The 288,358-nt window shown below is 39.6% G+C and overlaps 2 protein-coding genes across 2 annotated transcripts in view; one reads left to right on the top strand and one right to left on the bottom strand.

Moving 5' to 3' along the window:
- Positions 1 to 48,615, top strand: part of GNAT2 (G protein subunit alpha transducin 2) — a 98,439-nt gene extending 49,824 nt beyond the window's left edge. Inside the window, exons 7-8 of the mRNA XM_053706768.1 lie at positions 13,655 to 13,808; positions 48,167 to 48,615. Coding sequence (XP_053562743.1) covers positions 13,655 to 13,808; positions 48,167 to 48,357 — 345 coding nt within the window. The 3' untranslated portion in view covers positions 48,358 to 48,615. The remainder of the gene's footprint in view (positions 1 to 13,654; positions 13,809 to 48,166) is intronic.
- Positions 48,616 to 116,019: 67,404 nt separating this feature from the next.
- GNAI3 (G protein subunit alpha i3) lies at positions 116,020 to 270,815 on the bottom strand. The gene is made up of 9 exons (XM_053706767.1): positions 270,546 to 270,815; positions 167,618 to 167,660; positions 147,815 to 147,956; positions 146,859 to 147,016; positions 146,633 to 146,761; positions 146,361 to 146,490; positions 139,248 to 139,401; positions 138,285 to 138,485; positions 116,020 to 117,055 (listed from the first exon to the last, which is right to left on the bottom strand). Exons 1-8 carry the CDS (start codon positions 270,661 to 270,663, stop codon positions 138,295 to 138,297), a joined length of 1,065 nt encoding a protein of 354 aa, XP_053562742.1. The 5' UTR covers positions 270,664 to 270,815; the 3' UTR covers positions 116,020 to 117,055; positions 138,285 to 138,294.
- Between the last annotated feature and the right edge of the window lie 17,543 nt (positions 270,816 to 288,358).

Genomic DNA, 288,358 nt, shown 5'->3' with positions numbered 1-288,358 from the left:
CTGACATTGAGGTTTCTCATTGTTCTATGTGTTTAGAAGCTATTGTGCAACCCCCTCTAACATTGTGTAACTTTTGAAAGGGCTTTACAATGTAAAAAGCATATTTTAAATAAAGTAAGTGTGCTTAAGGATGATTCTCAGTCTGAAGAGAATCAGGATATGCCATCCAATTCTCCCCAAGTGTCACAACCTTTAACGCCCACACAAGCGACGCCTAGTACTTCTAGTGCGTCTAATTCCTTTACTTTGCAGGAGATGGCTGCAGTTATGTCAACTACCCTTACAGAGGTATTGTCTAAATGACCAGTGTTACAGGGTAAACGCAGTAGGTCAAGTATTAATGTAAATACTGAATCCTCTGATGCTTTATTAGCTATTTCCGATGTTCCCTCAGAGTGCTCTGAGTTGGGGATCAGGGAATTACTGTCTGAGGGTGAAATTTCTGATTTAGGGAATGTTTTGCCTCAGACAGATTCGGATGCTATTTCATTTTAATTTAAGCTTGAACACCTCCGCCTGTTACTTAGGGAGGTTTTAGCGATTCTGGATGATTGTGACCCTATTGTGATTCCTCCAGAGAAATTGTGTAAAATGGATAAATATTTGGAATTTCCTACTTACACTGATGTTTTTCCGGTTCCTAAAAGAATTTTGGAAATTGTTAGAAAGGAATAGGATAGACCAGGTATACCGTTTTCTCCCCCTCCTAATTTTAAGAAAATGTTTCCCATATCAGATACCATTCGGGACTCATGGCAAACGGTCCCTAAGGTAGAGGGAGCTATATCTACCCTAGCTAAGCGTACTACTATACCCATTGAGGATAGTTGTGCTTTCAAAGACCCTATGGATAAGAAATTAGAGGGTCTTCTAAAGAGATTATTTGTTAATCAGGGGTTTCTTTTACAACCTACGGCTTGCATTGTTCCAGTAACTACTGCAGCAGCTTTTTGGTTTGAGGCTCTAGAAGAGTCTCTTAAAGGGACACTCAAGTAAAATTTAATTTACATGATTCAGATACAGCATGTAATTATAAACAACTTTCCAATTTACTTCCACTAAATAAAATGTGCACAGTCTTTTATTTTTATACTTTTTGAGTCACCAGATCCTACTGAGCATGTGCAAGAATTCACAGACTATACGTATATGCATTTGTTATTGGCTGATTGCTATCACATGGTACAAGGGGAGTGGAAATATACATAACTTTGAAATTTGTTATAAAAAAATCTACTACTCATTTGAAGCTCAGACTAAGTGCTATTGCATTGTCTTGTTATCTTGCATTTGTTGATTATGCAAATCTAATCTGTTGACTGGTCCTTTAAGGTTGAGATTCCATTAGATGACATCTTAGATAGAATTAAGGCTCTCAAGCTAGCTAATTCTTTTATTTCTGATGCCACTTTTCAAATTGCTAAATTAGTGGCAAAAAATGCAGGATTTGCTATTTTAGCACGTAGGTCATTGTGGTTCAAATCTTGGTCTGCTGATGTGTCATCAAAACATAAGCTTTTAGCTATTCCCTTTTAAGGTAAGACCCTTTTCGGGCCAGAATTGAAGGAAATCATTTCTGATATTACAGGAGGTAAAGGCCATGCCCTACCTCAGGATAAATCGGTTAAAATGAACAGTATAATTTTCATTCCTTTTGGAACTTTAAAGGAGGACCCCCCGCTTCTTCTTCTTCTTCCTCAAAGCAGGAAGGGAATTTTACCCAATCTAAGTCAGTCTGGAGACTTAATCAGAGCCCGCTGCTGCTCCTAAGATAGCATGAAGGGGCGGCCCCCGATCCGGGACTGGATCTAGTAGGGGGCAGATTCTCTTTCTTTGCTCAGGCTTGGGCAAGAGATGTTCAGGATCCCTGGGCACTAGAAATAGTGACCCACGGTTATCAATTGAAATTCAAGGACTTTCTCCCAAGAGGGAGATTTCATCTTTCAAAGTTATCTGTAAACCAGATAAAAAGAGAGGCGTTCTTACGCTGTGTAAAAGACCTTTCTACTATGGGAGTAATTTGTCCAGTTCCAAAATTGGAACAGAGACAGGGGTTTTACTCAGACCTATTTGTGGTTCCCAAAAAAGAGGGAACTTTCAGACCCATTTTAGATCTCAAGTGTCTAAACAAGTTTCTCAGAGTCCCATCGTTCAAGATGGAGACTATACGAACAATCTTACCAATGAACCAGGAGGGTCAATATATGACTACCCAGAATCTGAAAAGGTTCAAGGGTCTCTTTTGGCAGTTCTTAGACCGCGAGGAATAGCGGTGGTGCCTTTTCTGGATGATAATCTGATTCAGGCGTCAACATATCATCTGACAAACTCTCACACGGACACAGTGTTGTCTTTTCTGAGAATCCACGGCTGGAAGGTGAACATAGAGAAGAGTTCACTTGTCCCACAGACAAGGGTTCTTTTCTTGGGAACTCTGATAGACTCGGTAGCCATGAAGATTTTTCTGATGGAGGTCAGAAAATCAAAGATTCTAAATACTTGCTGAGCACTTAAGTCCATTCCTCGGCCATCAGTGGCTCCGTGTATGGAGGTAATTGGATTTATGGTAGCGGCAATGGACATCGTTCCGTTTGCTCGCTTTCATCTCAGAACACTGCAACTGTGCATGCTCGGACAGTGGGGATTATGCGGATTTATCTCCTCAGATAAATCTGGATCAAGAGAACAGAAACTCTCTTCTTTGATGGTTGTCGCCGGATCATCTGTTCCAAGGGACTTGTTTCCGCAGACCCTCGTGGGTGATAGTGACAACAGATGCCAGCCTTCTGGGCTGGGGTGCAGTTTGGAACTCCCTGAAGGCTCAGGGTGTTTGGACTTAAGTGGAGTCTCTACTTCCAATCAATATTCTGGAACTGAGAGCAATATTCAATACGCTTCAGGTGTGGCCTCAGTTGGCTTCGGCCAAATTCATCAGATTCCAGTCTGACAAACATCACGACTGTGGCATTTATCAATCATCAGGGGGAACAAGGATTTCCTTAGCGATGATAGAGGTATCCAAGATAATCAGTTGGGTGGAGGCCCACTCTTGTCATCTGTCAGCAATCTACATTCCAGGAGTAGAGAACTGGGAAGCAGATTTTCTAAGTCTGCAGATTTTTCATCCGGGGGAGTGGGAACTTCACCCGGAGGTATTTGCCTCATTTATTCTCAGATGGGGCAGACCGGAATTGGATTTCATGGCATCTCGGCAGAATGCCAAGCTTCCAAGATACGGATCCCGGTCAAGGGATCCTCAGGCCGAACTGATAGATGCCTTGGCAGTGCCTTGGTTGTTCAGCCTAGCTTATGTGTTTCCGCCGTTTCCTCTCCTCCCACGCGTGATTGCTCGAATCTAACAGGAGAGAGCTTCAGTGATCCTGATAGCGCCTGAGTGGCCACGCAGGATTTGGTATGCGGATCTAGGGGACATGTCCTCTCTGCCACCATGGAAACTTCCATTGAGACAGAACCTTCTCATTCAAGGTCCTTTTCAACATCCAAATCTAATTTCTCTGCAGCTGACTGCGTGGAGATTGAACGCTTGTTTTTATCGAAGCGAGGATTCTCTGATTCGGTCATCAATACTTTGATATAGGCTAGAAAACCTGTCACTAGAGAAATCTATCATAAGATACGTTGTAAATATCTTTATTGGTGTGAATCCAAGAGTTACTCATGGAGTAAAGTTGGGATTCCTAGGATTCTGTCTTTTCTCCAAGAAGGATTGGAGAAAGGGTTATCAGCAAGTTCCTTAAGGGGACAAATTTCAGCTTTGTCAATTCTGTTTCACAAACGTTTGGCAAATGTACCAGATGTTCAGTCTTTTTGTCAGGCTTTATCTAGAATTAAGCCTGTATTTAGACCCATTACTCCTCCCTGGAGTTTGAATTTAGTTCTTTGAGTTCTTCAAGGGGTTCCTTTTGAACCCATGCATTCCATGGATATCAAATTGTTATCCTGGAAAGTTCTGTTTTTAGGTTGTTTCAAATAAGGATATTAATCAGGAAATTGTTGTTCCTTCCTTATGTCCTAACCCTTCTTCTAAGAAGGAGCGTATGTTGCATAATTTGGATGTGGTCCGTGCCTTAAAATTTTACTTACAAGCAACTAAGGTTTTCCGTCAATCTTCTTCTTTATTCATTGCTATTCTGGAAAGTGTAGGGGTCAGAAAGCTATGGCTACCTTTCTTTCTTTTTGGCTGAGAAGTATCATCCGCCTAGCATATGAGACTGCTGGACAACAGCCTCCTGAAAGAATTATGGCTCATTCTACTAGGGCTGTGGCTTCCACATGGGCTTTTTAAAGCGATGCATCTGTTGAACAGATTTGTAAGGCTGCGACTTGGTCGTCCCTTCACACTTTTTCCAAATTTTACAAATTTGGCTTCTTCTGAGGCTATTTTTGGGAGAAAGGTTCTTCACGCAGTGGTGCCTTCCGTTTAGGTTCCTGTCTTGTCCCTCCCTTTCATCCGTATCCTATTGCTTTGGTATTGGTTTCCCACAAGGATGAAATCCATGGACTCGTCATATCTTTGTAAAAGAAAACTAAATTTATGCTTACCTGATAAATTACTTTCTTTTACGATATGACGAGTCCACGGCCCACCCTGTTCTTTTTAAGACAGTTTTTCTTTATATTTTTTTGTAAACTTCAGTCACCTCTGCACCTTTTAGCCTTTCCTTTTTCTCTTCCTATACCTTCAGCCGAATGACTGAGGGTGAAGGGGAAGGGGAGGGGCTATATATACAGCTCTGCTGTGGTGCTCTTTGCCACTTCCTGTTAGCAGGAGGTTAATATCCCACAAGTAAGGATGAAATCCGTGGACTCGTCATATCGTAAAAGAAAGTAATTTATCAGGTAAGCATAAATTTAGTTTTTGGCATAATTTAGATGGGCTTGTATGTACCATCCTACCCCATAGCCCAGACATGTGCAGAGTACAAGATATGATGGTCACATGCAAAGAGTGACCAGAATATGCCAGAAGTTCCTGTAGCTTCTTCAGTGTTGCTGTTAGCCTCTTGGTAGCCTCCCAGATAAGTTTTTTTCCTTATCCAGCTATCAATTTCGGAGGGTTGTCCTGATATTTGCAATATCTCTGTGGTGCCACATTTTCTCTACTTATTGATCATGGTTTTGACACAGTGCCTTCTTTTATATTCCTCTCCTGATTGGTACTTTACAATAATTAGTTCTCACAGTTTCTTTTGCAACTCTTTGCAGACCATGGCTCGCCCAGTAGGATGCAATTCCAAACATTTAAGCAAATTCTACAGCAACTTTTATATGGGTTTAATCAGAATCATTTTAATTGATCACAGGTGTATCCGTCTACCGACAGGAATAATTTAGAATGTGATTAGGTAACAGTGAACACAGCTAGGGTTCCCATTATGACACTTATACAATCAGCGTGCAGACTTATGCAACTAGCGTGTTGTATTTTGTTTTTGTTTATTCTCCTAGTATTATTTGTTAAAGCAGCAGCAATGCACTACTGGGAGTTTGCTGAACACATAAGGTGAGCCACCAATCAGCAGCTAGTTCCAAGTAGTGCAGTACTGCTCCTGAGCCTACCTAGGTAATTGTTTCTATAAAGGATAACAAGAGAACAAAGCAAATTATAGAATAGACATACATTGAAAAGTTTTTTAAAATGAAATACTGTCAGGGCCGGACTGGCCTACCAGGATACCGGGAGATGTACCCAGTGGGCGGTTATACAGTTGTATAAGCAGCCGCTTGTGTGGCTCGGTCAGCATTTCAATCTCCATGGACTTGATTTGGGGGGAAGCTTCACTGCTGCCACACAAGGCTGTTATTATTTTGCTTATTTTGTAGCTCAGCTAGAATGTAGCGATGGCCTCCCCATGCACAGGGCAGAACTGTATCTGAATCTTAAGTACTCTTCATTTTTAATGTACTACTTTTTGTCTGTTTTTTAATGCATAATTTGATAGGGCTGAACAGCCACAGAGTGCAACCACAGAGCCCTATTTACTACATGTGATCCCTTTTCCAGAGTATGGAGAATAGTCAGTATCCTTCTGTTAAAGGGATATTAGACACTAAATAAATGCTAGATAGAATGATGCATTCAAAGAAAAGATTAGTCTGAGAATACAATGTAGACTTTTTTTTCTAAAGTTTCATTTGCTGTTTACATATTGACAAAATAAGTGTTGTGTTTTAGTGTCTATAAATCAATGGGAGCTGCGATGTTGTAACTTAGGTTAACTTCTTTGTGGTGGCCAATTTGGGACAGTTATAAATAGGTCACTAGAGTGTGAAACCAATGGCTGTGAATGGCTGTATGGAATATACAGTGTTCTGCACTTCCATTTCTACCAGGAACTGAAAAGCTCAACAATTTAGAATGTAATTACAGGAAAAGGGGACAAAATAAATAATGAAGTATATTGCAGAGTTTACCTAGCCTTACAGTGTCACGTTTACCAGGCTGCAGGGGTTAAACTCCTACCCCCCCCCCACCCCACCTCTTGTTTCTAAGCGATTTTGGGCTCCTCAGAGCAACCACGATCTCCCAGAGCTTTGGTTTCCCTTGTTTTTATCTGTCAACCTGATCTTGAAAGAGCTGGTCTCTGACCGACCTATCCCTCTCCGGCTGGCCAGGCTCCTGGAACTACCGACCAGCCGCCGCATCCAGCACCCTCCGGGCACCTTTACATCCGGCCGCCTCAGAGGCCCCTTGTCTCTAGCCTTCCCAGTGTACGCTTGGTTACCTATAACTTTCGAGCCGTACCATGGATCAAGGCACTTTTTGGAATGTAACAGCTCAAAACACAGGGCTTTCCAATGACACCCTGGAAGTGCCGCCACTCCCCCAGGATCACCCGAAGGCACCATCTCTATACCGCTGGAAACTGGGGGTCCTTGGGCGTTATGGAGGCGCCAACCTGTCTGGAGGGGCTGGAATGGCGGGAGATGTGAGGGACTGATAAAGCACTTATCAAGATCAGTTTTTGTATAAATGTTGTGTGTTTTTACCAATAAAGGGTACTTTGTGTTTTCACCTTAATGCTATTTTGTCTAGTTATTTGGGTGGGCTCTGCTAGAATCACTTTCTCTGCTACATAGCGGCAGGTTCCAGGCATTAAAGATCCATTGGCCAAACTACCCAGTCAGGGTAGCCAGAATCCGTCATAGTGGTTGCAGCGGCGGGATGCTTCCGATTACCTGGAAAATCCAAACCACCACCTGAAGTCCTTGCAGGATGTAAAAATATCAAAGGCTTCAGAAAGGACAAACTGCAGAGCTTACTGCAAGCCAGAGGAGGAGTAGCTGGTTTCAAGACAAAGACTGCACTTGTAACCGAGCTGATGGAAGGTGATCAGGCTAACAAGCCGACGGGTGAGTCAGATGATGGCCAAGGCAGTAGCCGGCCCAGTACTGTCTCCACCCCAGAGACTACCATGTTGGATCTCAAGAGACAGATCCAGTGGTGACTGGACCTCTATGGATCTAACCCCCCCAAGGAGAGTGTTACTCGGGTCATTGCCGACACCACTAAGGTACATTTGATGGAGCTACAGAAGTCTATGGGGGGAGTTGTACCAGATCCACTAGCTTCTCTGACCCCGACCCAAGAAGCTACCCCATGCCACCTTCCGGGCTTTCCAGGATGATGGGGCGGAGGAGATCGACCGCTACCTTCAGCTTTTTTAGACACAGTGTCGGTTGCAGGGGGTCGCCGATGTCGACCGAGTCACTATCCTGCCGCCGAAACTGGCCGATCGGCCTTTAGAGGCTTTCCACACCATCCCCTCTGAAGACCAAGTCAATTACGACCAGGTGAGGGAACGCATCCTTGCCTGCTATGGACTCACGAAGGAGGCACACTGGCTGAAATTTCGGGAGCTTCAGAGACAAGAGCTATCGGATCACCAGTTGCCAAATAACCACCCTGTCAGAGGCGGTACAGCTCATCTTTCTGGAGCAGTTTTACAACAGTGCTCTGGCAGAGATACGGGACTGGGTGAAGGACAAAAGACCCACCACAGCGGACCAAGCAGCCACCCTGGCCGACCAGTATGTAAATGCCCGGCGCAAAGGCCGCCCCAGGACCACAGCCTGTAACTCACTCTGCTTCCACTGCTACATGTCCCCCAACAGCTCCTTGGCAGTCCCAGGCCCAGTCAAGCCATCTCCCTGGCCGGGGCCAGAAATCCTTGGGGGTGCTATGGGTGTGGGCACCCCGGCCACTTCAAAAGGAACTGTCCAGCGCAACAAAGGAACCCTCCAGCACCACAGCCAAGAAACCCCTCTCCGGTCTAGTGGGGTAGCATCCCAACAAGGTCCTACCCAAGCCGCCGCCACCCACTGCATAAACGCAGTGGGTCCTGCCAACTATGCGAAATGGCCAGATGAAGAGTTTGGCATCCTGCATGAGGTTGGCCTTGTAACCAAAGATAATCGCCAGCACCATTGAAAGGACGTCTGGGTCAATGGGCAGACAGCCTAGGGATTGAGGGACACTGGAGAACCTTTGCTCTCCGGGTAGCCGGAGGTGCCATTCTGGAGGTCCCCACAGCCTGGGTACACTTGAACTGGAAAGCAGGTTCCTGTGATGTGGAGGTGGGTGTTATGCAGCAGCTCCTTGCCGAGATCCTATTGGGAAATGACCTCGGTCACCTTGTCTCAGCCTTCATGGGGAATACCTCCCCAGACACCTGCCCAGTGACCACCCGCCAGCAGGCCAGATGCCAAGCCATCACACCAATTCCGGGGACCCAGGTGAGACTACTACCTTATCCCGACCTTCTGCCTCGACTACCCCCTAGCCCCCGATCCTCCTGGGCGTCTCCCTCGGACTTCACCCAGGAGACCCTGAACAGAGATCGGGCTGGATACTGACACCCAGAGCCCTGGGGAAGAGCGTTTCCAATGGAAAAGGGGGCTCCTGTACCAGATCTCCGAGAGGAGAAAGGGATCGGTGCCCAAACATCAGCTGGTTGTACCGAAGAAGTTTCGGTGCAACCTATTAAAAATAGGACACGACATTCCCCTAGCTGGTCACTTAGGAAAGGCCAGGATGCACCATCACTTGACCCAAACCTTTCTCTGGCCAGGAATTACAGTAGATATTAGAGAATACTGTAAATCTTACGAGGTATGCCAGAAAGTAGGGGAAACCATACTAAAGCCCCCCCCCTACATTCTCTGCCTATTATTGATGAACCCTTTAGCAGGGTTGCATTGGACATAGTGGGGCCATTAGCCAGGCCCAGCCCCTCAGGGAAAAGGTACATCCTTACAGTAGTAGACTATGCCACTCGATACCCAGAGGCAATCCCCTTGGCTAATATCCAGGCGAAGACCGTAGCTGATGCAATGCTCCGGATATTCACCAGGGTAGGCTTCCCCAGGGAAGTGATTTTCGATCAGGGAACACAGTTCACTCCGGAAACCACTCAGCAGTTATGGAGATTGTGCAGGATCAAACCCCTGCACAGTGCCCCCTACCATCCCCAGATGAATGGGCTATGTGAGCGGTTCAACGTGACCCTAAAGCAGCTGCTTAGGACATTCTCGGCCACTCACAAGAACTGGGAAAGATTCCTGCCACACCTTTGCATACAGAGAGGTGCCCCAGGAATCCACAGGCTTCTCTCCCTTTGAATTAGTGTATGGCCGGAAGATAAGGGGACCCTTGACTTAGTAAGAGCGCACTGGGAAGGGACTACAGGGGGGGAAGAACACTCTGTTGTGGAGTACATTCTCCAACTCAGGGACCGACTGAAGGACTTCACCGACCAGGTGCGAGAGAACCTTCAGGTCTCCCAACGTAAACAAAAGAGGTGGTACGACCGGAATGCTCGTACCCGCACCCTGTCAGTAGGACAGAAGGTCCTCACCCTGAAGCCTGTCAAAACAGACAAGCTACATACCTCCTGGCAAGGACCCTACTGGATAGTGGAACAACTGAACGACACCACCTACCTGGTAGCCAAATTACTGGGTCCACCAGACCTTTCATGTGAACATGTTGAAGGCATATGTAGAAAGGGCAAAGGATATGGCTGCCATCTGTGCTCTGGTGGTGGAGGACTCAGAGTCTTCCAATGCTGGAGCTGCCTGGACCCATTGATGCTCCCCAAGGAGTGGCCGACATACCCCCAGACGAGAGGTTAGGGACTAAGCAGAGAAAGCAAGTTCGGCAACTCCTGGAAAAGAGAAGAGATATGATCTCTACTGTCCATGGGTACACCACAATGGCCGTACACTGAGTGGAGACCCTGGGACATGCTCCCCCGCAACAGGCAGCCTACAGGGTCTCAGAGGCAGTCAGGGACAGCATGCCCCGTGAGCTCTGGGGAATGTTGGACCTAGGTGTTGTTGAAATGTCCAACAGCCTCTGGGCCTCCCCGGTGGTGCTAGTACCCAAAAAGGATGGAACTACCCAGTTCTGCATTGACTACCGTAAGCTCAATGACAGAACCACCACTAACACCTACCCTATGCCCCGGGTCGATGACCTATTAGACAGAATTGCCCGCGGCCACTTCCTGACCACCCTCGACCTCTGCAAGATCCCTCTAGATCCTGAGTCCGTCCCCAAGTCTGCCTTCATCACCCCCTTCGGCCTCTACCAGTTCAAGGTCATACCGTTTGGGATGAAGAGTGCTCCAGCCACCTTCCAAAGCATGGTGGATTGCCTGCTGGATGGCCTCCAGGACTATGCCTCTGCATACCTGGATGACATCGCCATCTATAGAGACACCGGGGAGGACCATCTGGCCCACTAGGCATCGTTTTAGATCGCCTCAGAGCCGCCAGACTGACCCTGAAACCTGACAAGTATACCATTGAGCGCTCAGAGGTCCAGTATCTGGGCCACCGAGTGGGCTTCGGAAAGCAGCAACCAGAACTGACTAAGGTTCAGGCAGTGGCCAACTGGCCTACTCCCCAGACCAAAACCCAAGTCCTAGCTTTTTTAGGGACCGCCGGTTACTACCAGAAATTTGTCCCCAATTACAGTGCCCTAGTCAAACCCATGACCGACCTGAACCGTAAGTGACTACCCACGACAGGTCCTGTGGTCCCCTGAGTGTGAAACTGCCTTCTAGAGCCTTAAGTCTGCCTTAATCTCTGCTCCAGTACTGGCTGCTCCTAACCCCACCAAACGTTTTTCTATCCACACAGATGCCTCCATGTTCGGGTTGGGAGCAGTATTAAGCCAGACAGATGAAGAGGGGCAGGACCACCCCCGTAGCCTACATCAGTAGAAAACTGATGCCCAGAGGGGTAGGCTACACGGCGGTGGAGAAAGAGTGTATGGCCCTGGTATGGGCCCTGAAGAAGCTACAACCCTACCTCTATGGGAGACCCTCCACCATCCTCACAGACCACAACCCCCTTGTATGGCTTAATAGAGTTTCCGGAGACAATGGAAGATTGCTGAGGTGGAGTTTAGCCCTGCAGCCATATAACTTTGACATTCAGTACTGGCCTGGAAAAAACAATGGGAACGCTGATGGACTTTCCCGGCAGACTGAAGGGGCATAAACTCCTTGAACAGCCCCAGGCTAACCTGTGTGTGGATCTAGCTGGGTCTGCTGAACTGGAAGGGGGGGGTTGTCACGGATACCGGGCTGCAGGGGTTAAACTCCTACCCCCCCCCCCTCTTGTTTCTCAGCGTTTTGGGCTCCTCAGAGCAACCACGATCTCCAAGAGCTTTGGTTTCCCTTGTTTTCATCTGTCAACCTGATCTTGAAAGCGCTGGTCTCTGACTGAACTATCCCTCTGCGGCCAGCCGGGCTCCTGGAACTACTGACCAGCCACCGCATCCAGCACCCTCCGGCTAACTTTACCTCCTAAGCTTCAGTGAGAACCAGGGTTTCCGAGCCCTATTCAGCTGACCAGCCTTCTGCTGGCGGGCCCCTTGGAACCGCCGGCTGACCGCATAAGCTCGGATCCCCGTCTCCTTTAACCCAGGTCATTCCAGCGGTCTGTTGCCACAGAGCTCCGTTCTTTTGGGAAATAGTTCCCCATGGGAAGGGCAAGAGACAGAGCTTTAATCCCTCCCACCTTCCCATGACTCCTTAGTCAATTTTTTTGCCTCCAGCAATGAGTGATGGAGAAACTTGAAGTGTTGATCTACATGTTGATTGAAAGGGGTTCTAAGACTTATGTGAGACCCATTATCCTCCTGAGAGAGCCGGGAATAGGACAGGGGTGTAATGGACATAATTCTCCCATGTGAGTTTGCCATTTGCCTGTCACAGGTGTTGCTGGGACTTTTTCTACAGCCTCCTCCTGTTAGTGCATCTAAGTACTCCTTCCTTATATCCTGTGTTAGTGTGTACTACACAGGATGGGCTCTTCTATTGGAAGCAGATCTCCTCTAGCTTGGTAAACACGGTAGAGTGAGTGCTGACACGTAAGTAGGTATTTGCACTCACAAAGCCGACATGCTATTAGCATGAACATGTACACATGATTCACATAGCTTGGGTCATAGTTACATACACCAGATAACACTACATACACTTTTAGGCATTTGTTGGCACTTTTACAGTAGAATTGAGGTACTTTCTCTTTAAATTTTTGCATTGCAAGTTTTAGCCCATACCTGAGCTCTTGTCATTCTCAGCAGGCTCTCAGATGATTAAGAACATTTCTGAAGCTGAGGAGCTCTTTTTCAGAAGTATCTAAACTTCCTTCTGTGCAGACCTCAGAAGGTTAACCTTTTCTCGCCAAAATTCTGCTCTGTTTCTCAATTCCCTCACAGACAGTAGCCATCTTTGATGACACCACTCCTCAGGGCCTTAGAGTGGTAAGCATCCTTAAATGGTAAGCATCCTTAATATCAATAGCTTTGCATATATTTATATTTATTTAAACCTTATTGACTCAAATTTTGTAACAGTGGAATGGAGATTACAAGCATCTGTCTCAGAATATCTCTTTAGACAGGACAGTCTCCAACTTAGTGATAAACTCACCAATCATCAATTCAGGAAGCCTCATTTCTCCATCCAAGTTGCCCACAAGCGACTCTAACAGATGCAATCTGATTTATGTATTTCATCCTTTCCTTACTATCCAGGATAAAAGCCAGGATAACAAATGAAATGGCCTCAGTGATTCCAATTGCTCTGGCATAGCCTCACAGGACTTGGTACACAGATATGGAACAAATGTAGTCCAGCTAGTCTTGGCATCGTACCCTCCCAGAAAGAACATTCTCTCTCAAGGCCCCTTCTTCCATTAAAACCTGAAATCTCTCAATTTAATGGCATGACAATTGAATGCCTGATTTTGTCTCAGAGAGGTTTTTCAGATCAAGTGTTCAGACCAGAAAGCCTGTGTTACAAGTCATATTTGTCACAAAATATGGAAAGCTTTCCTTTCCTGATGTGTCTATGAGTTACTATTGGAACTCATTTAGAATTCCTCTATTCTTACATTTTATATTTATGTTAAAATCTTTTTTATTAACATTTTAGGTTCCCATTAATGTAGTTTGCGCATAAAGTAACTTAGTTACATAAATAGATCTTCAGTAAACCATTTTATATTTACATAAATTATATATTTAATATTTAAATGTACATAGGATTAGAAATAAAATCTATTCTAAGGATAAGAAGATGTCAGCCTACTAATCTATCCACATTTTCTGTTTCAGAACCGTATGCATGAATCGCTACACCTTTTTAACAGCATCTGCAATCACAAATTCTTTGCAGCAACATCAATTGTTCTGTTCCTGAACAAGAAAGATCTCTTTGAGCAGAAAATCAAAAAGGTTCATCTAAGTATCTGCTTCCCAGATTATGACGGTGAGTAAAATGATTGCATGCAGGAGGTGACGGCAACACTTCCACTTTAAAGGACTGTATTTATACAGTAGAACTGCATAATTCAAAACTTCACACTAAAAAGACAATGCAATAGCATTTACTCTGAATTTTAACTTATGCATTGATTTTTTTTCTAGAAAATTCTGATTGCTTACATTCTCTGCCCACGGTATCATGTGACAACCATCACCCAATTACAGACTTGTATACATATACCGGGTATATTATACCCTAAATTCTTGCACATGCTCAGTAGGAGCTGATGTCTCAGAAAGTGTGCATATAAAAAGAAATTGTGCATCTAAAAAGACTATGCACGATCTAATATTGGCAGTACATTGGGAAGTTGCTTAACCCTTTAACGATCAGCGCCATACCCTGTACGGTACTTGTAGTTTAGCCCTTAATGGGACAGTAAAGTCAAAATTAAACTTTCATGATTCAGAAAGAGCATGCAATTTTAAACAACTTTCCAATTTACTTCTGTTATCAATTATGCTTAGTTATCCTGGTATTCTTTTTTTAAAGAGTAATCATAGATGAGCTCAGGAGCGTGCACGTGTCCATAGCCATCAGGCAAAAATGCTTAAATCAATGTTATATACAGTTGCAAACTCTACTGTCATAGAGTGTCTTTAGCATAATATGGCAGCTGTGTTTGCAACTATGTATAACATTAGAGGGTCCCCCCAAAAGGAGGAAAAAAGGAGGCTGATGCTGAATCCACAAGGCAGGTTCAAGGTGGTTTATTAATTTAAGCAAAAGTGCTAAAGCATAGGTGATGACAAGGGCTTAACACCTGACGCGTTTCACGCATGCGCACATGCGCTTCATCAGAGGTGATATGCTCTAGGTGTGGACACGCCTTTATACAGCAAAATAACCAATCAGGGCTCAAATAGGTAGAACTAGGAGCACACCTGTGGGATGTGAGTATGCTGTACAAAGGTGCGTCGACCTAAATTACAAGTGACATTAAACAATGTGTACACAATAGTTACAATTTTACAGAGCTACACAAAAATAACCTAACAATAAACTACATATCATGGTACATGATTGTCACAATACACAACCAAAATGGTAATTGTAAAATAACCATAAAAGAGAATAAAAGATAAGAAATAAATAATGAATTATAAATGATAATAAATAATAAAAAATTATAATTAGAGAGATGGAGCTCTATAATCAGAGGTCAACGCTGTAATGGTTTTTCAAAAGAAAAAATTAGAGAGTGTGTAAAAAACTTTAGCATGATTTTCCAAAGGTCTCTAGCTATCGATTTAAATAAAGCTAGAGGGAAAGAGTATATGTAATACATGTATGCCAATGCTCACATCTCAATATCAAAGGGGGGTAAATTGACATCATAGAAATAATTTTATATTAAGTGTTAGGAACAAACTTATTTAGGCATGTTTATACCATTGTCAGCACCATATACCTATTGGTAGCTTCATATTGTAAAGACAAAATATTCCCCCATGGGAAATCGGATAGTAAATGAGCATGATTTTTACATATTGGGAACAAACCATAAAAAAAGCGTTGCCTCCAAAAAACAAAATGTACTTTTTTAAAAGAAGAAAAAGATATTTGTACATTGTAATAAAAATAGGAGCAAAAGAACAAGGAGGAGACACCTTACCACATATACTAACATGTGTTAGTATTATATCAATTTTATCAGAAAAGAGTAAGGCTAAGGTGAAGGGGCCAAGATAGGTAGAGACAAGAGAGGGGGGTAAGGGTAAGAGGGGGGTAAGGGTAAAAGGGGGGGGGGTAAAATGGGTACTGGATATAGGGAGTCGGGACCATTATTCAACAAATAGGTCAACATCCATCCTTTTGTTTATGCCTTCAGGTGCCCTAGTATGCAGTTTTACAATCCAGAAAATTTCTTTTTTCCTTAAACTCTTTTCCCTATCGCCCCTCCTAGGATGTTTTTTAATTACATCAATGCCAATGAATGAAAAGTATTTAGGCCCCATACCATGTAACCTAAAATGTTTAGCAACCGGCGTTCTAGGTTCTTTTTCATCCAAAGAACGCAGGTGCTCACGAATTCTGTCTTTCAATGGGCGGGTAGTGATGCCTACATATTGACACAAACAAAAACCACAATTGATTAAGTAGATGACATATTGGGAATTACAATCTTTTCTATCTCTAATGTGAAACTCTTGGTTTGTGACTTTTGAGGAAAAGGTATTTGTCACTGTAATGCAAGTGCACCCCTTGCAAGGTACATGGCCACATTTGAAACATCCTGGTTTTGGACTCAGCCAGTTTGAGCCTACTGCATCTTTGTTTATAAAAAGCTTTCTTGTTATATCACTTAAGGTAGGGGCTTTTCTTGCTATGCATTTAACTCCTGATGTTAAGATATTGTTTAGGGCCTCGTCCCCCTTTAATATTATTACGTTTTTCTTTACTATACTACTGATTTGGTCATATTGTCTACTAAATTGTGTAATAAATAGTAGATTCTGATTGGGTGTTATGGTATTGTCAGGTGTTAGGGTTTTATTCGCATTCATATGACCCTGGAGTAAGTCATGTCTATTTATATCTGCCACTTGTTTTTCAATTTTATATAATACATTTTTTTGGTAGCCTCTATCAATAAGTCTATTGGTTAATTCCCTGGCCTGGGAATAGTACTGTGTTAACTCTGCAATTCCTCCTAAGGCGAAGGTACTGAGCTTTTGGAATGCCTCTCTTTAAATGATTCAAGTGGCAAGAGTCAGTTCTCAGTATCGTATTCCTCGCCAAAGGTTTACGATAGGTGCACGTGATGATTCTGTCATCTATTGCCTTTAGGTTAAGGTCTAGAAAATCAATAGTAGTGGTGTCTGTCTGGGCATGTAAATGTCAAATTGTACTCGTTGTTGTTCATGAGTTCATGAAGTCCACAAATTTATCAACAGTGTTACCTTCACTAGTTTCCCAGATGACAATAATGTCATCTATGAAGCGACCGTACAATATGACATTATTTTTAAAGGGAAAAGAGTCAGAAAAAATCATATTATACTCCAGCCATCCCATATAAATGTTGGCATAGGCAGGGGCAACGTGCCACGTTTTTGCAAGTAATGGTTACCCTGGAAGATAAAGAAGTTATGCTGCAAAAGGAACTCGGTAGTTTGCACAATGAATGATATGAATTCGTCACTGTAATTAGAGTGTCTATGCAGCATAAAGTCAATGGCTCCCAGGCCCATACTATGGGGAATGTTGGAGTAAAGGGCTGTCACATCAATGGTAGCCCATGCATACGATTCCTTCCAGACAATATCTTTAATTTGAGTAATCAAATGGGTGCTATCCCTAATATAGCCTGGTAGGGCCAACATAATAGGTTGAAGGATGTGGTCGAGCCAACCACCCAATCTTTCACAAAGGGATCCATTGCTGGCCACAATGGGCCTTCCAGGTGTATTTTCCAGTCCCTTATGTATCTTGGGTACAATGCGAAAGTATGGGGTGGTTGGCTCTTCCACATATAAGTACTCTGTTAGTTCTTTGTCCATAAAATTATGTTCCCTAGCATGGTCCAATAAATGGCTGAGTTTAAGTTTGAAAGTGGTGGTGGGATTGAATGTTAGTTTATTGTATAACATGTGATCATTAAGTTGGTTTTCAATCTCGCCAACATAATCTTTTTTTTATTCAAAACCACCACCGCCCCTCCCTTATCAGCCTGGACTATGACCAGATATTCATTGCTTTGAAGTCTAGTCAAAGCTTGTCTCTGTCGTGGTGTAAGGTTATCTCTGGGTATATTAAATGAAACATTGTCAATTGTTCTAAATAGGTCAGTGAGTTCCTTCTCCACTACTCTCTGATATAGATCTAACAGATGATGTCTAGAATGAACTGGATAAAAATAGGAAGTGCTTTTACATGAAAAAGAAGTGCAAGTGTTACTTGTAATTTAGGTTGACGGACCTTTGTACAGCATACTCACATCCCACAGGTGTGCTCCTAGTTCTACCTATTTGAGCCCTGATTGGTTATTTTGCTGTATAAAGGCCTGTCCACACCTAGAGCATATCACCTCTGATGAAGCGCATGTGCGCATGCGCGAAACGCATCAGGTGTTAAGCCCTTGTCATCACCTATGCTTTAGCACTTTTGCTTAAATTAATAAACCACCTTGAACATGCCTTGTGGATTCAGCATCAGCCTCCTTTTTTCCTCCTTTTGGGGGGACCCTCTATTGCTATATTCAGCGGATGAGATACCGCTTCAGGCTGTTTGCTATCCGTAGCCCGCATCCTGAACCAAGGAGCCTTCTACCTCTAGGACCCAGTGGACGCCTGGTACATTCCGGTCGACCTCCTGTGCGACGCTGCACACTTTCCTTACGTTTGACTCTGGCAGACCTCCTTTGCGACGCTGCACTTGGCTCTGACGTCTGAACCCTTGCCCACTGAGGATACGTGAGACGGAGAAGTGGACATTACCCCCTGGAGCACCTAGTGGGCGTTTGCCCACCTGGGATCCCCGGAGGAAGTTGTCCAATTTCCATTTCCACCACGAACTGGTTTGGTCCGTCCACCCAGGAGGTATACCTTATACTTTATTCTTTTTTCACCGTGCACACCTGGTTGTGCTCAGGCTCTGAGAGATTTCAGCGGGGACTTTGAATACAGCCCACTCTTGTGGTACAAATATAGTCTGTATTGGAACCTTCCTATAAGTTCTCTCATGCTGTCTGACTATGTTCAGTTCAGCATAAGTGCAGGACTCAGTAACACTACCTTACGAATATAAACAGACTGAATCACCATTTGCTACTCAGGGCTAAGGCTCGCATTTTTGGTATTTACATCACAGTGCAGCAAATAAGAGTGGACATCAGCAACAGCTGAAATTTGCAACTTGCTACTTGTATTTGAAACTTTCCATTGATTGCAAATTTATTGTTCAAGGTCCCATATTTTTACAACGTTTTTTACATCTGTTACCCAGTTCTGTTGTTTTTTTTATATGTATAACATTACTATAAACATTGTTACATACACTGCTGCCAGATGGTTTAAGACACCTGTTTGCTCTTGAGCTCACCTATGATTACTCTTTAACAATGGATACCAAGAGAACCAAGCAAAATTGGTAATACAAGTATATTGGAAAGTTGTTTAAAATGCCATGCTCTATCCAATCCATATAAGTTTAATTTTGACTTTACTGTCCCTTTAACCCCTTAATGACCACAGCACTTTTCCATTTTCTGTCCGTTTGGGACCAAGGCTTTTTTTTACATTTTTGCGGTGTTTGTGTTTAGCTGTAATTTTCCTCTTACTCATTTACTATACCCACACATATTATATACCGTTTTTCTCGCCATTAAATGGACTTTCTAAAGATACCATTATTTTCATCATATCTTATAATTTACTATAAAACAAATTATAAAATACGAGGAAAAAAATGGAAAAAAACACACTTTTTCTAACTTTGACCCCCAAAATCTACAACCATCTACACATCTACAACCACCAAAAAACACCCATGCTAAATAGTTTCTAAATTTTGTCCTGAGTTTAGAAATACCCAATGTTTACATCTTCTTTGCTTTTTTTGCAAGTTATAGGGCCATAAATACAAGTAGCACTTTGCTATTTCCAAACCACTTTTTTTTTTTTAAATTAGCGCTAGTTACATTGGAACCCTGATATCTTTCAGGAATCCCTGAATATCCATTGACATGTATATATTTTTTTTTAGAAGACATCCCAAAGTATTGATCTAGGCCCATTTAGGTATATTTCATGCCACCATTTCACCGCCAAATGTGATCAAATAAAAAAAATCGTTCACTTTTTCACATTTTTTTTTACAAACTTTAGGTTTCTCACTGAAATTATTTACAAACAGCTTGTGCAATTATGGCATAAATGGTTGTAAATTTTTCTCTGTGATCCCCTTTGTTCAGAAATAGCAGACATATATAGCTTTGGAGTTGCTTTTTAGTAATTAGAAGGCCGCTAAATGCCATTGCGCACCACACATGTATTATGCCCAGCAGTGAAGGGGTTAATTAGGGAGCATGTAGGGAGCTTTTTGGGGTAATTTTAGCTTTAGTGTAGTGTAGTAGACAACCCAAAGTATTGATCTAGGCCTATTTTGGTATATTTCATACCACCATTTCACCGCCAAATGCGATAAAATTTAAAAAAAACTTTAAATTTTTACAAATTTTAGGTTTCTCACTGAAATCATTTACAAACAGCTTGTGTAATTATGGCACAAATGGTTGTAAATGCTTCTCTGGGAACCCCTTTGTTCAGAAATAGCAGACATATATGGCTTTGTCGTTGCTTTTTGGTATTTAGAAGGCCGCTAAATGCCGCTGCGCATCACACGTGTATTATGGCTGGCAGTGAAGGGGTTAATTAGGTAGCTTGTAGGGTTAATTTTAGCTTTAGTGTAGAGATCAGGCTCCCACCTGACACATCACCCCCCCCTGATCCCTCCCAAACAGCTCTCTTACCTCTCCCACCCCACAATTGTCCCCGCCATCTTAAGTACTGGCAGAAAGTCTGCCAGTACTAAAATAAAAGGCATCCTTTTTTTCTTTCTTTTTTTTTCCTGTGCATATTTACATATGCTGCTGTGTAGGATCCCACCCCCTTAGCCCCCAACCTCCCTGCCCCCCCCCCCCCCAACAGCTCTCTAACCTCCCCCTCTACCTTCTTGGCAGCCATCTTGGGTTTACAATATTTTTTCTCTTTTTTAATTAATTTTTTAAATTTTTTCTGTAGTGTAGCTTCCCCACGACCAACCCCCACCCCACCCCCTCCCAGATCCCTTAGATTACTTTTTTGGGGCATTTATTCCCCCCCTTCCTCCCACTTATACAGGATAATTTCTGTAGTGTAAGCGGTTCCCACCCGCTCCCTCCCCATGCACGCGCGTCTGTGCGTGCCCCTGACTGTCCCACCCCCGATCCCGCCCCTCTCTGTGTCTCAGAAACCATCGATGGCCACCCACCCGCCTCCCACTGCAGCTCCCACCCACCAACGAATGCGGCCATCGATGTCCGGTGTAAAGAGGGCCACAGAGTGGCTCTCTCTGCACTGGAGGGGTACAAATTGTTATTGCAGGATGCCTCGATATTGAGGCATCCTGCAATAACCGGAAAGCAGCTGGAAGTGATCAGGATCTCTTCCAGCTGCTTTCCAAACCGAGGACGTATGCCATACGTCCTCAGGCTTAACTGTATTTTTTCTGAGGACATATGGCATACATCCTCGGTTATTAAGGGGTTAAGGACCACTGCTGTACCCTATATGGCGCTGCTGATGTCCTGGGCCTCTTTCTGCCCTGATCTTGCTAAGAGTGGTGAGATCATGCTATTTCTGCATGCCCCACGAGTGAGACAGTGCAGAGAAACCAATGCAGAGAGAGACAGTCTGTGGGAGAATCAGGGAGGTGGGAGGGGAAGGAGGGGAATTTTACAAACAAAATTAAAAAAAAAAAAAAAGTGCCAAAACTTCACATTGGCAGACTGTCTGCCAGTACCTAAGATGGTAGTGACCAGTGGGGGGGTGAGAGAGGGAAGAGAGCTGTTTAGAAAAGCTTAGGGATCAGGAGGTGGGAGGGTAATATCTACCCTACAGGTAAATGTAACCTTACAAGCTACTTGATTAACCCGTTAACTGCCGAAAATGTCAGAAATGTGGTGCGCAGCTGCAATTAGCAACCTTCTAATTACCAAAAAGCAATGGCAAAGCCATGCATGTCTGCTGTTTTTGAACAAAGGGGATCTCAGAATAGCTTAAACAAACATTTGTGTTAGGACTGCATATGAGTTATGTTAATAATTTTAGTGAGAACCCCAAAGTTTGTGAAAAAGTTTTTTTTTTTTTTTTTTTTTTTTTATATGATCGCATTTGGCAGCAACACGGTGGCATGAAATATACTAAAATTAACCAAGATCAATACCTTGGGTTGTCTACAAATTTTTGTTATTTTCTTAATAGTTAAATAAAAAAAAAACAAGGCACTACTTGTGTTTAAATGGAGTGATGGCAAAAATGATAAACCTTTTCTGGTCTTTTAGGCATGTTTTGGTCCTTAAAGGAACATTAAAGCCAAATGTTTTCTTTCATGATTCAGATGGAGAATACATTTTAAACAATTTTCTAATTTACTTCTATTATCTAATTTGCTTCATTCTCTTGATATTCTTTCCTGAAAAGCATATCTAGATAGGCTCAGTAGCTTCTGATTGGTGCCTGCACATAGATGCCTGATGTGATTGGCTCAACTATGTGTATTGCTATTTATTTAACAAAAGATATCTAAAGAATGAAGCACATTAGATAATAGAAGTAAATTGGAATGTTGTTTAAAATTGTTTTTTCTATCTGAATCATGAAATACGTTTTTTGGGTTTAATGTCCCTTTAAGGGGTTAAAAAGCATACTTTATCTGAATCATGAAAGTGTAATTTTGACTTTAGTGTCCCTTTAAACATTGCTAGCTATATAGCACTCTGTATAGCTCATTGTTGGAAATATATTGTGATGCGTTGCCCTTCCTTTGGTCTATAGCAAGCTGTTAGCACAAACTACATCACTTACATAATCATACTAAATGCAGTTATGTGGATTATTGAGGATGGGATGGTACTGTAATACACTAATTATCTTTGGAGTTATGTAAGAGATAAAGGGCTCTGCAAATATTCTTAGGGTTAGGCTGCTTGTGTAATCGTCTTTAGTTTTTCTAGGATTAGTAGCAGTGCTCTGTTGATTTCATTCAGGTCAGATGCAATACAATGAACCATCATTTGTAGTTAAAGGAACAGTAAAGTCACCATTAAACTTAATTGGATTGGAGAGAGTATGACATTTTAAACACATTTCCAATTTACTTCTATTATCAATTTTGCTTAGTTCTCTTGGTATCTTTTGTTAAAGAGTAATCCTAGATGAGCTCAGGAGCATGCACGTGTCTATAGCCATCTGACAGTTATGTAGCAACCAGTTAGCAAGTGCTACCCAGGGTGCTGAACACAAAAAAAAAATATGCGCCGTCTCCTAAGATTACATTCCTGCTTTTTTCAAATAAAGATACAAAGTGAATGAAGAAACATGTATAATAGGAGTAAATTAGAAAGTTGCTTAAAATTGCATGCTCTATCTGAATCATCATATCCCTTTAATTTACTTCTGTCAATAATTTCCACAGATATGGGGGCCAATAGCATGGAGTCAACCAGGCTATTCAGAATATGTCCTTGAACTGTCCTTGATTTGCAAATACTAAAGTGTACTAAAAACAATATTTTATAACATTTATTTTGTATGCAGAGCTTTTAACAATGAAGCACTGCATCATAAAATATGCTATAAACAAATTACTCGACTATCCCTTTAAGCAGCTGTATGACTATAACTATTCTTAAAGGGACATAAAACCCCAACATTTTCTTTCATTATTCAGATAGAACATATGGGTTTTGTTTTTTTAACAACTTTCAAATGGTTTTGTTTTCTTGTTATCCTTTGTTGAAAAGTATGAAGGTAAGCAGGAGTGTGCACGTGTCTGCAGTGTTATATGGCAGCAGTTTTGCAACAATGTTATACATTAATAATATATGGTAGCACTTTTTGGAATATGTAATAAGGCTCTGATAGAATAGGGAGAAGACATATTCTCTTCGATTACATATTTAGAAATATAGTCAGAGTCAGCTAGCCAGTCCAACGCGACTTTCGCCAAGCTAGTCCAATTATATATTTTAATATCTGGAAGCGCCATTCCCCCATCCTCCTTAGCTCTAGAAAGCCTGCGAGTAGGAGATATGTGGTTTCCCCTTGCCCCAGAAAAATCTGGCGCAATGAGAATAAAACATTCTTTTCTTTCATGTAATTGGCAAGAGTCCATGAGCTAATGACATATGGGATATACAATCCTACCAGGAGGGGTAAAGTTTCCCAAACCTCAAAATGCCTATAAATACACCCCTCACCCCACCCACAATTCAGATTTACAAACTTTGCCTCCTATGGAGGTGGTGAAGTAAGTTTGTGCTTGATTTTTATGATTTCTTCTGTGATAAGCGCTTCTAAGCTTTCTGAAGCCCAATTCCTCTCAGAGTACAGTGTTTGTCAGAGGGATGTGAAGAGAGTATTGCCAATTGATTTTATGGTTTCCCTCGCAGGAAATCTTTTCAAGGGTTCTCTGATATCGGTCGTGGGATTCATCTCTGTGTCCTACCTCCCTTTTCAGATCGATGATATACTCTTATATACCATTACCTCTGCTGATAGCTTTCAGTACTGCTTTGGCTATCTGCTATATGTGGATGGGTGTCTTTCTGTAAGTATGTATCATTATTTAAGACACTCTCAGCTATGGTTTGGCGCTTTATGTATAAAGTTTTAAATATATGTATTTTACCTATATTTGCCATGAGCCAAGTCTATGTGTATTTCCCTTTGCAGTCTGGCAGTTTTGTTATGGGAATCATGTTTTAGGAAGTTTGTCTAACCTGGGGTATAGTCTTTTTTTCAATTTGACTTGTTTTTTCTTTGAAAAACTTGCGGGCAAATTAGGCTCGCGAGGGCGCAAAATGCTGTTATTTATTTACCTGCCATTTCTATAGCTGATAATTTGTTTGGTTCCCAGTTGGATTCTATTATTTCCACTATTACTGGGGGAAGGACATTTTTTTTGCTTCAAGTTAAAAAGTCTAAGGGCAAATCTAAAGCTTCTTATCGGTTTCGTTCCTTTCGTCAGAATAGATTACAGAAAACCACTGCTTCCCCTAAAGACTCTGGCTCCAATTGGAAGTCATCCTTGAGTTGGAATAAATCCAAGCCTTATAAGAAACCAAAGCCAGCCCCCAAGACTGCATGAAGGTGCAGCCCTTGATCCAGTTCTGCTGGTGGGGGGGCTAATTGAAATTATTTCAAGACGTTTGGGAAGGTTCTATTCAGAATCATTGGATTCAAAATATTGTCTCTCAGGGGTACCAAATAGGTTTCAGAATAAGACCTCCTGTGAGAAGATTTTTTCTCTTTCACGTTCCAACAAATCCTGTGAAAGCTCAGGCTTTTCTGAAGTGTGTTTCAGACCTAGAGCTTTCAGGAGTAATTGCACCAGTTCCAATTCTGGAACAGGGTCTGGGTTTTTATTCAAATCTATTCATTGTCCCGAAGAAGGAAAATTCTTTCAGACCAGTTCTGGATGTGACGTTTTTGAATCAATTTGTAAGGGTCCCAACTTTCAAGATGGTGACTATAATGACTATTCTGCCTTTTTTTCAGCAAGGTCATTACATGTCCTCAACAGACTTACAGGATGCGCATAATCACATTCAGATTCATCCAGACCACTATTGGTTTCTGAGATTATCTTTTCTAGACAAGCATTACTAATTTGTTGCTCTTCCATTTGGCCTAGCAACAGATCCAAGAATCTTTTCAAAGGTTCTCGTGCCCTTCTATCTGTAATCAAAGAGCAGGGTATTGCAGTGTTTCCTTATTTGGATGATATCTTGGTACTGGCTCGATCTTTTCATTTAGCAGAATCTCACACAAATCAACTTGTTGTTGTTTCTTCAAAGATATGGTTGGAGGATCAATTTACCAAAGAGTTCCTGGATTCCTCAGACAAGGGTCAACTTTTTAGGTTTCCAGATAGATTCAGTGTCCATGACTCTGTCTTTAACAGACAAGAGACGTATGAAATTGGTTTATGCCTGTCGAAACCTTCAGTCTCAATCATTCCCTTCAGTGGCTATGTGCATGGAAGTTTTAAGTCTCATGACTGCAGCATCGGACGCGATCCCCTTTGCTTATTTTCACATGAGACCTCTGCAGCTTTGCATGCTGAATCAATGGTGCAGGGATTATACTCGGATATCACAGTGGATATACTTAAATCCCAACATTCAACTCTCTCTGTTCTGGTGGTTGGACCATCATCGGATTCTTCAAGGGGCCTCTTTTGTTCGTCCTTCCTGGACTGTGATTTCAACAGATGCAAGTCTCACAGGTTGGGGAGCTGTCTGGGGGTCCCTGACAGCACAAGGAGTTTGGAATCCTCAAGACCTTCAGGCGAGGTTACCAATAAATATTTTAGAACTCTGTGCTATTTTCAGGGCTCTTCAGGCTTGGCCTCTATTAAAGAAAGAATCATTCATTCGTTTTCAGACAGACAATATCACAACTGTGGCATATGTCAATCATCAAGGGGGGGATTGCAGTCCTATAGCATTGAAAGAAGTATCTTGGATACTTTCTTGGGCGGAATCAACTCCTTTCTAATTTCTGCGATACATATCCCAGGTGTAGACAATTGGGAAGTGGATTATCTCAGTAGTCAGTCTTTACATTCAGGGGAGTGGTCTCTCCATCCAGATGTATTTTGTCGGATTGTACAGATGTGGGGTCTCCCCAAAAATAGATCTGATGGCTTCCCATCTAAACAAGAAGCTTCCCAGGTATCTTTCCAGGTCATGGGATCCTCAGGCGGAGATGGTAGATGCGTTAGCAGTTCCTTGGTTTTACCAACCTGCTTACATTTTTCCGCCTCTAGTTCTTCTTCCAAGGGTGATCTCCAAGATCATATTGAAACAATTGCATGTGTTTCTGATAGCACCAGCATGGCCTCACAGGTTTTGGTATGCGGATCTTGTCCGGATGTCCAGTTTCCAACCTTGGCCACTTCCTTTAAGGCCAGACCTTCTGTCTCAAGGGCCGTTTTTCCATCAGGATCTCAAATTGCTAAATTTGAAGGTATGTAAATTGAACGCTTAGTACTTAGTCATAGAGGTTTCTCTGACTCAGTGATGAATACTATGCTACAGGCTTGTAAAGTCTGTTTCAAGGAAGATTTATTGGTGTTTCTCTTGGTGTTTTTCTCATAAATTCTCTTGGCATTCTTTTAAGATTCCTAGAATTTTACAGTTTCTTCAGGATGGTTTGGATAAAGGTTTGTCTGCAAGTACCTTGAAGGGTCAAATTTCTGCTCTTTCTGTTTTATTTCATGGAAAAATTGCTAAACTTCCTGATATTCACTGTTTTGTTCAGGCTTTGGTTCGTATCAAGCCTGTCATTAAATCAATCTCTCCTCCTTGGAGTCTTAATTTGGTTTTGAAGGCTTTGCAGGCTCCTCCTTTTGAGCCTATATATTCTTTGGATATTAAACTACTTTCTTGGAAAGTGTTGTTTCTTGTTGCTATCTCTTCAGCTAGATGAGTTTCTGAATTGTCTGCTCTCTCTTGTGAGTCTCCTTTTCTGATTTTCTATCAGGATAAGGCTGTTTTGCGGACTTCGTTTAAATTTCTTCCTAAGGTTGTGAATTCTAACAACATTAGTAGGTAAATTGTTGTTCCTTCCTTGTGCCCTAATCCCAAGAATACTCTTGAAAGATATTTACATTCTTTGGATGTTGTAAGAGCTTTGAAATATGTCGAAGCTACTAAAGATTTCAGGAAGACTTCTAGTCTATTTATTGTTTTTTGTCCTAGGAAAGGTCAGAAAGCCTCTGCCATTTGGCATCTTGGTTAAAGCTTTTGATTCACAAGGCTTATTTGGAGGCGAGACAGTCTCTGCCTCAGAGAATTACAGCTCATTCTACTAGATCAGTGGCCACTTCTTGGGCTTTTAAGAATGAAGCTTCGGTTGATCAGATTTGCAAAGCAGCAACTTGATCTTCTTTGCATTTACAAAATTTTACCATTTTGATGTATTTGCTTTTTCTGAAGCAGCCTTTGGTAGAAAAGTTCTTCAGGCAGCGGTCTCAGTTTGAATCTTCTGCTTATGATCTAAGTTTTTTGTGAAATTTATGAGAGAGACTTATTTTTTGTGGATTTATTTTTTTAGCAGAAAATTACCTGATAAATTAATTTCTTTCATATTGGCAAGAGTCCATGAGGCCCACCCTTTTTATAGTGGTTATGATTTTTGTATTAAAAGCACAATTTTATTTCCAGTTCCTCTTTTTGTATGCTTTTTTTACTCCTTATTTTTTCACCCCACTACTTGGCTATTCGTTAAACTGAATTGTGTGTGTGGTGAGGGGTGTATTTATAGGCATTTTGAGGTTTGGGAAACTTTGCCCCTCCTGGTAGGATTGTATATCCCATACGTCACTAGCTCATGAACTCTTGCCAATATGAAAGAAAGGAATTTATCAGGTAATTTATGTTATAGATAAAAAGTGGTAGATTCTGTATGAAAAAAAAAATCTTAGGGAATATAATTATCTTGATCAGACTTATTTTTGCTGAAAGAGATAGGGGGAGTCTCGACCAATACCATAGTAAACTGTAAATTTTAGCCCATATCTGTGGATAATTCAAATCGTACAATTGATTAGGATTTTTGGAGAGCATTATGCCGAGATTTTTTTATAAGACTATCTTTATGCTTGATGATCCATAGAATTTCTGATTTATTAGCATTGACCTTATACCCTGAGAAAGAACTTTAAGTCCTTAAAATATCTAACAACTTTGGTATTGATTCTTTTGTATTCCTTATATACAATAAAATATCATCGGCATAAAGAGATAATACAAACTTTTTATCCCCTATCGAGACACCCGCTAGCCTATCTCTGCATACTACTGCCAGGGACTCTAGAGAGATATTAAATAGAAGTGGAGATAATGGACATCCTTGCTTTGTTCCCTTCTGAAGTAAGATAAGTGGTGAAGTACTGCCATTGACAACAATGGAAGAAGCAGGTTTTTTTAAATACTAATTTTTTTTAAAAATTTTTTTATTGAGATTTACTTTAAGGCATACAATGCTGTAATGTCAATACAGAGTATACAGAGAAGTTATTTCAAGACATTAAGTCAATAAACAAACTTTAACAAGAAAAACAAAGTTGCAAGACATTTGTAGAATCAAAACATGTGGATTATGCCTATCAAACTATACACCCTCTCAATGAGCTATGAGGCCTCTCTTGGACCTCTCAATGTTATAGAAAGTATATTAAGCTAAAGAAGGAAGTTAGAAATTGTAAGATACCTCTCTTGGTTCTCAATCAGTGAATCTTATTTTTCTTATTTTAAGGGAAGGAATTATCAATTATCACTATGATTAAGCGTCTATTTAAAAGTTTGTGGTATAGAACATTTGTGGGATCTATTTTCCCTAGCTTACTAATTAAGCTATGGGGGGAAGGCAGAGCCAACAGTAATACATAATGCTTTTTGCTTGCTATTGACAACACTGTGTCTTAGTCATAAATATAGCATATATTATTCCTATGTTTACAAGATAAACAATATTGGGGGAGTAGCGGATTTAATGACAAGAAATTGGAGGTTGTAATTTAATGTGGTTAATGAGTTAGATTAGGGTACCAAGCGACTGATGTCGGTTGATTAACTTATAGACCCTTTCTCATGACTATAGTGCCAGAATCATATCATCCACCTTATAGATCTAAAGATACAAAAGTAAAGCTTAACCTTAACTATTGTGTATATAGAAAAGAATACAATGGGAGGCATATGAACTTAAATTTACATAATAACCCCTGTATGTAAGCTATGGTGGCAGTAGTTCAAGACGAAAAATCGTATCAATAATTATACTATACCCCTAGTCCAGAAATGACTTTAAGAAACATCTATACATGTCAACTTCTCAAATATATATAAGAAATCTGAAGACCTAATACATAGTTACATAAGTATTAGGTAGAAAACGATTCTGCCACATGAGCATGGGCCCTATGCCATGTGGCAGAAGGCCTGAAGTTCCAGTACTTGGTTAATAATATGTGGTTGTATGTGGTATAGAGGCGCAGGTATTTTCTTATGCGATGATCCAGAGTTGCCTGAGAATGAAAGGGCTTTATTTCTATGTGTGTAGATCAACAACATAATTGATGCAGTATACTTACTCTGAAAAAGTTCAGAGTCCGGCTCCCTCTTATGAGTTAGTCTGTATGATATGTTGAGAATAGAGATTTTCCAAATCCAATGCGGCTGTGGATACAGAATAACGTACTCAAAATACGGTGTAATACTGATGTAAAATGTGCAGTATACTTACTCCGATAAAATCGGAATCCGGCTCCTTGTGCAGCGCTCCCACTGATGTGGTAAAAAGAATCCAAATGACAGCAAACAAAATTCGTATAAAATACAAATTTATTTAAAACATGTCACTATAGACAAATATATAAAAGCTCATAATAAAAAGCTCCTTTTTGGTTAATAATAGCATATGGCCATCATATCATAATATCTATTATCAGGTCAGGTGTATTCCTAACATCATAATCTTCACTTTCTTCCCCCTAAATAAAAACTGGTTGTGATAACAGATAATATTCCATACGGCACTATATATATATATATATATATATATATATATATATATATATATATATATATATATATATATATATATATATATATATAAATGAAATAAAGTGAGATAGATCAAATTGGGGGGTAGTGTAACATTAAAAGACAGTTTTAGTAAATCAAATCCCAAGGAGAGTGCATCACACAAATTAGCACTTGTATGAAATCCCCCATCAGTTAAAACACAAGCAGATGACAAGGTCTGTTATCTATTAGACAGTAAACAAAATGTATAGCCTTGAGACAGAGTTACAGGAATATGGAGACTCGGTGAAATCTCGTATACCTGGACAGACAGTCTTCATAAGAGGTTTAAAAGTCTTAGAAGAAAAAGGAGCAGGTCAAGGTACAATGTGGATAAAGTACTAGTAAAGGGTTTAAAAGTGTTAAACTTGTTTCAAGGTAGCCTCACAGATAAGCAACTGTCCACATCTACTCAGGTAGTAAACAAGATCAACCCACTCCCGTTTTTCTGTGTCCCTTAAAGTCCCAAAGCTCCAGACCAGCTATCACTAGGTACCAGAGAACATCAAAACAGCATACATAAAGGTCATTCGACCACCTCGGTGCAGCCACATGGAGCAGTTAATACCAGAGTCCTTCAACCAATTCCTTGTTTGAATCTCATAACTCTGTATTTCGGTAATAATCATTGCTTCTGTCTCATTGAGCTGTGATAGTTCTAAAAACATCTCCTGTTGATCTCTGTGGTTTTGCTTGTTGTGGGTCTCCTCTAGACTGGGAGGGGTGATAGACTTGACAGCCATGTTCTCAATCACCATCTCCTCTGTGATCGGATGCTTCACAGAGGAGTCTAGTGTTGTCACTCTCCATTTCAGCAACTTTTCTGTAGATTTTCCGTCGGCTGATGAGACGCCTCCCATTAGGTTTACACTGCGGCACTGTTTATCATTAGCGGGAGCTAGATCTTGGAGCTCGGGCACTGTTAATTCTGTAGGGCACATATGAGTACCAGCATCTTTGTCCTCTTTCTCTAATAAATCTCCCGGATCTTCTCTTGTAATCCCAGCAGTGCTGCTGGAGAGAACGTAAACAGTATTGATCAGTTGATGTGATCCAGAATCACCTTCTGGCTGAAGTGAGGTCTGGGTTGGCATTGGGGCACACCACATCGGTGCTGTTTTCTCCCCACCAACGTCTGCAGCTTTGTCAGGGGGTGTTGGTTCAATAGGACTAATTAAGTCCAGCGGTAGTTTGGCACCATCTTGGGGAGCAGGCTGTATAGTTAGTCTCTCAAAACTCTGTGCAATGAATGTCCAAAGCCCAGACAGATGACTTTTCAGCAGGTCACATAGCTCTTCCCCTAATGCCTCTGTTATCAACATTATCAGGCGTGAATTTCTTCCAAACAATCCTTCTGTAGAAATGGTGCCCTCAATGCCAGTTACAGCTGCCTCATGGTCGATTAAGACTACCTTCCTGGTATAAAGGAAGCTCCCTGGTTATCAGATCCTAAAGTATTGTCAGGGTGCCAGGAATCAGACTGAGACGAGAAGTGCAAAAATAATCACACCTTTATTAATAGCAAAAAATAATAAAAAGTCCACAAGTCAAATAACAAGCCAGGAATCAAAACCAGAGCTGGTAGTCAGACAAGCCAAGTCAGGAGCCAAAGCGAATAGTCAGACGAGCCAGAATCAGGAACAAGGAAAACAGCAGAGTCAGGAACAAGCCAGGGATCAGAAACTAGGAAGGACGTCAGGCAGCCAGGTAAAACACAGGAACTCTCACAAACAGGTCTGAGACAATGCAAAGGCAAAGCATACTGAACAGAGGCCCTTTAAATAATAAGTGATGACATCACAATTCTGAGACTGCATCCTGTCTCACATGGATGATGCACACCAGTCTGGCCATAAAAGGAAGTGCAGGAATTGAGCAGCATCCCCCACAATGCGCCATAGTCAGGAAGAGAGGTGAGTAAAATGGCTGCCAGCAGCACATGGCAAACACAACAGGGAAAAAACTGAACTAAAAACTGAACTGAACTAAGATAAAAGCTTAGATGCCTTCTTTTTCAAATAAAGATAGCAAGAGAATGAAGAAAAATTGATAATAGGAGTAAATTAGAAAGTTGCTTAAAATTGCATTCTCTATCTGAATCACAAAATAAAAAATTTGGGTTCAGTGTCCCTTTAACTGCTAAAATTGACCGGAGTACGAAACCAGGAACTGAAGGTTGAACAACTGAAGGTTGAACAACTGAAGGTTCAACAGCTGATCTTGTATTGGACATGCTGTAAGCCCAGTGGCGTCAGACCCCAACAGCACATGTGAGAAACAAGAGCAGAAGTGCTCCGCTACTCAGACACGCTAAGCCTGTCTAACAGTAAACACCACAGGAGCGTTCAATGAAGACATCCGGACCACACTGAAAGGAACATTGACCATCACGACGGATTATTTATCCCAGTTACTGGAGTCACTACTTTTGAGAGACGATCAATTCTGCAATTCAATAACTCCTCCCTCTCAACGGAGAGTGAGTGGCGTTCAGTTATCTTCTCATTAAGCAAATCAGCGTTATAACAAGGTAACAAGGACACGAGTTCTATAAGGCTACTATACTCCTTAAATAACTAATAGAATCCTTATTGTTTGTGAGATACACTTCTGAATATTTGAGACATACATGTCTTCCTCCAAAATACGATAACACATATTCTCTACCTAGACGCAACTCAATTTTAATCATTTAGATCAATTAGATGTTTTTTGCATATATGCAGACACATGATCTGTGGTCTATCATTTTTTAGTGCACTGACATATATATTTTTATATTTTTATATACTTTTTTAAACATATATATGTTTTTTGGTATATATGTTTTTCGATATACGTTTTTTGATTAATTTTTATTTTTTTATTTTTGAATCTATTTTTGTATTTAACTCTGTACCATTCTGGATGTCCAGTTAGATTAGATAGCAGTTTAATTAACGCATTAACATTTGTGCTTTGTGTTTTACTACACGTATCTATGTCATATCTTCATATGTAATTTATTGATATTTTATTATCATTTATTAAAGAATTTATATTACTGTAATCTGCTTTATCGAGTTAATCCTTAGTATATATTCTAAAACTAGAGATTTTAATTCTATATCACCACACTCAATCTTTTATTAGATTAGGGCGACAATCCTACCCCTAGCTTAGAGCGCCAATACTTTTATATTCCCTTAAGGAACAGAGTATGGAAATAGATAATTCTGTTTCTAGATTTTTGCCTCTCCAAGGACACCCCGAATTTGAGCCTGGGTTATAGTCTAGGATCTTCAAAAAATAGTCTCAAAAAGGCCTTAACTTGCTTAGTCAATTTAAAGACAAAAATACAAATTCTATTATACTTTTTGAACACTTGGTCCAAAAAATTGGATTAGACAATAAAGACTTCTTTGCTTACTTACTTACAAGTGAGGCATTTTATAACCACAAAGAAGTTTTTAGATAAAGAAAATTGGATACTTGTAGATATGGATACAGTAATTAAAAGATATCAGGCAGGTTCGCAATCTACTACCCTTCTCTATAAAGTTTGTATTTCTAAGCAGGGTAAAAAAGATTTAAAGAATCTCTATAATAAATGGGTAGTTGACATTAAAAACCTTCATTTTGATCATTTTAAAAATTGCTTTGCTAGAATCAACCAATTCACCTCATTAATAACTTGGAAGGAAGTACATTTAAAATTATTAAACAGATCTTATATTATGCCTTCTATGACAGTGATTTTCAACCACTGTGCCGCGGAAAACTAATGTGCCGTGAGAGATCGTCAGGTGTGCCACCGTGAATTGGTCCTTTCTTGCTTAAAGGGTCATGAAACCCACATTTTTTAGCTCATGATTTAGAAAGAGCATGTAATTTTAAACAACTTTCTAATTTACTTCTATTATCCAATTTGCTTCATCGTCTTGATATCCTTTGCTCAAAAGCATATCTAGATAGGCTCTGTTTGGTGGCTGCACACAGATGCCTCATGTGATTGGCTCACCCATTTGCATTGCTATTTATTCAACAAAGGGTATCTAAAGAATAAAGCAAATTACATAATAGATGTAGATTGGAATATTGTTTAAAATAGTATTCTCTACCTGAATCATGAAAGAAATTTTTTGGGTTTAGTGTTCCTTTAAGTGCACTTCTGAAGAGGAACAGAAGCCGGTAGTTGCTGCTACCCTACGCACTCATCCGGACATGCAGGGACTCTCTCAACTCCCACACAGTTCTCCGGAGGGTCGGGACTCAGCTGCATTACAAAAGTTCCTATCAAGGAGATCTGAACAAGAGAAGACCCGTCAAGCCAGTGCGCATTTGGGTGGTGGTGCATGTATTTGAAGGCATCTGCTACGATAGCCACGAGGTCTACTGAGAGAACTAATAAAAAACATAATTTATGTAAGAACTTACCTGATAAATTCATTTCTTTCATATTAGCAAGAGTCCATGAGCTAGTGACGTATGGGATATACATTCCTACCAGGAGGGGCAAAGTTTCCCAAACCTTAAAATGCCTATAAATACACCCCTCACCACACCCACAAATCAGTTTAACGAATAGCCAAGAAGTGGGGTGATAAGAAAAAAGTGCGAAAGCATATAAAATAAGGAATTGGAATAATTGTGCTTTATACAAAAAAATCATAACCACCACAAAAAGGGTGGGCCTCATGGACTCTTGCTAATATGAAAGAAATGAATTTATCAGGTAAGTTCTTACATAAATTATGTTTTCTTTCATGTAATTAGCAAGAGTCCATGAGCTAGTGACGTATGGGATAATGACTACCCAAGATGTGGATCTTTCCACGCAAGAGTCACTAGAGAGGGAGGGATAAAATAAAGACAGCCAATTCCTGCTGAAAATAATCCACACCCAAAATAAAGTTTAATGAAAAACATAAACAGAAGATTCAAACTGAAACCGCTGCCTGAAGTACTTTTCTACCAAAAACTGCTTCAGAAGAAGAAAACACATCAAAATGGTAGAATTTAGTAAAAGTATGCAAAGAGGACCAAGTTGCTGCTTTGCAAATCTGATCAACCGAAGCATCATTCTTAAACGCCCAGGAAGTAGAAACTGACCTAGTAGAATGAGCTGTAATCCTTGAGGCGGAGTTTTACCCGACTCGACATAGGCATGATGAATTAAAGATTTCAACCAAGATGCCAAAGAAACGGCAGAAGCTTTCTGGCCTTTTCTAGAACCGGAAAAGATAACAAATAGACTAGAAGTCTTTCGGAAAGACTTAGTAGCTTCAACATAATATTTCAAAGCTCTAACAACATCCAAAGAATGCAACGATTTCTCCTTAGAATTCTTAGGATTAGGACATAATGAGGGAACCACAATTTCTCTACTAATGTTGTTGGAATGCACAACCTTAGGTAAAAATTCAAAAGAAGTTTGCAACACCGCCTTATCCTGATAAAAAATCAGAAAAGGAGACTCACAAGAAAGAGCAGATAATTCAGAAACTCTTCTGGCAGAAGAGATCGCCAAAAGGAACAAAACTTTCCAAGAAAGTAATTTAATGTCCAATGAATGCATGGGTTCAAAAGGAGGAGCTTGAAGAGCCCCCAGAACCAAATACAAACTCCAAGGAGGAGAAACTGACTTAATGACAGGTTTTATATGAACCAAAGCTTGTACAAAACAATGAATATCAGGAAGATTAGCAATCTTTCTGTGAAAAAGAACAGAAAGAGCAGAGATTTGTCCTTTCAAACCTTTATCTAAACCATCCTGAAGAAACTGTAAAATTCTCGGAATTCTAAATGAATGACAAGAAAAATGATGAGAAAGACACCAAGAAATATAAGTCTTCCAGACTCTATAATATATCTCTCTAGATACAGATTTACGAGCCTGTAACATAGTATTAATCACAGAGTCAGAGAAACCTCTTTGACCAAGAATCAAGCGTTCAATCTCCATACCTTTAAATTTAAGGGTTTGAGATCCTGATGGAAAAAAGGACCTTGCGACAGAAGGTCTGGTCTTAGCGGAAGAGTCCACGTATGGCAAGAGGCCATCCGGACAAGATCCGTATACCAAAACCTGTGAGGCCATGCCGGAGCTACCAGCAGAACAAATGAGCATTCCTTCAGAATCTTGGAGATTACTCTTGGAAGAAGAACTAGAGGCGGAAAGATATAGGCAGGATGATACTTCCAAGGAAGTGATAATGCATCCACTGCTTCCGCCTGAGGATCCCGGGATCTGGACAGATACCTGGGAAGTTTCTTGTTTAGATGAGACGCCATCAGATCTATTTCTGGAAGCTCCCACATTTGAACAATCTGAAGAAATACCTCTGGGTGAAGAGACCATTCGCCCGGATGCAACGTTTGACGACTGAGATAATCCGCTTCCCAATTGTCTATACCTGGGATATGAACCGCAGAGATTAGACAGGAGCTGGATTCCGCCCAAACCAGAATTCGAGATACTTCTTTCATAGCCAGAGGACTGTGAGTCCCTCCTTGATGATTGATGTATGCCACAGTTGTGACATTGTCTGTCTGAAAACAAATGAACGATTCTCTCTTCAGAAGAGGCCAAGACTGAAGAGCTCTGAAAATTGCACGGAGTTCCAAAATATTGATCGGTAATCTCACCTCCTGAGATTCCCAAACTCCTTGTGCCGTCAGAGATCCCCACACAGCTCCCCAACCTGTAAGACTTGCATCTGTTGAAATTACAGTCCAGGTCGGAAGAACAAAAGAAGCCCCCTGAATTAAACGATGGTGATCTGTCCACCACGTTAGAGAGTGTCGTAAATCGGTTTTAAAGATATTAATTGAGATATCTTTGTGTAATCCCTGCACCATAGATTCAGCATACAGAGCTGAAGAGGTCGCATGTGAAAACGAGCAAAGGGGATCGCGTCCGATGCAGCAGTCATAAGACCTAGAATTTCCATGCATAAGGCTACCGAAGGGAATGATTGTGACTGAAGGTTTCGACAAGCTTAAATCAATTTTAGACGTCTCTTGTCTGTCAAAGACAGAGTCATGGACACTGAATCTATCTGGAAACCCAGAAAGGTTACCCTTGTCTGAGGAGTCAATGAACTTTTTAGTGAATTGATCCTCCAACCATGATCTTGAAGAAACAACACAAGTCGATTCGTATGAGATTCTGCTAAATGTAAAGACTGAGCAAGTACCAAGATATCGTCCAAATAAGGAAATACCACAATACCCTGTTCTCTGAATACAGACAGAAGGGCACCGAGAACCTTTGTAAAAATTCTTGGAGCTGTAGCTAGGCCAAACGGCAGAGCCACAAACTGGTAATGCTTGTCCATAAAAGAGAATCTCAGGAACTGATAATGATCTGGATGAATCGGAATATGCAGATATGCATCCTGTAAATCTATTGTGGACATATAATGCCCTTGTTGAACAAAAGGCAAGATAGTCCTTACAGTTACCATTTTGAACGTTGGTATCCTTACATAACGATTCAATATTTTTAGATCCAGAACTGGTCTGAAGGAATTCTCCTTCTTTGGTACAATGAAGAGATTCGAATAAAACCCCAGCCCCTGTTCCAGAACTGGAACTGGCATAATTACTCCAGCCAACTCTAGATCTGAAACACATTTCAGAAATGCTTGAGCTTTCACTGGATTTACTGGGACACGGGAAAGAAAAAATCTCTTTGCAGGAGGTCTTATCTTGAAACCAATTCTGTACCCTTCTGAAACAATGTTCTGAATCCAAAGATTGTGAACAGAATTGATCCATATTTCTTTGAAAAAACGTAACCTGCCCCCTACCAGCTGAGCTGGAATGAGGGCCGCACCTTCATGTGGACTTAGAAGCTGGCTTTGCTTTTCTAGAAGGCTTGGATTTATTCCAGACTGGAGATGGTTTCCAAACTGAAACTGCTCCTGAGGATGAAGGATCAGGCTTTTGTTCTTTGTTGAAACGAAAGGAACGAAAACGATAATTAGCCCTGTTTTTACCCTTAGATTTTTTATCCTGTGGTAAAAAAGTTCCTTTCCCACCAGTAACAGTTGAGATAATAGAATCCAACTGAGAACCAAATAATTTGTTACCCTGGAAAGAAATGGAAAGTAGAGTTGATTTAGAAGACATATCAGCATTCCAAGTTTTAAGCCATAAAGCTCTTCTAGCTAAAATAGCTAGAGACATAAACCTGACATCAACTCTGAAAATATCAAAAATGGCATCACAGATAAAATTATTAGCATGTTGAAGAAGAATAATAATATCATGAGAATCATGATCTGTTACTTGTTGCGCTAAAGTTTCCAACCAAAAAGTTGAAGCTGCAGCAACATCAGCCAATGATATAGCAGGTCTAAGAAGATTACCTGAACAGATAAGCTTTTCTTAGAAAGTATTCAATTTTCCTATCTAAAGGATCCTTAAAGGAAGTACCATCTGACGTAGGAATAGTAGTACGTTTAGCAAGGGTAGAAATAGCCCCATCAACTTTTAGGGATTTTGTCCCAAAATTCTAGTCTGTCAGACGGCACAGGATATAATTGCTTAAAACGTTTAGGAGTAAATGAATTACCCAAATTATTCCATTCTCTGGAAATTACTTCAGAAATAGCACCAGGAACAGGAAAAACTTCTGGAATAATAACCACAGGAGATTTAAAGACCTTATCTAAACGTTTAGATTTAGTATCAAGAGGACCAGAATCCTCTATTTCTAATGCAATTAATACTTCTTTAAATAAAGAACGAATAAATTCCATCTTGAACAAATACAAAGATTTATCAGCATCAACCTCTGAGACAGTATCCTCTGAACCAGAAGAACCATTATCAGTATCAGAATGATGATGTTCATTTAAAAATTCATCTGAAAAAAGAGAAGTTTTAAAAGACTTTTATGTATACTAGAAGGAGAAATAACAGACATAGCCTTCTTAATGGATTTAGAAACAAAATCTCTTATGTTATCAGGAACACTCTGAGTATTAGATGTTGACGGAACAGCAACAGGTAATGTAACAGTACTAAAGGAAATTTTATCTGCATTAACAAGTTTGTCATAATATTTAATACAAACAACAGCTGAAGGAACAGATACCAAAAGTGATACACTTAGCTTTGGTAGCTCCAGCACCAGGCAGCGATTTTCCAGAAGTATCTTCTGACTCAGTTGCAACGTGGAACATCTTGCGATATGTAATAGAAAAAACAACATATAAAGCAAAATTGATCAAATTCCTTAAATAACAGTTTCAGGAATGGGAAAAAAAATGCTAGTGAACAAGCTTCTAGCAACCAGAAGCAATAAATAATGAGACTTAAATAATGTGGAGACAAAAGTGATGCCCATATTTTTTTAGCGCCAAATAAGACGCCCACATTATTTGGCGCCTAAATGCTTTTGGCGCCAAAAATGACGCCACATCCGGAACGCCGACACTTTTGACGCAAAAGAACGTAAAAAATTACGCAACTTCCGGCGACACGTATGTCGCCGGAAACAGAAAAAAAAATTTGCGCCAAAAAAGTCCGCGCCAAGAATGACGCAATAAAATGAAGCATTTTCAGCCCCCGCGAGCCTAACAGTCCACAGGGAAAAAGTCAAATTTTTTAAGGTAAGAAAAAATGATTGATTCAAATGCATTATCCCAAATATGAAATTGACTGTCTGAAAATAAGGAATGTTGAACATCCTGAGTCAAGGCAAATAAATGTTTGAATACATATATTTAGAACTTTATAAAAAAGTGCCCAACCATAGCTTAGAGTGTCACAGAAAATAAGATTTACTTACCCCAGGACACTCATCTACATGTTTGTAGAAAGCCAAACCAGTACTGAAACGAAAATCAGCAGAGGTAATGGTAAATATAAGAGTATATCGTCGATCTGAAAAGGGAGGTAAGAGATGAATCTCTACGACCGATAACAGAGAACTTATGAAATAGACCCCGTAGAAGGAGATCATTGCATTCAAATAGGCGATACTCTCCTCACATCCCTCTGACATTCACTGCACGCTGAGAGGAAAACCGGGCTCCAACCTGCTGCGGAGCGCATATCAACGTAGAATCTAGCACAAACTTACTTCACCACCTCCATAGGAGGCAAAGTTTGTAAAACTGATTTGTGGGTGTGGTGAGGGGTGTATTTATAGGCATTTTAAGGTTTGGGAAACTGTGCCCCTCCTGGTAGGAATGTATATCCCATACGTCACTAGCTCATGGACTCTTGCTAATTACATGAAAGAAAGATATACGACACTCCGGAGGGTCGGGGCTCCGCTCCGGAGGTCAAGCTAACAGCTGCAGTCCTTTTTTCTTCTCCCCCCCTGTTGCGGAGGCCTGTTAGTGCCGGGGGTCAACAGCTCACATATCACTGCAGCCTACTCTGAGGCCTAGGAGCCTACATTCACTTGTTCCCAAGCTTCCGAACAGGGTAACTGGCCAGGAGGTACATGTTACTTACCGGAGCCCAGATTGATAGTCTCCTTGAAGAATAGAGGAGAGTGGGCCGAAGTGGCGGGAAACGGCCGCCATTTTCTTTCTGTGCCTGCGGAGGTCTTTTGATCAATTGTGGCCTACACACTCCGACAAGTCGCAGTTTTACAGATGCACTTACCTCCCCTTCCTGGATTCTCAAGCTCAGGGAGAATTACCCTGTATATTAATTATATTGATCCAGCACAGAGAAGAAGACATCTGCTTTAACTGGGTGAGACCTTTCTGTTTACCATCTTATGCATTTTATGCCATTTACCCTCCTGGCTTAACTTTTGTAATTTTTCAGTTTACTCTCATCATTGCCTGATTGCCAAGCCCTGATGCTCTTTTGTGGGCCCCATATTTATGCTCATCCTACACTGATTGTGAAACTCTTATACTGGTGCCCCCAAGGCTTAGAGACTTTAACAGTAGGATCACCTGGGCCCCAGTAGTTTCTGCTTTTGGGCTCAATACTTGTGCACTGCTTACTGCCCTACCAAGCGGAACTTTTACTTGCATGGAACTACTGCATATCACCTAAGAATTTATTTTCATCACTGGTACCCCCCTAACAGCCTCAATACGTGGTACTTTGATTGTTATTATTGTGCCTCTAGCTTTGGCAATACAGTTGTAGTGACTGTCATGCTAATAAAGCTATATATATATATATATGCTGTATTAGGCTACAATGTGTGATTTTGTAAAATTTTGGGATGGTGGTGTGCCGCAGGATTAATGTAAAAAAATGTGCTGTGGCAAAAAAAATGTTGAAAATCACTGTTCTATGAGATCTAAATGGAAAGCTAATAATCTGTTCTGCTGTACTAGATGTGACTCACAGGAAGCAGATGGAGCAATATGTTGCTGCGAACTCTGCTGAGAACAAAGTTAATTTTTTTTTTTTGAACAAGTGGACAAGATGATCATGTCTTTTCCAATGGAATTTAAACTCCAAATCCTTTATCCTTTGAGACACTTTACTGACTTTATCTTAGAGATTATTGCAAATTCCTGGTATCCACTAGAGTGGAAAACGCTAAACGCTAATGATGAAGGGAGAGGGGGGCGGGGATTACGCTTTTTTTTTTGTTGTGTTTTGAGAAAAATGGGCAAAAACAATCCAACAAATGGGTACAAGTAAAACAATGATTTTGCATATTTTGAGTATTCAATCCTTAAATATGTAATAAGATATTTTGTGTCTATCCTAGGTGATAAGCTGTATTGCCGGTAAAAAAACATAATTTATGCTTACCTGATAAATTCCTTTCTTCTGTTGTGTGATCAGTCCACGGGTCGTCATTACTTCTGGGATATTATCTGCTCCCCTACAGGAAGTGCAAGAGGATTCACCCAGCAGAGTTGCTATATAGCTCCTCCCCTCTACGTCACCTCCAGTCATTCGACCAAAGACCAACGAGAAAGGAGAAACCAAGGGTGTAGTGGTGACTGAATTATAATTTAAAAAATATGTACCTGCCTTAAAAAACAGGGCGGGCCGTGGACTGATCACACAACAGAAGAAAGGAATTTATCAGGTAAGCATAAATTATGTTTTCTTCTGTTATGTGTGATCAGTCCACGGGTCGTCATTACTTCTGGGATACCAATACCAAAGCAAAAGTACACGGATGACGGGAGGGATAGGCAGGCTCATTATACAGAAGGAACCACTGCCTGAAGAACCTTTCTCCCAAAAATAGCCTCCGAAGAAGCAAAAGTGTCAAATTTGTAAAATTTGGAAAAAGTATGAAGCGAAGACCAAGTTGCAGCCTTGCAAATCTGTTCAACAGAGGCCTCATTCTTAAAGGCCCAAGTGGAAGCCACAGCTCTAGTGGAATGAGCTGTAATTCTTTCAGGAGGCTGCTGTCCAGCAGTCTCATAGGCTAAACGTATTATGCTACGAAGCCAAAAGGAGAGAGAGGTAGCAGAAGCTTTCTGACCTCTCCTCTGTCCAGAATAAACGACAAACAGGGAAGAAGTTTGGCGAAAATCTTTAGTTGCCTGCAAGTAGAACTTGAGGGCACGAACTACATCCAGATTGTGTAGAAGACGTTCCTTCTTTGAAGAAGGATTTGGACACAAGGATGGAACAACAATCTCTTGATTGATATTCCTGTTAGTGACTACCTTAGGTAAGAACCCAGGTTTAGTACGCAGAACTACCTTGTCTGAGAGAAAGATCAGATAAGGGGAATCACAATGTAGGGCTGATAACTCAGAGACTCTTCGAGCCGAGGAAATAGCCATTAAAAATAGAACTTTCCAAGATAACAATTTGATATCAATGGAATGAAGGGGTTCAAACGGAACACCCTGTAAAATGTTAAGAACTAAGTTTAAACTCCATGGCGGAGCAACAGTTATAAACACAGGCTTGATCCTAGCTAAAGCCTGACAAAAGGCCTGGATGTCTGAATTTTCTGACAGACGCCTGTGTAACAAGATGGACAGAGCTGAGATCTGTCCCTTTAATGAGCTAGCCGATAAACCCTTTTCTAAACCTTCTTGTAGAAAAGACAATATCCTAGGAATCCTAACCTTACTCCAGGAGTAATCTTTGGATTCACACCAGTATAGGTATTTACGCCATATTTTATGGTAAATCTTTCTGGTAACAGGCTTCCTAGCCTGTATCAGGGTATCAATAACCGACTCAGAAAAACCACGTTTTGATAAAATCAAGCGTTCAATTTCCAAGCAGTCAGCTTCAGAGAAGTTAGACTTTGATGTTTGAATGGACCCTGAATCAGAAGGTCCTGTCTTAGAGGTAGAGACCAAGGCGGACAGGATGACATGTCCACTAGATCTGCATACCAAGTCCTGCGCGGCCATGCAGGCGCTATTAGAATCACTGATGCTCTCTCCTGTTTGATTTTGGCAATCAATCGAGGAAGCAGTGGGAAGGGTGGAAACACATAAGCCATCCTGAAGTTCCAAGGTGCTGTCAAAGCATCTATCAGAACCGCTCCCGGATCCCTGGATCTGGATCCGTAGCGAGGAAGTTTGGCGTTCTGGCGAGACGCCATGAGATCTATCTCTGGTTTGCCCCAACGTCGAAGTATTTGGGCAAAGACCTCCGGATGAAGTTCCCACTCCCCTGGATGAAGAGTCTGGCGACTCAAGAAATCCGCCTCCCAGTTCTCCACTCCCGGGATGTGGATTGCTGACAGGTGGCAAGAGTGAGACTCTGCCCAGCGAATTATCTTTGATACTTCTATCATTGCTAGGGAGCTTCTTGTCCCTCCTTGATGGTTGATGTAAGCTACAGTCGTGATGTTGTCCGACTGAAACCTGATGAACCCCCGAGTCTTTAACTGGGGCCAAGCTAGAAGGGCATTGAGAACTGCTCTCAATTCCAGAATGTTTATTGGCAGGAGACTTTCCTCCTGACTCCATTGTCCCTGAGCCTTCAGAGAATTCCAGACAGCGCCCCAACCTAGAAGGCTGGCGTCTGTTGTTACAATTGTCCCTGCTGAACGGCATCCCCCTGGACAGATGTGGCCGAGAAAGCCACCATAGAAGAGAGTTTCTGGTCTCTTGATCCAGATTCAGAGTGGGGGACAAATCTGAGTAATCCCCATTCCACTGACTCAGCATGCACAATTGCAGCGGTCTGAGATGTAGGCGTGCAAAGGGAACTATGTCCATTGCTGCTACCATTAAGCCGATCACCTCCATGCATTGAGCTACTGACGGGAGTTGAATGGAATGAAGGACACGGCATGCATTTAGAAGCTTTGTTAATCTGTCTTCTGTCAGATAAATCTTCATTGCTACAGAATCTATAAGAGTCCCCAAGAATGGAACTCTTGTGAGAGGAAAGAGAGAACTCTTCTTTTCGTTCACTTTCCATCCATGCGACCTTAGAAATGCCAGAACTAACTCTGTATGAGACTTGGCAGTTTGAAAGCTTGAAGCTTGTATCAGAATGTCGTCTAGGTACGGAGCTACCGAAATTCCACGCGGTCTTAGTACCGCCAGAAGGGCACCCAGAACCTTTGTAAAGATTCTTGGAGCCGTAGCCAATCCAAATGGAAGGGCTACAAACTGGTAATGCCTGTTTAAGAAGGCAAACCTTAGATACCGGTAATGATCTTTGTGAATCGGTATGTGAAGGTAAGCATCCTTTAAATCCACTGTGGTCATGTACTGACCCTCTTGGATCATGGGTAAGATTGTCCGAATAGTTTCCATTTTGAACGATGGAACTCTTAGGAATTTGTTTAGGATCTTTAAATCCAAGATTGGCCTGAAAGTTCCCTCTTTTTTGGGAACCACAAACAGGTTTGAGTAAAACCCTTGTCCTTGTTCCGACCGCGGAACCGGATGGATCACTCCCATTAATAACAGATCTTGTACACAGCGTAGAAACGCGTCCTTCTTTATTTGGTTTGTTGACAACCTTGACAGATGAAATCTCCCTCTTGGGGGAGAGAATTTGAAGTCTAGAAGGTATCCCTGAGATATGATCTCTAGCGCCCAGGGATCCTGGACATCTCTTGCCCAAGCCTGGGCGAAGAGAGAAAGTCTGCCCCCCACTAGATCCGGTCCCGGATCGGGGGCCCTCGGTTCATGCTGTCTTTGGGGCAGCAGCAGGTTTACTGGCCTGCTTGCCCTTGTTCCAGGACTGGTTAGGCTTCCAGCCTTGTCTGTAACGAGCAACAGCTCCTCCCTGTTTTGGTGCAGTGGAAGTTGGCGCTGCTCCTGCTTTGAAATTCCGAAAGGGACGAAAATTAGACTGTCTAGCCTTAGCTTTGGCTTTGTCTTGAGGTAGAGCGTGGCCCTTACCTCCTGTAATGTCAGCAATAATTTCTTTCAAACCGGGCCCAAATAAAGTTTGCCCCTTGAAGGGTATATTAAGTAATTTGGACTTAGAAGTTACATCAGCCGACCAGGATTTTAGCCACAGCGCCCTACGTGCCTGAATGGCGAATCCTGAATTCTTAGCCGTAAGTTTGGTTAAATGTACTACGGCCTCCGAAATAAATGAATTAGCTAGTTTAAGGACTCTAAGCCTGTCCGTAATGTCGTCCAGCGTAGCTGAACTAAGGTTCTCTTCCAGAGACTCAATCCAAAATGCTGCCGCAGCCGTGATCGGCGCGATGCATGCAAGGGGTTGTAATATAAAACCTTGTTGAACAAACATTTTCTTAAGGTAACCCTCTAATTTTTTATCCATAGGATCTGAAAAAGCACAGCTATCCTCCACCGGGATAGTGGTACGCTTAGCTAAAGTAGAAACTGCTCCCTCCACCTTAGGGACCGTTTGCCATAAGTCCCGTGTGGTGGCGTCTATTGGAAACATCTTTCTAAATATTGGAGGGGGTGAGAACGGCACACCGGGTCTATCCCACTCCTTAGTAACAATTTCAGTTAATCTCTTAGGTATAGGAAAAACGTCAGTACTCGCCGGTACCGCAAAGTATTTATCCAACCTACACATTTTCTCTGGTATTGCAGCAGTGTTACAATCGTTGAGAGCTGCTAAGACCTCCCCTAGTAAAACACGGAGGTTTTCCAATTTAAATTTAAAATTTGAAATATCTGAATCCAATCTGTTTGGATCAGAACCGTCACCTACAGAATGAAGCTCTCCGTCCTCATGCTCTGCAAGCTGTGACGCAGTATCAGACATGGCCCTAGAATTATCAGCGCACTCTGTTCTCACCCCAGAGTGATCACGCTTGCCTCTTAGTTCTGGTAATTTAGCCAAAACTTCAGTCATAACAGTAGCCATATCTTGTAATGTTATCTGTAATGGCTGCCCAGATGTACTAGGCGCCATAATATCACGCACCTCCCGGGCGGGAGATGCAGGTACTGACACGTGAGGCGAGTTAGTCGGCATAACTCTCCCCTCGCTGTTTGGTGAAATTTGTTCAATTTGTACAGATTGGCTTTTATTTAAAGTAGCATCAATACAGTTAGTACATAAATTTCTATTGGGCTCCACCTTGGCATTGGAACAAATGACACAGGTATCTTCCTCTGAATCAGACATGTTTAACACACTAGCAATAAACATGCAACTCGGTTGCAATTTTATTTAATAAAAACGTACTGTGCCTCAAGAAGCACTAAACGATTAAATGACAGTTGAAATAATGAACTGAAAAACAGTTATAGCATCACTCTTAACAAACAACACACTTTTTAGCAAAGGTTTGTTCCCATTAGTAAAATAACACTAATTAAATTTTAAACATAAAAATTACAGAGCAACGTTTTAAATCACAGTCACTATATAAGTCTCACAGCTCTGCTGAGAGAATCTACCTCCCTTCAAAGAAGTTTGAAGACCCCTGAGTTCTGTTAGAGATGAACCGGATCATGCAGAAAAACTGACTGGGAATTTTTGATGCGTAGCAAAGAGCGCCAAAAACGGCCCCTCCCTCTCACACACAGCAGTGAGAGAGAAACGAAACTGTCATAATTAACACAAGCAAACTGCCAAGTGGAAAAATAATGCCCAAATATTTATTCACTCAGTACCTCATTAATGCAAACGATTCTACATTCCAGCAAAAACGTTTAACATGAAAAATACCTATTAAAAGGTTTAATGTACTTTTACAGAGTAATTCCGGTGTAATACCATCTCCAGAATACTAAAGTGTAAAGCATACATACATGTTCATTATAACGGTATGGCAGGATTTTTTCATCAATTCCATTCAGAAAATAAAAACTGCTACATACCTCAATGCAGATTCAACTGCCCGCTGTCCCCTGATCTGAAGTTTTTACCTCCCTCAGACGGCCGAGAAACAGCAATATGATCTTAACTACTCCGGTTAAAATCATAAGAAAAACTCTGGTAGATTCTTCTTCAAACTCTGCCAGAGAGGTAATAACACGCTCCGGTGCTATTATAAAATAACAAACTTTTGATTGAAGTTCTAAAAACTAAGTATAATCACCATAGTCCTCTCACACCTCCTATCTAGTCTTTGGGTGCAAGAGAATGACTGGAGGTGACGTAGAGGGGAGGAGCTATATAGCAACTCTGCTGGGTGAATCCTCTTGCACTTCCTGTAGGGGAGCAGATAATATCCCAGAAGTAATGACGACCCGTGGACTGATCACACATAACAGAAGAAATAATGTTGTATTGTACTCAGTCGATGAATATTCACTTTGGTGATTTGTGTTAACGTACGTTTTGTTGGTCAATAAACATATATAAAAATAAAAAAAGTAATATCTGTCAGCACTAGTTCCTGTCATGTAGTGCTCCAGACATAAGCACACTATCTATCTAGATATCTCTTCAAACAAAGAATAACACAAGAACGAAGCAAATTTTTTTTAATAGAAGTAAATTGGAAACTTTTTTAAAATTGTATTTTTTATCTGAATCATGAAAGAAAAACGTTGGGTTTCATGTTTCTTTAAATCCTGAACCTTGGATTTAGAGACACCTGTTCTATATGATTCTTAATTTTGTTGTGTTTTGTTTTCTATAGGTCCCAATACATATGACGATGCAGGAAATTACATCAAAAACCAGTTTTTGGATTTGAACATGCGTAAAGATGTCAAGGAGATCTACGGTCACATGACCTGTGCCACTGACACCAAGAACGTGAAGTTTGTGTTTGATGCAGTGACTGATATTGTTATCAAAGAATCACTAAAAGACTGTGGGCTTTTCTGAAATCCACCAAATCATGTACTGGGGAAAAAAAGTGACAGCTTGACCTACATACGACCTTCTGACCCTCTACTTTTCCTCAGGACAAGTGACATGTGACCTCCAATCCAATATGGACACAATTGTTTTACAGCATTACTATTTGTACCTCACAACAGGATATGGGGTTCCCTTTCTACTGCATAAACTGGTGCTTACTAGAGCTCTGAATTGAGCTATTATGTGTTATTTCACGATCATGTGAAAATAGGCATCAGCTATCATAATGCCAACAATATTTATGCACTCCTCATTGCTATAGCCTTTCATCAGTATCCCTAAAAATGGAGACTCAATTTACATGTAAAAACAGAACTTTATTTTATTTACTGATAATTTGTGGAACCAATGGAATATGAATAGGACATACTGTAAGCAGCTAGTGCTAATAGAGCAGGCTACAGTACCTACATAGGTGGGAGCTTACAAATTGTAATATGCATTGTACCAACTGTCCTGAACTTCATTGTGGTCTCAGCAATCTACAATATAGATTAATTTTTCTTACATTCTATAGAGATAGTTACATTAAGCTAGGCAGATAAGTTAATAGTTCCACACACCTATTTGTGGCTCCTCCTTTTTACTCCAGCTTTAAAGGGAAAGTCTAGTCCAAATAAAACTCATGATTTAGATAGGGCATGTAATTTTAAACAACTTTCCAATTCACTTTAACCATCAGATTTGCTTTGTTCTCTTGGTATTCTTTGTTGAAAGCTAAATCTAGGTAGGCTCATATGCTAATTTCTAAGCCCTTGAAGGCCGCCTCTTATTTCAATGCATTTGACAGTTTTTCCACATCTAGAGGGTGTTAGTTCATGTGTGTCATATAGATAACATTGTGCTTGTAGAGTTACTTACAAAAGGGCACAGACTGGCTAAAAAGCAAGTCTGTCAAAATAACTGAAATAAAGGGGCAGTCTGCAGCGGTTTAGATACAAGGTAATCACAGGGGTAGAAAGTGTATTATTATAACCATGTTGGTTATGCAAAACTGGGGAATGAGTAAAAAAGGGATTATCTATCTTTTTAAACAATAACAATTCTGGAGCAGAAGGCACAAATTTGCAGCTCTTTTTCTCAAATTTATTTTTTCTATTTCTATAGATTCCGGACACATTTTTTCTGATTGGTTGTTGCTACTAATAATGGTTTGCTAGTCTAACTATGATTGTTATGCAGGTTAAACTCCATTCACTGATTTTGGATCTTCACATATACCTAGGGTTGCCACCTCAGCCATGTTTTCCTGGACACTTATGAGTTACACATGCTGCAGGGTGTGCTGGGAGGAACATGAATAGTGCTGTTCGGATCATTATTCATGTGCTTGTTCCCCTCTGCACACCCTGCAACATGTGTAAGTGATAAGTGTCCAGGAAACCATGGCCGAGGTGGCAACCCCACATATACCTGATACCACTCCTTAAAATCACAATAACGCACTATTCCTTGAATTATCGCTACTAATAGCCTTTGCTTCTTTTAAAATTATAGGGATACTAAACCCAATTTTTTTCTTTTTATGATTCAGATAAAGCATACAATTTTAAGCAACTTTCTAATTTACGCCTACTATTAATTTGTATTTGTTCTCTTGCTATCTTTATTAAAAAAGCAGGAATTTAAAGCTTAGGAGTCAGCCCATTTTCGGTTCAGCACCATGGATAGTGCTTGCTTATTGGTGGCTACATTTAGCAAACCAATAAGCAAGCATAACCCAGGTTCTCAACCAAAAATGGGCCGGCTCTTAAGCTTTAAATTCATGTTTTTTAAATAAAGATAGTAAAAGAACAAAGAAACATTGATAATAGGGGTAAATTAGAAAGTTGCTTAAAATTGCATGTTCTATCCGAATCATTAAAGAAAAAAATTGGGTTTAGTGTCCCTTTAAGTGTCCAAATTATTGTATGATTTCAGGGAGGCTTGGTTGACAACAGACCCTAACAAATCAGCTCTGCCATAAAGAACCAATGAGATATATAATTTTAGTAAAAAAAAATAAAAAAAGGATTAACTCTGTAAACATTTATTTGAACAATCTATTTGGGTTTTCTTAACTTTAATGTTCTCTGTAGGAAGCACATGCTGACATAAGTTGAATGAAAATTAAAAAAAAATCTCCTTGTTCACTCCAGTATGAATGAGTCAGGGCAATTTAGATATGCACTGCACACATTTTGCCCAGTTAATCCAATCTTTCCCCTCCTTCATGAACTGCAAATAGCTCAAAAACTAATTAGGAGTCAGGTAGTTATTTCTCTCCACAGCTGCCCTCATTGGGTCCCAGACTATAATATAGTTCGCCAGTTATGCATCAAGCACTATGTGAGAGAAATTGCCAGCGGTGCACAGCTGAGAGAGGAGTAAATTATGAAATTGTAATATAAAATTATTAATTATGTGTAGTAACAAAAAACTGTGCAATATACCCCCTTTCCTGTCATTTGCGTAATATATCACTGTTTAAGGGGCTTTAAAGAGCCAGTAAACAACTTGAAAATGTTATATAAGATGTTATATTTATATGCAGTAAATATATATTTTATATAAATTGTTATATTTAAAATGTTATGTTACTTATGAGTAATGAAACAACTTTCTTTGCAATATACTTTCATTTTTTATGTTGCCCACTCATGTAATTTAAATCTGAAAATTGTGTTTTGTAATTCTCAGAGCTTGCTGACTACTCAAAGCTAACCCTGCTACATATCTTTCCCTAATTTGGTTTTAAATGATAACAACTGCAAAACAATACATTTTATATACACAGTATGCCCATAGATAGCCTTGTTGTCTGCGGCATCAGCCCCGAATTGGCTGTTCCAAATAATGCAAATAGTGAATGGCGTTTGGCTATTGAAAAACAACTATTGAAGCAAACAAGATATTAATTTGATTTAAAAATATTTAGACTTGCCTGATATGCTGTTCTAAAGTAACGCAACAGAAAAGTCTTGTAATTACAAGGTGCTTACTGTCCCTTTAAACCCTGATAAATAAAATTACTTTAACATTACTATATTTCACACAGCTGTTGTTTATCTATAAATAATTGTACTAAACAGAAGAGATTCGATTAGAGAAACCTACGTTTTAGCATGGCAGCGGCCAGTACTTTATAGAAACTAAAACTTTAAACTTATGTTTTTGATATTGAAAAAATACATTTGTATACTATTTTCAGACTAATCTTCATTTTAATTCATCATTATATTTAGCATATAAGGAATAGTCTAGTCAAAATTAAACATTCATGACTCAGATATAGAACATGCAATTTTAAGCAACTTTTTCTTCTTTCTCTTCGTATTTTTAATGAAAAAAGCAAGAATGTAAGCTTAGGAGCCTGCCCATTTTGGTTCAGAACATGGGTAGCACTTTCTGATTGGTGCCACCAATCAGCAAGCGCTACCCAGGTGCTGAACCAAAAATGGGATGGCTCCTAAGCTTACATTCAAATAAAGATACCAAGAAAAATTTAATGGGAGTCCATTCAAAAATTGCTGCTCTATTTGAATCTTGAACGTTTAATTTTGAATAGACTATTCCTTTATTTACTGTTTAATGTTCCTTTAACATCCATGGCATTTTATGTTCTAAGCAGCTACTACTGTGAAACAGCTGTCAGATCATCCTCTGTTTCTCTCCAGATAGGGTGCCGCCATTTCTAATTAAGCAGCGTACGGCATAATAACTGGATTAGAAGTAGGTGACCATATTGCCACTTTAAAGGGGGGGACACACATGAAAAATACATGTGTCAGGGTTCTTATAATTGAACTTCTTCAAAACATTAATTTAAACAGCCCTGACATATGTATTTTTCATATGTGTCCCTTTTGAAAGCTGCAACATGGTCACCCTAATTAGAAGTCACATTAAACGTGAAACCAGGCTCCCTTGCTGCTCCTTTAGCTGTGAACATTTTTTCTGAGCTGACGTTTCTCAACATGTATAAAAATCTCTTGTCAGATGTGTCCTTTTTCTACAGATCTGCAAAACCTCACTCCCCATCAGGCTCAATAGCCAGCGGTCATGTTTACAATCATCTCTTAAAGGCACAGTCTACTTGAATTTTTTTTTATGGTTTGAAAAGATAGATAATCCCTGGAGTTTAACCTGCATAAAAGTCATGGTTAGACTATCAAACCATTATTAGTAGCAATAAACATTGTCTGGAATCTATAGAAATAGAAAAAATAAATTAGAGAAAAAGAGCTGCAAATTTGTGCCTTCTGCTCCAGAATTATTGTTGCTTAAAAAAGATAGATAATCCCTTTTTTTACCCATTCCCCAGTTTTGCATAACCAGCACTGTTATATTAATACACTTTCTATTTCTGTGATTACCTTGTACCTAAACTTCTGCAGACTGCCCCTTTTTCAGTTCTTTTGACAGATTTGCATTTTAGCAATTCAGTGCTGACTCATAAATAACTCCACAGAAGTGAGCACAATGTTATATATAGGGCACACATGAACTAGTGCTGTCTAACTGTGAAAAACTGTCAGAATGCACCGAGATAAGAGGCGGCTTTCATCGGTTTTGAAATCATTTTGAGCCTACCTAGATTCAACTTTCAACAAAGAATATCAAGAGAACAAAGCTAGTTTGATGATACAAGTAAACTGGAAAGTTGTTTAAAATTGCATGCACTATCTGAATTATGAAAGTTTAATTTTGACTTGACTGTCTCTTTAATTTGGTCTTAAACGGCAATTTGCAATTACAAGACATTTCTTTAGTGTTACTATAGAAAAACATTTCAGCCAAGTCTTAACTTTTTAAAAACAAGTTAACATCCTTGTTACTGCAATTATTATTATTGGTTATTTGTAGAGCGCCAACAGATTATCAGTAGTCAAACTCAACCCCTCATTTGCCGACTGACTAAGCTAGCCTCTGCCCTAATGTTACTATAAAATGCATTGTTTTGCAGTTATTTGATAAAGCTAATTAGAGACAGATGTGTAGCAGAGTTAGCCTACATGAAAGGGGAAAAATAAATAATGAAACTATATCACAAAGTTATTTAATAATGTATAACTAAGCATTTTATATAAAAAAAATCTCAAGGTGTTTACCGTCACTTTAATTCATCTTTTAAAAGATTAATATATGCTGTGTTTGTTATAAATTGTGATATAATAATGGGTTTACTTTGCTATGTGTCTGATTAACAAAGGGAATTATTACACATTATATTCTAGTATAGATGTGAAAGGTCACTTAAATAAAATAAAAATAAAGCTGGGCTGTAGAGAATAAAGTGGTTTGTACTCACTTTTTACTTTAAATAAACACGTTATGAAAGCACATTAGTGTTCACTTCAAACATATTATACCAAAGTCACACCTGCCAATATTTTGTAGTGTGCATTCATTTGCATATCTAGTGATGTCATTGAAAGAAAAAAAAAACATATACAAATTGATTCCTCTATGTTTAGACTTTTTTACAATAAGATAATCTATTGATATATGAAATCTAAATATTGTATTAGTAAATAAACTAATAGTTTTTGTGTGTTAGCATTATGCTAGATTTCTAAAGTATTGAGTAAAACTTAATAATAAAAAAAAGTTGCAAAGCCTCAGTGTTAAATTGTATGAATACTGCATCTAGGAGCCATTAGATATTAATTTACCTCTGACCTGGAAGTCTCTTTCTCTCACTTCTAAAACATGGCTTCTTATACCACAGTTAGCTGTGTCGTCCAGGCACTGGTTCATTTACAATTATTCATTTTTAATAAGGTATATAGACTATGTATTTAGTTAGAAAAGTCTGTAGGGGCAGAGTCTTCTGCCCTACTTAAAGGACCCTACTTAAAGGGAAAGGAAACACCAGAACTTGGACAAAAACATAATTTATGTAAGAACTTACCTGATAAATTCATTTCTTTCATATTGGCAAGAGTCCATGAGCTAGTGACATATGGGATATACAATCCTACCAGGAGGGGCAAAGTTTCCCAAACCTCAAAATGCCTATAAATACACCCCTCACCACACCCACAATTCAGTTTAACGAATAGCCAAGCAGTGGGGTGATAAAGAAAGGAGTAGAAAGCATCAACAAAGGAAATTTGGAAATAATTGTGATTTATACAAAAAAATCATAACCACCATAAAAAGGGTGGGCCTCATGGACTCTTGCCAATATGAAAGAAATTAATTTATCAGGTAAGTTCTTACATAAATTATGCTTTCTTTCATGTAATTGGCAAGAGTCCATGAGCTAGTGACATATGGGATATCAATACCCAAGATGTGGAGTCTTCCACTCAAGAGTCACTAGAGAGGGAGGGAATAAAAAAACAGCCATATTCCGCTGAAAAAATTTAATCAACAACCCAAAACAAAAATACGTTTATTTCATCTTTGAAAGAAAAAAAATTAAATTAAAAGCAGAAGAATCAAACTGAAGCAGCTGCCTGAAGAACTTTTCTACCAAAAACTGCTTCCGAAGAAGCAAATACATCAAAACGGTAGAATTTAGTAAATGTATGCAAAGAGGACCAAGTTGCCGCTTTGCAAATCTGATCAACTGAAGCTTCATTCTTAAAAGCCCACGAAGTGGAAACTGATCTAGTAGAATGAGCTGTAATTCTCTGAGGCGGGGCCTGACCCGACTCCAAATAAGCTTGATGAATCAAAAGTTTCAACCAAGAAGCCAAGGAACTAGCAGAAGCCTTCTGACCTTTCCTAGGACCAGAAAATAAAACAAATAGACTGGAAGTCTTCCTGAAATCTTTAGTAGCATTCACATAATATTTCAAAGCTCTTACCACATCCAAAGAATGTAAGGATCTCTCCAAAGAATTCTTAGGATTAGGACATAAGGACGGGACAACAATTTCTCTGCTAATGTTGTTAGAATTCACAACCTTAGGTAAAAATTGAAAAGAAGTCCGCAAAACTGCCTTATCCTGATGAAAAATCAGAAAAGGAGACTCACAAGAAAGAGCAGATATAGCTCAGAAACTCTTCTAGCAGAAGAGATAGCCAAAAGGAACAACACTTTCCAAGAAAGTAGTTTAATGTCCAAAGAATGCATAGGCTCAAATGGAGGAGCCTGTAGCACCTTCAGAACCAAATTAAGACTCCAAGGAGGAGAAATTGATTTAATGACAGGCTTAATATGAACCAAAGCCTGTACAAAACAGTGAATATCAGGAAGTATAGCAATCTTTCTGTGAAATAAAACAGAAAGAGCGAAGATTTGTCCTTTCAAGGAACTTGCAGACAAACCCTTATCTAAACCATCCTGAAGGAACTGTAAAATTCTAGGAATTCTAAAAGAATGCCAGGAGAATTTATGAGAAGAACACCATGAAATGTAAGTCTTCCAAACTCTATAATAAATCTTTCTAGAGACAGATTTACGAGCTTGTAACATAGTATTAATCACTGAGTCAGAGAAACCTCTATGACTTAGAACTAAGCGTTCAATTTCCACACCTTGAAATTTAATGATTTGAGATCCTGATGGAAAAACTGACCTTGAGATAGTAGGTCCGGCCGTAACGGAAGTGGCCAAGGCGGGCAACTGGACATCCGCACCAGATCCGCATACCAAAACCTGTTGGCCATGCTGGAGCCACCAGCAACACAAAAGACTGTTCCATGATGATTTTGGAGATCACTCTTGGAAGGAGAACTAGAGGCGGGAAGATGTAAGCAGGATGATAACACCAATGAAGTGTCAGTGCATCCATTGCTTCTGCCTGAACATCCCTGGACCTGGACAGGTATCTGGGAAGTTTCTTGTTTAGATGAGAGGCCATGAGATCTATCTCTGGAAGACCCCACATCTGAACAATCTGAGAAAATACATCTGGATGGAGAGACCACTCCCCTGGATGTAAAGTCTGGCGGCTGAGATAATCCGCCTCCCAATTGTCTACACCTGGGATATGCACCGCAGAGATTAGACAGGAGCTGGATTCCGCCCAAGTAAGTATCCAAGATACTTCTTTCATAGCTTGGGGACTGTGAGTCCCACCCTGATGATTGACATAAGCCACAGTTGTGATATTGTCTGTCTGAAAACAAATGAACGGTTCTCTCTTTAGCAGAGGCCAAAACTGAAGTGCCCTGCGAATTGCACGGAGTTCTAAAATATTTATTGGTAATCTCGCCTCTTGAGATTTCCAAACCCCTTGTGCTGTCAGAGAACCGCTCCCCAACCTGAAAGACTCGCATCTGTTGAGATCACAGTACAGGTTGGCTGAACAAAAGAAGCCCCTTGAACCAAACGATGGTAATCTATCCACCATGTCAGAGAGTGTCGTACAATGGGATTCAAGGATATTAATTGTGATATCTTTGTATAATCCCTGCACCATTGATTCAGCATGCAAAGCTGTAGAGGTCTCATGTGAAAACGAGCAAAGGGGATCGCGTCCGATGCTGCAGTCATGAGACCTAAAACTTCCATGCACAAACATGCTGCGACCAATTTTAAATGTCTCTTGTCTGTTAGAGACAGAGTCATGGACACTGAATCTATCTGGAAACCTAAAAAGGTGACCCTTGTCTGAGGAATCAAGAAACATTTTGGTAAATTGATCCTCCAACCATGTTTCCAAAGAAACAACACTAGTTGATTCATGTGAGATTCTGCAGTATGTAAAGACTAAGCTAGTACCAAGATATCGTCCAAATAAGGAAACACTGCAATACCCTGTTCTCTGATTACAGATAGTAGGGCACCCAGAACCTTTGAAAAGATTCTTGGAGCTGTTGCTAGGCCAAATGGAAGAGCAACAAATTGGTAATGCTTGTCTAGAAAAGAGAATCTCAGAAACTGATAGTGTTCTGGATGAATCGGAATATGAAGGTATGCATCCTGCAAGTCTATTGTGGACATATAATGTCCTTGCTGAACAAAAGGCAGAATAGTCCTTATAGTCACCATCTTCAAAGTTGGTACTCTTACATAACGATTCAAAATTTTCAGATCCAGAACTGGTCTGAATAAATTTTCTCTTTCTTTGGTACAATGAATAGGTTTGAATAAAACCCCAAACCTTGTTCCTGAAGAGGAACTGGCATGATTACCCTTGAGGACTCCAGGTCTGAAACACACTTCAGAAAAGACTGAGCTTTTACTGGATTTACAGGGATGCGTGAGAGAAAAAATCTTCTCACATGAGGTCTTACTTTGAATCCTATTCGATACCCCTGAGAGACAATGCTCTGAATCCAATGATTTTGGACAGAATTTATCCAAAAATCCTTGAAAAACCTTAATCTGCCCCCTACCAGCTGAGCTGGAATGAGGGCCGCACCTTCATGCGGACTTAGAGGCTGACTTTGGTTTACTAAATGGCTTGGATTTATTCCAATTTGAGGAAGGCTTCCAATTGGAAGTAGATTCCTTGGGGGGAGGATTACGTTTTTGTTCCTTATTCTGACGAAAGGAACGAAAACGGTTAGAAGCCTTAGATTTACCCTTAGGTTTTTTATCCTGAGGCAAAAAAACTCCTTTTCCCCCAGTGATAGTTGAAATAATAGAATCCAACTGAGAACCAAAAAAATTATTACCTTGGAAAGAAAGAGATAGTAATCTAGATTTAGATGTCATATCAGCATTCCAAGACTTAAGCCATTAAGCTCTTCTAGCTAGTACAGCTAAAGACACGGATCTAACATCAATTTTGATAATATAAAAAATGGCATCACAAATAAAATGATTAGCATGTTGCAGTAAGCGAATAACGTTAGATATGTCAGAATCCAATTCATGTTGCGCTTATTTTTCCAACCAGAAAGTTGATGCAGCCGCAACATCAGCCAAAGAAATAGCAGGTCTGAGAAGATTACCTGAATATAAATAGGCCTTCCTTAGATAAGATTCAAGCTTCCTATCTAAAGGATCCTTAAAGGAAGTACTATCTTCCATAGGAATAGTGCTACGTTTAGCAAGAGTAGAAATAGCCCCATCAACTTTGGGGATTTTTTTCCCAAAACTCTATAGATTTTGCTGGTAAAGGATACAATTTTTTAAACCTTGAAGAAGGAATAAAAGAAGTACCTGGCTTATTCCATTCCCTAGAAATCATATCAGAAATAGCCTCAGGAATGGGAAAAACCCCTGGAGAAACCACAGGAGGTTTAAAAACAGCATTTAAATGTTTATTAGACTGAACGTCAATAGGACTGGTTACCTCAATATCCAAAGTAATTAACACTTCTTTTAATAAAGAACGCATATACTCTATTTTAAATAAATAAGTAGATTTGTCAGTGTCAATGTCTGAGGCGGGATCTTCTGAATCAGATAGATCCTCATCAGAAGAGGATAAATTATTATGTTGTTGGTCATTTGAAATTTCATCAGCTAAATGAGAAGTTTTAAAAGACCTTTTGTTTATTAGAAGGTGGAAATGCAGACAAAGCCTTCATAATAGAATCGGAAACAAATTCTTTAAAATTTACAGGTATATCATGCACATTAGAAGTTGAAGGAACTGCAACTGGCAATGTACTATTACTGATGGAAACACTATCTGCATGTAAAAGTTTATCATGACAACTATTACAAATGACATTCGGTGGAATAATTTCTACAATTTTACAACAAATGCACTTAGCTTTGGTAGAACCGATGTTAGGCAGCAATGTTCCAGCAGAAACTTCTGAGGCAGGATCAGATTGGGACATCTTGCACAATGTAAGAGAAAAAACAACATATAAAGCAAAATTATCTATTTCCTTATATGACAGTTTCAGGAATGGGAAAAAATGCAATAGCATAGGCCTCTGAAAGCAAAAAGCAAGAGGCAAACATACAAGGGGTATTGAAATAATGAAAAAAATTTGGCGCCAAGTATGACGCACAACGTAACGTAAACTTTTTTGGCGCCAAAAATAACCGGAAATGACACACTCGCGTCACTAATGACGCCGCCGTGTGAAAGGTCTCTGCGTCACATATGACGCCGGAAATGACGAAGTTGCGTCATAAACGTCTTTTTTTCGCGCCAAAACATTTTTCGCGCCAAGAATGACGCAATAAAGTTTAGCATTTGACGCACCCGCGGGCCTAATACCCGCAATAGCAAGAAGTAGTCAATTGAAAAAAAGACTAAACCCCAGGTAAGAAATAAATTTCTTAAAATGTTTAAATTCCCCAAATATGAAACTGACAGTCTGCTGAAGGAAATACATGAACCTGACTCATGGCAAATATAAGTACAATACATATATTTAGAACTTTATATAAATGCATACAGTGCCAAACCATAGCTGAGGTGTCTTAAGTAATAAAAAACATACTTACCCAAAGACACCCATCCACATATAGCAGATAGCCAAACCAGTACTAAAACAGTTATTAGTAGAGGTAATGGTAAATTGAGAGTATATCGTCGATCTGAAAAGGGAGGTAGGAGATGAATCTCTACGACCGATAAAGAGAACCTATGAAATAGACCCCCGTTAGAGAAATCATTGTATTCAAATAAGTGATACTCCCTTCACGTCCCTCTGACATTCACTGTACTCTGAGAGGAATCGGGCTTCAACAATGCTGAGAAGCGCATATCAACGTAGAAATCTTAGCACAAACTTACTTCACCACCTCCATAGGAGGCAAAGTTTGTAAAACTGAATTGTGGGTGTGGTGAGGGGTGTATTTATAGGCATTTTGAGGTTTGGGAAACTTTGCCCCTCCTGGTAGGATTGTATATCCCATATGTCACTAGCTCATGGACTCTTGCCAATTACATGAAAGAAACATACAATTTTTAACAACGTTTAAATTAACTTTTACTATCAAATTAGCTTCATTCCCTTGTTATCCTTTGTTTAAGGAACAGCATTACACTACTGGCAGCTAGCTTAATACATCTAGTTAGCCAATCACAAGAGACAAATGTATGCAGGCTCCAATCAGCAGCTAGCTTCCACTTGTTTAGAATATATGCGTATCCATTTTCAACAATGGATACCAAGAGAACAAAGCACTTTTGAAAATAGAAGTGATTTTAAATGCGCTATCTGATTCTTGCAAGTTCAATGTGGACTTTCCTATCCCTTTAAAAATTCCCCAGCTACCATTGTGTCAATACTTTTGTGATGAAACCTTGTCTTTGGGTTTTTGGGGTTGCAAATTAATTTCGTTGTTTTTCCTTAGAGTACAGGGAACAAAGCCCATTCAAGAGGAAGAACCACAAATTGAGACTGCTGTAGCAGCGCTACAGAATTTTACGGTGTTATACAAATAAATGATAATAATAAAAATAGCAGGAGTGAGAGGCGCCTACACTTTTTATCTTACATTTTGTTGATTTTAATATGACAGAACCATATTAGGTAATCAGTAAAAAAAAGGAGAGAGGTTACTGAATGTGGCACACACAGCAAACTAGCAAATTTCTGCTACCTGTGAGAGGCTATGAAATAAAACATTTAGCAGTAGCAATGCAAATTGGTTACATAGTACCAGAAGTAAAAACAAAAAAACAAAATTAGTAGCATTGTGGAACCACTCCAGGGTTAGTCACATAATTTATTAGTAAGCTGTGCAAAAAAAGAAAAACGTTTCTTAATTAGCTTTATTTCTTGTGGAGTGTGTTTTGAATGAGAAACATAATACATGTGAGTTAAGGAGGCTTCTAGCGCCTTTGAGAAAGTGGAGGCGAAACGCATGTCAGGCTTTTGCTTGCTGGACACTGGATAATTTTGAAAAGCATACATGTAATTATACTCCTCTGAGTGTAATCAGTCTCCGGAGTAAGTTTATGCCCTGACTTTTTTGTATAATAATGGTGGCCATTCTCTTTGAGATGGGTATATATTAAGCCCACTGTTTTGTCCACATTTATGGAGCACACAAAATCATAGTATAACTTAACTAGAAATCTTTTTGACTTGCAAAGTAGACCAGACAAACACTAACCATGAGAAAAAATAACTGTCCTAAATAAAGGGAGGGCCGTGGACTCACCATATCCGGAAATAAATTTATCAGGTAAGCATAAATTATGTTTTCTTTCCTAAGATATGGTGAGTCCACGGAATCATTAATTACTAGTGGGAATCAATATCCAAGCTAGAGGACACAGATGATAAGGGAAAGACAAGACAGGTAGACCTAAACAGAAGGCACCACTGCTTGAAGAACCCTTCTCCCAAAAGAAGCCTCAGTTGAGGCAAAAGTATCAAATTTATAAAACTTTGAAAAAGTATGCAGAGAGGACCAAATTGCAGCCTTGCAAAACTGTTCCACAGAAGCTTCATTTTTAAATGCCCAGGAAGAAGAAACAGCCCTCATAGAATGAGCAGTGATTCGCTCAGGAGGTTGCTGTCCAGCAGTCTCATAGGCCAAAAGAATAATACTCCTTAGCCATAGAGAAATAGCCATAGCTTTCTGACCCTTGCGGTTCCCAGAAAAACAAAGCAGAAGACTGACGAAAGTCCTTAGTCGTCTGAAGATAGAACTTCAATGCACGCACAACATCTAGGTTGTGCAATAAACGCTCCTTTGAAGAAGAATTAGGACACAAAGAAGGGACCACAATCTCCTGATAAATATTCTTGTTTGAAACAACCTTAGGTAGGAAACCTAATTTAGTACGTAAAACCACCTTATCAGAATGAAAAATAAGATAAGGAGAATCAAACTGCAGAGCCGAGAGTTCCGAAACTCTCTGAGCAGAAGAAATAGCAACAAGAAACAAAACCTTCCAAGATAACATCTTGATATCTAAGGAATGCATAGGTTCAAACAGAGCCCGCTGTAAAACTCTAAGAACAAGGTTAAGATTCCAGGGAAGAGTAACGGGCTTAAACACAGGCCTAATCCTAACCAAAACCTGACAAAAGATTGCACGTCTGGTGCATCCGCCAAACGCTTATGCAACAAAAAAGATAATGCAGAAATCTGACCTTTCAGAGTACTAGCTGACAAACCCTTCTCCAGACCCTCCTGGAGAAAAGACAAAATCCTAGGAATCCTGACTCTACTCCAAGAGTAGCCTCTGGATTGGAGAGTAGCTTCCAAGAGTAGCCTCTAGAAACATATTTAATGCCATATCTTATAGTAAATCTTTCTTGTCACAGGCTTACGAGCCTGACTGATGGTCTCAATGACCGACTTTGAAAACCCACACGCCGGCGCTATGAGAATCACCAACACCCTCTCCTGCTTGATCCGAGCAATGACTCTTGGCAGGAGAGCGAAAGAAGGAAATATGTATGCTATACTGAAATTCCAAGGAACCGCCAGAGCATCTATCAAGAAAGCCTGTGGATCCCTTGACCTCGAGCCGTACCTTAGAAGCTTAGCATTATGCCGAGAAGCCATGAGATCCAGTTCTGTCTGCTCCCAATTGAGGATTAAACTGGAAAATACTTCCGGATGGAGTTCCCACTCCCCCGGATGAAAGGTCTGTCGGCTCAGAAAATTTGCCTCCCAATTGTCCACTCCTGGGATGTGAATCGCAGAAAGACAAGTTGTGAGACTCTTCCCACTGGATTAACCGGGCCCCCTCTAACATGGCCAAGGAACTCCGAGTCCCCCCCTGGTGGTTGATATACGCCACAAAAGTTAAGTTGTTCAACTGGAACATGATAAACCGGGCTAAGGCTAGCTGAGGCCAAGCCCATAGAGAACTGAAAATCGTTCTCAGTTTTAGAACGTTTATAGAGAGAACTGAATTCTCCCGAGTCCAAAGACCCTGAGTCTTCAATGACCCACAAATTGCTCCCCAACCTAGAAGGCTGGTATCCGTGGTCACGATCACCCAGGATGGTCTGCGAAAGCAAGTTCCCTGGCAGAGGTGATCCTGAGACAACCACCACAGAATAGAGTCCCTTGTCGCCTGATCCAGAACTATCTGCGGAAACAGATCTGCATAGTCCCCGTTCCATTGCCTTAACATGCATAACTGCAGAGGTCTGAGTGGAACCGAGCAAACTGAATGATGTTCATGGAAGCTACCATCAGACCAATTACCTCCATACATAGAGCCACTGACGGCCGAGGAGAGGACTGAAGGACAAGAGTCGATCTTTGTTATTCTGACCTCTGTCAGAAATATCTTAATTAGTAGGGAGTCTATTATGGTCCCTAAAAACACTACACTTGTGGCTGGAATCAAAGAACTCTTTCCCAGATTTACCTTCCAAACGTAGGAGCAAAGAAAAAAGAAAACAAGATCTCCGTATGAGAGTTTGCTTGTTGAAAGACGGTGCCTGAACCAGAATGTCGTCCAGATAAGACGCAACAGCTATGCCCTGAGACCGGATCACTGCCGAAAGAGTCCCCAGGACCTTTGAGAAAATTCTGGGAGCTGTAGCTCGAAAGGAGGAGCCACAAACTGGAAATGATTGTCTTAGAAAGCAAACCTTAGAAATTGTGATGATCCTGGTGAATGGGAACATGAAGGTACGCATCCTTTAAGTCTATGGTTGTCATAAACTGACCTTATTGAATCAAAGGAAGAATGGAATGTATAGTCTCCATCTTGAAGGATGGTACACTGAGGAACTTGTTTAAACACTTTAGGTCTAAAATAGGTCTGAAAGTCCCCTCTTTCTTGGAAACCACAAACAGATTTGAATAAAATCCCAGACCCTGTTCCTGCAGAGGAACTGGAACTATAACTCCCAGGGCAAAAAGATCCTTGATACAATTTAAGAACGCCTCTCTCTTTATCTGGTCTACAGATAATCTTGAGAGTAGAAAATTACCTCTGGGAGGAAAAGTCTTGAATTCTATCTTGTACCCCTGAGATACAATTTCCACAGCCCACAGGTCTGACATCTCGTATCCAAGCCTGAGCAAATTGAGAAAGCCTGCCCCCTACTAGATCCGTTACTGGATCGGGGGCCGACACTTTATGCTGACTTGGAGTCAGCCGCAGGCTTCTTAGACTTTTTCCATTTGTTCCAAGACTGACCAGACTTCCAGGAAGACTTGGATAGTTTCCTGCTTGGAAGAGGAAACAGAGGGTTTACCTCTAAAGTTACAAAAGGAACGAAAAATACTCTGACGCCCTTTCTGCTTATTCTTCTTATCCTGAGGAAGAAAAGATCCCTTTCCTCCTGTGATATCTGAAAAAAATTCAACCAAACAAGATCTTACCCTTGTAGGGAATAGCTAATAACTTAGATTTAGAAGACCAGGATTTTAACCAAATGGCTCTGCAAGCTAGAACCGCAAAACCAGACATTTTTCCTCCCAGTTTAATGACCTGTAAGGAAGCATATGACATAAAGGAATTGGCTAACCTTAAGAGCCTTAATCCTGTCCTGGATCTCCTCAAGAGGAGTATCTGTCTGAATAGAATCAGACAAAGCATCAAACCAGTAAGCTGCAGCACTGGTAACAGTAGCAATACACACCGCTGGCTGCCATTGAAGACCTTGGAGAACATACATTTTCTTTAATAATAGGAGATGGAGAAAAAGGAATACCAGGTCTCTCCCACTCCCAATAATCTCAGAAGCATGGTCTGGAACCGGAAAAACCTCCACCGCAGAGGGAACATCAAAATACTTGTTCAAGCCTACTAGACTTCTTAGGGTTAACAACGATAGTAGTATCGGAGTCATCCAAGGTAGCCAAAAACATAATTTATGTAAGAACTTACCTGATAAATTCATTTCTTTCATATTAGCAAGAGTCCATGAGCTAGTGACGTATGGGATATACATTCCTACCAGGAGGGGCAAAGTTTCCCAAACCTCAAAATGCCTATAAATACACCCCTCACCACACCCACAAATCAGTTTAACGAATAGCCAAGAAGTGGGGTGATAAAAAAGTGCGAAAGCATATAAAATAAGGAATTGGAATAATTGTGCTTTATACAAAATCATAACCACCACAAAAAAAGGGCGGGCCTCATGGACTCTTGCTAATATGAAAGAAATGAATTTATCAGGTAAGTTCTTACATAAATTATGTTTTCTTTCATGTAATTAGCAAGAGTCCATGAGCTAGTGACGTATGGGATAATGATTACCCAAGATGTGGATCTTTCCACACAAGAGTCACTAGAGAGGGAGGGATAAAATAAAGACAGCCAATTCCTGCTGAAAATAATCCACACCCAAAATAAAGTTTAATGCAAAACATAAGCAGAAGATTCAAACTGAAACCGCTGCCTGAAGTACTTTTCTACCAAAAACTGCTTCAGAAGAAGAAAATACATCAAAATGGTAGAATTTAGTAAAAGTATGCAAAGAGGACCAAGTTGCTGCTTTGCAAATCTGATCAACCGAAGCTTCATTCCTAAACGCCCAGGAAGTAGAAACTGACCTAGTAGAATGAGCTGTAATCCTCTGAGGCGGAGTTTTACCCGACTCAACATAGGCAAGATGAATTAAAGATTTCAACCAAGACGCCAAAGAAATGGCAGAAGCTTTCTGGCCTTTTCTAGAACCGGAAAAGATAAACAGACTAGAAGTCTTTCGGAAAGATTTAGTAGCTTCAACATAATATTTCAAAGCTCTAACAACATCCAAAGAATGCAACGATTTCTCCTTAGAATTCTTAGGATTAGGACATAATGAAGGAACCACAATTTCTCTACTAATGTTGTTGGAATTCACAACTTTAGGTAAAAATTCAAAAGAAGTTCGCAACACCGCCTTATCCTGATGAAAAATCAGAAAAGGAGACTCACAAGAAAGAGCAGATAATTCAGAAACTCTTCTGGCAGAAGAGATGGCCAAAAGGAACAAAACTTTCCAAGAAAGTAATTTAATGTCCAATGAAAGCATAGGTTCAAATGGAGGAGCTTGAAGAGCCCCCAGAACCAAATTCAAACTCCAAGGAGGAGAAATTGACTTAATGACAGGCTTTATACGAACCAAAGCTTGTACAAAACAATGAATATCAGGAAGAATAGCAATCTTTCTGTGAAAAAGAACAGAAAGAGCAGAGATTTGTCCTTTCAAGGAACTTGCGGACAAACCCTTATCTAAACCATCCTGAAGAAACTGTAATATTCTCGGTATTCTAAAAGAATGCCAAGAAAAATGATGAGAAAGACACCAAGAAATATAAGTCTTCCAGACTCTATAATATATCTCTCTAGATACAGATTTACGAGCCTGTAACATAGTATTAATCACAGAGTCAGAGAAACCTCTTTGACCAAGAATCAAGCGTTCAATCTCCATACCTTGAAATTTAAGGATTTCAGAACCTGATGGAAAAAAGGACCTTGAGACAGAAGGTCTGGTCTTAACGGAAGAGTCCACGGTTGGCAAGAGGCCATCCGGACAAGATCCGCATACCAAAACCTGTGAGGCCATGCCGGAGCTACCAGCAGAACAAACGAGCATTCCTTCAGAATCTTGGAGATTACTCTTGGAAGAAGAACTAGAGGCGGAAAGATATAGGCAGGATGATACTTCCAAGGAAGTGATAATGCATCCACTGCCTCCGCCTGAGGATCCCGGGATCTGGACAGATACCTGGGAAGTTTCTTGTTTAGATGAGACGCCATCAGATCTATTTCTGGAAGTTCCCACATTTGAACAATCTGAAGAAATACCTCTGGGTGAAGAGACCATTCGCCCGGATGCAACGTTTGGCGACTGAGATAATCCGCTTCCCAATTGTCTATACCTGGGATATGAACCGCAGAGATTAGACAGGAGCTGGATTCCGCCCAAACCAAAATTCGAGATACTTCTTTCATAGCCAGAGGACTGTGAGTCCCTCCTTGATGATTGATGTATGCCACAGTTGTGACATTGTCCGTCTGAAAACAAATGAACGATTCTCTCTTCAGAAGAGGCCAAAACTGAAGAGCTCTGAAAATTGCACGGAGTTCCAAAATATCGATCGGTAATCTCACCTCCTGAGATTCCCAAACTCCTTGTGCCGTCAGAGATCCCCACACAGCTCCCCAACCTGTGAGACTTGCATCTGTTGAAATTACAGTCCAGGTCGGAAGCACAAAAGAAGCCCCCTGAATTAAACGATGGTGATCTGTCCACCACGTTAGAGAGTGTCGAACAATCGGTTTTAAAGATATTAATTGAGATATCTTTGTGTAATCCTTGCACCATTGATTCAGCATACAGAGCTGAAGATGTCGCATGTGAAAACGAGCAAAGGGGATCGCGTCCGATGCAGCAGTCATAAGACCTAGAATTTCCATGCATAAGGCTACCGAAGGGAATGATTGAGACTGAAGGTTTCGACAAGCTGCAATCAATTTTAGACGTCTCTTGTCTGTTAAAGACAGAGTCATGGACACTGAATCTATCTGGAAACCCAGAAAGGTTACCCTTGTCTGAGGAATCAAAGAACTTTTTGGTAAATTGATCCTCCAACCATGATCTTGAAGAAACAACACAAGTCGATTCGTATGAGATTCTGCTAAATGTAAAGACTGAGCAAGTACCAAGATATCGTCCAAATAAGGAAATACCACAATACCCTGTTCTCTGATTACAGACAGAAGGGCACCGAGAACCTTTGAAAAAATTCTTGGAGCTGTAGCTAGGCCAAACGGTAGAGCCACAAACTGGTAATGCTTGTCCAGAAAAGAGAATCTCAGGAACTGATAATGATCTGGATGAATCGGAATATGCAGATATGCATCCTGTAAATCTATTGTGGACATATAATTCCCTTGCTGAACAAAAGGCAAGATAGTCCTTACAGTTACCATCTTGAACGTTGGTATCCTTACATAACGATTCAATATTTTTAGATCCAGAACTGGTCTGAAGGAATTCTCCTTCTTTGGTACAATGAAGAGATTTGAATAAAACCCCATCCCCTGTTCCGGAACTGGAACTGGCATAATTACTCCAGCCAACTCTAGATCTGAAACACAATTCAGAAATGCTTGAGCTTTCACTGGATTTACTGGGACACGGGAAAGAAAAAATCTCTTTGCAGGAGGTCTCATCTTGAAACCAATTCTGTACCCTTCTGAAACAATGTTCTGAATCCAAAGATTGTGAACAGAATTGATCCAAATTTCTTTGAAAAAACGTAACCTGCCCCCTACCAGCTGAGCTGGAATGAGGGCCGCACCTTCATGTGGACTTAGAAGCAGGCTTTGCCTTTCTAGCAGGCTTGGATTTATTCCAGACTGGAGATGGTTTCCAAACTGAAACTGCTCCTGAGGATGAAGGATCAGGCTTTTGTTCTTTGTTGAAACGAAAGGAACGAAAACGATTATTAGCCCTGTTTTTACCTTTAGATTTTTTATCCTGTGGTAAAAAAGTTCCTTTCCCACCAGTAACAGTTGAGATAATAGAATCCAACTGAGAACCAAATAATTTGTTACCCTGGAAAGAAATAGAAAGTAGAGTTGATTTAGAAGCCATATCAGCATTCCAAGTCTTAAGCCATAAAGCTCTTCTAGCTAAAATAGCTAGAGACATAAACCTGACATCAACTCTGATAATATAAAAAATGGCATCACAGATAAAATTATTAGCATGCTGAAGAAGAATAATAATATCATGAGAATCATGATTTGTTACTTGTTGCGCTAAAGTTTCCAACCAAAAAGTTGAAGCTGCAGCAACATCAGCCAATGATATAGCAGGTCTAAGAAGATTACCTGAACACAGATAAGCTTTTCTTAGAAAGGATTCAATTTTCCTATCTAAAGGATCTTTAAACGAAGTACCATCTGACGTAGGAATGGTAGTACGTTTAGCAAGGGTAGAAATAGCCCCATCAATTTTAGGGATTTTGTCCCAAAATTCTAACCTGTCAGACGGTACAGGATATAATTGCTTAAAACGTTTAGAAGGAGTAAATGAATTACCCAATTTATCCCATTCTTTGGAAATTACTGCAGAAATAGCATTAGGAACAGGAAAAACTTCTGGAATAACCACAGGAGATTTAAATACCTTATCTAAACGTGTAGAATTAGTATCAAGAGGACCAGAATCCTCTATTTCTAAAGCAATTAATACTTCTTTAAGTAAAGAACGAATAAATTCCATTTTAAATAAATATGAAGATTTATCAGCATCAATCTCTGAGACAGAATCCTCTGAACCAGAAGAGTCATCAGAATCAGAATGATAATGTTCATTTAAAAATTCATCTGTAGGGAGAGAAGTTTTAAAAGATTTTTTACGTTTACTAGAAGGAGAAATAACAGACATAGCCTTTTTGATGGATTCAGAAACAAAATCTCTTATGTTATCAGGAACATTCTGCACCTTAGATGTTGAAGGAACTGCAACAGACAATGGTACTTTACTAAAGGAAATATTATCTGCATTAACAAGTTTGTCATGACAATTAATACAAACAACAGCCGGAGGAATAGCTACCAAAAGTTTACAGCAGATACACTTAGCTTTGGTAGATCCAGCACTAGACAGCGATTTTCCTGTAGTATCTTCTGACTCAGATGCAACGTGAGACATCTTGCAATATGTAAGAGAAAAAACAACATATAAAGCAAAATTGATCAAATTCCTTAAATGACAGTTTCAGGAATGGGAAAAAATGCCAAAGAACAAGCTTCTAGCAACCAGAAGCAATGAAAAATGAGACTTAAATAATGTGGAGACAAAAGCGACGCCCATATTTTTTAGCGCCAAATAAGACGCCCACATTATTTGGCGCCTAAATGCTTTTGGCGCCAAAAATGACGCCACATCCGGAACGCCGACATTTTTGGCGCAAAATAACGTCAAAAAATGACGCGACTTCCGGCGACACGTATGACGCCGGAAACGGAAAAGAATTTTTGCGCCAAAAAAGTCCACGCCAAGAATGACGCAATAAAATGAAGCATTTTCAGCCCCCGCGAGCCTAACAGCCCACAGGGAAAAAAGAGTCAAATTTTTGAAGGTAAGAAAAAATGAATAATTCAAATGCATAATCCCAAATATGAAACTGACTGTCTGAAAAATAAGGAAAGTTGAACATTCTGAGTCAAGGCAAATAAATGTTTGAATACATATATTTAGAACTTTATAAACAAAGTGCCCAACCATAGCTTAGAGTGTCACAGAAAATAAGATTTACTTACCCCAGGACACTCATCTACATGTTTGTAGAAAGCCAAACCAGTACTGAAACGAGAATCAGCAGAGGTAATGGTATATATAAGAGTATATCGTCGATCTGAAAAGGGAGGTAAGAGATGAATCTCTACGACCGATAACAGAGAACCTATGAAATAGACCCTGTAGAAGGAGATCACTGCATTCAAATAGGCAATACTCTCCTCACATCCCTCTGACATTCACTGCACGCTGAGAGGAAAACCGGGCTCCAACTTGCTGCGGAGCGCATATCAACGTAGAATCTAGCACAAACTTACTTCACAACCTCCATCGGAGGCAAAGTTTGTAAAACTGAATTGTGGGTGTGGTGAGGGGTGTATTTATAGGCATTTTGAGGTTTGGGAAACTTTGCCCCTCCTGGTAGGAATGTATATCCCATACGTCACTAGCTCATGGACTCTTGCTAATTACATGAAATAAACCTCTTTAAGTAACAAGCAGAGGTGTTCCATCTTAAATCTGAAGGACAACTTCAGCATCAGTAGAAGGAATTATACTGCCTGAATCCAAAATTTCACCCTCAGATGCACAAAAATCAGACTTCTGAGAGGAAAGACTTTGATTAACCATTTTAGGATCAGAAACCTTACTGTTTCTTTAAAATTCCTTTTGTGTTTTTCCTGCAGCATGGGAAAAGCAGTCAGCACCTCAGATACCGCAGAAGATACCTGGGCAGCAATATTTTGCAAAGTAATGCCAGACGGAGCATAAGAGGAAACGCAGGGCACTGAATGTGTAGATGAATAGGATTGGGGCGCTTGAGGAGAAAGCTGGGCATCAAAACATAAGCTACAGGTAACATCTTGCACAGCCTCCTGAACCATAATACAAAACAAAGAAGCAAATTAAAAAAAAACTAACTTTTTTTTAATCTTTTAACAAAGGACATAATACAAAACCAAAAAAAAACAAAAAACGTTCTTAAATAAATGTTCCCTATAAATTTACCAAATCAAGAAAACATACCCCAGGTAACACTACACCTCAGCAGATTTACTGAGGTGCCCTACCTGTCCTGCAACCCGCAGCAAGCTGAGGAAAAAAACAATCCTTTTTACAATCCGGATTTCCAGAGTAGCAAAAACAGCAAGAAGCCTTCTAAACAGCAGTGCCATCTACAATATGCACACATCGCTCTTACAGGAAGTGAAAAAAAGTGCAAAAAACCCACTCTGAAATCAAAGAATCAGAACCTCCCTAAAAGAGGCGCTCCTACAGCAAACAAAAAATCTATTTTTTTTAAAAAACAACTTTCTTGAAAATAGGCTTAAAAATAAATAATAAAACCCCCCTAAAAAAGTACATAATCCATTACTAAAAACGGATCCTTAGTGAGCCATCAATAAAATAAATAACTCCTCACACTAACAGTGTCTGCAAAAACTGCCATAAAACTGCACCCTGACAGGAATAATAAAAAACGTCCCACTGCAGCGTTTCAGCTGAATAAGTGCCAAATTTTTCCCTGCTTCATAGAAAAATAAAATTGGCACTTACCTTAATTTTCATCTGTCTGGCAGCAGGACAGCTCACCTGGTTTGAGAGGATGCCATCCCTCACATGGACCTGTGGAAATACAGAAAGACTGAGTAAACTTACTCAGGCTATCAAAATAGGGCAGCAAAATGTTTTAGGAAAACACAGTGAGGATTATACCCCACAAGTTCCCAATTGCTTAAAAGCCACCACTGCCCTACGGAAGAGACTGACATGGTCTAAGGCTAGACCCTTTAGAAAGATCAGAGAAGACCTACTCTGCTTTAAAATAAAAAAAATCTTGATTGTAGATCAGACACCAAAACTTCACCTCCTCCTTGCACTGCAGGCAAAGAGAATGACTGGGGGTTATGGGTAAGGGAAGTGACATATATAGCAGCTTTGCTGTAGTGCTCTTTGCCTCCTCCTGCTGGCCAGGAGTAATATTCCCACTAGTAATTGATGATTCCGTGGACTCACCATAACGACAACCACCTTAGGAAGAAAATCCCATTTCAACACGAACGACCGCCATATATGCATGAGTAATAAGGTAAGGAAAGACACAAAGCAGAGTTGAAAGCTGAGACCGCTCAAAACAGATTCAGATAGAGCATGCAATTTTAAGCAACTTTCTAATTTACTCCTATTATAAAATGTTCTTCAATCATCCTCTTTGTATTTTTATTTGAAAAGCAAGAATGTAAGTTTAGATGCCGGCCCATTTTTGATGAACATCCTGGGTTGTTCTTGCTGATTGGTGGATAAATTCATCCACCAATAAACAAGTGCTGTCTAGGGTTCTAAACTTTCTTTTTCAAAAAAAGATATCAAGAGAATGAAGAAAAATTTATAATAGGAGTAAATTAGAAAGTTGCTTAAAATTGCATGCACTATCTGAATCATGAAATAAATAATTTGGGTTCAGTTTGCTATTCAAGCAGTCCTTCATCTCCCTCATGTGAAAATGTGCTTTAAATGTAGATCACGCAGCAACAGCTGGATACAAACTCGCAACCCATGACATGAGAGTCAGCTCAGCAACCCACTAGGTTATACCAGCAGGCTACAAATCCTTCCCTGGAGGAAGATGCATTCCACCAAGATCTTGTCCAATTGGATTAGATAAACCTGATCTAAATTTATAAGATAGCTCTCAACTCAAGGATATTTACATGGAGGGAAGGCTCCTCTTGAGTCCAGAGCCTCGGAGCTCTTAAAGGGACATTATGCACTCATTTTTTCTTTGCATAAATGTTTTGTAGATGATCTATTTATATAGCCCATAACGTTTTTTTTTTTAAAATAAAACATAATTTATGTAAGAACTTACCTGATAAATTAATTTCTTTCATATTAGCAAGAGTCCATGAGCTAGTGACGTATGGGATATACATTCCTACCAGGAGGGGCAAAGTTTCCCAAACCTCAAAATTCCTATAAATACACCCCTCACCACACCCACAAATCAGTTTAACGAATAGCCAAGAAGTGGGGTGATAAGAAAAAAGTGCGAAAGCATAAAAAACAAGGAATTGGAATAATTGTGCTTTATACAAAAAAATCATAACCACCACAAAAAAGGGTGGGCCTCATGGACTCTTGCTAATATGAAAGAAATGAATTTATCAGGTAAGTTCTTACATAAATTATGTTTTCTTTCATGTAATTAGCAAGAGTCCATGAGCTAGTGACGTATGGGATAATGACTACCCAAGATGTGGATCTTCCACGCAAGAGTCACTAGAGAGGGAGGGATAAAATAAAGACAGCCAATTCCGCTGAAAAATAATCCACACCCAAAATAAAGTTTAAATCTTATAATGAAGAAAACAGAAATTATAAGCAGAAGAATCAAACTGAAACATCTGCCTGAAGTATTTTTCTACCAAAAACTGCTTCAGAAGAAGAATACACATCAAAATGGTAGAATTTAGTAAAAGTATGCAAAGAAGACCAAGTTGCTGCTTTGCAAATCTGATCAATCGAAGCTTCATTCCTAAACGCCCAGGAAGTAGAAACTGACCTAGTAGAATGAGCTGTAATCCTTTGAGGCGGAGATTTACACGACTCGACATAAGCATGATGAATTAAAGATTTCAACCAAGATGCCAAAGAAATGGCAGAGGCCTTCTGACCTTTCCTAGAACCGGAAAAGATAACAAATAGACTAGAAGTCTTTCGGAAATTCTTAGTATCTTCAACATAATATTTCAAAGCTCTAACTACATCCAAAGAATGCAATGATCTCTCCTTAGAATTCTTAGGATTAGGACATAATGAAGGAACCACAATTTCTCTACTAATGTTGTTAGAATTCACAACCTTAGGTAAAAATTTAAAAGAAGTTTGCAACACCCCCTTATCCTGATGGAAAATCAGAAAACATAATTTATGTAAGAACTTACCTGATAAATTCATTTCTTTCATATTAGCAAGAGTCCATGAGCTAGTGACGTATGGGATATACATTCCTACCAGGAGGGGCAAAGTTTCCCAAACCTCAAAATGCCTATAAATACACCCCTCACCACACCCACAAATCAGTTTAATGAATAGCCAAGAAGTGGGGTGATAAGAAAAAAGTGCGAAAGCATATAAAATAAGGAATTGGAATAATTGTGCTTTATACAAAAAAATCATAACCACCACAAAAAGGGTGGGCCTCATGGACTCTTGCTAATATGAAAGAAATGAATTTATCAGGTAAGTTCTTACATAAATTATGTTTTCTTTCATGTAATTAGCAAGAGTCCATGAGCTAGTGACGTATGGGATAATGACTACCCAAGATGTGGATCTTTCCACGCAAGAGTCACTAGAGAGGGAGGGATAAAATAAAGACAGCCAATTCCTGCTGAAAATAATCCACACCCAAAATAAAGTTTAATGAAAACATAAGCAGAAGATTCAAACTGAAACCGCTGCCTGAAGTACTTTTCTACCAAAAACTGCTTCAGAAGAAGAAAACACATCAAAATGGTAGAATTTAGTAAAAGTATGCAAAGAGGACCAAGTTGCTGCTTTGCAAATCTGATCAACCGAAGCTTCATTCCTAAACGCCCAGGAAGTAGAAACTGACCTAGTAGAATGAGCTGTAATCCTTTGAGGCGGAGTTTTACCCGACTCGACATAGGCATGATGAATTAAAGATTTCAACCAAGATGCCAAAGAAATGGCAGAAGCTTTCTGGCCTTTTCTAGAACCGGAAAAGATAACAAATAGACTAGAAGTCTTTCGGAAAGATTTAGTAGCTTCAACATAATATTTCAAAGCTCTAACAACATCCAAAGAATGCAACGATTTCTCCTTAGAATTCTTAGGATTAGGACATAATGAAGGAACCACAATTTCTCTACTAATGTTGTTGGAATTCACAACCTTAGGTAAAAATTGAAAAGAAGTTCGCAACACTGCCTTATCCTGATGAAAAATCAGAAAAGGAGACTCACAAGAAAGAGCAGATAATTCAGAGACTCTTCTGGCAGAAGAGATCGCCAAAAGGAACAAAACTTTCCAAGAAAGTAATTTAATGTCCAATGAATGCATGGGTTCAAAAGGAGGAGCTTGAAGAGCCCCCAGAACCAAATTCAAACTCCAAGGAGGAGAAATTGACTTAATGACAGGTTTTATACGAGCCAAAGCTTGTACAAAACAATGAATATCAGGAAGATTAGCAATCTTTCTGTGAAAAAGAACAGAAAGAGCAGAGATTTGTCCTTTCAAGGAACTTGCGGACAAACCCTTATCTAAACCATCCTGAAGAAACTGTAAAATTCTCGGTATTCTAAAAGAATGCCAAGAAAAATGATGAGAAAGACACCAAGAAATATAAGTCTTCCAGACTCTATAATATATCTCTCTACATACAGATTTACGAGCCTGTAACATAGTATTAATCACAGAGTCAGAGAAACCTCTTTGACCAAGAATCAAGCGTTCAATCTCCATATCTTGAAATTTAAGGATTTGAGATCCTGATGGAAAAAAGGACCTTGCGACAGAAGGTCTGGTCTTAACGGAAGAGTCCACGGTTGGCAAGAGGCCATCCGGACAAGATCCGCATACCAAAACCTGTGAGGCCATGCCGGAGCTACCAGCAGAACAAACGAGCATTCCTTCAGAATCTTGGAGATTACTCTTGGAAGAAGAACTAGAGGCGGAAAGATATAGGCAGGATGATACTTCCAAGGAAGTGATAATGCATCCACTGCCTCCGCCTGAGGATCCCGGGATCTGGACAGATACCTGGGAAGTTTCTTGTTTAGATGAGACGCCATCAGATCTATTTCTGGAAGTTCCCATATTTGAACAATCTGAAGAAATACCTCTGGGTGAAGAGACCATTCGCCCGGATGCAACGTTTGGCGATTGAGATAATCCGCTTCCCAATTGTCTATACCTGGGATATGAACCGCAGAGATTAGACAGGAGCTGGATTCCGCCCAAACCAGAATTCGAGATACTTCTTTCATAGCCAGAGGACTGTGAGTCCCTCCTTGATGATTGATGTATGCCACAGTTGTGACATTGTCTGTCTGAAAACAAATTAACGATTCTCTCTTCAGAAGAGGCCAAGACTGAAGAGCTCTGAAAATTGCACGGAGTTCCAAAATATTGATCGGTAATCTCACCTCCTGAGATTCCCAAACTCCTTGTGCCGTCAGAGATCCCCACACAGCTCCCCAACCTGTAAGACTTGCATCTGTTGAAATTACAGTCCAGGTCGGAAGAACAAAAGAAGCCCCCTGAATTAAACGATGGTGATCTGTCCACCACGTCAGAGAATGTCATACAATCAGTTTTAAAGATATTAATTGAGATATCTTTGTGTAATCCCTGCACCATTGATTCAGCATACAGAGCTGAAGAGGTCGCATGTGAAAACGAGTAAAGGGGATCGCGTCCGATGCAGCAGTCATAAGACCTAGAATTTCCATGCATAAGGCTACCGAAGGGAATGATTGTGACTGAAGGTTTCGATAAGCTGAAATCAATTTTAGACATCTCTTGTCTGTCAAAGACAGAGTCATGGACACTGAATCTATCTGGAAACCCAGAAAGGTTACCCTTGTCTGAGGAATCAATGAACTTTTTAGTGAATTGATCCTCCAACCATGATCTTGAAGAAACAACACAAGTCGATTCGTATGAGATTCTGCTAAATGTAAAGACTGAGCAAGTACCAAGATATCGTCCAAATAAGGAAATACCACAATACCCTGTTCTCTGATTACAGACAGAAGGGCACCGAGAACCTTTGTAAAAATTCTTGGAGCTGTAGCTAGGCCAAATGGCAGAGCCACAAACTGGTAATGCTTGTCCAGGAAAAAGAATCTCAGGAACTGATAGTGATCTGGATGAATCGGAATATGCAGATATGCATCCTGTAAATCTATTGTGGACATATAATGCCCTTGCTGAACAAAAGGCAAGATAGTCCTTACAGTTACCATTTTGAATGTTGGTATCCTTACATAACGATTCAATATTTTTAGATCCAGAACTGGTCTGAAGGAATTCTCCTTCTTTGGTACAATGAAGAGATTCGAATAAAACCCCAGCCCCTGTTCCAGAACTGGAACTGGCATAATTACTCCAGCCAACTCTAGATCTGAAACACATTTCAGAAATGCTTGAGCTTTCACTGGATTTACTGGGACACGGGAAAGAAAAAATCTCTTTGCAGGAGGTCTTATCTTGAAACCAATTCTGTACCCTTCTGAAACGATGTTCTGAATCCAAAGATTGTGAACAGAATCTCAAATTTCTTTGAAAAAACGTAACCTGCCCCCTACCAGCTGAGCTGGAATGAGGGCCGCACCTTCATGTGGACTTAGAAGCTGGCTTTGCTTTTCTAGAAGGCTTGGAATTATTCCAGACTGGAGATGGTTTCCAAACTGAAACTGCTCCTGAGGAAGAAGGATCAGGCTTTTGTTCTTTGTTGAAACGAAAGGAACGAAAACGATTATTAGCCCTGTTTTTACCCTTAGATTTTTTATCCTGTGGTAAAAAAAGTTCCTTTCCCACCAGTAACAGTTGAGATAATAGAATCCAACTGAGAACCAAATAATTTGTTACCCTGGAAAGAAAGGGAAAGTAGAGTTGATTTAGAAGACATATCAGCATTCCAAGTTTTAAGCCATAAAGCTCTTCTAGCTAAAATAGCTAGAGACATAAACCTAACATCAACTCTGATAATATCAAAAATGGCATCACAGATAAAATTATTAGCATGTTGAAGAAGAATAATAATATTATGAGAATCATGATCTGTTACTTGTTGCGCTAAAGTTTCCAACCAAAAAGTTGAAGCTGCAGCAACATCAGCCAATGATATAGCAGGTCTAAGAAGATTACCTGAACACAGATAAGCTTTTCTTAGAAAGGATTCAATTTTCCTATCTAAAGGATCCTTAAACGAAGTACCATCTGCCGTAGGAATAGTAGTACGTTTAGCAAGGGTAGAAATAGCCCCATCAACTTTAGGGATTTTGTCCAAAAATTCCAATCTGTCAGATGGCACAGGATATAATTGCTTAAAACGTTTAGAAGGAGTAAATGAATTACCCAAATTATTCCACTCTCTAGAAATTACTTCAGAAATAGCACCAGGAACAGGAAAAACTTCTGGAATAACCACAGGAGATTTAAAGACCTTATCTAAACGTTTAGATTTAGTATCAAGAGGACCAGAATCCTCAATTTCTAAAGCAATTAGTACTTCTTTAAGTAAAGAACGAATAAATTCCATTTTAAATAAATATGAAGATTTATCAGCATCAACCTCTGAGACAGAATCCTCTGAACCAGAAGAGTCATTAGAATCAGAATGATGATGTTCATTTAAAAATTCATCTGTATAAAGAGAAGTTTTAAAAGATTTTCTATGTTTACTAGAAGGAGGAATAACAGACATAGCCTTCTTGATGGATTCAGAAACAAAATCTCTTATGTTATCAGGAACACTCTGAACATTAGATGTTGATGGAACTGCAACAGGTAATGGTACTTTACTAAAGGAAATATTATCTGCATTAACAAGTTTGTCATGACAATTAATACAAACAACAGCTGGAGGAACAGCTACCAAAAGTTTACAGCAGATACACTTAGCTTTGGTAGTTCCAGCACCAGACAGCGATTTTCCTGAAGTATCTTCTGACTCAGATGCAACGTGAGACATCTTGCAATATGTAAGAGAAAAAACAACATATAAAGCAAAATTGATCAAATTCCTTAAATGACAGTTTCAGGAATGGGAAAAAATGCCAAGGAACAAGCTTCTAGCAACCAGAAGCAATGAAAAATGAGACTTAAATAATGTGGAGACAAAAGCGACGCCCAAATTTTTTTAGCGCCAAATAAGACGCCCACATTATTTGGCGCCAAAAATGACGCCACATCCGGAACGCCGACATTTTTGGCGCAAAAGAACGTCAAAAAATGACGCAACTTCCGGCGACGCGTATGACGCCGGAAACAGAAAAGATTTTTTGCGCCAAAAAATTCCGCGCCAAGAATGACGCAATAAAATGAAGCATTTTCAGCCCCCGCGAGCCTAACAGCCCACAGGGAAAAAAAGTCAAATTTTTAAGGTAAGAAAAATGATTGATTCAAATGCATTATCCCAAATATGAAACTGACTGTCTGAAAATAAGGAATGTTGAACATCCTGAGTCAAGGCAAATAAATGTTTGAATACATATATTTAGAACTTTAAAAAAGTGCCCAACCATAGCTTAGAGTGTCACAGAAAATAAGACTTACTTACCCCAGGACACTCATCTACATGTTTGTAGAAAGCCAAACCAGTACTGAAACGAAAATCAGCAGAGGTAATGGTATATATATAAGAGTATATCGTCGATCTGAAAAGGGAGGTAAGAGATGAATCTCTACGACCGATAACAGAGAACCTATGAAATAGACCCCGTAGGAGATGATCATTGAATTCAAACAGGCAATACTCTCCTCACATCCCTCTGACATTCACTGCACGCCGAGAGGAAAACCGGGCTCCAACCTGCTGCGGAGCGCATATCAACGTAGAATCTAGCACAAACTTACTTCACCACCTCCATAGGAGGCAAAGTTTGTAAAACTGATTTGTGGGTGTGGTGAGGGGTGTATTTATAGGCATTTTGAGGTTTGGGAAACTTTGCCCCTCCTGGTAGGAATGTATATCCCATACGTCACTAGCTCATGGACTCTTGCTAATTACATGAAAGAAAAGGAGATTCACAAGAAAGAGCAGATAATTCAGAAACTCTTCTAGCAGAAGAGATGGCCAAAAGAAAACAAAACTTTCCAAGAAAGTAATTTAATGTCCAGTGAATGCATAGGTTTAAACGGAAGAGCTTGAAGAGCCCCCAGAACCAAATTCAAACTCCAAGGAGGAGAAATTGACTTAATAACAGGTTTTATACGAACCAAAGCTTGTACAAAACAATGAATATCAGGAAGAATAGCAATCCTTCTGTGAAAAAGAACAGAAAGAGCAGATATTTGTCCTTTCAAGGAACTTGCAGACAAACCTTTACACAAACCTTTACCCAAACCATCCTGAAGAAACTGAAAAATTCTCGGAATTCTAAAAGAATGCCAGGAAAAATGATGAGAAAGAAACCAAGAAATGTAAGTCTTCCAGACTCGATAATATATCTTCCTAGATACAGATCTACGAGCCTGTAACATAGTATTAATCACAGAGTCAGAGAAACCTCTTTGACTAAAAATCAAGCGTTCAATCTCCATACCTTTAAATTTAAGGATTTGAGATCCTGATGGTAAAAAAGGACCTTGTGACAGAAGGTCTGGTCTTAACGGAAGAGTCCACGGTTGGCAAGAAGCCATGCGGACAAGATCCGTATACCAAAACCTGTGAGACCATGCTGGAGCCACCAGCAGAAAAAACGAGCATTCCTTCAGAATCTTGGAGATTACTCTTGGAAGAAGAACTAGAGGCGGAAAGATATAGGCAGGATGATACTTCCAAGGAAGTGACAATGCATCCACTGCTTCCGCCTGAGGATCCCTGGATCTGGACAGATACCTGGGAAGTTTCTTATTTAGATGAGAAGCCATCAGATCTATTTCTGGAAGTCCCCACATTTGAACAATCTGAAGAAATACCTCTGGGTGAAGAGACCACTTGCCCGAATGTAACGTTTGGCGACTGAGATAATCCGCTTTCCAATTGTCAATACCTGGGATATGAACTGCAGAGATTAGACAGGAGCTGGATTCCGCCCAAACCAGTATTCGAGATACTTCTTTCATAGCCAGAGGACTGTGAGTCCCTCCTTGATGATTAATATATGCCACAGTTGTGACATTGTCTGTCTGAAAACAAATGAACGATTCTCTCTTTAGAAGAGGCCATGACTGAAGAGCTTCTGAAAATTGCACGGAGTTCCAAAATATTGATTGGTAATCTCACCTCCTGAGATTTCCCAAACCCCTTGTGCTGTCAGAAACCCCCATACAGCTCCCCAACCTGTCAGACTTGCATCTGTTGAGATCACAGTCCAGGTTGGAAGAAAAAAAGAAGCCCCCTGAACTAAACGATGGTGGTCTGTACCACGTCAGAGGGTGTCGAACAATCAGTTTTAAAGATAGTAAATGAGATATCTTTGTATAATCCTGGCACCACTGGTTCAGCATACAGAGCTGAAGAGGTCGCATGTGAAAATGAGCAAAGGGGAACACGTCCAATGCAGCAGTCAAAAGAACCTAGAATTTCCATGCATAAGGCTACCGAAGGGAATGATTGAGACTGAAGGTTTCGATAAGCTGAAACCAATTTCAGACGTCTCCTGTCCAACAGAGACAGAGTCATGGACACTGAATCTATCCGGAAATCTAAAAAAAGGTTACTCTTGTCTGAGGAATCAACAAACTGATTGGTTAATTGATCCTCCAACCATGTTCTTGAAGAAACAACACTCATAAAAAGCTGGAAAGGATCTTTCCATTGAAAATGAGCAAAGGGAATTGAATCCAATGCTGTTAAAACTTCTATGCATATATAGCAACTGAAGGAAATAATAGAGACTAAAGGTACCGACAGACGGAACCCAATACAAATTGTCCCTTGTCTGATAGAGACAAAGATAGTGACATAAACCATCTGGAAACCTAAAAAAAGGTGACCCTTGCGTGAGGAATCAAGAGCTTTTGAAAAAAGATCCTCTAACTATGTCCTGAAGAGCAAGTGAAACATATGAGAATCCGCATCCTCAGGAAATAATCTGAAAACAGAAAAATGAAGAATACGCATTTATTGTATCTAAAGAAAACAAATAATGCTATCAATGATCACAAAAAGGAAAAATAGTTTGAATAAAACTCCAAAACCCAGTTCCTATAAAAGGAACTGGAATAAAAACCCCAGAAGATTCCAGGTCTGAGCAGCGCTTGAACCCCATGGGTACCCAGCCATGCCTCAACAGTATCCAAAATATATAGGACAGAAACACACTGAAAGAAAGTGTTAGCCTTACTGGAATAAAATCAAAGAAATTTGGACAAAATAGAACCAAATAAATTTCAAAGAAGTCTTAAACTGCCCCTTACCAGCCAAGCTGGAATACGGCACGTGCATCGCAACATTAGGGAGCTAATTTCGAACCCCAATTAAAAACATGTTACTTGGGAAAGAACTCAGGATTCGTTCCTTAATAAGAACAACCAAACTAGTATAAGCTTAAAGTTTTAGTCTTAGAACTCAATCTTGAAGCCCATAGTAACAGTTAAGAATTGAATCCAATTATAATTGATTATCTTAGAACAAAAGAAATATGGATTTTCTTTTTTTTTTTTTTTTTAAATCACAGAATTCTTCTAGCTAAAATAGCTAAAGACATAGATTAACCCTCATTTGCAAATATATTCAATAAAATGAAGACACAAATGAAATCATTAGCATGATAGTCCAGTTTAAAGGACCAGTCAAAACAGAGGACTTGCAAAATGCAAAACAACAAGACAAATGCAACGGCACCTAGTCTAGTAAATGTTGACCCTTAACAATGCTAAAATAAATCATGATCTGATACTTGATCTTAAAGTAAACAGAAAAAATGAAGCAATTGCAATATCACAGGACCAAGAAAAGTACCTGAAACTAAATAATTTTCCAAAAATAAGATACAACTATATAAAGGAAAATAAATACTATTTTGCTATAAAAACAATAGCATAATTAGTAGGAGTAGAGATAGCTCCAATAAATTGGAGAACCCTCCAAATTGAATTTAACTGCTGACAAAGAATATAGTTTAAAAATAAAAGAAAATTCTCAGCCTATTCCATTCCCTAGTATGGGGAATTGGAAAGAAAACCTCTGAAATCACAGAAGAAATAAAAAGGCAGAAATAGTGTCAGCTAGTCTTAAAGAACTAGTTACCTTAATATCCAAAATAATCAACACCTCTTCAACAAAGAACAAATGTACTTTAATAATACAAAAATTATATAAAAAAGTAGATTTGTTAGTGTCAATATCTGATGAAGAGAATTTCTGAAAGAGAAAAAAACATCATCAGAGAAGGATAAATCAGTATGTTGTTGGTCATTTGAAGCTTCAATAATTAAAAAAGAAGTGAAAAAGACCTAAAAATCGTATTAGAAGGCACGAAGTCAGACATAGCCTTAATCAGAAAAAATATTTCTTATAAATCTTCTAAACATTTCTTGCACTTAAGAATGGAAATGTATAAAGCATAAATACTAATGGAATCTGCATGTAAAAGTATATCATAATAACTTATTACAAAACATAGCTAAAGATAAACATTTATAACATTTAAAATAAATGAACTTAGCTTTGGTAGAACTGAAACTCAGTTAAGCATTTTTCCAGAGGTGGCTTCTGACTCAGGGACAAACGGAGACATCTTGCAATATGTAATAGAAAAAACAACATATAAAACAAAATTGATCAAATTCCTTAAATGACAGTTTCAGGAATAGGAAAAAATGCCAGTGAACAAGCTTCTAGCAACCAGAAGCAATAAATGAGACTTAAATAATGTGGAGACAATAGTGACGCCCATATTTTTTAGCGCCAAAAAAGACGCCCACATTATTTGGCGCCTAAATGCTTTTGGCGCCAAAGATGGCGCCACATCCGGAACGCCGACACTTTTGGCGCAAAAAAAACGTCAAAAAAATGACGCAACTTCCGGCGACACGTATGACGCCGGAAACAGAAAAAAATTTTGCGCCAAAAAAGTCCGCGCCAAGAATGACGCAATAAAATGAAGCATTTTCAGCCCCCGCGAGCCTAATAGCCCACAGGGAAAAAGTCAAATTTTAAGGTAAGAAAAAAATTGATTAAAGGGACACTGAACCTAAATTTTTTCTTTTGTAATTCAGAAAGAGCATGCAATTTTAAGCAACTTTCTAATTTACTCCTATTTTCAATTTTTCTTCGTTCTCTTGCTATCATTATTTGAAAAAGAAGGCATCTAAGCTTTTTTTTGGTTTCAGTACTCTGGACAGCACTTTTTTATTGGTGGATGAATTTCTCCACCAATCAGCAAGGACAACCCAGGTTGTTCACCAAAAATGGGCCGGCATCTAAACTTACATTCTTGCATTTCAAATAAAGATACCAAGAGAATTAAGAAAATTTGATAATAGGAGTAAATTAGAAAGTTGCTTAAAATTTCATGCTCAATCTGAATCACGGAAGAAAATTTTTGGTTACAGTGTCCCTTTAATTCATATGCATTATCCCAAATATGAAACTGACTGTCTGAAATAAGGAATGTTGAACATCCTGAGTCAAGGCAAATAAATGTTTGAACACATATATTTAGAACTTTATATAAAAGTGCCCAACCATAGCTTAGAGTGTCACAGAAAATAAGACTTACTTACCCCAGGACACTCATCTACAAGTAGTAGAAAGCCAAACCAGTACTGAAACGAGAATCAGTAGAGGTAATGGTATATATAAGAGTATATCGTCGATCTGAAAAGGGAGGTAAGAGATGAATCTCTACCACCGATAACAGAGAACCTATGAAATAGACCCCGTAGAAGGAGATCATTGAATTCAAATAGGCAATACTCTCCTCACATCCCTCTGACATTCACTGCACGCTGAGAGGAAAACCGGGCTCCAACCTGCTGCGGAGCGCATATCAACGTAGAATCTAGCACAAACTTACTTCACCACCTCCATAGGAGGCAAAGTTTGTAAAACTGATTTGTGGGTGTGGTGAGGGGTGTATTTATAGGCATTTTGAGGTTTGGGAAACTTTGCCCCTCCTGGTAGGAATGTATATCCCATATGTCACTAGCTCATGGACTCTTGCTAATTAAATGTATAGTTTTGCTTATTTTTAAATAACATTGCTCTGATTTTCAGACTCCTAACCAAGCCCCAAAGTTTTATGTGAATACTGTCACCTTCTCCAGCTTGCTCCTGTTTGTGTAAAGGGTCTTTTCATATGTAAAAGGAGGGGGAGGGGGGAGTGCCTTATTTGCCACTTGCAGTGGGCTTTCCAGCTACCTTTTCAACAGAGCCAAACGGACAGCTTCTAAGTAAGTTTTTAAACAGTTTTATACTGGATTTTTATATCCGTATCTGTGCATCTTATTCTTTATAGTAGTGTCTATTACATGCAGTTATATGAAAATGAGTGTATACTGTCCCTTTAAGGAACCCAAAGCTACTTCTCAGGCCGAAGGCTGGCATCCTTAGTCACAAGCTCCCAAGGGTCCGAGAGGTCTCTGCTTCGTTGACAGAGCAACCTAACTGAAAATGACTCAAAGAAAACTATTAAAGGAAAAAACATAAATAATGACTTGACAGATAATGTCCTTTCCTTCGATACAGGGAGAGTCCACAGCTGCATTCATTACTTGTGGGAATACAGAACCTGGCCACCAAGAGGAGGCAAAGACACCCCAGCCAAAGGCTTAAAATACCTCCCCCACTTCCCTCATCCCCCAGTCATTCTGCTGAGGGAACAAGGAACAGTAGGAGAAATATCAGGTGAAAAATATGCTAGAAGAAAACAAAAATAAATTTAGGGCTGCCCATCAGAGAACACGTACGGGAGCTGTGGACTCTCCCTGTATCGAAGGAAAGGAAATTATGTGGCAAGTAATAATTTATGTTTTCCTTCCACAGCTGCATTCATTACTTGTGGGAAATACCTAAGCTACAGAGGACACTGAATGCTAATGGGAGGGCAAAAAGGAAGGCAGCCCAAGTCTGAGGGCACCACAGCCTGCAACCAACCCATTCTCCTGATGCTGCTGCAACAGAAGTAAAAAATAAAAAGAATTTTCTGAGGACCACATAGCCATGATACAATCACAACCATAAAGATCCCATGCCCGAAAACCAAGAAGACATCACTGATCTTGAACTAAGCCATAACCTCTGAGGAGGCTAGAAACCCCATGACTCCCAGGTTAAGTGAAAAATAAAAACCCACTCCTTCATTAACAATAAAGAAGGCAACCAAGCCTCCAAGTCCCAAGACAATCAAGGCAAGATTCCCTGAGGGAAAAATCCTTTTCCATGTAAAAAAGAGAATAACATTTAAAATAACAATCCTAGGGAGAAAAACCCTAACAAACTTGTAAAGAACCTTAATAAAAGGAAACTCCTCTAAGGAGTACCTCTTGTAAGATAGTCGGGCACACCACTAAAAAAAGAACAAAACGCCTGATAATGTAATGATCCTCTGGAACAGAAGAACATTCAGGGAATTGAAAATTACTTGCAAGCCCACAATCAAGCAGCAAGGACTGCCACCGGATTCAACCCACACCTACCGCACACTGGCAACAAAGGTACTCCTCAGTAGAAGAGAGCTATCTGTCCCAAAAAGGAGTGCTCTAGCCAGCGCTCACTAGGAGGGCCCTTCCCCTGCTCATCCTGGGGAAAATAAAGACAGATTCCCAAAGTCCAACAGAGAGCCAGAACACACCAGCTCCTCCTTACAAGGGTGATCCTCAGCATCTATGATAGATGACAAGGGACCAATTACACGCCACAAAAAGAACATAGCCCTCCCAGAGCACTCTCCCTCTGCTAGGCCCAAACAATTTCTCGCATCCGCTCTATGACGCCCAGAAACAATACCCACGAAGGCGAGACCCTTAAACTGCGATACTAACTCACGGACATAAAAAGAACAGTCAGTCTCACATGTCGCTAGCTTTGCTAGGATCAGACCAATTCCAACAACGAGTAATATGGTCCAACAGCAAAGACTGAAGGTCCCAGAATAACCTTCCACCTAGGGATGCTAGCAGACTCCAGACGCACTGTCTGGCAGAAAAAACACAGAAGTTGACCTGGGTTCCAAGCCACAACCTTCCGATTCAGAATCGGTGGATCTAATCACTACGCTGCATCTCCCTGAGAGTGTAGGAGGAAACCATAGCTAGGTAAGGACTCCTGATCGGCTTCTCCAATCAGGTGTCACTCTCGGGAATAAAAGATAGCTGGGAACATCCGTTCCTGAAAAGCCTGCATATTAGAGGACTGTTGACAAAGAGCCGTAGTACGAGCTCCTCCCACTACGCAGTAGGAACTCTCCCCTTACAATCTAAGGGAGCTACCTACCGAAAAGTCCCTACTGGTACGAACCCAGGAGACCAGAGCCTCAAGGTCGAATGTTTGGCTGAGGAACTATAGGATAAACATGAAGGAAAACTCCTGATCTACGGACTCCCATATGACATTCGGTCCCCACCAGCAGCGAAGCGACCAAGAAAAAACCATCCCTGAATAGCTACTTCAGACAGAAGACCAGAAAACGGAACATCGGGGATCGAATCCCCCACCAATAGTCCCTATAAGTCCGCCAAAACAGATATAGAAAGGGAACCGAAGACTCAGCCTCGGTAGACCATATCACCCCCCCCCCCCCCCCCGGGCCAACAAGACCAGAAGGGGGACTAGAGGGCATATCGCAAGATCTCAGGAAAAAACTTCCTGACCGAAGACATAAACACCCTGGTGATCTAACTAGAAACTCAAGTCTAGAACCAACTCTAAAGGATCAAAAAGACAAGAGAAAATCCCTAAAAGTCTAGTAACAGTAAGAAACCAGAAGCTAAGACCCGGGAGCTACTGCAAAATATGGAGCAGGGTGCTGCCACCTAAACCCCCAGATCCCGAAAGGGAAAACCGAGGATCATAAAACTAAATTTATGCTTACCTGATAAATTACTTTCTTTTACGATATGACGAGTCCACGGCTTTCATCCTTACTTGTGGGATATTAACCTCCTGCTAAAAGGAAGTGGCAAAGAGCACCACAGCAGAGCTGTATATATAGCCCCTCCCTCCACCTCCAGTCATTCGGCCGAAGGTTATAGTAAGAGAAAAGGAAAGGCTAAAAAGGTGCAGAGGTGACTGAAGTTTTCAAAAAAATTAAATAAACCTGTCTTAAAATAACAGGGTGGGCCGTGGACTCGTCATATCGTAAAAGAAAGTAATTTATCAGGTAAGCATAAATTTAGTTTTCTTTTACAAAGATATGACAAGTCCACAGATTTCATCCTTACTTGTGGGAAACCAATAGCAAAGCAATAGGACACGGATGAAAGGGAGGGACAAGACAGGAACCTAAACGGAAGGCAAAAGTATCAAATTTGGAAAAAGTGTGAAGGGACGACCAAGTCGCAGCCTTACAAATCTGTTCAACAGATGCATTGTTTTTAAAAGCCCATGTGAAAGCCACAGCCCTAGTAGAATGAGCCATAATTCTTTCAGGAGGCTGCTGTCCAGCAGTCTCATATGCCAGGCGGATGATACTTCTCAGCCAAAAAGAAAGAGGCAGCCGTAGCTTTCTGACCCCTACGCTTTCCAGAATAAAACAATGAATAATGAAGATGATTGACGGAAATCCTTAGTTGCCTGTAAGTAAAACTTTAAGGCACGGACCACGTCCAAATTATGCAACATACGCTCCTTCTTAGAAGAAGGATTAGGACACAAGGAAGGAACAACGATTATTATTCTTATTTGAAACAACCTTAGGAAGAAATCCAGGTTTGGTACGTAAAACCACCTTATCAGAATGAAAAATGAGATAAGGCGAATCCCACTAACGTTGAAAGCTCAGAAACTCTTGGAGCAGAAGAAATAGCAACCAAAAACAGAACTTTCCAAGATAACCGATTAATATCTATGGAATGCATAGGTTCAAACGGAACCCCTTGCAGAACTCGAAGAACTAAATTCAAACTCCAGGGAGGAGTAATAGGTCTAAATACAGGCTTAATTCTAGATAGAGCCTGACAAAAAGACTGAACATCTGGTATATTTGCCAAAAGTCTGTAAAAACAGAATTGACAAAGCTGAAATTTGTCCCTTTAAGGAACTCGCAGAAAACCCTTTCTCTAAACCCTCTTGGAGAAAAGACAGAATCCTAGGAATCGTAACTTTACTCCATGAGTAACCCTTGGATTCACACCAATAAAGATATTTACGTCATATCTTATGATAAATCTTTCTAGTGACAGGCTTTCTAGCCTGTATCAAAGTACTAATAACTGAATCAGAGAATCTTCACTTCGATAAAATCAAGCGTTCAATCTCCACACAGTCAGCTGCAGAGAAATTAGATTTGGATGTTGAAAAGGACCTTGAATGAGAAGGTCTTGTCTCAATGGAAGTTTCCACGGTGGCAGAGAGGACATGTCCACTAGATTTGCATACCAAGTCCTGCGTGGCCACGCAGGCGCTATCAGGATCACTGAAGCTCTCTCCTGTTTGATTCAAGCAATCACGCCTGAGAGGAAAGGAAACGGCGGAAACACATAAGCTAGGCTGAACGACCAAGGTACTGCCAAGGCATCTATCAGTTCGGCCTGAGGATCCCTTGACCGGGATCCATATCTTGGAAGTTTGGCATTCTGTCGAGATGCCATCAAATCCAATTCCAGTCTGCCCCATGTGAGAATCAATGAGGCAAATACCTTCGGGTGAAGTTCCCACTCCACCGGAGGAAAAGTCTGCCGACTTAGAAAATCTGCCTCCCAGTTCTCTACTCCTGGGATGTAAATTGCCGACAGGTGACAAGAGTGGGCTTCTGCCCAACTGATTATCTTGGATACCTCTATCATCGCTAAGGAACTCCTTGTTCCTCCCTGATGATTGACATATGCCACAGTTGTGATGTTGTCCGACTGGAATCTGATGAATTTGGCCGAAGCCAACTGAGGCCACACCTGAAGCACATTGAATATCACTCTCAGTTCCAGGATATTGATCGGAAGAAGAGACTCCAGTTGAGTCCAAACACCCTGAGCCTTCAGGGAGTTCCAGACTGCACCCCAGCCCAGAAGGCTGGCATCTGTTGTCATCATCACCCATGAAGGTCTGCGGAAACAAGTCCCTTGGGACAGATGATCCGGCAACAACCACCAAAGAAGAGAGTTTCTGGTCTCTTGATCCAGATTTATCTGAGGAGATAAATCCGCATAATCCCCATTCCACTGTCAGAGCATGCACAGTTGCAGTGGTCTGAGATGAAAGCGAGCAAACGGAACGATGTCCATTGCCGCTACCATTAATCCAATTACTTCCATACACTGAGCCACTGATGGCTGAGGAATGGACTGAAGTGCTCGGCAAGTATTCAGAATCTTTGTTTTTCTGACCTCCGTCAGAAATATTTTCATGGTTACCGAGTCTATCAGAGTTCCCAAGAAAGGAACCCTCGTCTGTGGAACAAGCGAACTCTTCTCTATGCTCACCTTCCAACCGTGAGTTCTCAGAAAAGACAACACTGTGTCCGTGTGAGACTTTGTCAGATGATATGTTGACGCCTGAATCAGAATATCGTCCAGATAAGGCGCCACCGCTATTCCTCGTGGTCTGAGAACCGCCAAGAGACCCTAGAACCTTTGTGAAGATTCTGGGTGCCGTGGCCAACCTGAAAGGAAGAGCCACGAACTGATAACGTTTGTCCAAGAAGGCAAACCTTAGAAACCGATGATGATCCTTGTGGATTGGAATATGAAGGTAAGCATCTTTCAAATCCACGGTAGTCATATATTGAACCTCCTGGATCATTGGTAAAATTGTTCGTATAGTCTCCATCTTGAATGATGGAACTCTTAGAAATTTGTTTAGACACTTGAGATCTAAAATGGGTCTGAACGTTCCCTCTTTTTTGGGAACCACAAATAGGTTTGAGTAAAACCCCAGTCCCTGTTCCAATTCTGGAACTGGACAAATTACCCTATAGTAGAAAGGTCTTTTACACAGCGTAAGAACGCCTCTCTTTTTATCTGGTTTGCAGATAATCTTGAAAGATGAAATCTCCCTCTTGGGAGAAAATCCTTGAATTCCAATTGATAACCGTGGGTCACTATTTCTAGTGCCCAGGAATCCTGAACATCTCTTGCCCAAGCCTGAGCAAACAAAGTCTGCCCCCTACTAGATCCGGTCCCGGATTGAGGGCCACCCCTTCATGCTGTCTTAGGACCAGCAGTGGACCTTTTGGATTGTTTACCCTTATTCCAGTTCTGATTGGGTCTCCAGACTGACTTAGATTGGGTAAAATTCCCTTCCTGCTTTGAGAAAGAAGAAGAAGCGTGGGGTCCTCCTTTAAAGTTCCGAAAGGAACGAAAATTATTCTGTTTACCCCTCATTTTAACCGACTTATCCTGAGGTAGGGCATGGCCCTTACCTCCTGTAATATCAGAAATGATTTCCTTCAATTCTGGCCCAAAAAGGGTCTTACCTTTAAAGGGAATGGCTAAAAGCTTATGTTTTGATGACACATCAGCAGACCAAGATTTAAGCCATAATGCTCTACGTGCTAAAATAGCAAACCCTGCATTTTTTGCCGCTAATTTAGCAATTTGAAAAGCGGCATCGGTAATAAAAGAATTAGCTAGCTAAAGAGCTTTAATTCTATCTAAGATGTCATCTAACGGAGTCTCAACCTTAAGAGACTCTTCTAGAGCCTCAAACCAAAAAGCTGCGGCAGTAGTTACTGGAAAAATGCAAGCCGTAGGTTGTAAAAGAAACCCCTGATTAACAAATATTTTTTTTAGTAAACCCTCTAACTTCTTATACATAGGGTCCTTAAAAGCACAACTATCCTCAATTGGTATAGTAGTACGCTTAGCTAGGGAAGATTTATCTCCCTCTACCTTAGGGACCATTTACCATGAGTCCCGAATGGTATCAGATATGGGAAACATTCTCTTAAAATTCTATGGGAAACATTCTCTTAAAATTCTATCCCATTCCTTTCTACTAAACATCAGTGTAAGTAGGAACTTCCAAATATTTATCCATTTTTCACAACTTCTCTGGAGGAATCACAATAGGATCACAATCATCCAGAGTCGCTAAAACCTCCCTAAGTAACAGGCGGAGGTGTTCAAGCTTAAATTTAAATGACATAGCATCCAAATCTGTCTGAGGCAAAACATTTCCTGAATCAGAAATTTCACCCTCAGACAGTAATTCCCTGATCCCCAACTCAGAGCACTGTGAGGGAACATCAGAAATAGCTAATAAAGCATCAGTGGATTCAGTATTTACATTAATACTTGACCTACTGTGTTTACCCTGCAAAACTTGTAATTTAGACAATACCTCTGTAAGGGTAGTTGACATAACTGCAGCCATCTCCTGCAGAGTAAAAGAATTAGACGCACTAGAAGTACTAGGCGTCACTTGTGTAGGCGTTAAAGGTTGTGACACTTGGGGAGAATTAGATGGCATATCCTGGGGCACACTTTCTTTATTTAAAATATGCTTTTTACATAGTAAAGCCCTTTCAGTACAAAAGCTACACAATGAAAGAGGGGGTTGCACAATGGCTTATAAACACATAGAACAATGAAAAACCTCAATGTCAGACATGTTGAACAGACTAGTAGTACCACAAGTTGTTTAAACACTTATTTATTGCAAAAAACAAACATTTTAATAAACGTGTACTGTGCCTTTAAGAAGAAAAAGTGAACAAGTTTCCCAAAATGCTCAAAAAACATTAAATTAACCCCAAATTTGACTAAATGTTGTTGGTTAATCCAAAAATTACTGCACCCAGAAGCAAGGACAGAAATGAGGCTTTAGAAGTACTAATATTAACTATTAATCAAAAGATAGATAAAAATACCCTCTGCGGCGCCTACCTGCCCCCAGGGTACTTCAAAACAAGTTTCAAACTCTTCAGACCAGCTACACAGTCCAGGAGCCTTCCAAGTTACTGCTTGCTGCTGCTTAGCTTGAAGGAAGTGTGCATCTGAGTGTGCGAAACTAAGCTCCGCCCCTTAAGGTCAAAGTCAGAGTAGGCCCAAACAAAACCATATGGAAGTGTGGTTTTGCACCAGAGTAAAAGTATACACAGAATACAACCCTCAAACATAAAACAAACAAGTTTTAAATGCCAAAAATAAAAAACGTAACATCGTTTTTTACATGGTCTCCCATGTCACATAATGCCCAAATATCAACTAAAGAAAAATATAATAAAGGGACTCTAGTAATATCCCTCTTATAATAGGATTTACTGCTTACCCCATTCCCATATAGGGAAATAATGCCAGCCAGTTCTGATACACCAAGTCTCCTCAGAAAAAAAGGCTGCACATAGCTTAATGCTGCTTGTAGCATGAAACCGGTCTCCACACTGAAGATGTCTCATGGTTACCTTCAGAAGTCTTTGTGGGAATGCTAAGATCATCAACCTCAGGGCAGAAATCTTCTTCCATATCCCCCTGAGGAAAATAGTACGCACCGGTACCAATCTCCAAGCAGTCAGTTGCAGAGAAAGTAGATTTGGATGCTTGAACGGACCTTGAATTAGAAGGTCCCGTCGCAGTGGCAGAGACCATGGTGGTAGAGATGACATGTCCACCAGGTCTGCATACCAAGTCCTGCGTGGCCATGCAGGTGCTATCAAAATCACCGAAGCTCTCTCCTGTTTGATTCTGGCAATCAGACGCGGAAGGAGAGGGAAAGGTGGAAACACATAAGCCAGGTTGAACGACCAGGGTACTGCTAGAGCATCTATCAGTACTGCCTGAGGATCCTTGGACCTGGATCCGTAACAAGGAAGTTTGGAGTTCTGACGAGACGCCATCAGATCTGGTGTGCCCCGTAGCTGATCTGAAATTATAACAGTGTACCCACTAAGCTTTAGAAGGATTGCACCACAAGTAAAAAAGCAATAGACCCCCAAATGAAAAAAACGGATTGATAATTGTCTAAAACCAGTTAAAAACCCCTAAAGCACCTTGCCACATTTCTGCTGTGGCCCTACCTGACCTTAGGAAACGATAATATGGGGTTTAAAGCTTCAATTAGTCCCTCAGAAGACTATCAGGACCTCAGGAGAAGTTGCTTGCTGCTTGTAAATTGGCCCCGCCCACCTCACTCGATGTTGCTGGGGCCTACACAAAACTAACAAACCCTGCCTGAAAGCCATGTGGGTTATAAACAACCCCAAAGAACCCTCAAGCAAATGTCCCATAAAACTGAAAACGTTACTCCCAGACACAAAAACGTTTGTCCCAAATTCACATAACTGAGTGCCCACAAAAATTAACCCTTTATGCAAGCTAGTAAAAACCTCTGATAACACTAGGATTACTGCTTACCCTTCCCCTAATGGGGACACTGTCAGCCTTTCTGAGTTAACACAGTCTCTGCAGAAAATATGACTGAACATACCTCATTGCTGTATAGCAAGAAACCGTTCCTCACCCTGAAGTTTTCCTGTACTCCTCAGCTTCTGTGGGAACAGCAGTGGACCTTAGTTACAAATGCTAAGATCATCATCCTCCAGGCAGAAATCTTCATCTATGTCCTGCCTGAGAGTAAATAGTACAACACCGGTACCATTTAAAAATAACAAACTCTTGATTGAAGATAAAATAAAACTAACAGTTTAACACCTCTTCTCTTTACCCTTCCTGCTTAGAGCCAGCAAAGAGAATGACTGGGGGGTGGAGTTAAGGGGGGAGCTATATAGACAGCTCTGCTGTGGTGCTCTCTTTGCTACTTCCTGTCAGGAAGGACAATATCCCACAAGTTAAGATGAATCAGTGGACTCGGTACATCTTGCAAAAGAAAAACATAATTTATGTAAGAACTTACCTGATAAATTCATTTCTTTCATATTAGCAAGAGTCCATGAGCTAGTGACGTATGGGATATACATTCCTACCAGGAGGGGCAAAGTTTCCCAAACCTCAAAATGCCTATAAATACACCCCTCACCACACCCACAAATCAGTTTAACGCATAGCCAAGAAGTGGGGTGATAAGAAAAAAAGTGCGAAAGCATAAAAAATAAGGAATTGGAATAATTGTGCTTTATACAAAAAAATCAAAACCACCACAAAAAAAAGGGTGGGCCTCATGGACTCTTGCTAATATGAAAGAAATGAATTTATCAGGTAAGTTCTAACATAAATTATGTTTTCTTTCATGTAATTAGCAAGAGTCCATGAGCTAGTGACGTATGGGATAATGACTACCCAAGATGTGGATCTTCCACGCAAGAGTCACTAGAGAGGGAGGGATAAAATAAAGACAGCCAATTCCGCTGAAAATAATCCACACCCAAAATAAAGTTTAAATCTTATAATAAAAAAAACTGAAATTATAAGCAGAAGAATCAAACTGAAATAGCTGCCTGAAGTACTTTTCTACCAAAAACTGCTTCAGAAGAAGAAAACACATCAAAATGATAGAATTTAGTAAAAGTATGCAAAGAAGACCAAGTTGCTGCTTTGCAAATCTGATCAACCGAAGCTTCATTCCTAAACGCCCAGGAAGTAGAAACTGACCTAGTAGAATGAGCTGTAATCCTTTGAGGCAGAGTTTTACCCGACTCGACATAAGCATGATGAATTAAAGATTTCAACCAAGATGCCAAAGAAATGGCAGAGGCCTTCTGACCTTTCCTAGAACCGGAAAAGATAACAGACTAGAAGTCTTTCGGAAATTCTTAGTAGCTTCAACATAATATTTCAAAGCTCTAACTACATCCAAAGAATGCAATGATCTCTCCTTAGAATTCTTAGGATTAGGACATAATGAAGGAACCACAATTTCTCTACTAATGTTGTTAGAATTCACAACCTTAGGTAAAAATTGAAAAGAAGTTCGCAACACCGCCTTATCCTGATGAAAAATCAGAAAAGGAGACTCATAAGAAAGAGCAGATAATTCAGAAACTCTTCTAGCAGAAGAGATGGCCAAAAGAAACAAAACTTTCCAAGAAAGTAATTTAATGTCTAATGAATGCATAGGTTCAAACGGAAGAGCTTGAAGAGCCCCCAGAACCAAATTCAAACTCCAAGGAGGAGAAATTGACTTAATGACAGGTTTTATACGAACCAAAGCTTGTACAAAACAATGAATATCAGGAAGATTAGCAATCTTTCTATGAAAAAGAACAGAAAGAGCAGAGATTTGTCCTTTCAAGGAACTTGCAGACAAACCTTTATCCAAACCATCCTGAAGAAACTGTAAAATTCTCGGAATTCTAAAAGAATGCCAGGAAAAGTGATGAGAAAGACACCAAGAAATGTAAGTCTTCCAGACTCTATAATATATCTTCCTAGATACAGATTTACGAGCCTGTAACATAGTATTAATCACAGAGTCAGAGAAACCTCTTTGACTAAGAATCAAGCGTTCAATCTCCATACCTTTAAATTTAAGGATTTGAGATCCTGATGGAAAAAAGGACCTTGCGACAGAAGGTCTGGTCTTAATGGAAGAGTCCACGGTTGGCAAGAGGCCATCCGGACAAGATCCGCATACCAAAACCTGTGAGGCCATGCTGGAGCCACCAGCAGAACAAACTAGCATTCCTTCAGAATCTTGGAGATTACTCTTGGAAGAAGAACTAGAGGCGGAAAGATATAGGCAGGATGATACTTCCAAGGAAGTGACAATGCATCCACTGCTCCCGCTTGAGGATCCCTGGATCTGGACAGATACCTGGGAAGTTTCTTGTTTAGATAAGAAGCCATCAGATCTATTTCTGGAAGTCCCCACATTTGAACAATCTGAAGAAATACCTCTGGGTGAAGAGACCATTCGCCCGGATGTAACGTTTGGCGACTGAGATAATCCGCTTCCCAATTGTCTATACCTGGGATATGAAACGCAGAAACTAGACAGGAGCTGGATTCCGCCCATACCAGTATTCGAGATACTTCTTTCATAGCCAGAGGACTGTGAGTCCCTCCTTGATGATTGATGTATGCCACAGTTGTGACATTGTCTGTCTGAAAACAAATGAACGATTCTCTCTTTAGAAGAGGCCATGACTGAAGAGCTCTGAAAATTGCACGGAGTTCCAAAATATTGATTGGTAATCTCACCTCCTGAGATTCCCAAACTCCTTGTGCTGTCAGAGACCCCCAAACAGCTCCCCAACCTGTCAGACTTGCATCTGTTGAAATTACAGTCCAGGTCGGAAGAACAAAAGAAGCCCCCTGAACTAAACGATGGTGATCTGTCCATCACGTCAGAGAGTGTCGTACAATCGGTTTTAAAGATATTAATTGAGATATCTTTGTGTAATCCCTGCACCACTGGTTCAGCATACAGAGCTGAAGAGGTCGCATGTGAAAACGAGCAAAGGGGATCGCATCCGATGCAGCAGTCATAAGACCTAGAATTTCCATGCATAAGGCTACCAAAGGAAATGATTGTGATTGAAGGTTTCGACAAGCTGAGATCAATTTTAGACGTCTCTTGTCTGTCAGAGACAGAGTCATGGACACTGAATCTATCTGGAAACCTAAAAAGGTAACCCTTGTTTGAGGAATCAATGAACTTTTCGGTAAATTGATCCTCCAACCATGATCTTGAAGAAACAACACAAGTCGATTCGTATGAGATTCTGCTAAACGTGAAGACTGAGCAAGTACCAAGATATCGTCCAAATAAGGAAATACCACAATACCCTGTTCTCTGATTACAGACAGAAGGGCACCGAGAACCTTTGTAAAAATCCTTGGAGCTGTTGCTAGGCCAAACGGCAGAGCCACAAACTGGTAATGCTTGTCTAGGAAAGAGAATCTCAGAAACTGATAGTGATCTGGATGAATCGGAATATGCAGATATGCATCCTGTAAATCTATTGTGGACATATAATGCCCTTGCTGAACAAAAGGCAGAATAGTCCTTATAGTTACCATTTTGAATGTTGGTATCCTTACATAACGATTCAATATTTTTAGATCCAGAACTGGTCTGAAGGAATTCTCCTTCTTTGGTACAATTAAGAGATTTGAATAAAACCCCAGCCCCTGTTCCAGAACTGGAACTGGCATAATTACTCCAGCCAACTCTAGATCTGAAACACATTTCAGAAATGCTTGAGCCTTCGCTGGATTTACTGGGACACGGGAAAGAAAAAATCTCTTTGCAGGAGGCCTTATCTTGAAGCCAATTCTGTACCCTTCTGAAACAATGTTTTGAATCCAAAGATTGTGAATTGAATTGATCCAAATTTGTTTGAAAAATCGTAATCTGCCCCCTACCAGCTGGGCTGGAATGAGGGCCGCACCTTCATGTGGACTTGGGAGCTGGCTTTGGTTTTCTAAAAGGCTTGGATTTATTCCAGACTGGAGATGGTTTCCAAACTGATACCGCTCCTGAGGGCGAAGGATCAGGCTTTTGTTCCTTATTGTGACGAAAGGAACGAAAACGATTATTAGACCTAAATTTACCTTTAGATTTTTTATCCTGTGGTAAAAAAGTTCCTTTCCCTCCAGTAACAGTTGAGATAATAGAATCCAACTGAGAACCAAATAATTTATTACCCTGGAAAGAAAGGGAAATCAAAGTTGACTTAGAAGACATATCAGCATTCCAAGTTTTAAGCCATAAAGCTCTTCTAGCTAAAATAGCTAGAGACATATACCTGACATCAACTCTAATGATATCAAAGATGGCATCACAAATAAAGTTATTAGCATGTTGAAGAAGATTAACAATGCTATGAGAGTTATGATCTGTTACTTGTTGCGCTAAAGCTTCTAACCAAAAAGTTGAAGCTGCAGCAACATCCGCTAAAGATATAGCAGGTCTAAGAAGATTACCTGAACATAAGTAAGCTTTTCTTAGAAAGGATTCAATCTTCCTATCTAAAGGATCCTTAAAGGAAGTACTATCTGCCGTAGGAATAGTAGTACGTTTAGCAAGAGTAGAGACAGCCCCATCAACCTTAGGGATTTTGTCCCAAAATTCTAATCTGTCAGATGGCACAGGATATAATTGCTTAAAACGTTTATAAGGAGTAAATGAATTACCCAAATTATTCCATTCCCTGGAGATTACTTCAGAAATAGCATCAGGGACAGGAAAAACTTCTGGAATAACTACAGGAGATTTAAAAACCTTATTTAAACGTTTAGATTTAGTATCAAGAGGACCAGAATCCTCTATTTCTAATGCAATTAAGACCTCTAAGTAAAGAACGAATAAATTCCATTTTGAATAAATATGAAGATTTATCAGCATCAACCTCTGAGACAGAATCCTCTGAACCAGAGGAACCACTATCAGAATCAGAATGATGATGTTCATTTAAAAATTCATCTGAAAAATGAGAAGTTTTAAAAGACCTTTTACGTTTACTAGAAGGGGGAATAACAGACATAGCCTTCTTAATAGATTTAGAAACAAAATCTCTTATGTTAACAGGAACACTCTGAGTATTAGATGTTGATGGAACCACAACAGGTAATGTAACATTACTAAAGGAAATATCTGCATTAACAAGTTTGTCATGACATTCATTACAAACAACAGCTGGAGGAACAGATACCACAAGTTTACAACAGATACACTTAACTTTGGTAGATCCAGCACCAGGCAGCGTTTTTCCAGAAGTATCTTCTGACTCAGTGTCAATCTGGGACATCTTGCAATATGTAATAGAAAAAACAACATATAAAGCAAAATTGATCAAATTCCTTAAATGACAGTTTCAGGAATGGGAAAAAAATGCCAGTGAACAAGCTTCTAGCAACCAGAAGCAATAAATAATGAGACTTAAATAATGTGGAGACAAAAGTGACGCCCATATTTTTTAGCGCCAAAAAAGACGCCCACATTATTTGGCGCCAAAAATGACGCCACATCCGGAACGCCGACTCTTTTGGCGCAAAAAAACGTCAAAAATGACGCAACTTCCGGCGACACTAATGACGCCAGAAACAGAAAAAACTTTTTGCGCCAAAAAAGTCAGCGCCAAGAATGACGCAATAAAATGAAGCATTTTTTTTTCATAATCTCTATCTGGGTATGGTCAGACATACTGCCAGACACTGTACGTAACAAATATATATATATATATAGACAGGACAAAACAACCAAAGGTCCCATATCAGCTAATGTGATACTAAATAACTTTTTCAAAGTACTAGAGACAACAGAATCAGATCACTCTACTCCACAAGAACTAGAAACAGAGCCCCAAGAGACAGACACAAACCCTCCAACACAACAAGACTGCGATCCGCTTACAAAAGCAGATATTGAAAACTTGCCAACTAAAGCAGACTTTACCTCCTTATCAACGGTTGGAAAAATAATCAAAGTTGGTTTGTCAGAGGTTAAAAAAAAAAAAAAAGACATATCCGATCTGAGCGACAGAGTCACATATCTAGAAGAATATATGGACCAAATTAACGATACTGAACTACAGAACCGAACTGCACAAACACACAACTTAAAAGGACAGTCTAGGCCAAAATAAACTTTCATGATTCAGATAGAGCATGTAATTTTAAACAATTTTCCAATTTACTTTTATCACCAATTTTGCTTTGTTCTCTTGGTATTCTTAGTTGAAAACTTAACCTAGGAGGTTCATATGCTAATTTCTCAGACCTTGAAGCCCACCTCTTTCAGATTGCATTTTAACAGTTTTTCACCGCTAGAGGGTGTTAGTTCACGTATTTCATATAGATAACACTGTGCTCGTGCACGAGAAGTTATCTGTGAGCAGGCACTGATTGGCTAGACTGCAAGTCTGTCAAAAGAACTGAAAAAAAGGGGCAGTTTGCAGAGGCTTAGATACAAGATAATCACAGAGGTTAAAAGTATATTAATATAACTGTGTTGGTTATGCAAAACTGGGGAATGGGTAATAAAGGGATTATCTTTTAAAACAATAAAAATTCTGGTGTAGACTGTCTTTTTAATGATACAACAAATGAAACTCCATATAGAAGATTTGGACAACAGAGGACATAGAAGCAACATCAGAATAAGAGGTGTATCAGAAAGAATCACACCAAATCAAATTCCTCAATACCTCCAAAGTTTGTTCCAACACTTACTACAAGCAACAGATATTCCAAATATACTGCTAGAAAGAGCGCACAGGGGCCTGAGGCCTAAATCTCCAAATATATGCTGATCTCAGCCCAATAACACTAGACAGAGAAGCTAGATATTTAACCTCACATCTCCAAGACTTCAAAATCCCCTACAGGTGTGGCTTTCCATTCAGCATCAAAGTTACTATGGGCTCTCAAGTCGCCATTTACATTACTCACAAATATTTGGAATCCTTCTGCAAACAACTGAACATCCCTCCACCGAGACCTCCAACAACACGAGAACATCATGCATTGCAAGACCCAAAACCCCAGAGGACAAACTGGACAAAAGTAAGCAGGAAAAGAGCCACATTAACACTCAACTCCCCTCCTGATGCCGTGGAACCACCATGACTTTCTTCAAATCACCGCATTATCATCTTCGATGTAATGCAAGTTACATCTGGCGTTTACTCCACCTATTGAACAGATGTAGTGAGTATACAACCTTTTATAAAAGCTATAATACTCATACTTTTTAGACTACTTATTGCACAAAGCCAAGCGCTTAAACTCATTACCTTATCCAATACGAAATAGGAACTGCCACCACTTTAAAGTTTACCCTTAGTTGTAAACTGCAAAGTACTTCCCCCTCCCTTACTACTTTTATATAGTATAGTAACTTATGCAATTGTATTGATTTCTTGTTCTACTGTTATTTGTTATGGTTTGGCTTGTTATATATTTTTTTAAATGTAGGTTTTATTCCATATACCATGTGTATACATCACGATGAAAGATTTGTCTATCCCTGTACTAAAACACTTACCATGCACAGGCAAGTCAAAACAAGTATCTATACTCCAAAACCAAATACAGATATCCAACCCCAAGAGATATAGAAAACCCACGATAAGCAGTAGTCATAGCTCCCTTCACTCATATCGATAATAAATCGACCCACATAAATTTAAAATTACAACGCAGAACACCAAAGGCCTCAACTCCTCAACAAAAAGGCAAAGAAACAGAATTTATGCTTACCTGATAAATTACTTTCTCCAACGGTGTGTCCGGTCCACGGCGTCATCCATTACTTGTGGGAATATTCTCTTCCCCAACAGGAAATGGCAAAGAGCACAGCAAAAGCTGTCCATATAGCCCCTCCTTGGCTCCGCCCCCCCAGTCATTCGACCGACGGTTAGGAGAAAAAAAGGAGAAACTATAGGGTGCCGTGGTGACTGTAGTGTATAGAGAAAGAAATTTTTCAAACCTGATTAAAAAACCAGGGCGGGCCGTGGACCAGACACACCGTTGGAGAAAGTAATTTATCAGGTAAGCATAAATTCTGTTTTCTCCAACATTGGTGTGTCCGGTCCACGGCGTCATCCATTACTTGTGGGAACCAATACCAAAGCTTTAGGACACGGATGAAGGGAGGGAGCAAATCAGGTTACCTAAACGGAAGGCACCACGGCTTGCAAAACCTTTCTCCCAAAAACAGCCTCCGAAGAAGCAAAAGTATCAAATTTGTAAAATTTGGCAAAAGTGTGCAGAGAAGACCAAGTCGCTGCCTTACATATCTGATCAACAGAAGCCTCGTTCCTGAAGGCCCATGAGGAAGCCACAGCTCTAGTGGAGTGAGCTGTGATTCGTTCAGGAGGCTGTCGTCCGGCAGTCTCATAAGCCAATCGGATAATGCTTTTCAGCCAGAAAGACAGAGAAGTAGCCGTAGCTTTTTGTCCTCTCCTCTTACCAGAGTAAACGACAAACAAAGATGAGGTTTGTCTAAAATCCTTAGTTGCTTCTAAATAGAACTTTAAAGCACGAACTACATCTAAATTGTGTAACAAACGTTCCTTCTTTGAAACTGGATTCGGACACAGAGAAGGAACAACTATTTCCTGGTTAATATTCCTGTTGGAAACAACCTTCGGAAGAAAACCAGGCTTAGTACGCAAAACGACCTTATCTGAATGGAACACCAGATAGGGTGGGTTACACTGCAGAGCAGATAATTGCAGAAGAAATAGCAACCAAAAACAGAACTTTCCAAGATAGCAACTTGATATCTATGGAATGTAAGGGTTCAAACGGAACCCCTTGAAGAACTGAAAGAACTAAATTTAGACTCCAAGGAGGAGTCAAGGGTCTGTAAACAGGCTTGATTCTGACCAAGGCCTGTACAAAAGTTTGCACATCTGGCACAGCTGCCAGTCGTTTGTGTAACAAGACAAAGCAGAAATCTGTCCTTTTAGAGAACTCGCTGACAATCCCTTATCCAAACCTTCTTGAAGAAAGGAGAGGATCTTAGGAATTTTAATCTTACTCCAGGAGAATCCCTTGGATTCACACCAACAGATATATCTTTTCCATATTTTATGGTAAATCTTTCTAGTCACAGGTTTTCTGGCTTGGACCAGAGTATCTATCACAGAATCTGAAAACCCACGCTTGGATAAGATCAAATGTTCAATTTCCAAGCAATCAACTGCAGAGAAACTAGATTTGGATGTTCGAATGGACCTTGTATTAGAAGATCCTGTCTCAAAGGTAGCTTCCATGGTGGAGCCGATGACATATTCACCAGGTTTGCATACCAAGTCCTGCGCGGCCACGCAGGAGCTATCAGAATCACAGAGGCCTTCTCCTGTTTGATCCTGGCTACAAGCCTGGGGAGGAGAGGGAATGGTGGAAACGCATAAGCTAGGTTGAACGACCAAGGCGCCACTAATGCATCCACTAGAGTCGCCTTGGGATCCCTGGATCTGGACCCGTAGCAAGGAACCTTGAAGTTCTGACGGGACGCCATCAGATCCATGTCTGGAATGCCCCATAATTGAGTCAACTGGGCAAACACCTCCGGGTGGAGTTCCCACTCCCCCGGATGGAAAGTCTGACGACTCAGGTAATCCGCCTCCCAGTTGTCTACTCCTGGGATGTGGATTGCAGATAGGTGGCAGGAGTGATCCTCCGCCCATTTGATGATTTTGGATACCTCTCTCATCGCCAAGGAACTCTTTGTTCCCCCCTGATGATTGATGTAAGCTACAGTCGTCATGTTGTCCGACTGGAATCTTATGAATCCGGCCTTCGCTAGTTGAGGCCAAGCCTGGAGAGCATTGAATATCGCTCTCAGTTCCAGGATGTTTATCGGAAGAAGAGACTCTTCCCGAGACCATAGACCCTGAGCTTTCAGGGAGTCCCAGACCGCGCCCCAGCCTAATAGACTGGCGTCGGTCGTGACAATGACCCACTTTGGTCTGCGGAAACTCATTCCCTGAGACAGGTGATCCATTGACAACCACCAACGGAGTCAGTCTCTGGTCTACTTGAATCTTTGGAGACAAGTCTGTATAATCCCCATTCCACTGCTTGAGCATGCACAGTTGTAATGGTCTTAGATGAATTCGAGCAAAAGGAACTATGTCCATTGCTGCCACCATCAACCCTACTACTTCCATGCACTGAGCTATGGAAGGCTGCAGAATAGAGAGAAGAACTTGACAAGCGTTTAGAAGCTTTGACTTTCTGACTTCTTTTTCTAAAGAATCTATTATTGTTTCCAAAAAGGGAACTCTTGTCGACAGAGACAGGGAACTCTTTTCTACGTTCACCTTCTACCCGTGAGATCTGAGAAAGGCTAGAACAATGTCTGCATGAGCCTTTGCCTTGGAAAGAGACGACGCTTGAATTAGAATGTCGTCCAGGTAAGGTGCCACTGCAATGCCCCTTGGTCTTAGAACCGCTAGAAGGGACCCGAGCACCTTTGTAAAAATTCTGGGAGCAGTGGCTAGTCCGAATGGGAGAGCCACGAACTGATGTTTGTCCAGAAAGGCGAACCTTAGGAACTGATGATGATCTTTGTGGATAGGAATATGTAGATACGCATCCTTTAAATCCACGGTAGTCATATATTGACCCTCCTGGATTGCAGGTAAAATTGTTCGAATGGTTTCCATTTTGAACAATGGAACTCTGAGAAATTTGTTTAGAATTTTTAAATCCAGAATTGGTCTGAAAGTTCCCTCTTTTTTGGGAACTACAAACAGATTTGAGTAAAACCCCTGACCTTGTTCCACAGTTGGAACTGGGTGTATCACTCCCATCTTTAACAGGTCTTCTACACAATGTAAGAATGCCTGTCTCTTTATTTGGTTTGAAGATAAGTGAGAAATGTGGAACCTTCCCCTTGGGGGTAGTTCCTTGAATTCTAGAAGATAACCCTGAGAGACTATTTCTAGTGCCCAGGGATCCTGAACATCTCTTGCCCAAGCCTGAGCAAAGAGAGAGAGTCTGCCCCCTACTAGATCCGGTCCCGGATCGGGGGCTACCCCTTCATGCTGTTTTGGTAGCAGTAGCAGGCTTCTTGGCCTGTTTACCCTTGTTCCAGCCTTGCATTGGTTTCCAAGCTGGTTTAGTCTGGGAAGCGTTACCCTCTTGTCTAGAGGCTGCAGAGTTAGAAGCCGGTCCGTTCCTGAAATTGCGAAAGGAACGAAAATTGGACTTATTCTTAGCCTTGAAAGGCCTATCTTGTGGGAGGGCATGGCCCTTTCCCCCAGTGATATCTGAAATAATTTCCTTCAATTCTGGCCCAAAAAGGGTCTTACCTTTGAAAGGGATATTAAGCAATTTTGTCTTGGAAGATACATCCGCCGACCAAGACTTTAGCCAGAGCGCTCTACGCGCCACAATTGCAAACCCTGAATTTTTCGCCGCTAATTTCGCTAACTGCAAAGCGGCGTCTAAAATAAAGGAATTAGCTAACTTAAGTGCGTGAATTCTGTCCATGACCTCCTCATATGGAGTCTCCCTACTGAGCGACTTTTCCAGTTCCTCGAACCAGAACCACGCCGCTGTAGTGACAGGAATAATGCACGAAATAGGTTGAAGGAGGTATCCTTGCTGTACAAAAATCTTTTTAAGCAAGCCCTCCAATTTTTTATCCATAGGATCTTTGAAAGCACAATTGTCCTCAATGGGAATGGTCGTGCGTTTGGCTAGTGTAGAAACCGCCCCCTCGACCTTAGGGACTGTTTGCCATGTGTCCTTCCTGGGGTCGACCATGGGGAACAATTTCTTACTAAACACCACATACTCTTCACCATCTCCGTGGAGATGCTACTTGTTCAGAGCGGCAAAGAGAATGACTGGGGGGGCGGAGCCAAGGAGGGGCTATATGGACAGCTTTTGCTGTGCTCTTTGCCATTTCCTGTTGGGGAAGAGAATATTCCCACAAGTAATGGATGATGCCGTGGACCGGACACACCAATGTTGGAGAAAGTGAAATCGCCTTTCTGCAAGAAACACATTTCCTTAAAAAATCTGAAGCTAAGTTTACCTCTAAACATTAGCCAACAGGTTACTTCTACTCCCATACAGATAAGAAAAGATGTGGGTATTTTTTTTCCAACACTCTCTTACCTTCACTATCGAATCTAAACACACAAATGAAGAGGGAAGATATGTAATATTAGTTGGAAAGCTATTCAATAAACCTATTACACTAGCTAACGTCTCTGCTCCAAACAAAGGACAGGCATGATGTTTTTTTTTTTTAAACGGACTAAAGAAATACTAGGGGTAGCAAAGGGAATTATACTATTAGCGGGAGATTTCAATGTAGCGCCTAATACCACACTAGACTGCTCCCAATCTAGAAGCTCACAAACCCAGAATTATATTAAAACAATCATCCAGAGTCTACGCTCAGTCAATCTTTTAGACACCTGGAGAATCCACCACCCATCCCAAAAAAACTTCACTTTTTTTCTCAAACACGTGTAAAACCCACTTAAGACTTGATTATCTGTGCATAGACCTACAAAGCCTAACACTAGCTCAAGACTCAGATATCGACCCAACCCCTTGGTCAGATCACTCAGTCTCGTTAACCTTAGCATGGCCGGAATGCCCCACCACAGACTTTACCTGGAGATTAGATAATACCCTTCTACTCCAACTGCCCATATTAGAAAAGATCACCCGCACACTTAGATTATTTCCATCATAATAACATCACCCAATCTTCCCCACAAATTATTTGGGAGGCCCACAAGGCGGTTATAAGAGGTGAATTCCTCAAACAAAAAGCTACTTTCTAAAACCTAAGCCGAGTACCGTAGACTAATATTACGCAATACGGAAAATACTCGCATGACTAACCCCAAATGTAATACTGACGCCAATATACAAAAAGCTAGACAAAACCTAAACAACTAATTAAATAAAGAGGCTCATAGGAAAGCCTATTATCTCAAGAAACTTTACTTCACAGAAGGCAACAAAGCCGGAACCCTGCTAGCTAGAGACCTTAAAAAAAAATGAACTATGCGAATTACATACACAAAATGCTCACCCCAAATAACGAGGAGACTCGTGACTGTAGAGAAATAATACAAAACTTTAACCCTTACTATAGTAGACTATACAATATTCCACCCACTAACAACTCCTCAAATATCCCTAAAATAGACCAATACCAAGAAGCTACACACTTACCAAAAATACCAGACACACTAACCAAAGCTTTAGAAAATCCCATAAGCCCACAAGAAACCCTAGAAGCAATCAAAAATATCCCAACACAAAAAAGCCCTGGCCCAGATGGACTAACCAATTTTTACTATAAACAATTCAGGCAAATTCTAACCCCCCACATGCTCAACATGTTTAATGCACTAGACCAGAGCTTTCCAAACTTTTCATGTTGGTGACACACTTTTTAAACCTACATAATTTCACGACACAGTAATTCAGTTGTACTAGCAAACAGGAGGTTAAACCAACTTGTTTTAAGAGATACGGACACATACATAAATTATATAATAACGAAATGTATTTACAAGTAAAAGTATGTACATATGTGCAAGAATTAAAAAAAAGTTTAATTTCGCATGATATTTTGAATAAGCTTCTTCAGTTATATCACCCCTGTGAGTATTGAGCTTGGGGCTCCCTAGCATTAGGTATAAGCTCAGCCTAACATGTTATTAGCTTATAAGCTACCTACTATGTTTTTTTTCTTTTTTTTCAATCACCTCTCACCTTCCACAATATTAATAATATAACTATGCGGCTCCTTTAGCCTATGCCGCACCTACCATACTTTACTACATTAGTCAAGCTATTGGTCCCATATGTCACCCATTCTTTTTTAACATTTCCCCAGGGTCCCATTTGTTCTTGTGCTATTATTTACAGCAATATTGCTTATATATCCTACTACATATATATACTCACCTCCCCCCCCCCCCCCAATCTCGAATGTGTCCCCTTGTTAAGGAGAACTAAATTCGCGGCTTTTCTTGCCTATGCCGCAACCCTTAGTATAATTTTCAACATTACCTACAAATTGCACATACTAAAATAATTTTCCTTACCTACCCTGAGTTCATATTTCAGTTTGGTCCAACAGCGGCCTATTGAGTTACAGAAAAAAGTTTATTTGTTGTGCATGATATAAAACATTATAAGATTGAGGTTTATCATTCGAGATCCATTAGTGGTCTCTTAAGTTTGAAATCACCTTCTTTTACCCAAATATTTCTGTTCATGTTAGAAGGTTCAAGAGAGACCTACTGTATCATTAAGAGGGTCTATAGGTGACAGGCACCCTATTTACATAATGTCCATATGGTACATATATTTTGTATTGTCAGTACTCCTTGTAAAACTGTTATTCTTTTCTTATGTGACATAAGAATCTGTTTATGCAATGTTGTATACCTCTAAATGAACCTCGAATAATAAAAAAAAAAAAATAAAGTTTAATATCACCAATAGCTACTTACTATTTTAATGGGACGTATGAGGTTGATGGGATGAACACAGTTTCTGATTATTTGGTGGAATATTAGATCATCAAGCATTTTTAAAGGGCCATTATACACTCATTTTTCATTTTTTGCATAAATGTTTTGTAGATGATCTATTTATAAAGCCCATAAAGTTTTTTTTTGTTTTTTTTTAAATGTATAATTTTGCTTATTTTTAAATAACATTGCTCTGATTTTCAGACTCCTAACCAAGCCCCAAAGTTTTATTTGAATACCGTCAGCTACCTTCTCCAGCTTGCTCCTGTTTGTGTAAAGGGTCTTTTCATATGAAAAAGAAGGGGGTGGGGGGGGGGGGGAGTGTCTTATTTCCCACTTGCAGTGGGCTTTACAACTGCCTTTTCAACAGAGCTAAACTGAAAGCTTCTAAGTACGTTTTTAAATCATTTTATACTGGATTTTTATATCCGTATCTGTGCATCTTATTCTTTATAGTAGTGTCTATTACATGCAGTTATATGAAAATGAGTGTATACTGTCCCTTTAAGCTTCCACTTCCTATCCATATATCAAGAGCAGGAGCAGCAATGCACTACTGGGAGCTAGCTGCAAAAACCCCCCACTGACTTCTGACTTAAGCTCAGCGTTTAAGCTGCCACCCTCAGAGCTCTGCGAGTTGCACTGACTACTGACCGTGCTGCAAACACATTGCTGTCCCACTCACACAAACAAGGAAAATCAACGACTGACCCAAGCAATTTTAGCCCGATATCATTATTGAACGGGGACATAAAAATGTATGCAAAAATAATTGCAAGTCTTCTTAACTCAATACTGCCCATGATCGCTCATACTGATCAAGCATGATTCGTGCCGCTCAGAGAGACCAAAGACAACACTATTAGAGTACTGCGTTTAGTGGAACATGCAAAAACCAAACACTTTCCAATTGTCCCTGTCTCTACTGATGAGGAAAAAGCCTTTGACAGTTCAAACTGGACTTTCCTAAATAGAACACTACACCATTTCGGTTTAGGAGTATCAATGATTAAAAAGATATTCCACATATACGCCGAACCCACAAATAAAGTTAAAACAAATGGGGTACTTTCTCCAAGCTTTCCCATCTCAAACCGTACCAAGCAAGGCTGCCCATAGTCCCCTATACTATTATTTCTAACAATGGAATCCTTAGCTTCTCACATAAGACATAACCCAAATTTAACAGGAGTACATATAGGCCCAAATGACTACAAAATATCAAGGTTTATTGACGATCTTCTACTCACCCTTTCGTCTCCCACAACATATACCACAACTTCTAACTGAATATGACACTTTCAGCGACATCCAACTTTTTGATTAACAAATAAAAATCTGAAATTCTCAATATCTCCCTCACTCGACAAGAATTCCAACACCTACAAACTATATGCCCATACAAACCCCAAACCTCTCAATTGAAATACATAGGAGTACAATTAACTCCCAGCATTCCACAACTATTTGACAAAAACTACAAAACTTTACTCACTTACACTCAACACACTCTACGCACCTGGCAGGATAAACCACTCTCATGGTGGGGGAGAATCCAAGCGATTAAGATGACGGCATTTCCAAAAATACTCTACATTTTTCCAACCATCCCGATCACACTACCTAAATTCTACATACAACAGCTCCAAAGACTTAATACCTTTATATGGGGAAGAACACGTCCCCATATAAACGCAACTACCATGTACCTATCCTTGAGAAGAGGGGTACTAGGAGTACCTAAACTAGAAACCTATTATCGAGCAATAGTAATACAATATATATTAGACTGGCATAGCAAAAAAGAAGCCAAAGTCTGGGTCTCTCTGGACTCAAAAATCCTTAGAGTCCCTAACCCAGGGACCATTTGCTGGATACCTAAAAAACCTAAGACCACTTATATGCCATAAATCACCTTTTTATAACCATATTTTCAATAACTGGGACTATTTGACCCAAAGCACACCCAAACTTTCCACACCACAATCCCCTTTAACCCCAAATATGGAGTTTATGGGAGGATACGAACCGATAGGGAAAACAACAGTAACATGGGAGATACCAACACCATACCCATCATAAAAGTACTAGACCAGGGGAAATTAAAACCAAGGACTGACATGCAGTATGTTTTAAATGGAGCATTCACCTCTTGGCTTAAACACTGCCAACTGCAACATTTCCTGCAAAATAACAACTCCAAACATGTTACTAGAACCCCCACCTCCTTTGAACACCTATGCCTAAAAGCCATCCCACCCAGAGGTTCGCTTTCCCTATCAAAAACAATACTTGAAGCAGCCAGCCAACCTCAAAAACCACTATACACCTCGCAATGGCATAATGAACTAGGTTCTCAACTAGAAGACAGAGTGGGAAAAGATTTACAATAATACACAAAAAACTTCCACATCGTCACAACTACTAGAATTAAATTTCAAAGTACTCCTATGTTGGTACTTAACACCATCCAGACTCCACAAAATCTACCCCACCTCATCCCCGCTTTGCTGGAGAGGATGTAAAACCAATGGCATCATGATCCATATGTGGTGGCAATGCCCTAAAATTACCTCTTTCTGGAAGGCAATAGAAAAAAAACACTAAGATTACTACTAAGGCCAGTCTTTAGCCGAACACCCGAACCTGATCGAGACCTACAACATTAAACTGGTAACAATAGAAATTGCTAAATAGGAAATTGAACCTGCATACATGATCATTGTTTATAATGTTATAATTGTTTGAACATTTAAACAACATCAAGAGTCCTCTCTGCATAATCTTGAGCCAAAGATTCATCATCCCTGGAACCCTAAACCCAGAGACAACCCATGGACCCACCACCGTTCTCTGGAAATAACAAAATGCCAATAAACTCACTTTAAAACACTCATAAATACAAATTCCTATGCAATGTTTTAATTCTTCACTTGTACAATATGAATAAGAACTGGCATTTATTGTCAACTGTATGCTTGAAAACCAATAAAAAACACTTAAAAAAAAAAAAATCTCACATCAGGAAGCTCCTGAATAAAACAAGAATAGGAAAAAACTACACTAAAAATATCTGGATCCTCTATCATACATAATAAAGGAACATGAAGATATAATGAGTGCTTCACATAGATAGCGCGCTCAAAGGGCATATATAAACCCCAGCAGACCTGGGAAGTCCTAGCTGTTGCATACTAAATGTTAACTCCTTTAGGAGATCCTCTCCTTGAGAATTTACCATATTTGCCGTAATAAGTAGCACAATTATTACCAGGCATAAAACTAAGCCATCTCCTGATACAGGAGAACACGCATATCTCTCCCAACACAAAAAGACAGAAATAGTACCGCACTCAGATGGCAAAAACTTCCAGTTGATAGTGAATCCGGACGTGACACAGCTGACATATACACAAACAAACACCCCCTTAACAGGTGGAGCCGATAAAGCTCTGCACTGAGAGTGCGATACGCTGTCCAATGTGGTTAGCGTACACAAAGTTACAGCCTCATACGCAAACGTAACTGGAGATTTCCCGCAGCTTATAGCCCAATAAAAATTGACTTTTGATCCCTTATGTACAGGCTTGACTCATATTCTGTCGACAGGTACACATACACAATGATATTTCCCCGCCAGAGGGGAAAGTGTGAATCGATAGTTAACGGTCCGCAAATGTTTTCAAATTCTTCCAAGGGATGGAAAACTGTCAAAGACCTGAGAGTGTCTTTCACTGACACTGTCCAGCCATAAGCCAAGTCTGAGGCGGGAAATAGTGTTAACCCCACCACTGCTCGGAAGAACTTGCCTGCTCGATACATTGACTAAAGCAGGATTTAGTACTAGATATCATCCCAGTACGAGGAATCAACCGACCACCTAGCGTAGGTGTCCCTTTCAATAGGTCCTATTTACCAGGATTGTCTAGAAAGAGATCAATAGCATATAAAATACCCTCATTACAAAGCCTCATCTAACTCCTAACTGAAAGGGAGTAGTGAATTGCCAGCATGTCCCTTGCGGTTGAGGTTTTATACACCCTGTGCCTCAGTTGTAAAAAGCACATTTTGACAACCGTGAAAAAAAGACTCTGCAGGGATATAAAGTCTGAGGAATGAAAAACAACACCCCATAAAGCCTGGGTCAGCACATTTACATTAAACCCTTAAGGCAACAGGCGCAGCACATCCCTGATACTGATAAACCAGTTAACTGCTCAGCCGCAGTATATCTCAACTAGAAGATATATAAATAATATACAAACCCCTCATGAGGGAAGCAGGTCCCACTAGGTCTGTAAGTACCTCAGTCCTTCCTCCATGTACTTGTTATAAAAATAAATAAGAAAGGACTTACCCTCCAGGGTCTTCAGGTCTGTTAGCCTTATCCAACCGCTGGCAGGGAGCTGAAGATATAAGAAAAACAGAGTAACCAAACCTGGTTTTCTAAATAGTTTGTTGGAGTTTAAGTAAGGACTACCTCACCACTCCCCAACTGTGAAAAGCCACCATTACTCTTACTAAAGAGATTGACATGGACACAGCATTGCTCCAATCCTTGCTTGCAGGGAAAAGTACCCATTAAAGGATTTAGTTGATTTTCTTCAGTCACCATCTTCACACACACACCCCTATGATGTACGGAGCAAACAATGACTGGGAGTTATGAGAAGTGGGAGTGATAGTTAACAACTCTGTTGGGGTTTTTTTGCTTCCCCCTGGTGGCCAGGAGTTGAATTCCCACGAGTAATTAAATGGATTCATGAAAGAAAAATGCTTCTAGTAAAAAGCTATTACGGTTTCAACAACATACAGACGTATGAAGTGCATGCCAAATTCACCAGGAAACACATTGCTTAGAGTTAAAGTGAATGTAAGGTTAAGCAATCTGGAACACCGCTACACATAGATATTGTCTCCCTAAACATAGTTACGTGTTTTTTTTTATTTTTTAAAAAAACAATCAAATTTTATTTTATAAATTATAATTTCTTTACTGTAGCTTCATAAACTCTTCCCAAGAGATACTTCCTGGTTTTCCTATGTCTGACGTATAGAGCGAACCCCCGCTCTATAAGTAGCTCTGAAGCATGCTCCCGATAGCACATCTGACCTATCCGAGTTAACCGCGCATATAAACATATGTATATATGGCACAACCTGTGCACATTGTATACAGTGTCAGCGTACTATCTGTATCCCCCTCCCGCGCTCTTGTCCTAAATGCTCACAACATTAAAAAAATGCACTAACGGTATAGATGATATTGTCCTCTTGCATTGTCTCCATGTTGAATATGCTGCTGTTCTAAAAGGACTCCTCCTGTGGTGACAGCTGCAGTGCCTGCCTCTCTCCCTACATCTTGCCCCTCAATGTCGTTACCCGGAGTTATATATAGTTATTCAGTGCGTGCTATAGAGCATGCGCGTCATGTGAACGTGCATCGCTTCTGAATAGTGAGTAAATGATCTAACGCATGCGCATAAGAAGCTAAAAAGGGGTTGAACCCCTCGGGGGAGCAAAGCAGATTGGCAATAGTTGCTGTCAATCATTGTAATGGAGAGAGACAAAAAGGGCGGGCGGAGGAAGCGCGGCACAAAAAAAAAAAAAGATAAGGGTATTTTTTAACATTTATTTATACAATTTGGAAAATTGATGAATTAAAGTACCCCTAATTTTATTTGGATGCCAATTTTGTTAACCACTATAGGCAACTTTAAATTCACTTTAACATTGGCTTGTATAATGCAAAATCATTATGCAAAATCAAGTTGTAGCTAGCATTGTGCACCATACACCTTCATTCAGTCATAGCTTTTATTAGGCAAGGTTAATACAATTATTTGTGAAAATGCTTCTTATTCCAAATTCATTCACTAATTTCAATTGTGACCATTATGTCCCTTTAACTATGTGTTTAATCCCTTTGTACAGTTTAAAGGGACATAAACCGCAAGAAATTTCAAGTATGAGTAAAATAAAGACCACCATTAAAAAATGTTAACATTTTTCTTGCAAATTTTTTAAAAATATTTTAAGATGTTTTGGAACTAGCAGGACGTGCATAACTGGTCTCTGCAGTAAAGCTCACTAAACAATAAGATATACCCTTAATCAGGCTCTATAGGTGGAAAGTGATAGCATAAGAACAAAACTATTTCATTTTTAATACACATATATACATTTTACAATGCCCTCTTTTAGATGCAACAAATAAATACTTTTTAATTTTAAAGGCATGTGAAACACAATTTTTTTAATTTCATGATTCAGATAGAGCATATAATTTTAACAACTAATTTCTTAATTCTCATAGTATCCTTTGTTGAAAAGCTTACCCGGGTATGCTCAGAATCTGCAATGCAATAATGGGAGGTAGCTGCTGATTAGTGGCGGCAGATAAATAGCTTTTGTCATTGGCTCACCATGTGCTCCAGTGGATTTCTGCTCCTTCAACAAAGGATAACACGAGAACAAGGCAAAGTTGTTTAACTCCTTAACAACAGCCGATGTACCCGGTAAGGGGTTAAATAGTGCGGGTCTTGCCTCCAGTGGCGAGAACTTACTATAGAAGAATGCCTCTTCGAGTGAGGATAAAAAAAACAAAACTCTTAATGATATGCAACATACAGGGTATGTCTGTGTCGCTAGGGGATTAATATTGCATGCTCTGTCTGAATCATGAAAAAAAAATGGATTTCATATCCCATTAAACACTTTTATACAAGCAATAATGTTAGTGCTATAGAGCATTTTTTTTTCTTACCACTTTATGTTCCTTTAAAATGACACTATCTGAATCAGCTAAGTTTAATTTTCACTTTCCTATCCCTTTATGCAATGAAAACATGTTCGCACTCACTCACTTGTGTAGGCTGCTTTTTAAGAGTAATGCCCAAGTGGGAGATGTATTTAACAATGAAATCAGAAGTTTATGATAGTCGTGGCAGGCAAAGGGAACTTACAAGGAAGAAACAGGACACATACCGCATGTCTCACCATTTTAATACTGTGAACAATCAAGTTGTCCATTTGTAATGAACAGAAGTTAAGTGTGTAGAGCAACAAACTGGAGTTATTGTGGATGGAAAAAAAACTAAACAAAGATATGTTAGTCAGTAAAACACAGCAATGAACTGGAGTGTGAACAACAAGAACCAGTTATTCAGTGTGCAGCCCATACACAAAAAGGAATGTATAAAAAACAGGGAAAAGGCCTATGGATTTGTGGTATGGCACCAGATATAGGAATGCATGCAGGCTGCAGGTATAGAGAGCCCGTCACAGTGACAGCACAGTAAGGGAGTGACAGTTTCATTATTGACATTGGCAGCACAGGCAGGTAAATCAGTTTAACCAAAAAGAATCAGGAGGTAAGACAGCACAACAAAGTGCAAAATCGAATTAAAAAACAAAACAAAACAAAAATAAAAATATGAGATGACCTGCAGAGAATTACAAGAAAAAAAATAGAGCTGCCAGTACGGAGTGAAGTAGCTTTAGTATAAAACACAATGGCACAGAGTGGGTTAATGATGGCGAGTGCATCAAAAGTTACAGTGTCCAGCATCCATGGGTTAATGACTGAGACTTTGGAGATCAGTAATGTTCTGCATAAAGGAGAGATCCAGACATGAACAGAAAATGTCACAAAGTGGAAACTGTTCAGCAGAGGCAAGCATTAAAAAAATCTTGTTTCCTTCAAAAGAAAAGAAACATTGCTAGCACCCCATGGTCCCCTTCGGTTGCAATGGCAAGAGGCAGGAAGTGTTGGCCTCACACAGCAGGATCGGTAACAGTCCAGGTTTTCTGGGTGAGAAGAATACTAGAATTAATCAGATAGTGGTAACTTGTATTATAAAAAAAAAGTGGTGGGGGGCTCAGTTCCAGGGCCAGTGACAGTCAATTTAGGGAGTTGCATGTGCTGGATGGGGAGGGGCTTAAAAAAAAAAGGTTTGTGCTTGGATTAATCTCCCCTCATGCAACACGACCAAAGACGAGAGTGCCTCTCTCACCCACAGCATCTGCAAGACAAAAAAATATCATGTTATTAACCTAATACTTAAAAAAACAGAATTGCTTATAAACCCTGCCCAAGATCCTTATCCAGATATTTCACCCCTTTTTTTTTGCAACTTTACCATTGGATCCAACATAAGGGTTCGACAAACCTTTTTAATATTTAGGAGCCAGACAGTGGTATTTGTATGTAGATATATGTAGAATAACCCAAAAAGTTAGAAGCCAGGGGTAAAATTCTAGTAGGCAGTGGCTCCCTGGCTACTGGGTTTGTCGACCCCTGACACAATAACTGAAAATTCTCCCTCCCAAATTATCTTCCACACTTTTGTTGTCCTCAGTCCTGTTCTCTAGAAAATCCCATTTATCTTTCTTCCTGAAGTCTGAGCATATGTACATAACACCTCAGACTCCATCAAGAGCATTCATATGTTATAATCTTCAACCCTAGGCAGTAAACAGCACACACACGCACCCCTTAAATCAAATGTGCAAACCAAACAGCTGGTCGTTAAGGGTTTTTCAGGTCATAGTTTTGTGGGACCGCACTGTTATGACCTCTTTTCTGGCGACAGTCATCCTAAAATCTCAGAGCCGAGCTATCAAAATAGCAATCCCCATTGAAGACATTAAAGTGATTGTAAAGTGTAGCAATGTAATGCACAGTATATAATTATATTTTTAAAAACAGGGGTACTTTCATTCATTAAAATTTTTAAAGATGCTTCATTTGTAAAATAATTACCATTTAGTGATGGTAAACATTGCGCTGTTCCTCCGCCCGCATCTCATACTTTATTTTGCTGATCGATAACTAATCCGGCTTCATCCAATTGTTGCGTGCCCCCTTTGGCATCCAGTTCGATTGAATGCAGCCGGATTCGTTATAAATCAGCAAAATAAAATATGAGATGCAAGTGGAGGAACGGGGCGATGTTTACCATCACTAAAAAGGTAATTTTTTTTTTACAAAAGAAGCGTCTTTAAAAATGTTAATGAATGTTTTTAAGAATCATTTTATATACTGGGCATTACATTGCCAAACTTTTCAATCACTTTAAACACAAGCAATTATGCCATGCATGTAAAAGGGCACTATTGGAACATGTTATTTATTTGCCCAAAAAAAGTTTATATATACAGTGTATATATATATATATATATATATATATATATATATATATATATATATATATATATATATATATATATATATATATATATATGTGTGTGTGTGTGTGTGTGTGCGTGCTTGTGTGTGTGCGTGCTTGTGTGTGTGTTATGAAACTAGCAAGAAGTGAATGTTTAATATTCATGTGTTTATGTACCAAGATTTAATAGCAAGGCCGTGGTGAAACCTATCTGCAGGAGGGCAATAAGCACCTGTTTGACCACGCAACCTAATACAACAAAATTAAATTAATTCATAAGGAGTGGAAAAGCATATATAAAAACATTAATTTACTCCTCTATCTATTCCGAAAATTCTGGGATTTCCAATTCCTGTAACAACTGGAAGCACAGACTCCAGACAGTCATTGGCTGACCATTCTAGGAACCCATTTATAAAACTGTCCCTAATTGGCCTCAGCAGAGAAGAAAAACAGAATTTATGCTTACCTGATAAATTACTTTCTCCAACGGTGTGTCCGGTCCACGGCGTCATCCTTACTTGTGGGATATTCTCTTCCCCAACAGGAAATGGCAAAGAGTCCAGCAAAGCTGGTCACATGATCCCTCCTAGGCTCCGCCTACCCCAGTCATTCGACCGACGTACAGGAGGAAATATGCATAGGAGAAACCATATGATACCGTGGTGACTGTAGTTAGAGAAAATAATTCATCAGACCTGATTAAAAAACCAGGGCGGGCCGTGGACCGGACACACCGTTGGAGAAAGTAATTTATCAGGTAAGCATAAATTCTGTTTTCTCCAACATAGGTGTGTCCGGTCCACGGCGTCATCCTTACTTGTGGGAACCAATACCAAAGCTTTAGGACACGGATGAAGGGAGGGAGCAAATCAGGTCACCTAAATGGAAGGCACCACGGCTTGCAAAACCTTTCTCCCAAAAATAGCCTCCGAAGAAGCAAAAGTATCAAATTTGTAAAATTTGGCAAAAGTGTGCAGTGAAGACCAAGTCGCTGCCTTACATATCTGGTCAACAGAAGCCTTGTTCTTGAAGGCCCATGTGGAAGCCACAGCCCTAGTGGAGTGAGCTGTGATTCTTTCAGGAGGCTGCCGTCCGGCAGTCTCATAAGCCAATCGGATAATGCTTTTAAGCCAAAAAGAAAGAGAGGTAGAAGTTGCTTTTTGACCTCTCCTTTTACCAGAATAAACAACAAAGAAGATGTTTGTCTGAAATCTTTAGTAGCCTCTAAATAGAATTTTAGAGCACGGACTACGTCCAAATTGTGAAACAAACGTTCCTTCTTTGAAGCTGGATTCGGACACAAAGAAGGTACAACTATCTCCTGGTTAATATTTTTGTTGGAAACAACTTTCGGAAGAAAACCAGGCTTAGTACGCAAAACCACCTTATCTGCATGGAACACCAGATAGGGCGGAGAACACTGCAGAGCAGATAACTCTGAAACTCTTCTAGCAGAAGAAATTGCAACCAAAAACAAAACCTTCCAAGATAATAACTTAATATCTACGGAATGCAAGGGTTCAAACGGAACCCCTTGAAGAACTAAAAGAACTAGATTTAGACTCCAGGGAGGAGTCAAAGGTCTGTAAACAGGCTTGATTCTAACCAGAGCCTGAACAAACGCTTGAACGTCTGGCACAGCTGCCAGCCTTTTGTGAAGTAAAACAGATAAAGCAGAGATCTGTCCCTTCAGAGAACTTGCAGATAATCCTTTCTCCAAACCTTCTTGTAGAAAGGATAGAATCTTAGGAATTTTTATCTTGTTCCATGGGAATCCTTTAGATTCAAACCAACAGATATATTTTTTCCATATTTTATGGTAAATTTTTCTAGTTACAGGCTTTCTGGCCTGAATCATAGTATCTATTACAGAATCTGAAAACCCACGCTTTGATAAAATCAAGCGTTCAATCTCCAAGCCGCCAGTTGGTGGGAAACCAGATTCGGATGTTCGAATGGACCTTGAACAAGAAGGTCCTGTCTCAAAGGTAGCTTCCATGGTGGAGCCGATGACATATTCACCAGGTCTGCATACCAAGTCCTGCGTGGCCACGCAGGAGCTATCAAGATCACCTAAGCCCTCTCCTGATTGATCCTGGCTACCAGCCTGGGAATGAGAGGAAACAGTGGGAATACATAAGCTAGGTTGAAGGTCCAAGGTGCTACTAGTGCATCTACTAGAGTCGCCTTGGGATCCCTGGATCTGGACCCGTAGCAAGGAACCTTGAAGTTCTGACGAGAGGCCATCAGATCCATGTCTGGAATGCCCCATAATTGAGTTATTTGGGCAAAGATTTCCGGATGGAGTTCCCACTCCCCCAGATGGAATGTCTGACGACTCAGAAAATCCGCTTCCCAATTTTCCACTCCTGGGATGTGGATTGCAGATAAGTGGCAGGAGTGATCCTCCGCCCATTGAATTATCTTGGTCACTTCCTCCATCGCCAGGGAACTTCTTGTTCCCCCCTGATGGTTGATATATGCAACAGTCGTCATGTTGTCTGATTGAAACCTTATGAATTTGGCCTTTGCTAGTTGAGGCCAAACCTTGAGAGCATTGAATATCGCTCTCAGTTCCAGAATGTTTATCGGGAGAAGAGATTCTTCCCGAGACCATAGACCCTGAGCTTTCAGGGGTTCCCAGACCGCGCCCCAGCCCACCAGACTGGCGTCGGTCGTGACAATGACCCACTCTGGTCTGCGGAAGCTCATTCCCTGTGACAGGTTGTCCAGGATCAGCCACCAACGGAGTGAATCTCTGGTCTTTTGATCTACTTGAATCGTCGGAGACAAGTCTGTATAATCCCCATTCCACTGTCTGAGCATGCACAGTTGTAATGGTCTTAGATGAATTCGTGCAAAAGGAACTATGTCCATTGCTGCAACCATCAATCCTATTACTTCCATGCACTGCGCTATGGAAGGACGAAGAACAGAATGAATTACTTGACAAGAGCTTAGAATTTTTGATTTTCTGACCTCTGTCAGAAAAATCCTCATTTCTAAGGAATCTTATTGTTCCCAAGAAGGGAACTCTTGTTGACGGGGACAGAGAACTTTTTTCCTTGTTCACTTTCCATCCGTGAGATCTGAGAAAGGCTAGGACGATGTCCGTATGAGCCTTTGCTTTTGACAGAGACGACGCTTGAATCAGGATGTCGTCCAAGTAAGGTACTACTGCAATGCCCCTTGGCCTTAGAACCGCTAGAAGGGACCCTAGTACCTTTGTGAAAATTCTCGGAGCAGTGGCTAATCCGAATGGAAGTGCCACAAACTGGTAATGCTTGTCCAGAAAAGCGAACCTTAGGAACTGATGATGTTCCTTGTGGATAGGAATATGTAGGTACGCATCCTTTAAATCCACCGTGGTCATAAATTGACCTTCCTGGATGGTGGGAAGGATCGTTCGAATGGTTTCCATTTTGAACGATGGAACCCTGAGAAATTTGTTTAGGATCTTGAGATCTAAAATTGGTCTGAATGTTCCCTCTTTTTTGGGAACTATGAACAGGTTGGAGTAAAACCCCATCCCTTGTTCTCCTATTGGAACTGGATGAATTACTCCCATCTTTAACAGGTCTTCTACACAATGTAAGAATGCCTGTCTTTTTATTTGGTTTGAAGATAATTGAGACCTGTGGAACCTTCCCCTTGGGGGTAGTTCCTTGAATTATAGGAGATAACCTTGAGAAACTTTTTCTAGTGCCCAAGGATCCTGAACATCTCTTGCCCAAGCCTGAGCAAAGAGAGAAAGTCTGCCCCCCACCAGATCCGGTCCCGGATCGGGGGCCATCCCTTCATGCTGTTTTGGTAGCAGTGGCAGGTTTCTTGGCCTGCTTACCCCTGTTCCAGCCTTGCATCGGTCTCCAGGCTGGTTTGGGTTGTGAAGTATTACCCTCTTGCTTAGAGGATGTAGAATTAGAGGCTGGTCCGTTTCTGCGAAAGGGACGAAAATTAGGCTTATTTTTAGCCTTAAAAGACCTATCCTGAGGGAGGGCGTGGCCCTTTCCCCCGGTGATGTCTGAAATAATCTCTTTCAAATCAGGCCCAAACAGTGTTTTACCCTTGAAAGGGATGTTAAGCAATTTTGTCTTGGAAGACACATCCGCTGACCAAGACTTTAGCCAAAGCGCTCTGCGCGCCACGATAGCAAACCCTGAATTTTTCGCCGCTAATCTAGCTAATTGCAAAGCGGCATCTAGAATAAAAGAGTTAGCCAATTTAAGTGCTTGAACTCTGTCCATAACCTCCTCATACGAAGATTCTTTATTGAGCGACTTTTCTAGTTCTTCGAACCAGAAGCACGCTGCCGTAGTGACAGGAACAATGCATGAAATTGGTTGTAGAAGGTAACCTTGCTGAACAAACATCTTTTTAAGCAAACCCTCTAATTTTTTATCCATAGGATCTTTGAAAGCACAACTATCTTCTATAGGGATAGTAGTGCGTTTGTTTAGAGTAGAAACCGCCCCCTCGACCTTGGGGACTGTCTGCCATAAGTCCTTTCTGGGGTCGACTATATCTAGGAACTTGTCCATCTTACATAATTTCTCTGGAATGACCAAATTGTCACAATCATCCAGAGTAGATAATACCTCCTTAAGCAGTGCGCGGAGATGTTCTAATTTAAATTTAAATGTTACAACATCAGGTTCAGCTTGTTGAGAAATTTTTCCTGAATCTGAAATTTCTCCCTCAGACAAAACCTCCCTCCTGGCCCCTTCAGATTGGTGTGAGGGTATGTCAGAACAGTTATCATCAGCGTCCTCTTGCTCTTCAGTGTTTAAAACAGAGCAATCGCGCTTTCTCTGATAAGTAGGCATTTTGGATAAAATGTTTGCAATAGAATTATCCATTACAGCCGTTAATTGTTGCATGGTAATAAGTATTGGCGCACTAGATGTACTAGGGGCCTCTTGTGTGGGCAAAACTGGTGTAGACACAGAAGGGGATGATGCAGTATCATGCTTACTCCCCTCATTTGAGGAATCATCTTGGGCAATATCATTATCTGTGGCATCATTGTCCCTACTTTGTTTGGACACTATGGCACAATCATCACATAAATTTAAATGGGGAGAAACCTTGGTTTTCATACATATAGAACATCGCTTATCTGATGGTTCAGACATGTTAAACAGGCTTAAACTTGTCAACAAAGCACAAAAAACGTTTTAAAATAAAACCGTTACTGTCACTTTAAATTTTAAACTGAACACACTTTATTACTGAATATGTGAAAAAGTATGAAGGAATTGTTCAAAATTCACCAAAATTTCACCACAGTGTCTTAAAGCCTTAAAAGTATTGCACACCAAATTTGAAAGCTTTAACCCTTAAAGTAACGGAACCGGAGCCGTTTTTACATTTAACCCCTATACAGTCCCAGGAATCTGCTTTGCTGAGACCCAACCAAGCCCAGAGGGGAATACGATACCAAATGATGCCTTCTATAAGCTTTTTCAGTGGTTCTTAGCTCCTCACACATGCATCTGCATGCCTTGCTCTCCAAAAACAACTGCGCATTAGTGGCGCGAAAATGAGGCTCTGCCTATGACTAGAAAAGGCCCCCATCTGAAAAAGGTGTCCAATACAGTGCCTGCCGTTTTTTTTAAAACAATCCCCAAGATTATAATAACTATTTAGAGTTATAATCTGCAAAATATGCTTATCAAAGTAATCGTTTTAGCCCAGAAAAATGTCTACCAGTTTTTTAAGCCCTTATGAAGCCCTTTATTCTTTTACTTAATCTAAGAAAATGGCTTACCGGTCCCCATAGGGGAAATGACAGCCTTCCAGCATTACATAGTCTTGTTAGAAATGTGGCCAGTCATACCTCAAGCAGAAAAGTCTGCCAACTGTTTCCCCCAACTGAAGTTACTTCATCTCAACAGTCCTGTGTGGAAACAGCCATCGATTTTGCTAAAATCATCTTGCTAAAAATCATCTTGCTAAAATCATCTTCCTCTTACAAACAGAAATCTTCATCTCTTTTCTGTTTCAGAGTAAATAGTACATACCAGCACTATTTTAAAATAACAAACACTTGATTGAAGGATAAAAACTACATTTAAACACCAAAAAACTCTTAACCATCTCCGTGGAGATGTTGCCTGTGCAACGGCAAAGAGAATGACTGGGGTAGGCGGAGCCTAGGAGGGATCATGTGACCAGCTTTGCTGGGCTCTTTGCCATTTCCTGTTGGGGAAGAGAATATCCCACAAGTAAGGATGACGCCGTGGACCGGACACACCTATGTTGGAGAAACCTAGGTTACAACATTTTTTGTGATGCAGATGTGTTAACATTTATATTTACATTTGTATTTATAATTATATGTGCATGGAATATAGGTCGCTTCCATGTCTCTTGTCTGTAGTGTGCCGACACATGGCGTACGTCTGCAAAAAGTAACAATGGATGATATTCTTTCAATTTAGCAGTAGCTTTTTAACATTGAACTGTCCTTGTTCCTAGTATGCCTTTCTAGTGATATTTTACATTCAATTCTATTCATAATTATCAACAAAGTAATTTCCTGTTAGCATCATAACCTTTTTGAATTTGTTTAGGTTATTTTGTGTTAAAGTTTGATGGAATGTGTTATTTGTCAATTCTATTTTAGTTTATTGTTTCTTTAAAAATTTGTCCTGATGCTGCATGTGCTTGGATTTATCTACATGACTACCGGCAAGCTGGTTGGTGATTGGAGGTGACCAGCATATAGAGCAGTGTTGGGACGTAACCAACTATCCTATGACTAAGTGCCGCACAGCACGAAAGGCTAAGGACACGCCCCCTCCCTCCATGTGCATTTTGTGTACCGTTTTTAAGAAGCCGTAATAAAGACTGAGGTTTTTTTAACTGAATCCGGGAGTGCTGCCATTCTTCCTCATTTGCTGGCTTGGTCAGCCTTTACTTTTGATTGGCTGGCACCACGTTGCCTAGTGTGACGCATAGCGATGAGTCTCTAGCTGCCTGTTCAAGTATCTATGCAACCGCTTTGGGATTGTTCGTATGCACAGGAGTGCCTGGAGCTGCGCTTACCCCCTTTCACCCTACAACATGGAAGCACACCTTGCTTTGCTTTATGGACACAAACTTTACACTTATTTTTTTCAATAAACAACTAATATAATTTAAAAACATACATCTGCATATTATTCTTGGACTAATCTTTGCTTTTAATACATCACTATAGCAAACATTTCATTCAAAGTTTGATGTCCCTTTAAGAGTGCCCAAAATTTGGGAACCATTTGTATATATTAAAGTGAAGGTAAATGTAATGTGCATGAACGTATATTCCGAATCTATGCAAAAATTTACCTCTACCTACATTCATGAATTTCAACCAAGGATACACACCAACATTATTTTATTTCAATAATCATAGTCCATAACCAACCACCAGGCTGCCCATCACAAAACTTTTTTTTAATGAGGTCATGTTTCACCTCTTATCCAATAGTGCAGCTCTAAAGCGTTTTTGTTGTATTTTTATGCAGTGCCATGTGGCTAGCACAGCTATTGGATAAGAGGTGAAACATCACCTCATTAAAAAAGAAAAAGTTTTGTGATGGGCGGCCAGATGGGGGTTATGGACTATAATGATTATTGAAATAAAATAATGTTGGAGTGCATCCTAGATTTCAATTTTTGCATAGATTTGGAATACATGCTAATACACATTACAATTTATCATCACTTTAAAGGGCCATTATACACTCAAAAAAATATAGGCTATTTAAATTAAACACCAAAAGAAGATAAAGTTTATAATTGACATGTGTAAATCTAACTATACTAGAGTTTATATTTTATAAGAATTACTCAATATAAGCACAGTGATGCTTTTGTTTTGTTTTTTAAATAAACGTTTTTTCTTACAAAATCTTCATTTATAAATGTGCCCCGTTACCTGCTCCCTGACTGCCTCCCTGTGAGAATTTCAGAAATCTCTATTTGATTGACAGGTGCATCATCCAATCAGGACTGCACCATACGCCCTATGTAAATCTGTTATTAGCACGCTCCCGTGCTCAGAGTTTTAAATGGCATCAGCAGAACTTCAACTGCGCAAGTGCAGTTGCAGACACGATCTTGCCACTGCTTATAGTAAACAGTGAATTTCCCTGTCACTGTGCTAAGAGGTGAAATAAAAATGACCTGAGCTTTCTTCCACGTTTTCACATAACTGCTACAAGAATCTTGGCCATTCAGGCTAAAAAATTGTTTCAAAAATTACTAAAATTAAATACATCATAGGCGAGGAATCTTAGCATCACTGACTATACTCTTCCTCAATTTTATTTATTTACTTTTTGTATTAACTAATTTATTATTTTTAAGGGACAGAAAGGAGTGCAGTGTCCCTAACTTTTGTGGTTATTAAAACATAATTTATGTAAGAACTTACCTGATAAATTCATTTCTTTCATATTAACAAGAGTCCATGAGCTAGTGACGTATGGGATATACATTCCTACCAGGAGGGGCAAAGTTTCCCAAACCTTAAAATGCCTATAAATACACCCCTCACCACACCCACAAATCAGTTTAACGAATAGCCAAGAAGTGGGGTGATAAGAAAAAAAGTGCGAAGCATATAAAATAAGGAATTGGAATAATTGTGCTTTATACAAAAAAATCATAACCACCACAAAAAAGGGTGGGCCTCATGGACTCTTGTTAATATGAAAGAAATGAATTTATCAGGTAAGTTCTTACATAAATTATGTTTTCTTTCATGTAATTAGCAAGAGTCCATGAGCTAGTGACGTATGGGATAATGACTACCCAAGATGTGGATCTTTCCACACAAGAGTCACTAGAGAGGGAGGGATAAAATAAAGACAGCCAATTCCTGCTGAAAATAATCCACACCCAAAATAAAGTTTAACAAAAAACATAAGCAGAAGATTCAAACTGAAACCGCTGCCTGAAGAACTTTTCTACCAAAAACTGCTTCAGAAGAAGAAAATACATCAAAATGGTAGAATTTAGTAAAAGTATGCAAAGAGGACCAAGTTGCTGCTTTGCAGATCTGGTCAACCGAAGCTTCATTCCTAAACGCCCAGGAAGTAGATACTGACCTAGTAGAATGAGCTGTAATTCTTTGAGGCGGAATTTTACCCGACTCAACATAGGCAAGATGAATTAAAGATTTCAACCAAGATGCCAAAGAAATGGCAGAAGCTTTCTGGCCTTTCCTAGAACCGGAAAAGATAACAAATAGACTAGAAGTCTTACGGAAAGATTTCGTAGCTTCAACATAATATTTCAAAGCTCTAACAACATCCAAAGAATGCAATGATTTCTCCTTAGAATTCTTAGGATTAGGACATAATGAAGGAACCACAATTTCTCTACTAATGTTGTTGGAATTCACAACTTTAGGTAAAAATTCAAAAGAAGTTCGCAACACCGCCTTATCCTGATGAAAAATCAGAAAAGGAGACTCACACGAAAGAGCAGATAATTCAGAAACTCTTCTAGCAGAAGAGATGGCCAAAAGGAACAAAACTTTCCAAGAAAGTAATTTAATGTCCAATGAATGCATAGGTTCAAACGGAGGAGCTTGAAGAGCTCCCAGAACCAAATTCAAACTCCAAGGAGGAGAAATTGACTTAATGACAGGTTTTATACGAACCAAAGCTTGTACAAAACAATGAATATCAGGAAGAATAGCAATCTTTCTGTGAAAAAGAACAGAAAGAGCGGAGATTTGTCCTTTCAAAGAACTTGCGGACAAACCCTTATCTAAACCATCCTGAAGAAACTGTAAAATTCTCGGTATTCTAAAAGAATGCCAAGAAAAATGATGAGAAAGACACCAAGAAATATAAGTCTTCCAGACTCTATAATATATCTCTCGAGATACAGATTTACGAGCCTGTAACATAGTATTAATCACGGAGTCAGAGAAACCTCTATGACCAAGAATCAAGCGTTCAATCTCCATACCTTTAAATTTAAGGATTTCAGATCCGGATGGAAAAAAGGACCTTGTGACAGAAGGTCTGGTCTTAACGGAAGAGTCCATGGCTGGCAAGATGCCATCCGGACAAGATCCGCATACCAAAACCTGTGAGGCCATGCCGGAGCTATTAGCAGAACAAACGAGCATTCCCTCAGAATCTTGGAGATTACTCTTGGAAGAAGAACTAGAGGCGGAAAGATATAGGCAGGATGATACTTCCAAGGAAGTGATAATGCATCCACTGCCTCCGCCTGAGGATCCCGGGATCTGGACAGATACCTGGGAAGTTTCTTGTTTAGATGAGAGGCCATCAGATCTATCTCTGGAAGCCCCCACAATTGAACAATCTGAAGAAATACCTCTGGGTGAAGAGACCATTCGCCCGGATGCAACGTTTGGCGACTGAGATAATCCGCTTCCCAATTGTCTACACCTGGGATATGAACCGCAGAGATTAGACAGGAGCTGGATTCCGCCCAAACCAAAATTCGAGATACTTCTTTCATAGCCAGAGGACTGTGAGTCCCTCCTTGATGATTGATGTATGCCACAGTTGTGACATTGTCTGTCTGAAAACAAATGAACGATTCTCTCTTCAGAAGAGGCCAAAACTGAAGAGCTCTGAAAACTGCACGGAGTTCCAAGATATTGATCGGTAATCTCACCTCCTGAGATTCCCAAACTCCTTGTGCCGTCAGAGATCCCCACACAGCTCCCCAACCTGTGAGACTTGCATCTGTTGAAATTACAGTCCAGGTCGGAAGAACAAAAGAAGCCCCCTGAATTAAACGATGGTGATCTGTCCACCACGTTAGAGAGTGCCGAACAATCGGTTTTAAAGATATTAATTGATATATCTTCGTGTAATCCCTGCACCATTGGTTCAGCATACAGAGCTGAAGAGGTCGCATGTGAAAACGAGCAAAGGGGATCGCGTCCGATGCAGCAGTCATAAGACCTAGAATTTCCATGCATAAGGCTACCGAAGGGAATGATTGAGACTGAAGGTTTCGACAGGCTGTAATCAATTTTAGACGTCTCTTGTCTGTTAAAGACAAAGTCATGGACACTGAATCTATCTGGAAACCCAGAAAGGTTACCCTTGTTTGAGGAATCAAAGAACTTTTTGGTAAATTGATCCTCCAACCATGATCTTGAAGAAACAACACAAGTCGATTCGTATGAGACTCTGCTAAATGTAAAGACGGAGCAAGTACCAAGATATCGTCCAAATAAGGAAATACCACAATACCCTGTTCTCTGATTACAGACAGAAGGGCACCGAGAATCTTTGTGAAAATTCTTGGAGCTGTAGCAAGGCCAAACGGTAGAGCCACAAATTGGTAATGCTTGTCTAGAAAAGAGAATCTCAGGAACTGATAATGATCTGGATGAATTGGAATATGCAGATATGCATCCTGTAAATCTATTGTGGACATATAATTCCCTTGCTGAACAAAAGGCAATATAGTCCTTACAGTTACCATCTTGAACGTTGGTATCCTTACATAACGATTCAATAATTTTAGATCCAGAACTGGTCTGAAGGAATTCTCCTTCTTTGGTACAATGAAGAGATTTGAATAAAACCCCATCCCCTGTTCCGGAACTGGAACTGGCATAATTACTCCAGCCAACTCTAGATCTGAAACACAATTCAGAAATGCTTGAGCTTTCACTGGATTTACTGGGACATGGGAAAGAAAAAATCTCTTTGCAGGAGGTCTCATCTTGAAACCAATTCTGTACCCTTCTGAAACAATGTTCTGAATCCAAAGATTGTGAACAGAATTGATCCAAATTTCTTTGAAAAAACGTAACCTGCCCCCTACCAGCTGAACTGGAATGAGGGCCGTACCTTCATGTGAACTTAGAAGCAGGCTTTGCCTTTCTAGCAGGCTTGGATTTATTCCAGACTGGAGATGGTTTCCAAACTGAAACTGCTCCTGAGGACGAAGGATCAGGCTTTTGTTCTTTGTTGAAACGAAAGGAACGAAAACGATTGTTAGCCCTGTTTTTACCTTTAGACTTTTTATCCTGTGGTAAAAAAGTTCCTTTCCCACCAGTAACAGTTGAAATAATAGAATCCAACTGAGAACCAAATAATTTGTTTCCCTGGAAAGAAATGGAAAGTAGAGTTGATTTAGAAGCCATATCAGCATTCCAAGTCTTAAGCCATAAAGCTCTTCTGGCTAAGATAGCCAGAGACATAAATCTAACATCAACTCTAATAATATCAAAAATGGCATCACAGATGAAATTATTAGCATGCTGGAGAAGAATAATAATATCATGAGAATCACGATTTGTTACTTGTTGCGCTAGAGTTTCCAACCAAAAAGTTGAAGCTGCAGCAACATCAGCCAATGATATAGCAGGTCTAAGAAGATTACCTGAACATAGATAAGCTTTTCTTAGAAAAGATTCAATTTTTCTATCTAAAGGATCTTTAAACGAGGTACCATCTGACGTAGGAATGGTAGTACGTTTAGCAAGGGTAGAAATAGCCCCATCAACTTTAGGGATTTTGTCCCAAAATTCTAACCTGTCAGGCGGAACAGGATATAATTGCTTAAAACGTTTAGAAGGAGTAAATGAATTACCCAATTTATCCCATTCCTTAGCAATTACTGCAGAAATAGCATTAGGAACAGGAAAGACTTCTGGAATAACCGCAGGAGCTTTAAAAACCTTATCCAAACGTATAGAATTAGTATCAAGAGGACTAGAATCCTCTATTTCTAAAGCAATTAGTACTTCTTTAAGTAAAGAGCGAATAAATTCCATCTTAAATAAATATGAAGATTTATCAGCATCAATCTCTGAGACAGAATCCTCTGAACCAGAAGAGTCCAAAGAATCAGAATGATGGTGTTCATTTAAAAATTCATCTGTAGAGAGAGAAGATTTAAAAGACTTTTTACGTTTACTAGAAGGAGAAATAACAGACAAAGCCTTCTTTATGGATTCAGAAACAAAATCTCTTATGTTATCAGGAACATTCTGCACCTTAGATGTTGAGGGAACTGCAACAGGCAATGGTACATCACTAAAGGAAATATTATCTGCTTTAACAAGTTTGTCATGACAATTATTACAAACAACAGCTGGAGGAATAGCTACCAAAAGTTTACAGCAGATACACTTAGCTTTGGTAGATCCAGCAGGCAGTGGTTTTCCTGTAGTATCTTCTGGCTCAGATGCAACGTGAGACATCTTGCAATATGTAAGAGAAAAAACAACATATAAAGCAAAATAGATCAAATTCCTTATAAGACAGTTTCAGGAATGGGAAAAAAATGCCAAACATCAAGCTTCTAGCAACCAGAAGCAAATGAAAAATGAGACTGAAATAATGTGGAGACAAAAGCGACGCCCATATTTTTTGGCGCCAAATAAGACGCCCACATTATTTGGCGCCTAAATGCTTTTGGCGCCAAAAATGACGCCACATCCGGAACGCCGACATTTTTGGCGCAAAATAACGTCAAAAATGACGCAACTTCCGGCGACACGTATGACGCCGGAAACGGAAAAGAATTTTTGCGCCAAAAAAGTCCGCGCCAAGAATGACACAATAAAATGAAGCATTTTCAGCCCCCGCGAGCCTAACAGCCCACAGGGAAAAAAGTCAAATTTTTGAGGTAAGAAAAAATATGATAATTTAAAGCATAATCCCAAATATGAAACTGACTGTCTGGAAATAAGGAAAGTTGAACATTCTGAGTCAAGGCAAATAAATGTTTGAATACATATATTTAGAACTTTATAAATAAAGTGCCCAACCATAGCTTAGAGTGTCACAGAAAATAAGACTTACTTACCCCAGGACACTCATCTACATGTTTGTAGAAAGCCAAACCAGTACTGAAACGAGAATCAGTAGAGGAAATGGTAAATATAAGAGTATATCGTCGATCTGAAAAGGGAGGTAAGAGATGAATCTCTACGACCGATAACAGAGAACCTTATGAAATAGACCCCGTAGAAGGAGATCACTGCATTCAATAGGCAATACTCTCCTCACATCCCTCTGACATTCACTGCACGCTGAGAGGAAAACCGGGCTCCAACTTGCTGCGGAGCGCATATCAACGTAGAATCTAGCACAAACTTACTTCACCACCTCCCTTGGAGGCAAAGTTTGTAAAACTGATTTGTGGGTGTGGTGAGGGGTGTATTTATAGGCATTTTAAGGTTTGGGAAACTTTGCCCCTCCTGGTAGGAATGTATATCCCATACGTCACTAGCTCATGGACTCTTGTTAATTACATGAAAGAAACACAGTTCTGATCAAGCAATAGTTTAGCACATAAATGCATTTAATTATTGCTCCTTTTTGTTCATTTATGCACTTACCCGGGGAAGGAGAGGAAACGGTGGAAACACATAAGCTAGGTTGAACGACCAAGGCACTGCCAAGGCATCTGTCAGTTCGGCCTGAGGATCCCTTGACCTGGATCCGTATCTCAGAAGTTTGGCGTTCTGACGAGATGCCATCAGATCCAATTCTGGTGTGCCCCAACTGAGAATCAGAGAAGCAAAGATCTCCGGATGGAGTTCCCACTCCCCCGGATGAAAAGACTGTCTGCTTAGAAAATCCGCTTCCCAGTTGTCAACTCCTGGAATGTGGATTGCTGACAGGTAACAAGAGTGAGTCTCTGCCCACTGAATAATCCTTGATACTTCTGTCATCCCCCTTGATGATTTATGTAAGCCACAGTCGTAATGTTGTCCGACTGAAAACGAATGAATATGGTCAGAGCCAACTGAGGCCACGCCTGAAGAGCATTGAATATTGCTCTCAACTCTAGAATACTGATTGGAAGTAGAGACTCCTGTAGAGTCCACACACCCTGAGCCTTCATGGAATTCCAGACTGCGCCCCAGCCTAGCAGACTGGCGTCCGTTGTCACTATCACCCAAGAGGGTCTGCAGAAGCATGTCCCCTGGGACAGATGATACGACAACCACCAAAGAAGAGAGTCTCTTGTCTCCTGATCCAGGTCTATCAGAGTAGACTAGTTTGCATAATCTCCATTCCACTGACTGAGCATGCTCAATTGTAGTGGTCTGAGATGAAACCGAGCAAACGGAACTATGTCCATTGCTGCCACCATCAATCCAATTACCTCCATGCACTGAGCCACTGATGGCCGAGGAGTGGACTGAAGGGATCGGCATGTATTCAGAATCTTTAACTTTCAGAATTCTGTCAGAAAAATCTTCATGGATATTGAATCTATCAGAGTTCCCAAGAAAGAAACCCTTGTCTGTGGAATTAGTGAACTCTTTTCTAGATTCACCTTCCACCCGTGAGTCCTCAGAAAGGACAGGACCATGTCTGTGTGAGACTTTGTCAGATGATAAGACGACGCCTGAATCAGAATGTCGTCCAGATAAGGCGCCACTGCAATACCCCGCGGCTCTGAGAACCGCCAGAAGGGACCCTAGAACCTTTGTGAAGATCCTGGGTGCTGTGGCCAACCCGAAGTGAAGAGCCACAAACTGAAAATGTTTGTCTAGGAAGGCAAACCTTAGAAACTGGTGATGATCCTTGTGGATAGGAATATGAAGATATGCATCCTTCAAATCCACGGTAGTCATATATTGACCTTCCTAGATCAATGGCAGAATTGTTTGAATAGTCTCCATCTTGAAGGATGGAACTCTGAGAAACTTGTTTAGGCTCTTTAGATCTAAAATGGGACGAAACGTGCCCTCTTTTTTGGGGATCACAAAAAGATTTGAGTAAAACCCCTGTCCTTGTTCCAGTCTTGGAACAGGACAAATTACTCCCATAGTGTAGAGGACTTTTACACAGCGTAAGAATGCCTCTCTCTTTATCTGGTCTACAGATAATCGTGAAAGAAGAAACCTCCCCCTTGGGAGAGAACTTTTGAATTCCAGCCGATATCCTTGAGACACGATTTCCAGTGTCCAAGGATTCTGCACATCTCTCACCCAAGCCTGGGTAAAAAGAGAAAGTCTGCCCCCTACTAGATCCGATCCTGGATCGGGGGCCGCCTCTTCATGCTGTTTTGGTAGTAGCAGCGGGCTTCTTAGGTTGCTTAACCTTGTTCCAAGCCTGTTTGGGTCTCCAGACGGACTTGGCCTGAGTAAAATTCCCTTCCTGCTTGGTGGAAGAAAAGGAAGGAGAGGGAACTCCTCTAAAATTCTGAAAGGAACGAAAATAGTTTACCCCTCTGTTTAGCAGTCCTATCCTGAGGTAAGAGATGACCCTTACCCCCCCCCCCCGTAATGTCATAAATAATCTCTTTCAATTCAGGCCCAAATAGAGTCTTACTCTTGAAAGGAATGGCCAAAAGCTTTGACTTTGATGACACATCAGCAGACCAAGATTTTAACCATAACGCTCTACGCGCTAAAATGGCAAATCCAGCATTTTAGCCGCCAATTTCGCAATCTGAGAGGCAGTATCCGTAATAAAGGAATTAGCTAGTCTGAGAGCTTTAATTCTATCTAGGATATCTTCTAAGGGAGTTTCAGTCTTCAAAGACTCCTCTAATGCATCAAACCAAAAAGCTGCCGCAGTAGTAACTGGAACAATGCAGGCCGTAGGTTGTAAAAGGATCTTTAAAAGCACAACTGTCTTCGATAGGAATTGTTGTACGCTTAGCTAGGGTAGATATAGCTCCCTCTACCTTAGGGACTGTCTGCCAAGAGTCCCGAACAGTATCAAGTATGGGATACATCTTTTTAAAATTAGGAGAAGGCGAAAACGGGATACCCGTCCTTTCCCACTCTCGTGTAACAATTTCCGAAAATCTCTTAGGAACCGGAAAATCATCAGAGTAAGTAGGAACCTCAAGATATTTATCCACCTTACACAACTTCTCTGGCGGAATCACAATAGAATCACAATCATCCAGAGTTGCTAAAACCTCCCGAAGTAACAGTCGGAGGTGTAAAAGTTTAAATCTAAAGGACATTGTGTCTGTATTCTTCTGAGGTAAAACACTTGCCGAATCGGAAAGTTCCCCCTCAGACAAAAGCTCCCTGACCCCCTACTTCAGAACCCTGAGAGGGTACATCAAAAATAGCTACTAAGGCATCAGAGGTCATTGCATTCTCATGGCTCTCTGACCTGCTATGTTTGCCCCTTAACACAGGTAGTTTAGATAAAACCTCTGTAAGTGTATTTGACATCACTGCGGCCATATCATGCAGAGTACATGAGTTAGACGCGGTAGAGGAACCCGGCGTTGCTGAGTGGGCGTTAAAGGCAGTGACTCTTGGGAAGCATTTGGCGGTATACTCTGATTCTCTTCAGCTTGAGAATCATCCTTAAACACATCTTCTTTACAAAAGATTTGTGCTTTACATAGTACAGCCCTCTCAGTGCATGAGGGACACAAAACTAGAGGAGGTTCAACAACAGCATTTAAACACATAGAACAAGGAGTTTCATCCTCCGAGTCAGGCATGTTAAAAAACAGACTAGCAAGGTAAACAACAGTTGAATACAAAAAATAATTGGCACAACTGAAAAATAGGGCAAAAATAAATAAGAAAAATTTACTGCGCCTTTAAATTTTAAAGCGCAACTATTTTTTCTAAAATCTGCAAAAACATGTTAGGGACAGATTATGAAACTTAAAAGCGTCCCCACTATCTAATAGGTATTGTACCCACTTGCAAAGCTGAAATGACAAAAACTTTAATTTAGCAAACCAAAATCAAGCCTCTGACCACGCCACAGCTCTGCTGTGGCGCCTACCTGCCCCCCAGTAAACACTGATATCCTCAGGGTAAAGTAAAATAGATGAAGGCCCGAACCGGAGCACTGATGTCTGCAACTGTTAGGTCTGAGAACTACTGCGCGTCTAAGCACGCGAAAAACAAGCCCCGCCCACCGTGGGCGTCGAGTAACGTCAACTAAGGCCCGCATGGGTCGCAACAAGAAAAAAAATATAACAAACATGTCGTATGTTCTAAAAATGCCCTGTTACACCTGAAAACACTGAAAATAAGTCAACCGCAATTCCCAGCGTCCGGTACCACTAAGCCCCAATAGGTCCTTAATAAAATAAAGACTACAATAAAAACCAATGGATATCAGATACACCCTTTAAAATACTAGTGTATACTGCTTACCCTTCCCCATATAGGGGAAATGTCAGTCTGTTCCGTTACCATAAGTCTCTTCCAGAAAATAAAGACTGAACATACCTTAAAGTTGCAGAAAAGCATCAGTCACCACACTGAAAAGTTTCTTAAGTTACCTCCAGCTGAATTGTGGAAACCAACATGGATCTTAGGAATATCAGCTAAGATCATCAACATCAGGGTGGGAATTAATGCTTCTTTCTATACAAATTCCCCCTGATGAAAATAGCACTCTCTGGCACTATTTAAAAATAAAAAATTCTTGATTGAAGAAAATAAAACTAACACCTCACTTTACCTCTTCCTAGTACAAACATAGGCAAAGAGAATGCCTGTCAGCAGGAGGATAAATCCCACAAGGATGAAATCCGTGGACTCGTCATATCTTTGTAAAAGAAATATAAACTCTAGTATAGTTAGATTTACCATCACTTTAAGAGATGAGGGGTTAATGGAGGTGGGGTGTTCCTGCACCTGTTAAATGTTATTACACCTAGTGTATTGTTTAAAGGTTGGGTATTGGTTTAGGTTTTTATGACATTATTAAGGGCTTATGGTCCAAAACTTAGTCATGCTACGTCTTAACTTTCATTGAAATAAATTAAGAAGGCATTATATGCAAATATTCAGTTTAGTACGTATATTAAAATGACGCTTTAAGATTGTAATGTAGGATGCATAATTATGCGTAGTAAAACAGTTTGCAATATACCCTCCTTATTTAACAGTACTATATTCCACAATGTAGTTGGCTGCACACTCTAGTGACTCATATATAATTGTCCCTAAAAAAATACGTCTGCACATTATTCTCAGGCTAAGTTTTGCTAAGAATTCCTCATCTTATCTAGCATTTATTTGGTGTTTAAAAGGACAGTGTACTCTAATACCTGGTTTCTCAACAGCCGGGCCGTGGCCCAGTACCGGGCCGTGATAGCCCTGCTGGTGGGCCCTGACCTGTCATGCCCCCACTGCACACTCTTACCCCACTGCACACAAGGGGCAGACTGAGACCAATCAAGGCCCCAGGAAAACTGTCTCACACTGACCCAAATGTATTCAAATGAACATGGTAGCCTCCTTGCCCTAACCCCAACAAGCCCATCAACCTCCAGAGCCAGGACCCCCAACATTAAGGGCCAAAGAAAGGGCCCCCAACCTCCAGGGCCAGACCTCACACTCCATGGCCCTCACAGCGACAGACCCTCAGCAGGACCCCCACACTCCAGGGCCCCCACTAAACCCACACTGAACTGCTTAGTTACTGATAGGGCAAATCCCTGATGCTTAATATATATATATATATATATATATATATATATATATATATATATATATATATATATATATATATATATATATATATATATATATATTACTGGGCCCTGGACATGTCCAGCTAAAATTTACCGGGCCTTGAGGTCACTTTGGTTGAGAACCACTGCTCTAATATGTTCTACCCTATAATGCATTCCCAATTATCCATTTTACCTACTAGAGTGAACGAAATTGTTTAGAAATAGTTATTTCACCTTTATTTTCTCATTTAACATATATGATTTTGCTTATTGTATCCACACCTATACTGAACATTTCTGGGCTTAAGTTCTGGTTAAAAAACAAACAAACATGTAAATGAGAAGGTTTAGATAAAATAATATTTCTTATGTTCTAAGTATTTGCCTTTGAGCAAACAGTGATAAAGAAGATGCAGACTGTGTGTAACTAATTAGACAGATAAGATAATGAGGTATCCTCTCACTACAAAATGAGCCTTTTGTATTGGGTTGCCGGAGCAGAAACAGCTATTTCATATACAAAAATAAACATAAAGGACCTATTCCCCATACATTTTAAACTATGCAGTTGCTATAATAACTAACTGGAAACCCATTAAGGTGAACATTTTACAGTGCACCATCCCTTTAATGTCCCTTTAAACATCTGGGAGATGCTAATGATACACACCTCACAGAGTCTAGTATAGGCCACACTCCATCAGATTTGCTTTGATGATGACATCTGTCACTGCATCGAACACAAACTGCACGTTCTTTGTGTCTGTGGCACATGTGAAATGTGTGTAAATCTCTTTTGTGTCTTTTCTTCGGTTCAGGTCCTCAAACTGGCACTGAATATAGGCGGCAGCCTCCTCATATGTGTTAGATCCTGTGAGGGCAGGAGATAGAGACAACATTAAACAACACCAGAATAAACATAATGAATATAGTTAGAACACAAAGGTACTGCTGAGATGGCAATGAGCCAGAATAATCATAAAGAAAAATTTAGTCCCGGGTACGAGAACTATTGTGTGCGTGAAACTTTCATTATTCAGATGGAGCATGCATGTTTAAAAGATTTTTCAATTTACGGCTATTGTCTGACTTTGTACCCTTAGTACCCTTTGTTGAAACGCATACCTAGGTACACTCAGAAGCAGCAACTCACTAATGGGAGCTAGTTGGTGATTGGTGGATACGCTCACAGCCTTTTGTTATTGGTTCACCAGATGTGTATGCTTCAACCACATCCTAAGGAGGCAAAACTGAGGTATGTGTGAGGTGGGAGGGTTAATTTATAGGCATTTGAGGTTTGGGAAACTTTGCCTCCTCCTGGTAGGAATGTATATCCCATACGCAACAGTTCATGGACCCTCGCCCCCTATATGAAAAAAAGCATACCTACGTATACTCAGAAGCAGCAATTCACTAATGGGAGCTAGTTGGTGATTGGTGGATACGCTCATAGCCTTTTGTTATTGGTTCAACAGATGTGCTCTGCTAGGTCCCAGGAGGGCATTGCTGCTCTGGAGCCGACTAAGCCATTTGCAGGGATTAAACACAGTTATATGCAAGCAATAATGCAATTATAACATGCTCTAATACACAACATTTCTTTTTGCACTTTTATGTCCCTGTAGGCATTTACCTGAGTACTCAGGGTAGCATATAGTTAGAGGGCTCCTAGTTATTTTCTCCTCAAATAGATCCTTCTTATTAAGGAAAAGGATGATGGAGGTGTCTATGAACCACTTGTTATTGCAAATGCTGTCAAAGAGCTTCATACTCTCGTGCATCCGATTCTGAAAAGTAAAAAGGAGAATATTACTTGAGCAACTAGTGCAGTTTGTCTGTGGAGTGAGTAGGGGGCACCCTTGTAAAACCAGATGTAATGATATATATCTATATATAAAGCTATGGTCTGAGTCAATCGGGTATTTTAATAGAAATATATAACAAGTGAGTGACAAAAATGTTTCAGTATAAACGTAAATGGTGTGGTGCTATATAGAGGAGATACTAACACACAGAAGTGACAAAATAGTGCAAACAGATGGAAGAGCCCTATCTGGGTGCCTTATGGTTAGCCGCAGAGGTTGGTACAAGTAAAAAATAAAATAATATAGTTTGTAAAAATGAATAATCCTTAGTAACTAGCTATGAGAAAGTCTCATTAGAGATGGTGTCAGGTTTTGGTGGATGGCTGAGCCGGTCAAAGAAGCTATCTGTAGAGGTAAAAAGAAGATGCACTAAATAAGCTACCACACTCAGTAAATGTTAAATATAAATTTATAAAATGTTACAATAACATTAGTTACGCATTAACTAAAATACAGGATACAATAGCACCGATTAATTAATAAACAAGGAAAAGTAAACAATTGTATATTAAAATGTATTTAAAGCACTACTGCTAAACCAATAAAAACAATTATGTTCAGAATAACTTGGATATAAGACTATGAAAGGCTGATAATATTGTAGTCTATTATTTTTCACCAGTGTATATATGTCCCATTGATGCAAGGATAATTCCCATCAAATAGCGAAAGAAAAAGACTCTTTGGTAACTATTAGTGACTTTGTTACTTATTCAAAATCTTTGTTTTTGTATAGTGTCTTTAGTTGCTTGGTTTGTGGGAGGAGGTTTTTGCGGTAGCGATGAAAATCACTGCTCCGTGAAGGTTAGGGTGTCAAAAAGTGAAAACAGTACCTTTTGCGATGATGATATAGGAAATAGGACTATCCGGTATACTTCACCACTATGTTTTAATCCGTTTGTGGCTGCACAATTTGCGCTGGTATTACTCAGTCCGTCCGTAATCAAGATAAAGGCCACATCTAAGGCTGAATCGCATATATGCACCCTTACTACCTCCAGTTTAATTAGTATCAGAGTGCTCTGAAAAAAACTGAACTGAGAAAATTGCTATTTCTACAAAGAAGAAACAAGCCTACTAGTTTGAATTTGACGCCGTAAACAACGCCTCCCACTGGCCCACTCACCACACATGACCGCTGGATGCGGAAGGAAGCCAAGAGTCAGAGGTACAACGGCAGATTACAGACGGACTGAGTAATACCAGCACGAATTGTGCAGCCACAAACGGATTAAAACAGAGTGGTGAAGTATACCGGATAGCCCTATTTCATATATATCATCATCTCAAAGGGTACTGTTTTCACTTTTTGATACCCTAACCTTCACGGAGCAGTGATTTTCATCGCTACCGCAAAAACCTCCTCCCACAAACCAAGCAACTAAAGACACTATTCAAAAACAAAGATTTTGAATAAGTAACAAAGTTACTAATAGTTACCAAAGAGTCTTTATCTTTCGCTATTTGATGGGAATTATCCTTGCATGGATGGGACATATATACACTGGTGAAAAATAATAGACTACAATATTATCAGCCTTTCATAGTCTTATATCCAAGTTATTCTGAATATAATTGTTTTTATTGGTTTAGCAGTAGTGCTAAAAATACATTTTAATATACAATTGTTTACTTTTCCTTGTTTATTAATTAATCGGTGGTATTGTATCCTGTATTTTAGTTAATGCGTAACTAATGTTATTGTAACATTTTTACATTTTATAAATTTATATTTAACATTTACTGAGTGTGGTAGCTTCTTCAGCACATCTTTTTACCTATATATTATTTCAGGTTTTTTTTTTTTTGCAGAAACACCTTTTTTTTTAAAGTTGCTTTAGACCACACACCTGTTAGCCTTCTCACATACTCATTTTAATAGCTATCTGTAGAGGATCAAGGCCACGATCCTGGATCAGTGATCTGCAGACAACATAAAAGTAAAGAAGTGCCACATGGCCCAATATTGTATGGAACAATCAGATAGAAATGTGTGACGATTAAACTCACATGTGAGGTGGCACCCCTAGTGGGGGCTCCATCTGCACCACTAGGGGTGCCACATCACATGTGAGTTTAATCGTCACACATTTCTATCTGATTGTTCCATACAATATTGGGCCATGTGGCGCTTCTGTCCTTTTATGTTGTAATGCAGTTTTTGTAAGGGGCACCATGTCACAAGAGTTAAAGGGCCATAATACCCTAATACCCAAATGTTTAAACACTTGAGAGTGATGCAGTATAGCTGTAAAAAGCGGACTAGAAAATATCACCTGAACATCTCTATGTAAAAAAGAAATATATTTTACCTCAAAAGTTCCTCAGTAGCCACATCCCATTGTAAAGGACTTCTAAGCAACAAATCAGTATGTCTGTCCCAGGACAGCGGAAGGAGCAAGCTTTTGTGCACTATCATTTTATTTCCCTATTCAGTGTAAGGAAGTTTACAATGAAATCTCATGAGAGAGTTAAGTGAAATCTCATTAGATCACAGTAAAAGAGTTCATGACCTCAGCACTGTTGATGCTGATTGGCTGCAGTTCAATTATTCATATTTTTTTTTTTTTTTAACCTGCAGCAGGGCTGCAGCCGAGTTTCACTTTTTACACAGAACTTACTCTGCTGAGCTTAGGAAATTGTGAGGTAAAATATCTTCCTTTTTGACATAGAGATGCTAAGATGAGATTTTCCTGTCAGCTTTTTACAGTTATACTGCATCAGTTTCAAGTGATTTATCATATGAGAAGTATGTCCATTTAAGGTCTCCTTTTTTCTATGTGTGATCTACTTGTGTGCAGTGATGCAATTTGACTGTGCAATCTGAACTTATACAAAAACATACTCTAGATCAGTGCTTCTTAAAGGGACATTATAGCCAAACTTTTCTACATTAATTCAGATAGAGAATAAAATTTTAAATAACATTCCAATTTACTTCTATTATGGAATTTGCTTCATTCTTCAGATATCCTTTGGTGAAGAAATAGCAGTGCACATGGGTGAGCCAATCAAACAAGGCATCTATGTGCAGCCACCAATCAGCGGCTACTGAGCCTACTTAAATGTGCCTTTCAACAAAGGATATCAAGAGACTGAAGCAAATTAGATCATAGAAGTAAATTGGAAAGTTGTTTAAAATTGCATGCTCTTTCTAAATCATGAAAGAAAAAATTTGGGTTTCATGTGCCTTTAAACTGGGGGTCCCCACAAGATTTGATTGTACTGTTAGTGTGTGTGTGTATGTACATATGAAAGCATATATGAGTGTGTTTATATGTATGAGTTTGTGTATGTATAAGTGCATGTATGAGTTTATGTGTGCGCGCTTATTAGTGAGTTTGTACGCTTATGAGTTGTGATTTACATTGACTGCATTACTCAGGCTTATGTGTAGATCCTTGCTGTGGGAGTATTTACGGGACAGTAACTATTGTCTTCTATCCCTCTAGCTTTATTATACTGCATGTGTTTTTTTCTTTTCTTGATATGATCAATCATATATGAGCTGTGAAACAGAAGTGGAATAATCTAGTATATGTGCTGTGAACAGAATTGCTGTCTACTGTAGGAGAAGTGGAATATTGGTGGGATACACATTCTTCTAACATACATTTTAAGAGACAATGGACTTTGGTGTAGAATATACAGGTGTAAAATAATTCACCAATTTATTTTTGACAAGATTATATCACTATTCATGAGAAACAAAAAAATAATCTTATGACCTTCTGGCCAGCATTTAGGTTTACTCTAAAACCAAAATATCACTTAGTTTTAAGCTGTTTTATTCCCTAAGTAAACATGAAAGTCAAAATTAAACTTGATTCATATTTTGCAGTAAAAATAAATTGTCCAACTGAATTCCTAAAAAATACTTTTTCCTTTACATGAAGGCATACTTGGGTATCCTCAAAAACGTGCATGTGTGAAGCACTATATGAAAGCAGGGTATGCAAAAAAAACGTTACACAGTGCCCTCCACAGAACACCTTGCCAGCTGAGTGGCATTATGAAGTAGCATGGTGGGGGCAGTGTAATACTTTGCTATATTATGATTTTTCTGTTATTTATAAATTTAACTAAGCTATCCAAAGCACAAATAAAAAAAAGAAAAAAAAAAAAAAGAAAGAAGACTGACCATATTCTACTGGTTAATGAACCCCACTCAAGCGCGCTCATGACAGTGAGAAGTGAGAATAAGTCAAGCCATAGGGGCCGAATTATCAAGCCCCCGTATGCATCTCTTTCCGCACCTCTGAGTCGGCGGACAGCAATCAGCCCGATCGGATAGATTGACACCCAGGGCCGGATTTACATCTCAGGTGCCTGTAGGCACAAAAACCTGAAGCGCCCCCCCCCCACCCCCCCACCCCCCCTAGAAAAAAGTGGAAAAAATGAGGACTTTTTTTTATTATTATTTAGGACAACTAAAAATAAATATTAGATGTAAAATTACATTTTCCCTTTTATGGAGATACACAAATACACACACCAATTGCAATATTTGTTGTAATGGAAGCTACACCAAAAATCAATATTCACTTGACTCAAATGGCCATACAATTTCTATTATGTATAACAAAAACAAATCATGTTAAACTTTTAATGCAAAATATTCTAAAGAAAACCCTATTTAAAGGGACATCAAATGTGACAGTTTGCTGGGCATTTTATTATTGCACTAGTGCTTGCAGAGAAGTGTGTTAGCCTCTTGCAAAAGAGTTAAACACATAGTCAATGTCAGTTCTGAGACAGCAATACACATCTGTGCAGACCCAGATGGGCTCATAGGACATGTTTATTGACAAGCCATTAGTGTATTGCTTTTCTGGAGATGACTTTGACTATGTGCTTAACATTTTGTTGGAGTCAAACACAGTTTTGTGTAAACAATAGCAATATTAAAACTAGCAGCATGCAAGCTCATCACCATCAACAACCTGTGCAGCCAGTGGAAGAAAATATAAAATGTAGGGAAAAAAATCTTGTAAACTCTGATATTTTTGGTACAAACACACACAGATGTTACATTTATTTTGTTCTGAAATATAAATATCATATGATGTTGCTCTCAAAGGAAAACATGGAATGTTGTAGATTATATGTAATCCAGGGGTCAACAAATGTGTTTAAAATTAGAATTTAGAAATTCAATGGGAGGGGTTTAGTTTTAATCTTTGCCCCTCTCTCCTTCATGGCTCCCTCAACTGCTGTAACATATTCCCAATGAAACACTCGACTTTGTAGGCACCTGGCAGCACAATTCTTACTAAAATAAATGCCCTCATAAAAAAAAAAAAAAAAAAAAAAAAATTTTTTTTTTTTTTTTTTTTATTATTGACAGGCAGGCGCCCCTCACTGCAAGGCGCCTGTAGGCACATGCCTACTGTGCCTAATGGGAAATCCGGCCCTGTTGACACCCCCTGCTAGTTGCAGATTGTGCAGGGGACGGCATTGCACAAGCATTTCATGAGAAATGCGTATGCTGTTGGCATTTATTGATGTGCTGTGGACATGATCCGCTACAGCGGATCATGTCCGCTCGCACTATGATAAATTGGCCCCATAATGTCAATGTACTGTAGTGATAGGACCAGTCAACATTGGGACACCTTGTAAGTTGGTGACTAGCTAAGCAGAATATGGCCATATTGCGTGACTAAGATCACAATTTTAATATAAAAGCATAGGTGACTTTTGCAGGTATTTTTTTGGAGCATTTAACAATGTTCTGTTTGTTTGCAAGCAGTTTTATTGGCAGAATTCCTAAAGACATATTTAAGATATATTTATTTGTAAGGTGTGCTAAACCAAACTATGTGGATTCATAAGTTGATTTAATGATAACGTGTGCAACATTGAAAAACATATTTTATGCTTACCTAATAAAAAAATATATAAATTTGCACATTTCAGCTTAAAGGGACACTGAACCCAAATATTTTCTTTCGTGATTCAGATAGAGCATGACATTTTAAGCAACTTTCTAATTTACTCCTATTATCAAATTTTCTTAATTCTCTTGGTATCTTTATTTCTCTGATGAAGCGCATGTGCCCATGCGCGAAACGTGTAAGATAGGAGCTTACCTGTGTCTGACGATAAGCCTGCTCCTAATAAAAACTTCATTTCATCCACTCTGAAGACTCTGCACTCCTTTTTCCTCTTTTTTATCTTTATTTAAAAAGCAAGATTGTAAGTTTAGATGCCGGCCCATTTTTTGTGAACAACCTGGGTTATTCTTGCTGTTTGGTGGATAAATTCACCAATAAACAAGTGCAGTCCAGGGTACTGAACCTAAAATTGGCTGGCTCCTTAGCTTAGACGCCTTCTTTTTCAAATAAAGATAGCAAGAGAACGAAGAAAAATTTATAATGGGAGTAAATTAGAAAGTTGCTTAAAATTGCATGCTCTATCTGAATCACAAAAGAAACAATGAGTTCAGTGTCCCTTTAATATTAGCTTAAGTTTTAGTTTGTTGGTTGTTAAAATTAGCTGGGTTACACATATAGTGCTCAGGACACGTGCACGCTCCTTACCCTATACAGGTATACTCTTATGGAAAAGAGTTTTGAGAAAGGATACCAAGAGAAAATTTGATTACTAAGTAAATTTGATTAATCTGGAAAGTAAACTGCACTCATGAAACTGTTGGAATCATGAAAGTTTAATTTTGACTTTTAAGTTCATCCATTCAGCTCACACAATGTGTATCAAATCACAATAAAGTACACAGTCATAGCAGTATAACAATCTAATGGTGAAGAGACATCTCCATTTTGCTAAAGAGAAAACTAAAAAACAGATGTTTTCACCATAGATGATTTGTGAATCTTTGTTATTAAGGTGCAGAAGAAGACTGGAACCCCAAATCTTACCATCTCTTCATCCTCAGCCAGCAATAGGTCATAGTCACTCAGTGCCACACAAAAAATGATTGCAGTAACACCCTCAAAGCAATGAATCCACTTCTTTCTCTCTGACCTCTGACCTCCCACATCAAACATTCTGTGAAACAAAAAAAAAAAAGAGTAATCCTTAATAATGTCAGCGCATTGCCAGGCACACGCAGGAGCCACAAGTTAAAGGGTTGTCTTAGGCTCACAGTGTGAGGGGCTTGAAGCGTTAAAGGGCAGGTTCTGAGGCTCACTTGAAGTACAGGTCCTTGAAGGTGAAATGAGTTTCCACGATGCCTGTGGTTTTAACCCGTGTCCGCAGCACGTCCTGTTGGGTAGGAATGTAATTTGCCTGAGATATCCTCTCCAGGTCATTCAAATAACTGCAGGGAGAGAAGATATGTGGCAGATTATTGCCAAGCACTCATCTAAGTTATCACTCTTGTTTTCTTGTAACTGATCACATTATGCGGGACTCACTATGCAGCAGAATCATTAAGTTGGTATTCCCGAGACCGACAGAAGCAGGCCTGCACCCCAGAATCCTTCCAAAGCCTCAATATAACACCAGCAAGCTCAGCTGACATCACCCCTTCCTCTGCACTGCTGGCCAACACAAACAGTTGACGGGCATCATCCTGTGGAAAGGAACAAAAATAAGGCATTCTTCATGAAAATGGGCAGAGGATAAATGGAAATATTTGCAAAGGATCATTTCTTTGGCAAAGATATTAGCTACACAATGTTCTCCACTGACAACTTTGCCAACCAGGCACTATTATGAAGTAGCCAGGTGGGGGCCGTGTAATACTTTGCAATAATATAACATTTTGTTATTTATGTTACTTAACGGACCACTAAAGTCAAAACTAAACTTTTATGATTCAGATAGAGCACACAATTTTAAACTTTCTAATTCAAATTCATTATTCAAATATGCACAGTTTATATGCACACTTTCTAAGTCACCAGCTCCTACTGAGCGTGTGCAAGATTCACAGAATATACGTATATGCATCTGTGATTGGTTGATGGCTGTCACATGATGTAGTGGGAAGGAAAATAAAACTTAAATTTGTCAGAAAAAAGATTCTACTACTTCTAAACTTTTGCATAGTCTATTATGTATTTATTGCTTATGCTATTCTACTGGTTTTAGTGGTACTTTAAGCTATCCAAAGCACACTTTAATTGCATAATTTAACAACAATTTAATGATATTTTAATGATAATTTGTGCAACAAACATTGAAAAGATTTATCTAATTTTAGCTTCATATTGGCTTAAACGGGTGGTCAGTAAAATCAGCCAGGGGGTATGGTCATTAAATAGGTCTTGAGGAGAACACTGTAGTAGAGAAGATTATACTTGTTTTGTGATGGAACACAAGTAAAAAGGGAAATGCTGGAGTGACAAACAGAAAACTGATCACTTACAGCTCTTGCTACATCCCCAAAATCGATTTTCAGTCTTCCCATGGCCCTTATTATTGCAATGATGGACTGGATCGTGTTACTATACACAACAACTTTGTATTGTCTGCATTCTTCCTCTGAGTAGCCATCTTCATGAATAATCCTATGTACAAAGAATTTACTTTAGTTCAAAAGCACAAATATTAAATCATTATATTATAGTACAAGTGGGGACCTCTCAACACAAGCACCTGGGGCATAATGAAGCTCTTATTAACTGTCTGACCTCCACTTCACCAGCCTGCACAAACCGTTTACCTTTTATCATTTGCAAGAGTGACTCTTATACCCTGCCATGCAGGGTCCAAAGCAATCCTTTTGCAACATGGGCACATATTCATTTACTTAAGGGACGCTAAAGTAAAAATCAAACTTTTATGATTGAAATAGAGCATCCAATAAAGCACCTCCCCCACAAAACTTCAAATTTGCTACTGTTAAGAATTTGCAGTCTTTTCATATGCACAGTTTGAGGCATTAGCTCCTACTTATCAAGTGCAAGAATTACAGTGTATACAAATATGAGCCTGTGATTCGCTGATGGCTGTCATATGATATGGGGGCAATTTTGGCATTTTTATTCAGTGTTGTTTTCACCATAATTATTCGCTCTCTTGTTCAATGCAACAATACATATTATACACTATTTTAAACAGACAAATAGGACTTTCTTGTAATACACTATATGTAGTGACATAAGCAAAAACTAAATTTATGCTTACCTGATAAATTATTTTCTTTCAGAATTATGATGGCCCACAGTCCTCCATAACATATGGTATATATTTCTCGCCACTATGAGGAGGTCAAGAACAAATAAGAGGTTTAAAACCCTCCAACCTCTCTTAGTTTTATGTATAGTAGAGTACAGAATAGGAAGGAAAGATAGGAAAGGTATAGAGGTGCCATTAGAACTATCGCCCAAAAATCTAAACAGGCGGGGCCTGTCGACCATCATCATTCCAAAAGAAAAAATAATCAGGTAAGCATATATGTTTTCTTTCGTAAAATGTTGATGGTCGACAGTCCTCCGTAACATATGGGCTTAATACCCAAGCCAAAAATCTTTTAGATGCTTGATGATAGAACATCAAAGTGTTTACTGCAATCAGATTATGTAATATCCGCTAACTAGAGTTAGCAGGATCTGACACAATGAAGGAACAACCATCTCTTGATTGATATTTTCTCTAGGAAGAAATCATATTTAGTACAAAGTATAGCCTTCACCTTGTGAATAGTGAGAAATGTAGAATCACGAGACAAGGTTAACAATTTAAAAACTCTTTATGTTAAAGAGATTGCTAATACAAGGAGTACTTACCCAGATGATAGTCAATATTAATGGAATGCAATGGTTTAAGAGAAGAACCTTGTAATATAGAGAAAAGTTCAGATTCCTGGGTGGAGAAAAAGGCTCCATCAGTGGCCTAATTCTAACTTACGACTGAACAGAAGTCAGAACCTCAGGAAGTTTAGCCAACTTCCTGTGAAATAAGAGATAAGGCAGGAAATGGTGGACAAACCATTGTCAGGTGGAAAAACTGAAGGATTCTAGGAATTTTAAAGGATACCAAGAAAACCCTCTAGAAGAACACCACTTAAAATATGTCTTCCAATCCTGTGTTAAATATCGTGTTACAGGCTTTCTGGCCTGCATTTAAAAATTCAATGACCGAATCCAAAAATCCCAATATTCCAAAACTAAGCATTCAAACGTCATGCCACTAAAATAGAGATATGATATCTTGATAAAAAAAGAGAGCCTTAAAACAGATTCTGTATCAAGAAAAAAAGTCATGGATAGCAAAAGGACATATGCATTATGTCCGCATACCAATCCTGTGGAGCCAGGCTGGAGCAACTAATATATTACTGACGTTGACTCCTGTTTGATACAAGAATGACTCTTGGAATAAAAACAAATAAACAAACCAGGTATGTTAGATGAAAGTCCAAGGTTCATACTAAGGTGACTAATATGTGAGGCTTAGGATCTTTTGATCTTGCACAATAGCATGGAAGTGTGAGATATAAGTGAGAGGCCATTACAGCTATTGGATCAATAAGCAATAAAAAAAATGTCATAAGAAGAGACTACTCTCTTCAATAGACTACTGGAACGATCCACCTCTCAATTGTTTGACACAGGGTATTGTGAATTGCCAATAGGGAGAGATAATACCTCTCTTTCCAGGGACAGAGTAATAGACACTTCCTGCATGGCCAGTGGACTGAGGTTAATCCCAGTGATACCTTATGTAAGCAAACACCAAAATGCTGTCTGACTGGAAGCGGATAAACTTTTCCTCCTTCAATAGAATAGCCCGAAGTACCAGAATATTGATTGGTAACCTTGCCTTAATTATAGCAAACTTCTTGCAATCTTCAAGAAACCCAGACAGCCTACAAGCCTGAGAGACCGGAGTTAGTCAGTACAATAGACCAAGACTGATGAAAGAAGTATTTTGCAAGGGACAAAGCAGTCCATGATTATTGTTATGATGGTGATTTACCCCCGGCACAAATTAAATATCTGGCAGATAGCATTCATTTCATACTACATCACAATTTTAATTTTAATGGTTCTTTTTTTAAACAGAGACAAGGCACAGCGATGGGGACCACCATGGCCCCATCCTATGCCAATATTTATATGGCCTCCTTTGAGAACCAATACATATGAGACAATAATCCCTTCCAAGACAAAATAGTTAGCTACCACAGGTATATTGACAATGTTATTACGATCTGGAAAGGAGACAGGGCTCAAGCTGAATTATTTTGTAACAACATTAAAGGGACAGTCTACACCAGGATTTTTATTGTTTTAAAAGATAGATAATCCCTTTATTACTCATTCCCCAGTTTTGCATAACCAACACAGTTATATTAATATACTTTTAACCTCTGTGATTATCTTGTATCTAAGCCTCTGCAAACTGCCCTTTTGTTTCAGTTCTTTTGACAGACTTTCAGTTTAGCCAATCAGTGCCTGCTCCCAGATAACTTCACGTGCACGAGCACAGTGTTATCTATATGAAATACGTGAACTAACACCCTCTAGTGGTGAAAAACTTAAAATGCATTCTGAAAAGAGGTGGCCTTCAAGGTCTAAGAAATTAGCATATGAACCTCCTAGGTTAAGCTTTCAAACAAGAATACCAAGAGAACAAAGCAAAATTGCTGATAAAAGTTAATTGGAAAATGGTTTAAAATGACATGCTCTATCTGAATCATGAAAGTTTATTTTGGCCTAGACTGTCCTTTTAATGTTAATAATTTTAATTTAAAGTTCACACATAAGATTGATAATGAACAAGTTGATTTTCTAGATCTTACCCTTTTTAAAAGGACCCTACTACGAATGTTATAGCAGTAAAGTATTACAGGAAATCGACTGATAGCAATAGCTTGCTAAATGCCAACAGTAGCCATTTACCAAGCTGGAAGTCAAACATCCCATATGGGCAGTTCAGGAGAATCCGCAGAAATTGTACTATGGACAATTAATTCAATATAGAAGCAGATGTATTGGAGAAGAAATTTTTGCAAAAAGGTTTCTGTCGGCTAGAGAGAGATCAGCTAATACCCCTAGAGAGGGTATGCTACAACTTATAGTGTAGGAGCCCACAGTATACAGTCTGCATTACACAAACATTGGGACATCCTGAAATTAGATCCTATTCTAGGAAAGGACCTACCACAAAAACCTCTTGTGGATTTTAAGAAAAAACAGAATTTAAAGAATATCTAAGCACCTTCGAAATTAAGATCAATAGGAGTTCCTTAGTCCTTAGGTATTAGAAGGGATAGCTTGTTGCCAGGATCGTTATCGTTAAGTAATGGTCTCTATAAATGCAAAAACATAATTTATGCTTACCTGATAAATTCCTTTCTTCTGTTGTGCGATCAGTCCACGGGTCATCATTACTTCTGGGATATAACTCCTCCCCAACAGGAAATGCAAGAGGATTCACCCAGCAGAGCTGATATAGCTCCTCCCCTCTACGTCAGTCCCAGTCATTCGACCAAGAATCAACGAGAAAGGAGTAACCAAGGGTGAAGTGGTGACTGGAGTATAATTTAAAAAATATTTACCTGCCTTAAAAAACAGGGCGGGCCGTGGACTGATCGCACAACAGAAGAAAGGAATTTATCAGGTAAGCATAAATTATGTTTTCTTCTGTTATGTGCGATCAGTCCACGGGTCATCATTACTTCTGGGATACCAATACCAAAGCAAAAGTACACGGATGACGGGAGGGATAGGCAGGCTCATTATATAGAAGGAACCACTGCCTGAAGAACCTTTCTCCCAAAAATAGCCTCCGAAGAAGCAAAAGTGTCAAATTTGTAAAATTTGGAAAAAGTATGAAGCGAAGACCAAGTTGCAGCCTTGCAAATCTGTTCAACAGAGGCCTCATTCTTAAAGGCCCAAGTGGAAGCCACAGCTCTAGTGGAGTGAGCTGTAATTCTTTCAGGAGGCTGCTGTCCAGCAGTCTCATAGGCTAAACGTATTATGCTACGAAGCCAGAAAGAGAGAGAGGTAGCAGAAGCTTTTTGACCTCTCCTCTGTCCAGAATAAACGACAAACAAGGAAGAAGTTTGGCGAAAATTTTTAGTTGCCTGCAAGTAGAACTTGAGGGCACGAACTACATCCAGATTGTGTAGAAGACGCTCCTTCTTTGAAGAAGGATTTGGACACAAGGATGGAACAACAATCTCTTGATTGATATTCCTGTTAGTAACTACCTTAGGTAAGAACCCAGGTTTAGTACGCAGAACTACCTTGTCTGAGTGAAAGATCAGATAAGGAGAATCACAATGTAGGGCTGATAACTCAGAGACTCTTCGAGCCGAGGAAATAGCCATTAAAAATAGAACTTTCCACGATAACAATTTTATATCAATGGAATGAAGGGGTTCAAATGGAACACCTTGTAAAACGTTAAGAACTAAGTTTAAACTCCATGGCGGAGCAACGGCTTTAAACACAGGCTTGATCCTAGCTAAAGCTTGACAAAAAGCCTGGACGTCTGGATTTTCTGACAGACGCCTGTGCAACAAGATGGACAGAGCTGAAATCTGTCCCTTTAATGAACTAGCCGATAAACCCTTTTCTAGACCTTCTTGTAGAAAGGACAATATCCTAGGGATCCTAACCTTACTCCAGGAGTAACGTTTGGATTCGCACCAGTATAGGTATTTGCGCCATATTTTATGGTAAATCTTTCTGGTAACAGGCTTCCTAGCCTGGATCAGGGTATCAATAACCGACTCAGAAAAACCACGCTTTGATAAAATCAAGCGTTCAATTTCCAAGCAGTCAGTTTCAGAGAAGTTAGATTTTGATGTTTGAATGGACCCTGTATCAGAAGGTCCTGTCTCAGAGGTAGAGACCAAGGCGGACAGGATGACATGTCCACTAGATCTGCATACCAAGTCCTGCGTGGCCATGCAGGCGCTATTAGAATCACAGATGCTCTCTCTTGTTTGATTTTCGCAATCAATCGAGGAAGCAGCGGGAAGGGTGGAAACACATAAGCCATCCCGAAGTTCCAAGGTGCTGTCAAAGCATCTATCAGAACCGCTTCCGGATCCCTGGATCTGGACCCGTAGTGAGGAAGTTTGGCGTTCTGGCGAGACGCCATGAGATCTATCTCTGGTTTGCCCCAACGTCGAAGTATTTGGGCAAAAATCTCCGGATGAAGTTCCCACTCTCCCGGATGAAAAGTCTGGCGACTCAAGAAATCCGCCTCCCAGTTTTCCACTCCCGGGATGTGGATTGCTGACAGGTGGCAAGAGTGAGACTCTGCCCAGCGAATTATCTTTGATACTTCCATCATTGCTAGGGAGCTTCTTGTCCCTCCCTGATGGTTGATGTAAGCTACAGTCGTGATATTGTCCGACTGAAACCTGATGAACCCCTGAGTTGTTAATTGGGGCCAAGCTAGAAGGGCATTGAGAACTGCCCTCAATTCCAGAATGTTTATTGGAAGGAGACTCTCCTCCTGATTCCATAATCCCTGAGTCTTCAGAGAATTCCAGACAGCGCCCCAACCTAGTAGGCTGGCGTCTGTTGTTACGATTGTCCAGTCTGGCCTGCTGAATGGCATCCCCCTGGACAGGTGTGGCCGATAAAGCCACCATAGAAGAGAATTTCTGGTCTCTTGATTTAGATTCAGGGTAGGGGACAAATCTGAGTAATCCCCATTCCACTGACTTAGCATGCACAATTGCAGCGGTCTGAGGTGTAGGCGTGCAAAAGGTACTATGTCCATTGCCGCTACCATTAAGCCGATCACCTCCATGCATTGAGCCACTGACGGGTGTTGAATGGAATGAAGGACACGGCATGCATCCTGAAGCCTTGTTAACCTGTCTTCTGTCAGGTAAATCTTCATTTCTACAGAATCTATAAGAGTCCCCAAGAATGGAACTCTTGTGAGAGGAAAAAGAGAACTTTTCTTTTCGTTCACTTTCCATCCATGCGACCTTAGAAATGCCAGAACTAACTCTGTATGAGACTTGGCAGTTTGAAAGCTTGAAGCTTGTATTAGAATGTCGTCTAGGTACGGAGCTACCGAAATCCCTCGCGGTCTTAGTACCGCCAGAAGGGCGCCCAGAACCTTTGTGAAGATTCTTGGGGCCGTAGCCAATCCGAATGGAAGAGCTACAAACTGGTAGTGCCTGTCTAGGAAGGCAAACCGTAGATACCGTTGATGATCTTTGTGAATCGGTATGTGAAGGTAAGCATCTTTTAAATCCACTGTGGTCATGTACTGACCCTTTTGGATCATAGGTAAGATTGTCCGAATAGTTTCCATTTTGAACGATGGAACTCTTAGGAATTTGTTTAGAATCTTTAAATCTAAGATTGGCCTGAAAGTTCCCTCTTTTTTGGGAACCACAAACAGGTTTGAGTAGAACCCTTGTCCTTGTTCCGACCGCGGAACTGGATGGATCACTCCCATTAATAACAGATCTTGTACACAGCGTAGAAACGCTTCTTTCTTTATCTGGTTTGTTGACAACCTTGACAGATGAAATCTCCCTTTTGGGGGAGATAATTTGAAGTCTAGAAGGTATCCCTGAGATATGATCTCCAGCGCCCAGGGATCCTGAACATCTCTTGCCCAGGCCTGAGCGAAGAGAGAAAGTCTGCCCCCCACTAGATCCGGTCCCGGATCGGGGGCTCTCGGTTCATGCTGTCTTTGGGGCAGCAGCAGGTTTCCTGGTCTGTTTGCCCTTATTCCAGGACTGGTTAGGTTTCCAGCCTTGTCTGTAACGAGCAACAGCTCCTTCCTGTTTTGGTGCAGTGGAGGTTGACGCTGCTCCAGGTTTGAAATTCCGAAAGGAACGAAAATTAGACTGTCTAGCCTTAGCTTTGGCTTTGTCTTGAGGTAGGGCGTGGCCCTTACCTCCTGTAATGTCAGCGATAATTTCTTTCAACCCGGGCCCAAATAAAGACTGCCCCTTGAAAGGTATATTAAGTAATTTAGACTTAGAAGTAACATCAGCTGACCAGGATTTTAGCCACAGTGCTCTACGTGCCTGTATGGCGAATCCAGAGTTCTTAGCCGTAAGTTTAGTTAAATGTACTACGGCCTCCGAAATGAATGAATTGGCTAGTTTAAGGACTCTAAGCCTGTCCATAATGTCGTCTAGCGTAGACGAACTAAGGTTCTCTTCCAGAGACTCAATCCAAAATGCTGCCGCAGCCGTAATCGGCGCGATACATGCAAGGGGTTGCAATATAAAACCTTGTTGAACAAACATTTTCTTAAGGTAACCCTCTAATTTTTTATCCATTGGATCTGAAAAAGCACAGCTATCCTCCACCGGGATAGTGGTACGCTTAGCTAAAGTAGAAACTGCTCCCTCCACCTTAGGGACCGTTTGCCATAAGTCCCGAGTAGTGGCGTCTATTGGAAACATCTTTCTAAATATTGGAGGGGGTGAGAACGGCACACCGGGTCTATCCCACTCCTTAGTAACAATTTCAGTTAATCTCTTAGGTATAGGAAAAACGTCAGTACTCGCCGGTACCGCAAAGTATTTATCCAACCTACACATTTTCTCTGGTATTGCAACGGTGTTACAATCATTGAGAGCTGCTAAGACCTCCCCTAGTAATGCACGGAGGTTCTCCAATTTAAATTTAAAATTTGAAATATCTGAATCCAATCTGTTTGGATCAGAACCGTCACCCACAGAATGAAGCTCTCCGTCCTCATGCTCTGCAAGCTGTGACGCAGTATCAGACATGGCCCTAGTATTGTCAGCGCACTCTGTTCTCACCCCAGAGTGATCACGCTTGCCTCTTAGTTCTGGTAATTTAGACAAAACTTCAGTCATAACAGTAGCCATATCATGTAATGTTATCTGTAATGGCCGCCCAGATGTATTAGGCGCCATAATATCACTCACCTCCCGGGCGGGAGATGCAGGTACTGCCGCGTGAGGCGAGTTAGTCGGCATAACTCTTCCCTCGCAGTTTGGTGAAATTTGTTCACATTGTACAAATTGACTTTTATTTAAAGTAGCATCAATACAGTTAGTACATAAATTTCTATTGGGCTCCACCTTGGCATTGGAACAAATGACACAGATATTCTCTGAGTCAGACATGTTTAACACACTAGCAATAACTTGCAACCTGGTTATAATCTTTTTTAGCAAAAACGTACTGTGCCTCAAAGAGGTACTTTAACGATTAAATGACAGTTGAGATAATGAACTGAAACAGTTATAGCATCAAGTTTAAAATAACACAACTTTTAGCAAAGGTTTGTTCCCATTAGTAAATAACTAAATTTGACATAAAAAATTATAGAGTAACGTTTTTATTCACAGTCAATAAAAATTCTCACAGCTCTGCTGAGAGAATGTACCTCCCTTCAAAGAAGTTTGAAGACCCCTGAGATCTGTCAGTGAACCGGATCATGCAGGAAATATAATAGTAGCTGACTGGAATTTTTTGATGCGTAGCAAAAGAGCGCCAAAACGGCCCCTCCCTCTCACACACAGCAGTGAGGAGAAACGAAACTGTCACAATTTAAAGCAGACAACTGCCAAGTGGAAAATAATGCCCAAACATTTATTTACTCAGTACCTCAGCAATGTAAACGATTCTACATTCCAGCAAAAACGTTTAACATGACAATATTTATTAAAAGGATTAGTGACCTTTAACAGAGTAGTTCCGGTGAAAAACCATTCCCAGAATACTGAAGTGTATACATACATGTCATTATAACGGTATAGCAGGATTTTTTCATCAATTCCATTCAGAAAATAAAAACTGCTACATACCTCAATGCAGATTCATCTGCCCGCTGTCCCCTGATCTGAAGCCTTTACCTCCCTCAGATGGCCGAGAACAGCAATATGATCTTAACTACTCCGGTTAAAATCATAGTAATAAACTCTGGTAGATTCTTCTTCAAACTCTGCCAGAGAAGTAATAACACGCTCCGGTGCTATTGTAAAATAACAAACTTTTGATTGAAGTCATAAAAACTAAGTATAATCACCATAGTCCTCTCACACATCCTATCTAGTCGTTGGGTGCAAGAGAATGACTGGGACTGACGTAGAGGGGAGGAGCTATATCAGCTCTGCTGGGTGAATCCTCTTGCATTTCCTGTTGGGGAGGAGTTATATCCCAGAAGTAATGATGACCCGTGGACTGATCGCACATAACAGAAGAAAGATTAAATTTCTGTTTGTGTCCGCTCATTAAATCAGGGAATACACTTTATAACCATGATGAGTCACAGAGTTTTGAAGTTAAAGGGACAGTCTACACCAGAATTTTTATTGTTTAAAAAGATAGATAATCCCTTTATTACACATTTCCCAGTTTTGCATAACCAACACAGTTATAATAATATACTTTTAACCTCTGTGATTATCTTGTATCTAAGCCTCTGCAAACTGCCCCTTTTTTCAGTTCTTTTGACAGACTTGCAGTCTAGCCAATCAGTGCCTGCTCCCAGATTACTTCACGTGCACAAGCACAGTGTTATCTATATGAAATATGTGAACTAACACCCTCTAGTGGTGAAAAACTGTTAAAATGCAATCTTAAAGAGGTGGGCTTCAAGGTCTAAGAAATTAGCATATTAACCTCCTAGGTTAAGCTTTCAACTAAGAATACCAAGAGAACAAAGCAAAATTGGTGATAAAAGTAAATTGGAAAATTGTTTAAAATTACATGCTCTATCTGAATCATGAAAGTTATAATTGGCCTAGACGGTCCCTTTAAAACTTGTACGAGTTGTAACTCCACTCATGTGGTATATTTATTGACCTGTGGTTGTAATTTGATTTATATTAGTAGAACTAAAAGGAAGCTAAAGAAAAGAGTATATGAACACATTACTAATATAGAAAAAGGTTTTAAGAATCACAGTGTGTCTGAACATTTTCCCAGATATCACAATATAAAGATTAACACACTTAAAGGGACACTGAGCCCAATTTTTTTTCTTTTGTGATTCAGATAGAGCATGCAATTTTAAGCAACTTTCTAATTTACTCCTATTATCAATTTTTATTGGTTCTCTTGCTATCTTTATTTGAAAAAGAAGGCATCTAAGCTGTTTCCTTGGTTCAAAACTCTGGACAGCACTTTTTTATTGGTGGATGAATTTATCCCCTAATCAGCAAGGACAACCCAGGTTGTTCACCAAAAATGGGCCGGCATCTAAACTTACATTCTTTCATTTCAAATAAAGATACAAAGAGAATAAAGAAAATTTGATAATAGGAGTAAATTAGAAAGTTGCTTAAAATGTCATGCTCTATCTGAATCACAAAAGGAAAAATTTGGGTTCAGTGTCCCTTTAAAGTAATGACAATTGAGACCATTCCTTGGATGAGAAATATGCAAAGATTACTAAATCTGCATTAATGTGAGACCAAATGGATTCACAACTTAGGAAGTCTTTTCCCTCATGGTCTTAATATTGATTTAGATCTCCAAGCCTTTATGGACTGATCAACTTTAAAATTAGAATCAACAAATTTATTAGTCTTAGGATATGATATGTTTATTAACGAGTATATACACGTGACCTATTCCTATTTAGTATATCGTATGTTCTTGTAAAGTTTTAGATTCTGCTTGATATGTATTTTATATTATTTATTACCTCTATTGAAGGATTTTTCTATAAAGAGTATTATGTATTATGTATTGAAATTGTCCTTGTGTCCCTCTTGTCTAATTCTTCCATTAACCTCCTTTTATTAATTTTTCATATATACTTTTATATTTTGTTAAAATGCACCCCACCTCTATTTGGAGAATGTGTGACATCTCATATGCAATGGTTAGTATAATTATTATCTTAGGACGCTTACTAATACTCGTTCATATGACTGCTATATTTTCACAAAGTTGATTGTAGATTAGCATCTATCTCAATTTACCAGCGTCATCTAATTGAATTTACACCCTTTTATTGTCTTTTCTTTTACTGAATTTATTCACTATTATTTTCAATGGAGACCAGTAAGAAGTATATATTCGGCGCTATAGAACAGTCAATGGTCGATTCCTATTGGTCGCAACGTCACTCTAGGAGACCTATGAGATTAGAGGGTGTGTTGATATTTCCCAACAGATAGAGGTTTTTGATTGGCCACTAAGTCAAATGGGTTATCCAATGAGTAGGGGGGGGGGGTGTTTCTTGATAGTCTATTTAATCCGGCTCAGTAGGTGAAGAGTATATAGACTCATTTTTAAACATACTCTTGAAAAAGTCTGCTTAGTGCAGAGGAAACGCATCGAGGAGCCAGTTTTAACCAGTTGGAGAGGGATATTCTCCTTATTATTATTGGTTATTTGTAGAGCGCCAACAGATTCCTTTGACCCATTCAGACGGATTCTTGTGCCTGTGGACGGTATATGTTATCAGAGGGCTTGAATTGGATCACGGACATCAGCAGTGGTCAGACAAAGCAGAGGATCTTATTATAAGGCACAATTTTACTTCCGTCTTGTAAGTGCATACATATGCGCAGTGGGATTTTATAATAAAATGTATCTACTACCTCGAATCTGGGTTGCGCTTGTTTTCTATATCCACAGATACCAAGCATCTAAGAGGAACGTCCATGACACGTTTTTAACTCGAGCAGTACCTAGGGACTCTCTACCATTAACAGAAGGATCACAAAGGAAAAAGAACTCTTTAGGACTTAATACTGATACAGCACCACACATAGTGGCATCAAATTGGTGACTATTATAATATAGGCTTACCAAGCCCAGTTGTTTTTCGTTGGTGGTTATCAGCAGAAGTATCATTGTTCTGTGATTTATATTATAACCACTACTGATTTTATATTTTACACTTAACAGAGGTGTCTTTAATTAACTTTTACTGTATATTTTACTCTTACTTTGAGATTCCATTCTCCATTCTTGCGCTGTGATTTTTTAATTTAATAAAAAGTTTAAAAAATATGTACATGACATAAGCATCAGATATCGTTATGTGGCCTTCCTGACTAAAGGGCAAGCACATATAGACAAAATTAATGTCCAGAGAAATCAGAGACTTTATACACTCACAAAGTAAATACACAAAGTGCCTAGAGAATGAAAATATTCATAATTAATGCTTAGTGTCTGCATGATAAATGTGCATAGATAAAAATTACTTATACAATGGAGTAAGAGAGATACCAATGGATCTTATCTTGAAAGGATCTCTACAAATAGTGAAAATATTCATGATCAATGACCAGTATCTGCATGAAAGAACCTTAGTGCATATAATTTACACATAAAAATTATAAAACAGATAATAGATATTTTCTCTAAAAGGATATCCACATGCAGAGTACAATAAATTAAAGGTATATATAGAGGGGTACATACTATATAATTGTGTACACTAATAGTATACGACATTTTATGTCTTGCATCCACAGATACAGGAGTTCTGCCTATGTTAAAAATATTTTAAACAGAATAGTGTACAGAATCTGCATGATGTACATTACAGCAAATAATATACCAAAAGGTATAAAATGTACAACAGTATATAAAATGCAGAATGACATAAAAAATAAAAAAAACTATATGTTTACATCCCCTGGCAATGATGAGAGTAGAATGCTTAATTCACTTATAAATAAGTATTAATAGCGCAGATAGTTATAATAAATGGCACCATATGTATTTATGTTCAGTATAATATATAATTGCACATATTATAATAAATTGCAGATCACATAAGAATGTGCTAAGGTGTACAGCTGCCTACAGCTATCAATTCTGAACCGTAGGTTATCAGCACAAGAAATATATTGCGCATTTACCTCAGACGACTGAGTTAAAAACACAGATTTACGCTTACTTAGTTTGGGGACAGTCATTGAGCAAACAGTCACTTATGTATATTTTATTTTTAGCTTCAGGAGTAAAAACTGTATTTTTCCCCATGAGTGTCAAGAACAGGGAGACTTCCCTCTGGTTAGTAGTTGTATATAGATGGATTTCCGTAACTGACGCCTCTATGGAAATAACAGTGGGGAACAGAAATATTTTGTTCCATGTTTGTACTTATATAAAACAGTATACAATGGCTTATATAATAAACAGTACAGAGAAAACATGGTAGAGAGCCCTCCCCACTATAAAACACTCCCTCAGACACTTATACAATCTCCCAATGTAATCAGCTTTATAGCCCCCGGAAAAAAAGAAGATGCCCTAAAGCACCCCCTGGTAGCTTCTGTATGGTTTCTCACCCTCTTCCTGGTATAGGCAGGCACTGAAAATCAGATTGGAATATGTTTAGAAGCAGGCCCCAATTATTGTCGTGGTAATCTAGTGACAGAGGCTCCGGATTGAGAGAGAAAAGCCTGAAAACACTGAGGGGGGCGGAGCTACTGCAAGGAGTAATGCTGGTGTCTTTGTTTAATGAAAAAAACATGTTTGGCTGTTTATGATTAAAATATAGTGTACCAAGAATAATAAGCATTTAAGCCTAACCAGAGCCTGCACTACTAAACTGCATCATGGACTAAGCTATTGCAGGTTCTCTTAAAGGGCAATACAGATATTTTTTTAATTGCTCAAATAATAATCCCTATAGCTGCCAGAGGGTTAAAAATGGTCAGAGGCGTCCCTAATAAATGTTCCCAATGCTAGTAGAACTGCTAGGGACATGATATGGAAAAACAATTGTATCATAAAAGGAGCAGATTAAGTCCCCTGGCTATGCTGTACCTGTGTCAGTGTACCTACAAATAGCCTCTGGGCTGTCTCTGCTGTGTAAAGGCACTTATTTTATGCAGCACCCCTCCACTGGCTTACCAGGCATGTCAATGTAGCAGTATCCAGTAAAGAGCCCATTCAGTGGAGGTATTGAGTACCGCAGAGGATTGCAGTAGGAAATACCAGAATCCCTCAGGGGGAGGCTAGGGACTAGTCCCCGCCATACCTGAGGGTAGTTATGGCTAAAGTCCTGTTAGGGAAATGCTGTGCACATAACATGGTTTTCCTGTTTCCCTGTATCATTCAGCTGCTGTGAAGTCTTTTCTTTCTTCTTTCTACTCCTCAGGGACTCTGTGTCTCACATAGGTCTGAGCTTCCAATTTGTTATCCATAAGCAAGTAGCTGGAACAACCTATATTCTCAACCGTCTCCTATGAAGCCAAGAACAAAACAGAGATGGGAAGTGGGAGGGATTTAAAGTTCTTGACCTCCTCCTAGTGGTGAGAAATATATCCCATGTGTTATGGAGAACTGTGTACCATCAATTTATGAAAGAAATACATATGGCAGGGTTCTTATAATGTAAAATGTTTCAAACATTTCTTTAAACAGCCCCTGACATAAGTATTTATCATAATTGTCTTACCCTAAAGCAGCATTATGGCAACCCTACCTATATGGATACATAAAATAACAATAAATAGGAATTTAATACTGAAAATGCAGAATCAAATCAGTTTGCACTTTTCTTTATTACCATTTCTATAACACTAGTGTAGCTTTAGAAAAATACCCCAAATCAATGTATTATGCTGTTCTGATTTTAGGAATTAAAAAAAAATGCGCTATACAGGAATACCCTATATGTCTAGGTTTCCAAGTAGTTTATGCCAAATACTACAAGGATGAAATTATTGTGTTGAAAATTATTGTGGCTAAAATATTCTATGCTTGGACTGTAAGCTAAATATCGGTCACCCAATTTAAAACTGCTACACAAAAGTATATATTTGTAGAATTTAGACACCCCAAGGTATTTACCTAGAGGTATTTTGACAATTTTTACTTTTTGCTCTTGCGATAATTACACACTTAAAGAGAGAGTAAAGTTAAAATTATACTTTTGTGACTCACATATATTATGCAATATTAAACAACTTTCCAATTTATTTCTGTTATCAAATTCACTTTGTTCTCTTGATATTTTTTATTGAAGAGTAACACTAGGTAGGCTCATAATAGCTCAGGAGTGTGCACATCTCTTTAGTACTCTATGGCAGCAGTGTTTTGCAACACTGTATAACAAAGCTTCAAATAATGTTGCAAAACACTGCTGCTATAGAGTACTAAGAAAACGTATTACACAAGAAACCAGTGAATCACTGGAAAGTATGTACATACATAGCACTCAACAACACTCAAATAGAACCAATACAATAGTATCTGAGGAGAAGGATTGACTTCCGGATGGGCGAGGTTAAAACTTAAGTTTTATAGATTCTAAAAATAAAAAAGAATAGGAAACATAAAAACACAGTGTCGTACCGTCCTGTACAACTCAATCAATGCTAGGCTGTGTAGTCAATGGTAGTGGAATCATGTCCCAGGCTAGTAGTATTGTAGGGCACTAGCAATGTAATGTCCACTACTAGTGTGAGTAGACTACTTATAGTGTGTGTCCCCAGGGTTAGGAGGTATACTGCCCGCAATATTGGGTTTGCATGAAGTGGTGCTCACACTGCTCCCAGATCGGAAAGAATGATAATTATGTGCAATAGAGGTACAGAATCATATTCAGGAATAGCTCTAGTTAATATATGTACTAACTACCAGTGGGAACCCAAATTGGGGGTCAGAGACCATTAGTATTAAGTAAATCTAGAAAGATAAATTGACCGTAGATGTAGTTGGAAAGGCTAGAATATGTAGGTATCCTACTATTAGCTCACACAGTTAGTGGTAATATTAAATATTTAGTATCATGGTAAGCTTATAAGGGCATATTCATTTAGGTCACGTATGTAGATAAATAAATACAAATATTTTCCCAATACTCTTACTGTATAACACTTCAATTGTGTGATGTGCGATTATGTGGCAGAGCTCTATTTCAATATAACTAGCAAGCCCAACTTAATTACATATGGCAGGATTCTCTCATTATGTATATAATAGTACCAATATGGCATTAGGCACACAAAGTTATAGTGATCCCCAAGGAAAACAAATAATAGTAATATTACCAATGGTATTTAATAACGTTTCTTAAGCACTTGACAGTTAAGTGCGGGAGGGCAAGGCAGGACTCCTTAATTCAATATGACTAATGAGCGTTACTGGAGTCAGTCTGGCAAAATATTCCCTTATATAAATGCCAGTGCAGATATTCAATGAGAGACAACATATATAATGTTCCCCCAGGTGTGCGGATAGTAGTACTATTCCTAAACAGATTTAATACCATTTTAAGGCACTAGAAAGGTGAGTGCCCTTGACAGGTAAGTGCAGGAGGGCAAGGCAGGACCATTTGTCAGCCAATTCAAGTTATCTTAGCATTAGCAACAAATAAATAGTGTGGGCAGTGGTACAGGAGGACGAGAACTGCAATTAAAATGAAGTTTGGAGAGAGACCACTAAGTCCCTACTCCCCCCTAACATGTTTCGCATAAACGCTTTTCCGCACGCAACTTTTCTAGTGTTTAATATTGTTATCTTAATCTTTAGGAATAATATCACTACCAGTTCGCCTTGGGGAACATTGTATCATTCTGTTTGTCATTCAATACTCGCACTGACAAATATATAATGGGAGAACTCTGCTAATTGTGTGCATTTACAAGTACTGACTGATTCTCTCACTGGGATTCATTTCTCATTGCTGAGCCAATCAGTTATTTAACACAAAAGTCTGGTCATACCGCTATCAAATACTATCTGCATATGTGACATTTGACAATCTATATAGTGTTGTACTATTAGTGGTACCCTTCTGCACGCACCTTTCTAGTGCCTTAAAACGGTATTAAATCTCTTTAGGAATAGTACTACTATCCGCACACCTGGGGGAACATTATAACATGTTGTCTCTCATTGAATATCTGCACTGACATTTACATAAAGGGAATATTTTGCCAGACTGACTCCAGTAACGCTCATTAGTCATATTGAATTACGGAGTCCTGCCTTGCCCTCCCGCACTTACCCGTCAAGAGCTTAAGAAACTGTATTAAATACCATCGGTAATATTACTATTATATGTTTTCCTTGGGGATCACTAATGCAATATTGGTACTATTATATACATAATGAGAGAATCCTGCCATATGTAATTAAGTTGGGCTTGCCAGTTATATTGAAATAGAGAGCTCTGCCACATAATCGCACATCACACAAGTTGAAGTGTTATACAGTAAGAGTATTGGGAAAATATTTTTTTCATTTATCTACATACGTGACCTAAATGAATGTCCATATAAGTTTACCATGATACTAAATATTTAATATTACCACTGTGTGAGCTAATAGTAGGCTACCTACATATTCTAGCCTTTCCAACTACATCTACGGTCAATTTATCTTTCTAGATTTAATTACCCCCAATTTGGGTTCCCACTGGTAGTTAGAACATATTAACTAGAGCTATTCCTGAATATGATTCTGTACCTCTATTGCACATAATTATCATGCTAGCCCAATATTGCGGGCAGTATACCTCCTCACCTTGGGGACACACACTATAAGTAGTCTACTCACACTAGTAGTGGACATTACATTGCTAGTGCCCTACAATACTTCTAGTCTGGGACATGATTCCACTACCATTGACTACACAGCCTAGCATTGATTGAGTTGTACAGGACGGTACGACACTGTGTTTTTATGTTTCCTATTCTTTTTTATTTTTAGAATCAATAAAAGTTACGTTTTAACCTCGCCCATCCGGAAGTCAATCCTTCACCTCTGATAATATTGTATTGATTCTATTTGAGTGTTGTTGAGTGCTATGTATGTACATACTTTCCAGTGATTCACTGGTTTCTTGTGTAAATAGTCTCTCCTTGTGTACAGCACCTGCCTTACAGTTTACTATACAGTAGTACTGGACGGTAAATTGATATAGGTTTGTAGGCAACAACACGAGTAGTGCCATTGTTTATCTTGTTTTTGTTTCATACTAATAAAACATGCACACGCCAGAGCTCTAATAAACCTACCTAGTTTTACTCTTCAATAAAACATACCAAGAGAACAAAGCAAATTTAATAACGGAAGTAATTTGGAAAGTAGTTTAAAATAACATGCTCTATCTAAAACATGAAAGTTTAATTTTGATTTTACTGTCCCTTATCATATGTGCTCAAAAGGAGAGGGATCAAGACAAGCCATTGTTAACAATGACGTGTTCATTTTTGATACATGATCAATGTGATTGGCTGTCACAGTAACAGTCATATTTGATTGTCACTACACTGTTAATAAAGCCCAGAAAGCACTGTTGACAAATAGTCTCACATGCATGCATCCAGCAACAGCATGAGATACACGCTGACCAAAGAATTTATCTCATGCAATGGAGGCCCCCACTGACAGACATGTGACCTCAGGGACCATTGTCCCTGCAATAGCTAGCCCCAATTTATCCATGTAACACCCCAGGACACAACTGACGTACAGGGTATGCCGCGTGTCCTGAAAGGCTCATGACCGAAGCCGCACCCTGCACAGCATCTTCCGTTAAGGGGTTAAAGGGACAGTCAGTCAACACCTTGCAATTACAAGACATTCTGTTGTCTTGCTATAGAATTACATTTCAGCCAAGTCTAAACATTTGATAAGAAATTGATATCATCGAAAAAAGTTTTGGATTTCAGAATATTTGTATATCTGCATTTGTAAAATGGGACAGTTTGGAGAGAGGATAGGACCAATTGTAAACAACAATATCTCATATTTAGGCAATATTTACATTTCATAATACAGCTTATACATGCAACCTAAAATGTTAGGTTTATATAAATTTTAATACTATTGTATACATAGTTCGGTTAGAAAGTACTGTAATAAGAAAAGTAATAGTTGTTGTTTTAATCCTTTCACGCCGGCATTAAAGTGTTAACAAAATCACGTGATGCTGCTAGGCATGCCGCCAAGTCCGATTCTTGCTTTCGTCAAAGGGGGAGGATGCAGGGTGTTCCATGATGTCCTATCACCGTTTAAGCCCAGCACTGTTAGGATGACATGGAACGTCCTAATGGCGTGAAGGGGTTAAATAAGTATAGACTAGCATTTTAGAGCTCAAAAAACAACCCAATGATGCAGGCAGGGAAGATGGTGACGTACTGGTGTAATTATTTTATTTAAAAAAATATTACAGTATATATTATTGAAAAAGTCTGTATTTCAGAATAATTCTGTATTTTGGAATTTCAGATGTGGGAGTTTGTAACTATACATACATAGATTTATATTTCTTTCATATATTGACTGTCTATACAAAGAGAATATGAATTAACAGTACTCACTTCATCTGCTTCACAATTGTGCTCTTTCCAGACTCTCCAGCACCTAGAAAAAAAAGAAAAATGGCATATTAGTCTTCTGGTTGGTCAATACAATTACACGGTTATGGCATTTATAGTGTAACTAATCAAAACTGAATTGGTCCCTTTATATCAGTGGCGATGTGAGGACAAAAAAAAAAAACAAAAAAAAAAAACAAAAACAAAAAAACAAGGCTTTAATAAGCATAGGCTCTTAAAAACTATTTCTGGCCCTCAAAACATTTAATAGCACTTGTCCGGTACTATTCCTTCACACTGGCTTATTAAAGTGCCTAAATTGATAGCATTGCAGGGTCACTAGTGCTAAAATTACAATTACATCTTCTATGTGTTTACCACCTGCAAAGGCCAGCGCAAAGTAGTCCAAGAACACAAAATGTCAACCAGGGTTTTCAAGGGGTATGTTTTTGAACTACTGTAAAATAGCAAAGTCCTGCAAATGAAAATAAAACTATTTCTAAATACTTTTAAAACAATTACAGTTTATACAAAAATTGTGCAAGGCAGTGTTTAATTTCTGATACATAATATGCTTATGACAAACTGACTAGTGTATGCGCCTAAGACAATGTGCAATCTTCGTAAGAATGCCATTAAAACAAAATGGTGCACAATAACGCAATATGGCCTCTCACTAAATAGCACGTGAGGCTACCAAATGAAGAGAATTAGGTAAAAGGTTTACACAGAACTGGAGGGAGCGCCACCATCAAAGCTACAGCACAGGAACAACTAAGCACCTCCCCTGAGGTGTTCAGTTATGGGAAGCTACTTGTATGTGACATAATACATCTAAATCTTTTTAGAAGACCAAGACCCAGGGGCTTAAATTGATTGTATGTTTGAGTTTAGAGAGTAAATTAAAAAGGGAAAGGAGAGTAGAGCGGAAACAAAAGGTATTGTTTTGGTTTTTTTTGGTGAAGGGGTGGGGCCGGGCATTTTTTCTTGCTGCAAACTAAACATTGGAGGTAACAGTAGTATGCAGACACTCTCACTGCTATATTAACTCAAGCACACACACACCAAAAGGCATGGTGGCTTATAATGAAAATAAATAAAAACTAAGCTAATAATTCTGGTGGTGGAGTGTGCATTGCAGGTCAAATAATTCACCAGGTTAACCAATCACTTATAAAGTGCTCCTGCTCTTAAACTGTTGCACAAAGTGATTTAAGCATACCAAAGCTTCTAAATGAAGTGTACAATGTCTGTTGTCAGCAACTGTTATAAGTTTCCAGACGCGACAGCTGTTTATCTCATTTCCACCAATTCACTGAGATAGCAGATATGCAGGAACTATTTTGCTGCATTGTTAAATCCCTACATGGCAGCAAAAATGATATTGAATAACCACTAGCACAACTAATTGTAGGAAACGTCATAGATTAGTGGCTGACAAACTGAGCTTACTCTTAGGAGCAAGCCAGAATATTGATGATTACGACATATATAGAATAAGGCAAAAATGTAGGAGTTAGAAGTAACATTTTTGGTGTAATAATTCCCTGGATTTACATAGCCCAATTATAGATAACAGATTAAGTGTGTGTATGCACACATGTTTATACACACACACACACATTTTATATAAAAAATATATACATACAGGTAGAAAACCCTTTAGCTAAACTGTTAGGGACTGGAAAAGGTTTGGATTTTGGAATATTTGCAACTATAAAATGGAACAGTTTGGAGGGGGGATGAGACCAAAGGGGCCGAATTATCTATGTTCCCGCACATCGATAAATGCAGACAGCATATGCTGTCGGCATTTATCATTGCCCAAGCATTTCACTAGAAATGCTTGTGCAATGACGCCCCCTGCACATTCGTGGCCAATCGGCCGCTAGCAAGGGTGGTCAATCAACCTGATTGAATGCGATCGGGCGGATTGCTGTCACCACCTCAGAGGTAGCGGACGAGTTAAGGAGCAGCGGTCTTAAGATCGCTGCTTCTTAACTCCTGTTTCCGCCGAGCCTGAAGGCTTGCACGGAAACTGCTGCATTCAGCTCCATACGGAGCTTGATAAATCAGCCCCCAACAACAATATTGTGATACTTAGGCAATAGTTACATGTCATAAAACAGCTTATACATGTAAGCTGAAGGTAGTTTTTTATCATTCTTAATATTTTTGTATATATAGTACCCTCTGAAAGATAATACAGTACTGTAATCAGAAAGATAGTATTTGTTGTTTTAAATAAATATTGACCTTTATTTGTATTTTAGAAAACAAAAACCAAACCAAAGAAGCAAAGCAAAGAAGATTGCGACTTGCAGGCAGGGAAAAAACATAAATTATGCTTACCTGATAATTTCATTTCCATCGAGGGGAAGAGAGTCCACGGCTTCATTCATTACTGTTGGGAATTGAGAACCTGGCCACCTGGAGGAGGCAAAGACACTCCAGCCAAAGGCTTAAATACCTCCCCCACTTCCCTCATCCCCCAGTCATTCTGCAGAGGGAACCAGGAACAGTAGGAGAAATATCAGGGTATAAATGGTGCCAGAAGATTATTAAATGGGAGCCGTGGACTCTCCTCCCCTCGATGGAAATTAAATTATCAGGTAAGCATAATTTATGTTTTCCATCTAAAGGGGAGGAGAGTCCACGGCTTCATTCATTACTGTTGGGAACATATACCCAAGCTCTAGAGGATACTAAATCAAACCGGGAGGGTAAAAAGACGGACCCTAATCAGAGGGCACTACAGCCTGCAAAACTTTTCTCCCAAAAACAGCTTCCGTAGAAGCAAAAACGGCAAATTTGTAAAACTTTGTAAAAGTGTGTAAGGAGGACCAGGTAGCCGCCTTACAAATGTGCTCCACAGAGGCCTCATTCTTGAAGGCCCAAGACGAAGCCACAGCTCTAGTTGAATGAGCCCTAATCCCCTGAGGAGGCTTATGTCCCGTTGTCTCATAAGCCAAGCGAATCATACTCCTCAACCAAAAAGACAAAGTAGCAGCAGAAGCCCTCTGCCCCTTGCGCTTCCCAGAATACACCACAAAAAGAGACGTAGACTGTCTGAAATCCTTGGTAGCCTGAAGATAAAACTTCACAGCACAAACCACATACAGGTTATGAAGTAACCTCTCCTTAGAAGAAGGGTTAGGACACAAAGGACAATGATCTCCTGATTGATGTTACGGTTAGACACCACCTTGGGGAGAAACCCCAACCCAGTGCGCAGTACCGCCTTAGCCGCATGAACCACTAGATAAGGAGGATCACATTGCAATGCAGCTAGCTCAGATACTCTGCGTGCCAATGCAATAGCCAACAGGAAAAGAACCTTCCAGGACAAAATCTTAATGTCTATGGAATGCATAGGTTCAAATGGAACCCTCTGCAAAACCTTAAGGGCTAAGTTTAGGCTCCAAGGCGGAGCCGACTTCCTAAAGACAGGTCTGATTCGAGACTGAGCATGAACAAAATATTGGATGTCAGGGAGCTCAGAGAGTCTCCTATGCAACAAGACTGATAATGCTGAGATCTGTCCCTTTAGGGAACTAGCGGCAAGACCCTTCTCCAAACCATCTTGGAGAAAAGACAGAATCCTGGATACCTTACCTTAACCTTATGCCAAGGATATCCATGCTTCTCACACCAGGACAAGTAAGTCCTCCACACCTTATGGTAGATGCGACGAGTGACTGGCTTCCTTGCCTGAATTAGAGTATCAATCACACTTTCAGAAAAGCCTCTCTTGGCCAAGACTAGGCGTTCAATCTCCACGCAGACAGCCTCAGAGAATCTAGATTTTGATGAAGAAAGGGACCCTGAGACAGCAGATCCCTGCGACAGGGTAACCTCCACGGCGGAGAGAATGACATCCCCACCAGATCCGCAAACCATGTCCTCTGAGGCCACGAAAGAGCAATCAGAATGGCCGAGGCCCGCTCATGTTTGATGCGTGCCACTATGCAAGGTAGAAGTGGTAACGGAGGGAAAATGTAAGCTAGGTTGAATCCCAAGGAACCACTAAGGCATCTATCAGCTCTGCCTGGGGAATCCCTGGACCTCGACCCGTATTAAGGTAGTTTGCAATTGAGTCTGGACGCCATGAGATCCATCTCCGGTGTTCTCCATCTGTGACAAATATCCACAAACACTTTGGGGTGAAGAGATCCTTTCCCCGAATGGAAGGCCTGTCTGCTGAGAAAGTCCGCTTCCCAGTTGTCCACACCCGGAATGTGAATTGCTGAGAGCGAGCAGTCGTGGGACTCCGCCCACTCCAGAATCCGAGACACCTCCCTCATTGCGAGGGAGCTCCTCGTACCCCCCTGATGGTTGATGTAAGCCACCGAGGTAATGTTGTCGGTGTGGAATCTGATGAAACCGACCGATCCCAGAGAAGGCCATGCCTTCAGAGCATTGTAGATTGCTTGTAGTTCTAGGATGTTGATTGGAAGGAGACTCCTCCCTGGACTACCTTCCTTGTACCATCCTGGCACCCCAAACAGCTCCCCTCTCTCTTCTCTGGTCTTGAACACAGGTTTGTAGGAGGAATCTACCCTCCGGCGGATGGGATCTGAACCCTATCCTGTAACCCTGGGAGACCAAGGGTCCTGAAAGTCCTGCAACCATGTGTCTGAGAATAGAGATAATCTGCCCCCTACGTGATCCGGAGACTGGTCGTGGGCCGCCCCTTCATGCCGATTTCGTCTCAGCAGGCTTCTTGCTCTGCTTGGACTTATTCCAACATTGAGCCGGTTTCCAAGATCCCTTGGACTGGTCCGCTTTTGCGGAAGGTTGTTGGCGCGGGGCCTTGACGGCCCTCCTCTGCCATCCTCCTGTGACGAAAGGCTAAGAATGACTGGGGGATGAGGGAAGTGGGGGAGGTATTTAAGCCTTTGGCTGGGGTGTCTTTGCCTCCTCCTGGTGGTCAAGTTCTTAATTCCCAACAGTAATGAATGAAGCCGTGGACTCTCCTCCCCTTTAGATGGCAAAGTCATTTTTGATCTTTTTTTTTTTTTTTTTTTTTTTTTTTTTTAATTACTGAAAAAGGTTTGGATTTTGGAAATCCGGATTTGTATCTGAGTTTATACAATATATATCAAAAAGCAAGAAGGTTGGGTAATAAGTGTAATATATTAGTAGGTACTATAGAAGGAGCTACAAAGTAGTGTTGGAGGGAGTCTGTAGCCCCCACAAATTAATACAATTAAAAAAATACAGAGCGTGTCTATAGTACACAAAAATAATCAATCAAATAAATGTCCATAAAAGGTAGCTATTTAAGTAGGAAATTTCCAGAGTAAATTTAGTACGGTGCAATTCAAGTATATCAATATTCAAAGGTGGACGAGGCAAACATTAGATTGAGGGCACTTCTGTGTGTATACTGAGGTAAGTGTAGGTTCCTGTGGGAGTATGGAAATCTATCCCACATCCGGACTGCTTCAGCCACTTATGTAGTAGGTAGGCAGAGGTCTGATGAAGAAGTAGCTATACTTTGAAACACATAAAGGACATTAGTGGTGTCACTTAGCAACACGAACGCTGTCCGGCCTCTTGCTTCCAGGACTGAGCGGTCATCCTGATATTACGTCCTGATATTATAGTGACACTGTCTGGCTTTTTATGTAAGTGATTCTATGTATTTGACTTAGTGTTATTATTATTATTATTATTATTATTATTATTATTAAACAGTATACTCTATGTTGGAATCTTTTGCTTTCTTTTGCGCATATCTGGTGGATTCACCTTAAAGGGACACTAAACCCATCTTTCATGATTCAGATAGAGCATGCGGTTTTAAGCAACTTTCTAATTTACTTCTATTATCAATTTTTATTCATTCTCTTTGTATCTTTATTTGAAAAAGCAGAAATGTAAGCTTAAGAACCAGCCAATTTTTGGTTCAGCACCTGGGTAGACCTTGCTGATTGGTGTCTAAATGTAGCACACCAATCAGCAAGCTCTACCCAGGTGCTGAACCAAAAATGGACCGGCTCTTAAGCTTACATTTCTGCTTTTTCAAATTAAGATACCAAGAGATTGAAGAAAAATTGACAATAGAATTAAATTAGAAAGTTGCTTAAAATTGCATGCTCTATCCGAATCATGAAAGAAAAAATATATATAAACGGGACGTCTCCGTGTTGCAATTTAAAAGGCCATTTGGCCAGTACACAATACAAAACAATTCAAAAAATGTCATAAATGATAAAAAATAAAAGATGTTAAAGAACAAATATTCTCACATAAGTAAAATAACATAAAAGATACATCCGATAAGCCTAGCTTGTAGGCGAATAAAATATATAACCATCCTACACCACCAATGAGCAAGGAAACAAATAATCAAACAGTGCGTTTTGGCAATTCACGGTTAATTAACCACAGATACAAAGTACCTCACACATTAGATAGAGGCGTGTAAAACATAATTTATGTAAGAACTTACCTGATAAATTAATTTCTTTCATATTAACAAGAGTCCATGAGCTAGTGACGTATGGGATATACATTCCTACCAGGAGGGGCAAAGTTTCCCAAACCTCAAAATGCCTACAAATACACCCCTCACCACACCCACAAATCAGTTTAACGAATAGCCAAGAAGTGGGGTGATAAGAAAAAAGTGCGAAGCATATAAAATAAGGAATTGGAATAATTGTGCTTTATACAAAAAAATCATAACCACCACAAAAAAGGGTGGGCCTCATGGACTCTTGTTAATATGAAAGAAATGAATTTATCAGGTAAGTTCTTACATAAATTATGTTTTCTTTCATGTAATTAACAAGAGTCCATGAGCTAGTGACGTATGGGATAATGAATACCCAAGATGTGGATCTTTCCACACAAGAGTCACTAGAGAGGGAGGGATAAAATAAAGACAGCCAATTCCTGCTGAAAATAATCCACACCCAAAATAAAGTTTAAGGAAACATAAGCAGAAGATTCAAACCGAAACCACTGCCTGAAGTACCTTTCTACCAAAAACTGCTTCAGAAGAAGAGAATACATCAAAATGGTAGAATTTAGTAAAAGTATGCAAAGAGGACCAAGTCGCTGCTTTGCAAATCTGATCAACTGAAGCTTCATTCCTAAACGCCCAGGAAGTAGAAACTGACCTAGTAGAATGAGCTGTAATCCTCTGAGGCGGAGTTTTACCCGACTCAACATAGGCAAGATGAATTAAAGATTTCAACCAGGATGCCAAAAAAATGGCAGAAGCTTTCTGGCCTTTTCTAGAACCAGAAAAGATGACAAATAGACTAGAAGTCTTTCGGAAAGATTTAGTAGCTTCAACATAATATTTCAAAGCTCTAACAACATCCAAAGAATGTAACGATTTCTCCTTAGAATTCTTAGGATTAGGACATAATGAAGGAACCACGATTTCTCTACTAATGTTGTTGGAATTCAGAACCTTAGGTAAAAATTCAAAAGAAGTTCGCAACACCGCCTTATCCTGATGAAAAATCAGAAAAGGAGACTCACAAGAAAGAGCAGATAATTCAGAAACTCTTCTGGCAGAAGAGATGGCCAAAAGGAACAAAACTTTCCAAGAAAGCAATTTAATGTCCAATAAATGCATAGGTTCAAACGGAGGAGCTTGAAGAGCTCCCAGAACCAAATTCAAACTCCATGGAGGAGAAATTGACTTAATGACAGGTTTTATACGAACCAAAGCTTGTACAAAACAATGAATATCAGGAAGAATAGCAATCTTTCTGTGAAAAAGAACAGAAAGAGCAGAGATTTGTCCTTTCAAGGAACTTGCGGACAAACCCTTATCTAAACCATCCTGAAGAAATTGTAATATTCTCGGAATTCTAAAAGAATACCAAGAAAAATGATGAGTAAGACACCAAGAAATATAAGTCTTCCAGACTCTATAATATATCTCTCTAGATACAGATTTACGAGCCTGTAACATAGTATCAATCACAGAGTCAGAGAAACCTCTTTGACTAAGAATCAAGCGTTCAATCTCCATACCTTTAAGTTTAAGGATTTCAGATCCGGATGGAAAAAAGGACCTTGCGACAGAAGGTCTGGTCTTAACGGAAGAGTCCATGGTTGGCAAGATGCCATCCGGACAAGATCCGCATACCAAAACCTGTGAGGCCATGCCGGAGCTATTAGCAGAACAAACGAGCATTCCCTCAGAATCTTGGAGATTACTCTTGGAAGAAGAACTAGAGGCGGAAAGATATAGGCAGGATGATACTTCCAAGGAAGTGATAATGCATCCACTGCCTCCGCCCGAGGATCCCGGGATCTGGACAGATACCTGGGAAGTTTCTTGTTTAGATGAGAGGCCATCAGATCTATCTCTGGAAGTCCCCACATTTGAACAATCTGAAGAAATACCTCTGGGTGAAGAGACCATTCGCCCGGATGCAACGTTTGGCGACTGAGATAATCCGCTTCCCAATTGTCTACACCTGGGATATGAACCGCAGAGATTAGACAGGAGCTGGATTCCGCCCAAACCAGAATTCGAGATACTTCTTTCATAGCCAGAGGACTGTGAGTCCCTCCTTGATGATTGATGTATGCCACAGTTGTGACATTGTCTGTCTGAAAACAAATGAACGATTCTCTCTTCAGAAGAGGCCAAAACTGAAGAGCTCTGAAAATTGCACGGAGTTCCAAAATATTGATCGGTAATCTCACCTCCTGAGATTCCCAAACTCCCTGTGCCGTCAGAGATCCCCACACAGCTCCCCAACCTGTGAGACTTGCATCTGTTGAAATTACAGTCCAGGTCGGAAGAACAAAAGAAGCCCCCTGAATTAAACGAAGGGGATCTGTCCACCACGTTAGAGAGTGTCGAACAATCGGTTTTAAAGATATTAATTGAGATATCTTCGTGTAATCCCTGCACCATTGGTTCAGCATACAGAGCTGAAGAGGTCGCATGTGAAAACGAGCAAAGGGGATCGCGTCCGATGCAGCAGTCATAAGACCTAGAATTTCCATGCATAAGGCTACCGAAGGGAATGATTGTGACTGAAGGTTTCGACAAGCTGAAATCAATTTTAGACGTCTCTTGTCTGTTAAAGACAGAGTCATGGACACTGAATCTATCTGGAAACCCAGAAAGGTTACCCTTGTTTGAGGAATCAAAGAACTTTTTGGTAAATTGATCCTCCAACCATGATCTTGAAGAAACAACACAAGTCGATTCGTATGAGATTCTGCTAAATGTAAAGACTGAGCAAGTACCAAGATATCGTCCAAATAAGGAAATACCACAATACCCTGTTCTCTGATTACAGACAGAAGGGCACCGAGAATCTTTGTGAAAATTCTTGGAGCTGTAGCAAGGCCAAACGGTAGAGCCACAAATTGGTAATGCTTGTCTAGAAAAGAGAATCTCAGGAACTGAAAATGATCTGGATGAATCGGAATATGCAGATATGCATCCTGTAAATCTATTGTGGACATATAATTCCCTTGCTGAACAAAAGGCAATATAGTCCTTACAGTTACCATCTTGAACGTTGGTATCCTTACATAACGATTCAATAATTTTAGATCCAGAACTGGTCTGAAGGAATTCTCCTTCTTTGGTACAATGAAGAGATTTGAATAAAACCCCATCCCCTGTTCCGGAACTGGAACTGGCATAATTACTCCAGCCAGCTCTAGATCTGAAACACAATTCAGAAATGCTTGAGCTTTCACTGGATTTACTGGGACACGGGAAAGAAAAAATCTCTTTGCAGGAGGTCTCATATTGAAACCAATTCTGTACCCTTCTGAAACAATGCTCTGAATCCAAAGATTGTGAACAGAATTGATCCAAATTTCTTTGAAAAAACGTAACCTGCCCCCTACCAGCTGAACTGGAATGAGGGCCGTACCTTCATGTGAACTTAGAAGCAGGCTTTGCCTTTCTAGCAGGCTTGGATTTATTCCAGACTGGAGATGGTTTCCAAACTGAAACTGCTCCTGAGGACGAAGGATCAGGCTTTTGTTCTTTGTTGAAACGAAAGGAACGAAAACGATTGTTAGCCCTGTTTTTACCTTTAGATTTTTTATCCTGTGGTAAAAAAGTTCCTTTCCCACCAGTAACAGTTGAAATAATAGAATCCAACTGAGAACCAAATAATTTGTTTCCCTGGAAAGAAACGGAAAGTAGAGTTGATTTAGAAGCCATATCAGCATTCCAAGTCTTAAGCCATAAAGCTCTTCTGGCTAAGATAGCTAGAGACATAAACCTAACATCAACTCTAATAATATCAAAAATGGCATCACAGATAAAATTATTAGCATGCTGAAGAAGAATAATAATATCATGAGAATCACGATTTGCTACTTGTTGCGCTAGGGTTTCCAACCAAAAAGTTGAAGCTGCAGCAACATCAGCCAATGATATAGCAGGTCTAAGAAGATTACCTGAACACAGATAAGCTTTTCTTAGAAAGGATTCAATTTTTCTATCTAAAGGATCCTTAAACGAGGTACCATCTGACGTAGGAATGGTAGTACGTTTAGCAAGGGTAGAAATAGCCCCATCAACTTTAGGGATTTTGTCCCAAAATTCTAACCTGTCAGGCGGAACAGGATATAATTGCTTAAAACGTTTAGAAGGAGTAAATGAATTTCCCAATTTATCCCATTCTTTGGAAATCACTGCAGAAATAGCATTAGGAACAGGAAAAACTTCTGGAATAACCGCAGGAGCTTTAAAAACCTTATCCAAACGTATAGAATTAGTATCAAGAGGACTAGAATCCTCTATTTCTAAAGCAATTAGTACTTCTTTAAGTAAAGAGCGAATAAATTCCATCTTAAATAAATATGAAGATTTATCAGCATCAATCTCTGAGATAGAATCCTCTGAACCAGAAGAGTCCAAAGAATCAGAATGATGGTGTTCATTTAAAAATTCATCTGTAGAGAGAGAAGATTTAAAAGACTTTTTACGTTTACTAGAAGGAGAAATAACAGACAAAGCCTTCTTTATGGATTCAGAAACAAAATCTCTTATGTTATCAGGAACATTCTGCACCTTAGATGTTGAGGGAACTGCAACAGGCAATGGTACATTACTAAAGGAAATATTATCTGCTTTAACAAGTTTGTCATGACAATTATTACAAACAACAGCTGGAGGAATAGCTACCAAAAATTTACAGCAGATACACTTAGCTTTGGTAGATCCAGCAGGCAGTGATTTTCCTGTAGTATCTTCTGGCTCAGATGCAACGTGAGACATCTTGCAATATGTAAGAAAAAAACAACATATAAAGCAAAATAGATCAAATTCCTTATAAGACAGTTTCAGGAATGGGAAAGAATGCCAAATATCAAGCTTCTAGCAACCAGAAGCAAATGAAAAATGAGACTGAAATAATGTGGAGACAAAAGCGACGCCCATATTTTTTAGCGCCAAATAAGACGCCCACATTATTTGGCGCCTAAATGCTTTTGGCGCCAAAAATGACGCCACATCCGGAACGCCGACATTTTTGGCGCAAAATAACGTCAAAAAAATGACGTAACTTCCGGCGACACGTATGACGCCGGAAACGGAAAAGAATTTTTGCGCCAAAAAAGTCCGCGCCAAGAATGACGCAATAAAATGAAGCATTTTCAGCCCCCGCGAGCCTAACAGCCCACAGGGAAAAAAAAGTCAAATTTTTGAGGTAAGAAAAATATGATAATTCAATGCATAATCCCAAATATGAAACTGACTGTCTGAAAATAAGGAAAGTTGAACATTCTGAGTCAAGGCAAATAAATGTTTGAATACATATATTTAGAACTTTATAAATAAAGTGCCCAACCATAGCTTAGAGTGTCACAGAAAATAAGACTTACTTACCCCAGGACACTCATCTACATGTTTGTAGAAAGCCAAACCAGTACTGAAACGAGAATCAGTAGAGGTAATGGTAAATATAAGAGTATATCGTCGATCTGAAAAGGGAGGTAAGAGATGAATCTCTACGACCGATAACAGAGAACCTTATGAAATAGACCCCGTAGAAGGAGATCACTGCATTCAATAGGCAATACTCTCTTCACATCCCTCTGACATTCACTGCACGCTGAGAGGAAAACCGGGCTCCAACTTGCTGCGGAGCGCATATCAACGTAGAATCTAGCACAAACTTACTTCACCACCTCCCTTGGAGGCAAAGTTTGTAAAACTGATTTGTGGGTGTGGTGAGGGGTGTATTTGTAGGCATTTTGAGGTTTGGGAAACTTTGCCCCTCCTGGTAGGAATGTATATCCCATACGTCACTAGCTCATGGACTCTTGTTAATTACATGAAAGAAATTAAGTTTGCGGTGTGGCTCTTATTGGCGGTCCTGTCCGCGTCTTAGAACTTTGCTGTAGTATATCAGTCTGATCTCGCCTATTACGGTCAGTCCAGCGCCGAAATACCAGGCAATTCCTCTCTGAACAAGGAACATAGCAACCCCAGACAATCGCTTCGGCCTTCATTGGGCCTCGTCAGTGAGGTGTAGCCATATTCCTCTAAGCACACTGAGCAAGGAGTCCACGTCTGGTTGCCCCTTTTTCCCATAGGGAGACTAAATACACAGAGAGCAGCACACTCACAGGAACGAACAACCAGCTCAATACCATTGTTAGCCTGTTCTATGGCGATTTACCACCTGGGTGCAGCTTCTTTTAGCCCAGAAATGCTTTTCACAGAGTAGAACTTTCCTGTAGTATATCAGTCTGATCTCGCCTATTACGTTCAGTCCAGCGTTGAAATAACAGGCAATTCCTCTCTGAACATGGAACATAGCAACCCCAGACGATCGTTTCGGGCTTCATTGGGCCTCGTCAGTGAGGTGTAGCCATATTACTCTAAGCACACTGAGCAACGAGTCCACGTCTGGTTGCTATATATATATATATATATATATATATATATATATATATATATATATATATATATATATATATATACACATACATACACACATAGAATATCTTCTAACTCATAATTATTTCTCTTATGGGGGGGTGTTCTACCTGCAGAGATGTGGCACAGCTATGGGGGCAAAATTTGCCCCCACATACGCCAACCTATTTATGGGTTGGTGGGAGCTGTGCCACATCTATGCGGATGGAAGCCCCTTCAGGGAAAACATTAAACTTTACCATATATTCATTGATGACCTGATCCTAATATGGGAGGGGGGACGACACCACCATAGAGAACTTCCTAAAATACATAGGAGCCAATAAGATGGGAATTAGATTTACACATGAGTTAAAAAATAGAGAAATTAATTACTTGGACCTCACATTGCGAGGTAATAATTGTAGTGGCAAAATTGAAACCACAATATATAAAAAAACAATAACAAAGAATGCACTTTTACATGCAAGGAGCGAACATCCCAAAGAAATTTTTAGAGTCATAGCAAAAGGCCAACACATTAGAATAAAAAGAAACTGTTCCAATGAGGAGGACTATTTAAAAGAGGCAAATCTTCTAGACCAGTGGTGTCAAACTCATTTTAGTTGCGGGCCATTTTCCATACAAGTACAACTCACGTGGGCCGCACACTACCTACATATCTTGTCATTGCTAAACAGTACAGTGGCATTTGCGATAACTGTATACATTTCAAAAGATTGTGTTCTGCAACTCCTAATTAACTTACTCTGGCTTGAGGAAATGTGCTCTAATGCTTTTAAGAAGGTGAGACACACGCTCCACCTGCGACCCACAGTTTATAATAGTGATAGACATACCTGTTGTACATAATATAAAATAAATACATAGAAATATATATAAAGTATGTGATTTTAGTTAAAGAGAAAATGATGGAAAGGAATGGACAGAAATGATGTGGGAATCAGTGCTACCATAGTAATGAACTGCATGTGTTAAAGAAATCATTATGCACTTATCTGTCTTTTTCTTTTTAATAACGTATGTTTTAATGTATGTGCATCCCTAATAGTAAGCGCACTCGCTCTTTAAGTAATAAGCATATTATAATTAATATTTTTCATGGAGGTGGCGTGTTCCGCACAAAATTAGGTTGAGGGCCGCATGAGGGCCGCATGAGGCCCGCGGGCCGCAAGTTTGACACCCCTGTTCTAGACAAACAACTTAAAGATAGAGGCTACAATAAACAAACCATAAAGAATGCACGCATGGCAGTGTCCACTAAAGTACAGGGAGACTTGATTATAACAAAACCTAAAAAGAAACCTAGATTTGATGCCAATAGAATCAAGTTTGTTACTCAATATTCACCACAATATAATCAAATATGTAACATAATAAAGAAACATCTACCCATTCTGAGAGCAGACAGCAGTCTAGCAAAAATATTAGACAGTAATTGTTTATTTTCATATAGAAGAGGCAGAACGATAGGGAACATAGTCTCCCCAACAAACTTAAAAATGAGTAAAAGAACAACTTGGTTACAATCTAAAGGTCTCTATAAATGTGGCTACAGTGATTGTAAGGCTTGTAAACAAGCAGACATAGGAAACACTTTCAAATCGACAATGACAGGAGAAACATTCCAGATAAATAGACATTTAAACTGTAGAGAAAAAGGGGTAGTGTATCTCATAGAGTGTAATATTTGCAAACTTCAGTATATCGGTAAAACGGTGAGAGAAATAAGAAATAGAATTAGAGAGCACTTATCCAGTATCACAGTAGACACAGAAAAGAGTAGACAAAGAGAGGACAAGCTCCTACCGATAACCAAACATTTTATAGAGGTACACAATAGAAACACAACATCACTCAAGTGGATAATAGTAGAAAAAATAACCTTAGACTCAAGGGGGGGTGACTTGGACAGTATACTTAGCAAGAAAGAGGTATATTGGATGTTCCGACTGAAAACAAATGTCCCCTATGGATTTAATTCCAGGTTTGAGCTTATAAACTTTTGGGAATAAACCCACTATATATATAGCCCCTCTTAGAGCCTCTTTGAATTAATCAAATTTATATAAATAAAGACATATTCCTGTAAATAACAATTTAAAGAAGACAATAAGATTATAAATTAAAATACAACAATTATATTGACCTCGAGAAATTGTTATACAGTACTTTAATTCATAATAGACTCCAGAAGCCTGTATTAACAAAGCATATACATACATAAGTTTCTGGCACCCCATATAATATAATACTATAGAGAGGAAACCACACAAACAATAACATTTAGGGGTTAAACGACAGAAACTAATTGGGCAAGACTGTTTTTAATTAGTCTCATTATAATGTATATATAGTTGTGCTACTACTGCACCAGATCAGAGGTCTATGAGTACGGCTCAGTGGAGCTGAAACGCGTAAGACCTGACCTGATCTGATGCCCTTTTATTTCCCCTTGTTTGTATATGCTTTTAAAGTATACCAATAAAAGTTACAAGTTTTAATCTACTCACGGCTGGAAAATCCCTTGTTTGTATTTGGATATATATACACATATACACACAAATATACATATATATATATACATATATACATATATATATATATATATATATATATATATATATATATATATATATATATATATATATATGTGTGTGTGTGTGTGTGTGTGTGTGTATGTGTGTGTGTGTTCAGTAATACATGTGCTCTGATCTCACCAGTCACTGGGTAAAATGCTGCAATGGGCAAATGTCACAATACTTAAAGGGACAGAAAATACCTTGAAATTGTAATATAAAATGTTTAGATATGCAGTAACTCTTTACAATATACTTTCATTATTTATTTTGCCCCCTTTTCATGTACTTTAGCTCTGAAATGTGTGGCTTTTCTAATTTTCAGACTTGGAAAAGCACCCTGCTGTTTTTGAAATGCTAACCGGGCTACAGGCATTTCCCTAAATGGCTTTAACTGATTATAACTGCAAAACAATGCACTTTATACTAAAAACATGAACATGGTTAGCCTTGTTGTCTGCAGACACAAGAACGGATTAGTGCCTCCAAATAAGACAAGTGTAAGGGTGGAGTTTGGATATTGAAAAACAAATGCAGTAGACAAGATGTTAATTTGATTTAAAAATGATTGGCCGATATGTTATTCTATGGCAAGACAACAGAAATATCTTGCAATTACAAGACAAGTAGTGTCCCTTTAAAGGGAAAGTGTGCTCTAACATTTTCTCCCCTTTAATGTGTTCCCAATTATCCATTTTACCTACTGGAGAGTATTACATTTACAAATTGCATCTTTACCTTTATTTTCCCATTTGAAATAGCTGATTTTGCCTATAGTACCCCCACCTATGCTGAACATTTCTGTACTTTGTAATGGTTACAAAACAACTATGAAAACAAGGATTTTTAGATAAAACAATGCTCCTAGTGTGGGCTGAGACAGAGGTACTAAAGTATTGGTCTTTGATTAAACAGTGATAAATAAGGAGGACTTTGTGTAAATAATTGGACAGATAGAGAGGGGTATGCTTTCCCAATAAGCTCAGCCCATTGTGGGCCAGATTACAAGTGGAGCGGTATTTAAAGGGACACTGAACCCAAATTTTTTCTTTCATGATTCAGATAGAGCATGTAATTGTCAGCAACTTTCTAATTTACTTCTATTATCAATTTTTCTTCATTCTCTTGCAATCTTTATTTGAAAAGAAGGCATCTCAGCTAAGGAGCCAGCAAATTGTGGGTTCAGAACCATGGACAGCACTTGTTTAAAGATGCTGTCCAATCAGCAAGGACAACCCAGGTTGTTCACCTAAAATGGGCCGGCATCTAAACTTACATTCTTGCATTTCAAATAAACAAACCAAGAAAATGAAGACAATTTGATAATAGGAGTAAATTAGAAAGTTGCTTAAAATTGCATGCTCTTTCTGAATCACAAAAGATTTTTTTTTGGCTACAGTGTCCCTTTAACACTACCGCTCAAACCCTAACTCCATTAGAAGTAAGGTTTTTGCGAGTGTTGATGTGCGTAAAAAGTCGAACTTAGAATATTGTATGCACTGTTAAAGTAACAGTAAACACCAGATTTTGTGTTGTTTAAAAAGATAGATAATCCCTTTATTACCCATTCCCCAATTTTGCATAACCAATACAGTTATAATAATATACTTTTTACCTCTGTGATTACCTTGTATCTATGCCTCTGCTAACTGGCCCCTTATTTTAGTTATTTTGACAGACTTGCATTTTTAGCCAATCAGTGCTGAATCCTAGGAGCTTCACGTGCCTGAGCTCAATGTTATCTATATGAAACACATGAACTTACGCCCTCTAGTGGTGAAAAACTGTCAAAAATGCTTTCAGATTAAAGGCAGCCTTCAAGGTCTAAGAAATTAGCATATGAACCTCCTAGATTTAGCTTTTAACTAAGAATACCAAGAGAACAAAACAAAATTGGTAATAAAAGTAAATAGGAAAGTTGTTAAAAATTACATGCTCTATTTAAATCATGAAAGTTTTTTTTTTTTTTTTAACTTTACTGTCCCTTTAACCCCTTAGTGACCAGAGCACTTTTCCATTTTCTGTCCGTTTGGGACCAAGGCTATTTTTACATTTTTGCGGTGTTTGTGTTTAGCTGTAATTTTCCTCTTGCTCATTTACTGTACCCACACATATTATATACCGTTTTTCTCGTTTTTCTAAAGATACCATTATTTTCATCATATCTTATAATTTACTATAAAAAAAATTATAAAATATGAGGAAAAAATGGAAAAAAAACACACTTTTTATAACTTTGACCCCAAAAATCTGTTACACATCTACGACCACCAAAAAACACCCATGCTAAATAGTTTCTAAATTTTGTCCTGAGTTTAGAAATACCCAATGTTTACATGTTCTTTGCTTTTTTTGCAAGTTATAGGGCCATAAATACAAGTAGCACTTTGCTATTTCCAAACCACTTTTTTTCAAAATTAGCGCTAGTTACATTGGAACACTAATATCTTTCAGGAATCCCTGAATATCCCTTGACATGTATATATTTTTTTTTAGAAGACAACCCAAAGTATTGATTTAGGCCCATTTTGGTATATTTCATGCCACCATTTCACCGCCAAATGCGATCAAATAAAAAAAATTGTTCACTTTTTCACAAATTTTTTCACAAACTTTAGGTTTCTCACTGAAATTATTTACAAACAGCTTGTGCAAATATGGCACAAATGGTTGTAAATTCTTCTCTGGGATCCCCTTTGTTCATAAATAGCAGACTTATATGGCTTTGGTGTTGCTTTTTGGTAATTAGAATGCCACTAAATGCCACTGCGCACCACACGTGTATTATGCCCAGCAGTGTAGGGGTTAATTAGGGAGCATGTAGGGAGCTTTTTGGGGTAATTTTAGCTTTAGTGTAGTGTAGTAGACAACCCCAAGTATTGATCTAGGCCCATTTTGGTATATTTCATGCCACCATTTCACCGCCAAATGCGATCAAATAAAAAAAAAAGTTACATTTTTCACAATTTTAGGTTTCTCACTGAAATAATTTACAAACAGCTTGTGCAGTTATGGCACAAATGGTTGTAAATGCTTCTCTGGGATCCCCTTTGTTCAGAAATAGCAGACATATATGGCTTTGGCATTGCTTTTTGGTATTTAGAAGGCCGCTAAATGCCGCTGCGCATCACACGTGTATTATGGCTAGCAGTGAAGGGGTTAATTAGGTAGCTTGTAGGGAGCTTGCAGGGTTAATATTAGATTTAGTGTAGAGCTCAGCCTCCCACCTGAAACATCAGACCCCCTGATCCCTCCCAAACAGCTCTCTTCCCTCCCCCACCTCTGCCAGTACTAAAATAAAAACAGAATTTATGTTTACCTGATAAATTACTTTCTCCAACGGTGTGTCCGGTCCACGGCGTCATCCTTACTTGTGGGATATTCTCTTCCCCAACAGGAAATGGCAAAGAGCCCAGCAAAGCTGGTCACATGATCCCTCCTAGGCTCCGCCTACCCCAGTCATTCGACCGACGTTAAGGAGGAATATTTGCATAGGAGAAACCATATGGTACCGCGGTGACTGTAGTTAAAGAAAATAAATTATCAGACCTGATTAAAAAAACCAGGGCGGGCCGTGGACCGGACACACCGTTGGAGAAAGTAATTTATCAGGTAAACATAAATTCTGTTTTCTCCAACATAGGTGTGTCCGGTCCACGGCGTCATCCTTACTTGTGGGAACCAATACCAAAGCTTTAGGACACGGATGAAGGGAGGGAGCAAATCAGGTCACCTAAATGGAAGGCACCACGGCTTGCAAAACCTTTCTCCCAAAAATAGCCTCAGAAGAAGCAAAAGTATCAAACTTGTAAAATTTGGTAAAAGTGTGCAGTGAAGACCAAGTCGCTGCCCTACATATCTGATCAACAGAAGCCTCGTTCTTGAAGGCCCATGTGGAAGCCACAGCCCTAGTGGAATGAGCCGTGATTCTTTCGGGAGGCTGCCGTCCGGCAGTCTCGTAAGCCAATCTGATGATGCTTTTAATCCAAAAAGAGAGAGAGGTAGAAGTTGCTTTTTGACCTCTCCTTTTACCGGAATAAACAACAAACAAGGAAGATGTTTGTCTAAAATCCTTTGTAGCATCTAAATAGAATTTTAGAGCGCGAACAACATCCAAATTGTGCAACAAACGTTCCTTCTTTGAAACTGGTTTCGGACACAGAGAAGGTACGATAATCTCCTGGTTAATGTTTTTGTTAGAAACAACTTTTGGAAGAAAACCAGGTTTAGTACGTAAAACCACCTTATCTGCATGGAACACCAGATAAGGAGGAGAACACTGCAGAGCAGATAATTCTGAAACTCTTCTAGCAGAAGAAATTGCAACTAAAAACAAAACTTTCCAAGATAATAACTTAATATCAACGGAATGTAAGGGTTCAAACGGAACCCCCTGAAGAACTGAAAGAACTAAGTTGAGACTCCAAGGAGGAGTCAAAGGTTTGTAAACAGGCTTAATTCTAACCAGAGCCTGAACAAAGGCTTGAACATCTGGCACAGCTGCCAGCTTTTTGTGAAGTAACACAGACAAGGCAGAAATCTGTCCCTTCAGGGAACTAGCAGATAATCCTTTTTCCAGTCCTTCTTGAAGGAAGGATAGAATCTTAGGAATCTTAACCTTGTCCCAAGGGAATCCTTTAGATTCACACCAACAGATATATCTTTTCCAAATTTTGTGGTAAATCTTTCTAGTTACAGGCTTTCTGGCCTGAACAAGAGTATTGATAACAGAATCTGAGAACCCTCGCTTCGATAAGATCAAGCGTTCAATCTCCAAGCAGTCAGCTGGAGTGAAACCAGATTCGGATGTTCGAACGGACCCTGAAGAAGAAGGTCTCGTCTCAAAGGTAGCTTCCAAGGTGGAGCCGATGACATATTCACCAGATCTGCATACCAAGTCCTGCGTGGCCACGCAGGAGCTATCAAGATCACCGACGCCCTCTCCTGATTGATCCTGGCTACCAGCCTGGGGATGAGAGGAAACGGCGGGAACACATAAGCTAGTTTGAAGGTCCAAGGTGCTACTAGTTCATCCACTAGAGCCGCCTTGGGATCCCTGGATCTGGACCCGTAGCAAGGAACTTTGAAGTTCTGACGAGAGGCCATCAGATCCATGTCTGGAATGCCCCACAGCTGAGTGACTTGGGCAAAGATTTCCGGATGGAGTTCCCACTCCCCCGGATGCAATGTCTGACGACTCAGAAAATCCGCTTCCCAATTTTCCACTCCTGGGATGTGGATAGCAGACAGGTGGCAGGAGTGAGACTCCGCCCATAGAATGATTTTGGTCACTTCTTCCATCGCTAGGGAACTCCTTGTTCCCCCCTGATGGTTGATGTACGCAACAGTTGTCATGTTGTCTGATTGAAACCGTATGAACTTGGCCCTCGCTAGCTGAGGCCAAGCCTTGAGAGCATTGAATATCGCTCTCAGTTCCAGAATATTTATCGGTAGAAGAGATTCTTCCCGAGACCAAAGACCCTGAGCTTTCAGGGATCCCCAGACCGCGCCCCAGCCCATCAGACTGGCGTCGGTCGTGACGATGACCCACTCCGGTCTGCGGAATGTCATCCCTTGTGACAGGTTGTCCAGGGACAGCCACCAACGGAGTGAGTCTCTGGTCCTCTGATTTACTTGTATCTTCGGAGACAAGTCTGTATAGTCCCCATTCCACTGACTGAGCATGCACAGTTGTAATGGTCTTAGATGAATGCGCGCAAAAGGAACTATGTCCATTGCCGCTACCATCAAACCGATCACTTCCATGCACTGCGCTATGGAAGGAAGAGGAACGGAATGAAGTATTTGACAAGAGTTTAGAAGTTTTGTTTTTCTGGCCTCTGTCAGAAAAAACATAATTTATGTAAGAACTTACCTGATAAATTCATTTCTTTCATATTAGCAAGAGTCCATGAGCTAGTGACGTATGGGATATACATTCCTACCAGGAGGGGCAAAGTTTCCCAAACCTTAAAATGCCTATAAATACACCCCTCACCACACCCACAATTCAGTTTAACGAATAGCCAAGAAGTGGGGTGATAAGAAAAAAGTGCGAAAGCATATAAAATAAGGAATTGGAATAATTGTGCTTTATACAAAAAAATCATAACCACCACAAAAAAGGGCGGGCCTCATGGACTCTTGCTAATATGAAAGAAATGAATTTATCAGGTAAGTTCTTACATAAATTATGTTTTCTTTCATGTAATTAGCAAGAGTCCATGAGCTAGTGACGTATGGGATAATGACTACCCAAGATGTGGATCTTTCCACACAAGAGTCACTAGAGAGGGAGGGATAAAATAAAGACAGCCAATTCCTGCTGAAAATAATCCACACCCAAAATAAAGTTTAATGAAAAACATAAGCAGAAGATTCAAACTGAAACCGCTGCCTGAAGTACTTTTCTACCAAAAACTGCTTCAGAAGAAGAAAATACAACAAAATGGTAGAATTTGGTAAAAGTATGCAAAGAGAACCAAGTTGCCACTTGCAAATCTGATCAACCGAAGCTTCATTCCTAAACGCCCAGGAAGTAGAAACTGACCTAGTAGAATGAGCTGTAATCCTATGAGGCGGAGTCTTACCCAACTCAATATAGGCAAGATGAAATAAAGATTTCAACCAAGATGCCAAAGAAATGGCAGAAGTTTTCTGGCCTTTCTAAAACCGGAAAAGATAACAAATAAACCAGAAGTCTTTCGGAAAGACTTAGTAGCTTCAACATAATATTTCAAAGCTCTAATAACATCCAAAGAATGCAACGATTTCTCCTTAGAATTCTTAGGATTAGGACATAATGAAAGAACCACAATGTCTCTACTAATGTTGTTGGAATTCACAACTTAGGTAAAAATTCAAAAGAAGTTCGCAACACCGCCTTATCCTGATGAAAAATCAGAAAAGGAGACTCACAAGAAAGAGCAGATAATTCAGAAACTCTTCTGGCAGAAGAGATGGCCAAAAGGAACAAAACTTTCCAAGAAAGTAATTTAATATCCAATGAATGCATAGGTTCAAATGGAGGAGCTTGAAGAGCCCCCAGAACCAAATTCAAACTCCAAGGAGGAGAAATTGACTTAATGACAGGCTTTATACGAACCAAAGCTTGTACAAAACAATGAATATCAGGAAGAATAGCAATCTTTCTGTGAAAAAGAACAGAAAGAGCAGAGATTTGACCTTTCAAGGAACTTGCGGACAAACCCTTATCTAAACCATCCTGAAGAAATTGTAATATTCTCGGTATTCTAAAAGAATGCCAAGGAAAAATGATGAGAAAGACACCAAGAAATATAAGTCTTCCAGACTCTATAATATATCTCTCTGGATACAGATTTACGAGCCTGTAACATAGTATTAATCACAGAGTCAGAGAAACCTCTTTGACCAAGAATCAAGCGTTCAATCTCCATACCTTTAAATTTAAGGATTTCAGATCCTGATGGAAAAAAGGACCTTGAGACAAAAGGTCTGGTCTTAACGGAAGAGTCCACGGTTGGCAAGAGGCCATCCGGACAAGATCCGCATACCAAAACCTGTGAGGCCATGCCGGAGCTACCAGCAGAACAAACGAGCATTCCTTCAGAATCTTGGAGATTACTCTTGGAAGAAGAACTAGAGGCGGAAAGATATAGGCAGGATGATACTTCCAAGGAAGTGAAAATGCATCCACTGCCTCCGCCTGAGGATCCCGGGATCTGGACAGATACCTGGGAAGTTTCTTGTTTAGATGAGAAGCCATCAGATCTATTTCTGGAAGTTCCCCCATTTGAACAATCTGAAGAAATACCTCTGGGTGAAGAGACCATTCGCCCGGATGCAACGTTTGGCGACTGAGATAATCCGCTTTCCAATTGTCCATACCTGGGATATAAACCGCAGAGATTAGACAGGAGCTGGATTCCGCCCAAACCAAAATTCGAGATACTTCTTTCATAGCCAGAGGACTGTGAGTCCTTGATGATTGATGTATGCCACAGTTGTGACATTGTCTTATCTGAAAACAAATGAACAACTCTCTCTTCGGAAGAGGCCAAGACTGAAGAGCTCTGAAAATTGCACGGAGTTCCAAAATATTGATCGGAAATCTCACCTCCTGAGATTCCCAAACCCCTTGTGCCGTCAGATACCCCCACACAGCTCCCCAACCTGTAAAACTAGCATCTGTTGAGATTATAGTCCAGGTCGGAAGAACAAAGAAGCCCCCTGAACTAAACAATGGTGATCTGTCCACCATGTCAGAGAGTGTCGTAAAATCGGTTTAAAGATATTAATTGAGATATCTTTGAGTAATCCCTGCACCATTGGTTCAGCATACAGAGCTGAAGAGGTCGCATGTGAAAACGAGCAAAGGAGATCGCATCTGATGCGGCAGTCCTAAGACCCAACATTTCCATGCATAAGGCTACCAAAGGGAATGATTGTGACTGAAGGATTTGACAAGCTGATATCAATGTTAAACTTCTCTTGTCTGACAAGGACAGAGTCATAGACACTGAATTTATCTAGAAACCTAAAAAGGTTACCCTTGTCTGAGGAATCAATGAACTGATTGGTAAATTGATCCTCCAACCATGAACTTGAAGAAACAACACAAGTCGATTCGTATGAGATTCTACGAAAATGAGAAGACTGAGCAAGTACCAAGATATCGTCCAAATAAGGAAATACCAAAACCCTATTCTCTGATTACAGAAAGAAGGGCACCGAGAACCTTTGAAAAAAATTCTTGGAACTGAGGCTAGGCCAAACGGTAGAGCCACAAAACTGGTAATGCTTGTCTAAAAAGAGAATCTCAGACACTAAAAGTGATCTGGATGAATCGGAATATGCAGATACACATCCTGTAAATCTATTGTAGACATATAATGCCCTTGCTAAACAAAAGGCAGGATAGTCCTACAGTAACCATCTTGAATGTTGGTATCCTAACATAACGATTCAATAATGATAGATCCAGAACTGGTCTGAAGGAATTGACCTTCTTTGGTACAATGAAGAGATAAAATAAAACCCCAGCCCCTGTTCCAGAACTGGAACTGGCATAAATACTCCAGCCAACTCTAGATCTGAAACACATTTCAGAAATGCTGAGCCTTGCTGTGTTAACTGGGACACGGGAAAGAAAAGAATCTCTTAGCAGGAGGCCTTAACTTGAAGCCAATTCTGTACCTTTCTGAAACAATGTTTCTGAAACCAGAGATTAAGAACGGAATTGATCCAAATTTCTTTGAAGAAAACGTAATCTGCCCCATACCAGCTGAGCTGGAATAAGGGCCGCACCTTCATAGGTACTTAGGAGCTGGCTATAGGTTTCTATAAGGCTCGGATATATTCCAAACTGGAAATAGTTTCCAAACTGATACCGCTCCTGAGGATGAAGGATCAGGCTTTTGTTCCTTGTTGTGAGGAAAGGAACGAAATGAATATTTACCCTGGAAAGAAAGGGAAAGCAAAGTTGACTTAGAAGACATGTCAGCATTCCAAGTTTAATCCATAAAGCTTTTCTAGCTAAAATAGCTAGAGACATATACCTGACATCAACTCTAATGATATCAAAAGATGGTATCACCAACAAAATTATTAGCATGTTATAGAATAATAATAATGCTATAAAATTATGATCTGTTACTTGTTGCTCTAAAGCTTCTAACCAAAAAGTTGAAGCTGCAGCAACATCCGCTAAAAATATAGCAGGTCTAAGAAGATTACCTGAACATAAGTAAGCTTTTCTTAGAAAGGATTCAATTTTCCTATCTAAAGGATCCTTAAATGAAGTACTATCTGCCATAGGAATAGTAGTACATTAGCAGGAGTAGAGACAGCCCCATAACCTTAGGGATTTTTGTCCCAAAAAACTCTAATCTGTCAGATGGCACAGGATATAATTTGCTTAAACGTCTAGAAGGAGTAAATAAATTACCCAAATTATTCCATTCCCTGGAAATTACTTCAGAAATAGCATCAGGGAGATAAAACACTTCTGGAATAACTACAGGAGATTTAAAAACCTTATTTAAACGTTTACATTTAGTATCAAGAGGACCAGAATCCTCTATTTCTAATGCAAATAACACTTCTTTAAGTAAAGAACGAATAAATTCCATCTTGAACAAATACAAAGATTTATCAGCATCAACCTCTGAGACAGAAACCTCTGAACCAGAAGAACCATTATCAGTATCAGAATGATGATGTTCATTTAAAAATTCATCTGAAAAAAAGAGAAGTTTTAAAAGACTTTTATGTATACTAGAAGGAGAAATAACAGACATAGCCTTCTTAATGGATTTAAAATAAATAAAATCTCTTATGTTATCAGGAACACTCTGAAAATTAGATGTTGACGGAACAGCAACAGGTAATGTAACAGTACTAAAGGAAATTTTATCTGCATTAATAAGTTTGACATGACATGCAATACAAATAACAGCTGGAGAAACAGATACCAAAAGTTTATAGCAGACTTAGCTTGGTTGCTCCAGCACTGTGCAGTGATTTTCCTGTAGTAACTTCTGACTCAGTTGCAACGTGGAACATCTTGCAATATGTAAAAGAAAAAAACAACATATAAAGCAAAATTGATCAAAATTCCTTAAATGACAGTTTCAGGAATGGGAAAAAAATGCCAGTGAACAAGCTTCTAGCAACGAGAAGCAATAAATAATGAGACTTAAATAATGTGGAGACAAAAATGACGCCCATATTTTTTAGCGCCAAAAAAGACGCCCACATTATTTGGCGCCTAAATGCTTTTGGCGCCAAAAATGACGCCACATCCGGAACGCCGACATTTTTGGCGCAAAATAACGTCAAAGAATGACGCAACTTCCGGCGACACGTATGACGCCGGAAACGGAAATAGAATTTTTGCGCCAAAAAAAGTCCGCGCCAAGAATGACGCAATAAAATGAAGCATTTTCAGCCCCCGCGAGCCTAACAGCCCACAGGGAAAAAGTCAAATTTTAAGGTAAAATATGTTAAATTAAAATGCATTATCCCAAATATGAAACTGACGGTCTGAAAATAAGGAAAGTTGAACATTCTGAGTCAAGGCAAATAAATGTTTGAATACATATATTTAGAACTTTATAAACAAAGTGCCCAACCATAGCTAGGAGTGTCACAGAAAATAAGACTTACTTACCCCAGGACACTCATCTACATATAGCAGATAGCCAAACCAGTACTGAAACGAGAATCAGCAGAGGTAATGGTATATATAAGAGTATATCGTCGATCTGAAAAGGGAGGTAAGAGATGAATCTCTACGACCGATAACAGAGAACCTATGAAATAGACCCCTTAGAAGGAGATCACTGCATTCAAATAGGCAATACTCTCCTCACATCCCTCTGACATTCACTGCACGCTGAGAGGAAAACCGGGCTCCAACTTGCTGCGGAGCGCATATCAACGTAGAATCTAGCACAAACTTACTTCACCACCTCCATCGGAGGCAAAGTTTGTAAAACTGAATTGTGGGTGTGGTGAGGGGTGTATTTATAGGCATTTTAAGGTTTGGGAAACTTTGCCCCTCCTGGTAGGAATGTATATCCCATACGTCACTAGCTCATGGACTCTTGCTAATTACATGAAAGAAATCCTCATTTCTAAGGAGTCTATTATTGTTCCCAAGAAGGGAACCCTTGTTGACGGAGATAGAGAACTCTTTTCCACGTTCACTTTCCATCCGTGAGATCTGAGAAAGGCCAGGACAATGTCCGTGTGAGCCTTTGCTTGAGGAAGGGACGACGCTTGAATCAGAATGTCGTCCAAGTAAGGTACTACAGCAATGCCCCTTGGTCTTAGCACAGCTAGAAGGGACCCTAGTACCTTTGTGAAAATCCTTGGAGCAGTGGCTAATCCGAAAGGAAGCGCCACGAACTGGTAATGCTTGTCCAGGAATGCGAACCTTAGGAACCGATGATGTTCCTTGTGGATAGGAATATGTAGATACGCATCCTTTAAATCCACTGTGGTCAGGAATTGACCTTCCTGGATGGAAGGAAGAATAGTTCGAATGGTTTCCATCTTGAACGATGGAACCTTGAGAAACTTGTTTAAGATCTTGAGATCCAAGATTGGTCTGAACGTTCCCTCTTTTTTGGGAACTATGAACAGATTGGAGTAGAACCCCATCCCTTGTTCTCTTAATGGAACAGGATGAATCACTCCCATTTTTAACAGGTCTTCTACACAATGTAAGAATGCCTGTCTTTTTATGTGGTCTGAAGACAACTGAGACCTGTGGAACCTCCCCCTTGGGGGAAGCCCCTTGAATTCCAGAAGATAACCTTGGGAGACTATTTCTAGCGCCCAAGGATCCAGAACATCTCTTGCCCAAGCCTGAGCGAAGAGAGAGAGTCTGCCCCCCACCAGATCCGGTCCCGGATCGGGGGCCAACATTTCATGCTGTCTTGGTAGCAGTGGCAGGTTTCTTGGCCTGCTTTCCCTTGTTCCAGCCTTGCATTGGTCTCCAAGCAGGCTTGGCTTGAGAAGTATTACCCTCTTGCTTAGAGGACGTAGCACTTTGGGCTGGTCCATTTCTACGAAAGGGACGAAAATTAGGTTTATTTTTTGTCTTGAAAGGCCGATCCTGAGGAAGGGCGTGGCCCTTACCCCCAGTGATATCAGAGATAATCTCTTTCAAGTCAGGGCCAAACAGCGTTTTCCCCTTGAAAGGAATGTTAAGTAGCTTGTTCTTGGAAGACGCATCAGCTGACCAAGATTTCAACCAAAGCGCTCTGCGCGCCACAATAGCAAACCCAGAATTCTTAGCCGCTAACCTAGCCAATTGCAAAGTGGCGTCTAGGGTGAAAGAATTAGCCAATTTGAGAGCATTGATTCTGTCCATAATCTCCTCATAAGGAGGAGAATCACTATCGACCGCCTTTATCAGCTCATCGAACCAGAAACATGCGGCTGTAGCTACAGGGACAACGCATGAAATTGGTTGTAGAAGGTAACCCTGCTGAACAAACATCTTTTTAAGTAAACCTAATTTTTTATCCATAGGATCTTTGAAAGCACAACTATCCTCTATGGGTATAGTGGTGCGTTTGTTTAAAGTGGAAACCGCTCCCTCGACCTTGGGGACTGTCTGCCATAAGTCCTTTCTGGGGTCGACCATAGGAAACAATTTTTTAAATATGGGGGGAGGGACGAAAGGAATACCGGGCCTTTCCCATTCTTTATTAACAATGTCCGCCACCCGCTTGGGTATAGGAAAAGCTTCTGGGAGCCCCGGGACCTCTAGGAACTTGTCCATTTTACATAGTTTCTCTGGGATGACCAACTTGTCACAATCATCCAGAGTGGATAATACCTCCTTAAGCAGAATGCGGAAATGTTCCAACTTAAATTTAAACGTAATCACATCAGGTTCAGCTTGTTGAGAAATGTTCCCTGAATCAGTAATTTCTCCCTCAGACAAAACCTCCCTGGCCCCATCAGACTGGGTTAGGGGCCCTTCAGAACCATTATTATCAGCGTCGTCATGCTCTTCAGTATCTAAAACAGAGCAGTCGCGCTTACGCTGATAAGTGTTCATTTTGGCTAAAATGTTTTTGACAGAATTATCCATTACAGCCGTTAATTGTTGCATAGTAAGGAGTATTGGCGCGCTAGATGTACTAGGGGCCTCCTGAGTGGGCAAGACTCGTGTAGACGAAGGAGGGAATGATGCAGTACCATGCTTACTCCCCTCACTTGAGGAATCATCTTGGGCATCATTGTCATTGTCACATAAATCACATTTATTTAAATGAATAGGAATTCTGGCTTCCCCACATTCAGAACACAGTCTATCTGGTAGTTCAGACATGTTAAACAGGCATAAACTTGATAACAAAGTACAAAAAACGTTTTAAAATAAAACCGTTACTGTCACTTTAAATTTTAAACTGAACACACTTTATTACTGCAATTGCGAAAAAATATGAAGGAATTGTTCAAAATTCACCAAATTTTCACCACAGTGTCTTAAAGCCTTCAAAGTATTGCACACCAAATTTGGAAGCTTTAACCCTTAAAATAACGGAACCGGAGCCGTTTTTAACTTTAACCCCTTTACAGTCCCTGGTATCTGCTTTGCTGAGACCCAACCAAGCCCAAAGGGGAATACGATACCAAATGACGCCTTCAGAAAGTCTTTTCTAAGTATCAGAGCTCCTCTCACATGCGACTGCATGTCATGCCTCTCAAAAACAAGTGCGCAACACCGGCGCGAAAATGAGGCTCTGCCTATGATTTGGGAAAGCCCCTAAGAATAAGGTGTCTAAAACAGTGCCTGCCGATATTATTATATCAAAATACCCAGAATAAATGATTCCTCAAGGCTAAATATGTGTTAATAATGAATCGATTTAGCCCAGAAAAAGTCTACAGTCTTAATAAGCCCTTGTGAAGCCCTTATTTACGATCTTAATAAACATGGCTTACCGGATCCCATAGGGAAAATGACAGCTTCCAGCATTACATCGTCTTGTTAGAATGTGTCATACCTCAAGCAGCAAGAGACTGCTCACTGTTCCCCCAACTGAAGTTAATTGCTCTCAACAGTCCTGTGTGGAACAGCCATGGATTTTAGTGACGGTTGCTAAAATCATTTTCCTCATACAAACAGAAATCTTCATCTCTTTTCTGTTTCTGAGTAAATAGTACATACCAGCACTATTTCAAAATAACAAACTCTTGATTGAATAATAAAAACTACAGTTAAACACTAAAAAACTCTAAGCCATCTCCGTGGAGATGTTGCCTGTACAACGGCAAAGAGAATGACTGGGGTAGGCGGAGCCTAGGAGGGATCATGTGACCAGCTTTGCTGGGCTCTTTGCCATTTCCTGTTGGGGAAGAGAATATCCCACAAGTAAGGATGACGCCGTGGACCGGACACACCTATGTTGGAGAAAGGTATTTGGCCCTTTTTTTAAAAAAAAAAAAAAGAAGCATATTTACATATGCTGATGTGTACGATCCCCCCTTAGACCCCAACCTCACTGATCCCCCCTAAAAAGCTCTATAACCCTCCCACTCTAACTTAATGGGCGCCATCTTGGGTACTGGCAGCTGTCTGCCAGTACCCAGTTTAGAAGAAAAAAATGGGTTTTTTTTACATTTATTAAAAGTTTCTGTAGTGTAGCTTCCCCCCACACAAAACCAACCCCCCACCCCTCCATGATCCCCTCCATGATCACTTTTTGTGCTTAGATTAGGTCTTATTTATTAATACATTTTCCGTAGTGTAGCGGTTCCCACCCGCTCCCGCCCCGTGCACGCGCCCGCCCGCCACCCTCCGTGCACGTGCGCTCCCCCGACGATCGCGCCCCCGATCCCGCCCCCCTTGACGTCATGCGGCACACCGATGGCCGCCCACCCGCCTCCCAAGTCGGCTCCCACCCACCAACGAAACCGGCCATTGATGTCCGGTGCAGAGAGGGCCACAGAGTGGCTCTCTCTGCATCGGATGGCCGTAAAAGGTTATTGCAGGATGCCTCCATATCGAGGCATCACTGCAATAACCGGAAAGCAGCTGGAAGTGAGCAGGATCGCTTCCAGCTGCTTTCCACACCGAGGACGTGCAGGGTACGTCCTCAGGCGTTAACTGCCTTTTTTTGAGGACGTACCCTGCACGTCCTCGGTCATTAAGGGGTTAAGTAAGTATTCCCCCATTGAAGTCAATGGAGCAAAAACAGTGGGGGAAAAAACTAACACCCTACTCGCACGCAAACACAATCGCATATTCTCAAGTGCGCTTCAACATAAAAATATGAATATTTCACATTCCAATGTTCTTCAAATAGCAGAAGAGAGAGAGAGAGAGAGAGAGAGAGAGATTGATTTCTTCAATCAAGGACTGCACTCGCTGGGTTTAGATATAGTATAAAATAATTTATTATATGGCGACGTTTCGGGGTTCTCAGACCAAACAGTGCAAGTGAAAAATAGTGACTTTTAAACCTAATAAGCCCCTCCCATAAGACAGTGCAAGAAATTGCACCAAAAACAGTTGTCAAGGCAACCACCTGGTTGCCTGGATACCAATAAAAGCAATTTATTAGATTAAAAAAAACAACAATACATAAATAAGATGTATCCCCAACACACAGTATAAACTATTTCATTCAAGTGTATAGTGAGAAAAGTGAAAATATCATTCACTACTACTATACAATACATTTCTATTATTAATGTCATATTGATACATCAGGATCAGTAACAATAACACCATTAACCCTAGTCAATATTACCGTTTATACTAAACATAAGTAAATTGGCCATCATAGGTTAGCTGTCAGATAAAGTATATATCACAACATGGGTAAATAGACAAACTGAGGTATGCAACTATATGTCTACTCCGTATAATAGATAAATAAAGCCATTAAATCTTATATAAGTACCCACTAAGAGTGTAGAAGCCAACTCCTTTGGCTGTGTGATCGCTGTATAGCCGCCTCTGTAGTGTTGGAATATGGCGCAATGTTTTACAGATCTAATGTGCCACATGGCTAATTAGTATAACTTAGTGGGTACTTATATAAGATTTAATGGCTTTATTTATCTATTATCCAGAGTGGAAATATAGTTGCATACCGCAGTTTGTCTATTTACCTATGTTGTGATGTATACTTTATCTGCCAACTAACCTATGATGGCCAATTTACTTATGTTTAGTATAAACTGTTCTCTATTATTTTGTGAACTATGATATATTTGAGGATACAATCTAATACTGGTAATATGGTAATATTGACTAGGGTTATGATCGTGCAAATGGTGTTATTGTTACTGATCCTGATATATCAATATGACATTAGTAATAGAAATGTATTCTTTGATATGATATTTTCACTTTTCTCACTATACACTTGAATGAAATAGTTAGTTTATACTGTGTGTTGGGGATACATCTTATTTATGTATTGTTGTTTTTTAAATCTAATGTATTGCTTTTATTGGTATCCAGGCAACCAGGTGGTTGCCTTGACAACTGTTTTTGGCGCAATTTCTTGCACTGTCGGGTGGGAGGGGCTCATTAGGTTTAAAAGTCACTATTTTTCACTTGCACTGTGTTTGTCTGTGGAAGGGGTCTGCGAACCCCGAAACGTCACCATATAATAAATTATTTTATACTAGATCTAAACACCCAAAAAAACACATAGAACATATTCTGCTATGTGCACAACATTGGAATATGAGATATTTACAGTAAATACACAACATAACACTATTAAATATGAATATTGCATACATTTTTACATGTTTTCATCTACTTGACTGAAAAGGGCCCCAATGCACATATATGTGTATGTATGTCTGTAAACACATATACACATATAAATACATATGTAAATACATATAAACATGTATACACACATATATATATATATACATTTAGACATGTATATGTATGTCAGCCCTTTGCCTGTTTTTTTTCTTCTAACACCTGAATATAAATATAAACCTTTATAACTTTTTTGTGCAATTTTGTAAAAATATTTTTTATTAGTGTTATTATAAGTGTAACTGTACTTTGTAATGTATTTTTTAAGTGTAGTGTTTTTGACACTTTTTTGTTTCTCCAAACAGTTAACCAGAGCTCTGAGGAAGCGGTAATCATTCTAGCTTAAACCTCAATCACATTCAAGCGATCGCGTTTATTTTCAACTTGTAATACGAGCAGTAAACCCGAAACTCAAACACCCGCGATAAACCCCTTTTAGCTTGCGTTTAACTTAACGCGCTACTCGTAATCTGGCCCTGCATCGAGTGATGGTTGCAATTAGCAGTAAAACTATTTAGTATACAAAAATAAACCTAAAGGAACAATTTCCTATATATTTTTAACTCTGCAGCTGGTAAAACAAATAATTGGAAACACATTAAATTAAGGGGAGAGGGAATCACAATACACTGTCCATTTTAGAGGTACTCCAGTCTCTCTGGTTTCAATGGAACAAACTTAGTTTCAGGAGGCATTTTACAACAAAAATAAAATGTATACGGCAAAGCACTGTTTGTTTCTTTAATAGCAGTGAATAAAAACTTCAGGAAAAACACAGATTACCTGAGGCACTGCTTGCTGTTGTTTAATACTGTAGCACACTCGAGAAAAGTCACATCATGAAATGCAAAGCATGCGAGGAGAATGTGCTTTAATTGCAACTCACAATTAAAAAGAACAAACATCCTAATGTATGTTTCCTGGACACTGAGGTCAGTGGTACCTCCCCAAACGTATAATGAAGTATGACCAGAATTGTTATATGTACACAGATCTTCTGATTTCTCTCCTTGGTCAAAAGGACATGAGCAGAGGGAGATGCGTTTATATAAACAAGGGATGAAAACGCACTGCATTTTCAGAAATAACAATGTCTTCATAATGGCACTATGTCCTAGATCAATGCTCCAATAAATGACAATAAACTGGCACGTAAAATACTTTGAGATTGTAATACAAAATGCTTAATTATGCATAGTAAAATGTACTTTTATTTTGCCCACTTTACCTGTATTTAACTCTAAAAAGTGTGGTTTCTTTTAACTCTGAGAATTGGAAGTACATCATGCAGACCTTACACGCCTAACGCTTGGCGAATGAAATTTGATAACATACTGCAATGTTTAATAGCCAGATGACAGTAGTTGGCCTTGCCTACTCCAATAACAAGTAGAGATTGGCTCCTGTAAACAAGGCGGTGGGAGGAGTTAGGCCACTAGACAACAATTGCAGCAAAAAAGATATTAATCTATTGGAATGCTTTTGAACTCAACCGCAACACTACAGGAAAGTCCTGTAATTACAAGGTATGTTATGTCCCTTTAAATGGATATTCTAGGATAACAATAAATTGTTCTAATTTGGGGGTCAACAAACCTGATTAAAATTTAAGGAGGCAGTCAGTGGTATTTGTGTATACGGTAGATACAGTATATGGAGAATAACTAAAAAGTAAAAAACAGTTGTACAATTCTAGGAGCCAGTGGCTCCCTGGCACCTGAAAGTGTTCCTGTTCTAATTTGTGATTACATAAAGTATGTGAGTTGCTATGTGTTAACTGCCTTTAAAGGGGTTAAATCCCTCCCCTACTTAAAAAGGGACAAAAAAAAAAAAAAAAAAAAAAAAAAAAAAAACACTTTCCATCTGAAGAAAAGAAAATTATCAGTTAAGCATAATTTATGTTTTTCTTCATAAATGGAAAGAGTCCACAGCATTCATTACTTTTGGGAAAACAATACCCAAGTTATAGAGAACACTGAATGCAAAAACGGGAAAGTACAAGAGGCGACCCAACCTGAGGGCACAAGGCCTGAAAACCCCTACCGAACAAAATCCTGCTTCGTCTGAAGCCGAGAACAACTTTGGAAAAAAAGGAAAAGGCCCAAGGACACTGACCCGCAGATAGTCCACAAGCCTTGATAGAGTCCGCAGGAACTAGACTCGACTGAGTCAACAGCCTCCAAGAGACACCGTTGCCCAGCAGTCGTTCTCCAAACACCACACCCATTACTTAAAGAAATGGAACAAGCTACCATATTCTTCCACAAAGAAGAAAAGACACAGAGAAAACATGATTGTACTTGCAAAGTGCGGCTAATCCCCCTTAAGGGACTCAAGGCGATGCTCATTTTATCAACCTCGAAAGCAGGAAGGCTGAGTAGACCTCACCGGGGATCAAACTTGCAATCCTCGGTTTGCTACAGTGCAGAGTAGTCACAGTGCATTAGTATGCTGAGCCAGCTAGCATAAGGAACTCCAGACCAACAAAAACCCAACAGTTTCATAGAAACAAAGGAAGGCAACGCCCAGAGCCCAGAAATACAGAAACCACAGAATAAGGCCGGGAGTCTGAAACAAAGAGGATCTTCCCCTAACACAGTGTGTTATAAAATAAGTTGTCTACCTGTGTAGGAATGTGTCTACCACATCACGTCCGGTGACGTGAATCAGCTGCTTGAGGTTTGTGGTGCTCACTGCGCATGCGCTAGAGGCCCAACCTCTTTAAAACAGTTGATTTACATGGGTCGAGGAAATATATGGCACCACATTCCTGAGCGCACGTTACTGGTTGCAAAATCAGACAGAACAAGCTGTCATCGGATTTTGTAACCAGAAAGTGCGGCAGACGGGTCGCAGAATCCGTACACCACCACACAACAGCTGCAACCACAACTTGCACAGCTATTAACCCCTTATACTCAGTCAACAAGTTGTCAGAGTATATGAATATTATGATGAATATTACATATGTGTACATATATATGTATATTTTATACACTGTATATGTTAGATGAGACCTCAGGATTAATTGAACATGAGTTTGTTGAACACAGCTTCTAATACACGTCTATCAGGATTGACGATCAGCAGAGCCTTTTGAAGCACGACCCCTGTAGTGTAAAACACACAAACATTTCTTTTCTAAAGGAAATAGCTCAGTGACCCTATTCATTTGACTATATATGCAGAGTTTTATAACTTCAGAACATTTGGTGAGGTGAGAAAAGAATGTGTTCAAGGACCCCTTTCACGTGTGATAACAACAGTTCTATCTCACTGAATCTCTATTTGAAGACGTACTGCAGACCCCCATCTTGGGGGAAGGTGACACAAATAAAATTAAATACATTTTGCAAGGGGAACAATGCCAGTTTTCCATGTATGTTTAGAATGATTCATGATATATATATTGAAATTAAGCACATTGTACTAAATAGATAATTGCTGCAGGGGATATTTATATAGGAAATAAATTCAGATATACATAGAAATGATATATATGTTTTGAAAACATAAAAGATCTTACTTAGCCTCTGTGTTTTTAAGAATATAAATAAATACTTATGGACTATAGACATATGAATGCTTGGATCATCTCTAATAATTATTTCTATTTTTATTGCAGACAACCATTGGTCATGAGCATCAATCTATGCACTTAGAAAGAGACGGAATGCCTGCATGAAATGAATTAAGTCATATCATATAAACGTGCAAATAAATGTTTATAAAGTTTCACATACATCTTTTAAAATATAGTGAGATGAAAATATGGAAGTTACTTTGATGTGATATGACTATGAGATATATATTTGATGTGATATGACTATGAAATATAAATTATTTTAATATAATGCTAGATGTATTTGATGTTTCATATCAAAATGGTCAGAAAATTCATGAAGATATAACTTATCCAAAACAAATATTGTGAATAGTTGTTGCAGTAAATTATGATAAAATGAATAACCATTTAATAGAAATACTGATTTAAGTTGATTCAAATGTTGCTATGTATGTTTGTAATGATGCCACCCAGTGTTGCCATGAGAGAACTACAGCCAGAAAGCTTTTTGGCTGTTGGAAATGGGATATTCAGATTATCCAATAGAGGGACAAGGTTTCGAAGGGCCACCCATATTTCACACCTATGATTAGACTAATAAGTTGTATGCAGAAGGAAAGGGAAACACACTGGCTGCAAAGTTTTGTAACTGACTGAAACTGTTTTGCGTGGGACACAGTCAAACTATAAAAACAAAGTGGGCCATACTCTCCTATTCCATTGCAATTACACTTATTTTATGAGAGAGTGTGAGAGTGAGAGTGAGAGAGAGAGAGAGAGAGAGAGAGAGAGTGTGAGAGAGAGAGAGAGAGAGAGAGAATTATTATATATATATTATTTGGATAGCACTACTAAGATTTTCATAAATATACTGACAAAGTTCAGCCAGTCCCTTCACTGTGTAACAATCTGAGGCGGGAGTATTTGAAACAAGTTATCTAATTTTGCGAAAAAGAAAAAATGATTGACAGAGGGTGACAGACTAACAAAAAGAGATAACTTGTTTCAAATACTCCCCCCCTCAGATTGTTACACAGTGAAGGGATTGGCTGAACTTCTTGACCGAGTATAAGGGGTTAATAGCTGTGCAAGTCATTGCAGCCGTTGTGTGGTGGTGTGCAGATTCTGCGACCCGTCTGGCGCACTTTATGGTTATCCGATGACAGACAGCTTGTTCTGTCTGATATTGCAACCATTAACATGTGCTCAGTGTGGTGTGGCATATATTTCCTCGATCAGCTGTTTGTAGGAGGTTGGGCCTCTAGCACATGCGCAGTGAGCACCACAAACCTCCAGCAGCTGAATGTGTCCCCCGGAAGTGACGTGGTGGACACATTCCTATGGTAGACAATTTATTTTAGAACACAGTGCAACCACACTCTAAAAAGCAGCTGAAGACGAAGGTTCCCAAGTTACAAAAAAATAGCTCAGAATACCGAAATATTCAGAAACAAAACCCCATGCAGCAAGCTCAGATAGGTCTGACTGACAACACCTGAAGCAAAAACACTGCACGCTGCAGTCATCTAAAAATGACTCTGAAACTTAAATACTTGCAGGGAAAGCAGAAAGCAGCTGAAGATTGCCAAGTATCCACTAACCAGAGCCGCCAGTCCTTCCCACAAATCTTGAACATGAAGGCGTAATGCTGAAACATGTACATTTGTATTTAATTAGGCTGTAAAGGCTAGTGCAGCACAGTCTATTAGGAAGGCGTAATGCTGAAACATGTAAGACTGGTGTTGCACTAGCCTCAGGATTCTTTGATATTTATTTTTAATTTCTCCAATAAAAGTTAATTTTTAACTTTTACACTTGCTGACTCGCCTAAAAGTTTTTTCTTCAATTTTGACAAGTGGATTGGGAATCCCCCTTGCGGTTTGCAGCTGTTTTTTCGATACTAGTAGGAGAGCGGGTGGAGCTATTTTCAGCGTGGGACGCTGATTGAACAGTGGGCTGCGGCTTGGAGCTCAGAAGTGCTTGTGTACCCCAATCGAGCAGGAGATCAGCGGCAAACAGTTGTGACCCGAGTACCGAGGACTGACTAGTAGTCTATTTTTACCGGCGGGTATATGTAACAGGTGAAAGCTGACTCTGTGACGTTTTGGGATTGGATTTATGGAGTGTCAGTGCGCTGTTTAAAGGGATGCTACTTTTGTTGTGGACATATAAAAATGACTCTGAAACTTAAATACTTGTAGGGAAAGCAGAAAGCAGCTGAAGATAGGATCCTTCAGATTGCTAAGTAACCACTAACCAGCAGAAAACGATGCAGGTTATCTAAGAGCCGCCAGTCCTTCCCACAAATCTTGAACATGGAGAAAGGAGAAACCACAAGAGGCTTACCGTACCTCGAATGCCTCAAGGACGAATTTAGCAGAGCAACAGATCTCAGATCCTGCTCCAACACCAGCTCAAGCAACAGGCATGTCTGATAGACGGGGGGGGGGGGGGGGGGGGACAGACAGAAAGACCCCAACCACAAGCCCCCAGGGAATAGATTAAGAAAAAGGGGGGACTCAAACACCCTAACAGAGCTCGATGCCAACCCAAGATATGGCCAGGCGGAACCGTGTCGTAACCTCCGGAGGAAACAGGCCAAATTCCATAGAAGGATAAGTAGCGTTTAGGTTACCTGTATGTGTAGTAAGAGTTGGTGGTAGGGAACTCGTCTCGTGGGAAATAGAATCCCCAGAGGCGGATGGCTCAGTGGACACCCGATTCCCCGATCCCGAGGAACAGAGCACTCTAAAACGGCATTCGGAAAAAAACTGATGGGCATGTATCACCCGGGCCAATTTATATTCTACGAAAGAAGTAGAGTCTGAATCAGAGACATCAGGAGCAGTTCCTTTTTACTAGAATTCCCTGAGGGCAGCCGCTGCAAGTGTCGGCGTGGTTTTGCACGTCTTATCCAGGAAAGTTTTTAGAATCGCGCCTTAGTAAACATTTCAAACACCATCTTTTATATACAAACTGCAAATGCCTATGATTATAACTGACCTAACTATAATCACACAGAATAATGTTAGAACCAAGCCTGCTCTGGGGCCTCGAGGACTGGAACTGAGCCATATTAATTAAAGAGTTATCTTACACAGAGGTTTCCAAGATTATTAAATTAGATTTTTTTTTTCCGCTGACAGGAGCAATTACGTTAGAAATATTACCCAAAAAAATAGCACTTTCTTAAGTGATGGTAAATCCTAACATTTTTGAAACACTAGGATTTACTAGTGCAACAAATAAAGGGGACTTTTAGTCATTAAGTATAAAATACTTCATACTGACAGTTCCTTTATTTGCCTGTAGTGAATGCAGCGCTGAGCGCCTCAGGCCACCCGCAGGGGAACGCTATTTTTTTTCCCATGAGGCAACGTTTCCACCTCTTAGCCAATAGCTATGCGACCCAGCTGGCATTATGCCGGTTAGCTAGCACGCTATAGGCTAAGATCACCTTACTGAAAAAACAGAATTTATGTTTACCTGATAAATTACTTTCTCCAACGGTGTGTCCGGTCCACGGCGTCATCCTTACTTGTGGGATATTCTCCTCCCCAACAGGAAATGGCAAAGAGCCCAGCAAAGCTGGTCACATGATCCCTCCTAGGCTCCGCCTACCCCAGTCATTCGACCGACGTTAAGGAGGAATATTTGCATAGGAGAAACCATATGGTACCGTGGTGACTGTAGTTAAAGAAAATAAATTATCAGACCTGATTAAAAAAACCAGGGCGGGCCGTGGACCGGACACACCGTTGGAGAAATTAATTTATCAGGTAAACATAAATTCTGTTTTCTCCAACATAGGTGTGTCCGGTCCACGGCGTCATCCTTACTTGTGGGAACCAATACCAAAGCTTTAGGACACGGATGAAGGGAGGGAGCAAATCAGGTCACCTAAATGGAAGGCACCACGGCTTGCAAAACCTTTCTCCCAAAAATAGCCTCAGAAGAAGCAAAAGTATCAAACTTGTAAAATTTGGTAAAAGTGTGCAGTGAAGACCAAGTCGCTGCCCTACATATCTGATCAACAGAAGCCTCGTTCTTGAAGGCCCATGTGGAAGCCACAGCCCTAGTGGAATGAGCTGTGATTCTTTCGGGAGGCTGCCGTCCGGCAGTCTCGTAAGCCAATCTGATGATGCTTTTAATCCAAAAAGAGAGAGAGGTAGAAGTTGCTTTTTGACCTCTCCTTTTACCAGAATAAACAACAAACAAGGAAGATGTTTGTCTAAAATCCTTTGTAGCATCTAAATAGAATTTTAGAGCGCGAACAACATCCAAATTGTGCAACAAACGTTCCTTCTTTGAAACTGGTTTCGGACACAGAGAAGGTACGATAATCTCCTGGTTAATGTTTTTGTTAGAAACAACTTTTGGAAGAAAACCAGGTTTAGTACGTAAAACCACCTTATCTGCATGGAACACCAGATAAGGAGGAGAACACTGCAGAGCAGATAATTCTGAAACTCTTCTAGCAGAAGAGATTGCAACTAAAAACAAAACTTTCCAAGATAATAACTTAATATCAACGGAATGTAAGGGTTCAAACGGAACCCCCTGAAGAACTGAAAGAACTAAATTGAGACTCCAAGGAGGAGTCAAAGGTTTGTAAACAGGCTTAATTCTAACCAGAGCCTGAACAAAGGCTTGAACATCTGGCACAGCTGCCAGCTTTTTGTGAAGTAACACAGACAAGGCAGAAATCTGTCCCTTCAGGGAACTTGCAGATAATCCTTTTTCCAATCCTTCTTGAAGGAAGGATAGAATCTTAGGAATCTTAACCTTGTCCCAAGGGAATCCTTTAGATTCACACCAACAGATATATTTTTTCCAAATTTTGTGGTAAATCTTTCTAGTTACAGGCTTTCTGGCCTGAACAAGAGTATCGATAACAGAATCTGAGAACCCTCGCTTCGATAAGATCAAGCGTTCAATCTCCAAGCAGTCAGCTGGAGTGAAACCAGGTTCGGATGTTCGAACGGACCCTGAACAAGAAGGTCTCGTCTCAAAGGTAGCTTCCAAGGTGGAGCCGATGACATATTCACCAGATCTGCATACCAAGTCCTGCGTGGCCACGCAGGAGCTATCAAGATCACCGACGCCCTCTCCTGATTGATCCTGGCTACCAGCCTGGGGATGAGAGGGAACGGCGGGAACACATAAGCTAGTTTGAAGGTCCAAGGTGCTACTAGTGCATCCACTAGAGCCGCCTTGGGATCCCTGGATCTGGACCCGTAGCAAGGAACTTTGAAGTTCTGACGAGAGGCCATCAGATCCATGTCTGGAATGCCCCACAGCTGAGTGACTTGGGCAAAGATTTCCGGATGGAGTTCCCACTCCCCCGGATGCAATGTCTGACGACTCAGAAAATCCGCTTCCCAATTTTCCACTCCTGGGATGTGGATAGCGGACAGGTGGCAGGAGTGAGACTCCGCCCATAGAATGATTTTGGTCACTTCTTCCATCGCTAGGGAACTCCTTGTTCCCCCCTGATGGTTGATGTACGCAACAGTTGTCATGTTGTCTGATTGAAACCGTATGAACTTGGCCCTCGCTAGCTGAGGCCAAGCCTTGAGAGCATTGAATATCGCTCTCAGTTCCAGAATATTTATCGGTAGAAGAGATTCTTCCCGAGACCAAAGACCCTGAGCTTTCAGGGATCCCCAGACCGCGCCCCAGCCCATCAGACTGGCGTCGGTCGTGACAATGACCCACTCTGGTCTGCGGAATGTCATCTCTCGTGACAGGTTGTCCAGGGACAGCCACCAACGGAGTGAGTCTCTGGTCCTCTGATTTACTTGTATCTTCGGAGACAAGTCTGTATAATCCCCATTCCACTGACTGAGCATGCACAGTTGTAATGGTCTTAGATGAATGCGCGCAAAAGGAACTATGTCCATAGCCGCTACCATCAACCCGATCACTTCCATGCACTGAGCTATGGAAGGAAGAGGAACGGAATGAAGTATCCGACAAGAGTCTAGAAGCTTTGTTTTTCTGGCCTCTGTCAGAAATATCCTCATTTCTAAGGAGTCTATTATTGTTCCCAAGAAGGGAACCCTTGTTGACGGAGATAGAGAACTCTTTTCCACGTTCACTTTCCATCCGTGAGATCTGAGAAAGGCCAGGACGATGTCCGTGTGAGCCTTTGCTTGAGGAAGGGACGACGCTTGAATCAGAATGTCGTCCAAGTAAGGTACTACAGCAATGCCCCTTGGTCTTAGCACAGCTAGAAGGGACCCTAGTACCTTTGTGAAAATCCTTGGAGCAGTGGCTAATCCGAAAGGAAGCGCCACGAACTGGTAATGCTTGTCCAGGAATGCGAACCTTAGGAACCGATGATGTTCCTTGTGGATAGGAATATGTAGATACGCATCCTTTAAATCCACCGTGGTCATGAATTGACCTTCCTGGATGGAAGGAAGAATAGTTCGAATGGTTTCCATCTTGAACGATGGAACCTTGAGAAACTTGTTTAAGATCTTGAGATCTAAGATTGGTCTGAACGTTCCCTCTTTTTTGGGAACTATGAACAGATTGGAGTAGAACCCCATCCCTTGTTCTCTTAATGGAACAGGATGAATCACTCCCATTTTTAACAGGTCTTCTACACAATGTAAGAATGCCTGTCTTTTTATGTGGTCTGAAGACAACTGAGACCTGTGGAACCTCCCCCTTGGGGGAAGTCCCTTGAATTCCAGAAGATAACCTTGGGAGACTATTTCTAGCGCCCAAGGATCCAGAACATCTCTTGCCCAAGCCTGAGCGAAGAGAGAGAGTCTGCCCCCCACCAGATCCGGTCCCGGATCGGGGGCCAACATTTCATGCAGTCTTGGTAGCAGTGACAGGTTTCTTGGCCTGCTTTCCCTTGTTCCAGCCTTGCATTGGTCTCCAAGCTGGCTTGGCTTGAGAAGTATTACCCTCTTGCTTAGAGGACGTAGCACCTCGGGCTGGTCCGTTTCTACGAAAGGGACGAAAATTAGGTTTATTTTTTGCCTTGAAAGGCCGATCCTGAGGAAGGGCGTGGCCCTTACCCCCAGTGATATCAGAGATAATCTCTTTCAAGTCAGGGCCAAACAGCGTTTTCCCCTTGAAAGGAATGTTAAGTAGCTTGTTCTTGGAAGACGCATCAGCCGACCAAGATTTCAACCAAAGCGCTCTGCGCGCCACAATAGCAAACCCAGAATTCTTAGCCGCTAACCTAGCCAATTGCAAAGTGGCGTCTAGGGTGAAAGAATTAGCCAATTTGAGAGCATTGATTCTGTCCATAATCTCCTCATAAGGAGGAGAATCACTATCGACCGCCTTTATCAGCTCATCGAACCAGAAACATGCGGCTGTAGCGACAGGGACAATGCATGCAATTGGTTGTAGAAGGTAACCCTGCTGAACAAACATCTTTTTAAGCAAACCTTCTAATTTTTTATCCATAGGATCTTTGAAAGCACAACTATCCTCTATGGGTATAGTGGTGCGTTTGTTTAAAGTGGAAACCGCTCCCTCGACCTTGGGGACTGTCTGCCATAAGTCCTTTCTGGGGTCGACCAAAGGAAACAATTTTTTAAATATGGGGGGAGGGACGAAAGGAATACCGGGCCTTTCCCATTCTTTATTAACAATGTCCGCCACCCGCTTGGGTATAGGAAAAGCTTCTGGGAGCCCCGGCACCTCTAGGAACTTGTCCATTTTACATAGCTTCTCTGGGATGACCAACTTGTCACAATCATCCAGAGTGGATAATACCTCCTTAAGCAGAATGCGGAGATGTTCCAACTTAAATTTAAATGCAATCACATCAAGTTCAGCCTGTTGAGAAATGTTCCCTGAATCAGTAATTTCTCCCTCAGACAAAACCTCCCTGGCCCCATCAGACTGGGTTAGGGGCCCTTCAGAGATATTAGTATCAGCGTTGCCATGCTCTTCAGTATCTAAAACAGAGCAGCCGCGCTTACGCTGACAAGTGTTCATTCTGGCTAAAATGTTTTTGACAGAATTATCCATTACAGCCGTTAATTGTTGCATAGTAAGGAGTATTGGCGCGCTAGATGTACTAGGGGCCTCCTGAGTGGGCAAGACTCGTGTAGACGAAGGAGGGAATGATGCAGTACCATGCTTACTCCCCTCACTTGAGGAATCATCTTGGGCATCATTGTCATTATCACATAAATCACATTTATTTAAATGAATAGGAATTCTGGCTTCCCCACATTCAGAACACAGTCTATCTGGTAGTTCAGACATGTTAAACAGGCATAAACTTGATAACAAAGTACAAAAACGTTTTAAAATAAAACCGTTACTGTCACTTTAAATTTTAAACTGAACACACTTTATTACTGCAATTGCGAAAAAACATGAAGGAATTGTACAAAATTCACCAAATTTTCACCACAGTGTCTTAAAGCCTTAAAAGTATTGCACACCAAAGCTTTAACCCTTAAAATAACGGAACCGGAGCCGTTTTAAACTTTAACCCCTTTACAGTCCCTGGTATCTGCTTTGCTGAGACCCAACCAAGCCCAAAGGGGAATACGATACCAAATGATGCCTTCAGAAAGTCTTTTCTAAGTATCAGAGCTCCTCACACATGCGACTGCATGCCATGCCTCTCAAAAACAAGTGCGCCACACCGGCGCGAAAATGAGGCTCTGCTTATGCTTTGGGAAAGTCCCTAAGTAATAAGGTGTCTAACACAGTGCCTGCCGATATTCTTATATCAAAATACCCAGATAAAATGATTCCTCAAGGCTAAATATGTGTTAATAATGAATCGATTTAGCCCAGAAAAGTCTACAGTCTTAATAAGCCCTTGTGAAGCCCTTATTTATGATCGTAATAAACATGGCTTACCGGATCCCATAGGGAAAATGACAGCTTCCAGCATTACATCGTCTTGTTAGAATGTGTCATACCTCAAGCAGCAAGAGACTGCATACTGTTCCCCCAACTGAAGTTAGTAGCTCTCAACAGTCCTGTGTGGAACAGCCATGGATTTTAGTTACGGTTGCTAAAATCATTTTCCTCATACAAACAGAAATCTTCATCTCTTTTCTGTTTCTGAGTAAATAGTACATACCAGCACTATTTCAAAATAACAAACTCTTGATTGAATAATAAAAACTACAGTTAAACACTAAAAAACTCTAAGCCATCTCCGTGGAGATGTTGCCTGTACAACGGCAAAGAGAATGACTGGGGTAGGCGGAGCCTAGGAGGGATCATGTGACCAGCTTTGCTGGGCTCTTTGCCATTTCCTGTTGGGGAGGAGAATATCCCACAAGTAAGGATGACGCCGTGGACCGGACACACCTATGTTGGAGAAATAGTGTACTGTCGTGGGCAGCCTGAGGTGCTCATCACAGCATAAACTGCAGACAAATAAAGAAACTTTCAGCATGAAGTATTTTATACTTCATGACTGTAAGTCCCCTGTATTTGTTGCACTGGTAAATCCTGTACACAACATCCTAACATAGGATAGGAATATGTCACCAGCAATGAAAAGATGCATGCTGTGTGTTGCATGGAGTTAGAGGTCATTAGTAGTGTAGTGTGGGTAAGTGAAGAGTCTGCTAAAAAGCAAACTAGGGCTACACTAAGGTCGCCGGGCTTTGTGTTGGACAGTATTTTGCTGTACTGCAGCTGTCGGAATGTCGAACCGAACACTGTGGTCAAAAACCTTCAATGTTACTTGTCACCCACCCATCTTGAGAAAGGCAAGTGCAACATGGTTAGGGTTAAAGGGACATTGTACGCTAGATTTTTTGATGCATAAATGTGTTGTAGATGATTTATTTATATAGCCCATCTGGGAGTGTTGTTGTAAAAATGTATAGTTTTGCTTATTTTTAAACAACATTGTGCTGATTATTAGACTCCTAACCAAGGCCCAAAGTTTTAGATGTATACTGATGTCTACATATTCAAGCTTGCTCCTGTTTGTCTAATAGGTCTTTTCATATGCAGGGAGGGGGGAGTGTCTGCTCTTCCTAATTTCCAAGCCCCTTTCGGTGGGTGTCCCAGCCTAACCTCATCAACAGTGCTAAGCTGGGAGCTTATAAGGAAGTTTTTAAATACTTTTATACTGGATTTTTAAATCAGTAATTGTGCATATTCTTATTTATAGTAGTGTCTATTACATGCAGTTATATGAAAATTGGTGTATACTGTCCCTTTTACTTCTTGGATGCCAGTCACAGTTTCAATATTGTGAACCAGACACAATGTGAGTAGAGAACTGTTTGCACAACCCTGACATAATAAACTTTCATTTGAAAATACAATGATCATTCTCCTCTTACAAAACAGTTCTAGTATTTTAAAAGGTTATGAATCTGTGATTGGCTGATGGCTACCACATGATACAGGGGTCAGGGAAATAGGACATTTTGGAAAATCTACTGCACATTTTAAATTCAGAGCAAGTGCATTGTCATTTTATTTAGCATTTGTTGATTATACTGAACAATTTTACTGTATTTAATGGCCTTTTAAGACCCATTTAAATGTACTTATCAAATTGACTGTTTTCTTGGTATCCTCTGTTGAAAAGCATATGTTCATATCCTCAGCAGTAGCAATACACTACTGGGAGTTAGTTGGTGATTTGTGGTTGCACACATAGAGCTCGTCATTGTCTCATATATATATATATATATATATATATATATATATATATATATATATATATATATATATATATATATATATATATATATATATATATATATATATATATATATATGCAATAGTGAATAAAAAAAATGCTCCAACATTTAGTTGTAGTCTGTCACAACTAAAACATTAAAAGCAAATAAGAGCAAAACTATTTTCCTATAATGAGCAGGAATTTTTTAGTTTCTCTAGTCCTTTGCTTTACATTAAAACAGTGAACAACAATATTTTATTTCCAGGAACAAGTTACACAGCAATAAACAAACTAATTATGGAAGTTTCTGTTTCTACTGCAGTAAGCAAAGTATATGTGTTAATCTTTATGAAATTTGGCAGAAACATGGCTTTATGGGCTAGAAGATTTCCTAGTATTGCTGGAAACATTTCAGCTATTAGGTCTGGAGGTGTAAAGCATTAAACGTAGTCACAGAAGTTTTAGGAGCCAAGAAAGAATTTATGACATAAATAGGATAGAATTTTAGGAGCCATGGCCGTCTGGCTCAGTGGAAGAAAGAAAATGTCAGCAAAATGATGCACCGATGATTTCTGGTGTACATAGGTCTGGGGTCAACAAATCTGTTTAATTTTAGGAGCCAGACCGTAGTATTTGTATATAGAAATATGGAGAATAACTCAAAGTTAGAAGTCAAGGATAAAATTCTAGGAGCCAGTGGTCCGGTTTCCAGGACCTTTTTTTTTTTTTAGTCTATTTTCTAGATATGTCAATATGAAGAGGTATGATAATCGAATGATATTGAACTGTCCTGGTGATTTTGGAAGTTGCAGTCACCTGAGATATTTATTTTAGCAACCTAACTTTTGCATAGTTTCAGGGACCTGGTTTGACAGACTAACAGACATACTGGCGGAGCAATGCTAAAGTCAGTCTATAATGATCACATGGCCCATTAAAGGGACAGTATACACCCATTTTCATATAACTGCATGTATTAGACACTACTATAAAGAATAATATATGCACAGATACTTCTATAAAACTCCAGTATAAAACCGCTTAAAAACTTACTTAGAAGCTCCCAATTTAGCTCTGTTAAAAAGGTAGCTAGAACACCCAAACTTTGGGGCTGGGTTAGGAGTCTGAAAATCAGAGCAATGTTATTTAAAAATAAGCAAAACTATACATTAAAAAAAAACAAAAAACTGTATGGGCTATATAAATGGATCATCTACAAAACATGTATGCAAAGATAAATTGAGTGTATAATGTCCCTTTAAAGAGAAGCTATTAATATTCGAGACAGCTTAGGGTATTGTTTCATGGCAATAAAAACCACTTAAAGGGACAGTAAACCTCAAAAATAATGTTATATAATTCTACACATAGTGCAGAATTATAGAACATTATATTAGCGCAAACATTATAAAACATAATATATATACCCTTTGAATTTTTTTTAAAAAACTGCTGTTTTACAGACCCGCTCTCTGTGCTCTTCTGAGCGCGTCTGTTTTTTTCACACAGCGCATCGGGCCAGCTGTATAGTCACAGACCGGCCTGACCGCGCCATTATACACAGTGCAGCTCGCTCCTGCTGTCAGACAGTGTTATGGCGTGGTCGGGCCGGGCTGTGACTATATAGCTGGCCCGATGCGCTGTGTGAAAAAAACAGACCCGCTCAGAAGAGCACAGAGATCGGGTTTGTAAAAAAGCCGTTTTTTGTAAAAAATTCAAAGGGTATATTATGTTTTATAAAGTTTGCGCTAATATAATGTTATATAATTCTGCACTATGTGCAGAATTATATAACATTTTCAGGGTTTACTGGCACTTTAAAGTACAGTAAACATCTTGTAATTACAACACATTTCTGGTGTTTTGCTATAGAAAATTTCAGCAGCAAGCAGTCTTATTTTTCAGCAGCAAAATTCCACCCACCATTTTTTCTTCATTAACAGAGCTAAAATTATATAAAAAATCTCAAGGTGTTTACTGTACCCTTAAATATAGAATTGTATAATCTACAAATAAAAGGACAATGCAATAACACTTAAAATGCTCAGTAGATTTTAATTTTTTTACGACAAATTTCAAAATCTCTTCCTATTTCCTTGCTTCCTGTATAATGTGACAATCATCAGCCAATCACAGACTTATATGTATAGACTGCAAGCTCTAACCCTAATCCACAAACCTGGCCCTCCAGAGGTTTTGGAACTACATTTCCCATGACGCTCAGCCAGCTGATATGTCGGCTGAGCATCAGGGAAAATGTAGTTCCAAAACCTCTGGAGGGCCAAGTTTGAGGATGTCTGCTCTAACATTATCACAGAAACAATGTGGGCTCCCCAAAAGGCAAATCTAGAGGAGAATCAAGCTACAAAGCACATAAATCATAATATATTAAGTGCAAGACTGTTCTATAGATGTATTCAGTACAGCATTAATAAAGATAAGTGAAACAATATAAAAGATAAATGATTAATAAAAGTAAAAGGCTCATAAAAATATGGGATATCCCAAATAATCACGCAATCTAAAATAATCCAAGACACAGGTGCCTAATATTAAATGCTGAATATTAAAAGCTCAATATTAAAAATGACGCTGTTAAGCAATAGAACAAATACTAAAATAAATGGTGCATAGAAACACAAAATGTATGCTTACCTGAAAAATGTATGTATTTCCGGATATGGAGAGTCCACAAGGTCATTCAATTACTAGTGGGAATATCACTCCTGGCCAGCAGGAGGAGGCAAAGAGCACCACAGCAAAGCTGTTAACCGTCACTCCCCTGCCCATAATCCCCAGTCATTCGACCGAAGGGAAACAGAAAAGGAATAACACAAAGGTGTAGAGGTGCCTGAGGTTTAGTAAAAAATAAGTGTCTTAATAAAGGGTGGGGTCATGGACTCCTCATATCCGGAAAGAAAGAAATTTATCAGGTAATCATAAATTTTGTTTTCTTTCCTAAGATATGGAGAGTCCACAACGTTATTCAATAACTAGTGGGGACCAATACCCAAGCTAGAGGACACAGAATGAACAGGGAGGGAGAACAAGACAGGCAGACCTAAACAGAAGGCACCATCGCTTGAAGAACCTTTCTCCCAAAAGAGGCCTTAGCCGAGGCAAAAAGTATCAAATTTGGAAAAAGTATGCAGAGAGGATCAAGCTGCAGTCTTGCAAATTTGTTCCACAGAAGCTTAATTTTTGAAAGCCCGTTCTTTATGAGGAGGAGGATTGGGACAGAGAGAAGGAACACCAATTTCCTGATTAATATTTCTATCTGAAACCACTTCAGGAAGAAACCCTAATTTAGTATGAAGTACCGCGATATCCTCATGAATAAGGCGATTCACACTGCAAAGCCGAGAGTTCCGAAACTCTCCGAGCAGAAGAGATGGCAATAAGAAACAAAACCTTCCAAGATAGCAACTTAATATCTATGGAATGCATTGGCTCAAACAAAGCCTGCTGCAAAACTTTAAGAACAAGATTTAGGGCTAGATTTATTAAGCCCTTACGGCAGCAAGTTCTCACACAATTTAACAAGCAGCGGTCACCTCTGAACTGGCGAAATTCAATATCCTTGGTCGAGTCCGACCGAGGAGATTGACAGCTCCTGCCCGCGTGTGATTGGTTGTGCGCGGGCAGTGGGCGGGATTGCACGCGAGCGCAAAATTGCGCTCATGTGCAATGTTAATTACCTACGGGTAATTTTGCCCCGCCACAGGCGAGCTGAGGCGTACAGGGGCGCGTATACGTGCCCCTGTACGCCTCAGCTATGATAAATCTAGCCCTAAGGCTCCAAGGAGGAGCAACAGGTTTAATCCCAGGCCTGATTCTGACTAGGGCCTGACAAAAAGATTGAACATTTGGCACATTCGGAAAATCGCATCATTTACAAAGCAAGAAGGAAAGTTTGTTTCCCAAACCACATATCACCCAAGTGTCTTATAACAAGGAAAATAAGGTCAGATTAACACACTTGCTTATTATACTGCAAGCGTAAAAGGCTCATAATAGCAAAACTACTATCTGCAGCCGAGAAAAGTACGCATAGAGATCATAGACTCCTACATTGGGTATGACCTTTCAGAGAACTGGCTGACAAAATTCTAGGAATCCTGACCCTACTCAAAGAGAATCTCTTAGATTCACACCAATAAAGGTATATACGCCATACCTTATGGTAAATTTTTTCGATTAACAGCCTGCGAGCCTGGATCATGGGCTCAATGACAGAACTAAGTGTTCAATCTCCAAGCAGTCAGCTTCCGAGAAACAAGATTTGGATGGAGGAATGGACCCCGAGATAGGTCCTTCCACAGAGGCAACCTCCAAGGTGGCCGAGATGACATCTTCACTAGGTCTGCATACCAGATCCTACAAGGCCATGCAGGAGCTATTAGAATTACCAATGCTCTCTCCTGTTTGATACAAGCAATAACTTGTGGAAGGAGCGCAAACGGAGTAAAAAGGTATGCTAGACCGAAATACCAAGGAACCGCCGGAACATCTATCAGAGCGGCCCGAGGATCTCTTGACCTTGAATCGTACCTTGGAGGCTTGGCGTTCTGCCGAGACGCCATCAGATCTATCTCCGGCACCCCCCATTTGAGGGTTAACCTGGAGAACACCTCCGGATGGAGAGCCCACTCCCCGGGATCAAGTGTCTGTCTGCTCAGGAAATCCGCTTCCCAGTTGTCCACTCCTGGAATGTGGATGGCAGATAGACAACAATTGCGAGCTTCACCCATTGAATAATCCATGCCACCTCCTTCATGGCTAAGGAACCATTGAGTTCCTCCCTGGTGGTTGCTGTAAACCACTGAGGTGGTGATGTCCGACTGAAACTTGATAAACCGGGCTAAGGGCAATTGAGGCCAAGCCATCAGAGCATTGTAAATCGCTTTCAATTCCAAGATGTTTATGGGGAGAGCAGACTCCTCCAGAGTCCATAGTCTCTGCGCCTTTAACGAGTCCCAGACTGCTCCCCAGCCTAGCAGGCTGACATATTTTTTTTATTTTTTACTTCTGTGACGCATAACATTGAGTTTCATTACATATTACAATAATACAATATATTTTATTTATAAATGTTCATTAAAGGGACACTGAAGCCAAATTTTTTCATTCATTTGGGTTCAGTGTCCCTTTAAGGGTTGCTTGTAGGATGTATTGTGAAATGAATTGTAAAATATAATATATTCAGCATGATGTTACCTATATATATATATATATATATATATATATATATATATATATATACACACAGTATATATATATATATATATACACAGTATATATATATATATATATATATACACAGTATATATATATATATATATATATATATATATATATATATATATATATATATATATATATATATATATATATATATATATATATATATATATACACATATACATATACATACACAGGGAGTGCAGAATTATTAGGCAAATTAGTATTTTGACCACATCATCCTCTTTATGCATGTTGTCTTACTCCAAGCTGTATAGGCTCGAAAGCATATTAGGTGACGTGCATCTCTGTAATGAGAAGGGGTGTGGTCTAATGACATCAACACCCTATATCAGGTGTGCATAATTATTAGGCAACTTCCTTTCCTTTGGCAAAATGGGTCAAAAGAAGGACTTGACAGGCTCAGAAAAGTAAAAAATAGTGAGATATCTTGCAGAGGGATGCAGCACTCTTAAAATTGCAAAGCTTCTGAAGCGTGATCATCGAACAATCAAGCGTTTCATTCAAAATAATCAACAGGGTTGCAAGAAGCGTGTGGAAAAACCAAGGTGCAAAATAACTGCCCATGAACTGAGAAAAGTCAAGCGTGCAGCTGCCAAGATGCCACCAGTTTGGCCATATTTCAGAGCTGCAACATCACTGGAGTGCCCAAAAGCACAAGGTGTGCAATACTCAAAGACATGGCCAAGGTAAGAAAGGCTGAAAGACGACCACCACTGAACAAGACACACAAGCTGAAACGTCAAGACTGGGCCAAGAAATATCTCAAGACTGATTTTTCTAAGGTTTTATGGACTGATGAAATGAGAGTGAGTCTTGATGGGCCAGATGGATGGGCCCGTGGCTGGATTGGTAAAGGGCAGAGAGCTCCAGTCCGACTCAGACGCCAGCAAGGTGGAGGTGGAGTACTGGTTTGGGCTGGTATCATCAAAGATGAGCTTGTGGGGCCTTTTCGGGTTGAGGATGGAGTCAAGCTCAACTCCCAGTCCTACTGCCAGTTTCTGGAAGACACCTTCTTCAAGCAGTGGTACAGGAAGAAGTCTGCATCCTTCAAGAAAAACATGATTTTCATGCAGGACAATGCTCCATCACACGCGTCCAAGTACTCCACAGCGTGGCTGGCAAGAAAGGGTATAAAAGAAGAAAATCTAATGACATGGCCTCCTTGTTCACCTGATCTGAACCCCATTGAGAACCTGTGGTCCATCATCAAATGTGAGATTTACAAGGAGGGAAAACAGTACACCTCTCTGAACAGTGTCTGGGAGGCTGTGGTTGCTGCTGCACGCAATGTTGATGGTGAACAGATCAAAACACTGACAGAATCCATGGATGGCAGGCTTTTGAGTGTCCTTGCAAAGAAAGGTGGCTATATTGGTCACTAATTTGTTTGTGTTTTGTTTTTGAATGTCAGAAATGTATATTTGTGAATGTTGAGATGTTATATTGGTTTCACTGGTAAAAATAAATAATTGAAATGGGTATATATTTGTTTTTTGTTAAGTTGCCTAATAATTATGCACAGTAATAGTCACCTGCACACACAGATATCCCCCTAAAATAGCTATAACTAAAAACAAACTAAAAACTACTTCCAAAACTATTCAGCTTTGATATTAATGAGTTTTTTGGGTTCATTGAGAACATGGTTGTTGTTCAATAATAAAATTAATCCTCAAAAATACAACTTGCCTAATAATTCTGCACTCCCTGTATATATAAATAAATATCTACTACATACTGCTCTCTATCATCTAGCTAGTAGATAGATTATAGAGGATGAATGATATAAAGGAGTTACTTACTAGATAGATAGATAGATAGATAGATAGATAGATAGATGATAAGTGTAATATTATATTTATTATTTATATTTATTTAATATATAATTTAGTTGAGTCAAGTGTAGATTCCCAGAAGATAGATCATCAATCATCAGCCCCCAGAAACTTTGAGAAAATTCTGGGAGCTGTGGCAAGGCCAAACGGAAGAGCCACAAACTGAAAGTGTTTGTCTAGAAAGGTAAATCTCAGGAATTTGTGATGATCCCTGTGGATGGGAACATGAAGATACGCATCCTTCAGGTCTATGGTCATCATGAACTGCCCCTTTAGGACCAAAGGAAGAATGGAACAAATGGTTTTCATTTTCAAGGATGGGACCCTGAGAAACTTGTTGAGGCACTTTAGGTCTAAAATGGGTCAAAAAGTTCCCTCCTTTTTGGGCACCATGAACAGATTTGAATAGAATCCTAAACCCTGTTCCCTTACTGGAACAATAACTCCCAGGGAGGAAAGGTCCTGAACGCAGTTCAAGAATGCCTCTCTTTTTACCTGGTCTGCAGATAATCTTTAGAGGTGAAATCTGCCCCTTTGAGGGTAAGTTTTGAATTCTATTTTGTAACCCTGAGATACTATGTCCACAGCCCAAGGATCTCCATGCTTGACAAAACAGGAAAAGTCTGCCCCCACTTGATACGATCCCAGATCGGGGGCCGACCCTTCATGCTGACTCAGCTGAGGGATTCTTTGATTGCTTCCCCTTATTCCAAGACTGATTCAGCTTCCAAGAAGACTTGGACTGCTCCTGTTTGGAAGAGGGAGAGGAAGACTTTTGACCTTTGAAGTTACAAAAGGAACGAAAATTACTTTGACGTCCTTTGAGTATGTTCTTCTCGTCTTGCGGTAGAAAAGACCCTTTTCCACACGTTATATCAGAAATTATTTCAGCCAGACCAGGTCCAAGCAAAGTATTACCCTTGTAAGGAAGCGCCAGAAGCTTGGAGTTAGGGGTAACATCAGCTGACCAAGATTTTAGCCACAATACCCTGCGAGCTAGGACAGTGAAGCAAGTCTAATAACTTGCATGTTAGCATCAGAAATAAAGGAATTGGCTAGTTTGAGAGCCTTAATCCTATCTTGTATCTCTCCTCCAACAGAGTCTCTACTAAAATTGATTCAGACAAGGCACTGCACCAATTAGATGCCGCACTTGCTACTGTGGCAATACAAACTGTAGGTTGCCATTTAAGACCTTGATGAACATACATCTTCAAATAAGCTTCCAGTTTTTTGTCCATGGGACCCTTAAAGGAGCAGCTATCCTCTATATGGATCGTAGTTCTCTTAGCCAGAGTAGAAATAGCCCCTTCTACCTTAGGCACCGTGCGCCAAGAATCTTTAATGGAGTCAGCAACAGGAAACATCTTTTTAAATACGGGAGACGGGGAGAAAGGAATCCCTGGCTTTTCCCATTCCTGTGAAATAATCTCTGTCACACGGTCAGGGAAAAGAAAACCTTCCACAGGGGAAGGAACAGCATAGTATTTATTAAGTTTACTAGACTTCTTAGGGTTGACAACAATAGAAGTATCTGAGTCGTCCAAAGTAGCCAATACCTCCTTTAACAGTACACAAAGGTGTTCAAGCTTAAATTTGAAGTTTACTTCCTCAGTATCAGATGAAGGAATAATACTGTCCAAATCGGAGATTTCACCCTCAGAGGCTACCGACTTATCCTCCTCATCAGACTTATGAGGGAGGACAACATGCATAGCAGTAGGTGGAACAGAAACCTTACTATCTGAATGTCTAATTTACCTCTTGCGTTTTCCAAGCATAGGAAAAGCAGATAATGCTGCAGAGATCGCAGAAGATACCTGTGCAGCAAAATCTGCAGGCAAATAAACTCCTCCAGGAGGCTTAGAGGAACTGCAGGAACTGTGACGCTATAGAGGCTTGGGACGTTTGAGGAGAAAGCTGGGGTATAGTCTGAACAGCATCATCCTAAGAGACGTTAGTTAGGCTTAGAAACAAAAAGTTTATCTTTACATTTCAAAGTACTTTTTAAACATGAGAAACAAAATTGCATAGGTAACACAATTTGGGCCTCAAGACACAAACACTTATCCATAGGATCAGACTCCTGCTCCATGACTAAGCCTGAGGGATTCCCAGAAATAAAAGAATGACAAGATAATACAAATTTTAAATTTAACACTGTCACCTTAAATTTTCAATTTTGCACGGTTACTTTAAATGATACAATTTAAACACTATCGCTTTAAATTTATACAGAGCGGATTAGCGTTCAAACAAATAATCCTCGATTAGCACCTCAGCAGACTGAGGTGCCCTACCTGCCCCACTGAGGAAAAATTGACAGCCGTTTACAAGTCTTTGTTCCCACACAGAAAAAGACGTCATACAGCAACCACCACTCCAATAAAGTCACAGATCGGAAAGGAGGCTGGTCATGTGACCGGAGCAAACAAACTGCGCAGAGAATGAAAAGCGCGTTTCTGAAGGCAATATAGACCACAAAAGCAAACTGCTCAATAACTGCAGTTTTGAAAAAGAGAAACCGGTCTGTCTAAACGTTTAAAAAACAAACAGTAAAAAAAACACAGCCACATTTGTTTATAAACCCCATTATTAAATAAAACAAGAGCCATAAAAGTAATATAGGTTAACTTCCTCATAACATGAAATAAATTAACCCTCAAGCCTCCAAATCACAAAAAAATGTGTGCCTGCCCGCTGCCACAATAAAATCCTACATTAAGAATTTAAAGTCCCAGATAATAATGCAGAGAAAAATGTTCTAAGTGTAAGTCCCCAGTACCTAGAAGACAAAAGCACCTGCAATCTAGCTGTCCGGCAGGGAAACATCTCACAAGGCATGAAAGGACACATACTCCTTACAGAGACCTGTAGAAGAAAAAAAAAAGAGAGCAACTAACTCTGGCTTTCTATAACAAGGGCAGCAATATGCTAGGAAACAAAGTAAAGACCACCTCACAACTTTCTAACTGCTTAAAAGCAACCACTACTCTACTGAAGAGATTAACGTGGACTCAGCTAAACCCAAATCCTTGCTTGCAGGGAAAAGCCCCTCAAAAAGTATTCAATTCTTCAGACACCAAAACTTCACCTCCTCCATTGACAGAGGCATGTGGGGACTGGGGATTATGGGTAGGGGAGTGACACTTAACAGCTTTGCTGTGGTGCTCTTTGCCACCTCCTGCTGGCCAGGAGTGATATTCCCACTAGTAATTGAAGGACGTTGTGGACTCTCCATATCTTAGGAAAGAAATCTCTGCTGCAGACAGAGATTCAATTAAAAAGTTCACAAGAAGTATATTGCAATTGTGTAATGGATATTTCTAATCCATGATCAGTAGGGGCTGGCGTCTCAGAAAGTGTGCATATAAAAAGGTTGTGCAAATTTGTTGTTTTTCTTATTCTGTGCTCTGAATAATGAATTAATTTTGACTTTAGTGTCCCTTTAAAACAGGAAATATAGAAACTTGAAATATAGAAACTTGAAATATAGAAACTTGAAATATAGAAACTTGAAATATAGAAACTTGAAATATAGAAACTTGAAATATAGAAACTTGAAATATAGAAACTTTTGTTTACATGGCTTAAACAAATGTTTTAGGAAGATCATCATCACTTAGAGATCTAACTTGTAGTAGAGGTGAAATATATTATGAATTTACAAAGTTTACAAATCAAGGGCACATAAGCAATTTAACATAGTGTCCAGAAAAAGCATACTATACTATACTAACATTATATATATATATATATATATATATATATATATATATATATATATATATATATATATATAATATAATATATATATATATTTTATCGCTAAAGTCATATATTGGGTGACCCTAGGATTACACGGGTAAAATGGACATTACCCAAGCAACTGTGGGTAAAGCCTGATGTAAGATCATAAATCCCCTCAGTGTGCATGCGCTTCATCGAGTGTGTGTGTGTCTGTGTATATCTCTAAAGGATAGATACAGCATTCACAGTATAGAAGACTTCTTGCCAGGGTGTTCAGCCTTAAAGTGAATGTAAATTTTGATGCTAAAGTTCCCGGTTTTTAAAACTTTGATTAAAAACAAGGGCCCTTTAATTCATAAAAATTTACATTTCACTCCTGTTGTGACCAAAAACTTACCTTTTAAACTTCACAGCAGCTCCAGCTTTCTCCGGTCTCACAAGCCATTTCTGATGTCAGAAATGATTGATAGGTCATTCTCCAATCACAGCTTCCCCCCCCCGGGGGATTCAGTGTCTGATTCACTGCTGTGATTGGAGGAAGCCGATGCCTCATTTTAGACCCAGGAAGAGGCTTTGAAACAGGTGGAGGAAGCTGGAGCTGCTGTGAAGATTAAAAGGTAAGTTTTTTTTCACAACAGGAGTGAAATGAAAATTTTTATGAATTAAAGTACCCCTGTTTTTAATCGAAGTTTTAAAAACCGGGCACTTTAGCATCAAAATTTACATTCACTTTAAGACATAAACTACAATAATTTTCCAGACCCCACACTGTAGCACCTGAGAGGGAGGCAGCACTCACTATGCAAACCTTTAAAAATAGTGTGACGTTGCGGGGTAACAAGTCCCTTCTTCAGACATGTCACATAAAAGTGTTGCATTCTGAAAAGACCAGTGAGTGCCGCCTCCCTCTTATGAACTAGTGTGTGTGGGGTCTGAAGGATGATTGGAGCTAAGATATAAACAATATAAAGAGAGATTGTTTAATAAGATATAAATAAATCTCCCTAAGCTATTTTTAATTTATGAACAGAGCCAATCACAAACTAGATTGGCTCAGACTGGTACTAAAGTATCCTTTTTTCTTATTAAACTTTGTGTTGCTTGCTGTACCAATACACAAAGACTGAAGTCTTGAAGAGGAAGCTGTTAATTATGGGAATCCTTCCATCATTGCCACAGGGTGACTGACTCTGCAAAGGGACACTGAGCAACAGGAGAGAGGATGCCGAGCTGCTCCCCTGGCAGCTGTGCTATTGTTAGAAGAATCAGAAAACTTCCTTGTTGTGAAATGCAACAGTCCCTGGAACCACCAACCACAGGAATACTATAGCAGTAAAACAAAAGGTGCAGTTTGGCGTACTCAGTGATGCACTGTCTTCTACTGTACTCAACTGCTGCCATATACTTTAACCCCTTAAGGACCAGACCATTTTTCAATTTCTTACCCTTAAAGGGACAGTCAAGTCCAAAAAAACTTTCATGATATAAATAGGGAATGAAATTTTAAACAACTTATCAGCAATTTTGCTTTGTTATCTTGGCATTCTTAGTTGAAAGCCAATTCTAGGAGGTGCATATGCTAATTTCTTAGACCTTGAAGACTGCCTCTAATCTGAATGAATTTTGACCACTAGAGGGCATTAGTTCATGTGTTTCATATAGATAACATTGAGCTCATGCACGTGAAGTTACCCTGGAGTGAGCACTGATTGGCTAAAAAGCAAGTCTGTCAAAAGAAATTAAATAAGAGGGCAGCTTTTCAGAGGCTTAGATACAAGGTAATCACAGAGGTAAAAACATAATTTATGTAAGAACTTACCTGATAAATTCATTTCTTTCATATTAGCAAGAGTCCATGAGCTAGTGACGTATGGGATATACATTCCGACCAGGAGGGGCAAAGTTTCCCAAACCTCAAAATGCCTATAAATACACCCCTCACCACACCCACAATTCAGTTTAACGAATAGCCAAGAAGTGGGGTGATAAAAAAGTGCGAAAGCATATAAAATAAGGAATTGGAATAATTGTGCTTTATACAAAATCATAACCACCATAAAAAAGGGCGGGCCTCATGGACTCTTGCTAATATGAAAGAAATGAATTTATCAGGTAAGTTCTTACATAAATTATGTTTTCTTTCATGTAATTAGCAAGAGTCCATGAGCTAGTGACGTATGGGATAATGACTACCCAAGATGTGGATCTTTCCACACAAGAGTCACTAGAGAGGGAGGGATAAAATAAAGACAGCCAATTCCTGCTGAAAGTAATCCACACCCAAAATAAAGTTTAACGAAAAAACATAAGCAGAAGATTCAAACTGAAACCGCTGCCTGAAGTACTTTTCTACCAAAAACTGCTTCAGAAGAAGAAAATACATCAAAATGGTAGAATTTAGTAAAAGTATGCAAAGAGGACCAAGTTGCTGCTTTGCAGTTCTGGTCAACCGAAGCTTCATTCCTAAACGCCCAGGAAGTAGAAACTGACCTAGTAGAATGAGCTGTAATTCTCTGAGGCGGAGTTTTACCCGACTCAACATAGGCAAGATGAATTAAAGATTTCAACCAAGATGCCAAAGAAATGGCAGAAGCTTTCTGGCCTTTTCTAGAACCGGAAAAGATAACAAATAGACTAGAAGTCTTACGAAAAGATTTCGTAGCTTCAACATAATATTTCAAAGCTCTAACAACATCCAAAGAATGCAACGATTTCTCCTTAGAATTCTTAGGATTAGGACATAATGAAGGAACCACAATTTCTCTACTAATGTTGTTGGAATTCACAACTTTAGGTAAAAATTCAAAAGAAGTTCGCAACACCGCCTTATCCTGATGAAAAATCAGAAAAACAGAATTTATGTTTACCTGATAAATTACTTTCTCCAACGGTGTGTCCGGTCCACGGCGTCATCCTTACTTGTGGGGATATTCTCTTCCCCAACAGGAAATGGCAAAGAGCCCAGCAAAGCTGGTCACATGATCCCTCCTAGGCTCCGCCTACCCCAGTCATTCGACCGACGTTAAGGAGGAATATTTGCATAGGAGAAACCATATGATACCGTGGTGACTGTAGTTAAAGAAAATAAATTATCAGACCTGATTAAAAAACCAGGGCGGGCCGTGGACCGGACACACCGTTGGAGAAAGTAATTTATCAGGTAAACATAAATTCTGTTTTCTCCAACATAGGTGTGTCCGGTCCACGGCGTCATCCTTACTTGTGGGAACCAATACCAAAGCTTTAGGACACGGATGAAGGGAGGGAGCAAATCAGGTCACCTAAATGGAAGGCACCACGGCTTGCAAAACCTTTCTCCCAAAAATAGCCTCAGAAGAAGCAAAAGTATCAAACTTGTAAAATTTGGTAAAAGTGTGCAGTGAAGACCAAGTCGCTGCCCTACATATCTGATCAACAGAAGCCTCGTTCTTGAAGGCCCATGTGGAAGCCACAGCCCTAGTGGAAGGAGCTGTGATCCTTTCAGGAGGCTGCCGTCCGGCAGTCTCGTAAGCCAATCTGATGATGCTTTTAATCCAAAAAGAGAGAGAGGTAGAAGTTGCTTTTTGACCTCTCCTTTTACTAGAATAAACAACAAACAAGGAAGATGTTTGTCTAAAATCCTTTGTAGCATCTAAATAGAATTTTAGAGCGCGAACAACATCCAAATTGTGCAACAAACGTTCCTTCTTCGAAACTGGTTTCGGACACAGAGAAGGCACGACTATCTCCTGGTTAATGTTTTTGTTAGAAACAACTTTTGGAAGAAAACCAGGTTTAGTACGTAAAACCACCTTATCTGCATGGAACACCAGATAAGGAGGAGAACACTGCAGAGCAGATAATTCTGAAACTCTTCTAGCAGAAGAAATTGCAACCAAAAACAAAACTTTCCAAGATAATAACTTAATATCAACGGAATGTAAGGGTTCAAACGGAACCCCCTGAAGAACTGAAAGAACTAAGTTGAGACTCCAAGGAGGAGTCAAAGGTTTGTAAACAGGCTTGATTCTAACCAGAGCCTGAACAAAGGCTTGAACATCTGGCACAGCTGCCAGCTTTTTGTGAAGTAACACAGACAAGGCAGAAATCTGTCTCATCAAGGAACTTGCAGATAATCCTTTTTTCCAATCCTTCTCGAAGGAAGGATAGAATCTTAGGAATCTTAACCTTGTCCCAAGGGAATCCTTTAGATTCACACCAACAGATATATTTTTTCCAAATTTTGTGGTACATTTTTCTAGTTACAGGCTTTCTGGCCTGAACAAGAGTATCAATAACAGAATCTGAGAACCCTCGCTTTGATAAGATCAAGCGTTCAATCTCCAAGCAGTCAGCTGGAGTGGGACCAGATTCGGATGTTCGAACGGACCTTGAACAAGAAGGTCTCGTCTCAAAGGTAGCTTCCATGGTGGAGCCGATGACATATTCACCAGATCTGCATACCAAGTCCTGCGTGGCCACGCAGGAGCTATCAAGATCACCGACGCCCTCTCCTGATTGATCCTGGCTACCAGCCTGGGGATGAGAGGAAACGGCGGGAATACATAAGCTAGTTTGAAGGTCCAAGGTGCTACTAGTGCATCTACTAGAGTCGCCTTGGGATCCCTGGATCTGGACCCATAGCAAGGAACCTTGAAGTTCTGACGAGAGGCCATCAGATCCATGTCTGGAATGCCCCACAGTTGAGTGATTTGGGCAAAGATTTCCGGATGGAGTTCCCACTCCCCCGGATGCAATGTCTGACGACTCAGAAAATCCGCTTCCCAATTTTCCACTCCTGGGATGTGGATTGCAGACAGGTGGCAGGAGCGAGTCTCCGCCCATTGAATGATTTTGGTCACTTCTTCCATCGCCAGGGAACTCCTTGTTCCCCCCTGATGGTTGATGTACGCAACAGTCGTCATGTTGTCTGATTGAAACCGTATGAACTTGGCCCTCGCTAGCTGAGGCCAAGCCTAGAGAGCATTGAATATCGCTCTCAGTTCCAGAATATTTATCGGTAGAAGAGATTCTACCCGAGACCAAAGACCCTGAGCTTTCAGGGATCCCCAGACCGCGCCCCAGCCCATCAGACTGGCGTCGGTCGTGACAATGACCCACTCTGGTCTGCGGGAGGTCACCCCTTGTGACAGGTTGTCCATGGACAGCCACCAACGGAGTGAGTCTCTGGTCCTCTGATTTACTTGTATCTTCGGAGACAAGTCTGTATAGTCCCCATTCCACTGACTGAGCATACACAGTTGTAATGGTCTTAGATGAATGCGCGCAAAAGGAACTATGTCCATTGCCGCTACCATCAAACCTATCACTTCCATGCACTGCGCTATGGAAGGAAGAGGAACGGAATGAAGTATCCGACAAGAGTTTAGAAGTTTTGTTTTTCTGGTCTCTGTCAGAAAAATCCTCATTTCTAAGGAGTCTATTATTGTTCCCAAGAAGGGAACTCTTGTCGACGGAGATAGAGAACTCTTTTCCACGTTCACTTTTCATCCGCGAGATCTGAGAAAGGCCAGGACTATGTCCGTGTGAGCCTTTGCTTGAGGAAGGGACGACGCTTGAATCAGAATGTCGTCCAAGTAAGGTACTACAGCAATGCCCCTTGGTCTTAGCACCGCCAGAAGGGACCCTACAAACTGGTAATGCTTGTCCAGGAATGCGAACCTTAGGAACCGATGATGTTCCTTGTGGACAGGAATATGTAGATACGCATCCTTTAAATCCACCGTGGTCAAGAATTGACCTTCCTGGATGGAAGGATTGTTCGAATGGTTTCCATTTTGGACGATGGAACCTTGAGAAACTTGTTTAGGATCTTGAGATCTAAGATTGGTCTGAACGTTCCCTCTTTTTTGGGAACTACGAACAGATTGGAGTAGAACCCCATCCCTCGTTCTTTTAATGGAACAGGATGAATCACTTCCAGAAGATAACCTTGGGAGACTATTTCTAGCGCCCAAGGATCCAGAACATCTCTTGCCCAAGCCTGAGTGAAGAGAGTCTGCCCCCCACCAAATCCGGTCCCGGATCGGGGGCCCGCATCTCATGCTGTCTTGGGAGCAGTGGCAGGTTTCTTGGCCTGCTTTCCTTTGTTCCAGCCTTGCATTGGTCTCCAGGCTGGATTGGCTTGAGAAGTATTACCCTCCTGCTTAGAGGACGTAGCACTTGGGGCTGGTCCGTTTCTGCGAAAGGGACGAAAATTAGGTTTATTTTTGGCCTTGAAAGACCTATCCTGAGGAAGGGCGTGGCCCTTGCCCCCAGTGATATCAGAGATAATCTCTTTCAAGTCAGGGCCAAACAGTGTTTTCCCCTTGAAAGGAATGTCAAGCAATTTGTTCTTGGAAGACGCATCCGCTGACCAAGATTTTAACCAAAGCGCTCTGCGCGCCACAATAGCAAACCCAGAATTTTTCGCCGCTAACCTAGCCAATTGCAAGGTGGCGTCTAGGGTGAAAGAATTAGCCAATTTAAGAGCACGAATTCTGTCCATAATCTCCTCATAAGAAGAAGAATTACTAATAATCGCCTTTTCTAGCTCATCGAACCAGAAACACGCGGCTGTAGTGACAGGGACAATGCATGCAATTGGTTGTAGAAGGTAACCTTGCTGAACAAACATCTTTTTTAGCAAACCTTCTAATTTTTTATCCATAGGATCTTGGAAAGCACAACTATCTTCTATGGGTATAGTGGTGCGCTTGTTTAGAGTAGAAACCGCCCCCTCGACCTTGGGGACTGTCTGCCATAAGTCCTTACTGGGGTCGACTATAGGAAACAATTTTTTAAATATGGGGGGAGGTACGAAAGGTATACCGGGCCTGTCCCATTCTCTATTAACAATGTACGCCACCCGCTTGGGTATAGGAAAAGCTTCGGGGGGCCCCGGGGCCTCTAGGAACTTGTCCATTTTACATAGTGTTTCTGGAATGACCAGATAATCACAATCATCCAAATTGGATAACACCTCCTTAAGCAGAGCGCGGAGATGTTCCAACTTAAATTTAAAAGTAATCACATCAGGTTCAGCTTGTTGAGAAATTTTTCCTGAATCTGAAATTTCTCCCTCAGACAAAACCTCCCTGGCCCCCTCAGACTGGTGTAGGGGCCCTTCAGAAACAATATCATCAGCGTCCTCATGCTCTTCAGAATTTTCTAAAACAGAGCAGTCGCGCTTTCGCTGATAAGTGGGCATATTGGCTAAAATGTTTTTGATAGAATTATCCATTACAGCCGTTAATTGTTGCATAGTAAGGAGTATTGGCGCGCTAGATGTACTAGGGGCCTCCTGTATGGGCAAGACTGGTGTAGACGAAGGAGGGGATGATGCAGTACCATGCTTACTCCCCTCACTTGAGGAATCATCTTGGGCATCATTTTTACTAAATTCTTTATGACATAAATCACATCTATTTAAATGAGAAGGAACCTTGGCTTCCCCACAGTCAGAACACAATCTATCTGGTAGTTCAGACATGTTAAACAGGCATAAACTTGATAACAAAGCACAAAAAACGTTTTAAAATAAAACCGTTACTGTCACTTTAAATTTTAAACTGAACACACTTTATTACTGCAATTGCGAAAAAGTATGAAGGAATTGTTCAAAATTCACCAAAATTTCACCACAGTGTCTTAAAGCCTTAAAAGTATTGCACACCAAATTTGGAAGCTTTAACCCTTAAAATAACGGAACCGGAGCCGTTTTTATATTTAACCCCTTTACAGTCCCTGGAATCTGCTTTGCTGAGACCCAACCAAGCCCAAAGGGGAATACGATACCAAATGATGCCTTCAGAAAGACTTTTCTATGTATCAGAGCTCCACACACATGCAGCTGCATGTCATGCTGTTCTCAAAAACAAGTGCGCCATACCGGCGCGAAAATGAGGCTCTGACTATGATTAGGGAAAGCCCCTATAGAATAAGGTGTCTAAAACAGTGCCTGCCGATATTATTTTACAAAAAATACCCAGATTAAATGATTCCTCAAGGCTAAATATGTGGAAATATGATCGATTTAGCCCAGAAAATGTCTACAGTCTTAATAAGCCCTTGTGAAGCCCTTATTTACTGTCTGAATAAAAATGGCTTACCGGATCCCATAGGGAAAATGACAGCTTCCAGCATTACATCGTCTTGTTAGAATGTGTCATACCTCAAGCAGCAAAAGACTGCTCACTGTTCCCCCAACTGAAGTTAATTCCTCTCAACAGTCCTGTGTGGAACAGCCATGGATTTTAGTAACGGTTGCTAAAATCATTTTCCTCATACAAACAGAAATCTTCATCTCTTTTCTGTTTCAGAGTAAATAGTACATACCAGCACTATTTTAAAATAACAAACTCTTGATTGAATAATAAAAACTACAGTTAAACACTAAAAAACTCTAAGCCATCTCCGTGGAGATGTTGCCTGTACAACGGCAAAGAGAATGACTGGGGTAGGCGGAGCCTAGGAGGGATCATGTGACCAGCTTTGCTGGGCTCTTTGCCATTTCCTGTTGGGGAAGAGAATATCCCCACAAGTAAGGATGACGCCGTGGACCGGACACACCTATGTTGGAGAAAGGAGACTCACAAGAAAGAGCAGATAATTCAGAAACTCTTCTGGCAGAAGAGATGGCCAAAAGGAACAAAACTTTCCAAGAAAGTAATTTAATGTCCAATGAATGCATAGGTTCAAACGGAGGAGCTTGAAGAGCTCCCAGAACCAAATTCAAACTCCAAGGAGGAGAAATTGACTTAATGACAGGTTTTATACGAACCAAAGCTTGTATAAAACAATGAACATCAGGAAGAATAGCAATCTTTCTGTGAAAAAGAACAGAAAGAGCAGAGATTTGTCCTTTCAAAGAACTTGCGGACAAACCCTTATCTAAACCATCCTGAAGAAACTGTAAAATTCTCGGTATTCTAAAAGAATGCCAGGAAAAATGATGAGAAAGACACCAAGAAATATAAGTCTTCCAGACTCTATAATATATCTCTCGAGATACAGATTTACGAGCCTGTAACATAGTATTAATCACAGAGTCAGAGAAACCTCTGTGACCAAGAATCAAGCGTTCAATCTCCATACCTTTAAATTTAAGGATTTCAGATCCTGATGGAAAAAAGGACCTTGTGACAGAAGGTCTGGTCTTAACGGAAGAGTCCACGGTTGGCAAGAGGCCATCCGGACAAGATCCGCATACCAAAACCTGTGAGGCCATGCCGGAGCTACCAGCAGAACAAACGAGCATTCCTTCAGAATCTTGGAGATTACTCTTGGAAGAAGAACTAGAGGCGGAAAGATATAGGCAGGATGATACTTCCAAGGAAGTGATAATGCATCCACTGCCTCCGCCTGAGGATCCCGGGATCTGGACAGATACCTGGGAAGTTTCTTGTTTAGATGGGACGCCATCAGATCTATTTCTGGAAGTTCCCACATTTGAACAATCTGAAGAAATACCTCTGGGTGAAGAGACCATTCGCCCGGATGCAACGTTTGGCGACTGAGATAATCCGCTTCCCAATTGTCTACACCTGGGATATGAACCGCAGAGATTAGACAGGAGCTGGATTCCGCCCAAACCAAAATTCGAGATACTTCTTTCATAGCCAGAGGACTGTGAGTCCCTCCTTGATGATTGATGTATGCCACAGTTGTGACATTGTCTGTCTGAAAACAAATGAACGATTCTCTCTTCAGAAGAGGCCAAAACTGAAGAGCTCTGAAAATTGCACGGAGTTCCAAAATATTGATCGGTAATCTCACCTCCTGAGATTCCCAAACTCCTTGTGCCGTCAGAGATCCCCACACAGCTCCCCAACCTGTGAGACTTGCATCTGTTGAAATTACAGTCCAAGTCGGAAGCACAAAAGAAGCCCCCTGAATTAAACGATGGTGATCTGTCCACCATGTTAGAGAGTGTCGAACAATCGGTTTTAAAGATATTAATTGAGATATCTTCGTGTAATCCATGCACCATTGCTTCAGCATACAGAGCTGAAGAGGTCGCATGTGAAAACGAGCAAAGGGGATCGCGTCCGATGCAGCAGTCATAAGACCTAGAATTTCCATGCATAAGGCTACCGAAGGGAATGATTGTGACTGAAGGTTTCGACAAGCTGCAATCAACTTTAGACGTCTCTTGTCTGTTAAAGACAGAGTCATGGACACTGAATCCATCTGGAAACCCAGAAAGGTTACCCTTGTCTGAGGAATCAAAGAACTTTTTGGTAAATTGATCCTCCAACCATGATCTTGAAGAAACAACACAAGTCGATTCATATGAGATTCTGCTAAATGTAAAGACTGAGCAAGTACCAAGATATCGTCCAAATAAGGAAATACCACAATACCCTGTTCTCTGATTACAGACAGCAGGGCACCGAGAACCTTTGTAAAAATTCTTGGAGCTGTAGCTAGGCCAAACGGCAGAGCCACAAACTGGTAATGCTTGTCCAGAAACGAGAATCTCAGGAACTGATAATGATCTGGATGAATCGGAATATGCAGATATGCATCCTGTAAATCTATTGTGGACATATAATTCCCTTGCTGAACAAAAGGTAAGATAGTCCTTACAGTTACCATCTTGAATGTTGGTATCCTTACATAATGATTCAATATTTTTAGATCCAGAACTGGTCTGAAAGAATTCTCCTTCTTTGGTACAATGAAGAGATTTGAATAAAACCCCATCCCCTGTTCCAGAACTGGAACTGGCATAATTACTCCATTCAACTCTAGATCTGAAACACATTTCAGAAATGCTTGAGCTTTTACTGGATTTACTGGGACACGGGAAAGAAAAAATCTCTTTGCAGGAGGTCTCAACTTGAAACCAATTCTGTACCCTTCTGAAACAATGCTCTGAATCAAAAGATTGTGAACAGAATTGATCCAAATTTCCTTGAAAAAACGTAACCTGCCCCCTACCAGCTGAGCTGGAATGAGGGCCGCACCTTCATGTGGACTTAGAAGCAGGCTTTGCCTTTCTAGCTGGCTTGGATTTATTCCAGACTGGAGATGGTCTCCAAACTGAAACTGCTCCTGAGGATGAAGGATCAGGCTTTTGTTCTTTGTTGAAACGAAAGGAACGAAAACGATTATTAGCCCTGTTTTTACCTTTAGATTTTTTATCCTGTGGTAAAAAAGTTCCTTTCCCACCAGTAACAGTTGAAATAATGGAATCCAACTGAGAACCAAATAATTTGTTACCCTGGAAAGAAATGGAAAGTAAAGTTGATTTAGAAGCCATACCAGCATTCCAAGTTTTAAGCCATAAAGCTCTTCTAGCTAAAATAGCTAGAGACATAAACCTGACATCAACTCTGATAATATCAAAAATGGCATCACAGATAAAATTATTAGCATGCTGAAGAAGAATAATAATATCATGAGAATCACGATGTGTTACTTGTTGCGCTAAAGTTTCCAACCAAAAAGTTGAAGCTGCAGCAACATCAGCCAAAGATATAGCAGGTCTAAGAAGATTACCTGAACACAGATAAGCTTTTCTTAGAAAGGATTCAATTTTCCTATCTAGAGGATCCTTAAACGACGTACCATCTGACGTAGGAATTGTAGTACGTTTAGCAAGGGTAGAAATAGCCCCATCAACTTTAGGGATCTTGTCCCAAAATTCTAATCTGTCAGACGGCACAGGATATAATTGCTTAAAACGTTTAGAAGGAGTAAATGAATTACCCAAATTATCCCATTCTTTGGAAATTACTGCAGAAATAGCATTAGGAACAGGAAAAACTTCTGGAATAACCACAGGAGCTTTAAATACCTTATCTAAACGTTTAGAATTAGTATCAAGAGGACCAGAATCCTCTATTTCTAAAGCAATTAGTACTTCTTTAAGTAAAGAACGAATAAATTCCATTTTAAATAAATATGAAGATTTATCAGCATCAACCTCTGAGACAGAATCCTCTGAACCAGAGGAATCATCAGAATCAGAATGATGATGTTCAGTTAAAAATTCATCTGTAGGGAGAGAAGTTTTAAAAGATTTTTTACGTTTACTAGAAGGAGAAATAACAGACATAGCCTTCTTTATGGATTCAGAAACAAAATCTCTTATATTATCAGGAACATTCTGCACCTTAGATGTTGAAGGAACTGCAACAGGCAATGGTACTTTACTAAAGGAAATATTATCTGCTTTAACAAGTTTGTCATGACAATCAATACAAACAACAGCTGGAGGAATAGCTACCAAAAGTTTACAGCAGATACACTTAGCTTTGGTAGATCCAGCACTAGACAGCGATTTTCCTGTAGTATCTTCTGACTCAGATGCAACGTGAGACATCTTGCAATATGTAAGAGAAAAAACAACATATAAAGCAAAATTGATCAAATTCCTTAAATGACAGTTTCAGGAATGGGAAAAAATGCCAAAGGACAAGCTTCTAGCAACCAGAAGCAATAAAAAATGAGACTTAAATAATGTGGAGACAAAAGTGACGCCCATATTTTTTCGCGCCAAATAAGACGCCCACATTATTTGGCGCCTAAATGCTTTTTGGCGCCAAAAATGACGCCACATCCGGAACGCCGACATTTTTGGCGCAAAATAACGTCAAAAAATGACGCAACTTCCGGCGACACGTATGACGCCGGAAACGGAAATAGAATTTTTGCGCCAAAAAAGTCCGCGCCAAGAATGACGCAATAAAATGAAGCATTTTCAGCCCCCGCGAGCCTAACAGCCCACAGGGAAAAAGTCAAATTTTAAGGTAAGAAAAAATGTTAAATTAAAATGCATTATCCCAAATATGAAACTGACTGTCTGAAAATAAGGAAAGTTGAACATTCTGAGTCAAGGCAAATAAATGTTTGAATACATATATTTAGAACTTTATAAACAAAGTGCCCAACCATAGCTTGGAGTGTCACAGAAAATAAGACTTACTTACCCCAGGACACTCATCTACATATAGCAGATAGCCAAACCAGTACTGAAACGAGAATCAGCAGAGGTAATGGTATATATAAGAGTATATCGTCGATCTGAAAAGGGAGGTAAGAGATGAATCTCTACGACCGATAACAGAGAACCTATGAAATAGACCCCGTAGAAGGAGATCACTGCATTCAAATAGGCAATACTCTCCTCACATCCCTCTGACATTCACTGCACGCTGAGAGGAAAACCGGGCTCCAACTTGCTGCGGAGCGCATATCAACGTAGAATCTAGCACAAACTTACTTCACCACCTCCATCGGAGGCAAAGTTTGTAAAACTGAATGAATTGTGGGTGTGGTGAGGGGTGTATTTATAGGCATTTTGAGGTTTGGGAAACTTTGCCCCTCCTGGTAGGAATGTATATCCCATACGTCACTAGCTCATGGACTCTTGCTAATTACATGAAAGAAAAGTGTATTTATATAACTGTGTTGGCTATGCAAAACTGGGGAATGAGTAATAAAGGGATTATCTTTCTTTTTAAACAACACAAATTCTGGTTTTAACTGTCCCTTTAAGGACCAGGGCTATTTTTACATATCTGCAGTGTTTGTGTTTAGCTGTAATTTTCCTCTTGCTCATTTACATTATTTTATCATATCTTATAATTCACTATAAAAAAAATCATAAAATATTATGACAATTTAAAAAAAATAAAAAAAAACACATTTTTTCTAACTTTGACCCCCAAAATCTGTTACACATCTACAACCACCAAAAAACACCCATGCTAAATAGCTTCTAAATTTTGTCCTGAGTTTAGAAATACCCAATGTTTACATGTTCTTTGCAAGTTATAGGGCAATAAATACAAGTAGCACTTTGCTATTTCCAAACCATGTTTTAAAAATTAGCGATAGTTACATTGGAACACTGAAATCTGTCAGGAATCCCTGAACATCCCTTGACATGTATATATTATTTTAATTGGACAACCAAAAGTATTGATCAAGGCCCATTTTGGTATATTTCATGCAACAATTTTACCGCCAAATGCGATCAAATCTAAAATCGTTAACTTTTTCACAAACTGAAATTATATACAAACAGCTTGTGCTATTATGGCAAAAATGGTTGTAAATGCTTCTCTGAGATCTCCTTTGTTCAGTAACAGCAGACATATGGCTTTGGCATTACTTTTTGGTAATTAGAAGGCCGCTAAATGCCACTGCGCACCACACTTGTATTATACCAAGCAGTGATGGGGTTAGATAGCTTGTAGGGTTAATTTTAGCTTTAGTGTAGAGATCAGCCTCCCATCCTCGCAGTATAAAAATAAAAGGTGTTTTTTTTGGGGGGGGGGGTTTAAGATGAATTTTTTTAGATTTTAGTTTTCAATATATTTTATATAAAGTGTAGGATCCCCCCATTACCCCTCAACCAGCTCTCTAAGCCTCCCCCTCTACCTATTGGTCGCCATCTTAGGTACTGGCAGCTGTCTGCCAGTACCCAGTTTACTAACAAATTTGAATTTTTATTAAAAAAATATATAAAAAGTTAATTTTCTGTAGTGTAGCTTCCCCCTTCAATACCCTCCCCCTCCCAGATCCCTTTCCAAACATTTATCCCCTCTCCCTCCATCGTTAAATGATTACAGCACGCACGCGCCCGCCCGAGCCCCGCCTCCTGGCACGCTCACATCTGATACGTGACCGATCAGGAACGTGCAGTGGCCCTCTCTGCATCGGTAACTCTTCAAACCTATTTCTGCAGTGCCCCACTCATGGGGCATGCAGAAATAGTGCGATCTCGCTAAAAATAGCGAGATTGCGGCAGAGAGAAGTTCAGGACTGCAGCGAAGTACAGGGTACGTCGCTGGTCCTTAAAGTGATGGTAAACAATGACAGTGTCAAACATGCGGTCCTATAGTAAATCAAAATCGAAATGGACTTTAATTCATTAAATCTCTTAAAACGCTATGTTTTTTTTTTTAAATATTTACTTTTATAATCCTCCTATTGACCCTCCGTTCCTCCACCCGTAGAATCGCTGCCATTGATTTTGAAAGTCAAATTTTTTGAACGTGCAATCAAAATCTAGGTCAGTCGGAGACTGTAAAAAAACTAATATGCCCCACATTTGCAAAGCGCATGCGCTACATGTTAGATTGCAGACTGATAGACTGAACGCATGCGCAAGACAGATGCCCATATGATGACAGAGAGCGGGTGGATCTGCTCTCTACTCTGATCATGAACAAACCAGAAAGTAATGACGGGGCGGAGCTAGCAACGTTAAAACAGAATTTATGCTTGCCTGATAAATTACTTTCTCTTGCGGTGTATCCAGTCCACGGATTCATCCTTTACTTGTGGGATATTCTCATTCCCTACAGGAAGTAGCAAAGAGAGCACACAGCAAAGCTGTCCATATAGCTCCCCCTCTAGCTCCACCCCCCAGTCATTCGACCAAAGGTTAGGAAGAAAAAGGAGAAACCATAGGGTGCAGTGGTGACTGTAGTTTAAACAAAAAATTTTTTTTTACCTGACTTAAATGCCAGGGCGGGCCGTGGACTGGATACACCGCAAGAGAAAGTAATTTATCAGGTAAGCATAAAACAGAATTTATGTTTACCTGATAAATTACTTTCTCCAACGGTGTGTCCGGTCCACGGCGTCATCCTTACTTGTGGGATATTCTCTTCCCCAACAGGAAATGGCAAAGAGCCCAGCAAAGCTGGTCACATGATCCCTCCTAGGCTCCGCCTTCCCCAGTCATTCGACCGACGTAAAGGAGGAATATTTGCATAGGAGAAATCATATGATACCGTGGTGACTGTAGTTAAAGAAAATAAATTATCAGACCTGATTAAAAAACCAGGGCGGGCCGTGGACCGGACACACCGTTGGAGAAAGTAATTTATCAGGTAAACATAAATTCTGTTTTCTCCAACATTGGTGTGTCCGGTCCACGGCGTCATCCTTACTTGTGGGAACCAATACCAAAGCTTTAGGACACGGATGAAGGGAGGGAGCAAATCAGGTCACCTAGATGGAAGGCACCACGGCTTGCAAAACCTTTCTCCCAAAAATAGCCTCAGAAGAAGCAAAAGTATCAAATTTGTAAAATTTAGTAAAAGTGTGCAGTGAAGACCAAGTCGCTGCCTTACATATCTGATCAACAGAAGCCTCGTTCTTGAAGGCCCATGTGGAAGCCACAGCCCTAGTGGAATGAGCTGTGATTCTTTCAGGAGGCTGCCGTCCGGCAGTCTCGTAAGCCAATCTGATGATGCTTTTAAGCCAAAAAGAGAGAGAGGTAGAAGTTGCTTTTTGACCTCTCCTTTTACCAGAATAAACAACAAACAAGGAAGATGTTTGTCTAAAATCCTTTGTAGCATCTAAATAGAATTTTAGAGCACGAACTACATCCAAATTGTGCAACAAACGTTCCTTCTTTGAAACTGGATTCGGACACAAAGAAGGCACGACTATCTCCTGGTTAATGTTTTTGTTAGAAACAACTTTCGGAAGAAAACCAGGTTTAGTACGCAAAACCACCTTATCTGCATGGAACACCAGATAAGGAGGAGAACACTGCAGAGCAGATAATTCTGAAACTCTTCTAGCAGAAGAAATTGCAACCAAAAACAAAACTTTCCAAGATAATAACTTAATATCAACGGAATGTAAGGGTTCAAACGGAACCCCCTGAAGAACTGAAAGAACTAAATTGAGACTCCAAGGAGGAGTCAAAGGTTTGTAAACAGGCTTGATTCTAACCAGAGCCTGAACAAAGGCTTGAACATCTGGCACAGCTGCCAGCTTTTTGTGAAGTAACACAGACAAGGCAGAAATCTGTCCCTTCAAAGAACTTGCAGATAATCCTTTCTCCAAACCTTCTTGAAGAAAGGATAGAATCTTAGGAATTTTTATCTTGTCCCAAGGGAATCCTTTAGATTCACACCAACAGATATATTTTTTCCATATTTTGTGGTAGATTTTCCTAGTTACAGGCTTTCTGGCCTGAACAAGAGTATCAATGACAGAATCTGAGAACCCTCGCTTTGATAAGATCAAGCGTTCAATCTCCAAGCAGTCAGTTGGAGTGAGACCAGATTCGGATGTTCGAACGGACCTTGAACAAGAAGGTCTCGTCTCAAAGGTAGCTTCCATGGTGGAGCCGATGACATATTCACCAGGTCTGCATACCAAGTCCTGCGTGGCCACGCAGGAGCTATCAAGATCACCGATGCCCTCTCCTGATTGATCCTGGCTACCAGCCTGGTGATGAGAGGAAACGGCGGGAATACATAAGCTAGTTTGAAGGTCCAAGGTGCTACTAGTGCATCTACTAGAGTCGCCTTGGGATCCCTGGATCTGGACTCGTAGCAAGGAACCTTGAAGTTCTGACGAGAGGCCATCAGATCCATGTCTGGAATGCCCCACAATTGAGTAATTTGGGCAAAGATTTCCGGATGGAGTTCCCACTCCCCCGGATGAAATGTCTGACTCAGAAAATCCGCTTCCCAATTTTCCACTCCTGGGATGTGGATTGCAGACAAGTGGCAGGAGTGAGTCTCCGCCCATTGAATGATTTTGGTCACTTCTTCCATCGCCAGGGAACTCCTTGTTCCCCCCTGATGGTTGATGTACGCAACAGTCGTCATGTTGTCTGATTGAAACCTTATGAACTTGGCCTTTGCTAGCTGAGGCCAAGCTTTGAGAGCATTGAATATCGCTCTCAGTTCCAGAATATTTATCGGGAGAAGAGATTCTTCCCGAGACCAAAGACCCTGAGCTTTCAGGGGTCCCCAGACCGCGCCCCAGCCCACCAGACTGGCGTCGGTCGTGACAATGACCCACTCTGGTCTGCGGAAGCTCATCCCCTGTGACAGGTTGTCCAGGGACAGCCACCAACGGAGTGAATCTCTGGTCCTCTGATCTACTTGTATCGTCGGAGACAAGTCTGTATAGTCCCCATTCCACTGACTGAGCATGCACAGTTGTAATGGTCTTAGATGAATTCGCGCAAAAGGAACTATGTCCATTGCCGCTACCATCAAACCTATTACTTCCATGCACTGCGCTATGGAAGGAAGAGGAACAGAATGAAGTATTTGACAAGAGTTTAGAAGTTTTGATTTTCTGGCCTCTGTCAGAAAAATCCTCATTTCTAAGGAGTCTATTATTGTTCCCAAGAAGGGAACCCTTGTTGACGGAGATAGAGAACTTTTTTCTACGTTCACTTTCCACCCGTGAGATCTAAGAAAGGCCAGGACAATGTCCGTGTGAGCCTTTGCTTGTGGAAGGGACGACGCTTGAATCAGTATGTCGTCCAAGTAAGGTACTACTGCAATGCCCCTTGGTCTTAGCACCGCTAGAAGGGACCCTAGTACCTTTGTGAAAATTCTTGGAGCAGTGGCTAATCCGAACGGAAGTGCCACAAACTGGTAATGCTTGTCCAGAAATGCGAACCTTAGGAACCGATGATGTTCCTTGTGGATAGGAATATGTAGATACGCATCCTTTAAATCCACCGTGGTCATGAATTGACCTTCCTGGATGGAAGGAAGAATTGTTCGAATGGTTTCCATTTTGAACGATGGAACCTTGAGAAACTTGTTTAGGATCTTGAGATCTAAGATTGGTCTGAATGTTCCCTCTTTTTTGGGAACTACGAACAGATTGGAGTAGAACCCCATCCCTTGTTCTCCTAATGGAACAGGATGAATCACTCCCATTTTTAACAGGTCTTCTACACAATGTAAGAATGCCTGTTTTTTTATGTGGTCTGAAGACAATTGAGACCTGTGGAACCTCCCCCTTGGGGGAAGCCCCTTGAATTCCAGAAGATAACCTTGGGAGACTATTTCTAGCGCCCAAGGATCCAGAACATCTCTTGCCCAAGCCTGAGCAAAGAGAGAGATTCTGCCCCCCACCAGATCCGGTCCCGGATCGGGGGCCAACATCTCATGCTGTCTTGGTAGCAGTGGCAGGTTTCTTGGCCTGCTTACCTTTGTTCCAGCCTTGCATTGGCCTCCAGGCTGGCTTGGCTTGAGAATTATTACCCTCTTGCTTAGAGGACGTAGCACTTGGGGCTGGTCCGTTTCTGCGAAAGGGACGAAAATTAGGTTTATTTTTGGCCTTGAAAGACCTATCCTGAGGAAGGGCGTGGCCCTTGCCCCCAGTGATATCAGAAATAATCTCTTTCAAGTCAGGGCCAAACAGCGTTTTCCCCTTGAAAGGAATGTTAAGCAATTTGTTCTTGGAAGACGCATCCGCTGACCAAGATTTTAGCCAAAGCGCTCTGCGCGCCACAATAGCAAACCCAGAATTTTTCGCCGCTAATCTAGCCAATTGCAAAGTGGCGTCTAGGGTGAAAGAGTTAGCCAATTTGAGAGCATGAATTCTGTCCAAAATCTCCTCATAAGAAGAATCTTTATTGAGCGCCTTTTCTAGTTCATCGAACCAGAAACACGCTGCTGTAGTGACAGGAACAATGCATGAAATTGGTTGTAGAAGGTAACCTTGCTGAACAAACATCTTTTTAAGCAAACCCTCTAATTTTTTATCCATAGGATCTTTGAAAGCACAACTATCTTCTATGGGTATAGTGGTGCGTTTGTTTAGAGTAGAAACCGCCCCCCTCGACCTTGGGGACTGTCTGCCATAAGTCCTTTCTGGGGTCGACCATAGGAAACAATTTCTTAAATATAGGGGGAGGGACGAAAGGTATGCCGGGCCTTTCCCATTCTTTATTTACAATGTCCGCCACCCGCTTGGGTATAGGAAAAGCTTCGGGGGGCCCCGGGACCTCTAGGAACTTGTCCATTTTACATAATTTCTCTGGAATGACCAAATTCTCACAATCATCCAGAGTAGATAACACCTCCTTAAGCAGGGCGCGGAGATGTTCCAATTTAAATTTAAATGTAATCACATCAGGTTCAGCTTGTTGAGAAATTTTCCCTGAATCTGAAATTTCTCCCTCAGACAAAACCTCCCTGGCCCCCTCAGACTGGTGTAGGGGCACTTCAGAACCAATATCATCAGCGTCCTCATGCTCTTCAGTATTTTCTAAAACAGAGCAGTCGCGCTTTCGCTGATAAGTGGGCATTTTGGCTAAAATGTTTTTGATAGAATTATCCATTACAGCCGTTAATTGTTGCATAGTAAGGAGTATTGGCGCACTAGATGTACTAGGGGCCTCCTGCGTGGGCAAGACTGGTGTAGACGAAGGAGGGGATGATGCAGTACCATGCTTACTCCCCTCACTTGAGGAATCATCTTGGGCATCATTTTCTCTAAATTTTGTGTCACATAAATCACATCTATTTAAATGAGAAGGAACCTTGGCTTCCCCACATACAGAACACAGTCTATCTGGTAGTTCAGACATGTTAAACAGGCATAAACTTGATAACAAAGTACAAAAAACGTTTTAAAATAAAACCGTTACTGTCACTTTAAATTTTAAACTGAACACACTTTATTACTGCAAATGTGAAAAAGTATGAAGGAATTGTTCAAAATTCACCAAAATTTCACCACAGTGTCTTAAAGCCTTAAAAGTATTGCACACCAAATTTGAAAGCTTTAACCCTTAAAATAACGGAACCGGAGCCGTTTTTATATTTAACCCCTTTACAGTCCCTGGTATCTGCTTTGCTGAGACCCAACCAAGCCCAAAGGGGAATACGATACCAAATGACGCCTTCAGAAAGTCTTTTCTATGTATCAGAGCTCCTCACACATGCATCTGCATGTCATGCTTCCCAAAAACAAGTGCGCAATAGAGGCGCGAAAATGAGGCTCTGCCTATGATTAGGGAAAGCCCCTAGAGAATAAGGTGTCCAATACAGTGCCTGCCGGTTATTTTACATAATTCCCAAGAATAAAATAATTCCTCAAAGCTATGAAGTATAAAATATGCTTATATATCAATCGTTTTAGCCCAGAAAATGTCTACAGTCTTAAAAGCCCTTGTGAAGCCCTTTTTTTTCTTTATGTAATAAAAATGGCTTACCGGATCCCATAGGGAAAATGACAGCTTCCAGCATTACATCGTCTTGTTAGAAATGTGTCATACCTCAAGCAGCAAAAGTCTGCTCACTGTTTCCCCCAACTGAAGTTAATTCCTCTCAACAGTCCTGTGTGGAAACAGCCATCGATTTTAGTAACGGTTGCTAAAATCATTTTCCTCTTACAAACAGAAATCTTCATCTCTTTTCTGTTTCAGAGTAAATAGTACATACCAGCACTATTTTAAAATAACAAACTCTTGATTGAATAATAAAAACTACAGTTAAACACCAAAAAACTCTAAGCCATCTCCGTGGAGATGTTGCCTGTACAACGGCAAAGAGAATGACTGGGGAAGGCGGAGCCTAGGAGGGATCATGTGACCAGCTTTGCTGGGCTCTTTGCCATTTCCTGTTGGGGAAGAGAATATCCCACAAGTAAGGATGACGCCGTGGACCGGACACACCTATGTTGGAGAAATTCTGTTTTCTCTTGCAAGGTGTATCCAGTCCACGGATTCATCCTTACTTGTGGGATACCAATACCAAAGCTTTAGGACATGTATGAAGGGAGGGAACAAGACAGGTACCTTAAACGGAAGGCAACACTGCTTGCAAAACCTTTCTCCCAAAAATAGCCACCGAAGAAGCAAAAGTATTGAATTTGTAAAATTTGGCAAAAGTATGCAGTTAAGACCAAGTCGCTGCCTTACAAATCTGTTCAACAGAAGCCTCATTTTTGAAAGCCCATGTGGAAGCCACTGCTCTGGTAGAATGAGTAGTAATTCTTTCAGGAGGCTGCTGGCCAGTAGTCTCATAGGCCAAACGGATGATGCTTTTCAGCCAAAAGGAAAGAGAGGTAGCAGTCGCTTTCTGACCTCTCCTCTTACCAGAATAGATAACAAACAAGGAAGATTTTTGTCTGAAATCCTTAGTTGCTTGTAAATAGAACTTTAAAGCACGAACTACATCAAGATTGTGTAATAGACGTTCCTTCTTCGAAGATGGATTAGGACACAGAGAAGGAACAACTATTTCCTGGTTAATATTCTTGTTAGAAACAACTTTAGGAAGAAAACCAGGCTTGGTACGCAAAACTACCTTATCTGCGTGGAACACCAGGTAAGGTGAATCACACTGTAAGGCAGATAATTCTGAAACTCTTCGAGCAGAAGAGATAGCTATCAAAAACAAAACTTTCCAAGATAACAACTTAATGTCTATGGAATGTAAAAGTTCAAACGGAACCCCTTGAAGAACTGAAAGAACTAGATTCAAACTCCATGGCGGAGCCACAGGTTTATAGACAGGCTTGATTCTGACTAAAGCCTGAGCAAAGGCTTGAACGTCTGGTACCTCTGCCAGACGCTTGTGTAACAGGATAGACAAAGCAGATATTTGTCCTTTTAAGCAACTAGCTGACAATCCTTTCTCCAGTCCTTCTTGGAGAAAAGACAATATCCTGGGAATCCTAATCTTACTCCATGAGTAACCCTTGGATTCACACCAACAAAGATATTTCCGCCATATCTTATGGTAGATTTTCCTGGTGACAGGCTTTCTAGCCTGGATCAGAGTATCTATAACTGACTCAGAGAACCCACGCTTTGATAGAATTAAGCGTTCAATCTCCAAGCAGTCAGACGTAGAGAAACTAAATTTGGATGCTTGAACGGAACTTGTATTAGAAGATCCTGCCTCATTGGCAGTGTCCATGGTGGGACAGATGACATGTCCACTAGGTCTGCATACCAAGTCCTGCGTGGCCACGCAGGCGCTATCAGAATCACCAAAGCCTTCTCCTGCTTGATTCTGGCAACCAGACGCGGGAGGAGAGGAAACGGTGGAAAAACATAAGCTAGATTGAAGGACCAAGGCGCTGCTAGAGCATCTATCAATACCGCCTTGGGATCCCGGGACCTGGACCCATAGAGAGGAAGTTTGGTGTTCTGACAGGACGCCATCAGATCCAACTCTGGGGTGCCCCATAACTGAGTCAGCTGGGCAAATACCTCCGGGTGGAGTTCCCACTCCCCCGGGTGAAAAGTCTGACGACTTAGAAAATCCGCCTCCCAGTTGTCTACTCCTGGGATGTGAATTGCTGAGAGATGGCAGGAGTAATCCTCCGCCCACCTGATTATTTTGGTTACTTCCGTCATCGCTAGGGAACTCTTTGTTCCCCCCTGATGATTGACGTAAGCTACAGTCATGATGTTGTCCGACTGAAATCTGATGAATTTGGCCGCCGCTAGTTGAGGCCATGCCTGAAGAGCGTTGAATATCGCCCTCAGTTCCAGAATGTTTATCGGGAGAAGAGTTTCTTCCCGAGACCATAAGCCCTGAGCTTTCAGGGAGTCCCAGACCGCACCCCAGCCTAACAGACTGGCGTCGGTCGTTACGATGATCCACTCTGGCCTGCGGAAACATATTCCTTGAGACAGGTGATCCTAAGACAACCACCAGAGAAGAGAATCTCTGGTCTCCTGGTCCAACTGAATTTGAGGAGACAAATCTGCATAATCCCCATTCCACTGTTTGAGCATGCATAGTTGCAGTGGTCTGAGGTGTATCCGAGCAAAAGGGACTATGTCCATTGCCGCAACAATTAGTCCGATTGTCTCCATGCACTGAGCCACAGATGGCCGAGGAATGGAATAAAGAGCTCGGCAAGTAGTTAAGAGTTTTAGCTTTCTGACCTCCGTCAGAAATATTTTCATTTCTACCGAGTCTATCAGGGTTCCTAGGAATGGAACTCTTGTGAGGGGGGAGAGAGAACTCTTTTTGATGTTCACCTTCCACCCGTGAGACCTCCGAAAGGCCAATACAATCTCTGTGTGAGACTTGATTCTTTGGAAAGTTGACGCCTGAATTAAGATGTCGTCTAGGTAAGGCGCCACTGCTATGCCCAGCGGTCTTAGAACCGTCAGGAGGGACCCTAGCACCTTTGTGAAAATTCTGGGAGCAGTGGCCAACCCGAAAGGAAGAGCCACAAACTGATAATGCCTGTCCAGAAAGGCGAACCTGAGAAACTGGTGATGATCTTTGTGGATAGGAATGTGCAGATACGCATCCTTTAGATCCACGGTAGTCATATATTGACCCTCCTGGATCATTGGTAAGATTGTCCGTATGGTCTCCATCTTGAATGATTGAGATCCAGGATTGGTCTGAAAGTTCCTTCTTTTTTTGGGAACCACAAACAGGTTTGAATAAAACCCCAGTCCTTGTTCTGCAATTGGAACTGGGTGGATTACTCCCATTGTATGTAGATCTTCTACACTGCGTAAAAACGCCTCTTTCTTTGTCTGATCTGTAGACAGACGAGAAATGTGGAACCTTCCCCTTGGAGAAGAGTCCTTGAATTCTAGAAGGTATCCCTGGGCTACAATCTCTAATGCCCAAGGATCGTGTACATCTCTTGCCCAGGCCTGAGCGAAGAGAGAGAGTCTGCCCCCTACTAGATCCGGTCCCGGATCGGGGGCTACCCCTTCATGCTGTCTTGGTGGCAGCTGCAGGCTTTTTGGCCTGTTTACCCTTATTCCAGCCCTGGTAAGGTTTCCAGTTTGCCTTGGGCTGTGAAGCGTTACCCTCTTGTTTTGCAGCCGGAGAGGATGAAGCAGGGCCGTTCCGGAAATTGCAAAAGGAACGAAAATTAGCTTTGTTCTTTGTTTTAAAGGCTTTGTCCTGAGGGAGAGCATGGCCTTTTCCCCCGGTTATATCTGAAATAATCTCTTTCAATTCAGGCCCGAATAGGGTCTTCCCTTTGAAAGGAATGTTCAAAAGCTTGGATTTAGAGAACACATCGGCCGACCAGGACTTTAGCCATATCGCCCTGCGCGCCAAAATGGCGAAACCTGAATTTTTCACCGCTAACTTAGCTATTTGAAAAGCGGCGCCAGTGATAAAAGAATTAGCTAGCTTTAGAGCCTTAATTCTATCAAGAATTTCCTCATATGAGGCCTCCATCTGGAGAGAGTCTTCCAGCGCCTCAAACCAGAAAGCAGCTGCAGTAGTTACAGGAATAATGCAGGCAATAGGTTGGAGAAGAAAACCTTGTTGAACAAAAATTTTCTTAAGTAAACCCTCTAATTTTTTTATCCATAGGGTCTTTAAAAGCACAACTGTCTTCAATTGGTATGGTTGAGCGTTTAGCTAGTGTAGAAACAGCCCCCTACACCTTAGGGACCGTCTGCCACGAGTCCCGCATGGGGTCAGATATGGGGAACATTTTCTTAAAAAAAGGAGGGGGGGACAAAAGGGACACCTGGCCTATCCCACTCCCTAGTAACGATATCCGCAATCCTCTTAGAGACCGGAAACGCATCCGTGTAAACAGGGACCTCTAGGTACTTGTCCATTTTACACAATTTCTCTGGGATCACCAAAGGGTCACAGTCATCCAGAGTAGCTAATACCTCCCTAAGTAAAACACGGAGGTGTTCTAGTTTAAATTTAAAGCCAATGTATCTGAATCTGTCTGGGGAGGAACCCTTCCTGAATCAGAGACTTCTCCCTCAGACATCAAATCCCTCGCTCCCACTTCAGAGCGTTGTGAGGGTATATCGGATACGGCTACCAAAGCGTCAGAATGCTCATAATCTGTTCTTAAAAACTGAGCTATCACGCTTTGCAGGTAACACGGGCAGTTTAGATAAGAAGGCTGTAAGAGAATTATCCATGACTGCCGCTAAGTATTGTAATGTAAAAGGGTTAGACGCACTAGAGGTACTAGGCGTCGCTTGCGCGGGCGTAACTGGTTGTGACACTTGGGGAGAGGCAGACGGGCTACCCTCGTTACCTTCAGTCTGAGAATCATCTTGGGCCACATTCTTAAGTGCAACAAAATGATCTTTAAAGTGTATAGACATATCAGTACAAGTGGGACACATTCTGAGAGGGGGTTCCACCATGGCTTCTAAACACATTGAGCAAGGATTTTCCTTAGTGTCAGACATGTTTAACAGACTAGTAGAGTACACAAACAGGCTTGGAATCACTTTAATCAAATAAAAAACACAATTTGAAAAAAACGTTACTGTGCCTTTAAGAGATAAAAAGAGCACACAATTTTACAAAACGGTGAAAAATGCAGCAATCTTTCTGAAATTTTCACAGTATGTAGCTAAAGCCTTAATAAGATTGCATCCCAAGTTTCAAAACGATTAACCCCTTAATGCCCAAACCGGAGAAGCCTAAAGGCAACACCTGGTTAAATCACTACAGCACCTTGCCACAGCCTTACTGTGGCCCTACCTTCCCTTAGGGATCAGATTTGGGGGAATATAGCTTCTTTTAGGCACTCAAACATCAGCAGGACCTTCCATGTGAAACAGCATGAACTTCTCTGCAATTCTAACTGTGCATCTGAGGCAATTAGGCCCCTCCCACTCTACACCGGAGCTGTGAGGCCTAGTAAATCACTCCTAAATGACTAAAAAACAGCCATGTGGTAATAACCCCAGAAAAAAAACCAAAAGGGCTTTCAAAGTGTCTTGCAAAACGATTTTTCCTTAGCCAAACAATCGATTGCCCTGAATAAGTGTCAACCAGCATAATTAGCCCTATTATGTAAGCATTCAATTCCTTACTAAGTCTGTGAACATAGCTTACCCTCCCCTCATGGGGATATTGTCAGTCTCTTCTAGCATTATCTCAGTCTTGTCTAGAAATAAATGACTGAACATACCTTATTGCAGATCACCCTGCAAACTGTTCCCCTCAACTGAAGTTTTCTGGTACTCCTCAGTCCTGTGTGGGAAAAGCAGTGGATTTTAGTTACAACATGCTGGTACCATTTAAAATAACAAACTTTTGATTGAAGATAATAAAAGTACAATTCTAACACCACATTCACTTTAAACTCCCGAGAGAGACCCTAGTGCTTAGAGCCAGCAAAGAGAATGACTGGGGGTGGAGCTAGAGGGGGAGCTATATGGACAGCTTTGCTGTGTGCTCTCTTTGCTACTTCCTGTAGGGAATGAGAATATCCCACAAGTAAAGGATGAATCCGTGGACTGGATACACCTTGCAAGAGAAAGCTTGTTAAATAAAATCTAAAATTTATAAAAAAAAAAAAAAAAAAAAAAAAAAAAACTTACCTGTTACATAATATTTTTTTTTTTTATTTTTTTTTAAATAGCGATTTCGGTGCTACAGACATGAGGAATACCCCGGTAATTCCAAATTGCACTAAATTTACAATCACTTTAAGGGCATAACGGTTAAGGGTTTAAAAAGCACACACACAATATGTACAATAAAACATTTATTTTTTACTATCAGCTTAATATTGGTTTACATTTTAGCCAGGTAGTGAACATATTAAAAAGGTTGTGGGGATTTGCACAGATCTTAGAGTGGGGACTTTTTACAGGAATCAATCTGGTTATGATAATATACGAAAGGGAATGAGAAGTTCCTTACTTCCACATTCGGATCCTTACTATGCACATCCCTTTTATTTAAAGGGACACTGAACCCAATTTTTTTCTTTTGTGATTCAGATAGAGCATGCAATTTTAAGCAACTTTCTAATTTACTCCTATTATCAATTGTACTTCGTTCTCTTGCTATCTTTATTTGAAAAAGAAGACACCTATGCTTTTTTTTGGTTCAGTACTCTGGACAGCACATTCTTATTGGTGGATGAATTTATCCATTAATCAACAAGGACAACCCAGATTAATCAACAAGGACAGCCCAAAAAATGGGCCGGCATCTAAACTTACATTCTTGCATTTCAAATAAAGATACCAAGAGAATGAAGACAATTTGATAATAGGAGTATATTAGAAAGCTGCTTAAAATTTCATGCTCTATCTGAATCACGAAAGAAAACATTTTGGTTCAGTGTCCCTTTAAATACACACACAAATATGTGTATATTATATATACACACAGATAAAGGTCACAAGATCATTTGTTTAAAAGTCCACTTTATGCTACATCTTCCTCTGCTTTCTTATTTTATTACTTCTGCTCTAATTACCTTAGATACAAATAAGGTTGGATGCCTCTTGTTCAGTGTCTGACAAGCAGCGATAAGCTAGTAGATAGCACACTAAATTATCATACAGAACAGGAACGGAGCATAAACACCAAGTACATTATTACAGCCCACTGACAATGCACAAAGCCCTTCGTGCACAGTAAGGAAGCAACCTGCCCTTTCAATTACTCATAAACCATTAAATAGGAATTAAAATAAATTCACACATACAGATTTTTGCTTTATGGCCTATCTAGGGATCGAGAGCCAAGGAACAATTTTTAACCAAAAGCAAGAGGAGATTAAAAAGGGACAGTAAACACCTTATAATTACAAGACACTTTTGTTGTGTTGCTATAGAATATATAACATTTATTTAAAAAAAAAAAATGTAGATGTTTAATGCAGAGGTTTGTCAATAGCTAAACTCCAGCCACCATTTGCCTTATTTATTAAGCCACCTAGGGACTAATATGTAGCAGATTTAGCCTTGAAAAGTCAGCAGGGTGCATTTCAAAATTCTGAGAAGGGGAGCTAAATTACATGAAAAGGGAAAAAAAATAATGTATGTTGCAATTATTACTAAACATTTTATAAAAAAATCTCAAAGTGTTATATTATGGTGTTATTTTATTATTATGAAACATTTTTGCGGGGGTTACATGTTGGTTAATGACTGACCTTTCACGCAACTGGGCAAAAATTAGACCTGCATTGTACAAAACTTTGATGAGAGAATACAAAACTACTTAGAGTATAAAATTATACACCATATAAAAACATATATACTATACAGTCTTTACCACAGAGGCAGGATGGAACTTGCTTTGCTATAAGGAGGCGTTGAACTAATATAGTCACATATGTGATCCATGTAATAAAATTGTAATAAAAATGGGGGGAGTACTATTTTCATAGACAGATGTGCTGTTCTCTAATATTATTTATCCTGAACTTAGCTATGATACACAACAGTGTTATACAAAGCCCGTAGCATGTATATGTTCAGGGCAAACATATTTTCATTGTCACACAAGCAGGATAGGCAGATTGATTCCCTTTTTAATATGCATTTGTTGATTATGCAATGCTACTGTATTTTAAGGAGAAACAGTTCTCAAGGTGTAAATTGCATTTATAACCTTCCCTGACGGGCCTCCTAGATCCGAGAGCTTTAGCGAATCAGGCCCTAAGTGTTATGTGGTATGTGCTTGAACATTTCTAAGCAACCTCAGATAAAATATTATTGTGATATTCATGTTTTGAAAGTGATTTTGGGCTGATTACATACTGATTTTATTACTAAATGTAAATAGGCAATGCATACATTTTCATGATAGATTGGAGTCCTATATCAGTTTTACGTTTGTGTGTTTGAATCTATATAAAACTGCTAAAACCAGCGAACAAGAATATTTCATATTTAGTTGGACACACTACTACAAAAGATTGCATTATTACCACCCAAGAGACCTTTGAAGTACTTTTTAAACAAGAAATTTAAGCTACAATATGATGTTTCTTGCTATATTGTTACCCACATGTTGCTTTAAAAGTATATATTTGGCTGCTAACTCTTAATTATGTGTCTCAACTGTTATTTTTGTTTCTCTTTTCTATTTGCTAATTAAAAAAAAAAAAAAAAGTGATGTGAAAAGCATTACTGGGCTAAAAGAAGTTGCACCCAGGTGGTAAATCGCCATAGAACAGGCTAACAATGGTATTGAGCAGGTTGTTCGTTCCAGTGAGTGCACTTCTCTTTGTGTGGATAGATAGATAGATAGATAGATAGATAGATAGATAGATAGATAGATAGATAGATAGATAGATAGATAGATAGATAGATAGATAGATAGATAGATAGATAGATAGATAGATAGATAGATAGATAGATAGATAGATAGATAGATAGATAGATAGATAGATAGATAGATAGATAGATAGATAGATAGATAGATAATATATATATATTTATTATCACCCTACCCTATAGCATATTCCTATAATGGCAATAGCGCTTTAATAAAATGGTCTAATACATTACAGCACTGTATTTTTGACACTTCTGTCCCTGTAATTGCCGATATTTGCTATGAATGTATGGTCCCTTTAAGATATCTGGCTCCTAAGCTGACCAAAAGTAGAAGTGAATTGTAACACAAGGAAAGAACCAAACATACACACTGGATATGGAGTCACTTGTCACAGAAGCTTACAATCTATATAAACTGTCGGTAGGTCAGAGTAGGTTGAAAATGTATTTAGCCTATGGGCTCGATTTATCAAAGCCCTACGGCTGCAAGTTCTCTCACCGTAATTTAACAAACAGCGGTCACTAGACCGCTGCTTCCCTAACCTCTTCGCCACCTCTAAAGTGGCGAAATTCAATCTCCACGGTCTAGTCCAACCGAGGAGATTGACAGCTCCTGCTCGCGCGTGATTGGCTGTCCGCGTGCAGGGGACAGGATTGCACTCGTGTGCAATGGTGATTACCTGTGGGTAATTTCGCCCGCCACAGGCGAGCTGTATACGCGCCCCTGTCCGCATCAGCTTTGATAAATCTAGCCCTATCTATATGTTACTAGAGTCTGCTGTAAACACCTACAGTACACAGCAGTGACTTCATATAATAAACACCATGTATCAAACAGGACGTTTGGTAAGCACCCCCCACCCCCACCCTGTGTTGTGGTTTGCAGTTGCCTCTAGAACATAGAGCTCCTGTAATAATACGGTGCCTGTTTCTGTGTTCGCCTGATAACACACAGTAAGGCCTATATAAATACACATTACTGTGCATGACAGTACCCATTTGTCTGGATATTAAATAGAATCTTTGTTCAGAAAGCAGTAAAGTGCTATTACAAATCGCTATCTATAATTTGTGTATTTTTCTACAGGGAGTTGGAGGGGGAAAGCATTAAAACTTCCATAGTTAAAGGGACATTCTGGTCAAAATTGAAACGCACATAGATGAATTATATCTTCGAATAGAAACATCATATTTGCAATATACATGTATAAAATCCAGGCTAAAATATACGGCGCCAAGCCAGATTTCCAGCACGGCTATTGGCTAAGAGTTTAGAAACGTCACCTCTTAACCAAACAGCATTCTGCCGTGGGCTGCCTTAGCAGCTCAGTACAGCGAACGCTGCAAACAAATAAAGGAGCTTTTTAGAATGAAGTATTTTATACTTCATGAATAAAAGTCCCCTTTATTTGTTCCAATGGTAAATCCTAGCGTTTCACAAACCACTTTACTTAAAAACAAATAATTTACATTAAGAAAACTGTAAGTCCAATTTTTAAGCATCAGAACATATTCTCATAAACAAAACAACAAACTGAAAAGAGGTAGACTATCACAGTTTATAACATTCTGTTGTTCCAGGGCTCGACAAACCCAAGAGCCACTCTTCCAGAAATTTTGCAATGAAATGTAAAAATGTCAACATGTCCACATGCTCCTGGTTATGTTGCCTGCAGCGGAGAAGAGGCGCACAGATGGTTTTGGAAGTGCCTGGGATGCATAAGTAGGATTTTGCCAATTTCACTAAGGTGTGATTTTAGCTTTATTAGCTCAATGCAAAGGGTTTGTTCCTCCTTGGTAAGGAGCCTTTTAACAAAGTAAGCCTTGACTTAATTTCTAACTTAGATAACTTAAATATCTATATGCTAAATAAGGTAAATCACCAGCTTAGGGAATAATGTTTTAGTCCACTCATAAAATGATTGTAAATCCTAACGTTTGTGAAACGCTAGGATTTACAATTGGAACAGATAAAGGGGACTTTCAGTCATAAAGTATAAAATACTTCATGCTGAAAGCTTCTTTATTTGTTGGAAGCGTTCACCGCACTGAGCTGCTCAGACAGCCCACGGCAGAATGCTATTTGCTGAGGTGGCGTTTGTCGTGCGTGCCAACTGGCGCCAAGCAGGATAGCCCGCATGGCTATTGGCTAACCTTTTTCCTAAATGTTATTGAGCATATATTTATAAATAAACACTGTTTCAATTTGAGGAATAAGAACTAAACACAGAACTTTGAAGGCCAACTGATAGACAAATACATTTTAAATAGACAATTGAAGGACAGTAAACACAGTAAGATTTTTTTTTTTTAATATAAACATTCTTACTCTCAGAACTTATAATGCAGTCTACTAACTTTACAAGGCTAACTCTGCTACATATATTTCCTTGATTGGCGTTAACTGAGAACAACTGCAGTTGGTACCTTTTTGAGAAACTTACCCATGTAAAAAACATAAAATAAAGTTGTTGATATCAAACGTGTCATATAAAGCTGTCTGAAATTAATAGAACAGAGCTGCTCCATTAAAATGCTCTAATGCATCAGAAAAGTTTATTATTGTACAACTTGCTTGCCTATTCCTGTGTGTGTAAAGCGGACATCCTCAAAACTTGGCCCTCCAGAGGTTTTGGAACTACATTTCCCATGATGCTCAGCCAGCATATCAGCTGGCTGAGCATCATGGGAAATGTAGTTTGAAAACCGCTAGAGGGCCAAGTTTGAGGATTTCCGGTGTAAAGGGACATTGCATTGTAAAGTTCTCTCCTTTAACCCTTTAGTGACCAGCCCACTTTTCCATTTTATATACCGTTTTTCTCGCCATTAAATGGACTTTTTAAAGATACCATTATTTTCATCTTATCTTATAATTAACTATAATATATATATATATATATATATATATATATATATATATATATATATATATATATATATATATATATATATATATATATATATATATATATATATATATATATAAAAAAACATAACACCTTTTCTAACTTTGACCCCCAAAAAACACCCATGCTAAATAGTTTCTAAATTTTGTCCTGAGTTTAAAAATACCCAATATTTACATGTTTTTTTACTTTTTTTGCAAGTTATAGGGCAATAAGTACAAGTAGCACTTTGCTATTTCCAAATCACTTTTTTTCAAAATTAGCGACAGCAGTTACATTGGAACATTGATATCTGTCAGGAATCCCTGAATACCCCTTGACATGTTTATTTATTTTTTTTAGTAGACAACATAAAGTATTGATCTAGTCCCATTTTGGTATATTTACCACCACCATTTCACTGCCAAATGCGTTTAAATAAAAAAAATTGTTAGCTTTTTCACAAACTTTAGGTTTCTCACTGAAATTATTTACAAACAGCTTGTGCAATCATGCCACAAATAGTTGTAAATGCTTCTCTGGGATCCCCTTAGTCCAGAAATAGCAGACATATATGACTTTGGTGTTGCTTTTTGGTAATTAGAAAGCTATAAAATGCTGCTGTGCACCACGTGTAATGTCCAGCAGTTAAGGGGTTAATTAGGTAGCTTGTAGGGTTAATTTTAGCTTTAGTGTAGAGATCAGCCTCCCACCAGAGACATCCCACCCCCTGACCACCTCCCCAAAACAGCTCCCTTCCCTCCCCTTAAGTACTGGCAGAAAGTCTGCCAGTATAAAAATAAAGGTGCTCTTTTTTTATTATTATTTTTTAATATATATATATATATATATATATTTTATAAGTGTAGGATCCCCCATTACCCCCCAACCTCCCTGACCCACCCCCCCTTCCAACAGCTCTCTCCGCCTCCCCCCTCGACCTAATGGCCGCCATCTTAGGTACTGGCAGCTGTCTGCCAGTACCAGTCTACAAAAAAAAAAAATGTACCTTTTTTCCCTAACACACCCCATTTTCTGTAGTGTAGTGGCCCCTCTCAATACACTACCCCCCTCCCCGATTCCTTTACAAATGTTTTATTCACCCTCCTTCTCCCCCACTCCCTCCGTACACACTGTGTGAGTGTGCGCACACTTCCAGTGCTTGAAAACCCTGACGACGTACAGGGTACGTCCTTGGTTCTTAAGTGACATTTTTTGTAGGACGTACCCTGTACATCCTTGGTCCTTAAGGGGTTAATATGTTCCTAAATATCAATTTTACCTGCTGTTGTGTATTACATTGATTACATATAGCATCATCACTTATTTTTGTTTGTCATTTGAAATAGCAGATTTTGTCTTTTTAAAACCACCACCTACACTGAAAATTTAAATAATTTTGTATTCTCTGAAGAAAAGCTATGTAAACAAGAATCATCAACAGACCAGTGATGTTGGGAGTGGCAGATATTACATTGTTAATTTTCAATTGCTCTAAGTATCAGTCTTTGTGTATAGACAAAGAGATAAGATAATGTGGCATTTGAGTAAGTAGAAGCAGATAAGGATGCTTGCTCTTTCTGCAAACTCAGCCCATATAAATTGTTTGTTTTTATATATAAAAAAAAAAAAATCTGTTTTTATATACAAAAATTTACCCTAAAGGGAGCCATTTACGATATAATTCATACTCTGCAGCTTGTATATAGTCATTAGAAACTCATTAATAGGAAAACCAAGTTTACGGTACAATGTTCATTTAACTCCCAGCATTAAACTCCCAGAGTTAAATATATAGTTAATGTAATCTCTTAATTGGAAATCTAGTCATCCTGAGCTGAACACGGCCAGTGCTTGGCAGCTATACACATATGTCACCCCAGACTGGCTCAGTAGCCTTGTTATTTTCAAGCCAGTAGTAGCAACAAAAGGGTTAAACATATCGTTAAAGGGACACTCAAGTCAAAATTAAACTTTCATGATTCAGATAGAGCATGACATTTAACAACTTTCCAATTTACTTCTACTAACAAAATGTGCCCAGTCTTTTTATAATTACACTTTTTGAGTCACAAGCTCCTACTGAGCATGTGCAAGAATTCACAGAATATATACGTATATGCATTTGTAATTGGCTGACGGCTGTCACATGCTACAGGGTGAGTGGAAATAGACAAATTTATCAGAGAGAAAAAAAATCTACTACTTATTTGAAGTTCAGACTAAGTGCTATTGCATTGTCTTGTTATAATGCATTTATTGATTATGCAAATCTACTGTATAAACTGGTCCTTTAAAAGAACATTAAACACCTCTCGCTTTTCTGTATAAATTGTGTTTTTCTCAAGCACTTCCTAGAGAAGCAGAACAAAAAAAAAAAAAACTAACACCAAATTCTGTAATCTAGGTTTTCAAAATACAGCAAATTGCCTAAAGTAACTACTTTGATTTTGCAGGATTTTGAAAACCTAGGTTACAGAATTTACTTTTATCCCCACCTATACTGAAAGTTTATATTATATAATGAAGTCTTGGCCATTGACAAGGATAAGTAAACACAGCCAACGAAATGACACTCCTAGTGGGATGCAGGCTATTCATTTTCCTTTGTTCTCTTGAAGTATTGAGCTTTGGTTTACAGACAAATTTAAAACAAGGAAGCATGTGTGTGTACATAAAGTGATAACATAGTGAGATCTGATATTACCTGGATATTCAACCTATTTTAAAGTGAATGTAAACTCAACAGTGTCGCTTATCGCCATATTATCACTCGCAACAATTTAGGGGACCTTAATTCATCATTTTTTTTGTGTGTACTTGCTAATCCCAAATATATACCTTTTTATCTCATTTTCAGAGCCGCAATTCCTCCGCCCACGAATTTGTCCCTCTATTTGGAAATGATTGACAATAGCGATTGATTGCCAATCCACATTACCCCCCAGGGCGGTTCAACACATTTTTTGCAACGTAATGCGCTTATTCTCCGCATGCGTTAGCATCTAATACCCAGCTTCAGAAGCGATGTGCATCCACGAGACGCGCATGCTCTATAAGACCAACATTCAATTTCCGGATCAGAACAAACAGTTGCAAGTAAGTTTGTTGAGGTTGGATGTTAACGCATGCGCAGCCTAAGTCAATCCTATTTTCACGCTTGCGCACATTAAGTATTTTGTATTTTAAACGCATGCGCAAAGTAAGGGCTCCACGGGTGCGCGCTTCAGAGATACGTAGAGAGCGGGTGGGACCGCTCTATGCGTCACACTCTGCAAAACAAGGAAGTGCCTGATGGGAGGAGTTGTGGCTAAAAAGGGAGCAAAGATAGTATAGCAAATATATTAAAAATTATTTATTTATTTATTTTTAAAAGTTGACGGTTTAAATCACCATGTGTAATAGAAGTATTAGGAGCCTTGAGTAGTTGGAAAATTTACATTCACTTTAATAGGTTGTGGTTTAAAAGCACAAAACCAGCTAATTCATATACACAAAAAAAACTGAAAATGCAATTTCTTATACATTTTATACTCTGCAGCTGGTGTAACAAGTTATTAAAAATACATTTATGGAAAAAGCATTTTTACAGTATACTGTTCCTTTAAACACAATTTATGCACAAAGCAAGAAGTATTTAATGTCCCACTAACTGTGTTCAATGCATAGGTATTTGCAAGCAATTGTGCAATAAAAATAATACTCTTAAAGGGACAGTCAAATTCTAAAATTGTATTATTTAAAAAGATAGATAATTCCTTTATTGGCCATTCCCCAGTTTTGCACAGTCCACGTGGTTATATTAATATACTTTTTACCTCTGTATCTTTTTACCTTGTATCTAAGCATCTGTAGACTGGCTTAGATACAAGGTAATCACAGGAGGTAAAATGTATATTACTATAACCATGTTGGCAGTGCAAAGCTGGGGAATGGGTGAGATAAAGTCTATTTATTTATTATCTACTAATTTGCAAATTAGTGCTGCGTCCGAAACAACATCACAGGAGTGAGCACAATGTTATCTATATGGTCCACATAAACTAACAGTCTCCTGTTGTGAAAAGCTAATAAAAAAGCATGTAATCGTGGGGCTGTCTTTAGTGAATTAGAAACAGGCAGAAATGTAGTGGTTTAAAGGTTATAAAGTATTTTAATATAACCATGTTGGTTGTCAAAGCTGGGTAATGGGTAGTAAAGGTGTTATCTTTTTAAATAAATAACAATTTTGGTGTCGACTGTCCCTTTAGCTTTTTATTTTTACCCTTTTCTGTCCTTATAATTCTCTTGTGCAATATACTGTTTTACGCTACATTTAATGAGAGCCAAATAAATCTCTGCTGCTATTTTTTTATATATGCACATCCTGGTATTTTTATTTCATATCTTGCTTGACCTCATTAAATTGCTGGGTTAATTGATAACAGGCACACAGCCATCTCCTAATCTTTCCCTTTTCCTTGGTTCAAAGATATCTATTTGGCACAGAAAGCTTTCGGTTCTACATATGTGAAGATTGTAATTCCCTGGTGCTGAGATGCCCGCTGCTATCAGACATCTAGCGGATCATACTGTTGTACGGATCATTACAGCATCAAAAAGCAAGCTGCACACAGACATGGGAGCCTTCCTGTAAGGCTCTTTATTGTGGCAATCATGGCTGCTTATTCCCAGAGATCAACATACAATTAAATAAACCAGGATCAAAGGCACAAAATATATTTTAGTACATAAGAAGCCCATAGATTCCTTTTGGAAGATTCTCTGGAATACTAATGAAATTAGCTAAATAAATATCACAACAAAAGCAGCAATCGTCAAGTTACATACAGAAACTATAGGAGACAAATTATACAAATCTATAGTGTAGCAAGATTTATAATGGGAGACAATAAGAAAGCAAAAAAAAAACAGGGAAAGTGTTTATAGTGGTTGCACCGATACCATTTTTTTAAGACCGAGTACAAGTACCGATACTTTTTTTCAAATACTCGCCGATAATGATTACCGATACTTTTTTGATGTCATGTGAGAGTTTTCCAAGCACAATACAGACTAATGATATAAGATAGCTTCTGTATAATTATGAAGAACTGTAACTCAAAAGACATTATGAAATAATAAGTTTTATTTGCTTGTGGTCACAAAGTTATAAAAACTCAAAGAAATTTCACTTGTTTATTAATAAAAATATTACAATAAAATATTAATAACAATAAATAAATGCAAAATCACAACCAACCAAAAGTGCAATACAGTAAAAAAAAAATATAATAGTGTACTGTTTAATCATGGGGAACAACACTATGGGCTAGATTACATTTGACAGTTAAGCTTTACCATTGCTCTCATAACACGTCCAACTACATTAAAATCTATGGAGATTGATATATGAACATAGGTAGATTTTACCAATCAAAATGTAATCTAAATCTAGTCCTATAATTGTAAGATGAGTGTTCATAGGAATTACATAAGTTAAGGATGTTCCGAGTATGTTTTGAGCATAATTGTACAAGATGAGAACTAGCAGTATAACAGGCAATCTAGCAATTAGAATACTTTTTCAAAAATTGTGACAAGTTATTTTTAAGGAACAGAAACATCTCTGCATGTTCAACTATGTCTGTTTCTGCCATCAGTAAGGACATTTGACGCTAAGCTGAACAGTCTTACACTTCCACACTACTGCATGGGGCAGAAAGATATTTTTGGGCCATTTTAGCCAGAGCTGGAAATCTCAGTTTATTAACTGCCTAGTGGTTCAGGGGTTTGTCTGAACAAGGTACAGTGATCTCTCCCAGGTAGGCTTCCAGCTGTATAGTAGCAACTTTTGGAGCACTGCTCTCAGACGTACTAAAATACAAACAGCAATTTGTATTGGCAGAACAAAAGTGATTTTTTTTTTAGTTAACTCTCCACTCCATCTTAAAACGAAATGGGAACATGCAGTTTGTAAAAACGCTACAAGATGAGCGTATGGGTAAGATCTGGGGGTATCTCTTTAAGTATTGGTGCATTTTCACGAGTACAGGTACTCATGGAAATACTCAGTATCGGCACCAATACCGATACTAGTATCGGTATCTGTGCAACCATTAGAAATACACATTTTCAAAAACTAAAATGTTTATTTTTAGATCTACGCAAGTACCTGTAGTTTTTCTTTACAATAAAGGAACGTAAAAGTACGAAAACTGCTCTGTGTTAGTTATACAGTGCAATATTAAAACTAGCAAAAAAGGGGTTAAACTCGGGTTGCCACCTCAGCCATGTTTTCCTGGACACTTATGAGTTATACATGCTGCAGGGTATACAGGTAGGAACACGAATTTTAACCCTGGACAACACAAAAATAGAGATACTGAACAGCACTATTCATGTTTTTCTCTGCACACTCCGAAGCATGTGTAAAACTCATAAGCGTCCAGGAAAACATGACCAAGGTGGCAACCCTCGGTTAAACACATAGGGCTCCAAGTACGAAGCATCAAACTTTGCTCTAGAACCCTTGCAGGTGCTTATTTGAGCCCTGATTACTGCAATTTAAAAAGCAGCAGTCAAACAACTGCTGCTTCTTCATAACTTTAGTTCAGGGTTGATTGACAGTGGCATATGCAGATATGCCATTAGGGCTTGTGCGCTAGTATTCAAACACCACACCATAGAGCAGACAACTGTGTATATTATGTCTCTGAAGACTTAATTTGGTGGTGTTTGAATTTTGGTGTAAGCTTTTATGTTGTAGAGAGGCAAATACATTTGAGGGTGTATTTCCAAGGAGCACAACACTTTTGTATTTCGGTTTCTTGGCAAAACTGTGGCTGGTCTTAGAATAGCCTGCCATCCCACCCAAAGCAAACTCAAAGACTAAACAACAGATAGTAAAGATGTTTATATTTATAACAAAATCTAACAAGAAAGGAATGTTTGTACATAACTCATTATGCAGTAAGTATACTCACTCACTTATGTATATTTGTTGACAGGGAAATCCATCAACAAGCATGAGAACAAAAACATTAAATTACCATAGGAACTCACTTTTTTATCAAACAGCTAACACCCTTGTTTAGCTAAAACAAGAATCAAATGCAATACATCCCATACCCTTTAAAAAAAAGTTGAAGAGGATATGTAGTAAAGGAACTGAAACACATATTAGCAACCTTAAAGGGACAGTAAAGTCATAATGAAATGCTCATGATTCATAAAGAGCATTCAATTTTAAACAATTTGACCTCTCTCATCTAATGTGGTTTGTTTTCTTTGTATCCTTTAACAAAACATACCAAGGTAAGCTAAAGAACAGGAAAGCACTACTGGGAGCTAGCTGATGACTAGCAGTGGCACAAATATTCCTCTTGTCATTTGATCGCCTGATGAGTTCAACTAGCCCCAGTAGTGCACAAATTACTGGCTTGTTTATAGTGCACGGCTTGTCGATGTGGGCAAGACCGCCTTATATCTGCATGCCTCCGGAAGTGAAGCATGCAGTACTACCACACTTTTGCTGCTTCCGGCAAAGCTGCGATAGGAAACCTCATAATGAACTTGCGACGTACAGAGTACGTCGGTTGCTAAGAGGTTAAAGAGACAGAAAAGGCTAGTTGAACATACATATTTAAAGGGACATTAAAAAGTGTGAGATTGCAATATAAAGTATGTATGTTAAAACAAAATATTTTCAATATACTTTCATTATTTATTTTACCCCCTTCTGCAATTTAAAATAGTTGGATTTATCTTTTCTATTGAATTTCTATATAGTAATGGGTGCTGCCATGTTGGAACCTAGGTTTTCCACCCTCTCCAACTTAGGGAATTTATGGAGAGATAAAAAAACAGACAGTAAACTAAAGTGCAAGCAAGGCTGTGTAAAAATCGTGTTACTTACTTGAACAATCATTTCACATTGCCTTGTTTGCATACTCTATTTTATAGTCTGTTTAATATTTGTCTCTAACTGTCCTCAGCAGAAGAGAGAAATGGAAAAACTAGGTTCCAACCAAATAACACATTTTGTAAAGGAACATAAAATTCAAAATTGTATATACCGGTAGAAGCTTGTGCCTACATGCACCTATTTTCTTGAGATCTGTCAATAAAATGCAAAACAATGCAAATTGTTTTATTACAAATGGAAACCCTTTTTAAACACTTAAGGGATATGAAACCCAGAATTTGTTTTTCATGATTTGGATAAAATAATTTACTTCTATTACCAAATTTGTTTTGTTCACTTAGTATCCTTTGTTAAAAAAACAGGCTCTGGAGCAACAATGCACTACTGGGAGCAAGCAGCCGATTGGTAGCTATACCAGTATGCATCTTGTCATTGGTTCACGCAATGGGGTTTGTTTTTTACGATAATTCCCAATAACGCATTTACTGCTCCTTCAGCAAAAGATACCAACATTTGATAACAGAAATAACTTGGAAAGTTGTTAAAACTGCATGTTCTTGCTGAATCATGGAGAAAATCATAGTGCACAAGTGCATGTTTATTTTATAGATTTTTTTTTTTACTTTAATGTACCTTTAAAGGGACATTGTACACTAGATTTTTCTTTGCATAAATGTTTTGTAGATGATCCATTAATAAATTCTCCATCTGGGGATGTTTTTGTAAAAATGTATAGATTTTGCTTATTTTTAAATAACATTGTGCTGATTTTTAGACTCCTAGTAAAGCCCCAAAGTTTTAGATGTATACAGATGTCTACATACTTCAGATTGCTTCCGTTTGTATAATGGGTCTTTTCATATACAGGGGAGTGGGGAGGGTCTGCTCTAAGCCCCTTTCAGTGGGTGTCCTGGCCTAACCTCATTAACAGTGCTACATTTTTAGATTCTGAGTAAGTTTTTAAAAGGTTTTATGCAGGATTTTTATATCAGCATCTGTGCATATTAATCTTTATATGCAGTTAAATGAAAATTGATATATACTGTCCCTTTAAGTAGGACTTGGTTAGAGGACTATGAAGATTTTATCCAATGTCAAATAGATTTAAAAAAAAAGAAAAAAGAAAAAAAAAAAAAAGAAACAGCGGGTAGCAAATGTCTTTAACATCTGTATGGAAAGATTACTTAAATCCTTGTCTATTGTGTGAGGCCGCTAAAGCACAATGCATAAAACTTCCTACCAGGGTGTTAACACGAACTTAGGAAGAGTCAGCTGTGGTTTGTATTGACGCAACATGACAAGAATATTTCATGCAACTCTTCCTTCCTGATCTTCATTGGACACCATCTGTTCAAATAAATGTTCCTTTTTTAAATTAAAAAAAAAAAAAACTACCCGACTTCTCTTTCTAAAATAGAAAGAAATAATCACACAAGGAAAAACGTCATGTCTTTGGTTTGGTTGGTCTGCCAAGGCAAGAGTTTTGTGGTTTCTTAGACAGGGAACCATTCGGGCAGAAAGTGCACTTCCCGATTTGGGTCTTAACAGGATATAAACAAAACAACATTAGTTATTGTTTTGCAATTAAGTCAAAAAAAATGTTAGACAGTAAATACATGCTACACATAATGATGTATTCAAAAGCAAACATTATCCTTAGAATAATATGTAGATGCCTTTTTACAATTAGATTAGTTGTTTAAAGGGACACTGAACCCAAATTTTTTCTTTCGTCATTCAGATAAAGCATGCAATTGTAAGCAACTTTCTAATTTACTCCTATTATCAATTTTCTAAAAATCTAAGATTTTTTTTGGGTTTAGACTCTGGACAGCACTTTTGTTATGGTTGATGAATTTATCCACCAATCAGCAAGAACAACCCAGGTTGTTCACCAAAAATGGGCCGGCATCTAAACTTACATTCTTGCATTTCAAATAAAGATACCAAGAGAATGAAGACAATTTGATAATAGGAGTAAATTAGAAAGCGGCTTTAATTCCATGCTTTATCTGAATCACGAAAGAAAAAATGTGGGTTCAGTGGTCCTTTAAATATTGTAAATATAAGAGTAAAGGTTTAGTTCCTATAAAGTAATGGGCGCCACCATGTTTTAACTAGTTTTCTATTTATCTATTTTGGTGTAAACAAAGCTGTGTGGAATCCCTTTTAGATTATTTAATGTTCCGCAAAGCCCTGTTTGGGGACACTCTTTTATTGTGTTTTGTATCTGTCCCTTCAGCAGGGGTAACAGATAAAGAGCAGCGCTCTAACTTTATAGAAAGCCCAGTAGAATTTAGAACCAACAATTTTCAGAGTGAAATTACAGGAAAAGGAGTCAAAATAAATAATGAAAGTATATTGCAAATTTTAACTACACATAATTAAACATTTTATATGACAATCTCATATTGTTAATATCCCCACAATGTAAAGTTTTCAAATCCTGCATGATTAAAAAGAATAGTCTCATACACAGATCAATGCCCCCTCCTTTATATCACAGTAACTATCTGCTTTATGACAATTCCAGCAAACAGAACATATAAACAAACGTGATAAACTAAAGTATTGCTTTATGGTGCCAAATTGTCATCATTACAATCAATAATCCCATCTCATAGATTGCACTAAACTGTTTGTATATTATATATATTTCACCCATACTGTGGCTCTACAATGAATTTCTAATGAACAAAAAATTACATGGGAACGTGATATTTTAATCAGTTAAACTAGTACTTCACAGTTTACAGTGTGAAAATGTATCCATGTTAGGATACTATGTGTAGACCCACTAGGTTAGTAGACAAGCATTTAACAAAAGCTTGCAAATTACAAATTATGTTTACACCACATCTTCCAGTGATTTGTACAGTGTGTCCCTCACACTATGTCGAATAGTAATTACTAATGGTTTCCTGCATTTGCACCCCTCAATGGAATCCAACAAGTGTGCTGATCTCCACCCCTTCCGGTATTCCCCATCTCAAACCCAATATCAACTTCATTATGTGCCAAGTCTCCAACTCTCACTGCCATCTACTTGTGCACCATTTCCACCCCCTAACTCGCATCCATTGCATGCCCTGCTTCAACCATTACTAGTTTCTTTTATTCACCCTTGACTGAATATTCTTGTGCTTGGTGTCTTCTCTACACCACACTGGCATACAGTCTGGGTTCCCAATCTCCAGACCCCCATGACATCCAATGCAAGAAGCAAATTTCTACCACTCACTGGATTCCAGTGCGCATCACTATATGTATCCATTATTGGTTTACAGTCTCCTTGATCCCCCCCCCTTCTGATTACTCCTAATTTTATGTTTTATTATTATTATTTTTTTCCTCCAGACCCAGTTCTACTTGATTGGCTTCATACAAAACTAATACTTTCATTGTTTTAAACTTTCATCTTTCAATGTAATGATTTCCAGGATCTATTCCCCACACCTTCAAATATTTACAGGCACCAATAGTGAGTTTTCTTTCCCAAAACTGATATTTTACACCTCTATTCCATTTAATACCAGACAGTAACAGTTTCTCTGTTTTTCTACCTTACTCTCACAGCCTAATTTCTCAACTACTTATTTTCCTTTCTTATTTCCATTTTTTTTTTTTTTTTTTTTTTTTTTTACAGATTTTTCTTTTTATTTCTTCCTAGTGCAACCAATATCATATTATCCCCCCACTGACTTCCTGACTTTATCTTCTACCTGCTCATCGATCACCAGATTGTTCTACCATTGTTAAGGAAAACAATACCCCTCCCAAACTTTGCATTTGTGTCAATCAAATGCAAAAATAAACTGTGCAGTGCTTTTAACTCTTTTGTTGAGTAAACAAGTGTACAATCCAACGTGAGTGTTAGGAAGTGGAATAATTTGTACTGATATCTTGTAAAATCTAATAGAGGAAATGTGAGGCCTAAGGCATAAATGGAAAATAATGTGATGCTCAGGAGGACAGGATTGGTGCTGTAAGTTACCCTGGACCCTTCTCCAACTCTATGTAATGTTTAATCTCTTCCACAACAACCTCAGCTATATCCTATCCCAAATGTATATAATATATAATACTTTTATTTACAGATTTATCATCCCCCTTAAATTATTCCTTCAATGTTTCTCTCTCAACTCCCAATTTCACTGATTTTCAGTCAACAATGTATCTGACTTTAATACCCCTCTAATAGCAATCTCTGCCACTGATTTTCAAAATATGGTCTCAATATTATCTCGATTTCCACATTTAAATCTCATTTACTGAGTAGCAGCATTTTGTAGACGACAGTGATTTCTAAACTCTATGTTCATTCCCAATAGCATTTAAAAACTTTTTTTCTTTTTTTTACCAACGCAGTTTTGTATCCATTTTACCAGTAACTCTTTTTCGAAGCACAAATATCTGCAATCTGACAACCGATTGTTTCTGCCCAGCATCACTTCCCAGTTACTTCTTGCACCCTGTTTTCTAGTCTCCCTGGCATCACTCATTGTTTTCCCATCTCACAGATCCCCAATAACACCGTAATTCCCAGATCATCTCTCCAATCAGTTCTTCTCACCTAGTAGCAATAGTTTGACCTCCTTGGATGATTTTTCACGGTCTTCACGCAGGTTTTTGTCGATCATTTTACTCCTCTCGGCCGCCGCCTTATCCTCGGCGCTAAGTGTACACCCCATGGTGGAGCCGGTGTGAGGCCGAGAACAGCACCGGACACTCCTCAATCCCCTTTGCGGGGTCTCTTCTGCCTTCTGTACCCGGTGTTAGCTGTACTAACTGCCTCGCCCCGCTTCCTCTAGACAACCACTATTCACATCCACTTCCGGTCTGTCTGGAGAGTAGAAAGTAGCCTAGTAAACTAAGTGTACGGAAATGACGTGTAGACAATTGCAAGCATTTCTGGGTATTGTAGTTTCGAATGGAGTACAGAGAGCGAGGTCAATGAATACAGACGAACGTTTGGTTTTGAGAGGGAGCTATACAACACAGTCATTGTTTAGCGCTGTGTGACTTTGTTGTAATCTTTAAAGGCACGAAAAAGTCAAAATTAATCTTTCACATTCTCAGATAGAGCATTACATTTTAAACAACTTTCCATTTTCACTTATCTGATTTCCTTTGTTCTCTTGATATAATTTAATGAAAAACATACCTAGGTTGGTTCAGATCATGTAGCAATATAGATAGTGGGTGAGCAAAACAAGGTTTTCACAATACAAAAGAGCACTTTGGAAGGAAGAACATATAGGTACCCTGTTTAAAGGGACATGAAACCCCAGACTTTTCTTTCATGATTAAGAGCATACAATTTTAAGCAGCTTTACATTTTACATCTATTGCCAAACTTACTTCATTTTCTTCGTATCCTTTGTTGAAAGAGCAGCAATGCACTATGTGCAGCAGTTAGCTGAGCACATTTGGTGAGCCAATGACTAGAGGAATATATGTGCAGCCAGCCACCAATTAGAAGCTAGTTCCCGGTAGTGCATTTCTGCTCCTGAGCCTACCAAGGTATTCTTTTTAACAACAAAAAATACATAGAGAAAAAGCAAATTAGATAATAGAAGTAAACTGGAAAGTTATTTAAAATTGCATTCTTAATCTGAACCATGAAAGTTTCAGTTTGACTTTACTTTTCCTGAAAGGGACATAAAACCCAAATTTTTTATTTCATAATTCAGATAGAACATTCAATTTTAAACAACTTTTCCATTTACTCCTAATATCAAATTTTCTTTGTTTATTTGTTATCCTTTGTTGAAAAAAGCAGTGAGGTAAGCTTAGAAGCGTGAACGTGTCTGCAGCAATATATGGCAGCAGTTTTGCAACAATGTTATACATTAGCAAGAGCATTCGATGGCAGCACTATTTCCTATCATGTGTTTCAGGCATGTGCATGCTACCTATCTAGATATCTCTTTAACAAATAATACAATGGGAATGATGCAAATCTGATAATATAAGTAAATTGGAATTTTTTTTTTTTTATTGTATTCTCTATGTGAATAACGAAAGAAAGCAATTGGGTTTCATGTCCCTTTAACTAAATCTGTCCCTTTGCCACTGAACACTTATAGGAAATATATTTTTTGTGTAAAATAACCATAGATTTATCTACAGCTCTTGAGGCTTCTAAAACATTAGCCCCATGTATTAGGAAGTCGGCCCTCACTGTATTAAACAATAACTCTTTTTAACTACAAAATATTATGTACCTTTGGGACAATTAAAGTCGTAAGAAAACGTAATTAATGGGTTGAGTTGTCTAACTCTGGAACATGTTGAATCACAAGATAAATCTGATGAACCCCACAGGATGTGATGCATTTTCTTGTGTAATGGAACAAGATGCCATTTTGTTTTGGATCTCTTATAGATGGACTCTTTTTAATTTTGTATGGGAGTGAAGGAATTAAAATTCCTAATTATCATTCATATTACTTTTAAAGCAAACTTTGATTATGATTTTTACTTTGTACACTTTTGAAATTGCTTATTTTTTCGAGGACAAATAAGGTAATGTTTATGTCTATCCTTCACATCGCTGGTCGTTAAGGGGTTAATGTATATTTATACAATATTCATATTTCATAAAGTGTTATACTGTGTATTTACTGTAAATATTTCACATTCTAATGTTCTGCACATAGCAAAATATGCTCTATGTATTTATAAATACATATGCCTATATATACTGTATATATGTAGAAATATGTATGCATGAATAAATATAACTTATTTTTCTATGTGAAGAATATTGGAATGTAAAATATTAATAGTTTCATGTCGGGTTAGTGCACTTGAGAATATGCGATTGTGTTTGCGCGAGAAGGGCGTTAGGTTTTTTTTTTAACTTTTTTCTCTATTGACTTCTATGGGGGTTTATTGCGCAATATTCTAAATTCGGGTTTTTACACTCGTCAGGTTAGCGTGCAAGTGAAAACAGTTTACTTTCAACTTTTAAGGGCGTTAACTGCACTAGAAGTAAGCTTTTTGCTTGCTGACACAAGCAAAAAGCTTACTTCTAGTGCAGTTAACGCCCTTGTTAAATAAGGCTCCACTTCTAATCTAGCCCTTAATGTTTAGGGACAGTCTACTTGAAAATGGTTATTGTTTAAAAAGATAGATAGTATCTTTATTACTCACTCCCCACGTTTGTATAATCAATACTGTTATATTAATATTCGTCTTACCTCTGTGATTACCTGTATCTAAGCCATTGCAGACTGTGCCATATCTCAGTGCTTTTCACAATCTTGCATTTTAGCCAATCAGTGCTGGTTTTTGCATAACCATTATCATTCTCCACGGGAGTGAGCACATTGTTATCGAAATAGCACAAATGGACTAGCACTGTCTAACTGTTGTGCAATATTTAAAAAGCACTGAGATAAGGGGCAGCCTACTGGGGCTTAGAAACAGGCAAACAGAGATTATAAAGTATATTAATATAACAATGTTGGTTATGCAAAACTGGAGAATGGGTAGTAAAGCATTATCTATCTTTTTAAACAATAAAAAATCAATTAGACTGTGCCTTTAAGACAAAAACACAAATCATTACATACATTCTTTCTTCTTCCAAACATCTCCTATGCATCTTTAATCATACGCATGTAATCTTGATCTTCAGTAAATCCCCATTTTTAATCAGAAATGCATTTTGAGACAGGATCAACAATTGTGAAAGAAGTTTGCTTCCAAATCAGCTTCCAGTGGTCTAAGTATATAGAATGCATAGTACATTTCAAACGAGTAAACATATTATGCCAGACAGTTTTGTCACAAATAGCCTATTATGTTTACTCATTTGAAGTATATTTAAAATCCGACCATCTTCATTATAAACTACAAATGGAGGGCTTTCCAGGCGCCAACTGACGGAGGCTAGGTGTGTTAAAGCAGGCAATTTATTATACAATTTATTACAATAAAAACAATAACGTCATGGATCCATGGTACAAAAGTTATACAATATTACAACAATACAGTAAATCGCAATGAAACAGTTAAAATAAAATAAAAATCTAAAAACAATATATTACAGTTGTGCAATGATCCTTGTAAACATAGCAGTAAGTATATCCGATAAACAGTGTGGGCTATCCACTCCGGTGGATTTGGGATGCTTCAAGTAAATTAAACGTGCACAAATAGATTATAACTTCTTATGACAACTGTGCAAGTAAATGTGACAAACAAAAATATGCGATTATCCGCAAATAATTAAATAAATAAGTGTGATGTACTCAGCTCAATAAAACCTGTGCAGTCACAAAATTAACTGATATCAAAAAATAGTCCAAAAAAATCCAAATAGTGTGTCCAAAAAATGATCCAAAAAATACAAATGTGTTGGTGCCTAAAAAATGCAAAAAATGCAAAAAATAGCTAGTGTCTAACGGTGTCAGGGATTTTGAGACCGCAGTCTCCTGGGTGCAGGGGGAGGGTCACTTCAGATAGAGATAAAACGGTAAACGGTACCTGTAAAAAAGCAAACAAAATACAATGTGTAGTATATTCTAAATAATAAACTTCAAATGAAATCAGACTCACCAGCTCAGGTCTACGCGTTTCGGCCCTTATAGGCATTTCTCAAGACTTGTTTTACATGTTCTCTGGTGGCCTTATATAGCGTTTGATTATTGAATGCCCGGATGTAGCAAATACTCACCACTTCCGGTTTTTTATTTACATTCAAAATCAGTTTTGGTTATTACAGTTTCATGAGTATTGCCACTCTATTGGGAGAAATTTTTTATTATTATTAAAATCTTTATTAAAATATATGTTCTTGAAATAACTAAAAGAGGGTTCTCGCTTTCAAAATCTATATCGGTAAATCCAAATGTATTAGCCTCCGTCTGTTCGGTGACGTCACTTCCGGTCGGGAGAGAGCTGCCGCAATCCGCAGCTTTATTCTAATGATATAATTTTCTATTTTTATGCTTATGCTTCATTAGTAGGTGAAATAAAATAAAATAATAGAAGTTCGATATATATAATAAAAGCACACTCCTTCTCCCAATAGAAGAAATCAAACACACACATAATTTTGCACTTAGCCTATAAGGGTTGTAGATGACTATAACGTCACCACCAATAGGATGCGGCAGCTAGCGGCACTATCATGAGAAATAGACCCCTTGAAACCGTCTATTATAAGCTACATTTTTTATGATAAGTATACAGATGGGTAAATTAAACCCTTTTTTTTTTTTCAATTAAAACCTACTACCAAAAAAAAAGGATGGAACGCACACTGATGTATATAATCCCTCTCATAAACTTCCCAAGTATTATACGATATTAAGCAGATACACACCTCCATATATAGCCTATAAAGACTGTGGATAACGGTGATGTCACCACCAATAGGATGTGGTAAATAACGGCACTGGCTAACTACAGTCCACAAAATTATCACAGTACATTGATATGTTAATACAAAATGCTCTTTTATTCCCCTATTCATTCTCCTAAAAACATAGTCATACCTAGGTTGGTTCAGATCATGTAGCAATATAGATAGTGGGTGAGCAAAACAAGGTTTTCACAATACAAAAGAGCACTTTGGAAGGAAGAACATATAGGTACCCTGTTTAAAGGGACATGAAACCCCAGACTTTTCTTTCATGATTAAGAGCATACAATTTTAAGCAGCTTTACATTTTACATCTATTGCCAAACTTACTTCATTTTCTGTGTATCCTTTGTTGAAAGAGCAGCAATGCACTATGTGCAGCAGTTAGCTGAGCACATTTGGTGAGCCAATGACTAGAGGAATATATGTGCAGCCAGCCACCAATTAGAAGCTAGTTCCCAGTAGTGCATTTCTGCTCCTGAGCCTACCAAGGTATTCTTTTTAACAAAAAAAATACATAGAGAAAAAGCAAATTAGATAATAGAAGTAAACTGGAAAGTTATTTAAAATTGCATTCTTAATCTGAACCATGAAAGTTTCAGTTTGACTTTACTTTTCCTGAAAGGGACATAAAACCCAAATTTTTTATTTCATAATTCAGATAGAACATTCAATTTTAAACAACTTTTCCATTTACTCCTAATATCAAATTTTCTTTGTTTATTTGTTATCCTTTGTTGAAAAAAGCAGTGAGGTAAGCTCAGAAGCGTGAACGTGTCTGCAGCAATATATGGCAGCAGTTTTGCAACAATGTTATACATTAGCAAGAGCATTCGATGGCAGCACTATTTCCTATCATGTGTTTCAGGCATGTGCATGCTACCTATCTAGATATCTCTTTAACAAATAATACAATGAGAATGATGCAAATCTGATAATATAAGTAAATTGGAAAGTTTTTTTTTTTAATTGTATTCTCTATGTGAATAACGAAAGAAAGCAATTGGGTTTCATGTCCCTTTAACTAAATCTGTCCCTTTGCCACTGAACACTTATAGGAAATATATTTTTTGTGTAAAATAACCATAGATTTATCTACAGCTCTTGAGGCTTCTAAAACATTAGCCCCATGTATTAGGAAGTCGGCCCTCACTGTATTAAACAATAACTCTTTTTAACTACAAAATATTATGTACCTTTGGGACAATTAAAGTCGTAAGAAAACGTAATTAATGGGTTGAGTTGTCTAACTCTGGAACATGTTGAATCACAAGATAAATCTGATGAACCCCACAGGATGTGATGCATTTTCTTGTGTAATGGAACAAGATGCCATTTTGTTTTGGATCTCTTATAGATGGACTCTTTTTAATTTTGTATGGGAGTGAAGGAATTAAAATTCCTAATTATCATTCATATTACTTTTAAAGCAAACTTTGATTATGATTTTTACTTTGTACACTTTTGAAATTGCTTATTTTTTCGAGGACAAATAAGGTAATGTTTATGTCTATCTTTCACATCGCTGGTCGTTAAGGGGTTAATGTATATTTATACAATATTCATATTTCATAAAGTGTTATACTGTGTATTTACTGTAAATATTTCACATTCTAATGTTCTGCACATAGCAAAATATGCTCTATGTATTTATAAATACATATGCCTATATATACTGTATATATGTAGAAATATGTATGCATGAATAAATATAACTTATTTTTCTATGTGAAGAATATTGGAATGTAAAATATTAATAGTTTCATGTCGGGTTAGTGCACTTGAGAATATGCGATTGTGTTTGCGCGAGAAGGGCGTTAGGTATTTTTTTAAACTTTTTTCTCTATTGACTTCTATGGGGGTTTACTGCGCAATATTCTAAATTCGGGTTTTTACACTCGTCAGGTTAGCGTGCAAGTGAAAACAGTTTACTTTCAACTTTTAATATAAGCGCTACCTGACACAAGCAAAAAGCTTACTTCTAGTGCAGTTAAACGCCCTTGTTAAATAAGGCTCCACTTCTAATCTAGCCCTTAATGTTTAGGGACAGTCTACTTGAAAATGGTTATTGTTTAAAAAGATAGATAGTATCTTTATTACTCACTCCCCACGTTTGTATAATCAATACTGTTATATTAATATTCGTCTTACCTCTGTGATTACCTGTATCTAAGCCATTGCAGCAGTGGCGGCTGGTGAATTTTTAGGATGGGGGTGCACAAGACCCTCCCCCTATTAGAAAGACACACCCCTTTGAAAAAACACACCCTTTTTAAAAACACGCCCATTTAACAAGCCACACCCATTTTAAAAGCCACACCCCTTTGTGAAAGTCACACCCCTCAAATGGCCCCGCCCATTTGAACCAGCAGTGTTTTTGGTCATCGTCTTCTTGAAATATCCAGCCCCGGCCTGGGGGTAACTTCAGCTGAAGTTTGTGACTAATTCCTCAACATTATTCTCAAGTATCTGCTGATATTGAGTGGAATCCATGAGACCCTCAACAATATTCCCAGTAGTACAGGTCTTTGGAGGTGGTCTGTGGGCTGTTTTTGACCGTTCTCACCATCCTTTGCCTTTGCCTCTGGCCCTCTCTGATATTTTACTTGCCCTGACACTTCTGGCCTTAACAAGAACTGTGCCTGTGGTCTTCCATATCCTCACCATGCATTGCTCACTGTGTTCCTCATAGTGGACACAGACATCTTAAATCTATGAATGCATACTCTTCAGTACAGCCATGTTCACGTGCGACAGTGCACAAATGGAGGAGCCTACACTACCTGCTCAGTTAAATTATATAATAACATATATATATTAACCAAATGATTAATTAAAGCTGCAAAATAATAAGAATGTTGAATGTACATTTATGAAAACATATATATTCCTGGATTTAAAGAACAACGGGCAAGGTAAACTACAGTCTAAAACTAGTAGGCAAGTAGATTTTTGGTTGTTTGAAAATATATAACTTGTAGGACTGTAGGTAAGTAGCTGTGAAGCTGTTATAAAATATATAATTGTTTTATAAACTCTGAGACTCTCAGCAATCTGCTAATAATTCTAAACTAAAATAGTGTTTTAACTTTAAGTAGTATAATTACAGCAGGCAGCAGCCGTGACAGCCGTCAACGGGCAAGGTGAACTACAGTCTAAAACTAGTAGGCAAGTAGATTTTTGGTTGTTCTAAAATATATAACTTTTAGGACTGTAGGTAAGTAGCTGTGAAGCTGTTATAAAATATATAATTGTTTTAAAAACTCTGAGACTCTCTGCAAACTGCTAATAATTCTAAACTAAAATAGTGTTTTAACTTTAAGTAGTATAATTACAGCAGGCAGCAGCCGTGACAGCCGTCAACGGGCAAGGTGAACTACAGTCTAAAACTAGTAGGCAAGTAGATTTTTGGTTGTTCTAAAATATATAACTTGTAGGACTGTAGGTAAGTAGCTGTGAAGCTGTTATAAAATATATAATTGTTTTAAAAACTCTGAGACTCTCTGCAAACTGCTAATAATTCTAAACTAAAATAGTGTTTTAACTTTAACTAGTATAATTACAGCAGGCAGCAGCCGTGACAGCCGTCAACGGGCAAGGTGAACTACAGTCTAAAACTAGTAGGCAAGTAGTTTTGCGGTTGTTCTAAAATATATAACTTGTAGGACTGTAGGTAAGTAGCTGTGAAGCTGTTATAAAATATATTATTGTTTTAAAAACTCTGAGACTTTCTGCAAACTGCTAATAATTTTAAACTAAAATAGTGTTTTAAGTTTTAACTAGTATAATTACAGCAGATAGCAGCCGTGACTACATTTATAACTTGTAGGTAAGTAGCTGTGAAGCTGTTATAAAATATATAATTGTTTATTTGTTTTAAAAACTCTGAGACTCTCTGCAAACTGCTAATAATTCTCAAATAAAATAGTGTTTTAACTAGTATAATTATAATAATTTATATTTTATAATAAATTATACAGTTAATATAGCAGCAGCAATCAATTAACTGCTTTTGCTGAAAAAAAAGAAAAAAAAAACATTTAAATTTTTTCTCAAAACTTGCAATCTACTAATGCAAAACTTGCAATATAATTAATTATCTGCTAAATACTTAAAAGATAAGAATAAAGGCAAGTTGTTTTTAAGTAGCACTCCCCTAGTCCTATAATCAAATGATTGATCTAATCTATTTAAGTATCTGGCTGCTGCCTGCTGCTAATTAAAAAAATAAAGGTCTTTTTCTACTACACTGACACAGACTGACTGACTATCTAACTGTTCAGGGGACAGGGCCCCAAAAATTATGAGAATTATAAAGGTCCACAGACTCCACACCGTCTAGCAGGAGGGGAGGCTGGAGCTATTTTTTTTAAAAAAAAATTCTGCCCAAGTGAAGTCAGTGAAAGCTGCTCCACTAACTAAAAACTCTCCCTATCTAGGCTCTCTAGAGCCTCAAAATATATTAGTATATTACACAATAGTGCTGCTGTGTAACTAAGTTCAACTGAGTCTGTAATTCAAGACAGTTGACTGTTCAACAGGTCAGACAGACAAGTAATTTTTTGGTAGTATCGATCGAATCGATATAGATATAAAGACTTTAAAGTCAAGAAAGATATTAATCGTTCAGTTAAGTACAGTTCTGCTGCAGACTACTACTTCACTCCTCTCCGCTCAACAGCAAACTCAACACTGAATTTTTCGCGCCGTTGATGCGGGGAGGAGCCGGTGATGACGTATCTGTCATCTTCATTGCAGACCGTGCAGCCTATCAGAGAGGCTGAGAGCGAGAGGGGCGGGCACAGCCAGGCTGAACTTGTCTGTTGAATCGTTCTAGAACACCTGGCCCTGTTGTTGTTGATTGATCGGGGGAGGAGCCGGTCACCGACCGGTGATGTCATCGGTGCAGCCTATCAGAGCACAGGCTGGAATTTGTCCCTCCCTACTCGCACAGTTCAGTGTGTGCGATCAAGCTATCAATTAGAATTGCTTGAGGCTGGCCCAAATCCTGCAGACTGACGTAGGCATCACTGACAGAGCCCTATATCATGCCTATCGCACGTGCGGTTTCGTATTAAAGAAACAGACACACACAATTTTTTTTTTTACTTTTTAAAAGAAAACAAGCAGAATGTTATTTTTGGGGGTTAAAAAAATAAAATATAATTTTTCCAATAGGGGGCCATTGAAAAAATTATATTTTATTCAGCATAATTTTATTCAGCATAATTTTTTTTATTTTTTTTTTCTCAGCATCTGACAGTTTATTTTTTTTTCTCATCTGACATTTTTTCTTTTTGCTCAGCAATCTGACAGGGGGGCACGTGCGCTTGTGCACAAATGGAGGAGCCTCCACTGCATTGCAGACTGTGCCATATCTCAGTGCGTTTCACAATCTTGCATTTTAGCCAATCAGTGCTGGTTTTTGCATAACCATTATCATTCTCCACGGGAGTGAGCACATTGTTATCGAAATAGCACAAATGGACTAGCACTGTCTAACTGTTGTGCAATATTTAAAAAGCACCGAGATAAGGGGCAGCCTACTGGGGCTTAGAAACAGGCAAACAGAGATTATAAAGTATATTAATATAACAATGTTGGTTATGCAAAACTGGAGAATGGGTAGTAAAGCATTATCTATCTTTTTAAACAATAAAAAATCAATTAGACTGTGCCTTTAAGACAAAAACACAAATCATTACATACATTCTTTCTTCTTCCAAACATCTCCTATGCATCTTTAATCATACGCATGACATGTAATCTTGATCTTCAGTAAATCCCCATTTTTAATCAGAAATGCATTTTGAGACAGGATCAACAATTGTGAAAGAAGTTTGCTTCCAAATCAGCTTCCAGTGGTCTAAGTATATAGAATGCATAGTACATTTCAAACGAGTAAACATATTATGCCAGACAGTTTTGTCACAAATAGCCTATTATGTTTACTCATTTGAAGTATATTTAAAATCCGACCATCTTCATTATAAACTACAAATGGAGGGCTTTCCAGGCGCCAACTGACGGAGGCTAGGTGTGTTAAAACAGGCAATTTATTATACAATTTATTACAATAAAAACAATAACGTCATGGATCCATGGTACAAAAGTTATACAATATTACAACAATACAGTAAATCGCAATGAAACAGTTAAAATAAAATAAAAATCTAAAAACAATATATTACAGTTGTGCAATGATCCTTGTAAACGTAGTACTAAGTATATCCGATAAACAGTGTGGGCTATCCACTCCGGTGGATTTGGGATGCTTCAAGTAAATTAAACGTGCACAAATAGATTATAACTTCTTATGACAACTGTGCAAGTAAATGTGACAAACAAAAATATGTGATTATCCGCAAATAATTAAATAAATAAGTGCTCAATAAAACCTGTGCAGTCACAAAATTAACTGATATCAAAAAATAGTCCAAAAAAATCCAAATAGTGTGTCCAAAAAAATGATCCAAAAAATACAAATGTGTTGGTGCCTAAAAAATGCAAATTATATCATTAGAATAAAGCTGCGGATTGCGGCAGCTCTCTCCCGACCGGAAGTGACGTCACCGAACAGACGGAGGCTAATACATTTGGATTTACCGATATAGATTTTGAAAGCGAGAACCCTCTTTTAGTTATTTCAAGAACATATATTTTAATAAAGATTTTAATAATAATAAAAAATTTCTCCCAATAGAGTGGCAATACTCATGAAACTGTAATAACCAAAACTGATTTTGAATGTAAATAAAAAACCGGAAGTGGTGAGTATTTGCTACATCCGGGCATTCAATAATCAAACGCTATATAAGGCCACCAGAGAACATGTAAAACAAGTCTTGAGAAAGGCCTATAAGGGCCGAAACGCGTAGACCTGAGCTGGTGAGTCTGATTTCATTTGAAGTTTATTATTTAGAATATACTACACATTGTATTTTGTTTGCTTTTTTACAGGTACCGTTTACCGTTTTATCTCTATCTGAAGTGACCCTCCCCCTGCACCCAGGAGACTGCGGTCTCAAAATCCCTGACACCGTTAGACACTAGCTATTTTTTGCATTTTTTAGGCACCAACACATTTGTATTTTTTGGATCATTTTTTGGACACACTATTTGGATTTTTTTGGACTATTTTTTGATATCAGTTAATTTTGTGACTGCACAGGTTTTATTGAGCTGAGTACATCACACTTATTTATTTAATTATTTGCGGATAATCACATATTTTTGTTTGTCACATTTACTTGCACAGTTGTCATAAGAAGTTATAATCTATTTGTGCACGTTTAATTTACTTGAAGCATCCCAAATCCACCAGAGTGGATAGCCCACACTGTTTATCGGATATACTTAGTGCTACGTTTACAAGGATCATTGCACAACTGTAATATATTGTTTTTAGATTTTTATTTTATTTTAACTGTTTCATTGCGATTTACTGTATTGTTGTAATATTGTATAACTTTTGTACCATGGATCCATGACGTTATTGTTTTTATTGTAATAAATTGTATAATAAATTGCCTGTTTTAACACACCTAGCCTCCGTCAGTTGGCGCCTGGAAAGCCCTCCATTTGTAGTTCATTTTTGATTTTGGTGAGAGCTGGGTCTCACCTTTTCCAGGCCTATAGGTGCCCATTAGCGCTTTGAGTAGAATCACATATCCCATCTTCATTATAAACACATTCCTTCCCCCTTTGGTTGCATGATAATAATATATGATTATTTTTCAAAGCAACTACATTTTTGTTTATAAGCAGTTACCATTTGGAATCGAATATCATATATTTATGAGATATAATTATATATGTTAAATATTTTCTCTATTTTTGTGTTATTTGACCATAACATACCATTACCTCCCAACATTTTTGGATAAGAATGATGGACACAGAAGGTTGATAAGAATCCTCACCATTTTCTGGGTTGAGCTGTGTTGAGACGGGAGGGATTATGGGTGGTTAGTGCGCAGGGTTGTGGGGTTCTGGGTGTTCTGTGGGAGTGTCAGGACAGTTTGTGGGTGTTCCATTAGTGGAGATAAGGAAGATTCTGTAAAGAGGGACATATGGCTGTCTCAGAGGGACAAAGCTCAGAATCAGGAACTGTCCCTCTTAAAGGGACAGTATACTGTAAAATTGTTTTTCCTTTAATGTGTTTCCAATTACTTTTTTTTACCAACTGCAGAGTAAACATTTATAAGAATTTGCTTTTTAAGGTGTATTTGTGTATATAAAAAAAGCTGATTTTGTGTTTTGAAGCCACAACCTAATAAAATGTGTTGAGCTTGTAGGTATATTCAGATCTTGTTACTTTATCACATTGTGTACATATACATGCTTCTTTGTCTTATATCTCTGTCCGTAAACCAAAGACCAATACTTGGAGAGAACAATGGAAAATTAACATTTTATTACCTTATCTCTTCTATACCCCACTGGGAGTGTAATTTCTTCTGCTGGTTGTGTTTACACATATTATCTTTAGCTTGGACCTAAGGCCAGAAACATTCAGAATAGGTGGAGATACCACAGGCTAAATCAACTATTTAAAATGCCAATATAAGGTTAAAGGAAATACTTGTAAACAATTTAATAAACTCCAGCAGGTAAAGATAATTATTGGGAACAAATTAAAGGAGAGAATATATTTGAGTAAACTGTCCCCTTTAATAGGGACAGTTGAGATGACTGCCATAATATTGTCATTATATAAAATAGTGACAATTGTATAATAAAAAAATAAGAGAAAATATACTGGCTGTTTTCCTTAAAGGACTTAAAAAATAATGTTATATAATGCTGCAGATAGTGCAGCATTATATAACATTATCTTAGCGGCAGGTAGCAAAAAAAAAAGCATTGCAAGATATTTTATATTAAACCTGGATTTAGCAGCTCTCCGCTCCAGGATCTTTTGAGCTGGTCTTGAATTTTAAAAGCGCTTTGCAGGCGCGCTGTCTAATTACAGCACGCCTGATCGAGCCATTGAAATAAATGTAGCTTGCTCCCGCTCTGGCTTGGTAGCGGGAGCGAGCTACATTCATTTCAATGGCTCGATTGGGCGTGCTGTGATTAGACAGCTCGTCTGCAAAGCGCTTTTAAAATTCAAGACCAGCTCAGAAGATCCTGGAGCGGAGAGCTGCTAAATCCAGGTTTAATATAAAATATCTTGCAATGCTTTTTTTTTTGCTACCTGCCGCTAAGATAATGTTAAATAATGTTGCACTATGTGCAGCATTATATAACATTATTTTTTAAGTTTACTGTCTCTTTAATAGAACTCACATTTTTACCAACTTAATGACAGAAGTTTTTTCCCCCCAATTTCTGTTCTTAAATGACATTGGTTCCTCTCTCTCTCTCTCTCGTTAAGTGCACCCATACATGTTTTTTTGCAGAAAAAAAAGTTTTGTACATTAGTACAAAACTAGTGTAGCTAAATAAAAATGCCTCCAAATAAATTATGTTGTCCTAATTTTAGAAATAACTCAAATGTCTATTATTTTTTAGGTAATTTATATCAAATATAGACCATACTACAAAGATGGAATTGTCATACTACAAAGGTGTAACTATTGGTTTAACACTAAAATTTGCTATGCTAAGAATATATTTGTAGAATTTACACAACCCAGAGTATTTATCTAGAGGTATTTTGGCAATTTATGTTTAACAATTTTATCATCAAGGGCAGAAAATAAAATTTAGGGGGAAACATTGTTATTAAAATAAAATTATATACATTTTTTTTTTTATTAAAGTAAAATTTTCCTATCCCTTTAAACAATATAGAATTTTGGATATTTGTGAGGTTTTAACCTCAGTTTGCACTGGCACACCTGCTGAATTATTGCTGGGAAGTTTTTCTATTTCATATCCCTTTAAGGGGAAACAAATTTTACGGTACACTGTACCTTTAAAAAAAAACTTGTCCTTCCAACTTCCCCAGTGAAAGTGATATAAGCGCGTATCATCCAATGAAATCTGTATCATCCAATGTACATCTTTTATTTGCTCTGACTCATGATCCGTCACAGATTACTGATATTTTTAAAGGGACACTGAACCCAAATTTTATCTTTCGTGATTCAGATAGAGCATACAATTTTAAGCAGCTTTCTAATTTACTCGTATTATCAAATTGTCTTCATTCTCTTAGTATCTTTATTTGAAATGCAAGAATATAAGTTTAGATGCCGACCCATTTTTGGTGAACAACCTGGGTTGTTCTTGCTGATTGGTGGATAAATTCATCCACCAATAAAAAAGTGCTTTCCAGAGTTCTGAATAAAAAAAAAAGCTTAGATGCCTTCTTTTTCAAATAAAGATAGTAAGCGAATGAAGAAAAATTGATAATAGGAGTAAATTAGAATGTTGCTTAAAATAGCATGTTCTATCTGAATCATGAAAGAAAAAAATTTGGGTTCAGTGCCCCTTTAAGATAGATGACTTGTACATAGCCATTTTCTATCTCTTAATTTGTTATTATTGTAAAGATGTATAATCAATTTTCTTTAATAAATGTTTAATTCTACATGTAAATCTTTGCAAGACTTTCCTGCAGAGAGGACATGTTATATTATTAGCATGGAGAACAATCCATGCACATTCATGCGCCGCTTAAAACCTTTTCTTCCATTTGGACAACGACCTTCCCACCCTACTATAGCCTGGTGTCAACTGAACAATACTATCCTGCAAGCTGTTTTCTTTCTCTTTTGTGTAAACTCTGGTATCAGTTGATATACCAATTGCCCAATTCCAATAGGACATTGGTTCCCTTCCATCTGTTAAATCTTTAAAATAAGTAAAAATAAGTAAATATATAACAATATGGGATTTAACCCCTTGAGTGCTAATGACGGCTCAGAGCCGTCATTAGCACTCATCTACCTTTTTTGCAATCTGGGGGCCCCCACCCGCTCCTACCCCGGCGATCGGGCCTGCATAGTGACAGGCATCACCGGGGCTTCCTGTTACGTGTGGTGACGTCACGCGCAATGACGTGATGATGTCACCGCGCAACTTTATTTAAAATTGTCAATACAAAGTATAGGGAAAGGGGGCATGCTGCTTAGAAACCTGTATCTCTATGGGGGGGGAAATAAAAAAGTAAAAAAAAAGTTTTTTGAAAATAGTAAAAAACAGAAAAATATTAAATTCAGCTTAGCACTCAAAGGGAGGAACACTGAAGTAAAAATTAAAGGTTACTTAAACCCATTTTTTTTCTTTCATGATTCAGATAGAAAATACAATTTTAAACATCATTCAAATTTACTTCTATTATTTAATTTGCTTAATTCTTTCGCCATCCTTTGTTGAAGGAATAGCAATGCCCATGGGTGAGCCAATCACATGAGGCATCTATGTGTAGCCACCAATCAGCAGCTACTGAGCCTATCTAGATATACTTTTCAGCAAATGATATCAAGAGAATAAATCAAATTAGATAATATAATTTATTTAGAAAGTTGTTTAAAAAAAATTTGGGTTTCATGTCCCGTTAAACTTTAATGATTTAGATAGAGCATGCATAACCATGACAAGCCACTTAAAGGGACATAAAACCCATTTTTTTTCTTTCATTGTTTAGATAGAACATAACATTTTAAACAACTTTCTAATTTACTTCTATTATCACATTTTCTTAGTTTTCTTGTTATCCTTTGTGGAAATGTAAGCTCAAGAGTGTGCACGTGTCTGCAGCACTATATAGCAACAGTTTTGCAACAATGTTATACATTAGCAGGGGCACAAGATGGCAGCACTATTTCCTGTTGTGTATCTTGGACAACTTAGATCCCTTTTCATACTTTTTCAGCCCAGATATTATCCTCCTTGCTCTTTCTGGGAGGGTCTGTATGCTACTTGGGTGTAGTTGGTCCATGAAATGTTTTTTTTTTTTATTTATTTATTATTATTATGTTAGCTTTAGGTGATGAAGCCCTTTAATCTATAATAGACAATCCTCTTGTTGATACTGCTAAAGGAGGCAAAGATGGGTGTTAGATAGGCTGACCATATTGCCGCTTTAAGAAGGAACACATATGAAAAATACATATGTCAGGGTTCTTATACAAAACATTTCTTTAAACAGCCCTGAAAAAAGCCCTGACATATGTATTTTTCATATGTGTCCCTTTTTAAAGCGGCAATATGGTCAGCCTAGTGTTAGAGAGCATTATATCAAATATCAGCTTAGAAATATCAATCTAGTGAGTCATAAGCGAAGTGCATAAACAAGAAGGTTATGGCTGCTAAATGTTCAATAATTGAGGGCGAGTTATGACAGGACACATATTCAGTCAAAAAGCCAGTCTGTCCTATCAACTGTTGCCTCTTTATAGTAGTGTAAATTGGTTAAGCCCCAGCAGACAGTTAGATTAGTCCGTGGATTGACTACCTGGGGAAAAAACATCAAAGCTACATTTATGGTAAAGGTAGGAGGGCAGTCTTTGACTTATCTGTCTAGAAGAACAGCTGGGCTGCAGGACCTGAGCCAGGTAACTTCACTCCTTCCGGGGTCATCTGAGTAGAGTGAGATGAGTCTGTGAGTCAGATCCTTATGTGTGTTTGGATCCACCTGAAATCAGTGGCCGTTTTCACCTCAGGCCTCCTCGGCCTGATCTACAGGCCGAAGGCCTGATTGAGAGTAGAAAGATCAGCCGGCGACCTGAAAATTGCTGACGTGCCGTCTTTGGAAGCGATGATGCAGGTTATTACGCCTGATCCTATTTTCTAAGTCCTCGATTCTATCTGTGAGGCTCTGTACTGTTGCATCTTGAAATTGTATACAACTAGCTTGATGTTGGAGATCCGAGCGTATTACCTCCTGTACTTCCTCCACTTGGGAGACCCTTTGATCTACCGCAGCTATGTCCTTTTTTAACTCGCCAAACAGGAGTTTCACATCCAGCATGGCCTCCTTTATGTCATTCTTGGACGATAGGTGCCTGATATCTTCTTTAGTGACATAGTTAGTTAGCAAGGGATCCATACTGGTT

This window comes from Bombina bombina, chromosome 3, assembly GCF_027579735.1.
Source record: "Bombina bombina isolate aBomBom1 chromosome 3, aBomBom1.pri, whole genome shotgun sequence".
NCBI classification, from domain to species: domain Eukaryota; kingdom Metazoa; phylum Chordata; class Amphibia; order Anura; family Bombinatoridae; genus Bombina; species Bombina bombina.
This window is presented reverse-complemented; position numbering and strand designations above follow the sequence as displayed.

Coding starts and splice junctions, on each gene's coding strand:
- GNAI3 (XM_053706767.1), bottom strand. CDS start 270,663: ATGGGGTGTACACTTAGCGCCGAGGATAAGGCGGCGGCCGAGAGGAGT. Junction 147,957..167,617: donor ACAATTGTGAAGCAGATGAA/GTGAGTACTGTT, acceptor CTTTGTACATAG/GATTATTCATGAAGATGGCT. Junction 147,017..147,814: donor TTGGGGATGTAGCAAGAGCT/GTAAGTGATCAG, acceptor TCCTTTCCACAG/GATGATGCCCGTCAACTGTT.